The sequence below is a fragment of the Trematomus bernacchii genome, unplaced genomic scaffold, assembly GCF_902827165.1.
Source record: "Trematomus bernacchii unplaced genomic scaffold, fTreBer1.1, whole genome shotgun sequence".
NCBI lineage: Eukaryota > Metazoa > Chordata > Actinopteri > Perciformes > Nototheniidae > Trematomus > Trematomus bernacchii.
Genome location: NW_022987698.1, coordinates 7410659 through 7699016, shown reverse-complemented (window position 1 = coordinate 7699016; position 288358 = coordinate 7410659). Strand labels below are relative to the sequence as shown.

Genomic DNA, 288358 nt, shown 5'->3' with positions numbered 1-288358 from the left:
CAGTGCAGCGGTACACAGACTAACCTGTGTGTGTGTAACGTAGTTCTTCAGGTGTGCATGCTTAACATGTATGTTAACATGTATGTATACAAACGTTTTTAAAGAGCTTTCAACCTCATCCCATTGTCTTTAACACACATTTAACATAATATACTCATTAATATACAAATATACAGTATGATACTGACATTTAATCTTTGCACTAAGGTGTCTGCACTATTGTAATTGTGTCTGTTGACTGGTAAATAAAAGAGAACCAAATGCACTGTACAAAATATCAGCTTTATTGTCAATTTACAATTTCCATGCTGTTCAGATGCCTCTCCACAACGTTGCTTCCAGGCGAATACAGAGGAGTTGAAAAGAGCCCTTGGACATTCGGAAATCTTCGATCCACTGCACACGTTGGCAGCACCTCCCACCAGGCCGACGTTCTATTGTTCACCCAGAGTTCCGTAGTATTCGCATATCTGGAACACATACAAAGACACAAATTAGCCCTACATAACTCCATAAATCCTACATTAGATAGTATTAATGTGATTTAATGAACGTACCATTGCTGTTCTTTGGGCGTGATAACGGCCATCATCCTCGGCTGTACAACGGCGAAACATGTCCATCGTGTGTGATTTCGTCGTCTAATCCTTTTGTTAAGGCTTCTTAACCGCCTTCGCCTCCGACTCAGCATTTCTATTGCATTTGAATGGTCGATCTGTATTTGTGGCTGAGTTATTGGCTTAAATAACTCCGTTACGAAGCTGTATAACACGACCATCAAAACGTCAACTCCATACCGTGTCTGAGGTCGGAAGGTAAACAGAAGCATCCAGCGGAAGCGGAAGTTTTTTTTCTTCTTCTCTCGGTTTTTTGGCGGATTGCAACTATAAGGTGCATACCGCCACCTACTGTACTCGCCGTGAAGTTGTTTGCAGCCTGCCAGGAAAAGCTAAGCAGAAGAAGAATAAGTGACGTCAGCGGCTCATTTGCCTAATCCACCCCCAGGAACTCATTTTGGTGTGAACGCGATCTGCTTTAGTTCGTCAGAACTAAAAGAACTCTCATGAACTAAAGTTCTCAGGAACTACTGTGGGAAAAGTACTTGGTGTGAACGCGCCTATAGGCTACTGATAAAACAGGGCTTCTAACTAATTAGGCTACCTTAAATAAACTCACTAATGAATTAAACCAGTTCAATACACATTATTCTTATTCTTATCATTCTTTGTGAGCACAGTAACGGTAAGGTATCTAAATACTTATTTAGAATCCCATAACTTAATAACAGAGATGGTCAAACTAAAGTAGAGACATGGCAGAAATCCTACAATGAAGCGGGACAGTGAACTGTTCTCCGTGAGAGGGCGATCAAGAAAAGAGAGCGAGCGGCCCCGTCGAGGGAGTTTACGGAGCAGAGTAAAAGACACAGAAAGACACAGAAAGACAGAAGCACAATAACAAGTGTATTTAGGTGTTTTTTTTGTAAATAACCGACGGTGTCAAGAGGAAGTAAAGTCCCCTGGTTTGTCCCCTATACTCTATACGCATTTGGTGTGATCACCATAGCCATATGAGGCCGGACTCGGAGGGCTTTCCTTTGCTTCCAGCTGTCAGATTGTAAACAAAGTCACGTGACTGGGGGCAGATGACAGCGCTGACAAGTTGTGTTTTATCGCAGCGAGATGCTACAATACTAATTGTGGGCTTATGTTGATTCGGCCACAATAGAAAGCAAAAAAAACTCTCGCTCTCTCCAAAGGGGCAGGTCAGACAAAAAAAACTGTAAATTATAGTGTCCGTCCAAAAATTCGTCCTTTTTTACTTGGTGAAAACTACCCTTGGATGATGGGTTAGTAGACTAAAAGCTTTAGGAATCCAAAGTACAACATATAATAAGTACCCTGTATGAAGATTGATGCAAAACAAGTGAAATTTGACCTTTTTAGAGATTTAGCACAAAAAAAACACTTCTGGGGTCATTTGGGTGGATTTTCCATATCTCTGGCCCCCCTTGGTCGATTTTGATGAATGAAATCTCTTTATAACCGCTAGAGCCAATGGAATCGAGGGAAAGTCCTACACACACCAACACATTAACAAATAAGTAGTGAGAGTGACGCGTGGCCAAAACCGGAAGCTGCATACACTCTGTTGGCTACCATTAGCAACTAACTTTTTTTTCTCCGATATTTACATAAAAATTTAATTATGGATTATAAATAATTTTTTCAAAGCGACAGATACATTATTAACCTATGGATCAACCGATTCAGCCGCATTTTTTCCCGTTTTAATGCCATTGAACACGTCTTTTGATCAGATTGACAGCTACGGTGAGACGATCTCCCGTAAAATCTCCGTAAAGGTACGTGTTGTGATGTCTGTGTTTGCTTCCCCTGTCGCGAGTTCGGATCGTTCAGTGCTGATACTATACCTATATAATCTGTGGAGTCTCAGCTTTAATCGGATATATTGTATGTGCAGTTACGATAAGTAATAAGGGTATCTTTATCTTGAGTTCTGTGCTAAGTGCGTTAGCATTTTTTCGCTTAGTGCTAATTCAGAGGCTTGGTATTACCCGTGTTTTATTTTGGTAAAAATGGTTAATATCTTCAGTTAGCTGAGATTCTTCCCGTTAATCTGGTGCTACACATTAATAGTTTCATAAATGTTAAGAAGCCCTGAAACACAGTCTCGAAGAAAAACGGTGGGGGGGGGGTCCACCGTCGTCCTTAAGAGGTTAAACAATTAAAAAGACAAAATCAACTAATACATGTATTGAAATAACAATATTCATTTTAGGTGCCTCTTCTTCTTTTTAAATTAAACTTTCAGATGTGAGGTATTGAAATACAGTAATAGTATTGTTTATTTTTAAAAACTGAGCCACTCCTTACAGCTAACTTCATATTTCTAATTGTCTAAAGCATTTATTACACACATGTTCCCCTCTCATATTCACAGTGTGGATGTCCAGAGAGCTGCAGAGACTTTGGGAGAAACCTCAGTGTGACGGATGTCCTGTGGGTTTGGCCGGAGAGGACTGAGGTAGAGCGGTCTTTCTCTGGGAGGAGGACCAGGCCTGATGGAGGAGGACCAGGCCTGATGACGAAACCAACTAACTGCACCTGTGAGCCTATACTGGGCACAGCTGTCAAACTAATTATGGTCCTGTTTGACTACACACTATTCAGTGTGCAGATCTTTGTGTTCACAATAAAAGTGTAGTTTCTTAGTGAATGTCTTGTATTGGTCTTTAATCTCATATCAGCTTTTCATTTTCTTCTTGCCCCTCGAAGAAAACGGTGAGGCAGTTGTGTCCTTCAGGTATGTCCTTTCCCAACAGAAATGACAAGAAACATAAAACATATGACATTATTGCAGAGTAAGTGTGTTATTTATGAAAGAGGTGCGTTAGAGGGCTGTAGAAATAAATACAAAATTATTTGAATGTGTTTTTGAAACTCATCACTTTTTGTTGCGGAATAATTTGCCCTGCATGTCCTCCTTCGCCCTCTGACGCAGCTGACCAACCTTGAGCAGCCGTTATCTCCCATAAGGAGGGGCTGCCCTAGCATATTGTTGATGTTGCCAGTTTATGACCGGGTAACTCTGTCAGAGATAGTTATTGTTGTGGGACACCTGGAACACCTCCTTCTCGGGGTGTAGATGACCCCGAGCCATAAGCGACAACACATGTGATTCAGTGTCCTCAGCTGTTTAGTCTATCTATTGAAGAATGTTGATTATTACACTCTCAACTAGTTAAAACCTCGAGCTACAGGAGGGTTCTTCAGAATTGATTGTGGCATCTCAACCGTGTGGTCAAACCGTGGCCCGTGACATGTCTTGTGAATTCTCCGGCCGAAGCTCCAAATAAACCGTCAGTGTTTGCCATCAAAGCTCCAGCTCTCCATCGTGTCTCTCTCTGAGTCCTGACTCCAATTGCTTCAGAAGTTTCCCCCACACTTTGTACTACAAAGATAATCAGATTAGGAATGAACAGTCTGCAGTTAATCAACATTAAAATATATGTTATTATTAAAATAATATTATACTGTTATCAGAACTTAGTGCAACTGTAGTGTCATGCTGTGTCATTGACATGTGAAAGCTGACAACAAATCATGTTGCTTGTTAAAATCTAAATGTAACCTTTTGCATGGAAGGAACACTCAACTTCCCTGATGTGTTAGTATTTAGTCATTTTTAATGGAATGTATATCAGTGTATTATAGTTGTTACTTTATCTAAAACGTTTCTAGATTCTTTGTAAAGTATGAAAGGGGTCTTTGTGCCTTTCACTCCATGCTGAAGTTCACTGATGTTAGGAATCTTGGTTTGTCTCTCATGTTCAGCATCCTCTGGTCTGTCTGCATCACCTGGAAACTTTAAACAAACAGAGAGTAAAGTAACATGTGTTGGTCACAGACTTTTTTACATGCAAACGTCATGTCATAATCTTTTTGATTATCCTTAAAAAAAAGTGCTGGATATCACAGCCCTTACTGTATCTTATCAGTTGGATTGTGTATTATTGTATAGTTGGGGTCCTTTTTATTTTACTGTTACTTTGGAATAGTTTTTCATGAGACAGTCAAATTAAATATATGTCCTATGCCATATTGACATTCATTTGTAACACACACGTAAGGGTAAAAGACAAACAACTTTAACAAATGTAATGCAATGAATAAGCTTAATTGTCACAGAAGCACACATAACGTCATATCTAATAATTAAACAAATAATTTCCTTGTCCCTAAAGCATTGACTACGCAATTTTTCGTCCTTTAATGCAGGCATTAAGTTAGATGTTCACGTTCTGCTGCCACAATAAGTCGGTTTCTCCAGTGTAATGATAATAAAATGCTTAGTAAGTATTGGTAATAAAATTAATAAAAACAACAACGTTTGGGTTTGTTCGTTTATTATGATGGTAACGTTAACCAGTAAGCTTCAATAATCAACTTCAGCTCAACAAACCATATTGCAATATCTACGTTAACGTTATTTCTGGAACCATCTGGAAATGTGAGAATCATATTTTTCAGATACACAGATCTTATAGTGAGGTTAATCTCATATACAGTACGCTGCTCTTCAACACTACTGTGACATTAGCTGTCTGCATCGTCGAGCATAGCAAATTTAAATTAACAATAACAATGCATACAGTTTCCTAACTAGCAAACTAACTAATGTACGAGGATGACCTTATTTTACCAACCTCACACAGATAATAATAATAATGGGTTTAATTTATAACGCACTTCATATCTGAGTTCAGATCCCGAAGTGCTACAAGCATTTAGCATAGCCGTTTGTTCTACAGTATAATCCTTTACACTTCTCTATTATGTTTTAACTTGTATGCTATGGATAGCATCGTTAGCACAGATGTAGCTTCCTCTCGCTCGTTAGCTGAATAAAAAGACCAGTAAGAAATAAAGTGCTTGAATTTCACTTACCGAAGAAACTGCATTCAGGGACGGTCTGTTTTAACCGCAGAGCCATAAGATAAGTCCGATATTTAAATGAAGAATACTCCACCAGGCACCAACACAACAAACACGTCCGATTTCAAGTTGTGTTCCCCAGATCAGCCGAGCAGTTGAGCCCCTGTAGCATCCTGGAGCTTACTGAGCTAACGGAGCTACTAGCAGAGACAGAAAGCTAGAAGCAGCAGTCACTGCAGAGACCTGTCACTCAAGGTGACCACGCCCTAATTTATGCAAAAACGTTAATACCTAATATAACTAAAAGGGTTGCGTTATAAAACAATTCACTCACCAATCCATTGTCATGAAGGTGGAATCTAACTATATCCAGAATAAGTTATATTGCATCCAGGGGTAGAAACATGTTTATTTCTGCTGTAAAGTTGGGCATTTTAACATGGGGGTCTATGGAAATTGCTCCTTTCTGCAGACTGCTCCTACTGGCCACTAGATTAACTGCAGTTTGAGGCACTTCCTTATTGGCCTCCCGGCTCTGCCCCAGAGTTTGCCACTTGCTCTCAACCATAGACTGTATATATAAAGCTCTCAACTGGTGGGACCCCAGACCCGGACCCATTTCGAGTGGGTCGCAGATGTGCGAGTGAAACCTTTGTTCAAAAAAGTCAAATTTCTATTTTGAAAGCCCGATTTTCTAACGCTGCGCACGCAGTAGCCGTTTGACTGGAAAAGCCGGAGACCATAAACGGTTTTGAAAACTTCTGTCACGTAGTGATCATCTTCTCAATAAAGTATCTTTGCTGATGTTTTTTCGAGTCTTCTGGCCAATCAGAATCAAGATAACGGCATGGTGTTGTTGACAAGTCCTGACGGAGAATAACTTTGCGGTAGAACTACTCTTTATACATCCATGGATACAACTTCAGATACAAAACGAACAAGTAATAAAATACGACCCCCGGTTTGATGATTGACAGGTCACAGAACAATGGGGGCCATCTACCCTTATCCACAATTTAAAGTAAGTCACACAGCCTCTTTCTTCTTCTCTCTGTGAGGAGCAGCAGGTTCAGCTGTCAGAAAAAGTAAAAAACAAAAAATGACATAAAATATTATTAAATATGTGTAGTATGTAGCAATAGATTTTTTTATTTTCTTCTCAGAGTGTACCAGAATGCGTAGTTTATATGTAAGTATTTCATTTCTGGTGTTGGGTTCTCAGCATGTCACATTTTTCACGTTTGCAGGATTGGCTCCAAGTGTGCCTTTTTGCCTTTTTGTTGATTCTAGAAACTTAATGACCATCATCAGATTAAAAACATTTTTAAAGCATACTTTAATTCTGTGAAGGGATATAAGGGATATATGCACTGCACTTCACTTTAATTAAAATTGTATGCTGGAAGCATATATATTACTGCACGATTTTTTGTTGAATCGATTTGAGTGGTTCAACATTTTGGGTCACGATTTATTGACGAAGGAAAAAAGTGGGTCCCGAGGCTTGACCAGTTGAGAACCACTGTTTTAGATAATGTGGCTGTCCAGTGAAAACCGAGATTAAGAATGACTCAAATCATCCAAAGCATTAAATGCTTAATGGATGTTCTGGCCATTGGGGATAAGGTATCAAGCTATAAACACAACACTGATATGATATGTCCAAATAGAAAATTACCACTTATGACGTAGAAGGCAAAAATAAAATGAAAATATGATGATATTCTTATCTACTATTTTGCTGGCAGAGCTACTGGTCTATTTTCATACATTTCAGCAGTACAACATCATTAATCTTCACCAGGATCGTTTCTCAGAGTGAACACAGTGCCAATTATACAGATGTCACTAAGGCTAATGTCACAATAAGGTGATGTGAATATGATGATTAAAAAAAAACACATTCCATCACCTCTAGCCCATGGTTTTCAATAGAGTATATGGATCAGACGTTTAAAAATACAATTCATTATAAAGCAGCAGAAGCAGTATGAAATGTTCCCTTCTGAGATACAGTTAAATTATGGGATTTTTATTTTTACAAGTGAAGTCGTTTCGTAGGTTCCCTTTAAATAGGGGCCCTATTATGCTCCTTGGGGTTTTCTCTTTCCTGTGATGTTATATAGGTTTTTGTGGACGAAAATGATCTGCAAAGGCTAAAATCCCAACGTTTCTCTCTGACAAATTCCTCCCCTGCCTGAAACGCCTAAAGGCCGCTACACACCCACCTGAGACCAAAGAACGCGTACCGAAGGCGTCCCGACTTTTACGTCAGCTACGTCGGCTACGCCGCCCGCTACGCCGCCCGCCTACGAACACACCGCAAATACTTCAGTCGACCAGTGGCAATAACTGTCCTTACCAGCAGGCAGCGGTAGTGTGAACAGCCAATCAGAGTGATTGCTTGGGCCGACTTTCTCTGATCTCCCGCGGCCGATTCAACATGTTAAATCGGCCGCGGGAGGCATCAGGAGGTGTGAAAAGGTGCCGTAAAGAGACAACGGTGCGGGACACACCAACCTGAGTAGGGCGCCGCGAATGCCCGACTGCCTCTGACTCCCAAAATCGGGTTGGTGTGTAGCCAGCTTTAAATGCACTTCTTTGTTTACTGCTGTAACATCGCTACGGTATGTCACACTTGCTCTTCTTTTGGCTAGCGCTCCAACACATTGTATGTGATATGCTTCGGGGGGGACATCTCTATGCGGTTGACCAATCACAATAGAACCTGCCAAGTAACTTATCTGAGCACACACAGCTCTGGTTTCGGACAGAGGGTGAAAAGAGGTGCTGCAGCACAGGCAGTATGAGAAAAATAAAGCCCTTTTTGAACATTAAAGCATGCAAATATGTCAAAGTAGAGGCAGAAAATACAAAAATGAAACCTGAAATGTCAGCATAATAGGGCACGTTTACTATAAAGTGACTGTAAAGCTTTCGTTTTGAAAAATGTAGCCTCATCCTGACCTTCCTGTTAGGATACATCACATTCTGAGGCTTTTATTTAAAAAAAACTAGGTCCTTGACTGGAACCAAAGAAACTCTGCTTTAAGAAACCACCATAACACATTTTATTTTTCAGTGGTGATCATTACCCAGCTGTTCTGGATTTCATGACATACTATTTTCAATGACACCTAACCAGGACCTTACCAACAACCTATCATTCCTGTAAATAATCATGTCGACCTCTTTACCCCAAATGTCCCATTCCTCTCTCCCTGCTTACAGCCAACCTTACCCCTTTCCCTACCCTCCATATCTTAGTCCCTCCCTTTCATTCAACACCCCCCTCTCTTCCTTCCTCACCATTCCATTGCATCCCCCTCAACTTGTTTCAGAGGCTGTCTGGTATATGATGAAGTGCACATATTGAGAGACTCTGGTTCCCATCTTCATTTCCCTTTATCTCCTCCGTTTGGAGTGTCAGTGTTATTAATGCAGGCTCAGGGTCCACAAAAGGGAGAGAGAGACACAGATAGAGAGATAGAGAGAGAGAAGAAGAGAGGGAAATAAAAACTAGAGAGACAGAGAGGTGGCACATGGACTTCCAGCAGCAGTAAATACACAAATAGGAGAGAAGGAAGAGGTGTGCCAGGGTGTGATTTATTACACAAGTTTCATTAGGCAGCAAACAAAAGGTCAGGAAACCTTAAGGTGGGCCTTGGCAAATGATGGAAAATGCAAACAGTCGTAAGTATTCTTAGATACAATTAACCTTTTCCTTCTCTCAGAGCCGCTCTTTCTCTCTCTTTTCCTTTATCTCACTGCAGACCGGGGGCAGCAGGTTTCACTGACTGGAGCTGTCACCAGCTGCAATTCCCTGACACTTATTAGGCTTTAATCTTACAGTTTTAGATTTCTTCTCACTTCCTTCTTTTTATTCTTCCTCTGAACGACTGGGCTTGGCACCACCGAGTGACCTGCTCTTTGTGGTGGAATATTTTTGTCATGCTAATTTGCAGAGAAATCAGAAGCTGCCTATTCTTTCAACACAACAAGAACAATTTCAAAACTAAAGCGTATCTTGTTCATTAACCACGTTCAGTTGCAATTATGGTTTGTTCTACTGTAAATGTGTATTTCCACTTAATGTCAAATGCTCAAAAGTATATTAAAGCTCATTTGCATGCTGCTGCTCTTTATTGGCAACTCAACATGAAATTAAAACAATGCTATAGAATAGGGAAATACAATCTTAATTACTTTAAAACTTCCAGTTTTTTTGTTTAATGATTTCATCTAGGAAATGTGAACATTTAAGTGTGTTTTCTTCACACATTTCGTCAAAAGAAACCAAAAGCTCACCTATGCTAATTTGTAGGCAACTCATACTTTGGTGATTGACTCCTCACCTTTAGGGCTTTTTTTTGCCATGTAGTCCTTAATTTCAGTACTTTAAATAAAGGTGTTCTGCTTAGTCAAGTCAAGTTTATTTATATAGCACATTGAAAACAACCTCAGTTGACCAAGTGCTCCAGTTTTAAAATAAGACAATCCGCAATCAATAAAGATTTAGCTTAAACTGCATATTAATTCTTCTCACAATAGAAACGCATATGAGAATGTGATTAAAAGTTATTTGCTTTTGTTTTAATATTACTTTCAAACTATTCTACCAGAGTGCAAGGAGCAATCTACCAAGACTGAAGTTTAGGACTCAGGATGGAGATCTCCTCGCCATCCCATCTTCCCAGAGGCCGAATAACAAGTCAAAGGCCTCATATTACATCAACTGAGGAAGTAACTGTTACAGGATGAAACAACCACAGGGCAGTTAACAGGCTGCAGGACATGTACTGGTGCCGTTCAGAGGCAATCATAATACAGCCAGTCTTTGGGTTTCATATAAAATTCTTGGAAGTTGGACAATTTATTTATTAAAGTATAGCGGACCAAGTTTTTATGAACACGGAGGACAAACAATCAAGGATTCAAGGATATCACATTTCATTTCAGGGCCGTTTAGTGCACTTGGCATTTTATGTTGACAACACAGTTGGAGAGGACAGGATGGTTTATGGACAGATAGTGTGTATGATCCAGAGTTACAGTTGAGTGGTTTTGGCAAAGCAGTGAAAATGGTGGCAGTGTCAACAGACAATTTGTCCAAGAGGCAGCAGAGAGAATTTAACGTTGACTAAATGTTGGATTTAGTATAGTTAAAGGTGGGGTATGTAATTTTGGAGAAACCAGCTCGAGTGCGCTAGAAGAAAAAATCTGCCTCTTCCTTCAGACTTCCTTACAGAGCCCCTCCTCCAACACACACGAACGCGCACATGAACAATGAGGGCACGAGATAAGTTTGTGCACAGATGGAAGGCTGACAGGCAGGTAGGCCATCCAGTTATTTTAGCCGGGCCGGCTAAAATGATTGGTCGTGCTTTTTACAGCACCACGGCTTCCACAGATGACATTTTTGTATGGATTTTTTGTTAAAGCATTTCATGTATTCATTGCTATCGGGATGTTAAGAGCATTCCATGGAATATAACAAAAAGTGTTTCTGAAATAAATGACATACCCCACCTTTAATCAATAAATGACAGGGTTGTTTTGAGAGATGTTATTGTTGTTTCCTGTTTGAGAATATAAACAACCAAAGAGCACTAAAGTTTCTCATTAACAAATCATTGATTTATGGAGAAAAACGTATAGGAATTGTAAAATAAACTAGGGTTGACCGCAGCCATAAGCTATCACAATAAGAATATCGTATATATGTTTAATAGATAGATGCAAGCTTTTGGTGCCTGAGAGCATTTATGTTCTGTGCGAAGATGTGCAGCTAAGTGTAGTGGTTTAGAGCATACAGCACATCAGAGCATTAGCATCAGTGCAACGTTTGCATTTTTATTAACTGTAAACACTATCTTTTTTTAAAGGTCCCCTATTATGCAAAATGCAACTTTTGGATGTCTTTTATACATAAATATGTGTCCCCGGGGTGTAAGGAGACTCACAAAGTGTCCGAACATAAAACCCTCTCGCTTTTCCTCCTTACCCACATCTCTAAAAACGGGGGGACAACGGAGCTGATCTAGATTTGCTGCGGTCATGACGACGTATCAGAAATGTGGGCTGGCTTTCCTATCAGACGTCACTGTATCAGAAACAATGCGCAACGTGTTTTTGAAGTAATATGGTCAGTGTTTACATTAGCAAGCATTGCTAACACTCAGAGCTAACCTGTACTGGAGAGAGTATGTGTAAAAAAAGCCGGATATAAAAAAGGTACCCACCTTGTGGTAAACCCATGAGAAAGTAAAGCATTTGAGCTCCATACTGTTTCAGAAATAATCCTTGATGTGGTTTGGAGCATAATATGGCGTTTAATCACGGCAGCATTTAGTGGAGTATCTGGGTAGAATTCTCCTGCATGAGCTCTCCTCTTTTTTATTTAAAGCTATGGACCCAGAATCAGCACTTCCCTAACAGGGCTGAAACAGAGGGGTATGAGGCAGGGCTACAATGGGTGATCTGTTTGGTATTTTGAGCAAAACACTTCATAGACATGTTTTTTATATATCTGTAATATATGCCTACAAATAGTATAATAGGAGACCTTTAAGTTAATCCAAGTGTTTTAGTTGACTAAAAATTAAGCATAGTTTATGTGAAAGAAACACAATTCTAGCATTAATATCATAGTTTTCATGCACAGTTTGTGTAGAAAGGCTTGGCTTTTTTACCATTTTAAAATAGTTTTTTGTTATCCAACATTGAAGTTATTTTCTGGTGCTGCAGTTGGTGCTCTTTACATATGTCATTCTTTCACTCGCAGCACATATTTACTCAAATAATTGACCGGACCTGTAGAAACATTTCCTACTACATGCACTTAAACTAGCTAATCACTATAATTGACAGCCTCATAATTGACTTTTTCCTGAATGTATTACCTTTAATAAGAGTTTTTAATCCGAGCACTTACAATGTTTAAAGTCACATCCAGCTGTGCCATTATTTCAATTAAGCACGGTTTTGTAACAGTTATGTGTTAGTTGCTATGGTAACTCTTGTGTTAATAAGGGGGTTACATAGTGATGTATATGGTCTCCTATTATTGAGCTGAAAGTGTTGTTTTACAGCTATAATACCCTTGGCAGCATTTACTGTTAGTGTGGATTATTAATGATGCTGATGGAAACTGTCTGCACATCAAAGCTATTGAACACTGCGGGGCAATATGATGAAAGTCACATGAGAGACTTGTTATAATTAAGAGCAAAAAGATGTAATGATAATAACATAATGAAAATATGTCCAGCAAAACATGGGGACATTTTGTATTTAAGATTTTGTTATTAAAATGATTTCTTCTTCTGAAACCTACATTGTTTTGAGGCATTAAAGAAGCAGAAAGCACTGAAAAACAGATCAAAAGAAAAGTTGCATTAAAATGCTTCCATGAAAATGACAGAGAGTGAGAGTTTGTTATTCACTTGTAGTGTTTGTGATAGACTATGAATGGATGTGGAAAATGGCATAGATTATTTTTCTTTTGCTGTTTTTGGCAGTTATCCAGCCGTTTTAGGTGCATTATCATCAACCTGTCATTTTCATGAAGAGGATTGTAGTAAATGTAAATGTTAGGTACTTGTGTATTTTTCTTTCTACTTTGATATGTTCCACTTAAGTTCCCCTTAAGTGAGATATGGGATAGTAAACAGTTAGAAGTACTGACAAGACCAACCAAAAAAACAACTTAAAAGAAAGTCTTATCAGCAAACATTATTCTGACACCTACATTGTTTTGAGGCATTAAAGAAAAAATAAACAGAAACACCTTGTACTGAGGCTCCAAATAATAATGACATAGTGAGACATATCAAACTTATATAGCCTCATGCTAAAGTTCAACATTTATAAGCAACCAGACTATGAAAAGTGTCATTATTCATAAACAAAGTAGTCTACTGATTCCATAGATCTCGGACCCAGCAACCCTAAAATGCAGTCTGTTGAACTCCATACTGCAGAAAGCTGGCAGGTTTACTGGGTTATTGATGGTCCTAAATGTCCTGCTGCTAGGCTCTTCTCTGCAAGCAGATGCTAAGGTAACCGCTAACTGGCCGCTTAGATGAACATTTGTGCTTCGGCAGCCTCTAAAGCACCACGCTGATATCATAACACCACCTGTTCTCTCCAGATCCTAAAGAAGCAGAGTCCGCCTGCCATACCCTCTCTCACCTCTCTGACTCACTCTCACTCTTTCACTTCTCTTTCGCCAACCTTTGCGACTCTTTTTACCTCCCTCTCTTAAGTCTTGTTCTTCACAGTTCATGCATTACATACAATTTATCCATGTGATTTTGTTAGAGACTGAATATGCTAAAGTGCATACGCTATTCTTCTTGTGGTGCTTTTTTGCCGTTATCCAACAGCTTAAGGTGCATTATCACCCACATGTCCAATCATCCAAAATGTATTTATTTTGGTGAAAAAAGTTTCTTGAAATTTGATTTTGATGATCATGTTTGACCAACCTGAAATGTGTTTGGGATGAATTAATCTATTTTTTTTTAACAGAAAATCACATATTTAATTACACTACTGTCTTCCACCCTCACTCTTTCTTACCAACAATCTGTTATTTCACTTGGAAAGCTAGCTCCTGTTTTTCTAATTGTTTTCAGATTTACGTTTTGTTACTTTAAATGACTATGGATGGAGGGAAATAAATACATTACAGTAACAAAAAAAACTAATACAGAAATCTAGAATTAAATAACCAAAATGTAGTTATAACGATGCACGAGTGTAATATAGTGGAGCTGTGCTGTTGCTCCAGTTATTCATCCATAAACTGAACAAGGTTTTTTTCTGTTGTTTACTCCAGTGTAAAAGGAGTATTAACGTCAGTGTGTAAAATGTGCTACAATGGGAATCCACACAAAAGCACATCAATAGTTTCTGTATCTTTCATAAGGTGTGATTTCATATATAGAAATATCATAATATGTGCTCCCTGCAGACCTGATACACTTTGCAAACACAGACACACGAGCAGGCTGAGACCAAAACAGCACCGAGCACAACAAGGTTAGATCTATAGTAAATTAGGTCATACATAAAAATGTTTGATAATATTGGTGAGATGCAAAGAATTGTAGATGCAGTAAACTCCTTTTCACAGTCCAGAAGAAGAGTGGTTCCATGCTAAACGGCACAAAATATTTAAATGTTTTTTTGTTTTTGTTTAAAAGTGACAGGTGGAACATTATCTCCCTCTCAACATAACAGTAGCTGTTTGCATATCCGTGCCTATTTGTGTTTGTGTGGCTGCGGCGGCGACTTGTCAGTGATAGGGCGACAGATGGGAGTGTGTTCATCTGCGTTTTTGTAAATACACAAATGGAGTGTGTGTGTGTATTTTGTGTTTGAGGCAGAGCAGTGAAGTGCTCGGTGACCTTTCGGGTGGTGTAGAGGTGGCATCACTGTGACAGTGTGACAGAGCGGGCCTCAGCCTTCCTGTAATGGATGAGCACTCTCAAGGTGAACACCTCTCCTTCCTCTCTTTTCATTCCCCCCCCCCCTGATCCCACGTGCCCTCTTTTCCATTGAGAATTGACGCGTCTCCTTTTGGGTTGTTTTTGACCCAGTGTGTGTGAGTGATTATTTCCTGCGTCTTGGTTTTTGTGTTTTTTTCCTCAGCTGATGTGTGTGCCACACTAGCCTTTGTTATCCCACACATGTATCACAATGTTTTTAAATGATCTGATGAGTCTTTACTGAGAAATATATTCAATAAAATTCATTAAAAAACCCTCATTCAGATCATGTGACTGCTCAATCATCTGTTACACTAAACTACTATCTATTCCATTATATCTCACAGAGCTTATACTGTCAATTTAATTGCTTTAGGGTTCCAACAGCCTAGCTGACACTGCCCTTTCAAAGAGGGGATATATGATAATGATGTTGAAAAGGCACACACTAATCCCTCAGAGAGTGGAGGTGGGGGGGGTGTACAATCTGTTCATGTTATTGATCTAAGCTGAGGGGACACGCATGGCGGGTCACAGCAACATACTTGCATGATATTGATGGGTGGGCAAGCAGCCGGCCACCCACATCTCTGAGAAATGGACCCTGCTGTTCGTCCTTTGGACCGAGCAGACTGGAGGAGACCTTCTGCCCGGACAGCAGCAGTGGGCAGTTATTAGAAAATGTAATGAAACAGCATTCCATGACATCAGCTCACATATAGAAAGAAATTCTGAAAATGACATTGTTTTAGAGACTTTTGAGCGTCTTTACCACAAATGGGTAAAAGTTCATCTGAGTTGTAATTTAATTAACTACATATTGTATATGACAGAAGTTATTTAACTGTAGATAGATATTCATACATGTACTTGTTTAAGAGTAAAAAGCACCTTTAAGTCAATTGCAAAATTGCAAAGTCAAACACAAGACCATGGCTAATGTGTGGTAAGATCATTTATAGTCAAGTGTAAATCAAGTGGATCTCAAGGTCAAACCCACATTTGCAAACTGTATGTTTTTCGACTCAATCAATGCATTAAGTATTGCGCATTTCATTGTTTGATCAAACAAGTAACGCAGCATCTCTTGATACCGAGTCAAATACCTCTTTCCTGCCACTTCAAGAGATATACCATGAATGATGTTGTTATGTTGGATAAATAAAAAGTTTTTTTTCTCTCAGTACAACCATCAAAAGATTTTTGACTGAGCTGACCTGATTTCTGACCGATCACAGTGAGCTCACTCAGCCCAGCTGTGTGGTTCAGCACTGAGTGACCCCCGTACTGTATAAATGTTATGTCAACTTTAGTTCCGCAGCTACAACACATCACTCAAAGCTAATTTAATACTCCGTGGCTTTGCCTTAATTGTCCAATATGTAACTGTAAACAAGTCTAACAAGATTAACATTTACACACGCTGATAAGAGATATCAGTCATACATATGTGCACTGTAGTCGTTGAGTTAATTGTCAGATCATTAAATGTTAATGACATGATTAGGGTAACGCTCTAGCTGGTTCAGCACTGCACACGAGGCCTTGCCCTGAACCAGTAAACAGCAGAGCGATTCAAAGAAGATTGCATTTGTGACAAACACCATTCCTGACTCATCCATCATGCTTGCCAAACTTAGACATTCATTATAAAGTTTGCCGATGGATGCAGCCCGTTCTGCTCGGCCATTCATTTTTTAGACCTTCTCTCTTTATCCATCTTTTTGCCACTCTCTCTCTCGCGTTCGCTGTGTGTGAACAGCGCTGTGTGAATGAGTTTCTGTTGTTCCTCCTCTCTTACTGTGGACTGAAAGATGCTGAGCAGCAGTGTAACAAAGGAGGCAGTGCATTAATTAAATACAGCAATTTGCTTTCCTCTCCTTTTTGTTGTAGGGACAGAGCCGCTAAGATTGATGAGGCACTGTCTGATACACAAGAAGCCCACTACATCTATATCTGAGGCTGATTGTGATGGAACACCCATTGAATGGCCAGTATGTATTAGGATGTCAACTCTTACATTATAAACTGTGCTGGTCGTTTCATTCATATTTTATTTCATTTATTAATCTTGTTTCTATCTCTTTTGCATGTAAGCATATTTGTTTGCAATACCAGTGGATTTGCAACAGTGCTCTAGGACAAGTGTTTTCAGAAGAAATCAAAAGGAAGGTGAACAAAGAATTCGATAAAGAAGAATTTAGTAAAGAAATTGTTCGGGAAAATACCGGACGATGTATCCCTTTGGTAAATATGAAACTGCAGCCTTGTGAAGTCTTTCACACAATGTAGCATTCTGTTGGAAAACAATGGAAAATTCAATGTCTCTGCTTGATATCCATGCATCTTTACAGACTCACAAGATGACCTATAGTACTGTATGTTTGGCTGTATATATATGCAGGGCATAAAAAAGGGCTTGACATTAGGAAGGGCTGAAGGAGAATACAGTGAGGGAAAGAGGTGCTAAAACTGCCATGAAAGAGTCAAAGGAGCCCTTGAGGGTCGTCTCATTATCATACAGGTCTGTATGGATTTCACATTGCGGGGCCAAAATGACCATTTAATGAAGGTTTTCATCAGCCAAATTTACATCAATTACATCATATTATTAGATGTTTCGAAGTGAACCATTTTGGTATGGCATAACCAAACCAACCCTGGATTTCTGAGGCTAGGAGAGTGAGTTAAGAATAATTTAACCAAGCTAAATAAATCTGAGTTTGAGGACACTTCACTGCTTGATTTATTCTGATGAGGTCGGAAATGTGCTCTAAAAACCCTGAGTACACTTCTACATCACCCCATAGGACTGCAGGCTCAAACTTGTTTTCCTCTTCCCAATTCTTCCAAATGTTGATCCGGGAGTTGGATGGGATAAAGTTAAAGCTTTTCTATAGTGTAAACATGCATCACGACACCCCCAGGGTGTGATATTTCACCTTGAAATCCAAAGTCCTGGGTGTTGGAGGCACATCATGGACTGTTGGCTGAAATCCTTTAAGTAAATTGCTCTTGTCCAGCACAAACAAATCGTTTTGTTGTGCCAGGTCACGTTCAGAGGGCTAACAGTCTCACCTTGGGTAAGTCAATGTTACTACAGTTAAGTAAAACAAAAACTTTTCAGGTAACTGTGACTAGTAGTTTAGGGTCTAACAGTGTCCTGCTAAGACAAAGGAAATTCAAGTTTGCAGATACGGTACGAATACAGCAAGTATAGAATTAAACCAATAGAGGTCAGAAAAACAAAATTATCAGAGGGTGGTTACTGTAGATACCCTTTCAAAAGTAAGATAATAATATGGTTTATTTGCCAGGATTTGTTATTTGACATACATAAAGAAATATTTAAATGAGCTTTTTAACCTGTTCCACCCTGAGCCTGTTTTTCAGGTCTCAGGCTCGAAAATGACATTCCCAGAACAAATGACCATATCTTCCCTTCTAAAAGGGTTAAATTAATAATCTTTATTCTCAAAGTAATGATAAACCTGTGAGTTGGATGTAGGAAAGTCAGAATCAATATAGATGTTTTTTATTTTAAAGAAAATGCAGATTGAACATAGTAAAAAACTGTAAATTATAGTGTCCGTCCAAAAATTCATCCTTTTTTACTTATAGTGAAAACTACCCTTGGATGATGGGTTAGTAGACTAAAAGCTTTAGGAATCCAAAGTACAACATATAATAAGTACCCTGTATCAAGATTGATGCAAAACAAGTGAAATTTGACCTTTTTAGAGAGATTCAGCACAAAAAAAAACACTTCTGGGGTCATTTGGGTGGATTTGACCTATCTCTGGCCCCCCTTGCTCGATTTTGATGAATGAAATCTCTTTATAACCGCTAGAGCCAATGGAATCGAGGGAAAGTTCTATACACACCAACACGTTAACAAATAAGTAGTGAGAGTGACGCGTGGCCAAAACCGGAAGCTGCATACACTCTGGTGGCAACCATTAGCAGCTAACTTTTTCTCTCCGATTTTTACATAAAAATGGAATTATGGATTATAAATAATTTTTTCAAAGCAACAGATACATTATTAACCTATGGATCAACCGATTCAGCCGCATTTTTTCTCGTTTTAATGCCATTGAACACGTCTTTTGATCAGATTGACAGCTACGGTGAGACGATTTCCCGTAAAAGCTCCGTAAAGGTACGTGTTGTGATGTCTGTGTTTGCTTCCCCTGTCGCGAGTTCGGATCGCTCAGTGATGATACTATACCTATATAATCTGTGGAGTCTCAGCTTTAATCGGATATATTGCATGTGTAGTAACGATAAGTAATAAGGGTATCTTTATCTTGAGTTCTGTGCTAAGTGCGTTAGCATTTTTTCGCTTAGTGCTAATTCAGAGGCTTGGTATTACCCTTGTGTTTTGTTTTGGTAAAAATGGTTCATATCTTCAGTTAGCTGAGATTCTTCTCGTTAATCTGGTGCTACACATAAATTGTTTCATAAATGTTAAGAAGCCCTGAGACACAGTCTCGGAAAAAAAAACGGTGGGGGGGGGTCCACTGGGGGGACCGTCGTCCTTAAGAGGTTAAAGAATTGTGACCAAGATAGGTACTAAGTCCATATGTATGTGTAGTATTAGTAGTGTAGTATTATTAGTGACACACAGTGTTATTAGTCACAGAAAAAAGCAATATCTAAAGAAGTTATTTTATCCATATGATTTAAATAACTTTGAGAAGTTTAATGATTATTTGTGCAGTCATTTGCCATTTTCTATCACCCTCCAACTCACTGAAGTAAGACTTTAATCCCAATGTAGTTATCTAAGAGCTTTGCTGAACACTCACCTCTCTCAGCACCGCTGTGCCTTGCCGTTTCCTTTCTTCAATATATTTCTCTTCTGTCCCTCTCTCACCTCTGTCCTCCCCTTGGCGCTGCAGCCTTTTGCCTCTTCATTCTAATTGATAGGAACAGACTTAGTTAAGATGTCACCCGAACACATCCACAAACCCTCAGACATGGCGACAGCCCACCATCGACAGCCCACCTTGTGCCACACATGGACTAACCAATGGTTAAATTGGTGTTGTAGGAGGGTCAGGAGTGCCTGTGGCCCTCAGGGAACATTTGACCCTTCCTGTCACACACTTGCAAACTCGTACACACTCTCCACACTTGAGCTGGTACAGCCGAGGCCCAGCAATCCATTTACTTCCACTGCAGCTCAATTAGCTCACAGACAGTTGTGCAGGTACCACAGGCTTCGAAGTATGCACATAATTACACGTATGAACATGCATACACCGCTCACAAGCAGCATGTATTGTGATAATTGCTTTCCTAGTTCTGACCCAGCTGTCATGATCAATGGGTGCGACCAGGTGATTAGACATACTGTACAAGCACCCAAAGCCATTGATTGGAGACATTCATTCCATAGGATATAGATTTATGAGCCCGTCCGCTGCACAATGAGTCAACCCAATGGGAATTCTTGTGTAAAGGTTACAAAAGGGTAGAGAATCTTCTCCTAAAGGATTTTCAATTTTAGCAAGATATCAGTGACCTTTTCAAGAAACTTTGTCAGAATAGTGAACGATGCAGTAATTGCAGAGCATACACCTTTAAAATTCAAGGGAGTATGGAATGGTTATGGTTAATTTCTTGATTGAAATTATTTAGTTTTCTGCTAATGAAAAATAGTCTAAAAGTTGGCAATGTGTCCTCGCATGTTTATCAATTGATTCAGGAAGACTAACTGTTACCTTTAATGTCACTGTACTGTAAAAAAGAAACAGTAAAAGTCTGACTACTACATGGATTTTTGTTCTGTTCTGTTTTGAGAGACATTGTAGGATAACAAGATAAGTTTAAGCATTTTCAGACCTCAAGTGCATTTCAAATAATACATAGCTGAATTAGTTGAGATCAATACTCTACAGTTGCTATTGCTGCATCAAGCAAATCAATAGACTGTAATATAATTGTTTTTCGTGTGTATTTAGATAATACTGTGACTCCAGGTTCATTTAATTAGTGTGTGTGCACAGTATAAAGATAAGATGGGACAAGCTCTATAGGATTTAATGGTAGTAGCCAAAGGACATAGTCATAAACACATATGGATTAATCAATTATCTATTTTAATTGCAAGATATCCAGATCTTATTTTCACAGCTCTGATGGGACTGGATGTGTCAGGTAAAGAGTTAAAGTAGAAGCTACATTTTAACACCTTTAAATAAGGCACTGCTCCCACTGCGCCTTAGCACCCTGGGGGATCTCACTTGTGAAATAACTTAGATGAAACATGAGGCATTAACCTTATAGCCAAGGAGGATGGTGAATATTAAGAAAATGGAGTGAAAAAGGCATTATAATCCATTCCTAGAGGAGAGGGTATCATTTATCTTATCTGAAGATACCCCAACAATATTTCTGGATAAAACTGGCCACAAGCCTGGCCTGTAGTGCCTGTGTCAACAGAAAAAAAGAGACTGTGCATCTTCCCCCCCGCTGTTCAGGTGGTGATCAGCAAAAGTGTATCTCTAGAAACTCGCTGTCAGGCAGAATGGATTGTACTTAATTTCCAATAAGGTGCTTAAGAACGATCCCTAATCATGCCTTTAATTAGAATCCCTTGGTCATTAAGGGGAGATAATTCAGTGAAAAATAACTCCGCTCTCTGTGGGGGAAGCAAAGCGGCAGACGGACAAACGGTCTGCTCGGTACACAGGACAATTCCTCTCGTCCGTGCAGAATGTGCCACAAAAGGCCCAACGACAAAGATTTTAAATTAAGCTTCATGCTTCTGACCCTACTCCTACCTGCCAGCAATACAATGTTACCCTTTACCCAAAGACAAGGATGGTGAACCTGATAAACATCCTGTGACTTGTAAACATTATACAAACATCTAAGGCACATTAAAGGCAGCTTCTAAACGCAAGCAATGGCATCTGAAATTAACATTCAAAAGTTGTACAGTTTTGGCTATTTTACAACAATTTTCTGTTTCATTGGTTAGTTGGGCAATAATCAGTTTGTTTTTTAAGTGGGTTCATGTATTTCTGCGCATTAATAAAGATTTGGCAGTATTGGGATCAAAATGGGATGACAGTGGTGGGTTTGTCAATCAATACTGATCAAGGGAATTTGTATTGCGAGAACGAATTTTGAATAGTGTCCAGGCTACGGCCACTCTTAAGTATGGGTGTGTGTATGAAACAAAGCAAGGCGGAAGAGGGAAAAAATAAATGAGGCTGATTCAGAGTGAGCAGTTGGGAGTCTACCTAGAGTAAGAAGGACTGCAAAGCATGCCATCAAAGAGATAATAGGGCATACAAATGTAGTTTTGAAAAAGGCTTTCACAGTAAAAAAGTATCCTTTTCTGTGTTTTCAGTTCCACACAACCCAAGGACATGCTTAAAGATGACTTGAGAACAAACTTTAGATTAACCCAAAAATATGTTTTAGTAACCTTTTGTGCCACTAGAATCAAAACAAATCCTGACTGAAGGGGGTAGTCCTAGCGCTTAAACATTTTCCTACACGCTATAAAATACATTTCTCAGCATTTACTACTTCCAGTCTATCTTTGGAGAAGACTGCCTGTAACAGTTCAGTGATGTAGTGTGTGTATTCTGTGTTATTTTTGGGTTACGTACTCTCTATCAGTCGACTGTCACTTTTTTTCTCAATTCAATTGTCTTTTCTTGTTTGTGAGATTCAATCTCAAGAGTGTGTGTGTGTGTGTGTGTGTGTGTGTGTGTGTGTGTGTGTGTGTGTGTGTGTGTGTGTGTGTGTGTGTGTGTGTGTGTGTGTGTGTGTGTGTGTGTGTGTGTGTGTGTGTGTGTGTGTGTGTGTGTGTGTACAGTATGTGGATATATAGTGGGGTTTGATTAATAATCTCCTGACCATTTCATTACAGTAATCAGGTCTGGGATCGGCAGCGCTTGGCAGGATGACTTAGAACTCGGGGCCTCGCCTCATTAACTCCCTGTGACCAACGAACGACACCCTCGCGACAAATTGGAATTGCCTCGGCACCCTGACTCAGACTCTTCAGGCTGTTCTGCAGCCAGTCCAGTGAAAGTGAAGATAATATTCCCTATTATCTTTTGTCTCACCATCACACCTAAGATCACGTCCCAGGTAACCCAACTCCTTTTTGCTAGAAGACTTTATGTTCATTTTCTACACTGACTAATGTCATTAAAAATATTACGTTCAGGTGGATACAGTGAACAATTGTAGTCAGTCCCTTCTTCTATACTTTGCATTGATGTCCGTTTAGTATCATTGTAAACTGACCCCTTTTATTTTTATCCTATTCAACACTGTAACACTTAATTATTATTTTTAATGAATCTTCTTATATACCAGGTACTAAATATATCCTATTTTTACTGAGTATATTTTCTTCTTTACAATAAATGGTCTCCTGCCTCCCATAACCCAGTGACAGTCAGGTGCTTTGAAAAGAAAGGATAACAAAATACTCCGTTTAGATAAAAAGCACCCTGGTGAACACTGCATGCTGTAGCTTTTTGGGTTTACAACTGCCTGTACTGTAAATGTGTTTTGCACTCATTCGGCATCAGTGACTCCTACTTTGTTTACTGCTCATTTGGAGAATTGTAGATGAGAAGGATATATTTAGAGCATTGGTTTATTTTTTTTGTGAATATGAAATATTAGTTCATGTACTTCTGTGTTTCTAAGTGTGAGGTTTGTGTGTGTAATGTGTGCCCATGTGATTTAAAATCCACACATTTTAAGACATCTAGATAGAGCGCCCAAGGCTTGAATAATGACCTACTGTATCCCTCTCTTAATCAGCCCCCTCCATGTGCAGTCGTACAATTTAATTAGGTGCCCACCAATGTTATTATTAAAACTAATTGCAAACATCCAACCCACACAGATCACTTCATGATGTTCATTTTATTTTTCCTTAGATAAAACTGGTAGCTTTAGAGACAACAATGTTCAAAATAAATAAATGTTAATCATGTATTAAAAAGTATTTTTACTTCACTCTGTGTAAAGATTGGGGAATAGGCAAGGAAGGGCTGATCTAACATTATGTAAATGTGTCTTATTAGGATTTGTCATGCTACAATCACAATTGAACAAAAAGAAAGGTTTTAATCTGAATTCAGATCCAAGTCATCATCCAAGCTACATTCCTAGAAGTCGACAGAGCAGGGTGCCTCTTAACAAAGACAGCTCAATGTTAAGACCCCGGCTCTGCGTCCCCTTCTTGGAGTTAAATGACCTCCATATTTCCCTGTGTGGCTGACACTAATGGGAACCACGCTGTGTCGCACAACTCACCGCCCGGCCTCCCTGCGCTCACTCTAATGAATTGGTGACTGAGGTCATCTTTTCTGCACTGACCACAAGTTATGGAGCAAAACTTCAATAACCCGCTGGCTTATGCAATTAGTAGTCAACAACCATATCACTTACACAACAATGAGTGCTGCCCAGAGGGAATGAACGCTGGTTTGGGGTTGTGCTTGATAAACAATGAGGTCCTCACTAAAGGGGAATAGGGAGAGCGGGGTGGAAGGATTAATGCTATGATGCAGCTTTGGTGTTATCAAGTCTTTTGTGTGAGGTGAGGGTGAGAGAGGAATAAAGGTGTGCTATCATAGAAAATATGTTATCTCAGTGACATTTTGTCAGTTTTGCACTCACTATCAGCGCTCCATATCTGGTGAACACTTATAGTTGTGAAGTGTTTACACTGCGAGAGATATGGCACCAATAAAGGTTTTTTTCCTGACGCGTGTTGCTTGAACCTGGATATGAAATCATGGCTAAAATCTACCCAGTCATGTACCCATTATGCTTAAACACGAACACTTCATGTGTCTTGATGTTGTGAAATCTTGTGGTTGCACTACATTCATGTGGTTGTTGTGATGTGCGGATAGGGCTGTGCGATTATGGCAAAAATCATAATCAAGATTATTTTGGTCAATAATTGATATCACGATTATTAAATACGATTATTCATGACTTTGAAAACATCCATTTATTGAACTTTTAAATACAAATAATAATTTGAACAGTATCTTTTTAACTGTTGATTACCCTGAACGTATAATTCAACTGAAAAACCAATACAAAAATAAATAAAATAAATGATTTATATCTACATTTAAATAAATAATATCAAAATAATAAATACCAATAAACAAGATCAACAAATATTTTGGAGCGCACTTCAACAAGCTACTAAACATATATAAATATGATAAATACAAATACATTTGATAAAATATGTTGCAGTGCACTGTCACAACCTAGCAAAGCAAAATAATCGTTTTTTCCGATTATGTTGTTTTCGTAATTGTGGCAGGCCAAAATCGTAATTGCGATTAAAATACGATTAATGCGATTAAGCGATTAAAACGATTAAGCCCTATGTGCGGATGTCTTGATGTTGTTGTTATCTTGTTACTGATGGTGTGGTGGTATTTTGAATGTGTACCGTTTTTTATTTGTGGTTTTCTACTGTTCATTTTCAAAACAGAGATGTCATTATCTGTTTCCCAGGGACTACAGATAACAATAATAATAATTCCTTATATTTATTATAGCGCTTTTTCCATGACCCAAAGCGCTTTACAGATACACATTACACACATACATGTAACGGTCATGTACTGTGGACAATACCCACAGGAGCAAATTCAGGTGAAGTGTCTTGCCCAAGGACACAACGGCTTTACAGACGCAGCGGCGGCAGAGGCGGGTTTCGCCCCCCTTGATCTGATGATCAATGCACAGCCCACTGCGCCACACCGCCCATCTTCACACCTCAAAGTCATCAAGGCGCTTTACAAGTACACATTAGTATCATACATGTACTGTGGACAATACCCACAGGAGCAAATTCGGGTGAAGTGTTTTGCCCAAGGACACAACGGCCTGACGCAGTGGCGGCGGGAGCGGGTTTCGAACTGGAGTTCCCCAATGCCCCCTTGATCTGATGATCAAACGCACAGCCCGCTGCGCCACTCCGCCCCTTACAGATGTAAATAAGCTTATAGCTCACTCTGGTAAAAAGCTCAGATTTGTGCACTATCCCTGTCAAAAAATGTAACACAATCTTATCAATAGGTGAAATGTATGGAATGTAGTGAGTATTGAAATGTTATATTGGTAAAGTGAATGTCGGCATCCTAAAGTAATTTTGGGATCTTCTGTGAAATATTATGCCTAATTTAACAATAACGTGAAAATACTGTGGTGTTGATTTTGTTGAGTGAGACATGCTCAGTTACAGGCACAGTGGGGTTGTAGTTAACACATTACACTCACTTCACCTATTATAACCAAAAAAAAGCTAAACAATATGTAAGGGATAATGGGCAGCGACGCGGTCATTATGGGTAAAAGAACACCGACAGGCAGATCAGAAGCCCGACGCAAAGCGGAGGGATCTAGATTGGCATGAAGGTGTTCTTTTACCCATAATGACCAAGTCGCTGCACATTATCCCGCTTATTACATGGCCACATTCTCAACAAAGTAACGATATGACTCCCAATATTAATTGAAATGCTTTTATTGTTTTAGAAAATGTTTTTAATGATTAAAAACATAGTTGTAACTGATTTAAAATGACATTCATCCGCTACGAAAAATAGTCCGTTGTTGATGTTTGAACTAGGCTGTTGCAACGGCAGGAACTGCTTCGATAGCAACTAACTCTGTGCATGTTAGCATTTGAGCCTTAGCTGTAATTAACATTAACCTGAACGTTTCCATTAATAGTACAATGTGACATGGTGAATGGGAAATCTTTAGGGATATTGAGATCAACGTTTCTGTCCTCAATCCTCTCTCCTTGCGGGGGTTTCGCAGATGACACATCTGAAAACAATATTGCCACAGTTGTATCGCTACCGCTAATGTGTGTGTAAGGACAGACAACATGGAAAGGCACTGACCCGATGTGGTGCTCTTGTCTTGTCAGTTCGAAAAGCAAACTGCATGCAGTTTGCTTTTCAGCCAAACTGTATACAGTTCAATCGACCGGACTTCTTTCTGCAGATTTGAGCGTCCTTAACAACGGTCATAAATCCTTGACAGCGGTCTGTCTGTTCTGGATTAACAACGTGTCACGTGTTCTGAATTGACCAATCAGAATCGAGTATTCAACTAAACCATGTAATAAATTACTATAAATATCTAAGGAAACCATAAAGACTTTGGCAGTCACTGCTTTAAAAGCAGCATCCAGGGTGTATATAGTCAAGCCTCTCATTGCGGTTTGACCTTCAACCTGATCACAATCAGCACCTGATGTAATTAATGAGGTGATTAATTGCTGGATTGATCCATTGATCAATCAAAAGGCTCTTGAGTAGCAATTGAAATCCTGAACAGAGTGTAATTACTGGGAATATTAAGAGTTTAATTGGAACCTCCTGGTCAATATTGGTGAAAATGTGTTTCTCATTTGTAGCATGTTGATGTGACTGTTTAGGGCAAGTCATTTAAATGAAAGTAATATTACCATGTATATAATAACATGGGAACGACGTACTAGAATCTTTTCAGACAGCTTGAATAAAATCATGTTAAAATCACATCAGATTAATTGTATGTCCAAGATTGAAAAGTTTACTTTGTTGCTCTTTAGCACAATATAACTCGACTGCACACTTGGCTTGGGAACCAAAGTCAATCATGAGGACCCACAAGTAGCTCAAGTATTGGATTTAGCTTTATCAAAGCTGTCGTGGAACCAGAGGAGACATTTTGGCCACAGGAGTCCAAACAAATCCCTACTGCAGTCTTTTAGGTAAGCATTATGGACTATAGTCTGCACTCATTACCATTGTCTGCTTTAAGTTGAATTCCTGCCAGCTTCAAAAGCATTGGCAAATTATTTCAGGAGACTTCTGCATTTTTGAATACCCGATTCTTGCTTCATACATGCAAGTTGATAGTTCATAACATCTAAAACAAATAAGATTCAAGAGGCTACCCGATCCTGGGTTCATTTTGCTTATAGGCTTTCTAAGGATGGCTATGATGTGGAACAATCAGCGCTTTCATTGTCTGATAACAACAGCAGTGAATGAAATGCTGTTTCTGCAGCAGACCTTCAGGTCTTACATGGGTGCATGGACCCTTGTCCGACAGGAAAGTCAAAGTCGAAGGAAGGGTATGAGGGATAAAGTGTGTGACAGGGAGGCACAGGTAAAAACCGAAAGGGAGAGAGAAAGAGAAGAGGGGAAATTAGGTGGCGGTAGTGGAGGCTTGTAGCTTGGGAAGGTGACCCTGAGACGCAGGCAGGGCAGTTCATTTAGGCAGGCAGAGAGCAGAGCGGTGACAGCGAGCACCAGAGAAGTCGTGGACCCCTGGAGAGAGGCACTGTAGCAGATGGAATAAGAGAATTTAGATTAAACAATCCCACACCACACAATGTCACCGTGTTGATGCTGCTCTCGCCTTAGAGGTGAAGCTGGACTCTAGTACCTGAAGGATTGGGAGGGGAAGGATTGAATGTCTCTGGTATACAGCCATTTTAAGAGATTGGTACAAAAACCATTCATTGTCTTTTCTTTAGGCTATCTGAAAATGGTGTTAAAGGATAAGAGTGATAAGTATTTCAGTTCAGTTAATTAATAAAAACATTTATGAAATAAGTTAACAGAGCAATTTCCCATAACCTACGATGTCTTCTATTTGCTTCTTTGGTCCAAAAAACTAAAAAGGTTCATTAACCAAAAATCTTCTCTTTGAAACTGTAAATTCATTATGTCACACTGTTTGAAGAAGACGGTCAACAAAGTATCCCAACACAGTACTGAACTCATGTTGTGGTCCACATTATGTGAAATGTGTGCATGAACAGGCTCTTGTTAACTACATCATTACATTTGAATCATTTGAGCATGGCCATGCACTTTGAATCCTGCTCAGGACAACAGACACATGATACTACTGTATCATAGAAAAGGAGATTACATTACATCAAATGTAAGTAAAATATATTGAGAGCCTATTGCAATTATACATGTCCTGCAATATAGTATCAACATTGGGGTTTAAGATCATAGAAATCTTTGGGGTTTAAACTTTCAGATAGAATACAAAAATTCTTCAGCTATTTCAAATGTTTGGCAGTAAAGTCATACCAGCCTAACAGCAGACGATGACCCCATGTGGTATCCAATCTGACCACGAAAAAAAAAAAAGCAGAGTAAAACAAAACTGTGGGATCAGATTGAGTGTGGACAGGGTTGGTCAAACTCTTCATTATCTAGTGCTGGACTTCTAATTTGTCCACCTCAGTCTCATTCTCTATTTCAAAGACACACTGGCTGCTGAGAGTGTGGCAGTACGAGCGATGCTCCCTCCATTGTAGTTGGACGGCCAGCTGCCCGATGTATTATATCTTCTGATTACCACCCACCACACACTCTGATAAGATCCCAGCTGGAGCAGGACAGAGGCCAGAGTGCCAGCCCTCGGTCTGCAGGTCTTTTGTAAGCCAGTATCAGCATGCCTGTGCATAACAGCATGTTTGTCTGGATAATCAAACATCAGCACGGCTAAATGTATTAGTTAAGACCACCTGACGTCAGCAACTTACATAAGGGTTGTGTGAAAAAAAGGAAAGGCAGATTTACACACATGTGCACAATCCAAGTGCTCGTCCTATCACACATGCATGAACAAACTACTAAAATGTAAAACACTTCCCTTTTATCAAAAGGCAATTTATTCTCACTTTAGATATATGTGATAAAGCTTCTCTTTGACAATGTCTAAAGATGTCCATGTCAATATCCATGTTCCTTAGTCAATATTAAAAGAAGAATGTCATAACAAATCTTTGCAATTATTAAAGTGAATTCTGATGGCAAAGGTTAATTTCTCGTACAATATTTAAATCCCCAATTCAAAAACATTTAAATGGTTATGCCCGTCTGCCTGCCTAAAAAACGTGTCATGTACTTAATGTGATGTGCCTTTAATTACTACATCTAAATGAATTATATATATTATATTTTATATACACGCATTCAAAGACATACAACTATCATCACTAGTTTACGTACAGACAATTTAAGTGTTAAATGTTACTAGATTATAAGGTTCAAATCTCAAAACAATGATTAAATTGATAAAAGACACAAAGTAAAGACTGGCAGCGTCACTATCAACTCTTTGGAAGTAACCAGTTGGTCCCATTGTATCCATACCGTTTGCTGTTGTTGCGACTACCCATACTGCAGAGATCCTTTTGCTTTATTATCGCTATTGTTGTGCCTTCTCATCCTGACAGAGCCATTTCTCAACCAGACACACTCTACTAACTAATTCATTTTTCTGAAACAGGATTTATCTCCTATTACTCCCCACATACAGAAGCACAATCATTTTTCTCTTCAATAAAAAAATGGACTGTCTGTTTCCAAAGAATGTCTCATCTTTTTTTTTCTTTTTCTACAATGGTTTCTGATTATCACCTCTGTATGTAAACCGTCTGCATTTATAATGTGGCACTGACGGATGCATTCATTTTCTTGGCTACTTGTCAGATTTCATATTATGCGTTTATCCGAGAGTGCTGCCTTTTCTTCTCACCCGTGTTACTAAACTCCTCCGAATGAAAATATTACTGTGAAAGAATCCCTTAGCAAAAATAAAAACAAATTCACACGCAAAGCAAATGCTACGCAGGTATAGATGGAATTTTACCATCAACAGCCCAAAGCCATTTTTACCTCCTCTCCCTCATCATTCTTTCTGTCTTTTCCCTCATCTCCTGAACCTCCAGAGGGTTCCTCCTGATTCATTATTTCCTGTCAACATGTGTCTCCTGAGGCCTCCAATGCACTGGAGCCCCTTCTCTAACTACACTTGAGCTGTTAAATGGGTACACATTGCCTCTCTCTAACCGGCTGAACCTACGTGTTCACGCTTTAACTTTTAAACAGGTAACAGTTGCAGTCGTTTTATTGAATATTAGGGAAAGGTTTGTACTCCCGACTCCAGGTTTATCATGAAGTGGTGACTGGTGTATACAGCCTTAACACCTAAGAGACAACCATGGTTTCACTGGACACTTTGCTATAAGGTATGAGCGGAAAATAAATAATGAACTTGCAGTTCCAGGTCTGTACTCTGTACCCTGCTAAAGTCCCTTGTAACGGCAGGTACTTGGAAGTATATAAACAGGTAGCTACAGCAATGATGGCTTGTGGAATCTGAACTAATTTCAAATTGCGTCTGAGTCTTCAAAAATGTTTGTTGGAGTAGATAAAGTATACTAAGCTTAATGTTCTATTATGCAAATAAATTGCATCAAGAAATAAAGCCGACAGTGGTTGTGACGAATACAGGAGACGGCTGGAGCAGCTTGGACAGTCATGTCAGTACTGGGGAAAGGTGGAAAAAAAACCTGTAGATATAAAGTTGCCCCCTTCTTATTGACAAACATGAATACAAATGGATTAAGCTGATACAACTGATATGTTTGTAATATGGTTATGGTAATATGGCTACTATTGAATGGTAATATACACCAACAATAAAACCATAGAAAAACATGAACAGTTGCTTCAATATTGAATGGACATCAGGGGTCACTGTATGGTTTAATGTGGATAAAGATGATGTGAATCATAAGCTGTGGCCTTTGCAGTCAGCTGATCGACCCAGTTGAACACCAGCATGTTAGACAGCACTCTCCACCAACCATAACAAAACCAAAGAGAATATACTTGATAATAATGAAAAGGAGTCACTTAAAAATGTTTTGATATGTTACCCTGCTGTACTTTTACATACATGTATGTGTATTTACATAAATACACACAAAGAACAACACATGTCTTACTCTGCATCTAGTTTTTGGCCACTGCTGATAGAGGGATTGATTCTGTCACCGCAGCATCAGTCTATCGTGTATCTGCCTTTAGATGGTATTCACATGTCGTCTCTGGAGAGCAGTATTTGGGGACACGAGGGAGGTAGAGAGAGATAAAGAACAGATCAAATGTGATTTATCCGATGTGGGACAGGCAGCCAGTAAACTATACATGCTGAAGAGGATCAGCAGGTCACAGAGGGGAAGGTCACAACTGTATAAATACTGACACGGCAGTGCTAGACATGATTTGTGTGTGAGGAGTGGAAGATGTGACTTTGAGTGTTACGTTTTAAAAACTGTGTTACAAGCTGCAGCATACTCATTTCCTTTAATAGCCTATTTCTAAACAGTATAGTGCCAAACCTCTCCATTCTTAACATTAAGGAATACTTTTCTGATCATCTGATGATATGGTTTGAAAACCACAGAGGCCATATGCTCTGTTACTTTGCACTAAGGTGTCATTCATGTGGTTCCTGTGAGTTACAGGCAGTTGCTAAGCAATCTGGCAGCAGGTTGTTGGGGTCAGACACCTTAATGATCCAACCTGAAACCTTGGTCTGTCATGGCGGCAATTGAGGAAAAGAAACAGAGGTGGTTCCAGTTTGAAGTAGGTCAGGGCAGTTTGACAGGTCATCATCACAGTGTAAAGCCAGAGAAATGTAATGTATTGTATGCTTATCTTGGAAATGATACGGTGCTATGACTGCATTTACAAGATTAATGTAATTACTTTGAATGTGACATTTCTGTCAATCAATTCTTTAATTATAGTATCAGATTTAATCTGAGTGTATTCATTCATTTATTCATTAAATCAGGGTTCACTATGATCATTTTCCTCTTGGTTGAGATGTAAAAAGTCTGGACAGAGGGCATTGCAATAATATATTAGGGCTCTGATTGGGGTTTTGGTTATCAGACACTTCCATTTGGACTAAAAAATACTGAAAATGATTGTCATAAAGTAACAGTGTTGGGCAGAAAATATATCAATTCAGCAGTTGAGAAGCAACCAGCTAGCTACTTTTATCAAAAAGCTGACATATCTTTCCTTCCCAACAGCAAACTGGAAACCCATTGCAATATTACTTTTCCTGTTTCTCCATTTATGGAATATTAAACAAAATTAGTTTGTTTTTACTGTGTATGCTTGCTATGGTTCAAACGTGTCCTCCCAAGTACTGTTCAACATTTAATTTCCTTAAACATTTGGCATCCAAACTCTTTTTCTCCAACCCTTCCTCCCACTGAGTCCTCTCAGTCCTGAGGCTGTGGAGGTCCGCCTGTCTGTCCAAACATACGACCCTGACTGCGCTGTCTTTAAGCCAAGAACCCAAAGACCTGCAGGTGAGTGTGAATGTGTTTGCACTACCTGAATACTTAAATGCATGTACATGTTGGTGTTAATGCACGTGTAACATATCTCTCACCCGTACTTAATGAATTAAAGGGCTGAGCAAATTAACAAAAAGGCTATCCTAAACATGGCAATACTGATAATGATATTTAGGGAGAAAAAAAACATTGCACAAATAATAAATATATATATTGTATAGTATGTATGTACTGCATATAAAAGAAAGAAAAAAATATAATGTATATAGTTGTCTTTTTGTTGGAGTTTTTGTATGAGTGTTCTAAAAGTACTTTTATTTTATTTTAAATGAGAGTATATGACCAAGGTACTTTGTGTACTAAGCAGGACATTGAAAATGTAACATGTCTGTGCTCGTACAGTACAAAAACTGATCATTTTGCTTACCAATGTTCAACAGCATTTGGACTACGTCGATCCAGAGATGGTGTAAATAGTTAATATCAATCAACATATCCTCTCTTTACAGAAAACTGCTAACCTTTCTCAGGAGGTGTAGAATAGCCACAAGGATACAAATGGTGTCTTGATTTAAATTAGCCTTGGAGAAGATGACACATTTGGTTGCCATGCTGCTCTGGTCCCAGGAGATCTAACGCCCAATGAAACACACATTGAAGTGATATCAAGTGAAGAGCCAACAGCAGTCTGCAGAGACAGTTTAAATATAGGAAGGGGACCCACCAGCCCCATCTACATCTAAAGAGGTTGTACACACAAACACACAGCTCCATGTTGGATGTTACATGGAAATCTTTCAATCTACAGCCACATGTTTGTAAAAGTGAAACAATATGTACTGTATATGCAAGCATTTGGATTTAGTTCTCATGGGTATGACTTGTCAAAGCACAGATACAGTACGTTCTACCTATAGGCAGGCTGTCTAAGCACAGATTTGCATTGCACTGCTGGATTATGATTGACAGACACCCTCCTGTTCCTTTCACCTCTCTGCAGTCACATCCATGGAAAGAAACCAAAATATCCATCAAGTAAGGGGAGAAAAAGAAGACCGTAAACTTTAACGTAAGTGCAATATGAGGAAAAACACTTGCACCCGGTGTTAGTAAATTCATACACCTTGTTAGCAGCTCTTAAGGTGATAAATAGATTTTTACTTTGAAATAATTCCATTAAAAAACTAAGGCTCCCACAAGATAAACGACTTTAATTTATCACTCCTGAAACAAACCACTCAAGGTTTGCTGGCAGAAAATGATGTAGTGATAAGTATATTAATGCTAGAAAAATATGATCAGTCTTGCAGATTGTGTAGACATAAAGGTGCAATGAGCAGGAACAAATGTCCTCAATTATCAATGGGTGATAAATAAAGCATTTGAGATTTGTTGACATTTCGAGACATGTTTTTTTAAACTGCCTGACATAAAGGACTTTCATAGAAGTAAATGGTATTTTCTCAATCTTCCACAATGTTGAGAGCAATCATGTGTTTTTTACACAATCTGCAATATGCTTTTATTATTTCTGATGCTGGACAACCCAGAAAACGTTTCGCTACGGTATAGAGATCTCATGTGATGATCCATTTGTCTTTACATTGAAGACATTATTAAATTAAGTATTGTTCAGGTGATGACAGAGGACGGCCAACATGGACATTTAGTTATCACACATAACCTTTTAGCAATGTGTTAGACTACAGCCGAGGTTGACAGGATTTTTCCTACATCATGCTAAGTTCAAGAGATATCCTGTGTTGTTATAGAATAGACATGATACAGGACACTGGGTTACAACATTCACCAAGAGTAATGCTTTGAACCATTCATGTCTGTACCAAATTTGGTCAAATAATTCATTCAAGAGTGAAAGACAAACCAAAAGGCTGACTGCCATCACTAAAGCCCTCCCTTTAGTACGACTAAACTTACACACATCTAATAAATATTTCATAGCCATTGGTGTCCAATACGCCCCCAGGGGAAACACACCATAACTCTTGTTGATATGTGCTCCCAGAGTCACGATATTCATGTAGAATCTAAACTATGAGTTCCCACAAAACTGCTTCCCTCAGGTTTGATTTGATTTTCCATCTCTCAGAATCCGTCTGTAAAGGCTCGGTATATTCTCCAGAGGTATTTGTTGATCATTGGCACCATTCTGTCATTCAACAATACAAGAGACTTACCAGAAAACAAAGACTTTACAACAATAGTAAACACCCATCCATCTTTCCCTTTGTCACTCTTAAGAGCTGTATCTACTGCCACACCTTCAAATATTTCAAAGAAGTTTGAAAGAGTAATCCAGACAGGGTTTATGCATGTAGCTATTTAAATAGTATAAAGGGTTCATAAGAAGTGTAAGTCTACAAACACCTTGAGAAATGGAAAATTCATAAATATTCTCAAAGTGAACACAATATTGCTTTAAAAAGAAAAAAACTGGACTGTAGGTCAATGTGTCTCCAACCCAAATGTTAATTACAAATGCAATTACAAGTAATGTTCATTGATCTTTAGACGTCCAAACTTTTCATTGGTTTGAATGAGTCGGTGTTTTGCAGAGAGGCATCGTGGTGATTTTCTTAAACTTTTCTCAAGAGGGAGAAAACTGCTTACGCTCCATTGATTTTGCTGTTTTTATTCCCCTCTCCCATTCTGCACACTCCTCACTTTTTCTTGCCCATCTGTAAGTCCAGCATTTCCTGCCAATAGATAACAGTTATCTGCACAATTATTTGCAGCGAAGTGATGATCAATAGAGTCAATATAAAATGGTTAAAGAACGAGCAGTCTAATACCCGAAAAACATTAGCATAAGTGGGTTTGAACGCAGAAGCCACCAGGATGACTATTACATTTGATGGGGGGGGGCGGGGGGAGACATGGATATGTATTCATAGTGTGTGGCTGGTGGCGTTACCACATCCACTGCCGCCTGTCAACACACACTGTACGTGCAGACACACTAACATCAACACTCACATGACACAGAGAGAAGGAGCAAAAGAGAGGCATAAATACATGTAGCCAACATACACACTCACTACAAGACACACACTGAACCAGCAGTGTGTGTCTGGCCCATCTGCTGTGAGAGGACAGCAAAATGACACCATGCGAAAGAGAGAGAGGAGAGGAGAAAATGACAGTAATGCGTTTCGCTGTCAACTGTCACTTTTGAGAGAGCATAAAGTATTCTAATTGAATATAACAGAAAACAGATAAACACAGGCTTATGCTTGCAGAACATTGTATTAGTTCAGAAAACCCTGAGAAATGCACAGTAAGCACATTCTACATTTGAACAGAGTAATCTGCAGAGAGAGGCAGACATCCACACATGCATAGAAAAAGTGACGTGTGCATGACAACGGAAACCAAACTGCATGACAGCGGCACGTATAGTTCAAACTTAGAAGATATTTTCAAAAACATCCCACAAAAACTACAAGATGGAGTCATTGCCTACAAGTAAAAAAAAATAAGACTTTATTGCATTTATATTATGGCAACTGGACTGTTAGCTTGGGGAACACAAGACCTCAGACTAAGTCATTTTGGAGACCGGGAAATTGGCATAAACATTTTGACCACTGTTATCTTTTGAGTATTTCACATAGTTAAATAATTAACAATTGGTCGGAAATAGCATTTATCTTATTCTATAAAATACAGAAAACACAAGTATGAGAGTACAGTATGATACGATGGAAAGGAATGACATGTTGCCTCTTCTGTCTTGTTGTTTTACAGAGCCTGCTCTATCATTTTTCTTTCCAGTGTTTGAGCTTGATTTTACTTCGAAGCTGCATGTGAAGTCCTGAAAATAAAATGTCAAAATGATGTGCCAGGTACATGGGAAATGTTCGTACTGAGAGTGTGAGAGGGATTGAGGGTGTGCTGACAGCATGAAGAGGGGGGGAGAAACGAAATAGAGTTGTTTGTGAGTTTATTTTGAGCTCCATTACCCCTATTACAGATGAGTATCTGCTCTCCACACTCTTCTAAATGCTGAGGGTGCAGGTGGCCCACTGAGGAAAGCACCTATTAATCTCTCCCAGGCCATCCACCTATCTAGCTGCCCATTTATTCATCAGCTCATCTGATGAAAACCAACTATGTCCATTCCACTATTCTTCTGCCTCTCCTCCATTTTTCAGATAATCAGTCCATCACCACATCCAGCTGAGCACCCATCCTGCAATTCATCTTCCCATCCATTTATCTCCCCATCATTCATCTATTTGTCTATCATCTATCCATCCATCCATCCTAACACACACGCCTGCTTCCATCAGTTTCCAGCGGCTCCATCAAGACTACTCCTCAGTTGTTTAAAGTGCCTCACATGAATACAGCAGGCCTTACGTTAAGACTTCCAAACAGAAAACAGAGGAGCTTTTCAATCAATAACCCGTGCGAGCTGTAATCACTTCTGTGATTCGGTAGATGTGGGAAAATGCAAAATACAGCAACAGGGGAAAACAATTAAAACCACTGATGAAAACAATGTACAGACACTGATCCAAAGAGTTGATTACCATGAGTCTCGTCTTTGAAATCAATTACTTGTTCACAGATATATACTGTAATTGGAATGGATTAGTGTTCAAGGATTATTCTCCTGTGTCGTGTACAGTAAGGCAGTGATCTTTTTAAACTGTTGAAACGCAGTATCTTTGCAGATTAAAAAATTAGGAAAAGGCTTTTTATTTATTATTTTATCATCAAATCCCAGTAGATGAGAAGTTTCTGTGCAGCTCGAATCACCCATCTGGTACCAACAAACGTGCCATGTGTCTGTGTGGATCTACCACGCTGCCAGTTGCTGTTATCATCTGAGTCTCTGAAATGAGTCGGATTCTTTTTAAGGTTTATTTCTTGAAATGTTAGTGGTGTATCAAACTGGGCGCCCAATACCATAAGGTACATCTTTAAGGAGAATAGCTCCAGTATCATCTTGGTTTTAAATAACTAAATTAAAGCTCAGTTTTTGTGTGCAAGAATTTAGTGGGTAATGATTTGTCACATGATGAGTTGTAAGGGATATCTGAATCTGAATCACATATTTGAAACTTTATCCTGATCCAATTATTTGGGCCACTAAACATTATCCTTGTTGTCAATAATATCCCTTTCATTTTGTACCCTTTCTGTTATAAGTGTAAAAACGTGGCTCATTTGTCCTGTTCTCCTCTTTCCTGTTTGGGTTTACGCTTCATAATGTTGAATCAAAAGCAGTTTTGGTGTTAAAAACAATGTTAATTAAGGTCTCAAGAAAAGGGTGTAATAAAAATTGACACTGAATAATACGGTTTGCTGTAAACCAATGCGGTAAGCAGTGGCTCTGTATGTCATTACCCTCAGGGGAAAACGGAATATCGGTTAACTGCAAGGTTTGCTATTTCAATTATTAAATTCTTATTGATTCTTCCTCTGTTCTCTCAATGGAACATCTGCAATAGTCTGCAAAGGTGAACCTCCCTAGTAATACAGAGAAGAGGAGCAACAATGCAGAGGAAGAGCTTAGTGTTCTCTGACACATCTCCAGGCCAACCATTAGCAAGCCAGAGCCAATCACCATTTCATCAACGCTCACTGCACGGCCTCTCCCCTCTCTCTTATATTCATGTTTTCTTACTTTTTAGTTTGGTTTTTCCTCTTCCATTTTTCATTTTTATTCTTATTCCATCCCTCCTCTCACTCCCCGAGCTCATCTCTCCTTCCCTTGGTGGACTGTGGTGGAGGATACACATGTTTTTCCTTCTCTGTATGCTCTGATAAATGTTGATCCGAGTGAAAAATACAACCCCCATTGTGTATGTATTTGACTATCACAGGTGTGTGTCCGAGTGTGTGTTATGTTCAGCCATCTCAGGACGACCTGATGTGCCCTGATGGCAGCAGAGCGTGATGTCCAGCAGCGCCGCTGTTATGGGATAATGGAGGATGTATCGCTCGTTTCCCTCATTACAGGTCTCTATCCTTCTCTCTCACACACCTCTTACTGGTGTCTGTCCTCTCATACAACACATCCACACACTAACACACAGTCACCTGTATTCTCTCTCCCCCCTAGCTCTCCGAGAGGCTTCACTCACCACCTTATCGGCCCAAACCAGCTCTGACAGTGCTGGCCTCACTCACACACACCTTGTCCCGGGGGCACACCACATTATGAAACAATTACTCCCTTAATTGACAGTTAATTAATCTAAAGTCAATTTGACCTTGCAAGCCTAACCTTGAGATCGAGAGCCGAAGAACTAGGCTGATAGTGGAATGGAGAAGAATAGGTAGAGAGAAATGGAGGGGAAAGGATGGTGGTGATGATACTACTCCCGACTTATCTCTACACAAATGGAGAAATCTGTATATTCTTGTCCGAGTGAAGACAGTGTGGCATATGGTTGTGTGCGTGTGTGTTTGTTTGTGTGTGTGCAACCTTACAACTTATCAGACAATTTCCAGCTAGTTTTGCTGAGTTGATCATTTACGTGTTAATTACACAACTAATTTGTAAAGCGCTGGGGATCAGTCTCTCAGGCAACCATCTTCGCTTCCACTCTGTGTTTGAGTGTGTGTATGCGTTTGTGTGGAAAAAAACCTGAAAGTTATGTTTTTGATGGCCATTCAGAGAAGGAAAAGATCAAATAGAGCAAAATACATGTATTATTTATAAACTGATCAATGTTATTTAATATCAATCAGTATCAAAACTCAGGCAGTGTATTGAAAAGGTTAAAAGCAATCTTCAGCCCATGTTAGATATTAGTAAGGTTGGGACTACTGCTATATTATTACAAATAATACTGCATTTGTAATAAAAATACACTCGGCATATAATGTCAAGCAATTCCAGAATCACAATGCAGAGGGCTATCGTTTATCCAGCTTCGACTTTACATCGACATAAATGTCAGATAAGTTAAACTTCTTGCCATGCAACCAAACCAAAGTAGACGCTAATCAAAACAATATCAAGGCCGAGCTCAACACGAAGACCCCCATTTACGTTTAGAGCCTTCTCTTTATAAAATGCTTACACATTTTCTGTATCAGAATCTATGGCGTGTTGGACAAATGTGTCTCCACTTTGTGTTTCTTTGACAAGACAGAGCTCTGGCTTCATGGCCGACTGAATTTGTGTGATTAAAGACGACAAGCAAAACCATCTGCTTGTCACATCCATCTGTCATCGCCCAGCGTTCGCCATCAGCCGCACATCACTCAAAAACAACAGCAAGTCATTGAAAGAGAGAGAGAAAGAGAGGAAGGGGGAGGGAGGGGGGACATACGCTGCAACGCCTCAGAGAGAAAGAGAGGAGAGGGGGAGCTGAAGAGACCGGGAGATGCAAGAATGAGTCGGAGGGTGTGAGCGAAAGTAAATGAGGGAGCGAGGGTTAGGAGACAGAGCGCAGGGGTGATGGAGAGAGGGCTGAACACAGCAAGAAGAAGGAAGAAACAGATGGAGATGTTCTGCTACCCATCTCTGAGCCAACCTGTTGGGGCTACCCTGTTGTGTCCACAGATTGTCTTATAGTGACAGACGGTGTCCCACCAGCCAACGATCGAATCTCACCAGGGTTGTATTCCCTATGCTTCCCCCTACTTGCAATCCTCTTTTCTTCACTACTGTGTTTTGCAGAACATACCAGAACAGTAGCAGTAAACTGCTCACACTCCTTTTACAACCATAACAAAGACAGACTGATCCGTTTGCAGACCCAAATCCCAACAATAAAGGGAAAAAGTTGGCAAATAGTTTGAATTCACAAAGTCTTAGAGACTTGCTTTTTTACAAAGAACAAAACAATCTTCAAGGTACCAAGGTACCCAAAAGGTATTTAAAGGGAAGGATAGCTAGGCAAACAAAATTACGACTGAAAGAACCAAAACCAAGTTATATTTGATTCAATTCCACATAGATGATTGCTTCTGTTTTAGTAACATTTGCTAAAAAATACAGTGCCCGAGTATTAACTATTCAAATAAATGGATCCTTTTATGTCCATCCATCCATCCATCCATCCATCTTCTCCCGCTTATCCGTGGTCGGGTCGCGGGGGTAGCAGTTCCAGCAGAGAGCCCCAAACTTCCCTTTCCCTGGCCACATCAACCAGCTCTGACTGGGGGATCCCAAGGCGCTCCCAGGCCAGCGAAGAGATATAATCCCTCCACCTGGTCCTAGGTCTACCCCTTGGTCTCCTCTCAGCTGGACGTGCCTGGAACACCTCCCTAGGGAGGCGCCCAGGTGGCATCCTTACTAGGTGCCCGAACCACCTCAACTGGCTCCTTTCGACGCAAAGGAGGAGCGGTTCAACTCTGAGTCCCTCCCGGATGACTGAACTTCTCACCTTATCCCTAAGGGAGACGCCAGCCACCCTGCGGAGAAAACCCATCTCGACCGCTTGTATCCGCGATCTCGTTCTTTCGGTCATGACCCATCCTTCATGACCATAGGTGAGGGTAGGAACGAAAATGGCCCGGTAGACAGAGAGCTTTGCTTTCTGGCTCAGCTCTCTTTTCGTCACAACGGTGCGGTAAAGCGACTGCAGTACCGCTCCCGCTGCTCCGATTCTCCGGCCCATCTCACGCTCCATTGTTCCCTCACTCGAGAACAAGACCCTGAGATACTTGAACTCCTTCACTTGGGGTCAGGACTCATTCCCTACTTGGAGTGGACAGTCCATCGGTTTCCTGCTGAGAACCATGGCCTCAGATTTGGAGGTGCTGATCCTCATCCCAGCCGCTTCACACTCGATTGCGAACCGATCCAGTGAGAGCTGAAGGTCGCAGACCGATGAAGCCATTAGAACCACATCATCTGCAAAAAGCAGTGGTGCAATCCTTAGTCCACCGAACTGCAGAGCCCCTCCCCCACGACTACGCCTCAAAATCCTATCCATGTATATTACAAACAGGATTGGTGACAAAGCACAGCCCTGGCGGAGGCCAACCCTCACCAGAAATGGGTCCGACTTACTGCCGAGGACCCGGACACAGCTCTCGCTTTGGGAGTACAGAGATTGGATGGCCCTGAGTAGAGACCCCCTCACCCCATACTCCTGCAGCACCTCCCACAGTAACTCCCTGGGAACTCGGTCATACGCCTTCTCCAAGTCTACACAACACATGTAGACCGGATAAGCATACTCCCAGGCCCCCTCCAGGATCCTTGCGAGAGTAAAAAGCTGATCCGTCGTTCCACGACCAGGACGGAATCCGCATTGTTCCTCCTCAATCTGAGATTTGACAATCGGCCTTTTATGTATTATTTATATTTGAGAGTCTTTGAGGTAGTCAAACAGTAGTTGAACTAACTGATTGTTGGTTTTACTGGTTTGGTTGGCAATTCAATGGAAAATCTGTGATATTTAAACTCTTGTCACTCTTTGTTGTAAGTCAGAAAAATGCAACCCGCAGGAACAACTATACATGTAACATGACACTGCATTTCCGAGCAAGCGGATTCAAAACTGTATGAACTTAGGTTAAAGCAAGCTCTCTGGTGCAGATGAAATCTTGTTTTTTCAGTAAATCTCTACTTGCTCTAAGTGTTTCCCGATGATTTCTCAGTTATATTCATTCTCCTCTTCTTCTTCCTTTTGCTCTTCTCTCACCTCAACAATATCCTCTCATTCTCAGATAAAAACACAGTCAGCAATAGGGCCCTTTGGGAGTTTGTGGGAAAACCAGCCCTCATCTTTCATCTTCCCATCCTAGAATTGTTCTTCCCCTTCTCCTCCTCCTCGTCTCTCTCCCCCAGCCACTTTCTCTCCATCTTTCTCTCTCTCCCTCCCACCAACTATCTCCAGGATTATCGATTTAGCGTAGGCTGTGATTGAGTCTCACTGGGTGTAATGCAGGCCCTAAGGTGTCTTCTGAATGGAGAGCATCATGAGTTATGGACTAACTATAGTCACTCTTCCACAACACCTGAATCAAAGGCAGACACGACACACAAACACACACTCACCACATAACAGAATACACACACACAGCTTTCCCCAATGCACTGGCCCTCCTGTACAAAAACAAGGACACACACATATAGACACGCACACACTCTCTCTGATGCTCATTGTTTACATACTTAACTTTAACTGACCTAATGGTGTCATTTTAAAACCTCTTGTGCTTTTGCTCATTTGCATTCAGTGACCTCTGACATGTTTTCTTCACTTATACAGCAATAATAAGGTATATCACACATTCTTGTCTAATATTACATCCATCTTTCAACACTAGGGATAGGTACCGAGCCCCGGTATTAAACGGGCCCCGGGGCTGAATTATTAAAGACCGTGGTACCGTTGAGCTCCGACGTTATCGGTAGGGATGTCCCGATCTGATCACGTGATCGGGGATCGGAGCCGATCACGTGATTTTCACGTGATCGGGGATCGGGAGGAAAAAATCGGGGATCGGAATTTTTTTTTTTTTTTTTTATAAAATATTTTTATACATTTTATTTAATGTTACAAAACAAAAATGACCATGTTCACGTCTTAAAGTCATCCTGAGGCCTTAGTTTTGGGTTAAAATTACACAACATCATGTATGTGTTGCTTCTTTTGGGCTTGTTTTCATAGACCTGGTTGCTTATTTCTCTCAAATCTGGCAACAGAGTGGGCGCAGTGTCTAATAGTAGCAGTAAGCTAACAAGAGGCTACGTTCAGCTGGTGACTCGGGAGTCGGGACAGAGAAAATGTCAGGAGTTTGGAAGTATTATAAAATTGAAAGCGAAGGCAGTGTAACAGCCAGATGCAATGTTTGCAAGGCGGAGGTTCCGCGTGGTGGAAAGAACAGAGCTACGTTCAACACGACCAATCTAATACAAACACCACCAACAACAACACGACGAGTACACAGCGGCCACTCGGGTAACGGCACTGAAACAACCGACACTTTCAGAGACTTTTAAAAGGAAAGAGAAACTACCCCAGAACAGTGAAAAGGCCAAAAAAATAACAGCCAAGATAGCTGAATTCATCGCGTTGGATGACCAGCCGTTATCTGTTACCTTTTTTTTCCTCTTAATGCATTGCATAAAGATCGGATCGGGAAAAATCGGTATCGGCAGATTGTCAAAATCAAATGATCGGAATCGGATCGGGAGCAAAAAAAGGTGATCGGGACATCCCTAGTTATCGGTCTTTTTATCGGTACTGGAGACATGTAAAAAATATATGTCATATGTATTATTGCTACACAAACATTATATTGCAGTTTTAGTGTCGCCAACTCCGTTTCTAATAAGCAAAAAGACTGCAAAATGCGTATTTTTTGTATTTTTGATCTTTCCAATCCAGACGAGAGATCTCTCTCCCCCGTCTGTGTGCGAGGGGGCGGGGCAGTTTACACATACGCAGCTGCTACATGCAGCAACACACACACACGGAGGAGATGGCGGAGAGAACGTGCTCCGAGGTTTGGTTAAACTTTACCCGTCTCGATGTGGACAATGCTCGTTACCAAAAGTGCAATAAGAGTTTAGCATGTAAGGGCGGTAACACGAGCAATTTGTCTAAACATCTAGCAAAAGTGCACCACATCCAGGCGGAGAAATGCACCGGGTTCGACCGTCTTTCTAGAAGCTCTGTAGCCCCATCCACGAGTAACGTTTCCACGTCAGGTATTATGTATGCTAGCAGCAACACACGGCGTTAACTCAATTATACAAACATGGGTTAATGATTAGAGGTAACTGAGTTATTTATTTTGTTAAAGTTTCAGCTATTCTGTTTACAATTCTGTCATCACATTATTTAATACGATTTGTTAAAACATTGTTGTTTCTTTTGATGTGAAATATTATGTATTTAATTTAAATAAAAAGCAATGTTAGTTTTGTTCACAATTTGTTTAGTTAGTTTACCTTATTTTTTTCTCCAAAAGAACCGATAAGAGTACCGTTAAAAGACCGGACCGATAAGTGGTATCGATAAAAGTAGTAGTACCGTTAAAACCTTAATGATACCCATCCCTATTCAACACCATATACGTTTTTCATACATAACATAATTACACCGTAGTTTTGTATATGTCATGACAATAAAACCTTAGAATCTTTGAAACGATTGATGGCTACAGATGAGCGCGATGTACAAATTCATCTACAAGACAAAAGACACCCAATAATAAACATTGTTAGAAAAAATACAGCTTAACTCACCGTTAAAATTAGAAGACAGGAAGTGCTGGTGAGACATCTGGGTAATATCCTTTCAGGCATTCTTTCGAAGCTCAGCAGCAGTAATCAGGACAGTCATCATGTGGCTTGTCGCATGCTCGGTGAAAATAATCTGAAATGTAAAAAACACAGTAGTTCATAGTACAATTAAAAAAATGACTGTGCCTTCCATTAAGCGCCACGTCTGCATTTCAGGGGGAAATATTGTACATGTAATCCACTACATTGTGTACAGTACATATGTTGTTTTATTGTGTTTTTTTTCTGCTTGATGTTTGCTCTTGATGTAAAATACAGTAAGATGTAGGTCTACATTGTAAAAGGGACGAGGAGGAAGAGAGAGAAAGAGATCGTCTTGCCTTATTGTCTATTATTGATTGCAGTGAGTAATACATTTAAAATTAAATTTTGGAGTGTCAACTTAGACATCGAGACACTCAAAGTAATTGATTTTTTTGTATTATTGTCCGATGTTTTATGGACAAAGCTTAAGAAATGTATTGCCGGATGATTTCATAAATAATCTAATAATGCTTCTTTTGCTGAGCACCATTTTGAATTAAAACCTTTAACAGACAAAGACGATCATATATTGTTGCGTTGGCTGTTTTACATTACCAAGCTATCTAAGTAACATTAATCAATATTTGAGTGAAATGCTTTAATTTCCATGGTGGTATTGTATTGGACCTAAAGAAATCTAAAAAAAAAAGAAACAGAAGTCTGCAATGCAAAATATAGTAACCTCTGATGTAAAAAAAAAAGAATACTAATGCCATTAACTAGGTAACCTACAGGAAGCATGATAAAGTGTTGGGTATTTATGAAATCCAATCAAATTGCACTCAAAAATAAACATGCATAGGCCTACTGCATAATGTAAATATGTCATGCCTTTCAAGACAATATTGTACAATAGGCTCTAACTTTTTCAAATATCATGACTTTTTTTCAGTTAATCTAATAATGTCTAAAGTTGAATGTTACATCCTTAAGATACAAAATGTTAGGGCAGTAATAGGTACAATGATCTTGTATTATTCACCTTGACTGGGACAAGATTACATATTGGCAGAAAATCTACTTTTAGACTCTCCCTTGACAATTACAGATTTTACATTAGTAGCATGGCGTTAACAAGAACAATTTACCTTAATTTACAATGTGAACAGCACTTCGCAGTCTGAGGAATTCCAGCGGCAGGTAGAAAATGACGTTCGCCGTTGTTAGCACTGTTAGCTTAGCATAAAATGATATCTATCAACAAACTCGACTAATTTATCCAACTTTTTATTCTCACCTCGGCTTAATCTGTCTCGCTAGTTCTGGCTTAACTGCTAGTAGTGTATTAGTTGGGTTAATAAACACAAATATGAAACTTTTTTGAAGTTAGTAAACTTCTAGCTGACTCCATTTAAGCAGCCAGGCACTTCCTGTTACGTTAATTACAACACCTGTGTGTTCCGCTGCTTCCGTTCCCTCCACACCCCCTATTATTATTTTTTTTTTAATCATTCATTCATTTATATATTCATTCATTCGTTCATATATTTTGGATGCATTATTATGAACATGTTTGATAGTAGTAGATTTTTGAGTGTGTTTATTTAAATTGTACTTAGTCGCACTTAAACTAGTTCACAATGCTTTTGATATTTTTCTTTCAGAATATGTTTAGACAATGCTGCTGTTTGTTTCCTTTTCATTTGCTGTTTTCATTTTAACGTGTAGGCCTACTATTGCCTAAATGCATGTTGGCCATCTACAATAAAAAATGACTTTACATAATGAAACAAAAAGCACTTCAAGGAACACTCAGCCTGTTACATTTATAGGAAAATGCATCACAGTTATTTTAAAATAAGTAAATACAAAAATGAAACTTTGACTGTGAGTCCCTCCCTTAAGCACAGATGTTCTCTGCAAATTGGTTGACAGATTTTCTTTCTATAAATGCTTTCCCAAACACTGCATTAATAACAAATATGCTACTCATATTTCCTCTGAAATATGAGTAGCACTTTGTCAAAGACTTAGTCAAATACAAAAATATATATTTTATTATATGTAACAACAAGTCAGCCCAATATCATATGCCTCAATGGATGGGCCCACACTTTTTAGTGGACAGGGACTGTAGTGACCTGATAAATGACAGTTACAAAATGCAAAAGAGAATACATTTCTACAAATAGAAATACCAAATAAATCTGGGATAGTAAAGAGAAGTAAACAACACTGAAGAAATCAGGTGGCACAGACAAAAGTTGGGCTGTTATTTTGAATACAGTACACAAAATAATATGACTTAAAAGCTATGGATATGTTCGCATACTGGTCGTATATGAGTTCAATAGTAATCACCTGAAGAAACAGAATAGATTTCAGGGGACAGTTTGACCTCACTTCTGTACACATACTGAACTACCAGGGACACCACATATATTATTGATGCTAGGGGAGCTTGTAATAGGTGTGCATAATTGATTAAAAGGCATTTATTTGAACATTTGCTGCTGATGTCTCCAAATGCTCGCTTTTATCCATGCATTAACCCTCCCCTCCTCCTCAAGCATCTTCCGTGCCCCAAAAACAAGACGCTCATTGTAATTCGCGAATCCTATTAGGATTGGCCCCAGAGTCGGCCTCTGCTTAGCAAATAAATAATGGTAATGATGATGATCCCTCATCTTGTCACTAGGGCTCTCCCCCGGGGCCCCCGCAGTGCAGGTGGAGGGATCCTCTCCTGTCCTAATTGGTTCCAACCCCGCAGTCTTCTCTCCAGCCTTTTCTCCCTCCCTCCCTCCCTCCTTTTCTCCTCACTCTCTCTCTGGGCCTCGGGACTCTTTCTCTTTACGTGTGTGTGTGTGTGTGTGTGTGTGTGTGTGTGTGTGTGTGTGTGTGTGTGTGTGTGTGTGTATTTGTTGTGTGTGTGTCATCACTATCTTTAATTTATTCTTGCACAAGCATGAGATGAGACTTATACACCAGCAATTTTTTTTGTCTTTCGGTCCCTGCCCGCACGACAAACACTTACACACACACACACACACACACACACACACACACACACACACACACACACACACACACACACACACACACACACACACACACACACACACACACACACACACACACACACACACACACACACACACACACACACACACACACACACTCTATGACTCTGACCCCTGGCCTGCAACAAGCCTATCTACCACTATCACCATACCTCATTACAATTCCACTTTAAAAAAGACACACAAGATCATTTTGGATGTATGAGTAATGGACATTAGTAATCATACAAATCAGATTAAATATTTGAATTGTTGGCACCTCAATGAAAAATGAATGGGAATAAAATGGATGTTATTCTTCTACAGTTATTAAAAGGATCTTGTCAAGGATTTAATCTAATGCTTCAGAGGTTCTGTCAGGAAATATGAGATTTGATACACATTCAAACTGTCCTACGCACACTTACACACCTATGTGTTACAAAAATGGAGACAGACAGACAGACAGAGATCAAGAAGAAAAATAAAACATTAAAAAAATAAATCAGGTCCGTAAACTTTATATAAAGCCTAAAATGTTGTTATGTTCCGTTGAGGACTTAGAAAAGAGGCAGTTTAAGCATTGGCCCATGGAACAGACTTTCTGAAATATAGCTCTAAAAATCAATACCTTCTCTGCTAGGCAAAGAGGATCTCTAATATAGTTTTATGTTATTATTTCTCCTCACACATTGCTACATTTCTCACTGGCTGGCAGCGGAGAAGATGGATTTTCTATTCGACTGGATGCTAAATGTGGTTCTGAACACGGTGGGTCAATGAGATGATGCAGAGCCTGCACTCTTAAAAAGGGATGCGCCACATTCTGCACATCCATAAGTGCAGTTTGACACCTCACAAAGTTATATTACCTTTTGATGCTGTGCAAACGTGCTGCAAATTAAGCATTCAAGAAGATGTCTGATATGCATGGAAAGTAACAAGCTGTGTGCCTGAAACTGCACCCATGGGTGTGATCATTAACAACTTGGTATCACGGATTAGGGAGAGGAAATTATCAAGCTATTATCTGTCACGTGATCTCTGAATTTAGCAAGAACCATAGATAGTGATGAAAGCTGATAATACGATGTCTGCATGGGAACATAATCACTTTAAAACACTGTATTTGGATGTCTCATGGTTTCTAGTGACCAAAATAATTATTCCAGCAGCTCTGCACAGTTTTTCAAAACCACACTATCATTAACATTAAATAATTTGTTCCTATTTGCCAGCCTGAGATGTTTTGGCCTGGAAAGCCCCCACATTCGCTTCACAACTATTATTGACAATGAGAATGTAAGCTCTACATGGGGCAATGGGGACCTCTGTTGGGTAAAATCATCATTGCATGATCACTGTGTCTCCGGACCACACTTTGTTTTCAGTGTGTAGTATATTGTGGCAATATGTGTTGCTTTTACACATGCAACATCTTCTTATATATTACATTTAGATTGTAATGTATTGGGGATTGGTGAAATTCAAAAAATAGTGCTTTATGTTGAGGTTATGAACCTTTTATAACTCTCCAATGTTATGTTTGTGTCATTGTTTGATATAAACCTGAGCAAATACAAGTTTAACAGTTGGTCTCTTGATGTGGTGTCCACAATAAAAAGGATATTCTCTTGAATTAAACAGATTCATTGCCACAGCATCAGACCGTCACCCCACCCCATGCCCTCAACCTCTCACCAGTGCACTCTCATACACAGACACACACACACTCATATCAAATCATCCACCCACCCGATCCGCAAACATTTTGGCAACCCTCCTCCATCCTGCCTGTCTAGAGTGGCAGGGTCAGGGGGTCGGGGATGACAACATGGCAGCTGTGATATCTTCCAACGCGGTTACCATGGGTCCTCAGCCGCATGAAGCAGAGGCTGTTTCCCAGGAGGAAGTGACCCGTGTCTGAAGGGGTGCCCTGTTGTCCTATCAGAGGACTGCTGAAGCCTGGCAGCGCTACCTGCTCGGGCCACGCTGCTCCCTTTTTCCTTTGACAGACAACAGAGTGGGAAGGAGGTGTGACCAGGCAACTCATCATCTGCATCCAAAAGTGATCGTTGAAAGAATGAGAGAGAGGGAGAGAACAACAGAAACAGAAACAAAGGGGGGATCTATCCTAGAGTAGTGACACAGCAAATGTACAAGAATTAAAGAATGTATTGTATTAACAACAATCAGAAGGCAAGATGAAATGGTGAAATAGATATGTACGTTAACAAATAAAAGTGAACCTGTGTCTGTCTATCTAGCTGTCGTGTTATCCAGGCCTGCAGTCTCGAGTGGAATGTCTCTTTGGACGCTCAGATGCCATTCCCTGCATACCTGATCTCTGAGCTGTCCCTTTACATAGCGAGCCATCCCCACAGTGTTTCCTAAGGATAATTACACTGCACTCAGGGTAGCTACAGAAAATAGCTCTGCATCCTTTTGAAGTTCTGGAAAATGCCTCCGTCTCATTTGAATTGAGAAACAAAATGATAGATAAAATAAAAGCTTTCTTCCATCCACTATGAATGACTCCAAAAACAATAATGGCTCAGAAATACAGCACATATTCACCAAATTATTTTCAGTTACTCAGAAATCTTTGACAGTTCCTTTAAACACACACACACATGCACAAACACACACACACACACACACACACACACACACACACACACACACACACACACACACACACACACACACACACACACACACACATGCTCTGTCCAAAGTCTGTATATGTCTGTATAATCAAACACATTTAATGTTAATCTGAAAAGGTTTTGTTTTTCACTACTGTCATGATGATACCTACATTTAAATGCACATGTGAGGTGATAAGTTTGATAAAATGTCACATTTAAAATTGTATAAAAGCTACAGGTAACTGAGTGCAGTGCATTTGGCATTACATCCCATTGATGGTGATTGGGAGAATACTTGTCCATACTAACAGCATATTAAATGTGCCTACAAACCTTACACATGTGTGTCTCTAGTTTTCAGAACTGGTTTAGAACCAGTAATACATTATCAGTTTACATACAATAGTGTGTAAAATATTATTGTTGAAATAGCTGTTAAAAAGGAACAGCAGCCCAACAAAAATAATCCAAGCCTCATATTCTTCAAAGAAAGGCTCAATGATGGTGTTCACAGAAAGATCTTTGACAACCTCCTCCTTTTATTATAATCACAAAAGCATGCTTAATACACAGTATAGTTAACAAAAATTGCAATACAAAAAAAACTTAAAAACAAGAGCTCCTTGATAAAGCAAGTCCTGGAATATAAAAATGTACTTTCAGTGACATTGTCAGAATATATCTGAAATACAAAATAAGCCTTATAACAAAATGACTGAAAGTGACCTGTGTGCTGGTTCAAAGAGGTAAAACACTTAAATGTTTGTAGACTAAACCTTTACACTTTTACTTTGTTATTTATCTCCCTTTTTAACACATGGCTTCTCACACTCTGAGTAAATTCATCGGAATTGTATTGTGCAGAGTTGCCTTGTAAGGTTGTGCGTTTAGACATAAGAAAGAAAAGTGTTTTGAAACCAAAATTCAAGTCGAGAGTGTTGCTTTAGAAGAAAACTGTAGCAGCCAAAGCAGGTGAAGAAACGAAGATGAAAGCTGACGCCTGCCTCCTCCTCAGATCTCCTGCAGCAGGTTGGAGGGGAAGAAGCCGAGCTTCCGTCCTGTGCTGACCTTCAGGTAGCCGTTTACCTCCTCCCCTTTCTTTACTACAATCTGAGAATACACACACACACACACACACACACACACACACACACACACACACACACACACACACACACACACACTTAGACTTGGACATTTCTTCAATATCTTTCACAAGTGTGGGCTTAATGTGTGGGATGTGCGCTACAAATCAAAAACAGATCTATTGACACAACAATTTTGGGCAGAAATGTATCTGTAATTCAACAGTTCAGTGTGCAATGACATATTTATAAATGCAGAACACAATACATTACATGTTACTTGTTAGACGCTTTTATCCAAAGCGACTTACATACTCAATACTGTGGGCAATCCCCACAGGAGCAATTTGGGGTGAAGTGTCTTGCCCAGGGACACAACGACATGCTGACTGCAGTGGGGTTTGAACCTGTGCTCCCCTGATCCCAACACCAAGGCTCTATCCACTGCGCCACACGCCGCCGTGCACACATTCAACAAATGGCAATTAAGAACAGAAATGTGAAAGCAGAACATGTTTGGAGCCATTTTAGGGTAACTACAGTATGTCAGTGCATGTAGGCAAAAAGTAAAGTGATTTGTACAATCTGACAGACCGATAATAAAAAAGGATTTTACCTAAATTGATTTACGTATGGGGTTTTGCTTTAAGCTACTTTTGCCTAAGCTGCAGTTGGAGACAAATGTGAAGACAGATTTTGAAGGGCGTGCACTTTAGCACTTTAAAATTCTGGATTTGTTTCTGATCCCTCTTATCTTATTTTGATTTGCAGATCTGTTAAAGCAATTATGTATGGACAGCTCACAGGCCATTTTTGCAGATAGCAATGCATCAGGCCTAATGCTTACTAGTTTCCAAGTTTTCACCAGAAGAACAAGAATTTAAAGTTAATGTGCAGATAATTTACTACAAGGTTTACATTAAAACAGCTGTGAAGTTCCACACTGTTTCAGATGTCAGTGACCAAACATGAAGCAGTCAACATCTGTCTCAGGGCACATGCTTGACATCTGCATGTGTGTGTGCGTGTGTCTATTCATGCTTTTATATCCATCACATATCCATCAACACACGATGTCTGTATTTAACTGAATATCTAGACCATGTTGAATTAATTGAACTGGAAGTAATTATGTTTTTTCTTTGATTCACTTTTGAAAACCCTTGTGTGGAGAACTGCATAATTACTGTGTTTGTTATTTTTGCCTTCTTCCTTTGGATTATTGTGTTTATTAATTATTAAGGCTTGAAATGTCTCCAGTGTATGCACAACAGTGGATTTAGTTTGACTTAATTAACAAAAGATCTATAGAGAATTGATCTGAGAACTGGTCACACAGTACTTTAGGCCGCATTAATGTGTCGGTGTATTTGTGTAATGTAAACACTGTGTGTTGTGTTAGTGTACTTATGAGGATAAACTGTCCTCAAACAACATATTTCATAGATATACACAACATATTTCAAGCTCTTAAATCTTTATTTTAGTGTGTTCAGTTTAGGGTTACTGGGATTAGGTTTATTTTTAGGACGCATATATGGTTAGGTTATATAATCATGCGTGTGTGTGTGTGTGTGTGTGTGTGTGTGTGTGTGTGTGTGTGTGTGTGTGTGTGTGTGTGTGTGTGTGTGTGTGTGTGTGTGTGTGTGTGTGTGTGTGTGTGTGTGTGTGTGTGTGTGTGTGTGTGTGTATGTGTGTTAACCTGGTCTTTCTTCAGAGTGATTTGGCCCCTCTCCTTGTTGCCGACAAAGGAGCGAGTGACAGTGTAGACCCCCTCTCCTGCTCGCACTCGGATGATGTAGTTGGCCGGGAAGAAGCCGGTTCTCTCTCTGATCTTCCCCTGGTGGATGAAAGCTTTTACAGTGAAGTGGTGCAGCCCCAGTTTCTAATGTAGTGTTCATGAACATATTGCTCATTGTAGCTTTGAAACCTGAGTGACCTGAAAGCAAAGACCAATGTCGGGACTGTAAGTGCAATACCTATCTAATCAGGGGTAGATAGACACTATATGGTGCGGCGGCCTACTTTGAATGATGTTCATTCAAAGAAAAAGCCTATTTAACCATAGAGACCAGAATGAGGGAAATAAAAGTGAGGCTGAAGCCTAGAAACTGTAAATTATAAATGTATGTTTTGACGTGGAACTTTTTTTAAAGTATCATTTTGAAGTGTAAAAGGTCAAAACTTAGGAACAGATCGCCATCTTGCAAAGCTGCAGATCTATGTATCACAGTTGAACTTTTTACTCTTTTCAAACCTCTTTAAATCCACAATAACTCTTCTTTCTCCAAAAACGAACTCCTGGAGAATGAACAAAATCTACCTAACTGATCATAAAGCGATTGAGAAGTTTCTGTAAAGTTAAAAAAACAAACAATACCCGGAGGAATATGAGAAAACTAATCTAGGACTCACCTTCCACCATTCCTCATTGGAGTCATCTATCACTGTGATGCGGTCACCAGCACTTGGGAACACACAGGATATGAAATATTCAAATATAGAAGAGACACAAAAAACAGTATGTTTGCTGGCAGTGAGACAGTCAGGGAAATAGTATAAAAGAAGAGCTTTACAGACACTAAGAGAGAGATTAAGCGAGTTGTGGCTGGGGGGGGGGGGCTTACTGAACGTCCAGATCATCCTTCTCTATGGCTTTGAAGCGGTACAGAGCCATGTAGTAGTGAGCCGTACTGAACACGCCCATCTTCCCTGCATTGAGCTTTTTACTCTGATCAACAAAAACACATAAAGTGCTGCCTTAAGAAAGTATCTTAGTTTGTTTTCATTTACATCATTGTTGTTGTTTTCATTGTCACATTTTCATACCTTGTCATCTACTGGAGCCTTGTCTCCTTCTGTGTTTGCTGGTACGTCACAAGAATAAAAATGAGACAAAAAACCAAATCATTCTAAATGAAATCATTGTTAATACTTTTTAATGTTATTTACAGTTTGTGGTGGTTAAACATTAGCATTGAAGAAACTCCCAAAAACACAAACTGAAGGCAAAGAAATAATGAACGTTTTTATTTTATTTTATTTTATCTATTTAACACAAAAACATTTCCTTCCAACGTGGAACCAAACACCCCTTTCCAATGTTGATAACTTTTCTGTTCTCACTCACCTTCTTCCCCTTCTTCACCCTCCTGTTTTGGCTGGGACTCATCATCCTCCTCCATCATCATCTAAACAATTTAAGATAAATGTTACATAAGACATTATAACAAATATACTGTAACACACCAGGGATACCCATACATCAAAGTGTAGTGAAGTAGTTCACACAGTACACAATGGTCGGCAAAGTACTCAGATCTTTCAAATAAAAGTAGCATAGCAAATCCATAGATGTACTTGTTGTACTGTAGAGAATATGTTAAACATTGAGCAAAGCACTTTGAAATACAAATATAATGTTGTTTGTGCATTTACACTCACATTCTTCTTCTCATCTGACCCTTTTTTACGCTCCTTGTTGGCCATGATCACACCGATACGCAGCGTCTCAAACACTGGGTCGGTGCGGTTTGACTGTGCTGCGCATCAAACGTCATTGATCCATTCACATTAAGAGAAAACACAAATTCAGATGAGTATGCAGTTCTAACAAAGTATATTTAAGTAGAATCAACTTGAATGTGACTGCAGTGATGGACTTAAAAAAGGGCTGTTCATGCTTTGTTATCCCAGCAATCTTAGTCTTATTTGTGACTTTGGAATGATACTTCTAACACCTTAGCAAAGTCTAAGCAGGGTAGAGCTGTGGTAATCATGCATTTTGTAAAGAACAGCCACTCTTATGGTATCTGATGATGGTGTCATAATTCAAATACATGACTAAATACTAATGATTAGGAGGTCAAAATTAAAAGATTGATCAAAAATGTTTGTGCTCTTGCATCATCTGTCCGGGAAATACTTCTACATGTTGAAGCATATTTATTAAATAAGATTAAGCAAAGCAAAATGGTCCATTTAGCTTTAAGAAATGTACACAAGTTGGACTCACAAAAGGGCAGCAGCTGTGAGACGGTGGCATTCTGCTGAGTGCTGTACAGAGGAGAACTGTACGCTCTCCTGAATCCTGGAGGCTGGAAGAGGAGAGGAGCATGTACAGTACACTGTTTATCTGAAGGTAAATTCTCTGCAGTGCATTTTTTTGTTAAAGCCTATATTACTCCATAAACTCACAATTTTGCCAAAACACTTCTGGTACTCCACATAGGACTGACACTGGTGGTGGATGTTGGTTTTGCAGTTCTTACATCGCAATGCAAACTTGTTGTTTACTGAGGAGAGAAACAAAATCAGGCGAAATGACATCAGGGAAGAACAAGAGGCACTGAGGTCCACTTTATTTGTCATGCAAGAAAGGAAGAGAGGTGGACGTACAAACTATCATGCGAGCGCAGACGTCACAGAACTTTGGCTTCTTGCAGTAATGGTCCTTAAACTTGTGAGGGCTGTCGTTGACTGGTCTCACTGGCTCTACAGGAAGTTCCTCTTTTTCTTCCACCTCTACTTCCTCATCATATATGAAATAAACCTGGGTGATGAAAGGGGTACAATAGCAGATTAATATGGGTCATAAATGTTGAGTATAAAACTGCCGGAAAACATAAAACACAATGCACTTAAATTGAGTGTAACAGCAGCCAGCAATGGAGAATGTCAAAAAGCCTTCGGGCAATTTATTTGTGTCTTCAATCAAGCAAAGTCGGGGGGGAAAAGATGAATTGTTCATAAATGATTCAGTTTAAGGATTTCATTGAATTGTTTATTACTGTCCTATATTTGCCTTTTTACTTATTTATCAGTGTTAGTAGCCTTCACCACCCACAGCCTAGCAGATTGATAACTAAGAATGATGCTATTAATACTGAAGCACCCTGCGGACTGAGTCATATAGTCTGTCTGGTGTCTGTTCTCACAAACTGTATCATATCAGCCAGAGTCAGAGCTGTGACTAATAATGACACACACACACACGCACGCACACACACACGCACGCACGCACGCACGCACGCACACACACACACACACACACACACACACACACACACACACACACACACACACACACACACACACACACACACACACACACACACACATACACACAGATGGGAGAGACATAGATCTCAAAATAGCGCTCACACACCGGAGCAAGACAGAATTCCCAACTGAATGATACAAAGCTCCACATTGCTACCTACTCCTAAATATACTACAGAACAGTCAAACAGAGCCCTATGTCACACACACATCCAAATATGTGCACACACACATGGAGACACTCAGAGGGACGCCTGACAGGCTGCACTGGCTCTGACTCTCCATCTCTGGCAGGATTAGAGGCGTCCTGTGGCCGCCGCCTGTGGATTTACACTAGAATAACTGATAATACCCGGGACAGTTCACACATTACAGCGCCATCACTCTGCAACTCTATTTAGCTGACATAAATCCTAAACAAACCTCCCACACTGTCTCAGTACATCTCAGCTTAGAGTCGATTTATACAAACCCACCTTGGCAATATTTCACAAATCAAGAGAGCAGAAAGACAGGGGACGTGATATCTGTCCCAACATAATGTATCAGGTGTGATAACAAGACATGAGGCTGTATGAAATCCAATAAATAAATATAACAGATTCAAAAAAGTGATGTTTTGGACTAAAAAACTTTATGGATTTGCAAAAAGTTGTTCATCTAAAACTCTAAGCAAGCAAGTCCAAAACTATGTCTATGTCATACCACTAAAACTAGATCTCCAATAAAACTGAAATTTGTTTTGGGTAATTTAATTGTATTCAACCATTGATTTGGATATAGCCTAAGCTTCAATGTTGACATCCAACATTAATATTTCCCAATGCAATGTAACATTTGTGTGCAGTTGCTTGGCGTGTATAATTGGTATACAGCCCCTTGATGTGTGTGTACCACATGGTATGTTGAGGATATAGGATGTCTCACCGTGTTGTCCTCCTCTTTCATCACATTATCGGGGGGAGGGGGGTCGTCATGAATATCCACAGAGTTCTTGTCATCCATCCTGTCATCATCGAGTAGCAAATGTCACACAGAGAAGCAAATGTTGAAACGCAAAAGAAAAATATGTGGTTTATATTTCACGGTGGTCTGACTGAGTCTTTGAATGCCTCAGAAGTCACATTCTGGGGGGTTTTCTTGGGTGATTTTTAGGGTTTCTTAAGTGTAATTTATGTTTTGTGTTGGTGTACGACTACATTATGAGATGTAATGTTACTTAGGATTATAAAGAGACCACACATAGCGATGCTGGCCTAAAAACTCGTAAAAATCCTTACTTTACAAATGTTTTTCATTTTGCATCAGTTATCCACATATGCACAACTTACAAGTCGCAGTTAGCCATGGTGTCGTTTGGTCAGTTGAAGTTGAGTTCCTCCAGATATTCAGAGTGCGGACCAGCAGATGGCACTGTCAACAAAACACAGAGCATCACTTCTGTTTCTGTAGAGGGATTCCCCCAAACAGTGTCCTCTACAATCATCATATCACATAGTAAAGCAACTTATTTCTGTTTGACTTACAATAAATAACCATCCAGGAGCCTCAGGTGAAAATAAGATTAACATTTCTTGTTTGTTGTTGTTTTACTTGAATTCAGAGACCTTCTCCTCTGATTTGCATTGCTTCTGTCATCAGTGACCAGCAGTCTATTATCAGATGCAGTGAACAGTGAGTTCTGTTCCGGAAAAACGTTAAACAGGCCTTTCTCATGACCTTTTATAAAATGTACGGCAAACACATCCAGAGGGTTTCCCCCTTCTCTGGTTGCTCTACATCAGTGGTTCATTACCTTACAATGGACCCCTTCTTTTGATAACTAAACCGACAACCAATAATGTATTTTATAGATATTTTAACAATAAAAGTTGTCTTAAAAGAGATAAAATGTACAATGAGTAAAAAGGTGAGCACAATAACTGCAAAACGTTTGTGTAAAACAAGCCATTTGGAGGTATTTTGAGCATTTAGCGTTCCTGCTGCCTGGGCTTGGCCATTGTTATTAATCTCTTTGGATATGACAAGGCACTTTTTTCATGAAGGCTCTGTAAAAACATATTGTGATCAGGTTTTCCATATGTCCTGAACTTAGGAAAAAATTATGATCCAAACTTTACAAATGTATTAATTTGGTTTTTCTCCTAAATAAATGAAATCCTGAGATAAAGGTAATTTAAAAATCAGAAAAAGGTTACTCCACTTGATATCAAGGAATGTTAGCCACCCCAAGTGAAGCTTTGGTCCTTTTCATGTTAAAATTCATAAACAAGAAACGACCCAACACTAAACAGAGAGTGTTAGTAATGGGTTAAAAGAGGGTAGAGGGTAGATCATTCATACAACTGACCGTGAAACTGGAATTCCACGTCTTCTAAAAGTGAGATGGTTCCTAACATAGGAATCCCTGAAGCTTCAGACTTTCTCTGACTTTTTGTAGCGTTGCTGATCAGGCCTTTGCATGCTCAACTTTCCAAATGAGACTCCAACAGGTGGGAGATTGGATGAGTAATGCCAGCAGGCAAACCCAGCCCAGCCCAGCCCAGCCCAGTGTGTGTGTGTGTGTGTGTGTGTGTGTGTGTGTGTGTGTGTGTGTGTGTGTGTGTGTGTGTGTGTGTGTGTGTGTGTGTGTGTGTGTGTGTGTGTGTGTGTGTGTGTGTGTGTGCGTGTGTGCGTGTGTGTGTGACTGCTTGGGACAGCTGAGCACTATTGAAGCTGAGAAGCTCTGCTCAGCTTCAGTTGCCTCACTCACAGCATATTAAAGCGTCGTGTTAAATATTGTCACACTCCCAAACTGTTTGAGCACCTCATTTATCTTGTCAGTTTTGAAAGTGAAATCTTGAAAAAATGATTTTCAACCAAATATGAATAACATGTGTCGTAACTTACTAACTAAAAATCTCAATCACAAAATGTGAAATACTTTTAAATGTTTAAAATAACAATAACTGTCACAGATCAGCTTTATAGTTAGACAAAATACTATTTTTTAGAATAATTTATCAATCTTTATTTTAAAGAGTTAAGGAGCCTACATGATCTTCTGGAAGCTCATTCCATGAATTTGCAGCACAAAATGTGACGAAAGCCCTTAGTTGGAATAATGTTAAGGAGTTCCCTCTTGAATCATACATGTTATTCTAAAAGGAGACCACTGGCTTCGATGTGACATAGAACTTAGTCATGTCACCCCTTTGTCATGGTTATAGTATAATGCCCTGTACAATAATAAACTACATTACAATGTGTTAAAAACGACATATTATATGATGATGTGACCTTTTTTCTCCTTAAATTAAACCCTTAGTGTTTAAAATGAACTAAAATCTCTCTGTGTGAAGATCATGTGATATGATTGAAAGCGCCGGATAACCCACTAAATAGATTCTCAACAATGTTACAAACCGTCACCTTCTTAAACTAATGGCCTAAGTCATATTTGAACGTTTTTCAAAAAACAGAAAAAACTTAACCAAATATAGAATATATGATATATATAAATTATTTCACACAAAAAGGTTATGACAATACATGACTATTGACGTACAAATAACACTGTCTGTCAATTGTGTAAAATAAGAGGATTAGATTACTTAGGCCAATTTACGAACATGTTGTTGTGACTTAGGCAATTTGAAACCTGACTTAGGCCTTATTACTTCTGGAGTAAGTGACTTAGGCACAACAGTGCACTTCTCTTTCCCGCACTACTGTGACAGACCATGGGGCTGGGTCAGCCACTAACAGTTTAAAATGCTAGAAGAGCATACAGAGACTCAGAAAACAGAGGGCAGTTACCGTGGTTGGCCCTTTAATTCAATATAGCAAACTCAAAAGGTACAACTTAAATCACTCTTAGCTAAATAAAACAAAAGGCAACTAAAGCAAACCCTGAGGAGGCATGTGCCTCTCCTCACTACTCACTCCAGCTCTTCTTTGCTGTGTTTTTAATTGTAGCTAACCCTTTTCCATTTAAATGTGTGTGTGTGTGTGTGTGTGTGTGTGTGTGTGTGTGTGTGTGTGTGTGTGTGTGTGTGTGTGTGTGTCTAATGATGTGGCATATTGTCAAAAAACTGATGACACTCGACGGGCATGACATATTTCATGGACGGAAGGTCCTGAAACCTCCTCTCCTTGATTGGCAGAGCGTCAACTTCAGCAGTTGCAGCTGCCTGTTGATATTGCCGATGTAGTTGGGAGATGGTTGTGCCTGGGTGAAGGAACTTCTTGTCTTTGTAGGCAGTAGTGCGAATCAACAGTGGGCAGATCCTATAACCAGTCCTTAAGGAAATCTGCAACAGCAATTTCCAGCTTTGCATTTTTGCCACTCTTAGGCCACTTGTTCGTCATGGTCGATGGTGTTTTTGTTCAGCCAGTGTAATGGTTCTTTCAGGGATACCAAGTGTAGAAGAAAAAAAGCTTTGCACACTTTAAGATTTGTTCCATCCTGAAGTTTCAGTTGGTAGGAAAATGATGAACCTGGATCCCTCACCAACTTTCTTTCTTTTGCTTCATGGCAACCTTTGTGACCAAAGTGGTGACGTATCACCTATGTTCTTCCCAGTTGTCCATTGACCAAACTTTCTGAAATATCCACTGCCTCTGCTCTTCTGTAATGGATTGACAGTCCCGAGTCGTGACTCGTTGACAGAACTTCGAATTGCAGGGAAGGCCCATAGCCTTTGCAGCTATTTATTTGCCACCTTTGGCCTTGTATGCCATTCCTTTGAGACGTTTCTTCTTGAATTCATTTTGCTTCCATGTTTCTGGGCTGAGGTATTTATGTTGTTTCCTTTTGACCGTATTGTTTTCATACACATCCTCTAGATGAGGACCATAATGTTCTGAAGTTGCTGCCAGACTGTCTTCATTTTCAGGGACAGAGGACTCATCAGAGGATGGATTGTAGTTTGGGTCTATGATAACATCATCATCATCATCATCATCATCATCATCATCATCTATGTCTTCTTCATGGTGTGGACGGGTCTGCTTTGCATCTTCAGCAACACTCTCTTCTTCAATGAAAGTGTTTAGGTTATTGTCTGCTCCATCTGATTCAGGGTGTTTCTCAATGTCGAGGAAAGCTGCTCCAGAGCCACTATTTCAAGGATACTACGTCATCGAGTGCCGCCGAAGGACTGTTCCAATGTCCAGCATACTTGGAATCCTACCGAGGCCGGCGTAATTCGTTGCTGGAAATTTCGAGGCTGCACATGTGTATCCTCCGCGGTCTTAAAATCCCCACAATGCTTTGCGCACGGACCAATTCCCAAAATCTTTGGTGGAAAATGTAAGGCGGGGCCTCTCATATGACGCACACTTGCTAGCCTGTTCCATTCTTCGTTCTCCGAATGCCAGGAAAGATTCTTGCCTCTGATGGACCTGACTCGGAGGACAAGGAAGCGTCCTCGACATTGAGAAACACCCACAGTGTCTTGGCCTGGTACATGCTGCTCCACCTCTTTAACGACAGTCTCATTTTCATTGGATGATTCCTGATCGGTGTCTGAAAAGTCAAGTGCATCTCCTACCAAAAAGGAGTAGGCGTACGGTCACAACTGTGTGATCATTGTGAAAAACATTTTTGTAATTGCACTGTGGTCTATGCATTAATACATTAAAGCTATTTAATGAGTATTATTTGGCCAAATTCAGTTAAAAAAACATTTAATCTTTCCTAATAAGATGGAAATGTAATGTGGAAAAAGGAGACAATAATACAATATTAAGAATTAAAACAGACAAACGCAAAATGTACTTTTCCTTATTCATAATTATGCTGTAATTGTAACCGTTACTTTTGAAAGATTAGTTTTTAGATGAGTCTTTATTGTCCCAGAGGGAAATGTGTGCATGCTTCATGGAGCTACAGTAGCTACATTAGCTACAGTAACTATAAATTGTGAAATTAAAAGACTAAATAACTACACAACATTTATAGCCTAGCCTATAGTATAGTAAACATCACTTACCAACAGGGGACAAGCCCTGAACCATGAAAATAACTTAATTTATCTGTTAGTTGTTCTTTCTTCTTGAAGCAGCCATTTTGTAAAGCTTGTCAAATGGCCTAAATCACAAGACAATGTGACTTAAGCCATTATTTTTATTTGAATATATTGCCTAAGTCACACTCTTGACATAGGCCATTATACTATCAGGGTAGGAACAGCACTTTCTTTTCAATAAGGATGTAGGCAATTTTACCAGAGGTGGCCAGCATCAAGAAGAGATGATTTAGGCAAAAAAAACATTTTCTCCAAAATATGATTTAGGCCATTAGTTTAAGAAGGTGACGAAACGCAACATACTACCAGAAAAGGACATAATTGATCATTGACAATACAGAAACACTACACTAACTTGCAGTTATATCTTTATTTATTTTTATCGAGATAGAAAGAAGGGTAGGGAAGAGAGGGAATAAACTTGTCATTTGTGTCTCTTTGTAGTTGCAGTAGTCGTGTGTCTGTAGTTAGAGAGAAGTTAAGGCAGAAAAAAAGAGAAGGGCTTTCAGTTGGTGGAGAGGTCACTCATTGTGGGAACAGCAGCCGAACATCTTTCTCAGCAGACACGGCCTTTCGGTCCGGACAGGCTGATCCCAAGCTGAAGCTTTCTGATCCTGTGGTTAAAATGTAAAAACAGCATAAGTAAACCGTTTTAAAACAATAAACCTGTACAGTTCAGCATACAGATGACACGGGAGGTCTGGAAAAGAAGCCAACTCTAATTTCACAACCTCAGATCCTCAACAACAGCAAACATAATCTACAAAAGAAAACCTGAATTCCAGTCATTTTATACACAAAATGGCTTTATCAAGTGTAATTCATATATCTTTCAAATGTGTACTTGTGTAGGAAAAGTGAACAGGAAATGCCTTTTAGTTACGCTTTTTTATTCTATGTAACTTAAAGGTGGGGTAGGTAAGTTTGAGAAACCGGCTCGAGATCGCTAGAATTTGAAAATACACAACCGGAAAAAATCTGCCACTTCCTTACAGAGCCCCTCCTCAAACACACACGAACGCGCACATGACCAATGAGGGCACGAGATAAGTGTGTGCACAGATGGAAGGCTGACAGGCAGGTAGGCCATCCAGTTATTTTAGCCGGGCCGGCTAAAATGATTGGTCGTACTTTTTACAGTACTACGGCTTCCACAGATGACATTTTTTATGGATTTTTTGTCAAAGCACTTAAGATATTCATTGCTATCGGGATGTTAAGAGCATTCCATGGAATATAACAAAAAGTGTATCTCGAGCCGGTTTCTCAAACTTACCTACCCCACCTTTAACTATGTTTTCTCTCATCTTGTTTAATATAGTCTTGTGTTTTCTTTCAAACTAGTCTGATCAATTGCATTACCCAGGTGAATGTATCCTTGCGCTTCCTGGCAGCCATTTGAGTTTGTAACAGAAGTAACCTTTCTCGGTTTTCTGGGACAATGACCTCGTCGTCCTCGTCCTCGTCCTCGTCCTCGTCCTCGTCCTCGTCCTCGTCCTCGTCGTCCTCATCCTCGTCTTCCTCCTCCTCCTTCTCCTCCTTCTCCTCCTCCTCCTCCTCCTCCTCCTCCTCCTCCTCGTCCTCCTCGTCCTCCTCCTCCTCCTCCTCCTCCTCCTCCTCCTCCTCATCCTCCATGGAATCTATTAGAAAAAAGTCAATCCAGTCTGGAGATGGGTTGCTTCCGGTGTCCGTTGATGTGTCATCCTCATCTTCATAATCAAACAACTCCAGAGGGGTGGAGCAGATGTCAGATGAGGCTCCAGGAGACGAGGAGAGTTGGTGTCCAGATGACAGTTTATTTGGTGACACTCTGACCTCCGTGTCTCCTTGTTTGTCGGAAACCGGATGGATCTTCTTCTCCTTCATTTTACGAAAGCAGGTCCACCACTCCCGCTTATTCTCCTGGACTTTTGTTGTACGAGAACTGCTAGATTTGTCATCTTTACTCCTTGCATCTGAATGTTTTGTGGTTTTTACTATCTTGTGTTGCGTAAAGAGGGATTGCACTTCCACGATTGCCGACCTCCTCTTGCATAACCTGCAACATGAGGACTTGCAGCAGGTGTCAGAGTGATCATTGGAGGGTCCTCCGTTCAGAAAAGCATTTATGGTCTCAGAGTTAACCTCATCACTGATCGCTCTCAAGATGCCCTCTGTGAATTTTGGAGTTATGCCAAGATACATGTCAGCATCAACAAAGCCACTAAGGGCCTCGGCAGACGAGCTTTTCAGAGTCTGCTGGAGGTTGTCTTCTATGATGACACATTTATTTCGGAGAGTCTCTGAGAACAAATTGGCACATGCCTGGGAAGAGGTCAAGGAACTGCATGGCGTTGCATATTGATTCACAGATTTTGAAAGGGTGTCGATGATGGTCTCAATGACGAGACTCAGCCCCTCCACGCACACGCTAGCCAGCTTGTCGTTCACATTGAGGTCATAAACACCTTCTCCTAATACCATCCGCTGCCTACAAAAGAAAACAAACAAACAGTTTAACAAAGCGAAATCACTAAAAAACATTCATAACAAATGTGAATTGTATTTAAGTGTTCAAAGGACTTTCAGTGAGGAAATGAAATAACTTACTCTTCGTTAACGCTGTCATAGAATCCCTTGACTGTTTTGTAGAAGATGTTTTTCAGGTCAGTGAGCTGGGGTAGGGCTGCGTCTACAATGTCCTCTTGGAAATGCTCAGGAAGTCTGTCCTCCTCTGGACATGGAGAGAGAGATGTTGAGTCCTTGCTTTTTGACTCTTCCTGTGTACTGACAGCCTGAACAGGGTCGCAGATATCTTTGTCTATCTGCTGGGAGAGTGTATCCACCTCCACAAAGGACGACTCTCCAGAAGACGGGGATGCTGAATTTGTCAGGTTACTGAGTTCAAATGTCAAGTAAGGACATGTAGAGCCAGACCCGACAGCTTCATCCAAATCCTCGTCAGTCGCCTGCCAGACCTTTTTCTTTGGTTTTGATATGAAGCAGCTCTTCAGTGAAGACTTCATCTTCTTGTAGATGTTGCTTTCACGTGTGCTTGCTGATTTCACATCTGTCCAGTCAGGTTCATAAAACCTCTGTGCACTGTCCTTCAGAGCAGTCTGGCAGGCATATATTTCGTGTTCCTGGGAGGGTGCATCAATTACCACAAAGGACAACTCTCCAGAAAACAGGGATCCTGAATTGGTCTGAGAACTGTCTTCAGACGTCAATTCACTGCTGGCTGACTCGACTACCTTATCCACATATCCTGCTCCCAGCAACACCAGGGGAACTGTTGGTGTTGCGTCCATTACTGTGACCAGTTCGTCCTCCATCAATTTGTCTATGACACTCTCTGGTTTGTCCTTCTTTTCTGCCGTATCCATCAGGTCCATAGGGACAGAGCTCAGGTCTACTTCCTCAGCAAACTGTAAGTCCTCACTGGAGCCAGGGGAGAAAGTGATGGAAATCTCTTCCGGGGATTCACTGCTGGACGTCAAGTTGCTGCTGGCTGTCTCGATCATTTCATCCAAACTTTGCTCGGCTGCCAGGTGGTCCAGAGGAGGTTCAAGATCCTGCCCTGAGGGTCCTGCTGTAGACTCTGTGATTGTGACAAGGTCTTCATCCATGACGTCAAAGCTTACTTCACCATGCTCCGCTGGTTGAGATGAGCCGGTGGGGGAGAAAGTTAAAGGAACCTCTTTGTTCTCTGGTGGGACTTCCTCATGCCCTACATTATTATTCATCTCCAGAGGGACAGAGTTCAGGTCTGTTCTCTCAGCAGACTTGATGTCTTCATTTGAGGCAGTTGGAGATGCCTTTTCAGGACATGTAGAGCCAGACTCGACAGCTTCATCCAAATTCTTTTCAGTTGCAAACTGGACCTTCTTCAGTTTTGATTCCAAGCAGCTCTTCAGTGAAGTCTTAATCTTCTTGTAGATGTTGCTTTCAAGTCTGCTTGCAGATTTCACATCCGTCACGTCAGATTCACAAAGCTTCTGTGCACTGACAGTCAGAGCCGTCTGGCAGACATCTTTGTTCTGGGAGGGTTCATCCGTCTCCTGGAAGCACTCCCTTTTCTGGATATTTTCTTTAGATGTTGACTCACTGCTGTCTAATCCGGCAATCTCATCTGGGTGTGAGGAAGTATTTAAAGTCTTTTGCACTATCGAATTCTCATGCTCCACATGATCAACCAACTGCAGAGGGACAGAGCTCAGGTCGTCATGCGTTGCGTCCCTGATGTCCTCACTGGGGGGTGTATGGGCCGAGGGAAACGCCTCTTCAGGACATGGAAAGCCATAGTTCTGATCTGCTGTCTTTTGCTCCAGTTTAAAGTAGTGCTTCAATGCAGACTTCACCTTCTCATAGATCATACTGCCTGTAGGTTTCTCATCTGTCCTATCAGAATCACGAGATGTCTGTGTACTGATAGTTTTAGTTTCATGTCCTTCTTGTCCTGATGGTCCTGGTGCTGAATCCATCTCAGGAACAATGTCTTTGTGTGTGTCTTCCAGTGTCTCTCCCTGGTATTCTGCGAACAGACGCCGGAGGCCAAAGAAGCGGTCCAACTCATGCTCAATATTTTGGTTAACACGACGAGCAGCAGAGGATGTATCTCCATCGTCCTCAGCCTCCCACCTGGAGATAGACTGCAACAGCTCGCATAAATTCCCAGTAGATCGTTCAAGTATCTCTGAGACGATAGTGCTGGCAACTTCAGAGGTTACTGAGGAGGGGGAGGAGGTGGAGGAGGCCGTCTTCTCGCTTTTATTGCTAGAAGTTCTGGAGGTTGAATCTCTCTCGCTGACATTGAAATGTTCTGCCTCATTCTCCATTATATCGGCATCCAGAGGGCTTTATTTGACCTTTGTAGTCTTTTGGGAAAAAACAGTGACCAAATGTTAGATACATGTAGTAGTAGTAGTGCTATTATTGCCACCAAACACATATGGAGCAAAGCATATCACAGTGATGACTATAAATGACCGATTACTGTTACTTTCTTTGAGCAGGTAACGTAAACACATTAGAAGTTGTTCAAAAATAAACATTCACTTGTTTTTATGGTTTTATTTCTGACTTCTTTACCAGTTTATATGATTCATGTGTATTGGTATTTGCACCAACTGGAGTCACATTAGCAAAAACCAACAGTTCTACAACTATTTTGTACCCAACCCATTAGTTGAAAGAGTATTAAGATTGCTTAATTCAATAACTGATTTAATCAAAGGCTACAGAAGTCTTGGCAACGAAATGAACAGAAAGCATCAACTCACAAGTAACAAACTAAGTACTGCAGAACGGCCCCTTTGAGTGTTATCATAATATTATTGGATCAGTAATATTGGCTATCATGTAAGCTGCATTTAAATGTTAAGGCTGATTTTAACAGCTCCATATACTGTTGGTTTAATCTTAAACAATGCTTCATATTTTATAAACTGCTCATATGTTTTGTAAGTAAACACTTGGTCTACAAAGTAAGTATTTTCATAGCAGGGAAATTGATAGAATGCAATACAAAGTACAGTATTTATCTTTGTTTGGTAGAAGTATAAAGTAGCCTTACAATTAGTTTGTCAAGTAAAGCGTGATAAATACCTCTTTTTGGTGAGACGTCTTCTGTTTTTCTTTCTTCTGCTTTTTGCTTTTGACATGTTTTTGTATTTTTTTGAATCCACATTCCATTCACATATTGATATTCAGTTTTCAGTCAGGTTCTTTTATTTTGGCTTCCAATTCTCTGCCCTATAAACACTGAATATAAGGATATCTTCGATGAACAGCAGGTCCAATACTGTGTGTTGCCGATATCAGAATGATTAATAGGTAAGGTCAGAAAGGTTAACATTTCGGAAAAATTTAAAATGACTATCTTTCTGAATCCTGTGTACTCTGTAACACTGGTGCAGATAATACATTTATTGTTCTACTTGATGTTGTCCATGTTTTGGAAACGTTCTTGGGACTAAGATTAGTTCATCAAAAAGATATGGAGAAAAAAATCATTGGGACAGAAGTGCAAATGGTCTAAAACAGGAGTGTTCACATTCTTTTCGCCGAGGGCCACATACAGAAAAATATACGAAGGGCTGGACCGCTCACTAGAGGTTAGGTATATTGCCTCGTAAGTAAGCAAAATCAATCAAATTATGCTTAATACTTGAATATGCTTTAAGAAAAACAACAGCCTATCACAGCTCTCCATAGGGTTTCATTTATTTTTATTAGCAGCTCATTCCTTAAAACAGGAGCCTCAGATTGCTTATCATAAGAGGAAATAGGAAGGGTTTATTTCAAGCGTGTTATGAAAATAAGTTATTGGACTTTTTTCTTATCAACTTAGATTTGATAGAAAATGATTCATTGACTTAATTTGTTTGAAGAGTGGGCTTCTTAACACATGAATACTGTGTAATATCTTTTTTCATCTATATTTAAGAAGTACAATACAAGACAAGCACCAGTTTCATTGGTTGGCCATATTCCATTATACTTTTTGAATTTGCTGAGGGCCGATTCAAAATGGCCCCCGGGCCGTAGTTTGGATACCTCTGGTCTAAAAAGGAAAATGTGGCTTTCCTTCACCTGAAGCTGGAGCGGACACATCTGTTTGCGCAACTCCTGAATTTAAGGAAGCCATTGTGAGAAAATGTTTAACCAAACTTAACCTACAACTTTGGACTGAAACGCTGAACAGGGTTCTCCACAGACAAAATGGAAAAGTATGCTTTGAATTTAAAGTTAGATGCATTGATGAAATATAACTTCAGTATAGTAAGGACAAAGTCAGCAAAAAAACCATTGAAACTATTTGAAAGGATATGAAGCTCTGTAGATTCAAATCGCCCAGCATCCATACATTTAAGGAGTGACACGTTTGTTTATGTTGGTAGTAATCTTACCAGTACTAACAATTGTAAGTTACTGTATGGAACTCCTGGGGGACCCTTTCAAACAGTGACATCATGAAATGTGTTTCTTTGAATGGACAATTATGTTGAAATACTGTAATCCATGTATTGCAATTTGGCCATTAGTCACGTAATAAAAAAACAAAGTAAGAGAGCGACGCCAAGTCACACTGAAGCTGTTGTAGCGGCCCAACACATTAGGACATCTTGTTTCCTGCCAACGTCCACATATGCTGTATTCACACACACACACACACAATTTGTGTTCGGTCTGGCTCAGACTTCAGGTCAGCTTCAAGTCAAAAAATTAACCACATGACACAGAGGATGTTTTGATAGATTTTTTCTCGACTTTTATATTTTTAAAAACAAACAAAAAATAACAGATTAAATAAAATTTACAGTAGACATATGCAATCATTGTGCACTTTAACTACTTCTTCTGAACGTTCTGCACAGCTGTCAACGAAAAACGCAAACACAATGGGGCGTTGGGGTGGAACTCGGGTGGGGGGGGGGGGGGGGGGATGTGGGTCAGAGGAGAGGGCCGAAGAAGTGAGGTAGAGGGCAGTAAGGAGGAAACAAATGTAGGAGAGAGGAGAGGGGGATGAAGAGGGGAGGAGTAAAGGATAAAGGAAGACCTACATGTTTTCACTCAAGGGGAAAGAAAGAAAAATCACTAAATATATAGAGTTCTTTTATTCCTTACATCACTTATATAAATATATTGAATCCCAAAAAACGAAAACAAAAAATTCTGAGAAAAAAAACAAAAAACAGCGCAATACAAGAAACCCACAACAGCAGTAAGGCAAACAGAAAGCAAGAGGAGAGAGCAGTGAGGGAGCAGAGGAGGCAGGATGAGACATGGCAAGAAAAGAGAGCGGTGGGGGGGGGGGGGGGGGGGGAGCAGAGAGGGTGCGCAACTGTGCGTATGAAAATGTATAAATATGTGAGATTAAGAGACAACTGGGTGACGGAGAGTTAAGGAAGGAGAGACAGCATTGGGAGGGAAAGGATGGAGGGCAAAGGTTTGACTGTCCAGTGTGTTTTTCTTATGTGCTACGTGACCCTGTTGACTGTGTGTTTGTTTGTTTGTTTGTGTCTCCTTGTAAGTGTGTGTGTGTGTGTGTGAAGTTTCATGTGTTTCTGTATAATGGCAGCGCACATTCCACGGCAACAGTGAAACACATGGTCGCGTCTCTTGTGTGCTCATCTGCTATATAAATACAAAACAAAAACAATGAATAAAACCAAACCCAAATGTGCAGCCAAACCCCAGCCACCTCATGATTCACACCTTCTTCCCTTTTATACATTTGACACATCATTAAACTCAAGTACATTTTTTTTGTTGTGTTTTTAAATTGTACAATAAGAGCAGTCCGCCTCAGTTCTCCTTCCTGTTCCACCAAGAGTCTCTCTGTCTGTCTCTTCCACTCTGTCCTGCCTCCCCCTCTCTCCCCCGCCCCTCACTGAGAGCTGGCCCTCTCCAGCACGCGCAGGTCATAGTTCTTTTTGGCGGCCCTCAGTTTGAAGAGGCTGGCTCCGCTGTTGTTAAGTTTGAAGGAAGCACTCTGGGCGGCCATGGTGCTGGGGAACACGGCCACGACGGTGTAGAGGTGAGCCGGGTCGACTCCCTTCCCCCCCATGCAGGCCCCGAGCCCGGCGGCGGCCCCCGGCCCCCCCCCCGGGACAGGGGCCACAGCCCCCTCCCCGGCCTCCCTGGGGCTCCTTCAGCCACTGGATCTTGGCACCGCACATGGACAGCTGGTTGAAGAGCTTCTCAGCCTCCGGTCGGGAGATCCCCTCCGGCAGGTCCGTCACCTCCAGGACTCGACTCACCACTGCACAGAGAGACCGGGGGACGTTAGGGTCTTTACATCAAACACCTGATTCAAAGACCTGCTCTGTCTGTTTCAGACTTTTAGCAGCGTGCATTGGTGCACAAATCTGATGCCAGAGGAATCTAACTTGGAAAATCAATATGGCTCCTGGAATACTGAAATTCAAATTGTATGTTCATAATAAAACATTGACTATTAAATAACTACAAATAGTACATCTTTTTATAGGACCTTCTCTTCTCACATCAAATCCCCCAAAGAAGCTCTAGGTCAAACAAATACCTTTGAACTGAACATGCATTGCAATATATCGGACTGAATCTAACAGGTTTCAATGTATTCATTTCTATTTAATGGCAATCACAAAATAAGGAGGAGTTTGTGACAGGAAACTAAGGAAAATAAAAACTATTCTGAAAATAAACCTTTTTGTATTTGAAATGTATTTATTAGGATAAACCCCTTGAGATGCACCATCTCTTTTTCAAGGGGGTCCCGAGCACACGGTGTGCTTCCCTCCATGATCTACCATCTCTTCCATGAGAACAGAGCGCTCCTCAAACAGTGCCAGCAGAAACACTTCAGGACATCACTGGCAGAGGACATTGTGCTCTGTGAGGATGCACGGCTGACTTACCAACATCAGTGGTGCCGAGGTCTGTTGATTGAGATTTGAGTGTTTGTTTTTTCCCTCGTGCCCCGTGTTTCATTACTCCTTGGCCCTGAACACATCAAATGTTTTATTAGGCTTATTATTACAAGCAGTTCCACAGCAAGGCACTAGGAGGGGGTGAAAGCAATCAGTGGGAGCACTTAGTGTTTGGTAAATGGAAACTCCAGAAGACAAATATCCAGCTCAGTGTATTACGGCTTAGATTGAAATGGTTACATGCTGCAAAAGGACGATTTCAAACTATTTCTACAGCCAACATGTTATGGTTGGAACTGAGGAAAGTTGCCACTGTCCCACAGCTATATTTTATTTATATTCCTGGGTGACTAGTTGGTCAGTAACACAGTAACATTGTAACATTCTATCACCCTCAACAACACGTAAAAACAAATGCAGATATAAGAATTACATTTATAATAGTACAAAATATGTTCTTGTGTTGTTACAATAATAAATGTCATTGTTTGTCTTGACAAATGACAAACTGGAAGGCGTACATTTGACCTGGTAGTGTGTTTAGAAACATGTTGGAGCTTGCGATTCATGATGGCTCCATTTAAGCTAGACATGAACTGAATTAAAAAAGCGATGCATTCTTGAAATGTCTGTAAGAGCAGAATCAATCTGAGCCTTAAGATGTAGAAGGCTGGAGTTATGCGTTACAGCGGCCTGCCAGTACTGACCTGATGGGAGCTGTAGGAGGACTGGCCATGCATGAGGGGGGGGGCACAGGCTGTACTGGAGAGGCTGCCCCAACAGGGAGTAGCGCCCATCACCTGAAAAACAGAAAGCACCAGTTAAAGTCTTGTATCCTAAAAAAAGTGCACTACTACAGTAGGTCCAATAAATGATATATAAAGATCAAAGCATGTTCCTGCCATCTTAAAGAAGAGATGTTTGATAGATTTAATGTTGATAGGTTAATGGAATTGGCAAAGGTTTTGCAATCAAGATTTCAACATTTGTAGCTATTAGAAGTGGGTCAAAGGTCAAATGAAGCTCAATTAGGTATAAAAGACCTGGGTAATAGTGATATTATAGGGATAGATAACTGATGTCATCACTCATTTCAAACTGTGGGTCTCTCTATCAGTAAGGGTCTTGCGGCTCTGTGTGTGAAAGGTGAGGTGAACCACGTGAGGTTTGACCAGGGTCACACGAGTGGCGCTGTGCCACCTGACCAGGTCAAAAAGTCACTGTGGCACAAACAGGGGTTAAAGCACACATTTGTAATAGTTGCGACATTAAAAGTATACACAAATAGTTATGGTTTTCTTTGACTAAGATTAAACCAACATTACCAGACTTTTGGACAACTAGCAATTGGTAAAAAAATAAACATGGCAAGTTGAATAATTATGATTAGAAATGAAGAAGGATTGAACACAGGAGAAGAAAAAAGTAATTTCCACTACCTGGTCTGCTTTTAGTAGTTGGCTCTCATTTGTAATGGCATGATTGCTGTCCCTGTTACCAGGTAACGTACAGCTGTTTGTGTGTGCAGGTTTAAACCTTCTCTCTTCTTCTTCATTTGTACCTTGAGCTGGTCCTCCGGGCCGGGGGAACTGTGAAATGAGGGGTAGTGGTCCCAGGCCGGGACAGACGCTGCTGACGCTGCCGGAGGGAGACGGGGTGGGAGACTGAGTGGGGGAGGCCAGGGGACTCGTCAGCTGGGTGCTGGCCTGAACACAAGGAGAAAAACCAAGAAGGAAAATATGAAAAAACATGAGACGAGTGGTGCCGTCTTTAATCCTCAGTTTGACCAATAGGTGACAGTTGAATAAATACATGGACATGCATAACAGGATGACCCCCCCCCCCCACTGGTGAGGAAGATGTTGTGTGTGTACCTGTGGAGTGTTGTCTGGTTTGTAGAGCTCCCCCGGCTTGCTGGGCCTCTGCTCGATGCTGTAGTATTTGCACGGGTTCCACTGGACCAGGGGGGGGTTCTGGGAAGGCTGCGGTCCGTTGGGGACGCTGAGCTGCATGACCATCACCCCCGGCCCAGGAGGAGGAACGCCTGAGGGACACACAGAGACAGACATACATAAGATAAACCTGTAATACATGACAACTGGAGGAGCTCAAAACAACAAAGACACATCTCTCCCTCTCTCTCTCTCTCTCTCTCTCTCTCTCTCTAGCAAGGAGAAGTGAAGTCATGGTACCCTAAACTGTTTGTTGATGTCCAAGACAAAAACATTTATATCTCATTAAATGGAATAAGTGCAGGGAGGCCTGGGACGTAATAAAGTAATATGAAGTCACGATTAGCCTGGTCAAAGTAATTGCATCTCACATCACCAAATTGTATGATGTAAAGATCATCAAAATATGCCATGAACTCATAAAATGGACCTCAAACGTCCTGAAAGCATTATTTCAATTGAATCACAGATAAAACAGTGAAAAACAAACATCTTAAAAAGGAATCCAAAATAAAGGTGAAAAAGCAACATTTGTTTTTATTTTTAATAATAAATCCTGACCCTTAAAATATTAAAACATTTTAAAGACTGAGGGGACAGTTTCTCAGCAACTTGTCCTTTTCTGCAGAGAACATGTAATTCACACTACCAGCGTAAGAAGATGAAGCAAACACATTTAATAAGCTTCAGGAAGACCCAAATCATAGGTTTATTGTTGGATTTAGTCTCAAAGTGGAGGGAAAGTTTAAAATCAAAACCTGAAACCAAGAGTCTGAGTCTGAGAAACCGACCAATCACATAGGTTGTTCGACAAATCAACATACAGCTGAGTAAACGGCACAAACTGGCAGTGACTATCGTTACGATCAACATTGACTTTAGGCCTTTCTGACGTGGAGGTTTGTGATTCCTTCAAACATTTCTTTTTTAAGGAAATCGATGAACAAGTTCAACCTGTGAACCCTGTGAACCTCGCTTTACCTTTACCCTAAATACCTTTCACCTGATTCGTGGGTAGGGCAGTTCCAAGTAGGGCATCACTAAATTGCATAATACTCCAGACATTCATTTTGGGAGAATAATACTCACAAACAAGATACAATGAGTATATAATACTTTAAAAAGTTTCAATGTTGTTTATGAAATGTTTAACTAATCGCCCTTCAGTCTCACCTGAATATTGCTGCTGCAACTGTTGAGGGTTGCAAGGGGACGGCGACTGAGTGATTTGATACTGCTCAGAGCTGGGGGGCTGCAGGTAGCTGACTGACGGGCTGCCGGGTCACACACACATAAAGGGGAGAGAATAAATGCAGGGGAAAGGTACATATACATACAAACACATACATACAGGTGAACAGAAAACACAACATTATTATAAGCCGTTTCTATCCGGGTCTTAGGAGCATCCATCGCCCAAAACATACCTTGTGCTGCTCTGCTGTGTGGGGGTGATAACACTGTAGTAGACGGGCATGGGGCCCTGGACCGACTGGCTGACCGGCACCATCACCTGCTGCTGGTACTGCTGCTGCTGCTGCTGCACCACCTGCTGGCTCTCATTTCCCACTGGTACCTGCAACAAGGGAAAGGGCAAGAGATGAAACACCTTAGGAGAAGTTCTGAGTGCTGTCAAAGCTAAACAACAGTTTGGATCAAAGAAGACCAAACTCACAGATGGATTAACTCCCGTCATGATGTCATTATTACTTGGTCAGACACGTGTTGCCGTTTCAATAACAAATGTCAGTCTGTTTTTATCTCGTTGTTTGCAAGCGTTACAAATAGTATTCAAGTAAAGGTATTGGGGTAAGTTTACTCAAGTACTCTAAGTAAGTACAATTCTGAAGTACCTGCATTACATTGTTTTACTTGTACTCTACTCTTCTACTTGAGTATTGCCCCTTTCTACCTCTACACGTTTTTAATATCTTAAGTTACTTTGAGGATGCAAAATATAACCAAGAGATAAATTATGATTGATTATCAGTAAGGATAACATTCTATTGATCACCTGGTCAAATTGACAAGCTATGCATGAAGCACTTAAAATGATCTGCATATTTCCACATTAATACGTCTGTAAATATCATCAAATGATATCATATTTATTGTGCTGAACTGGGCCATTCGCATCAAGTAAGATACTGAATGAGGACTTATTTTCTCATTATGTGGTACTGATCATTTTACTGACCCGGCAGATGAGCAGCTATTTCATGAAAATAAAATGTACAGTAACCTTTGAATAATGTACATGTTTGCCACGTTATCAATAAAGTGATGTTAATATGGGTGGTGAAGGCCTTTTCAAGATAAATTGTTCTCAAAAGTGTGCACCAGGTGGAGCTGTTAACCATGCCAAGATCGGCCACTTGTATGTGGCCACTGGTGGCGCTTAACAAAGTCTCCAGGCAAGGCACATTTTTTTATTGATAATAGCAAAACTATCAAAATGGCATTCTTTTGGCTGACTTTAAACTGTCCATACCTGATATGATGGCATCTGCGGGTACTGAACCATTATGCTCTGCATCTGTCCTCCCATGCCGGCCCTCTGGGAATTGAGCAGGCCGGGGTTTTGGGGCTGCTGCACTCCCATCATGCCCTGGTAGCTCGGCTGCTGGCTGGGCATCATGGTCTGGAGACCTGAGGACAGCAGAGAAACTATTTGAAAAGGCGAATGATAAAGTAAGAGTATAAGAGTATATTACAAGAGAGGAGAAGAAGAGAAGAAGGGTGGTTGGGCCTTTGACTGTAAGGGGAACATCACATTACAACAGGCAGACGTACAGATGACTTCAACAAACACAGAAACTCCATTTCAGAACAAAACATTGAGTTTCCTTGGATGATGACACAAAGGAAAAAACACATTTCTCTGGATGAACTTTACATTTTTATAAAGTAAAAAATGCTAGATACCTTGGAATGTTAGCACTTTATGTTTGCATATCCAATGGTTTATCTTTGAAGCTATATGGAGAAAGCCAACAAGCTTCATACCGTCACAAAGCTCATACTTCAAACCACGCAGCGGCCATGTGCATGATGGATTTGGCAGCCTTCGCTATGAGCCAGAGTCCGTTCTGGTTGTCGGCCTGTTACTAACTGTACAAACACATAATCAACCTTGACAGTCCCCAAATGAAAGAGACTGAGGGATAAATGTGTCAAGGTTTTCCGAGAAAAAAAAGAAAGAGCTCTATTTTGGTCCTAGCATATTTGATTTGGAAGGACAATGCAGGGGAAAGGTAGTTTAAAATCAACCTTTTACCTGGTAGACAGAGTATTGATGAGTTGTTCTTTATGCAGCAGGAACAACACAATACAGTAGCATAACAAAATGTTCAAACTGACCTGACTGCTGTGTGGGCTGAGGCATGGCTTGTGTGCGCTGCGCAGGATAAGACACCTGGTGGGAGATGGGCTGAGGCACACGGTACTGCTGGCCTGAGCTGGGATACTGACCAGGAGGGTAGTATGACACCTGTATCTGGAGACAAATACACACGTATATAGAGATTCAAAAGGAAAATTACTTTGGATGAATAAAAGTGACTCAGTCTTTCCTGGTATTGCCTCAGTGCCATTTCTACACTGAGGCAATACCAGGAAATACTGTATTTTCATGGCATTGAGAGCACATTATTTCATTTTTAAATGTTTTATCAATAATTATCGAATACTTGTATTATTATATCTCAGTTTAGGCCTCCTACAGTGACTCTTTTTTTTGCCACTTGTGACAGAAAACACAAGCGCTGTGAATAACAGTGACATGTTTGAGTTGATGTTTCACTCTTGTTGGACCTGTCCACCATTGAGAGCAGGAAGGTCCAGAACTCACTATGTTTTCCGAGGTGTATATAATACAAGTTGTGAAATAGTTGCCAACAATTAACGGGCCTCCATTTGAGAAAGTAGTTCCATCTACTGAGGATGGGAGGTGGTGTAAAATCAATACTTAATAAATTATTCACTATAATTACTAGCTTGTCTGGTGTTTAGTGCAGGACGGTAAAGTCTGAATACAGTAAACAGCTGAGGCCCGAAAACTGCAAAATACAAAGGTATCTGACTGGCTAAATGAAGCATACAGAATGTATATCCTAGGCCTCAAGTGGATAACAGTAAGGAAGTTGAATGTTGGGAGGATGGATAGTTCTTGCCTTAAACTTCATCTGCATACATGACAACATTCAGCCCATCTGGAGGCTGCAGCGGTGTTAATATTTGAACTCCTGCTACACTGTCCACCACCCACACGTTAAACAACACAGAGCTCCTTCCATTGACGGCCCATGCCGTTCATACAGAATGGAAATCAATAAGAGTGAGGATAATATATATATGATTGTTTGTAGGGTGTTAAAAAGCACCAAAAGAAGCGGTCTATATGGGTCAGTGCTTGGAACAACAAAATGAAATCGCAGAAAATATAAGCAAAAACAAAAGTGTAGCTAACTTTGGGACTAACTTGCATCAGTATATTAAACAGGTAGCAAGCATGGGGACTTGACTTGGGTCTTTGGGAGTTGTAGCATTTATTCACCGACAAATAAACTGTACACACACACAATGCACTGCTACGTTCAAAGCCACAGCATTACTGCTCACTTCAGACTTATGAGCTCCTTGACAGAGAAATATTATGCCACGTGGACTAAAACTCCAGCTAATGATGCATGCACAATTGTGTCTGCAAACTCTCCTGGAAGGGGGGAACTGGGGACTCAGTTGCCCTTTTTGCGCACACACTGCATCACCGATAAATTATGATTGAACCTGTTTGTGCTTCGATAATTAAGTATCTCTACCCTATAAGCAAGGTCATGTAAAAAGAAACACATAACAGCACTTTAACTAATAGTTTGCACTGCTGTCTGAGTTTTAAAACATGTGTACCTGATTATAATACATCCTCTGATGCTCTAAGCAGACATGACTGGCCCCAGATTCACTTCATATGAACACAACACTATTGCCAATTAAAAAAAGAAATGTAGTCACTTCAGCTATTAGAAACTCCATCTTCTTTTACAACTTAGCCCCAGAGACACATTACAGGACCTAATGTCTCCCACAGGGTGTTTAACGGCCAGGTCAATTTAGTTCTCTCTGCTCAAATGAATTATAATAACTTCTTTATGGAGCAGAAGCCTAAGGGAGGGAAGGGAGAGTGTGAGTGACAGAGTGAGAAAAGTCATTATTGTCACCGCCTCTGCGATCAGAGGAATGTGACAGGCGAACTGAGAGCGAGCTTGTGGAGATGACACACGGCGCTTTGGGCGCTAGAACCAAACTCCCCCACTGGGTGAATCCTGATACTTCACAGGAATCACATCCTTGATATGTCACACGTATCTCTTTTGAGTTTATATTCCGTTATATTTATTGCATTCATTCATCACTGGAGAGTTTTTAAAGTAACAACAATGTCTATGGATTTTGTAATAACCTAGGCAGTTTCCTGGAAAGGACAATGTACTATTCAGATGTGAACTATGGACAGCGTTATATTGGTACACCCCTCAATTAATGGGTGAGCTAGTGCAACCTAGTCGACATAAGCAGAAACCCGTTTCATCTTTGATAACCACCTCTACTTTTAACATGATATTCTGTTGTCCAATCATATTGTGTCCAATGTAAAACATTCCAATGATTAGGTTTCCAAAAATAAATCTTTAATGAAGGAATATTACTTGGATTCCAAAGTTCTTTCATGGTAATGTGTACTTTCCCTGTAATTACTACAAAATGACATAGCTCTTTCCAAGACACTCATATTACTAGAAAAAGATCTCCGACATGACTGACCAGATAATGTGTAATTTAAACACATTTTCTGGTAATTTAGTCACCAGAGGGGAGATGAGTACTGTGCCACAGCTGGAAACACAAAATAGACACAATGTAGTTTATGTGGGTAAATTTCACTTGACAATTAAACCAGTTCTTTCCTTGTACCAGGAAACTATTACTCATTGAGATGTTGTAATTTCACAGTTAGCGGAGATCTCAGATGTCTCAATCCAACAGCTTTAGCAGTTACTTCCCTGTACACCTTTCCTGTAAAGGGAGATAACTGTGCTGTTGAGTAAGCCTTGTTCAAATAACTTTGACGCTCCCAGCTAATGCAATCCAAAGAAACAAATCAGACCTCGTGTTCTCAGTGTTTAGTTCCTGTAATGGAAAACCATCATAAGACTGCCATATCACTCACGAGTTTCATCTCTGTATCTGTATGTTAACAAAGTGCAGCGTTGATCACACAGTGTACTCTTCTAATTCATTAACAAATCTTTACATTAACACTCATTAGTATGAGGTGTAAGGAACATGAGCCTCACAGTGGCCAATATCTCAAGGAAGCAGGAACAGTCTGACATCAGATGGTGACAGCGTGTTCCAAATGTAATCTAAAGGACTAATGAACTATTTCACACATGCATAACGATGGATTCAAATACTTGAATTATTCCAGTACAAATAGCAGTTTCCCCAGAGAATCATCAACACTCGAGAAACAACCATCCTAATGCCATCACCTCTTCCTGGAAAAAGTGACACAAATGAATACAAACTAAACAGTTCCAAATATATGTTTACGTATTGTGTATGTGCAAACCGTGTATATATACATAACTCCGGTGTTCAAATGTTGATGCCTCACCCTTAATGCATTATTTTTAATAAATGATGGAACTGCAGGAGGCAATCCAAAACAAATGTCCTTACATGAACAACAAAGTATTTTGTATCAAGGTGTACCGTATACAAATATTTTAGCAAATTGATACTGTATCACAAACGTAATATACTCCCATTTCCGGTATTCTGGGAACATTCAAACAAAACCTTTGTTCGATATTGCAGCCTGTGGAGAAAAGCGTACCTGTTGAGGTGGAGGGGCCTGCATGTAGCCCTGTGGGGGGGGCGGGGCCTGCATGACGGTCTGGGATGGAGGAGGTGGTGGAGGTGGAGGGTGGGGGTGTCCAGTGGCAGGCTGATAGCCAGACGGAGGCGCCATAGGCTGACCCGTGGTAGCCATGATGTAGCCGGTCTGAGGAGGCGGGTGCTGGGTCAGCACCGTGGGAGGAGGCTGATACATGGGGGGGGGCTCAGGGTTCTCACTGGAGCCCTGCCGACTCAGAGTCATCTGGGTGAACTGTGGCGCCAGATCTTCTCCCTGGGAGGAATAAGAAAGATGTTCGATTGCCACTATTTACAAAGTATACGATTATTAGGATGAATCTAGATTACACAATATTTCATGTATAATAAAATAATACCTACACATTTCCCTCAAAGCCAGCACTCTGAATACTAGCAGGCATTGTTAGCCACAAAGTGCACTACAGAAAGTCACTGTATGAACCATCTACAGATATGTAAAACTATAGGTCACACTCTAAAGCTTCTTATATCTGTAGATACAGTAGTAGCTGATGGCATCACGGTCTGTGCTTCTTCTGAAGTTTGCGCATTTCTAAAGCCATAATGCTACCTTAACAACAGTAAGAGCACTTGATATGAGTTTTAAGCGAGCACTGTGACATTTTGAAAAATATCCATCTCAGGTAAGAGGATCAATATCAATGACTTTGTTTTTCATATTCATCTGCATTTAGTTAATGGTTCAAATAAACAGAATGTTGTTGCATCTCCACACAAATCAATATAAAGTGCTTGGCAGACCAAAAGCAAATGACAAATAAGCAAAACTCTTGCTTTTTTTTGTCACAGCAAGACACATTTGCTTGTCGTATTTATCTTTTAATGACTTAGAAAGGGTTATTAACGCCTTTGTAACCTCGAGACTGGACTATTGTAACGCTCTGTACGTGGGTATGGAACAGGCCTCAATCAAACGCTTACAGCTAGTCCAAAACGCTGCTGCACGTTTGCTGACTGGCCACAAAAAGCGTGACCACATCACCCCAATTCTGGCCTCACTACACTGGCTTTCAGTTCGGTTCAGAATTGATTTTAAAATCCTTTTATTTGTTTTTAAAGCCCTAAATGAGCTGGCTCCGGCCTATATAGCTGAACTGCTCCAGCGCTACACCCCAGCCAGAGCTTTAAGGTCTGCTGACCAGCTGCTGCTGGTAGTGCCCAAGACCAGGCTAAAAACCAGAGGGCACCGAGCCTTCGCAGCAGCTGGCCCTAGGCTCTGGAACACTCTGCCCCTCCATGTGAGGTCGGCCCAGACCCTAGGGGTTTTTAAATCTAAACTCAAAACACACTTCTTCTCTCTGGCTTTCTAGTTAGAGCGGAGCACGACTCCTGACTTTTCCGTGTGTTTTATTTTTACTTTGTTTTTAAGATAAATCTGTTGTAATTTATTGTCGTTTATTGTGATTTGTAGTAATGTGTTTTTATTACATGTACATACATTACAGCACTTTGGCTCGACCAAAAATCGCTTTTAAATGTGCTATATAAATAAAACCTGATTTGATTTGATTTGATTTGATGTACATGCAGACACTTACAAGGAGTGGCAAATACATTAAAGATTAGTCTCTAAAGATTTGCTGATCATCAAATATATGATTATTTCCTGATTGTGGTTATATACCTCTGAGAACATGGTATGAGAGTTTAAGAGTTCCTAGCAGAATGCGGCAACATCTAAATGCTACTTTTAAGGGTGTCCTTAATGCAGTATTTCACTCATTAAAACACAAGTGGTGTCAGTACCATTGTGTACTGCTGGGGAGGAGAAACTGGCAGGAGAACCTGGGGGCAGGAGGGGCTGGAGTAGGAGACAGGCTGAGAGGGCTGCAGAGTGGCCACCGGCTACACACATCACCAGAGAGAGGGAAGAAATAAAGAGGCAGAGCAGGGAGAGAGGACGGGAGGCAGCAGGAGGATAGAAGGAGACAAAGAGAAATGAATACATAGGAAAGATGAGGGTTAAACATAGAGGGAAAGTTGTTAATGAAAAGATGAAAAATGTTTATCATATGTGGTTTTAGAATATTTCACCAACACAATAAAACGAGGTTTACAAAGTGAGCTACTACTCTAAAAGAGACAAAAGAGGAAATCTTGTCATTTCATAAATTGATGTTCAATCATGTTAGCTTGTTGCTCCAATGCACCTTATCTTTAGATGTGAACCATCTGAGGCTAGGACTGTAATCAATGATTCTTTTCATTATCAGTTCATCTGTTGATATTTTTTAGATACAAATGATTCATCGTTATGTCTATTATATGACAGATATTAGTAAAAAAGAATGTCCCTCACAGGTTCCTAAAAGTCAGAGGAGATGGAAAAGTACTACAATCGACTGATTATTGAAAAAGAAGATTTTGTTGTTGTCAATCGAGCACCAGAATAAATGACATCCTTAATTAACTTGAAAGTGCGTCTTGGTTTTACCGATATGCTTGACGTAAATACATATAGTGGCGGTACATACCTGAGCAATCATGTGGTTTCCCATGGGGTGCTGCTGTGGGGTGGGCAGCAGGGCGGTCTGGGGCGGGACCTGGGGCTGCGGCTGCTGTGACGGGCAGGGAAGAAGGCTACGGCTAGACTGGGAGGCTGCAGGCGGAGGACACACATCAGGACTGACTAGGGACAGACCTAGTGATGCAGAAGAAGACATGAAACAAAAAGATAATACTGCAGATGTTTTTGGGTTGTGAGTGAAATACTGGCTAATGAGGACTAAGGGGAATTGATTATTATGGTATGCATGTGGAGTCGTGGCGGAAGATATCAGATTGGCATGTTGCAATATTAATCTAAAATATGCCAATTGTTGATATGTTAATTAATCAGATCACAGATCACTGCAGTTTAACCTACAGGAGTTTCCAAGAGTTTATGTAACAGGGGAGTCAATGAGTCAAATGCACCTCCTGATGTCTTGCCTGAATCATCTGTCAAGCAGCTAAGAGTAACTATTATTACATTTTATGAGAACGCTCAACAATAAAAAGAGAACAGCTAGAGAATAAGAATTCCGACTGGATCAAATAGCTTGAAAAGCTGTTTGTGCTTCATTTAAGTAGCTATTGTTGTATTAGTATTAGTTAATAATGTATAGAAAAGGGTGTGGTGTTTTAAAAGTGAGATAATGCTAGCATTAATGACATACAACAGAAAGTCCTTATGTCTCTCCTTTTTCTCCACTTCTCTTCACAGTGCTTACCAGAGCGAGAGCCTTTGCAGCTCCCCTGTGAGCCTTTGTTGCTGCCAAGGCTATCCCCTCTGGTGAGGATGGAGATGCCAGAGAAGCTGCTAGCCTTGGTGACGGGTGGCCGGAGGGTGCGGTTGGAGCTGTCTGAGTCGGTGCTGCTCCAGGGCCGTGGCTCCAGGCACTTCATGTCACTGTCTGTGCTGCTTTGACGACTGCTAGACGCCCGGCTGGAGCTCTCACGGTTCCCTCTGAGAAAAGACAGCACAGGGAGGAAGAGGAGAGAGACGAAGAGATGAAAGGAAGGGGATGGAGTAGGATAAGAGGAAAAGAAGAGGACAGTTAAAGTAAGGAGAGTTAGGAGGCAGCAAGAGAGAGATAGGTAGAATGCAGAGTTGAATTTAGAGGAGGAAAGAGACAGAGGGAGGAATATATAGAAAGGGAATTGTGTAGATGTAGACGGGGACAGAATGAAAGTGAAAGACAAAACAAGATAGAGGGGAGAGCAGAAGAGAACAGTAAGGTCATCAACAGGTAGAGAGGACAGTGTGACAGGCTTCATTTAGGATGGGGCATTCAACACCGATGCACATTGGCTGGTTTAGTTAAACCACGATACAAAGAACAGGCAACATACCACCAACAATATTATATCCCATTTTAAACATCTAACCAAACATTCATACGCACAAACACACATCAAAACCCATCCACAAAGGAAAACATACATGCAGGCAGAATAGATGCTCCACACAATCAACAGGGGGGGTGTAACAAGATGTCACGGTGACACTGGATGAGACTAACTTCCATGAATTCAACACAAACACCATCAAAGACAGGAGACACCATTCACATTTACAGAATGAGCATTTGCATACATTCATGATATATTTTTGAACACATACATTGAGATAAACAGTAACACATGCAATTTAAAACATGTTATATTGGACACAAAAAATGACATACAAACAGGACACACATACACCTGTAAATTACACTCAGACTCACACACACTATCTACAAAATAACCATTGCTACAACTGGTTCACCATTATGGTTCTTTAAACTGTACTGCCATAGACACACTGATTGTGTTGTTGTGATGCTGTCACCCTGGATAAAGGCAGCTGCCAACAAACCATCACTCTGGGGAAACCCCTCTATCACAACTGAATGGTTCAGTCCGACATTGTCATGTCAGCATTAGAAGTAGTAGCGCTTCGTTTAAAAATGTCCTAATGTGATTTAAAATAACATATTTGAAACTGGACACATGGCCTCCCTTCACAAAGACACTAGAGGGTATGATTTGAATTCTGTGTTTAATACTTATTCCCATGGTTAACTACCCAAGATGTTCCTCCTCGTCAGTCTATTGGTTTATTTTAGTAAAAGAAGAAAAGTGAAATAACATTTTATGTATTAAGAAAAAGGGGAAAAAATAGTTTAAAGTTTCTACTACCAAGTGTCTTCGTCATTATAAGTGTTAGTTTTAAATATGAATGTTTAATCACACAATTAATTAACATTCTGATATCCGGAGATCTTGTACAATGTCCACTATGTTTACGAAGATTTACTGGCTGATACTCGGTTACCGAATCCTTTTTGATCTGAACCTAGTTTTATTTGACAGCCTTACTTATTTTCTCCTATTTTGTTGTTGACAAAACAATCAAAGTTAGCTATACATAGTGGTGGCGTAGCATTAGGTTGAATGTAGGCTCTGCAGGTCAACAGAGACCTGTGACTTTAAGCACAGCAGAGTAGGAAAAAGCCAAGTTAACTCTTGTTTTCTTTAACCCTCTTAGTACTGTAAGAGGGGTAACAAGACAGTATGCCGAAGTGAAAAGAACACGAGTGAAATGAATTGAAAACATGTGAGGCTGATTGTGGGAATCTCTATGACGAGAACAGTTATGTGGTATGGGTTGTAAAACGCAAGCGATAGTGATATGTGTTTGAAGGTGGCTGTGGCTGATAAATATTTCAGAGAGACTGTAATTAATGGAGGATCTATTTTGAGTCTTCTCTGCACAGCCTATTTTAAGGGAGGGTGGGTGCTCTGCCGCTCTCTGTGAAGGGAGGCGCACACTTGTTCGCTTCGCTCTGCAGACAAAGATGAGAGCAGGAGGGAGAGGAGGAGGGATTCTGCTGTTGATCACATGATCTTTCATCTCCACTCTCTGGTCACGACAGCATTCCCCATCACACGCACAAGCAGGGGAAGCAAGGCTGCTTATGTGCCTCTATCCCTCTCAGGCTTTGTTTTAAATGGCTACATTAAACCATGCCTCACAAAAGAGGTTCTGGTTTATTTAGGTGAGGACTGTGGTGTTATGCTGTTATTAATTAACAGCATGTGTTCTGAAACACCTAATATCATCGACTCAATTTGCTGGGTTTGGGGTATAAGACTTGTTTTCAGGTGAACTCTAAAAAAGACCATAACTTAACAATGCCATATTATTAAATTACACATTGTATGGCAACCTGTCATGACATTCCTGCAAGAATCAGAAATATTAGTGATAAGAAGGGAATAAACAAATAGTCCGCAAATAATTAAAGGGTTCAAAGGTTGAAGTCTTACACAAGATATAAATCAGGAGAACAGAAGGGCTGCCTGTCTTGACAGTACATCGTGTTTACAAAGCAGAATGTATATTAGATACTCCTAGATAATGAAAAGTAAAAACGACAAACTGTTGCCCTTTATCGCAGAAACGATTAGTTTACTTATTAAAATATTTATTGTTTTGTTAATCCTCTACAACAGTACATAAAAACAATATAAATGTGTCAACTTGGATTCATGAAACACATTTAACACTACTCGCTAATATTGTATAGAACAAAAACTCTTATTGCTTTAATTAAGAAAACAATTAATATAGCCTTTCTGCACTCTAAAATGTGTATTCTTTTTTGTCAGATTAATAGCACAATTGCATATACGTACTGTTTACATTTTCTCATGTGCTACTATGCAACAGGTGACATGTTAACAAAAACTACAAGACTAAGTCAACCACAAAACAAACAGGTTACTGTGGAAGCGATGCAGTTACTTTATATCAAAATGTAGTTGAGGGAGGATGAGTGGAAGGGTAAGTAGGTCAATCAGTCCCCAGTGAAACCACAAAGCAGCCATGCATGGGCCATGGGAAGCCCCACAGTGCAGTGCTGGAATAGCCATCAATCAGCCGACTACGCAAAGCAAAGATATAAAAACCACCACAAGTCACCACTATCATCACCAAACCACTTTGAAAGAATGGGCATGGCAACACACAAGTCAAAGTCAGCAGCACCCCAATACCTAAAGATCTGCCTCCTCTTTTGAGAGCTAGAGCAGTAGCCCTCAGTGGAAAGTCTGTTGGGGTTAACATTAGGAGAAAATGTGGTGGTTACAGGACTGCATTGGAGAACAGGAGGGGGTTTTGGGAGGGGGAGATAAGGTGGGAGGTAGAGGTAGGCACAGTGCAGAACTTTTACCCTGCAAATAAAAAATGCACGCTGCTCTTTCTCTCTCTAAGCATATTCTGTCCTAATCTTTCAACCTCAATGGCCAGGATGCCAAGGGATGGAGGCTGACTAAGTGCAGTGTGAGATAACTCATTCCTAGAAAACATTTGTTCCATTACCTACTAATCTTTCATCATGTCCCTCACAGTCTAACAACACTTGGAGAGAAACCTCAGCACATGCATATTAATCACAGTAAAAGAACAAAACCTATTATAGGGGCTACAGTAATGTAAGTGATCAAATTTAAACAAAGAAATCAGTATATATAACCGGTACACTATGTTATGTTGATGGGTCTACAGCCCTCTCCATTTGACATAACTGGAACCTAACAAGCGTTCTGTAGCTTTAAGGGGAAAGGTGGCAGAAATGGAGTATAAATACATTGCACACATCACAGTCTCCACTAGGATGAATCATCTTACCTGTTGTCATTAATGTATCCATTTTGAGAGGACTGTAAGAAAAAGGACACCTGCACATTATGAAATGCTTCATTCATCCAGGCGGCCAACATGTTTTTCAAAACAACCTTTTAGAAGTTTTAACGTTTGAAATGATTGTATTTTGCATGTGACATGGTGTTTAAAGTAGCTGTTCCCATAGTTTGATAACCTGCATTAAAATTAGAAACCTGTTTTGGTTAAACCTTTCAGGCCTCTATTATGTAAATTAAACAATGAGAAGGTAAAAACAACTGTTTACATCTCACAGACATGCACCTAGTGATCATGCTCTGTATTAACGGGTGTATTAACACACTGGGAAACACCAACTTAAGATATCAATATTACCACGTCTAAATTCAACATTTATTAACAAAAATGTACTGTCCAATTTGGACTTTTGACATCTCACTATTGAAAACCCTTCCAGGTCCAATACTTACTTCTCGGGCAAAGATCCTATCTCGTACCCGCTGATACTCTTCCTCTCGCTCTTCAATGGACTTGCTACGTCGCCCGTCCTGCAGCGGCACGCGGATCTAACATTTAGGAACACAATCAAATGAATAAGAGTTACAATCCATGATTCACTTTTGACAAAAATATGCTAAAGTTTTATGTAAATACAATACATGCGTAGCGTCCTTCTGTAAAGACAAGTAGCAACAAGTCACATGATAACAACAGTAGCATGCGATGGAGAGCAGCTGCTTGCAGTCAAAACAAAAACAACAGATTGGAAACTTTGCAAACTGAGTGTTTTGAGGGGTGGGAAAAGTGTGGGAAGATTTAACGTGATAGAACAAAGGGAAATGACAAATATGCAAACGCATTAGGCGCCAAGAAAATGTGTCAACGTTTCAAACAAACACTGTCGGAATGATGAAAAAAGTGTGTGAAATTTCAGCAACAACTATAGCATATTATTCCTTATTATTGTAATCCTTTGTGGTTAAAAATTGAAGTTTAATGTGTGGTTTAAAACCTAAATACCTATGTTATTAACTTCCCTCTGAAACAACATAGAGATGTTTTAGTTGTGAGATTATTATCTGACTGCATACTGTTGTTTAAAATGTGCATCTTGCACCATTCCTAAAACTGTCTGCAGACGTGCGAGGCCTGTACTACGAAGCCGGATTTTCGCTTAGCGAGCTAACTTCAGGGAAAACTCTGGGTTTCCGGTCCTACGACGCTGGTTCTCTTCTTACCGGGGTAGATCTCCATGGTAACTTATGCTGAACGGCTAGCCTGGTCCGGAGCAGGTTAGGTTCCAGGATAAGAGATCAACTCAGTGAAAGCACCGCCTGCTGACCAATCAGAGCTCCGTGTGCGGAGTTTAAAGCGATCAAGTCTGACTATTATAACATTAGCGTTAAGAAAGCTTACTTAAATATCTGCCACAAGTTAAGTAACGGGATCAAAGTAACATTACTTACAGTCCGCGGCACTGTGAGTGCAGACTTCGATGTGTCCCATTATCATTCATATCACATCATAATGTATCATATATTTCCTTATCTGAGTCAGCTTCTTGAGCCGTAGGCTATCTGGCCGTGCAACACTCACAGTGTCACATACTGTATGCAGAAGTATTATTTTAAGCAACACATTAAGTTGACGAAACACTCGAGTCAAATGTAATTCAAGTCAGATCCACTCGTGTCTTAGGGCAGTGATATCATAAACCTGTTAATGTACGCATTCAAACACTTTTTTTTTTACCAGCTCTTCTGAATTCACCTCGCAGGTGCAACTATGTGGCTTTTATCCTGGATAAAGTGTTTAAGTCATGGATGTTTAAAGTTTAACTTCTTCATATTTGTCAAATATTATACTGTCAGTACGCTTGTCCCTGTTTGTGATTGGTCAAATGTTGCTAACCCCGCCCCTTTCATGTGAACGACTCGCACTCAGCCGGACGGAGAAACCCTGGCTTGAGTTACCGAGTTGATAACCAGCATCGTAGGACCGCTTGGCGAGATCGCATTTGTTTTGTGTTAGTTAAGCCAGATAACTCAAACATATCCAGGGTCTGTTGAACTGGATTCGTAGTACAGGCCTCTGGGTTACAGTTGTGTGGCTCACACTCAGGATATCAACAAACAATGGAGAGATATTCAATACATTGCAAATTGAACAGTGTGTGTCATTTTTAGAGACAGTATCAATAACATGCAATCTACAGCATATGATTGCCCTGTCATTAGTTTAGTAGTTGTTCTATCAAAGTAATAACTCAAAACAAGGGGTGGACAAACCTGTGATGTTTAGGACTTAAACAAAAACTAAATGTGGCGGAAGAGTCACCTCCATTTTTAGAACCAAACCAAGTCTTACAGATGGTTAAATCTCCCTCCACATGCTAATTTTCACCTGTGTGGTCACACCCACCTGAGAAACTCAAATAATGTACAGTTATCTCAGTTGAAACTCTGCATGCTCTTACACAAAGCTACAATTGTTTCACCGATTGAGACTCTTCTGTTAAAATCCCTATATTATTTTGAAATAATGGAAGGGTTATTTTGAATAATTCACACATAGATGATGCTGCAGCACTACCACTCCTACTTCCAGATGCCAAGTTAACCTGGGGGCTCAACACTGGAAATCTGTGAGTGTTGGATTCACAGCCCAGTTGGCATCCAAAGAAGACTCTGCCTTTTTTCATCTGAACTGGAAAAGGTTTAAAGTAGTTATATTCCATCACATCAATCTCTGCCGACTGACAGCTAATTTAACAAAGGGACAAAAGCCACATATAGAATATATTTGTAAGTAGATCGGCAGATTCATTTGATTCGTAGACACAGATCTTTACACCAGGAACCAGATTCATTTTTTTGTTTTTTAAAATAGTGATTTGGGGTATAGCCTGTGATAGTAAAAACTAAATAATTCCTTTAACTACTGTGCCGCTATTGTTCTATAGTAGGATATATGTAACAATGTGGCGGTACAATGCAGTTTACCTGGTTATCATCCTTGTCCATGCTGGCATCATCTCTCTTCAGGATGAATTTCTTCTGGAAGTCCATGTTACGTTCATCTTTGATGTGTTCAGAGAATCTTTGTTCTGGGCTGTAAAGGACAAAAGACATGATTTTAACATACTATACACAACTATAAAAAAACATTACTTTACTGCAACATTTGAGAAATGGAGAAAATTAGCAAGGCAACAGCAAAAAATAAGTACATAAATTACTTTTCTGACAAATAGACTGTCAATTGTCAGCAAAGTAAAGTAGTTTCAATGAGAGAGGGTCCCTCTATTTGTTGTGTGGTATTTCATATTTTAACCATAAGAGTGACTAACCCATTTCCCTTGTCACTGTTTAGGGAACTTAAAGTGGTTTCCCCATCCCTAGATTCCTCATCAAAGAGTGTTAACTGGTGTTGATTCCTCCGGCTCGGTGATGCTGCTTTCAGCTTTTAAACAAACCTTCCCTTGGATTACAATTTGCTGCTCGCCAAGTGTTTGGTTCAGGTGGTTATTCATCCTGCTCACACAAAGTGTATAGTTGTGGGATTCTTCTACTACCCATATGCTGTGGTTGTAACAGGAATGTTTGTTTTTGTGTGTTGTCTAAGAGTGTTTACATTACTTCTGGATTTAATTTGCATACAAAAGCCCCTACCTAGACCCTATTGACACCATTATAATCCCTGTATTAAGAAATGTCTGAATAAAGTATAATGTTTCTTTGACTGTTATATATATAAATTCTGGAATCATTTTAGTACATTCTTTGCATACCTATATAATCATCGGAATAAGATATCAGTTAGACTACAGCTGCTGAAGTCTGAACCAAAGTTAAGAGCAGCTCTCACATGCGAGTGTTGCCCGTCTTGTTGATGATGACAGCCTTTCCCGTCTGATCCACATTGTGGTCCATGCCGAAGTAGGCCGCCACGCGGTGAAGCAGCATGCGGTGATAGGACGTCATCTGAGGAAACTTCTTATACTGGTTACTGCGGAGGACACAAAAGATGGATTAACATATGATATTTGAATACTACACTGCAAAATGTGTTTAATGTCCAGTCTGTAAAATTAAAAGTACTAAGAGTATAAAAAGAAAAGAACCACAGCATTACAATTAATTGGTAAACTGTCTCTTTTGTTTGAGGCTGTAATGTGTACATTTCTTTTCAGCATTTAAAATATTTTGAGAACATAACCCTCTTAGGTTTGTTCTGCTAACAAATGGATTTGCATTCTAAGGGCTTGGGCAAAACACCAGGCTGTCTGAAATAAAAATGGTAAAAACTCCAATTATTCATTGTTGTAACCTTGGATTTTCTTCTGTTGTCTTGTTCCCTACGTAATGTTCCTCTCAGAGTTTGCACTGCTCTGCTAACAGGGGTTCACAGAGTCCAAAGCTAGAAACACTGTCTGGCTAAACTTAAAAAGAAAGTCAACTACTACATGCCATATTTATCTTACTAGCTCAGGAATCTATAAATAGAAAGGATGGCTGTAGAAAGTCTAAATTTAAATACAGGAGAACGTGGCTTACTTGTCGTCATTAATGAACTCCAGGATATCTTGTTCTAGTTTGAGCAGCATCATTCGATCCCTGTTGGGCCAAAGGGGGAGAGGGAGAGAGAGGACGGGAGAGATCAGAGGGGTGTGTCAGTGACTAGAGTGCAGCGAGCATACCAAACAGAGATCAAAAAGGTATGATATATAGTGTTGAATTTTTGTATGACAATGTATTACAAATGGTGGTCCTTCCCAATAAATATTTTTCAAAATTGTGTTTTTATGAGTCCTTTAAAATACTGGTAGCAATCATGTTTTGATTTTTGGGGGTTAAAAGACACTTGACATCAACAACTAATCTTAATACTGGTACAGAGGATGGAGGATAAATACTGTGCAAACAATGCATTGTCCCTCCTGGAATATTAACCCTTGGCTTAGACAGTAAAACAAACAATGTTATTGCTTTACAAGTTGTCGGGTATTTTGCTTTTACATGTTGCATTCGTTATTGCATATTAGCATCAATGCAACCAGGCTGCATAACATGTAAGGGATAATGTGCAGCGACGCGGTCATTATGGGGAAAAGAACACCGACAGGCAGATCAGGAGCCCGACACGAAGCGGAGGGATCTAGATCGGCATGAAGGTGTTCTTTTCCCCATAATGACCAAGTCGCTGCACATTATCCCGCTTATTACATGGCCACATTCTCAACAAAGTAATGATATGACTCCCAATATTAATTGAAATGCTTTTATGGATTTAGAAAATGATTTTATTGATTTAAAAAAAAGTTGTATGTATTGATTTAAATTGACATGCATCCGCTAAGGAAAATAGTCCGTTGTTACCGTTTGAAAAACGTAGCAACGGCAGGAAGGCGGAGCTTTTTGATTACAGATTTGAAAACATCGTTGCTTGCTTTAAAAGTAGCACAATTCATTATGTCAAACCTTGGAAAGTATCTAGATATCCCTGCCCTAATGCCAAAGGAACTGCACACTGAATATGTTTTGCCGTTTGATGTCTATGTCTGGACCGCTGCGTAAAAAGGAGGGTTTCTGCCCGTTACTTCTTCGCTGTTTTCTTGTCGCTCTTGTCTTGTCAGTTAGAAAAGCAAACTGCATGCAGTTTGCTTTTCGGCCAAACTGTATACAGTTAAATCGAACGGACTTGTTTGTGCAGATGTGAGCGTCCTTAACAACGGTCAATAAGTCCTTGACAGCGGTCTGTCTGTTCTGGATTAACAACGTGTCACGTGTTCTGAATTGACCAATCAGAATCGAGTATTCAACTAAACCATGTAATAATCTGCCTTAAAAGTCACCTATCATGCTATTTTTAGGCAATAGCATAGGTCTCAGATAAATAAAAATATATAAAAAACATGTCTATGAAGTGTTTTGCTCAAAATACCAAACAGATCACCCATTCTAGCCATGCCTCATATCCCTCTATTTCACTTCCTGTTTCAAAAGTGCTGATTTGGGGTATAAAGCTTTAAAAAAAGAAAAGATTCATAAAAAAGAGGGGCGGAGCTTATGTCTGCTCATGCGGGAGATTCTACCGGCAGATTCTGCGGTGATGAAACGCCATATCATGGATTATCAAGGATTATTTCTGAAACAGTATGGAGCTCAAAGGCTTTCTCTCTTGCCGGTTATACCACAAGGTGAGTTCCTTTTGATATCCAACTTCTTCACACACATGCTCTCCAGTACAGGTTAGCTCTGAGTGTTAGCGATGCTAATGTGAACACCGACCATATTACATCCAAAACAGTCTGGCATTGTTTCTGATAGCAACTTTCTGATAGAGCTGTGGGTCCACATTTCCGATACGACGTCATATCGGACGCAAATCTGGATCAGCTCCGTTGTACCTCCGTTTTAGAGATTTGGGTACGGAGGAAAAGAGAGACGGTTTTATTTTCTGGCGCTGCGTAAGTTCCCCGACACACCGGGGATGCATATTTATGAATAAAAGAGATCAAAAAAAGTGCATTTTGCATGATAGGTCCCCTTTAAGCTAAATTTGAGATGAAAGTGCAAGTGCTTGTCTTTATGACTTAAAAGTATGTACCTAGTGAGCCCATAAGTAAATATCTGATCTGATGATTACAGCTGTGGATAATCTCGTACCTGGGATTGTTCTTCAGTGTGTTGACCAGAAACTCATGGACATCGATGCCCGTGGAGTCAGTGTATTCCTGACTGGAGTCTAACAGAGAGATGGAAAAGGCAGGGTAGGAACACGTTGGGAGACTTGTTACAGTAGGTACAGTAAAGAGCAAGTGACACTTCCGTAAAGTAGGTTAGAAAGAGCAAAGTCAGAAGGATTCCAAGCATAGCTTCTAAAATGGCACCCAAACACACCGGCAACAACTTAATTGACATAAACATAACTATCAGAGAGGATGAGACACCAGCTCTGTTTTTTTACGCACAAACACACAGTCTTTCGGGATCATTTTTCACTACACTAGACAGTTGGGCTAGTCATTTCATCTCAGATGCTCTAATGATGCCTGAGGGCCTCAGAAGAGAAAAGGAGTGAGGTAGGTAATTTGAAAAGAAGAGGGAGGGATCCCATTATCTTCCAAAGAAAATTAGCATGACATGATATTAGATTCAGTATTAATAATACACTGGACATTACATTTACATGTAACAGTCGTGACACTACAAAACATTTAAAAAATGATTAATGTGGGACATTTTAAATTACACCGTTATTAAGCATTAATTGTATTTGAGAAAGAAGAATTAATAATACAAAAAATAGCTCAATTTATTAGCAGCTTTTAATCGTATCTTGTTCAGGGTTACAAAATGCCCAAGCCAACAGGCTAAAAAACATATTTGGCCTTACCACGTGACAACATCTTCCGTGGAGCCTTGTCCTTCTTCTCCTTCTCTTCATTCTCATACTCGTCCTTTGAGGACTTCTCCTCCTCCTTGTCTGACGGACAGCTGATGTGAAGCTGGATAATTTCCTGGAAAACCACATTCCATTGCTATGAGAAAAGTTGGTAACATTTCCATTTGTCTTTATTCTATTAAGTTATAGAGGAAGTTGCAGGCTAGGCTGACACGGTTAAGAGGAAAGTTAGAGTTAGGGGTTACAGAAATAAACAGTACCGATTCTGGAGGTCCATCAGTGGAGAACGGACCGGAGGACTCCTCACATACTGCCAGACTCCGTACCAGCTTCAGCTTGGCATTAGACTGAAACAAAATCAAATATATATATATACATATATTACCTGTAAGGCTAAATGTAGTTGTTTTTATGGATTTAAAATGTCAGTTTTTCAAAGTCCCCCGCTCAAAGATGAGAATAGTGATACAAGTCAGCAAGGTCTTCTTAGAACAAGCACAGCTCAAAGGAAATTGATAGAATTAGGCAGTAGAGAAAAAGAATTGCGAGAAAAATGTAAATGAACTTCTGAGCATCTTGATAATAATAAATAATATGAAATGGTTAAATACATTAAAGAACAGGTGCATGCAGTGAAGGGAGCACAATCAGCCTATTCACTCTTTTGTATTCTTGTGGATTGGTCAGGTCATTCACAGTACTACTTTTAACCCTCCAAAAGGACTTAAGATGTTAAGCCAATGATAACAGGAAGCGCACTGTGGTTGAGAGGCTAGTAATGGAGGTCATCTTATACAACAAAGCAGCAAGCAGTTAAAATAGGGAGCAGGATTACAACGTTATTTGGGTTTAGAAAATATCTGGTTTTGTAAAAAATAACAAAAACAGTGACAAGAGATGGCTTACCTTGGCCCTTTTCCTTCCATGGCTGTGATTGGGAGCCCGTTTCTGCAAGAGAAATATATGATTTTACTAACAGTAATAATAACACTGGACATTGAATACACATAGAAAATCAGCAGCTATAGATTTAACTAAGGGCCGAAATAATGTAATAGGTAAAGTTATTGCAGAGCCTTTAAATTCATTCTAATGTCCTTCTTTGTGTTCAATTATCAAACAAACACATTGTTGTAACACATCATATAAATATTGTAAATGTCACAACTGTCCCTTTCATGTTATCAGTTCCTCACCTGTGCATCTTGTGGGGAGCTGTCCTCCGGCTCCAGGCCCTCTCCTGTCCCTTCTTTAGTTCCCTGTGGCAGAGGGGAGGTCTTTCCTCGACTGCAGGGCTCGATGAGCGGCCCACTCTCTCCCTCCTGCTGGATGTCTGTTGTCAGGCTCACCGACATCTTCTCAGGGGAAGGGGAGAGGGTGGGAGTAGGGGACGGGGTGGGGTGGAGAACCCAGGAGTGGCTGGGAGAAAGAAATTAAGAGAAAAGAGAGGAGAATTCAAGGTTCAAATTAAGATTTTGACAATCAATAACTTTAGAGAAAGACACATACAGTATGTGTGCAAGTGTACAGTAATATAATAACTACCTGTAGGGGGTACCAGATCTGTGCTGTACTCTGTACAGTGAGTCTGGAGGGAACCACGCAGGAAGATAGGGGAACCCACTAAGGTAGTGTACTGGGCTGGGCTGCAGCAGGGGGCGAAGCGCAGTCCATAGCAAGCCTCAGCCTTCGGGATGGGGCTGAGGGGAAACAGCACAGAAGAAAGAAATGTTAAAAACTGTATTAAAAAAAACGAATTGACTGTGTTAAATGAATGGTCTTTTCGGCATAGTTATTCATATTTCCAAATACGTTTTTTCATTATCGGTTCAGGATAGGGAAAGAAACCTAAAGATGTTAAAGAATCTGAGTGCAAACTCACTCCAAAAGACAAGTGTTTTAAAAAGACAAGTGTTTTAAAAACACACACACACACATCTAACCTAACCATATACAGTTTGCATCCTAACACACACACCTCAAAGCCCTGCCTTCATCTACTCTCACACTATGTGCGGTATTTCTTTAAAGTTCGAATTTTTGTTAATGTTTCCTACAGTCCTTCTGATTTTCCTACTTGCCAAGAAGAAAAAAAGTCATTATCATGTTATAACCTTGTCATATTTATCTTTTAATACAAATGTATAAATAAATGTTCTTTAATGTTGATTCAATTTTCCCCTAGTGTATCAAAAAGGGTATTATATATATTGATATCCTATAATCTACTGCATGGAAGCTAGAAATTCCAGTTTCGTGACATCACAACAAAAGACACATCTTTAGTTGAACAATAATAAAAGATCGTCCACATGCACAACAAAGAAAGGCAGCAATATTTACAGCGATCAGGTGAACTGAAGAGGCAGCAGCTAGCCAGTCAGGCAAGGGGGAGGGGCACACCAACAGGCCAGCCACCACCTCAGCGTCCTCCGGGGTGCCTCTCTTTTCTCTCCCTCCGGCTCAGTGCAGCAGCATGGTCTGTCCTCCAGTCAGGAGCCCTGGACAACAAGAACAGAAGAGGAAGACACGAATGACGTCATGTTTCACACACCGAGTGACTCATCGCTGCTGCTGCTGCTTCTAGCAGGGAGGGGGACAAAGCAGCAGAAAGCTCAGAGCACACAGGGCTGCAGATCTCTAGAGCGTGGGCAACACTCTTTATGAATGGAAAATGTGTGTTTTCTAAGGGAGAACTATTTAAAAATGGGTTTCTTCCCCAGAATTTAAACTAGCAGCAAAACATAGAAGATGATAGTACATTCTTCTGACCAGCTTTGGTTGAACATAAAACATAAACACTCAACTATTCCCTTTCAAACCCTCATTCTCCTTTATTATGCAGCTGCAAGCTCATCTTATTCAAACTTCCAATCAAAAAACCCTTTTGTAGTTTGTATCTCAACTGTATCTTCATCAACAAAGCATATCCTATTCATTAATAGTATTCTCTATTTTCCATCCTGTCATTTTCATCATTAAACCCATTTTTCCAACATGTAAAAAGATAAGACAGAACTGCAAGCAGCTTTGGGGTGAATTCTTGCTATGAAGCTGTTGCTAAGATGCCTTAGGCAGTACAGTACACACACACAGATGAAAAGCAATCCATATGTCCTACAAGCCTACATCATCTGGTATCACAGGGTCAACAGCTGCATAAATTGTGTTGAATTAAAAATGATAGGTAGGCTCAGCATATGCGCACATGCATGCGACAGTGTGATGAAGCACAAGTGAATACAAAGGCGTCAGAGGCGTGATTGTTGGATTGAATGCATGCAGCGCGGATGAGCGCCATTCATGCATGTCCCTGCCTGTACTGCTGTGCTGTGCTGTGCTGCCGGATAGATGAGATGAGTGAACAAACTGGGCAGGGATTCCCAGTGTGGGGAGACCCAGGCAATGCAACAGCAAGGGCGTCATCGGCAGCAGCATCAGCATTACAACACATCACTGACCAGGACACCCACATGCCCCAACCTCGCTCTGCTTATATAAGCCAGCAATACAGCATCACAGAATACAGCCAAACTATGCACTGAAGGCAGATGCCTGACAGTGTCTTTGAAAATAAATCTCCTTTTGCTAGCTTATACATATAAAGTGTGTTTTTGCACAACAAGAATGAACGGTTTTGTTTTAGAAAGAGTGTCAATCGGACCAAGCGGACCAATGTCATAGCAATGGCAGGGAGCGGCTGCAGGACAATTTGTGAATCAGAGCCAGAAATGGGGTGCTTATGAATAAACCAGATTCACCCATTCTCTCCCCCTCCACCCATGCCTCTCTTATGTTTCCTCAGTTCTCTCCTCAACACTCCCTCCCGCTTCCCTCACAACACACACACAAACCAGCCTACAGTGTTGCCAAGGAGATGGGAACGTCATACTCAACTGCTGCCATTTGTGTTGAGCGAGTAGCAGGGCGAAGAATGATATTAAAAATAAATATGTGGATTGCAGTGTGCACATACTGAGAGGGATGCAGGAAGAACAAGGCAGGATGCAAAAAATAAATGATGCCAGGTAATGCTTTTGCTGCTGTTAAGATTTCTAAGAATCAGGAAAATTCTAAGTATGTGATACAAACAACAATGAGGAATTGCAGTCATTCAGGTCATTATAAATCATAGCAGCAGCAGCAGCACTGCCTGTTGTGTCCCAGCTCAGTCAGTGTGTCGATGGGCCTGATGTTGACATCTCTCTGCCAACTGCCATCATCATGACATGAGGTTGCAGACATGCAGAAGGGGAGCTGATTCACACAGGATTCTGGCCGGTTACGTCATAACTAAAAGGGGTTATCGACATCATGTTGGTCTTATAAAACCACATTAACATGCTGGCTGGTGTTATAGAGCAGGATGCTTTGATCAAGCAAGTTGATAACCGCTTTAATGTACTTGGCCAGTTCACAAACAACAAAGTAACATGATTTATTTTTGTTAATGGCCATTTTTAGAAACACCCAAACTTGTATTGCACACCTGTACAATTCTTGACCTAAAGAGTACTACTAAATCAGTATGGAACCTTGTCAGGACTGCCTGTACAAGTTTCCCTCCTGTGAAAGCTACTCTGAATATTTAGAGATACAAATATTTATCAGTACAAAAATAAAAAACAGCTTCCTACAAAATGACAGGGGAAACTTTCCCATCAACCTCATTACACTTTTTTTTTTTTTTTTTTTTTTATGTCAATTTATTGAACATGTCAGAAACAAAACATACATCAATACTAATAATAATATATATTGCTTCTTCCTTTTCTTCCTTCTCACTCATAATAATAATAATTATACCAAAGTACAATAAAATAAATAATAATGATAATGCAAAAAAAAAAGAAATAAAAAGAAACAACAACAATAAATCTTAAATTAGTCTCTGTCGTGTTCAACAGGGGCAAGAAGAAGCTTAAAAAACTTTTCTGGTCCTACCCCTTCTAGCGTACATTTTCCTTGCAGTATAAATGAAGTAATTAGGTCATCGTCATCAGCGACATGTTTGTCTTGATAGTTTTTACAAAAACAATCAGGAAGTAATTACTTTTACAATTACAGGAAATAACAAAAATAATTTTTACAGGTACTGTTCATAACCACTAATGGTTTGGCTCTTGAATAATACTTTCATTTTATATAAAGTTGTACAATTCTTCAGTGCATCACTACATTTATTCCACAGACTAACACCTTTTGATGAGATGCAATGAAGTTTGGCATTTGTACGTACGGGTGGTTTTTTGAAAATGCAGTTTCCTCTCAACATGTGCATGCCTTCTCTCCGTGTAAAAAGTCCCTGGACACCATGAGGCAAATGATGATTTGCGGCCTTGTACATAATTTGAATGGTTTTATAGTCAACCAGGTCTTGTAGTTTTAGTGTTTTTAGTTTGATAAATAATTTATTTGTTGGTTCTCTGTACGAAGTTTTGTGTATAACTCGTATTGCTCTTTTTTGCAGGATGAAGATAGGATGTGTATTTGTTTTGTATGTGTTCCCCCAAACCTCCACACAATACATCATGTATGGAAGTATGAAGGAGCAGTACAGCATAAACAAGGAAGCTTGATTAACTAGGTATTTGGCTTTATTTAGAATTGCTATTGATTTGGATATTTTGGCTTTGATATAGCTTATATGTGGTTTCCAACTTAATTTATTGTCTATGATTATTCCAAGGAATTTTATTTCCGTTACTCTTTCTAGTTGGACGCCATTTATAGTGAGTTTCTTCTCTGTATTGGTCGACCGATTCCCAAATATTATGAGTTTGGTTTTGCTTGCGTTCAATGTTAATTTATTTTGGTCAAACCAGATCTTCATCCTGCTCAGTTCCTTTTCCATTGTGACCAATAGCTGTTCTAGATTGTCCCCACAGCAGAGTAGACTTGTGTCATCTGCAAAAAGAATGGTTTTAACAGTTTTTGATACTTCACATATGTTGTTAATATACAGAATAAATAATAATGGCCCCAAGACAGAGCCTTGAGGCACCCCGCATGTAACCTGTAGTAGTTGTGATGTATGACTTTGTATTTCAACGTACTGATTCCTGTTATGTAGGTAGCTGGATAGCCATGATAGTGCAACACCTCTAATTCCATATCTCTGTAGTTTTTTTAATAATAGTTCATGGTCAACCGTGTCAAATGCTTTTTTAAGGTCCAGAAATATCCCTATTGCATATTGTTTCTTTTCTATTGCCTTAGTAATGTGTTCCATAAATTCTATAACTGCAAATGATGTGGTTCTGTTTGCTCTGAAACCATATTGTTGTTCATAGAGTATGTTATGTTTGGTGAAGAAGTCATTTAGTCTTACATAGTAGATTTTTTCCAGTATTTTAGAAAACTGTGGGAGCAATGAAATTGGTCTATAGTTTGACAGTACATGTTTATCTCCAGATTTATGTATCGGTATGACTTTAGCAGTTTTCATTTTATTTGGAAATACACCGGTTTGTATTGACTGATTACAGATGTGAGTTAGTGGTTTGGCTATACATTCAATAATGTTTTTAACTGTATACATGTCAATATCATGACAGTCTGTAGACCTTTTACTCTTTAGTTTTTTAACTGTGTCAATAATTTCATTTTCATCAGTCCCTCTTAAGAATATAGTTTCCTTCACATTTATATCTTTACTTTCTACACCTTCACTACTACCAGTATTTGGAATTTCCCCAGCTAGACAAGGACCAACATTAACAAAATACTCATTAAACTGTTCAGCAACTAAGGTCATGTCATAAATGACTGTATTGTCTTTTGACAGAAAACTGTTTGGGTGCTGTGCTTTTCCATTTCCTTTTTTAATAATGGTATTTAATACACACACTCACACGGGTATAGATGGTCCACACAGGCCGACATACAACACCCACAAAAAAATCCTCATCAGCTGTTGTAGTGTAGTGCAGGGCACGCTGACCCACCTCACACTCAATACCAAACCTCACCGCCTCTTACATGGACCCTTCTGATGACAGGCAACCAGCTGAGACACTGTGTCCGGTTACCACACCAAAGACTGCCAGCAGAGTGTGAAGCAGTGAAAGACATCAAGCAAACTATCTGTCTGGTCACCACTGTGAGTATGTGTGTGTGGGTTAAGGTGCAGAGAATGTAAATCCCCACTTCAGATAGTAGGCTAGCCGCTAGGGATGGGCATTTGAAAGCAAATGTATATTCGAATATTCGACCCCCAAAGAAACGGTTAACCGAAATGTACATATCCTATAAAAAAAAAAAGAATGTCGGGAAATGTTTTACAAACGTTTTTTGGGGGAATTTTGAAAAATAAATAAATAAATACATGTTCAAATAAGTATAGAAACCAAGTCGAATTTGTCAAATGTATTGAACTGGTGATCACAGTTTGAACAGTTGACAGCTATAGGCCTACAGCTTTCATGCTTAAAACATAACTTGGTTTTTAAATGAAAGAGGGATCATACACGAACAACATAACGGGTTAGGGTAACGTAACCCTATTACAACAGAGATCAACAACCTATAACAGGGCCTATGCACAGAATGCAGCTATTCAATACTCATTCTTGTTTAAGAATATGAGCATGTCTACTCAGGGGAGAGGCGGGTGCGGAGACGATTCACAATCAGGCCAGCTGTAGAGAAGACCCTCTCAGCTGGAATTTGGGCATAAGATGAGGTTTGAGTCTGCGTGATCTGCGTGTAGGGAGGGGCAGCAGTCATATCATTAGCTAGAACTAGCTAGATCTGATGGCTTTGGACATAAACGCGAGTGAAGTATAACCGGACGCGAGAGAGAGAGAGATCAGCACCTGCAGCTCTGCCCGCTGTGAGGGAACGGTGAGCGGAGCAAAACACACCTTTAGACCTAACACATTTAGCTATGGCACTGTCATATACATTGAATTATTCCATTTGATAATATGTAATCAATTTAGGCACCCCTCCCAAAAAAAAAAAAAATTACAATTAAAATATTTATAACTCATATTCTCATATTCGAATACCTGAATAATTTCGAATATTCAAATATTCGATTAATCGTTCCCATCCCTACTAGCCGCCTCAACATTCAAGCTGGGTCAGGGTCTCTGCAATAAGTAGCAGCAGGGCAAGCCAGAGAAATGAGAGGAATTCCACTGCATGGTAGTGAAGGAAGTAAAGAGCTGGTTAAACTGATCAGATAACTAAAGTCTTGTTCACGATACAGGTTGAGAAAAAAGCCACAGCTTGCTACAGTTGCCAAAAATACTAATATATATATGAATTAATTTGTGGTTTTAAAAACATGCTCAAAGTTAATCTACACTGTTGTGCTGTTATCAATTACGTTATTTCATTCCTAAATAATAATAAATAAAAATAAATCGTTCAACATTATCCTTTGTGATCATTTGCACTTCTCTAACTATTAAATAGACAATTAAAATGTTTATTTTTATATAACCCTGTTTATACTTTAATTGACCAGGGAAATTATAAGAGGATACCTTTGACTCTGGGAACTTATAATAAGCTTTGGGGTTTTTATACTTACATTTTCTACATCAATAAATTCATTGACCAATTCTCATTCACTTAAACTGGCACAATGTAAGGAAAAACAACGTGGAGGAAAATATCCCTACAAAAAAAGGAACAGTATGAGATTATTTAGCTAATAATCGTGCAATATAGTCAATGACAGTATAGCTAGTAAAGACTGACAGATAAAAGTGTGTTTATCTGCTATTTCTGGTTAATGACAGCCAGAGTGTAAGTGAACAAAGAATGAGCAATTCCCACAGACGTGTGGATGATGATTGCGAGCTACTACTATTACCAGTTATAACTTTCATTCATTGCAGGATTCCCAATTTCATAATGGAGAATCCTGCGTAGCCTGCCTCTCCATTTTCTCTGCACAAGCTGAATGGAAGAGGAAGGTGAATGGAAGCGCAGAGCGAGCACGTACAAACCCACAGACAGCAGTGGGAGAGACACACACAGGCAGTCCGACCCAATTCGGCACCTCTTCTGTATTCAGCCGTGCACCTCGCTTTTCTGTTTGACGTCAGAGAGAACCCATTTCACAAAAGGCAGCAAGGTTGTGTCTTCGCGGAGTGGAGGCTGATGTGGGTGTAGCAATGGCAGGGTATGTGCAAGCTCAGTGCCTGCACATATTATATATCAGCAGCGCTCGCAGTGTGTGCGTACCACTGTCTGTCTCTGTCAGAGAGGATTCCCCTTTGCATTGGTTGTACAATCTTACACAGGGAGGGGTGGGGGGCTGGCAGAGCACTGGGGACTTTAGAAGAACTGTCCAGGCACTTTCACAACAAAACTGTCCGAGCTTCACACAGTTCAAATATTAATACACGTAGACAATTAAAGGATAGTGTATATATATGTTCTGTTGTGAGCTATATAAAAGTTATAAAAGGTGTCTGAATCGTTGAGAGAAAACAGGCAGGAAACGTATTTGATGACAGCAGCAAAGATATGGAGAAAAAACATCCTGAAGGGTGGACACAAGACAAAAAGACGAGGGGGACATGAACGGCGAAATGCAGCGGAAGACAGGATTTCTCTTCTTCCATATGTGTCTCTCTGTCCTTCTCCTTGCCTCCCCCTCTCAATGCTAGAGGATACCCCTTCCTGCCTTCCACAACAACCCCTCCCATCAATTCTCTCTCTCCATCCACCCACTTCCAAGTGTTAGCTCTCTGTCTCTTTTAATGTGTCTTCTTAAATTGTCAGGCCTACTGCTGACGCCATCCTCCTCCACTCAGCCAACCCACTCAGTCCTGTGGGACGAGCTATGACTCATTCTCTCCCTCCCCTCCCTCCCTAGTTACCTACCTACCTTTCTGTAGCTCTCTTGAAGTCTCTTTGGCTCTTACTAGTTATAACCTATGAATAGTTTTCTGCTGCATGAGGGGGGAAATGCAGAAAGTGTATTAAGAAAGAAAGGATACAAATAGTGAGAAAGAAGAAAGTGATGGAGAGGTGAAGAGGTGTTGATCAAGTGAACCACAGTCTTCCTCCTGCATAATGAATGCATGCCAGTAGAGAGAGAGAGGGGGGGGGGATCCTGATCTTGCATGAATTAATGACGACTGAAGAGAAAAGTGCTGGAGTGTGAGTGAAGGAGAGAAGTTTGGAATTCTTCAAAATTAAAGAAGTAGATAAGAATTATGAAACCAAACCAATCCAACGTGTGAACAAACACGAACTGAAGGGAAAAAGAGGACTCTCAATGCAGAAATGTTGTTCAAATAAATGTGTCTAATGCTAAAATAAACATTGGGTTTGTTTCAAATTAAAATGGTATTCCATTATATTCAACTTTTTCTTAAGATTGATAAAACATTATTGTAAAACTGTGAAATTCATACAACCACGCGCAACATTTACAGAACATACCCACTATAAATGTATCAATGAGGGAATCTAAACCTTAAGCAACATTGAATCTAAGCATCTACGCAAAGGGGAATTCCCTGTTTGTTAATGCAGTTCTATTTTTGTGCAATCAATGGCCAACTAATTCGTCCAATACTGAGCCTAGAAGGCATCTTCTCATCAGTGCCTATCAAGAGGAAGCCCTGATGGAGCGCGTCAATAACATCACCGGAGCACATTACACAGTTCACTAAGCAAAACTGATACTGCCGTAGTAGTTTTAAGATTAAATGAAGCCTTAACATACACAGGGTCATGAATGTAGAACTTTAGTGCCCTATGAGTAAGGAAAACAGAACAAAATGCAGAATTTAATCAATAAAAAGAACTGAACAGTAAAGCATGCAAAATGTGGATGCAATTTATTAAAATATCCATTTACGCTAATACTATAAGCATTTTTCACAGCGTCTAATGCTATGTTTTGGTGTTGCACCGCAGTGTTTTGTAAGCATCCTAGAAGCTCTCTGCTCCGGTAATAATACGCATCTAGTCTATTTTTGAAAGAGCCGCTGCTTGTTTAACAGAACAGATCAAGGCAGGCCATTTTCTAAATTAACATCCTGATATCCAAACAACTAGCATGAGTCAGGAGAATGTGTTGTTACATGAAGTTCATTGATAACATTTACGACAATTTTCCTGGTAAAACACAGAATTTGGGAGGATATGAAATGAAATCTGGGAGAAGAAATGGATTATTTAGAGCCCTGCACCTTATTTGATCGAAGGGCAAGCTTACAATTCAATCATCACATAAGTACAATTACACTTCACTACTGTGGTCATGCTACAACATTTTTAGGAGAAGTATTCAGCCTACATAAGAGTTTGCTATTTGTATCCAATAGACAAAAAGGAATTCAGTCTTTATATTAATTATGCTAAATCTTTGTTTTGTTTTGGGATGCAATAAAACTATAGAATACTACATTCATGTCAAACTTGGAAGACCTGTCCTGTACAAGTTTGTTTTATGTTTGAGTGCAACACCATGCGAGCTTCAGAGCAGACGGTTCACAAGCTGAATGATCTGAAACTGATAAGAGCATCAGACTAATGAGAACACTACTAAGGGAAAGACAGTAACCTTTACAGCTAAAACAGTCTGCCTGAGCAAAAGATGGCCACATTTGACATACCTTCTGGCCAGTAAGACACCATTTACAATTATTTCTTAGCTGTGCAATAAATACATCAAAATCAAATGTGGGATTGTGGGGTTATCTTGTCTTCTCAAGTACAGATGAGATTTGTGAAAGATTCTGGCAGCTTCACTTGAGAAGCTGATATTAAATGAATTACCGTGTCAGCTCCTGCACTCATTATAAACCCTGTAATTGATCAGCTTCTTTTACTGTGAAAAGGAGGAAGCAATGAAAGAGACGGGAAGAGAGAGAGGAGAGGGAAAAGAGACAAATGGAGGAGCAAGGGGTGGCTAGTGAGACTGGAAGAGAGGAAAAACTTCTCAATGATGAAACAATCTGTGCTGTTAAGCGATTGGACCAGACTTCCACCAATGGGAGGACCAGCTCCATGGCAACAGGCTCTGTCACCAAGAGAAAAGCAGCCATATCCCTCAACACCCCCATATTTCTCTCTCCCTTTCACTCTCACGACCCCCCTCGTTTCCCAATTACAAGGCCCGGTGTATTTATCACTGGGTAAACACAAATGAAACGGCACACTGAAACACACAGAAGCATCATGGGTTACTTGAACAAAACAGCTCGATAGCACAGACACAACAAACATGCAACCAAACAGGGCTTGCAGATGTACAAGTACATTCAGGCACACAGACTTGATCAGAATTCGAGTCATTCACACACACAGCTATTTAAAATGTGCAGATTGGTCGATGACTCCCATCACACACTGACTGCGGACAGTTCTGTTCCTCTCCGTCCTGATTAGAGTAGTGACTGACTCAGGTCTGGTGAAGCCGAGACCTTGACCTAAACAGATGGAGCTCAGACACAAGAACAGACCTCCAAAATAAGGAAGTATGTCTCAGATCATAGTACAAGTAACTACCTTTCTCTTGAAGATATGCGCAGGTAAAGTCTGCAAGAGAGTATCACAAAGTACAGACAGCTTTACAAAAGGAGCTGAACATTTTCAGCACACCAATTTTAACGTGTGAGGTTAAGCCTTAAACTATACTGGAAGGATACCAATATTTGACTGCACCCTAACCAGTGTGACCTGCTGCAGCAATGCATGCTGAGAGGCGAAGTCTCTGAGGAAACTGTTACGCATGCCCAAGTGTACTACAACCTTTGTTGGCGAGAGCAAAACAGACAAATACTGTAAGGCAGCCTGCTGCAGGTCTGTGTTCAGTGTAACTTTGTAACATGCGACTACTTGTCAACATAATGACAGAGAAAATGATGCAATACATTTACAATAGGGTTCAGCAATTGGAAGAAAATATGGACAATCAGGGATTGGCTGAGAGAACATCAACGGGAAAGGGTGGACAAATAACACCTCCCGAGTAGTATAATCACAAATTCCTACATTTGTTTTATTTATTCCAATATGTATTCGATCACTGGTCATGTGGCTGTTGTGAAAACGGTCACAATCGGAATGAATGTGCTTTTTTTGTAGTGACAATAACAACTCAGACTCACATGAAGTGGGCTGACCCTGAAGAAGGAACTATTATTATTATTTCAGATAGAGCTATTCTCATAGTAGCGTCAAGCCCCTGCTCCGAGTTTTGGGTGAATGTCAACTTTAGCTGTAACTTCCTCAGACCTATGATTCTAGTCTCTTAATGTCCATTTCTATCTCTAAAGGCCTAACCGTTTGCCCTAACTGTTATCTTTTTTTGTCTGTCTCTCTCTTACCAAATATGTAGGGCTGTCAAGTTAACGCGTTAATAACGCGTTAACGCAAAAAAAAATTAACGCCACTAATTATTTTAACGCGATTAACGCATGTGCATTTTTTGTCCTCGGCCGCCGTAGTTTCAGAGCGCATCGAGTTTAAAATACCATCTACAAGCTGATGCTGACAGCCCCGCTCCTGCTGCCCGCTTGTGGCAGACCACACTTCCACGCTCACCGGCAGGCCCGGACTGGCCATCGGGAGGAGAGGGAGTGTGTCTGTGTGGGGCGACTCGCGCGAGCGAGGCACACCTTACGTGTTGTTGTTAGCATCTGGTGCTAGCTAGCTGCGCTAACGGATATAAGGAGCTGTTTCAATGACATTTCGCCGACAACTGCGCCGAGCACTTGACTTTATGCAGGTAGCCAGACAGTGGGACATTGTACGAAAAGTCAGCACGGATAGTGCGCGCAACATGATTGCAGCGTCCAGGCAGCACACGTTCGAGCATATATGCCTTGAGCTGCACATAGCTCCAACGATCCATCACCCCACACACACACACACACACACACACACACACACACACACACACACACACACACACACACACACCACACACACACACACACACTACACACACACACACAACACACACCACACACACACACACACACACACACACACACACACACACACACACACACACACACACACACACACACATCACACACACACACACAACACACACACACACCACACACACACACACACACACACACACACACACACACACACACACACACACACACACACACACACACACACACACACACACACACACACACACACACACACACACAACCACACACACACACACACACACACACCACACACACCACACACACACACACACACACACACACACACACACACACACACACACACACACACATTGTATGAGAGAGGTTCCAGGTTGAATTGAGGCGAATATTTGTAATGTTCAGAGGTTGTTGTGTTTAATATTCATGAGAATATTTGTCATTGTTCAAATGACATTTCTGGTCCCCCTGAAAGTGTTTTGTTATCACTCCACTCCCAATCTCCTGTTTGCTTTCTGATCACACCGAGAGAAACCCCACAGCTTTAAGCTCCAGTGCAAATATGGTGAGTTTTGTCTTTTCGTTGCAAAATTAAAAAGGCATCCCAAACTACCATAAAGTCAGTCAACATATGTTAAACCTAAACAGAAAATGTGCCATATTCCTAATTGGACCATGGTCGGAATAGATCAAATTCATAACATTTGGAAAGCTTGCAGTTGTACATTTCAAAGATATGTTATCAAAATGATGAGCCACAATAGGGACACTATTGTTAATTGGCACCTCTTCAATACTGTAGATTGTAGATCAATACCCATGATTGACAGACCTGCTGTAGCATAGTCAAGTGTGACGGATGACAACAGGGGGCAACCCAAAAGGGAAATAACCACATGAGGACAGCACTCGAGGGACAGTATCTGCAGTATCTACATCTTTAGAGGGCTGGATCAGTGGATTCAGATGCCCTTAAGCACCACCAGGGGTTTCCCCTTCATACACTCTTCAACTTTTCACTACTTCAATCTCATCCATTAACACTCTTAAAAAGCATGTCGCAAGGGGAGCAACATAATCATTGATCATTTTGAACAAAGTCTAGTTTTGTCAAATACATTTTCTCTGCTGGTGTTGAAATAAATGCCACCAAAATTAGCAATCACTCTTTGTACTCACCATTTCATCTCATTTAATCAAATGGGACTGAATTTCTAGAGCCAATTTTAAATTGAGTCTAACTCCCATTAGATTGAAAGATTACTTTTTGCATCCCTGAGTGGAAATTAGAGTGTGGAAGTGCACTTGTTTGAACAGCATTAATGTTTACCATAAAGGTAGATGATTTACTGGTAAAATGATAAACTATGCGTTTAAACTATAGGTTTAAATTTAAAATGAGGGATGTTTTACTGGACTTCCGCGATTGGGTTTCCCTCAGTTACTACCACCTCAGGGGGGGATTGGCAGATGGGGCTTGTCCCCACTATAAGCTAAAGGGTTAAGCCTACGGCATTTTTACACTACATGAATTACCCTATTGGAGGTCTTTGTTCTTACTCACAGCGCTTCAACTCTTTCTTGATTTAAGTCAAAGCATGCTTTATAAGCCCAACACAGTGTTATAACAGAGCAGCTTATATTAATAGTGGTCTAAATAAAGTTTGAATGCCGACTAAGCTACGCTGTGTGCAAAGCCCACAGTCCATTGCCCCACCTTCACTGAAACACAGAAGAGAGAGAAAATTAAATAAATTAGTGCAAAAGTATGACAGCAAATGCAGTTAAGATTATCTCACAGAGATGAAAATCAATGAACGCACATGAGTGAGGTTGAGGTAAAATAAATGGTTTAGTTCTTTCAAGGGGCTACAGTCGGGGAAAACCAGTGCAAGTCGTCACGTCTCTGGTTCCTGTAGCAACACACCCACAACAACGCAGCGCCTTGCGTTATTTTCTAATGCTGCGCTATTTTTGGTCTAAACACCCCCTAAGAGACTGAGTGGAACTTCTATTAACATGATGAAAAAGATGCTCTAAGCTGTAATGATAGTTAATGATAAATAATGCACTGGCCAACAGCTGGAAGTGTCCAGAAGGTGACCAATGTCCTATATGATCCACACAAACACCTCCATTTGCTACAGCCATCCTTAATGACAGCTAGCCGACTGGGCTGCAATGCCAGGAAAGTGATGGAGAATCGAGTGCTGCCAGCCAGTCAAACAGCCAGACAGCCTCCATTGGGCCAGCAGAAAGTGTGCTCTCTTACAATGTGGCTTGTGCACTCCAGAATGACCAGCAGGAGGGCAACAATCCAGCCATTTAGACCTCCTTCCAGCTAACTAACACACCACGCTCAGTCTGCCACCCAGCATCCCGCTTCAACTGCTCTTCAGTTTATCTCCTCCCTCTTCCGTTCCCCAGGCACCAAGCCAGCTAAATATAATCCCTTCAGATGGTCCAAAGACCCGCAGGTCAGGGTCTGCAAAAGCCCCCCACACCCCAGACAAGATGTCTCTATTACACACATCATAGAGGATATTAAAAGCAAAAACAGCAATGGCCAATAAGTAACTGAGCTCGGACAAATAAAACATGGCTTCTGTCCTTTTTGCATTATACCAGGCAACGGGCAACTGTAATTCCAACGATGATGACGCTTGAGAAAAAAGGGGGAAGATGACTGCCACTGCTGTTGGCTGTAGGAGCTATGAACACAACATGACATACACACTGTACAGACTGTTTGATAGACGCGTGAGATCACCGCAGTAGGCCCGATTACTTTATTTGAATATATCTATGCAGCCCCTTATCAAGTAGACAACATTGCACCTGTTTTAGAACAACATTTTAGGAGCATTTTCACGATACCAACATTTAGACTTCTGTTTACGATCTGCGCCTAAAGTATCAACTGATACTGAAACTTTAAAAAAGTAAATGTTGACAATGTCAATGCATTTCATTTAAGGAGGTGAACAGAATCCACAAAAACAGGAGTGAATCATCGGAACATGGTGTCTTATTGAGACTGCTTTGACAACAAGCCGTGGACAGTCAACGTGCAAATGAGGGAACACAAGCCCAATGTGTCTGTATGAAGCGGAAGCAGAGAGCTAGATGCACACGCACACTACCCCAATGTTGCATATTGACGCAATTATAATCATAACTTGTGAAAACACTGTCCTTCTTAAAGTACAGCTTTTAACAAAATAAGGTACTGCACCAAACCAGCACCAGGGTATCACAATACTTTTATAGTATCGGTATATATTGTGAAACACTAGAGAACACTCTTATGTAGTAGAGCTATGAATGAGTCCATCAATTATAATATCATTTTAAAATAATTTAAAAAAGGACACTTTCCTTTGCTTTAATTATTCAGCTTCAGCAAAAACAATGCTTCCGACAATGCAAATTATGCCTGCCAATTACAGTCTTGACTCATTCACTTGAAATGTGTTGCCATTGTTAAATTATTTTAGATTGCCATCTACTCAATGATGTCATGTGTGAGAGAATGATGGTGTACGACACTAATAACCCTGCACAGATTATGAGGTAGTGTTAATTAGAGAAACTGCACACGGCAGCGAGTCACTAGATCACGTAGCTGACTTGACAGCGGTGGCAGGTCAGTGCCTCGCTGCGCTGTGCCATCTGTTTACCTGTGAAAACCAACCCCTCCCAATACCTCCTGTGCCGTGTAAGGAGAGCAATATATCTGTCATTCCAGTTTTTCTTGCTCTTTCTCTTTTTACGTCAACCTCTCAATCTACATAACAACCATTGAATGACATCAGAAACCACCACTCCTAAACTTGTTCTGGTTAAGTAAAGCATGTTCTCCATCCTCAACGCTTCTATCATTTAATATTGATTTCTTTTTGTAAACAGCGTTTTCTGTTGGCTCACTGTCACCATGCTTTCTCTCAGTTCTTCCTTCCATTCTCTCTCTTGAAATTCAACAAGTGGTTATGTCTCTATGCCAGTTCCATCTGAGCATACGGCTGATATAAGATTGGTCTGTTCTAGCATGTAAGTCATAAAGCAGAAACTAAGGTATAGGTTGTCTACATTTTAATTTTGTTTCAAAAAGTGTACTTAAATGACGACAAAGTTAGAAGGAGAAAAGGGAAATCACACACACACACACACACACACACACACACACACACACACACACACACACACACACACACACACACACACACACACACACACACACACACACACACACACACACACACACACACACACACACACACACACACACACACACACACACACACCACACACACACACACACACACACACACACACACACACACACACACACACACACCACACACTACACACCACACACACACACACACACACACACACACACACCACACACACACACACACACACACACACACACACACACACACAACACACACACACACACACAACACACACACACACACACACACACACACACACACACACACACACACACAACACACACACACACACACACACACACACACACACACACACACACACACAACACCACACACACACACACACACACACACACACACACACACACACACACACACACACACACACGGATGGGCAATCTCTGGAGGTTTCTCAAGCATTCTGTCACCATTTTGTTCACAACAATGAAACAAACATTGTTAAGATTTAAAAAAACAAAAAAAGTGTGAACCTTCTGACTTGAAGGCAATTACAGCAGCAGTTACTCTAGGGGTTGCTATTGATTTTTCTCTTCCCTTCCTCTCCCTCTCTCTTTCATACTCCTTTTTTCCCACGCATTTGCAATTAGTATGCGGGAGTGAGGCTGCAGAAGCACCAGCTACCTGGGGAGCAGAACTCCAGTCACCAGCAAACAAACAACACAGGTGATGGTCATGGTCACTGACAAGAATGCACAACTGACAACTTAATGCAAGTTAATATGAACACCATTATATCAGTCAGGGCTGAGCAGCTAGCTTTAGCATCTTAAGCTATTTATCTTCTTGCTTAGGAAAGGTAGACTGGTAGACTAGCAGATGCGAGGAAGAAAAACAGCATTAGCTCTGGCAACCAGACACCAAATGGGCAGCTTCTTTCTAATTTGGGGGTTGCTGTGGTTGTTGTCTGTCTTTTGCATTTCTAAATGCAAAGTCTGTAGAATCATGGAAACATTGCCATTTTATGAGCATCAAACTAGTTGGATTATGGTGCATTGCTTAGGACACTCATGTATCTTGATTTATTATAATGCTGACAGACGTGCAAACACATACAGAAACACAATCATTATATAAACAGGCAACATCCAGCACAAGACAGATCTGGGTCTAGCGAACAAAAAAAGAATAAAAGGAAGAAGCAATAAGGAGGATTGTATGATTTTGCTCGGCTATAACCATCGGAGGAGAAAAAGAGAGGGAAAAGCCAGGTCTTCTAAACCTGAAACAGTGCTGAGGCCATGAGGACAGCTTGCTATTAATAGCGGCAGATTTTGTATTCAAGAGGGCTCTGCTGTTGTGCTTTCTCTCACGCTTGTGCTACCTCTCTGTTCTTTCTCTCGCTGCACATTGTGTTCCACAAATAAAGGGGAAAAAGCACTGTGCCACTAAATATAGTGTCTTCAGAGTTTAAAAAAGGAGATTTATCATTTCTAATGCATTTATAAAAATGTCATTATCATAACGCGTTACTGCACCTTCAAGCCAAGCGGATCCTTGAGGATAAACTTCAGGGGCTCATAACACAGGACTTCCCACACGAAGCCTTATGTAAGCCCAAAGGTTGTCTTTTTTAACGGCACCCCTCCCTCCCTCCTCAGTATGACAGTGTTGCAGAGTGACGCCTACTTCTCAGTGACTCTCTCCACCCCCACCAGGCCACCTCCACCCTCCCTCCTCCCACACAGGGACACAGTGGAAGGGAATTCCTCATTACCTCAGCATTTGCCTCTTAAAACACATTTTGTGTACATCTGTAGAAAACGTATGAAACAATAAACTCACCAATAGCATTTCTGAGAGGGTTGTCTGTAAAATGTAAAAATTCCAGCTTTAACAATGACAAAATGAGTTGCACTTAAATAAGTAGAAATGTATGCATGGTACGATATGAACGTTCTTCCAGAAAGCCGCATTCTATGAGACTTTAATTGTTACTAAGGCATATTTAAATGAAATTGCAGCAGGAACTTTACAAAGACCAACAATGAAAATTGTCAAGATAAGATACAATTATAACAGCGACCATGGTTGCACGTTAAACCAAATATCAGAGCTGTGAAAGGCACATGAACAAGCTACATCCCACTTACAAATGCATAATACCCACTGACAAAGACACACAAAGCACATGCTTACTGTATTTGAGTTCAGCTCTGTGAATCTCCGGATGGTATCAGGTGTCTCTCAGATAAAAGCACATTATCGCAGGAGAAGCAGCAGCAGCACCAGCTATGGAGCAAAAAACCGCTAGTTTTCTTTTGCCAAGTAGCAGAGATGAATGAATTCCATTCCTTGCAGCATGTAAATAGCTGAGTTTCAGGGGTGTTTACCTCCGTCACTCTCTCCAGCTCATTCTACTTTCCTCGTCTTTACGAATGCTATCTTCCTCTCTATCTGTAGATGCCAACAGCTCTGGTTTGTTAATGGATTTCATGAACGTGGAAAGACAACTCATGTTTGGCCCCCTCTCTTTTTCTGAATGAAGCACACACACTACAGGGAAACAGAAAGCCTTGCTGGCTGCCTCCCTCTCTCCCTACTGCTCGTATGCTATCATGCGCACAGTTTGCACCGCTCCCTTCTCCTCCAACCCTCCCTTTCGTGTGGATTCCCTCTCTCGCTCTTACATATCTTCTTTGCTCTCTGCCTCTTTGTAACAATATAATTGCAATGACAGCCAAACGGGAGCTAGCAAGAAGTCCAGCTGTGGAAAGGGTTGCTTGGCGAACCCAGTAGGTCACTTGATATGACAGGAAAATATACGAGAGGTTACAGTATATACGTTTATTCTTTTACAACTAATATTTTAGGTTTGCTACTTTAACAAAATTAAAAATAATATAGGCATACCTCCGCAGGGAGGCAGAAGGTTCAATCCAGGCACACTCTAGTCACCATTCAGTAATCTTAATTTCTTTGAAATACATGAAGCTGTAGCCTGTGTGCAGACTAACTGAATGAGCTCAAAGTACTGACAGCTGCTGGTGAAACAGAGCATTGCTGCAACTTTCCAAAATAAATAATAAAAAAGCGGAGTTTTGAAGGAAATAAATTGTGGGGGGAAATAATGAAACCACCTCATTAACTCGGAAAACCTTAATCCCACAAGAGGACATATTTGCATCTTTTCCCTGCAGCTCCCCTACTGCGAAACAGCAGCTGAAAGACGCAGTGGAAGAGGCAGTCAAAAGTTCAGCATCAAAGGAAACCGGCAGGGAACTCATGGTAAGGTAGACAACTCCAGGTATGTCCGTCTCCTAGATGGATGAGTTCTTTAAATTGACAGGATGCAACAAGGTTCGTTTAAAATATAAATAGTGCCAATTAAGGTGGTGTTACAGTCCTGAATTATATTCCAGTACTAGTGACCAGACTGATGTTTAAAAGTTAAAACAATAGTTGTACAATTGTTGCTACATTCAGGATAACTAATAAACGGTAAGATAATGAAGAACATATTTGGCTTGCAAGGTAAACACACCATTGGTTACACATAGGAATGATCTGGTGTACATGAAGACAGGAAGATAACAAACTGCAACAAAACAGCTTTGTCTATCTTTTTCTACTATCTCTTCAACACACAACAATAAAAATGACTTTACTATTTCAATACTTTTTCACACTCAATGATTCTAGACAACTGCTCTGTGAAAAGTTTTAACCTATATACAAAATAAAGATAATTTTGTACAACTTCATCAGATGCAATGCACAGGTTGATATGTGCATAATCAGAGGTACAATAGGTCAACACTTCTAATTAGCAACCCTGTGTTCAGGGATGGTGACAGGAAAAGGTCCAGTTCTTCCACAATTACAACTGGATTTTTGCATTCAACCCAAGTTGTTTGAGTTATTGGGTGCCCGGTCAACACCCAGGGCTTTCATTACTGGATTTTGTGGATTTACTGTGTATCATCTCATTCTTTCCTCACTTAAACTGTATTATATTAATTGTTTTCAATCTATAATATCTGTGGTATTATCTGCCTGGTAGAATAATCCTTTTCATAGTTTATAAAAGTAAAGACGGATGGGCACATTATGCAATTACTTTCAGCTCTTGCATTAAAGTTCGAATACACATTGTTGTTGTGTGCTAGTGCTGGAACCTTATACTAATATTAGATAATTCTGGAGCATGACAATATTTCCTTCTTGATTTCCAAGGACACTACACTGCTCTAGCCAAAACCAGTACAATTGAGGCAAAAAACAAGTACAACGAGTAGTTGTAAAGTTCCTATGATGCTGTTCGTTTGCCAAGAATATGTCTGCCACTTATATTATAAAGAAGCAAATCTTAAAAATTAGACTATTGCCATTTAGCAAGGCAATGTTCTTCGTCAGCATGAGTATAAAGTTGTTGGTGTTTAAAAGCCTGTCCAGGCTGATACAGTAAGCCTATATTCTGTTTTAGAATAAACAGTATATTTGCCTTTTAAAGTGTATACATTTAGCAGTTACAACGTGGACTAATGTGTAGCTCACAACTGGCCTTCTATCTAATAGGGATGGGAATTTGAAAGCAAATGTATATTCGAATATTCGACCCTCAAAAAAAACGGTTAACCGATTAACCGAAATGTACATATCCTATAAAAAAAAAAAAATTGGGATTTATTTTTACAAAAAATAAATAAATACATGTCCAAATAAGTATAGAAACCAAGTCGAATTTGTCAAATGTATTGAACTGGTGATCACAATTTGAACAGTTGACAGCTATAGGCCTACAGCTTTCATGCTTAAAACATAACTTGGTTTTTAAATGAAAGAGGGATCATACACGAACAACATAACGGGTTAGGGTAACGTAACCCTATTACAACAGAGATCAACAACCTGTAACAGGGCCTATGCACAGAATGCAGCTATTCAATACTCATTCTTGTTTAAGAATATGAGCATGTCTACTCAGGGGAGAGGCGGGTGCGGAGACGATTCACAATCAGGCCAGCTGTAGAGAAGACCCTCTCAGCTGGAATTTGGGCATAAGATGAGGTTTGAGTCTGCGTGATCTGCGTGTAGGGAGGGGCAGCAGCCATATCATTAGCTAGAACTAGCTAGATCTGATGGCTTTGGACATAAACGCGAGTGAAGTATAACCGGACGCGAGAGAGAGAGATCAGCCCGCTGTGAGGGACCCGGAGCAAGACACACCTTTAGACCTAACACATTTAGCTATGGCACTGTCGTATACATTGAATTATTCAATTTGATAATATGTAATCAACTTAGCACCCCTCCCAAAAAAAAAAAAAATTACAATAAAAATATTCATAAATCATGTTCTCATATTTGAATACCTGAATAATTTCGAATATTCGATTAATCGTTCCCATCCCTACTATCTAACCTAGCCAAGTTAGGACGAGAAACCAACCAATGACTCTGCAATCCCAGCAGGTTTGACCACATGACTAGGATAAAGAGGATGGTATGCACTAATGCCAGCTAATTCCTCAAACCAAGTTCAGAAGCTTCTTCGGCATTTGGGCAGCCAGGTAGCCTCTTTCAGAGGACAGCAAGGTAGGACAGCAAAGGGCTTATAAAGCAGGAAGGAAAAAGGGGAGGAGCAGAGCAAGGATCAGTTGCCAAAGATACCGGAGATAAACCGTTCTTGAACACAATCACAAGATGTTGCAGTCTCTACACGCAACACATGACTGATGTAACGTTATAATTAATGACTATACAAATGGTTATTATTTACAAAGCAAACAGGGCTTCACTAAATACAACCAGTTTCATATTGACTTTTCATTTAGAATAGGTTACACAAGGCCTAGTGTGCTCCTAATCAAATGAAGGGACTCTTGTATGAAGTAGTTGATTATCTTTCTAAAACCTTTGTTTGTTTTTTTCAAAGCTGTTCTAATAAAAGAAAAAACAGACACTCCTTCAAACACTAAATTCAACTGTACATTTCAACATGTGATTTCAGTTTGTTTACCTTTTGAACTAGTATATGAAAACCCTCCAGTTTTGAGCCAATTACATTGAAGACAATCAGGCAGATATACACAGTCTGTGGATAGGCTTACGGCCATGCAACCAGTCGCCTCCCTTCTGCTCGGATCAATAATTTACATCGAAGCAGAAAAAGAAGAAAGAATATGGAAACAGAGGATTGAGATACAGTGACTGACATAGGAAGACATAAAGAGAATGGGAGCTATGAAAACCAAGAAAACAGGAAAAGAGGAGACGAATAAAGATGGAGAGGGACAGAGAAACAGAAGCAGGAGTGGTTAAGAGAAGAGAGACATAGGAGCAGCAGCAACAGCACCACGCTTGGTGCTCTGGCAGAGATCTATAAATAGCTCTTCAAATCTCTCTAGAAAAAGCCTCTCTTCTGCTTATGCTGCTGCAAACAGAAATTCAGAGACAGAAGAAGATATGGATACCTCGCTGACAAATAACAGTACAGATCATTGCTTATGGGATGATAGCTGCCTATTTCAAATTACACCACTCCGTAGAAAACAGCATTAAAATTGCTTTTACACCATCCATCTTGGCTTGTATACATATTTGATCGTAGGAAGTGGATACAGTAAAAGTAATGTGTTGCAAGTAGGTTGCATGCAACACATGAACTGACATGTTCAACTGATGTATGAATAAATAATGATCGGTTAATAGTTATGTATCCTGCAAACAAACAAAAAATCAATAAGCACACTACTAAGCAAATAAAATGTCATATTCAAGTATTACCCTAGTGCATCCAAAACATCCGTTTTTACAATTTATTGGTATGGGGGGGGGGGGGGGGGGGGGGACACACACATGTTGACAGGGAGGCAGGATACGCCATCTTTCTTATTACTGGCCTTAGCAACAGCAGACTGTTGATTCAATGACTCACCTCCATCAGTTCTTACAACGGATAAGCCTTTTCTTAATGATACTACCCTTTCACCTGCGATTTTACTCAGTATTAGTTAGAAAGGAAAGGTTGCCAAAGTAAAAGGTGAAGAGAAAAAAGCTATAATGAGGTCATATCTGGTACAAAACGTAGCACTGTGTGTATACCAATGCTTTACCATAGAAGTACTGACATTGCTCAGTAGGTGAACCTCTTAACCTGTAATACTTACTTGGATGAGTCTACAAAGTAAATGCATCTATTGTAGTCCTTGCCTGCCACTTTTCAATTGGCTGCATCACACGAATGACCTATTGTAATGAATATTTATTTTTTCCGACACACATGCTGTTTTCCCAGAGCAGATGTTGTAATCACAGCTCTGAAAGTCTGTGGTGTGATCCCACCTAGTTCGACACAACAGTCTTGCCATCCATTTCCAGCTTGAGTATCAACATGTTGCGCTAAAGCCAAGACACAAAAGACCAATGGCCATTAGTCAAGTCTTTTTCTCTACAAAACCCTAATTCCTAGTTGAATCCTCCTTAATTGTGTGCGTTTTATCACACCGAGTCAAAAAAAGAAAATGCCTCACGGAGCCAGACCTTGGACGATAAATATTACTTTAGTTTTGAGGATGACAACGGAAGTATGCAATGTTTAATGCAATCAACAGAGCCCAGAATTAAATATCAGCTCACTTCAGTTGACCCTCATACACCACAAACATACAATTATTAGTATAAGCTAGGGGCGTTCTTACTTCCAGCTGATTTGTTGTTACATCTGCACCTTATTTGCTGTCGTTTCTGAACACCAGTAGACACAAACATGCAGTATACCAGCACGGATATGGCAATAAGCAAATAACACCTTGTTGTCACCAGCTAAGGTGGGCTTTCAGCGTGATTGCCACGAACAGCTACAAACAATTTCCAAATTCATTCTGATTAGACCAGCTAATTCGCTAATCACTTTATTCCTAGTTACGCAGTCCTGCACCGAGTTTCAGTCACGTCTCCCAGCTAAGATTAGAAGGATAAAATGTTAACATAGCCATCTCGTGTCAGGCATGGAGATCGAGGACTTTAAAGATGGTGCTTAACGTCACGTTATATATCTGACCCAAAATCACTGATAATCGAATATAAGTTATCTCATGTCATCTTAAAAGGTTAAACTCACCGCTTTCCTGTCCGTAGGCTATGTACCGAGTGGAGAATCCTTCAAGTAGTGTCTGTAGAAAACAGATGGCAGTATGGTCAGAGCCGTGGCTGTGCAATTGACTGAAAATATTAGCTTGCCCACACGCTAACAATAGCTAGCTCACGGTATTAGCTTGCTTCCTCCGGCGAGTATAATTAGCCACCTACAGCACCTAGCAAACCTAGCTAATGTTAGCCCACTAGCTAGCCTTTTATTTTCAGTGTACGCTAGCAACCCTACGTTAACAAAACTGTGCCTGTATAATACAACTAGTTAGCCAACAAAGAAGCATATGTTTACAGGAAGGCGTACCTTGTTGTAAACCTGTACTAGCAGCACTGTCAGGTCTTAACATAGGAGGTGCTAGCTGGAATGGTAAGCTAGCTTTCCGAATGACTTACCAATGCTAAAATAATGGAGCTGCTAGCTGCGACCCCGACTGTCAAAATAGCGCCGCGTGAGGGGAGAGCGGCATGAACGTTAACTATAGAGAGCACGAGCTGAGGAGCGAGGCAGTTGATAGTCGTTGCAGGAATACAGCGAAGTAACAACACAACGCCAAAGAATAAAAGGATACAAATTAAAGAAAAAAGAAACAAAACGCTATTCCCCCTTCTCGGCTCAGGCTTGTATGTATGTGTGTCAGCGTCACTTTTTTCCCTCACCGACAGTTTACGTCAGCGGCGTACTTCACATTCGCAGGGAGACGTTCAGGGTACAGTAAAGTTGTTTATACCGTTTGTGCACACTAAATATAAATAAACTACTGAACATCTGTCTATCTTCTGAATGCATCTTTTGTTAGAATTACCCTCTCATACACTTTTGTACTTGTATTACTCTATTGTAAAAACAATTATTCGTACGTTGTTCTCATTTTTTAGCAATTCTGGCACAAGAATGTCCTTTGAAATGAATAAAGTTTGGTCTGACCTTACAATATCCACTCGTCCCAATCATTGTTGAGTTTTAATGCACCATTTTGAATGTGTAGTACATTATCTGTCATAATGTAGTAGGCTACTTTTTATTTGTATTGGAATGAGTCACTTGGCAAATAAAAGCGAGTTGACTCTGATATCATTAAGGTGCTTCTTCTTCTGTTTTGAAAATACTTATTTTGGAAAGCAATAAAGGTTAAAAGGCATCATGAATTTTAAACCTTAATCATTTTATGAAAACATAGTTAAATAATATCATGAATCCTGCATAATGAATGGACCTACAATATATAGATAGATAAACCTATAGGCTACTCTAAATTGTAATTAAAGTGTACAATTCACATTCATATTGAGTTCATAAAAAAAGTAGGTGTTGAGTAAAGTACTACTTTGTCTATACACCTTTAATTTTTACACAGGTATTCAAAGGCACCAATACAAAAGTTCCCCACATGTCGGCAGGCAAGTTCTTCCAAGCCATTTTAAGACCTTCGCTCAACCTCATATTTAACCCTAAAGCATAAATGTATGAAAAGTCCTGAGTAAATGTGTTTTATTTTATTTTTATTTTACAGAAATTGTTAAATCAACATATAATGTTTTGTAGGTTTTAAAGCATTTCAGAAGTCATTATTTTTACTTCTGGTTGCATAGCAGTTGGGCTCCCTTAGATAATTAACGCACGTTATGGCTTTATGTATATTAATATAGGTATACATTGGGGTCAATATGTGTGCTGTAGATCTATGTCATATGAGGAGGAGCCATGTCCTTTAAACAGATTCACAGAAAAACGTTATGGCAACATGGATAATATTTTAAGCCCATGCAGAAAATGCTGTGGTCTCAAAAAGACGACTTGTGTAGGCAACTTCATGACAGAGACAGTCATTATTCTTAATCGCTCATCTCTGACACACACACACACACACACACACACACACACACACACACACACACACACACACACACACACACACACACACACACACTAATATGCCAACATGACGCAACGTGATGTCACCCGCCTCACAGCCTCCAGCACATGTGCACGTTTTGAACTACAATTGTTTGATGGCTGTGTGGCTCGTGTATTCTGTAACTGGGTTAAAGGGAACTGAATCTCAACTTTGGTCGGCGAGGCTGGTGGCAAGTTGCTATAGTATATCCTGCACAGTAGCCCCTGGCTATCAGGCGACGAGCTGTCCTGTTATAAACGCATGCAGGGAACGGCGACTACCATGTTATAAACGCATGCAGGTAACGATCCAGGTTATCAACATGAATCAAGTCACTTTTAAACAGTCGAAATAGTTAATGCAAAGCAGCGAGTGGGTCATTTACCAGGTGTGTCATTGGCAGAAGTCGTATTGATACCGTTTGTCATCTCTTCTAGGTATTGCGTGAGAGCAGGGCACACAGATGCTTTGCCAGCATCGGTGCCCAAATGCGCTCATTGGTGCGTCCCTCCAACGTGTCACCAGTTTTCGTGGATTACCCCAGATATCTTCACCATTGGGTGGGCCAAACATCATTCCTTTTCCTCAACTCCTCTCTTCACGGTGTTCTCCAGCTTTTAAACAGGGCTTCTGAAACATTTGAGAAACTTGAGACTTCCAAAATCTCAGAAAAAATATTTCATTTTTAACGCTGCACACAGGCATGCATTTGTTTACTTTGGAGTCGGAGATGACGCCTTCTTTTTTATTCACTTTTTTCCTGTTGCAAGTTCTCTGGGTCAGTGGATCACCGGGCTGTGCGTCCTGTGGCGTGCCCGCTATGGAAAGAACCGCAGAAGAAAGGCATATGATAGAAATCGTCAAGCAGCAACTTTTAGACAAGCTGCACCTGAAAGAAAGACCAAACATCACTCAGACGGTTCCCCGGGCAGCGCTCCTCACCGCGCTGCGCAAACTGCACTCTGGGCGCGTCCGACAGGATGGTACTTTGGAACCAGAAAACAGTTTACCCAAAGATCAAAGCTATGAAATTGTGAGCTTTGCAGATCTAAGTAAGTTTGGTATTCTCATTTTACACTTTAAATATGTTTTCCTTATGGCACTAAAACACCACATGTGTGCATGGTGTGGGCTCTTCACGCATGTCAGTGCTTAACATTAACACAAATTAGGTCAGGGATTCCTTGAGCCTCTAGGGTTGTTGTACTCCTTCAAACACTGTAACAGCTTCTTTACCTGTCATCACCATTTTAAGAGTCAACCATAACAAAGTGATACGATAAATGCATGAAATGGGTGGAGGGAGACCTATATTTTGACCTAAACCTGCAGCTTTATTTTATAAGCATTTCTTTAAATTAATTTCCCAATTGCTTGTGCAACAGGTGTCTCTAGCATTTCCAGAATAATCACAGTCTTTGTCCTGAAAATGTCATTGATCCATAGATGAGACAGAGAGTGGGGATGCAGCTAGCCTCAGCCTTGCCTTCCAGTTTCTACAGGAGCAAGGCCAAAATATCCAGGTGATCCAGTCTTCTCTGTGGATCTATGTCCGCTCCTCTGAGGACCGCTATAGAGACTCCCGCCTCTCTGCTCAGGTTTTTCTCTCTGCAGAAGCTGGGGTGCCAGGAGCTAACCGCACCCTGGTGATGGAAAAGATGCTGGAGGTGAAGGTGAGTAGCTGGCACACCTTCCCCATCACCCGCACCTTGCAGGCCTTTCTGGAAGGGGCCCGGCACAAGCTGCGTTTGGAGGTAAACTGCGATGAGGATGGGAAGAACCTTTGCTCCCTGGATGGCTCTACCGACACCCTCAACCAGCCCTTCCTGGCTGCCCAGCTGCGTCTCCGAGAAGACCACTCCAAACACTCTCTCAGGAAGCGCTCGGTACGTTGTGGTGAAGATGTAAGCGTGTGCTGTAAGAGAGAATTCTACATCAATTTTAAAGATATCCAGTGGAATGACTGGATCATTGCACCTGAGGGCTACCATATGAACTACTGCATGGGTCAGTGCCTCCAGCATCTGGCTGGATCCCCGGGCATAGCATCCTCATTCCATGCCACTGTCTTCAGCCAGCTGAAAGTCAATGGCATTAACGCAGATGTATCTTCATGTTGTGTTCCTACTGAGCGACGGCCACTCTCCATGGTGTACTTCAACTCCCAGCACATCATTGTCCAAACGGACGTCCCTGATATGATAGTGGATTCCTGTGGATGTACATAAAGGATTTGTAAAGATATGTTATAGTTAACAAATACTTTTTTAATACGGGATAATTAGACAAACAGAATGATAATACATAATAACAGAGGAGGAGTAAATCTTATTTGGGACAACAAATAACTCTAAATACGCTGTTACTTGTACTCTTTTCTTCCCAAATAAAACACACAAGTGTGTGGAAATAATATATAAATAATAAAAAAACACATCATTTAGCAGTTTACACATACATAAACAATTGTCTTTTAATAGTTGGCATAAAGACCATGAGATCTTTCTGTTTTATCACACAGTTTGTCACTCATTAGATTTTGAGAGAAGGGTTTGAGAGAAAATGTGCCTAAAACCTAAATAAAATTATACACTGAGTCTCAATGAAGACCATTTTTTTTAAACCGAGGCACTATAAAATAAAGTTAATAAACTAAGAAACGTTAAAAGACATACAATAGACAAAATAATATTTGTGATATTATCGTAAACCAAATATAGAGCTGTAAAGTGGCTATTAGTCCCGCTTAAGACACTGCTTATGGAGGTCATATGAAACACTAAGAGATTAATGTAATGCCCTCACTGTAGTTCATTTTAAAGATGCATTTTCTTTTTCATTTTCGTCATATTTAGATTATTTATTTTGTATTTTACAATTGCTGCTGGATTTCAGTGGAATTCAGTCCAAAAACATTTGGTGTAGAACTGACCTGTTAAAGAGAGGCTTTTAAAATAACCTTAATTTATAGTATGCCTTCAACTTGTGTCAAGGCACAAAGATAATCCAGTATTAGTGAGTATTATTACTGACTAATGCTGTCTTTTTATGTCAAACTTTTTTGTATTTTATTTTGGGTTTTTCTTTTGAATTACACCCAAAGAAGATTTTAATTGTACTGTGAAGTTATGGTGAGTGTTTGAACTTGTCACGCTTTGACCATGTTCAATTAGCCCCAAGTTCTGTCTGAGCACAGCCAATGATGCACGTAGGTTGAAATTTGTTTGATCAGCATCTCCACTGTATTATTTACACAAGTCGGATAATCAGTTGGGTAACTTTATCTCTGACAGCATATGAACCTAAGGTCATTTCTCAGCAGCGTGAGCAAACATTTAGCTATTGCCTCAGTGTCAGGTAATGTGAAGGTCTGCGAGGCAGGTCACAGAGCATGTGGGGTTGCATGTTGGCATTAATATCTCAAAGTCTAAAGTTTTCTTGGATGATGTAAATTAGGAGCAATCTGGTATTATTTTTTCTTTTTTTAAACAACTTCTTTGTTACCCAATAGTACACATTTATAGTCCTACAATTTATAAGTGAGTGTAAAAAGTACTATGTCCAATCCTAAAGAATATTAAGTAAGATATATACTTTGAAAAATGCCAGCATCTACACTAAAATAACTTAGCTTAAAGTTAATGAGCACTTTTGCCTCACAATGCAACACGGACATGGAGGAACACACATGGGGAACATTTTACATTTTCAAAAAGTTGTGTCAATTCAAGAATGTATTATTTACAATAATGTATCGTAAATGGACTACAAAGATATAATAATATATTTATAGTAAATTCCTGAGTCACAGGCCTTACTTCTTGCCTATGTTTACACCGAGTGTTGGAAAAGCCAAAGATGTTTTCTGTAGTTTTTGTGGATTGTACTGGCATTGCACAAATGTTATTTTGATGGCAAACATACTTGGGCTTTTTGCCTCACAATATTTTTCATAACATTTATGTCCAAATAGCCCACAAACTTGTTTCAGGTATCTGTTGCCTCTAAAAGCTTCTCTTGTATTATTATCTTGTAAACCAATTGTATTATTGTGTATTATTTTATCTTGCAAGCACCCTCTATCCCATGACTCAATGTAACATTGAGGCACCATCATAACATAACTTATAAAGCACTTTATCACCCTACTGTATTTTAAGAGCAAATTCTGCTAGAGGGTTCTACTACTTATAAGTCTAACGGAAAACTATTGATACTGCGCCTTCAGAAAGCATATGTCAATCATCTTATTTTCTCAAGCTCTAATTGAGTTTAAATGCGTTGTATTGCATGTTTTTGCAGAGCACATATATAGAGTTTCTGTATACTGTAACTGGTGGAAATGGAGTCAGGATTAGAATTTTGTGTCAATTGAAATGTGTAATTATTGTCTTTATTTTTATATAATGCTATATTTTGAGCATAATGTATGAGTTGTAATATTACTTCAATGCAAAATGTGTGTCGCAATGTGCTGACATGATATGATTATAGCAAAGTATATTGTTAATAAATAAATGAATATTTAAAATTTACCTGGTTATTTCGATTTTCTTTATCTTCTATTCTCTTTTGCTAGAATTACAACAACCCTAGAACACAAAGAAAAAGGGTAAATATGAAAATGGATACAATTTAAACTGACCAGCAGAGAAAATAAACCATTTTCAGTTTCACAGTTTCTATATGTTTTTATACACTTTTTACAAAGCATTTTTTTAAAGAAGTATGAGTATACATTTAACCACTACTAAAAAGCTAAGTCAGTGTTATTCTTTGCAGACTTCCAATTTTACCCAACATTTGAAACAAGTTGCATGCACTGTCATCACATTGGCACTGTCTGTGTGTCAAAGGCATGTTTGCTCGTACAAATAGTGGAAGTGGCTTTATGGACTGTCTGTGTTTGGTGTGTCAACAGTTGTCAAAGTCTCTTTGCATGCTGTCATTTTTCAAAGCTCAAACATTAATATAGAAATAAACAATCAAGTTATCAAAGAAACAATAAAGATATTTCTGATTTTGGCAAGCTTACATCATTATATGGTGAACTATGATTTTTATTTTACCTTAGCCAATGTCCCATTTTTTCAAAACCATCTCAAAGTTAATGCTCGAAAGATCAATTGCTAAAATCCTTGACTTTAACTTGATAAAAACAGTCTAGACATAATGGCCTTTACTGCCAACATTTGCCAACGCCCCTGCGACAGCCAACAGCGATGCTGTCGTTACACCATCAACATTGGACTATAATCAGAACAAATAAGTTGTACTAATACATATTACAAAATACATTTTAATGTCTAAGCCACTAGTGGTTGAGTTATTTCACCATTGGTCAAATGCATTATTTATTATGATAAGAGTAACTATATTCGACCAAATACTTAAACATCAATAATAACTCACCAATAGCATGTTAAAATATTTGGTCCATTGTGGTTTGTCCTCTTATAGTAATGAATAACAATACTTATGACAAGAATAAAATAACAAATATACTTTGAGGACTGTCGTTGTGCATTACTGGTAGATGGATTCAATCATGACATATCAATCACAATATTTTGTCACCCATTAACATCCACCTATACATTACCTTGTCCTCAGCCACTCTCATAACATGTTTGATTGTGGAAAGCAGTCCAGAGCACCTCTTCCACAAAGGCATACAAGGCTGATGCAGGATTTTTTTTAAGCAAACATTACAACAAATTACAGGTGAACCCAATCTACATTATACCTACTGATCTCTCTGAACTGTATCTCCATTCGAACTCAAAAAACCTTGCTGTCTTCTCTTAGTTGCTTAAAACGATGCACTTGCATAATAGTTCATGACTTCAAAGGAAACGTGAAATGTATGTGTGTTGTGTTACGATTGTTTTAATTGAGAGGAAACACACAACTGCAACATACCTACACATATTGTTATAGGTTCACAACTTTCTATTCAGCATTGTAAGCTCCACGTCACTGTGAATATAAAGTGAGAGTCATTCATTCAATTCACAAAGGTATGAACCTACCACAGACACACTAATCAAACATTACATCTTCTTACACACACTACAAAATAATCTTTCCAAAAAGAAGTAAAGGAAACATACTTTTTTCAAGGACATAATTAGCCTAAGGATAATGTAAGTATCCCTATGTGCGATGTTTCAGTATGATGCCAGGTAAAGCTCTCTTAATGCATTTTTTACTGGTTGAAAACGTTATGCAGGCCTCCAGGTTTGATCTAAAGCAGTCCAGGTATTCAGCACACCCTTCTGGGGTGATGGTGAACTCTAATGTGAAATCACATCCTCACTTTTCTGACTGAAAATAATTAGTGCTGAACAAAATAATGGTAATACTTGACTACCATGGTAAAACCATTTGTTTTTACCACAAAACAAGTGATGGGAAACTCATCTCAAATGAATGAAAAGCATATCTTGCACTTAAGTTTCTAAAAGTTTCACCAGATAGTTTCTAACTTTGACTATTTGTAGTTCTTGAATTGCGCTCAACACTTTAAGATAACAAGTGACCTAAGACTACAAGATTACTTTTCCCAGTTGATGTTAGCATTTTGGGAGGAGCTGCAGTTCTGCTTTGTCCGTAAGGAATTGGCTTGGGAACCGGAGGGTGATTCAAGTCCTCAAATGGATCAAGTAAATATACAGTAATGTGTGTATAGCAGCTCCTAATACTAGGATGGGTTAAATGCAGAGTCTACATTTCATTATGTGTGCTGTGCGATGTATGTGTGATGATATAAAGAGCATTCAAATCCTCCATTTCCATTTATCCACTTTCTACCACAAAGATAGTCCCACAGGTTTTCACTGGGAACTAAGCAGAATCAAAAAGTAAGGAACACTCTCCACAGTGCTCACTTTTCAAACTAATATGCTAATGTGTCCAGTGACACAAAAACATTTCCATTTACCTCCATTGTATTAGAGGAGCACAAGATGGATGAGCACTAAAACTATAATTTAAAACTAAAACTTGGATAAATAAAACCAAGACTATCTGCCTGTTTTAAAACCCTAAGACGTGTATACATTTCCTTTTTTTGCAATGAGGATGAAGGAAGCTGGTCTTAATGTGCTTGAAAATATCTGTGGATCTTGCAATGCCAAATTAAATTGATTTGTTATGCTCCAAAAGACCAAGACTGACAGGCTATTATTTTTCACACAATATACTTATATCTATTTTGTAGAGGATGAGTAATTCAACAGTTGCAGATCCCTGTGAAATATCCTCTAAATATGAATGTTCAATATCATTGTCTTGAATAGTCACTTAACAAATGTACACTTTTTAATCTATTTTGAATGTCTTTTCATCAATGTCCAAAGACTGTTGGAAACTTACTCTTTGACACCAGGAAGAACTTGCATTGGCCCCACTGAAGAAAAGCAGAGTGCTTAACCTAATCTGGGAAAAATAAAAGCCTACTGACTCACTGATATACTGACCCACTGACCCACAGACCCGCCGTTTACATGTGCTGCTAAAACCCTAATCCTTCATTCCACTCACAGTCCCACAAATCCCCTCGGGAGGTTTAAGGTGTCAGTCAGGTTTTCACCCTCGGTGTCACGAAAGGACAGCCTGGTGAGAAACTGCTCTCACACTCTCCATTTCCCCATCTGATCTCAGGTAAACGGTAAACAACAATGTTACGATAAAGGTTAAAATTGGTGCACAAACATGCAGTTTCGTTTATTTGCCTTCAAGTAATCATGCTTGAGGTTTTTTCAGCTATTAACATGCCAAAAAGTCCTGTAGAGTGAGCCTTGTTTTGGTTCCAAAAGTCACACCAGACTCGCTGTTGTCTTTGTCAAATTGAATCTCTAAGCAGAAGGCAGATCAATTATTCAATTTAGTGATTTAAGATGTTTACCAGTCAGCTACGTGACCTGGTTAAATGCTCTGTACACAAAAACATGTTAGCATAGATGAGATAACTCTAGAGAGAACGTTTTAAGTTATCCTTTAGTCATATGTATTGTATCCTCCTGGGACCCGAGGAAACAAAGTGTCTTCCAATTTCCTTTTTTTTGTGATTTCCTACCTATTTAGGGTTAAAAAAAACATCTTGCAATTTAGACTTTTTTAATTTAATTTAATTTTTAAATGTTACAGTATGTCCACTGTAGAGGACGTCGGGACCATTTTAGTTTGAAAAAACAGTCAAAATTAACAGAGCAAAGTTATGGTACCGGTAGCTTTAGCTTAAGCTTTTGACTGCAAAAGGAAACCCCAGTGTTAAGAGACTGCACCCTGTGGAATATTCAAAACAAAAGATATAGTGCGGATAACGAGCTAGACCAAAAATAAAAAAGTGATTTAATCACCTACATTAAATGTTGTGGTTGTGTTCATGGCCAAATTCCATCAAACTGTAGGGACAGAAAAAAACAGACAAACATGAGTGGAATAATTGTCCCATATACAATGAATTAAGTATCGTATAAAAGCATAAAGTATGTTTCTATACGTGAACAAATTAATAAAGGATGTGCGCTACACACCGTGCATACCTAACTGATATAACATCCCCTGTGTGTACAGGGCTGTTTAATGGTTACAATTGTATAAAGGACAGCATTGTATTACGGTTTTGGTTTGCCTTGTTCTTAGGCCTGTATTATGCTGCCATCTGGTGGCCAAGACTTGAACAAAAAGCAAAACAATAAACGACATACTCATATAAAGAAAAATGTAACTTTTATACAATATTATTTATGGTGGCAATCGGAAATGTGCAACTAAATGTGTGTATTGCATGTTAAAAATCTATTTTGACCGTTCCACAGTTCATGCTGAGTATTTAGACAATACAATTATATCTTCACTTACAGCAGCTGAATGCATTTTGGTGATATTGACACATGTATTTTGAGTTAAAAAACATGATTCATATACATACATAACTGAATAAAACATATTTTTGGACAAAAAATACGGTGACACTAACATGACAGGAATGGCTGTCCATTATGCTGGAAAACCACTATTTCATATATTTTCATTAATGCTACAATATCATATAAATATATATGTTTACTTTACTTCAAACATTCTCAACTCTGTAATAGTTCTTGTTTTTTACCCTCAAATTGGCAATGGTATTTCAAAATTAACTTTTTGCAGTGTTTTTAACAAATCATAACCATATTTATGATATAATGTACTTTATCTAATAATTCAGCCAAGTTACCTTACTCCTATCTCTTGTTTAAATTGCCTTAAAGCCTATTTTACATAATACAGTCAAATCTGTACTTCCCAGCATGTAGTTTAGCAGCAAATGGCAAGATCATTTCTTCAGAACTTGGTGGGGACCAAAAAGAGCTCAAATGAGAGTGAATGGACTTTATATTTGTCAGGACAAAAAACCCCACATTTATTTTAATACTATTGTTGTTGGCAAAATAGGCAAGTCTTTGTAACTAAGGTATAATACTCTATGTTAAATGTGTGTTGCTGCCGCCAAGTGGACAAAGTAGTTGATTTATCTTTTAAACAGTTCTCATTTAGAGAACAGCTTTACATGTAAATCCTCTGGTCAAAATAAGTCTGTATGCATTACTGATGAAGACATTTTCAGTGCCATTTTATTTTTCATAACAAAGCACTTTTTTAGATAAATTATTTGATTACTGAAACAAAGTTTGAAAGCTTTTATAACTAATAAATGCTAAATGATCCTTTGTTGAATTGTTATGCCATAATTAAGTATACACAAACGGAGAAATATATCTCATCCTCATATTTTGTTGTGTACCACTATTTCTTCAAGTATATTGAACACCAATTCTGGCAAGTCTGGGCCTTTGTTTTGACCCAGTAGTGAAAAGATACAGCAGATCCCATTCTGACATAAATGCACGATGCAGGGGGAGGGGGTGTAGGGGACAGCAGACCTGAATAGTGAAAAATATGGGTGAAAAGATCACCAGAAAACCAGACTCTGCTGTCTTGTCTCAGCCACTGGATTGATTCACTGACTGACACCTAGCTCCTGACTCTTGTGCCAACTCTGGCTTTGATGAAACAGAGGATGCTTTCTCTATGCTCAGCCTAAAAGCAGAATCTCCTGTTGCTGAAGCTCCTCCTCCTCCTGTGACCCCTGCAGATGGACCTCTTGCCATCAGCGTAATCCAGGTTGGGTTCACAATCAGCCAGATTGAACCAGCAGACACCAGAGACGGACTGTGAGGATGTGGAGCTCAGCAGAGAACTACACCCTGCTGTGATTCTGGTTCTTCTATCCCCCACGATGGACCTGTTCGCAGGCTGACTTGACAATCAGCCAGGGTGAGGTAAAAAATAAGAGAAGAGGCAAGCGCTTCTACAGTTGGTTCAGAAAAACTGTCGGTTGCTGCTGGAAGATGCAGACAGAACATTCTTCAGTTTGATTTTCTTTTTCATTGTTTTTTTTTGCATTGAAATAAATAATTAAATTGTTGCGTATTATTTATTCTGCATTCCTCTGTTTTATATTGTGAATGAATGCCAAGACAAGACATGATTTAACAGAAGTAGAAGTTACATTATTTGTATTTAAACAACACTTTGCTTCCTTTACATGTTTAATGTCTTATCTTTTATCTCAACTACAAAAAGGAACAAATGATTGTATCACAACAACAAAATACAATATAATGTAGTTACTGAGAAACTGTTTTATGAATGTCTTTTTTTAATCATAAGAGGTTCCGTTTCTTGAGGTAATTTGTGTACAAGACACATTAGTCCAATTTAATGTGCAAAGTAGGCAAAACTTGGTTTAAAACTTTGAAATGATTATGCCCAGGTTTTAGGCGATAGTAGATAGAAGATATTTAATTGGTAACAAGTGTTTCTCAATGTTGTTACATGACAAATTGGTTGCTCTAAATGAAAGCTTGGTTGACAGTCTTTAATTGTGTGTTAATGTTGTAAGGATGAACCTTTATTAAGTTAGCAGATTGAATCCAAACAGAAGCTTTAACTGCACTATACACTTTGAGCACCTGCCCTTTCGCCCTCCTATTAGAGAAGTGCCCTTTTTCAAATTTAATTTGTAATGTGTTTTTTGCGCACATGTACTCAGTTCACAAAGGTTTAATAACACAAAAGTTCCTTAGCCAATTGTTATACAGAGTTTTCAACCAAGCCTTAGCTAATCAAAATGCAGGTCTGCTGAACGGTTGAAATATAACTCAGATAAAACCTTAAAGGGCCCATGTCATGCTTTTCCAGTTATTACCCGTCCCCTTGTGTGTTATGAAGGTTTTTATGCATGTAAACGGTCTGCAGAGTCAAAAACCCTCAAAGTAGCGAGTAAAACTCTAACACAGAAAATACCTCCCCAAAACGCCTCGTTGGAGATTCGTCACTGATACGTCATTGTCCAATGTTTCTTCCGGGTACGGCTTAACGTCATGCGGTACCCGGAACCAAATGGACCAATCCGTGGAGCCGTTACGTTACGTCCGCGGAGCCGTTACGTTAAGCCCCCGCTGATTGGTCCAAATTGACCAATCCACGGACTTCCTCACACACACACTCAGTGCAGGCAGCTCTGCTGATTTCTCTTCCCTGGCTGCAGGCTGATAACAGACAGTTGGGATCGCGGCGAAATTCTCTCTGCAGACCCATTCTCACAGCGTTTATCAACCTTTTTCTTACTCAATATCAAGCCACACTTATTGTTTTTACTTCGGCTGTGAGTTTGTGTGTGCTCAGGATGAGTTTGGCTGTGTTTCGCTGTATATGCTAAACATGGAAACAACACCTCCACGGAGCTCAGCGCGATACACAACGTCCCGACCAATCAGAGCACACTGTGCTCACAGGGAGGGTGGGGGCTGGAGCTATTGGAGCTACAACGAGCCGTTAAAGGCAGAGAGTGAAATTCAGTGAATACACGTAGTTTACAGAGATGCTGTATGAGAAACCAATGTGAGTTTGGAAAATTGCACAATATAAATCTATTCTACTAGACCTCAACCTCAATCAGTGGAAATGGCCATGACATGGGCCCTTTAATAACTCAATATAATTGCTGTCAGACCAAAACGGTAACAGTTTGCACTTTGTTGTGAGGTTGTAGACGTGTGTGGGCCGCTACACACCAACCTGAGACCAAAGAACGCGTACCGAAGGTGTCCCGACTTTTACGTCCGCTACGTCGCCTGCGTCGGCCACGCCGCCCGCCTACGAACTCACCGCAAAGACTTCAGTTGACGAGTGGCAATAACTGTCCTTACCAGCAGGTAGCGGTAGTGTGTATTCGTCATTCAAAAGAGGCAACAACCACCGAGAGAAGAGGAACAGGCTGCGTGATATAAACAAACAACAAATAGCGTCTGGGTTCCATTTTCACTCTCTCTCGTCGATCGAAAATGTCATGTAAACATAAAAAAGAAACTCTTGCGTCCGGGTGAGATGAAAATGAAAAAGATTAACCGTCTGTGTGTGCCTTCTTAATCGTTTGTTTTGGTCCCTCACTTCCGCTTCGCTTCTCATGCACTGACTCGCTAAGCTGAACAGCCAATCAGAGTGATTTCTTTATCCCGACTTTCTTTGGCCTCTGACGGCCTCTGACTCCCAAAATCGGGTTGGTGTGTAGCGGCCTTACGGAGCGTCCACACAGCAGCGTTAAAAAAATCTTGGAACGCTTCTGCCCATTCACTTTGAATGAGGTGACGTCACTTTGCCTCACTTTTTGCCGAACTGCATTGTGGGCAGCAGAGCGGAGATTTTCAGGATTTTCAGGATTCAAAGTTGAGCAATGTTCAACTTTTGAAGCTGAGGTGGAAGCGTCAGCCAATCAAATCCTGTTTATGCAAATCTGACAGTTCAAGCGCTAGCCAATCAAACCGCGTGTATGCTGGGAGAGACATACCGCAGGTCATTTCCTCATATTCCAAAATATGGAGGAGAAATTAATTATAGCGGTAGGGAATCACCCGGTGCTTTATGACCAGTCCCTATTTACCTACCGGGAAACAAACCGGAGGAGCCAGGCATGGAGAGAGGTGGCAGAGACAGTGGTAGGTTTTCGCCTGTTTGGGGAGTTTATATCCAGTTTACTTCGGGCTTTTTTGCTTCGTATGTCGGGGGCGGGAGATTCATGTGATTGGTTGTTGGTCGCGTTGCTCGCAAAAAATCCCCAAGCTTCAGATACGCCCACCTCCAAGATTTTTTTAACGCTGCTGTGTGGACGCTCCGTTAAGAAGCCCTGCTCTGTTAAAGCTGATGAGTGACAATGAAAAACTCCCGACTTGACAAATCGCGGGCAGTAGCCTATGACAAAAAACTCATATCACAGTATTTTTCCAAATGACAACGGTATCACGGTATATCACGGTATTTATTTATTTTTCACTGATTGGAAATGTATTTACATTTATACGTTTATAATGGTGGCCCTCATGAGTCTTATGTGGTGAAGGAATCAAAAAAAGGATTGCATTGAGAAAATCTGAAGTAACCTCTGATCGTATGTTCTTAATGACACACACTGATCACACTCTTCATTCTTACTGTGTTACTTTTAGTAAAAGTGCTTTGTATTTACAGATGTATGATTCATGTATGATTCACATCATGATAACTCAGCTTGTGCTACATTTACCAGAGTTTAAAAGTGAAAATAGAAATATTCTAAATAGCATTTTCTTATACTGTTTTATCCAATTAATTTCAACATAATGTGTTTTACACTATATGTCGAACAATATAATTGGTGCAAAACTAATTGTGCCTTGTTTACCTACTTTTGTGATCTACCTTGTGGTCAATGTGGGTATTGAACAATTCTCCTTAACCCTTAGATGCATAAGTGGGTCTTTTTGGACCCGGTGAGGTGGTTTTCTTGAAGTATCTTTGTAATTACATTTTTTTATCATTTCATATTCCAGATATTCCTCAAAAAACATGTTTTGGATATCATGCCATTCACATTTTAAATTTAAATTTTAAGAAATTGTAGTTTTTGTATTACTACCCCAAGCTTAAGTGGGTCAAAAATGACCCGCAGGCATTTTCTATGGAATCCTATGGGAACCTTAGATTCTTATCACCTGTGGCTGTCAGGAATACATTCACTGTAGACCACACAGACTACATCACAAGTGACACCTCTCAGGAAGATTATTTTACACAGCAAGATCTGATACCTGTCAGTATAATAATAATAATAATAATAATAATAATAATAATAATAATAATAATAATAATAATAATAATAATAATAATAATAATAATAATAATAATAATACATTATATTTGTATAGGGCTTTTCAAGGACTCAAAATCGCTTTACAATATAAGGGAAGGTTAGGGTGGGGGGTATAGGACTATCAAACTTGATCAACCGGCATGTATTGATGGGGGGGGGGCTATGAGTAGACAAGAGGAGAAGAGATGAGTTTTGAAAAGGGACTGGAATACTGTGAGGGTCTCAGAATAGCGGAGATATTTGGGACAATATGTTCAAAACGTTTTTTTTCAAAATGTAAAAAAAATGTCTAAAATTATAAATTGTGAAAAATTACATATAAAATATTTCTAATGTGAACCAAAAGTGATTTTTCTTAACCAAAATGACAAAAATGGCATAAAAACACATTATTCTAATACGGGTCCTTTTAGACCCACTTATGGAAGAGTGTAGGGTCCAGTCACTCGTGCATCTAAGGGTTTTAAGCAGGTCAGCTACCTAATGTCCTATCTATGTGTGGTATGCCATGCAGATGCTACCAAATAAATTCACCAAATAAAACTGCTGTGACAGTGTAAGAACTGTCCTGAGTAGAGACGTGCTTTGTTGATTTGGTCTAAAAATGTGATAACAGTTTCCGTCGTTGCACTGGATGTTTTGTATATTCTGCTAAAATCAGTGTTGCTTGTACATATATTGCATGATCGTATGTTATCTATAGAAAAAAGATACAAAAAAGCTTGGGTTCTATGGTAAGTAACTGTACATCTAGTCAAGTACTGTACTTCAATGTTTTAGGTGCTTGTAGTGTTTAAGTAAGTTTAGTAAGTCCTGCTAACTTATACAGCTACTCCTCTACATTTTAGAGGGATATATTGAACTTTAAACTTAACTAAATTTACCTCAGAACTTCACATATTTTGCATTTTTAACATAAATATAAATAATCAACAATTAAATGATGATGCATTTGTATTAGTTATGATACAACTTCACCAAGTGATTACTACTTTGGTAAGTTTCACAATAACATTAGCTACACCTTTATACATTTATGCGTCAGTGATTATGATCTAATAATCATTATTCTGAACTGACTCAATTCTTTTGATATTTGAATTACATTTCAACTCCACTGCTTGTGTACCTTAACGTACATTTTGGATCCATGACTTTTCCTTGTAACTTATTATGGTATCCATACTCTCACTAGTGTTTCTCTAACCTCTGCCTGTGGTCCTGAGCTGCAGACTGAACTCCAGTCCTGGTTTTGTTGTGGATTTTACTGGCAAGGCGCAGCAATCTGCAGCATCCCCACACGTAGCAGCCACACACGCTGTCCGAGAAGCTATGAAGTTACCATTAAAGTAAACAAAAACATTTATAGATAGATGATCCCAATTATTAGATAGGAACGCACTTTATATAGACACAGACATGTCCATACAAGTATTTTATAAACATATGCATGCTGTAATGACTTTATATAACTTAAACATCTCGCTGTAAATGTATTTGTAATTACTCGCACAGAATAAAAGGCGAGGGATTGCAAATGTATCAGTCTTGGTAAACTGTAGTGCATGTTAACTTTAAGGGGAAAACTGAGGCAGCATGGCTCTTTTTTAAGAAAAACAAAAAGTGAACTTCCTGTTTCGGGGTGGTCCACAGACTTTGGAGAAAGGGAGGGAGGAGGGAGGAGGAGAAGGGGGTGCGCATTCCCGCATTGGCTGTGCAACCAACTCCAGGGCGCTTTGAGGAACTCCATAGCCCGAACATGGGGTTCAATTCTGTCACCGTTTGCGTAAAGTGACTCTGAATTAACAAATTATGGGAAAGCACTTCTGAGACAGGATAAAGTGTCGGTTTCTGTGAAGAATTCAGTCATCTCCATCCGAGCGCGTCTTGCCAAAAAGTCGAGAGAAAGTCGAGCGAAGGGAGGCTTTACTGGAAACTCAGACTCTAGCAGTCCTTGGACACTGAGCTCCTCCAAGGACTCTGGGAATCAAGTCAGAAAGTTTCATGCTGAATGTTCCTGCATTAACCTGAGGTAAGCACAGCTGATGATTCATTTTCTGTCTTGATATCACACGCAATCATGATCTAATTACGAGTTTATTCGTGGGTGGAAAGTTGTATTTCAATCATTCGGCACTGCTATATTCATTGCGTACTTTCTGTAGTAAGAAAGAAAACGTGTTATTAGTGAAAGTTTAGTACGTCCTCTTTTGGCTTTATCTATTCAGGGGATTTTGGGACGCATTGGAAGCGTTGGTTTGATTTAATTAGGCTGTTTAACACTTCCTGTACACTGCAATTTGCAGTAATTGAGTTACATAATATTTCTACTATCCGACCAAAATGTATTATACGCTAGTTTTTGTGGATTCATTTCTCCCTATCCCAAAGTAGCGTTGGTAGCCTACTGTCTTTTCTATCTAATTGTGCAGATGTGAAGCATAAGCCTGCAGAAACAAGTTTAGACATAAAAGAATGTACGCTTTCCTGTCTTTATACGTTGGTCTCCCGGGGGAAGTGTTTCTTTTTAGGGGTCTGACTACAAGTACGGTTTTAAAATCACACATAACCGAGGGTCTGAGGGCCACCCGAGAACAGCTGTTTCTTGTAACCTGAAATACTTGAGGTGCCAATATCTTTTCCAAATGTGGGTTTCTGTCAGGACACCCACACAACAACATCCTCACTGAGCACTGTGTGAGGTTCCAGGAGGGAGAAATCTCTGCAAAAGCCCCATCAACCCATTTAAAAATGATGCACTGGATGAATATATTGCTGCATTTTGTTCTCACTTCTGGTTAAAATAAACATGCATTGTGAAGCCTCCCTAATCCATCTCTAATCTGAGATATATTATTGAATCTAATCTAATTATCTCTCTAAGAGGTGACTATAGCTGCTAATGTGGGTAGATTAGGGTGCTGGTCTTCATGCAGTGGCCCTGGACTGAAGAGCGTCAACACTGGACTCAATAGAAGAGCCAAACACTTATTTATTCCAAAGTGACAGTGAGAAGTGCTCAGCACACAAACTCACAACCTCACTAAACAGTATTTGCACACACACTCATGGAGGGTGTATTCGTAAGCCACAAAGGTTTTTTTAGTAGATCTCAAAAAACAAAACATGTTAGAAAGACAATGATGTATCTGGAATGTTTTTATAGGGAAATTGTGGCATATTTACCAAATAGTTATATTATTTATTGTTTAAATAAATGACCACAAGGGTAAAAAAAGTACAGTCAGAGGTTGACATATTGTGAAACTTAAGTGTGTGTGAAAAACGTCCTTTTTGTGAGAAGGAAAAGCCCCTCAGATATTACTTTTGATTTCAATCCGAACATATTTTCAAGTAAACAAGCACAAATTCAGTTTTTTACGGAGAAGCACTCGGGCCCTCCTCAAGGTTGAGACGGGGGAGAGTTTTCGAGGGAGGAAAGTGCACTTGTCCTTTGGCCACGTGTGAAAAGCTCTGCAGGGGAGCTTCCTCACCCTCCCTGGTCTTTATCAAGTGTGTTAAGGCCAAAAGGCTCCTTAATGGGAATGCTCTTAAACAAATAGACCATACAGGAAGCAACTGTCCCCCTATACCCAGTCACAGGAGAGGACTGATGGGCTTTATCACAACCATATCAGAGCCCTGATAAGTGTCTATCAGGCTGAATACAATTGAAGTTAGTGGGATGAATCCCTTTTCCTTTTAGGTCAGTGTAAACAAAGGTAGGTGGAGGATGTTTAATCTGTATGCTGAAGCAACATTTAAGGTAGAGGCAATTTGAGGAAGGAAAGTTGTTCCTTAAGAGACAAGCGAGTCCAAATCTGGAATATAAAATAGCTCAAACCTTAACTTTTTGTAGTTCTATCTTGCATTAAGAATGTGACTTAATTGTTGTTTATTGACCGCTTGTTGTGTGACACACTTGTACCCAGAAGCAGGCAACAACAAGTGGTGTGTTTTTGTCCAGATTCCATTTTGGTCTGCTCAGCAAGAAACATGTGTCACGTGATGCCTGCAATCCCCCCCCCCCCCCCCCCCCCCCCCCCCCCCACCAATCCTCCTTCTCCCCAACACCCTCCCACCTTCCAGTGAGAGGGAGGTGAGGGGGAGGGAGAGAGGGGTAGAAAGACCACCCTCACTGGGATCACAGCCCCTCAATCAGACCCTTTCACACCCTGTGAACCTGAAACAATCAGGGTTTAATAGCAGCTGTCTGTCTGTGCCGGCCCTGGCTAAAACCATGTCGGCTCACAGTGCGGAGCCTCAGCCGCGGAGAGAACAGAGCAGACAGGCCTGGGGATGCTCCAAAGGACACAGAAGACAGAGACACACAATCAAACACTCTTTCTCCGCCTTTATCCCCTGCTACTCTTTTCTCTCCACATCTTCTAGCTTTCCTCCCCATGTTTCAAGGCTCATAAAGAGATGCTCCGCTTCCTCAGGTTGCCGGTGTCAGGGTCTGGTATTTGAAGGTTATTTGTGGTTCATCGGATTGAGTTTGTGTGGTTTTCACACTGCTGCAAGGCTTTGTTCATGTTGTCATTCATGGGTGTTGAGAGCAGAGTGCATTGATTTTGAGGTAGATTGTTGTTTTCACTATTATTGAGCCAAAGTTTATCCCATGGGTGCGATCTGTATCACAATTAATTTAGCCGAAAATATCATGTATGCTGAAGATCACCTTTTGACAATTGTTGCATTAGGTAAGATTACACTACTGGTTTCACTGAGAATCTCTCTACCTAAACTATACCACATCTAATGATGTTGACACCGGTAGGCAACGGCATCAAACACTTTAGAAAGCTTAACTAGCATCAGCCAAAGGGCACACATAATAGAAGGGGGAAATGTTGCAGACATGGGAAATATTCAAAAAACCATTGTTCATGGTCACTTAGAGCTTTCCCATCCATTAGAAAGCGTATCAGACAAATTGATCTGCAGGGGCGATCAGGTCAAAGCAATAGAAAATGAGAGGTCAGCTGTATTAGATGTAATTATTTTAATTATAGGAAGATAAGAGCCACAGTAGTGACTGGACGCACAGGAAATAAGGATCCCATATACAGTATGTCCACTAGTTTCTTGTCTTATATAGACAATAAAAGGAATGGATTTGTCCAAAACTTAATAAACAGATTAATCAATGAGGGGAATAATTGTTGAGGTTTTTTAATTAGATAGATAGAATTGGGAGGGATGAAACCCTCATTAATGGTCACACATGCAGAGCACACAGCACACACAGTGAAATGTGTTCTCTTCATTTAACCCATCCTAGTACCAGGAGTCTAGTACTAGGAGCAGTTAGGTGTTCGATTTCTTAATTGGCTAAGGATTTTTAACATTAAGGACATCCCGTCAATGTTGGAAGATTGATGCATAATTCTCTGATGCTGGATAACTTCTGTAGTGTAAGGGGTTAGCAGAAGATTGTTGTTACGGTAAATAAAGGACAAGCAACCCAAACACTTATTTACAGTTAGAAAGAGATGGTAGTTCTGGTCTGAAAACAAAAAGCATACCGTAATGTAATGTTACAGGACATCAACTTCCCATCCACTACCCCAACATAAACCCTGTCTCCTAAAATATTATGTTCATATACTACTTATTTGCAAGAGCAAATGCATTTGTGTAGTAACATAATGCTTAGATGACCTTTTATATTAATATATATATTTTGGGAAGTGATTAAACGATTGAATGGTTTTCTATTAACAAAATAGATGTAAACTCTGTCTCCGACGCTGACCCACTCAGATCGAATTCAGTTACAATCCAAGCAGCAAATACGTTTTCTCTTAAAATGTTTGTGGCAATTTAGCATGGTACAAAGGTATTTTGTGGTAGAAATGATTGCGGTACTTTCCTCCTTGTTGCACAGATCAGCAGAATCAAAAATATTAACATAATTCCTATAGGATGCCGGACAGCAATTGATGGAAGGAAGCACAACAGGCAATGAAAGAATAGAGTACGAACTAGGGCTGTGCAATTAATCGTATTTTAATCGCAATTACGATTTTGGCCTGCCACAATTACGAAAACAACATAATCGAAAAAAACAATTATTTAGCTTTGCTAGGTTGTGACAGTGCACTGCAACATATTTGATCCAATTAATTTTGGTCTCATTTATTTGTATTTATCATATTTATATATGTTTAGTAGCTTGGGGAAGTGCACTCCAAAATATTTGTTGATCTTGTTTATTGGTATTTATTATTTTGATATTATTTATTTAAATGTATAATTTATTTTTGTATTGGTTTTTCAGTTGAATTATACGTTCAGGGTAATCAACAGTTAAAAAGATACTGTTCAAATTATTATTTGTATTTGTTTTAAAATTCAATAAATGGATTTTTTCAAAGTCAATGAATAATCGTATTTAATAATCGTGATATCAATTATTGACCCAAATAATCGTGATTATGATTTTTGTCATCGCACAGCCCTAGTACGAACCCAACAAGTTCTGATCCTTAGAAAAAAGTAATCTTGGGCTGATTAACCAGTCTTCCTGGTCCCTAATGTGGGAACACTTTGGTTTAACTCCCTGCTCTAATGCCTTAATACTAGACATGAAAGGTCAAGTCACATGTGGCGCAGCAGGCAGCAATAAGAATGATGTTGGTGGAATCTTACAGAAAATGCAGTGTTTTTGCATCTGCCTCAGGGAACATGTGTGTGTGTGTTTTATATAGATTTAAGGTTACTGCTGACAGTAAAAGGCGGAGTCATTCCGGTCCCCGTCGTCCCTCCTCCGTCTTTGAATGAGGGTGGCGGTTTTTGATAAATGTGTGTGTGTGCATGTGTGTTCAAACAGTTAAGCATGCTGACTGTTAACTATCATCTCATGTGGTTGATATTAGAAATCAAACTAGTGCTAATAGGATCCAGGTGAGATTGTCAATGGCTCTCACATGCACCACCAACAACCCACAAAGATACTTACTCATTGCTCACTGTTACTTTAGCTGCTTAGTAACAATGGGCCTGCGGTCGGGGTTTTCTTTGAGGGATGGTGGTCTGCTGTGGATGACAAAGGCGAAACATTAACAGCATGTGGAGGAGGCAGGGAAAAAAAGAAATGTTTGATACAAGTAAACCAAACAGCTGCAGGTCTAAACTGTGAGTGGATTTGTTGTGTTTTCATGCATGCATATTATTTATATACTGTCAAGGTTTTGTACCTGTATGTGTGAGTGACTTTGTGTTTCAATGTGTGTGTTCTCCGCTGCTGATGACTCACGACACTGTCCTGTCGGCAGGCAGAAAGTGAAGAGGGGGCGGTGTTTGTTATTTCAACAGGTTGCCATAGCCACGGTGCATTCGGGTGCTGCCATCATCGGTGTAATTACAACGCAAGTGTCTGACATTAGCTCTCCTCGCTGCCTGCGTCTCTCTGACGTCCACCAATGAGCCAGCGTTTCCCTCATGCTGCCAGGGAGGGTCATCCTGAGAGTTCTGTGTCAGTTTTGAAGTCATTTCAGTTCAACATAAAATAAAAAGAAACATCTGGGTAGAATACTGCTCCCGCTTTCTTCTCCAAAAGAAATGCAATCCCTCATTTTCACATTAAGTAGAGAGTTGGTTACCTCTCTTGAACAGTTTGTATGCAAGTCACTCATTTTACCAGCGCTGTTTTATGTGATAAGCTATTACATTTTACTGGTGAAATAAGTATTCCCAACTTCCAGAAAGCGAGAGACAGATAGCCAGAGAGAGGGAGACATTAAGTGAGGATAAGAGAGCAGAGGCATATCCGTGTACCGCGTGTTTGTGATGAGCCTCCAGGACAACAACTCTGTAATATGAAATGAGATAACATCAGTAGATCTTTGCTTGATACATGTTCTGGGGGAAGTCATAATTCCACACACTCGCCTGACAAACATGCAGCAAGTATATAAACATGAAGTTATGTAGATATTTATGATTACTCAAGCACTGGTATGCAGCATATCTTAAGTGTAGATGTTAGATAGATGCAGCTGTACATGAGGGCTTCTTTATATTTAATGTATTTATTATTATCTGGCACAGCACCAGTGTGAACCAGTGAGAGGGCTGATTATCATTAAATCATTTTATGGCGCATTTCCACTACACAGCCTCGCTCGGTATGGCTAGGCCTCGTTAGGACTGGCTCACTTTATGGCGCATTTCCATTACAGTTTAGGAACTGGGGTAGTATCTATAGTAACGCAGTGTAGGCGGAGCCGTGACGTCATCTTCAATGAGAACCCCAGAAAAACAACACAGCCGTTAGCTGTTAGCACTCAGAGCTCACAGCTCCTCATATATGTTCAGAAACTAGACAAAAGTTAAACAAGTACAAACCACAGACTGCCTGTGTCATGGCGAATACAGTCGCTGCTTTATTTATGTCTGTATAGGCCGTTGTTGTGAGTGTGGACGGTCGGAGCATATACTGCGTTAGCTTAGCCAATCTCCATTTAGAAAACAAGCATTTTAAAAGGTTTTTCGCCTGCCGTCTGTCTGCAGACTTGTCAAAGCATTAATTCATGGTTTTTACTAACCGGTATCAGTATGTTGTTACTTCGGCATGATTTTGAAACGTGTATTACAATTAAATCACGGTCAAATATGTCCATCTTGTTGTAGTTGTAGACCCTTGCCAGCGATTCTCTCTCTAGTTTAGCATACTCAGCCCGACTCAGCCTCGTTGTCTCTGGCCCTAGACCCACGATTTTATGAGGCCAGAAAAACTGTGAATTAGGACCCGCCGGCCGGTACTAGGCCAAGTGGAAACGCAACCAAAAACGGGCCGCTGACGTCACAGCCCTCTTAAACCGTGCTCCGCGCTGTAGTGGAAACGCGCCATTAGATAACAGGGCCAATACAATACCTGAGTTTTAGTACTGATAGCAAAGCAATTCTTTTTTTAACTTAATTTGGAAATGGAGTTAAATGTTTTAATCTTTTGGTTCATGTTATAAAATAGGACTCAATTTATCATTGATAAAAATACAGAACTTTGTATTCAAAATATAGTTTGATTTCGTTATTTTTAGATGGAATTTAGAGGAAATATCGGGTAAAAAAAGGTAAACAAAACTAAAACATTCTATATATATATTCCAACTTTGGATATTTGATAATTTTCCATACTCTATGTTAAGGACATTTCAGTTGAGTTTCAGTATTGGAACATAGTGGTTGGTATAAAGATAGCTGCGCAGTGATACTGTAATGATGAAAGGATGAATACAGCAATCCCACATTTCCAAAACTTAAAGGCGTGAGAGAGGTTTTTTTTCAAACATGTAAACTTTATTTACATTTTAGCAAAAAGCTATTTAAGGTCATTCAACAATTGTAAACGAAGTTCATGTACCTAAAGCCTAAATGTATCTTACTTGTATCTATTCTTAAGTAAAATGAACAATATCTCAATTGTATTCCATGTTTATAGAGTTAAAAAAAAACTAAAATGTAAACAATTGATGACCTTAACCACATTGCTTCGTAGTGCATGATTATGAGAAAGGAATAGTGTTGTCAGCCTTCTAAAACCCACAAAAAAAGATTATTTTTTTGTGGTTTCTTAACCTCTTTTGGTTGCTTCTCGTCCAAATGTTTCCCGTTCTGTATAAACTCCTCATTCCCATTCTCTCTCCTCCTCCTCCTCCTCCTCCTCCACTGCCCGGCCTCTTGCGTATTTTTCTATTCTTGTTTCCCTGCTCTGTAAGTAAGTGACAGTTGTGAGAAGCTACAGTGGCTTGCTGATGCCACGTTAACCAGATCAGATGCCATAACAGGAAGTCCATCCACATGCATGGATGTAGCACAGTGACACGCACATGACTTACTACCAGTGCAAGCCAAATGTAGGCCCCTGTCACTGATACACTGACATGAATCTGCTGTGGGTCAAAGGTAACTACACCGTCAGTCAAACAGTCTCATATTTACTACAACATATCTGACATGACAGCTTTCATCAGACTTTCTGTGGAAAGTGGCGACCTCTCACTGGTGACTCAGACAAGCCTCGGCACCTTCATTTTGATTCATAAGTAACATCTGTTGATTGTTTCGCTAGCAGAAACAATGGTAAATCTGAAACCAAGCCAAACTCATTTAGGCTTTGCCGTAATTAACAAAAGAGATGTGGTGCGCTTGTTTTGTTGGTTTCCTGATAGCCTTAACTGAAGTGATCTGACTGATTTCTCCTGTAGCATCTAATGTTGTTAACAGATATGTTCTGTTTGTTGCGGTGCCATAAAACGTAAATGGAAACTAGCAGTATAACTTTGTGTTGAAGCTGTTATTGAGAAAATAATTCCCTCCAGGAAACAATAAACAAGGAAGGTTGTGAGATGTAATTAACTTTGTTTCAACAAAGCTTTGCTGACGTCTCCTTTACAGTAGAGAGAAACCCTTCATCAAGATTGTACAGTAACACGGGACAAATACAGTTCCAGTGCATTTGATACATATTTGTAAACTTAATTAAGACTTCAGAAAAATAATATTATTGGCACAAGTTGAGAAAGAGCTTTCCATTTTCATTAACAGTGGAATTTGTTGGAAAGGAAAGAAGGGCAAAAGAGAGTAAAGGGCGAACGAGAGAAACATTTCATAGTGAGTGTGGAGGAGGGAGAGAGAGAGAGATGCAGATTGTTTTAAATCCGCAGCGAGTCAGGCTCTCAAATGTATGCCCATGGGCTGCTTCTTGGGTGGGCTGCAGGGAGGGCGGTGCGCTAGCTGGAGCAGGGGAAAGTTGCCGACTCCAGACTGCTCGCCTTGCTCTGAAGCTTGGCTTTTCCTGCTGGAACACATTTACAACTCAACCGTCTTGACTGGCTGACTGACTGCCTGGCCCTGCCCTGCCCGACTGACTCTTTCTGTCGCTTATTGAGCAACCATTTTCAATGTTTTCAAGGTTTTATCTCTTTAATGGTGCCTTTCTCGTTTTAGCAATGGAAATGTTACTCGTATCTACAACAAAACCGTTCTTTTTGACACTTCAGATTCCAGGAGTAAACTAATTTCCTCATACAAGTCGTTTTTTGTAACTTAGATAAGATAAGTTGTCATTCTGTCTCCTCTGTATTTTCATCCCAGCAATAACTACCAGCCATAAGGCACTTTGTTTTCACAGTGTAGATTCAGGGCTGGATATACATCATCGTCCTTGTGTCAGCTTAACATAAAATGTTATAACAAGTAAATTGTAGAAAGAATCCTGTTGTAAAAGAAATGTTCTAACTTAAAGTTTAACAGCGTGTCTAATTTAACAGGTGGTTACCTTGGTTTTAAACAAAACCAGTTTGAGTTCTTGTACTCAAATACTGAAAGCCTGTTCAGTGCTGAGCTTCTTTAACTTCTTTAAAAGAACAGGGAGGTTTCCTCTGCCTCTCTGAATACACAGCGAGGGCATGACATCGGCAGCATGTAAATCAGCCTTGCAGCCTTGCAATAATCTAAACTTCAAATTTAGCGGCTGGTGTGTCGGTTCACCAAGATAATGTGCTGACACACACACATAGACACAAATACATGCATGTACACAACAACAATAAGAGACCAGAAGGAAGTAAACAAGTTGCTTTAGGATGAGCAGGGATCATTTATCTTATCATTTCTGTTAAGGCTTTCAGCACAACATTTTATTTCGAAGTAAAAAACACATTTGCCTTCAAGTTAAAACACTGCTTTAGAAAAGAAAAGAAAACTGTGTTTTAGAAAAGAAAAGAAAACGATGTGGGTGTACTTCTTCGTCCCAGCAGTCTTGGTTCATTCCAGCCTGTGTGTCTGGCTGCTTTGTGAGCTAATTCGCTCTGAAGGTATTACGGTTATTGGAAGGCTTGTAAACCATTAAGTCTTTATTTACAAGAGAAAGAAAAGAGGGTCTGGGTAACTGTGGGGGCGAGCTAGGTTTTGGTATGGGCGCTGACCCCACTGTAAGTGATCAGAACAACTGTAATTCTCTGCGCGAAGGACATCTGGTCCTATTTGCAGCTGGGTGCAGACCACTCCTCAATTACATAATTGTGCCCATTAATTACATGGGGAGGGCCTTCATTTCCTGGTAGCCAATAACTAACAAACAGAGAGCCAGTAAAGGAGGACTCTAACACACACACATGATTATAGCGTGTGTGGTGAAACATAAAACATGGCCTCCCATGTATAAGAGCAGCCCAAGGTTAAAAAAGCATGCATCAACGTCCCAGACGCTCATGGAAAACTTCATCTTTTACGTTAAGAGTTTATTTCAGCGTAAAGCAGGAGGGAGGCGACACAGTGGTAACACAGCTGTCGGTTCAACACTTGTTCTTGATGGTAAAACAGCTTTTTGTTACCTCAGCATCAGTAGACCGTGTTGTTGGCCACACACAAAGCTCAGGTCATTTTTCTTGGAGAAGATGTGGAGAAACGGCTCACCAACACGTTGTGTTTGGATGCAGGTGTGATGGCTGTGGTGGGTTTCACACCGAGGCTGTGCCACTGAGGGGTCTGCTGTTTGAGCGGAATGGTAAACTTTGAAGAAAACTGAAAAACTGATGAAAAAAATGTATATAGACGTCAAATGTTTTATTTCCAAATGTCCACATTTTTTTGTTTTGCGCTTAGCAAAATAAAGCTCACTTTAAGGACAGTCCTACAATATTTTAGGTTTTTTATGTCCTTGTTCCTTGTGTCCCCACTGTGTACTAAAAGTAATTGGGGAAAAATTGTAGGGCTGCAATTCACAAATATTTTCATTATTGATTAATAATTTTGTCTATAAAATGTCAAAAAAAGGTTCCCACAGCCAAAGTTGTGCAACTTTAAATGTCCTGTTTGGTGCAAGCAATAGTCCCAACTAAATGATAATGAGTTTTTTTAAGTATGACAAAAAAAGTATCTTATACATTTTGAAAAGCCAGAATGCATGCACCTTTGCATTCAAAATGACTAAAGCGAATTTTTGATAGTAAAACACATTACAGATTTATCAGCTTATCCAATAATTCATTAATTGTGACAGATTCAAACAATATTTAACCGGCCCTTTGCTCTGAGTTGTGTGGTTCCCATGCCGGGAACTGACCTGCTGCTGAACTCAGCATGAAACAAATGTTGGAATGACAATGCGGCTGTCGCAGCTGTTGTTTTCTCAGGTCCAGAGCTGTTGTCCTCTTCTCCTCCTCCTGTACTCCTTTCTTCTGATGCTCCTCCTGTCGTCATCCCCGTCCTCATGCCAGGGGGTGCAGAGCGGACCGGCCATAGGACAGGAGCTCACACCTGCTAGCAGAAGTTTAAGGAGAGCGTGGGATAACGGAAGAGTAACTGGTGGGCGAGAGATACTGTCTTTCTGTGCGTGTGGGAGAGAGACAGAGAGAGGGCAGCATACAGTGAAAGGAAGAGGCTGTGAGAGAGAGTCTCTTGGTCTTTAGACTGCGGGAGGATCGAGGTACCATGCTGGGCATTTATGCCGGGGCTTATGGGACCCGACTCGGCTGAATACACAGAGGGTCAACAGGGATCCACGCTCACTTTTCTTTTCACACAGAGTACAGCGCTGTGTGTTCGCACTATGATAGACCAGCGACCTGTGCAAACTGGTTCTCTGCCTTTTGCCCAGTGCATGCTGGGAAATGCTCAACAAGATGAATGGGTGGGAAAAGCTGCCAGACTGCATAGTGCATTTCTTTATTCATTATATAACATCCTTACCCAAACTGGGACATTGACAATTGACAAAATGTTTCGATTCGTGCATTTCTTTTTTCTTCTTTAAATCTATTTCTTTAATGCTTTCTGGTGGGACAAATACACTATATCACTCCCTCAAATATATAAGTAGATCGATAAAATAAAATAACCCAAATAAGATAAAAAATTAAACCAGATTAGGCAAGTGTGCATACTCAATGTCCCTGTACTGATGACACTTTTGGCATGATCATAACACTGGAATGGCTTCGGAGTTCACAGCATGAAAAATAGAGAGACAAGATAAGTGATAATATTCAGGAAAACAAATATCTTAATTCTGAAGATCGATCAGAGTGTGAAGTTTAACCAAAACCGTTATCCTCTGAGAACATTTACAGAATAATTCTCATGCAACTGTTGCTCTTCAATGTATCTCAGAAAGGGTGTTTATATATAGAAGTGTAGCACTAAATTCACTTTCTACTAAATGTGATGACTCCGCAGCAGGTTGTGACTTTCTTGGACTTTCCCAGCCGCTGATTGTTCCACCAGCAGTTAAACCACCTTTGTCCATCACTCTGTTCCTGTGGGTTCTTTTCATGACGGGACAGGCAGTTGTTCTGCTATGGCACATTTATTGGCCCTTATTAGCTAGCACCTGTAGTCCATTAAGAGCCCCGCTTTGCTGACGGACTGACAGATACATACTGTCTTTTGAGTTCTGTCTTTTGGGATATGAACAAAAATTTGTTTTGCGGTAGAGAACAATCGCTGGATGTTCAAAGTTTCAAACACTGTAACCCACAGGATCCCATTCAAAGGGGTTATTTATCGACTCTTGTCTTCTACTGCAGCTGTGGAGCAGAAATGTGGTGAGCACTTGTGCGTGTCAATGTGTCTGTGTGAATGTTAAGTGCTGTGTGCGTGTGCTCGGGCATACAGTGGGCGAAGGGTCCCAGATGTTGATGTTGTGCAGGGCGGGAAGTTGTGGTGATTTTGAAGCTATGGGCATTCGGGTCAATTAAGGACCATGTTAAAATTCCCACTGTCATCTGATATTGGTCATATTTTAATAAATAATGTAAAAGGTCAAAAAAAGGTAATCAGAATTGAGCATAAAGGCTTGCAGTTTGCACGTACCCTAATCTCAGCAAGAGACGGAATATGTGTATTTCTTGACAGCCAAGACGCAATCATAGCAAGTCAGTCTTCATAGCAAGTCCAAAATTGAGTTTGTACTTAAAAACGTCATTGCATTATCTTTGAGTGATCTAATGGCTTGTAGACTATGCAAAGTGTTGATGGGACGTATATAATCAAATGATTAAAAATACTTCTTCCAAGTTCCTCCAAGTGTACATCCTCAACAGGTCAATGCAAGAGATCTATGACCCACACAAAATCCCTTGGAACACATATTGTTATGCAATAATCATATAAGAAACTTCAGTAGCACTAAAACATGCATGTATGTATAATTGATCAGCCAGTGATTAGATCCATTTGCATGTAGTTCCAGTTGGTGGAGAGTTGAGTCCTTGTGCCCCCCCCCCCCCCCCTTCCTCCCTCGTCTTGTGTGTCCCAGCTCACACTCCAGCTTCCTGTGGGATAGAGCCGAGCCTGGGGGCAGAGAGATGTCTGTTTCCAACCAACGAGCTCTGTCACACATGCTCCAGCTTGTCAGGCTGAGTTTGTGTGAGCGTGATTGGGTGTCACAGTGAGTGTATGCGTGTATCTGTGTGTCTCTGGCTGTCTTCTTGTGCAAGTGTGTGTGTTTAGATGGTCAGAGATATGGGTGATTTCTCTCTGTGGGTTGAGGTGGCTGTCGAGGACATGATGAGAAACTCACATTAGTTCTCTTGAGGTCCAGGTTCATCTCAGGTTGCCTAAACACAACTTTATATTTGTGAGTTTTATCTCAGGGACAAGACTCTGTAAAACATTTACTGTCTCTTGTTGCAATGGAAAATAAATAGTAGGTATGTGGCATATGATACTTGCACGCAATAACTAGCGCTGTTTATTAGTGTACAACTTTTAATTCATCCAACTAAGATACATTCAGGAAAGGCTTGTGTGGACTTTCATTTGGCAAAAGCTTATAGATACGTTGCCAATAGGGGTGTAACGGTTCACAGAATTCACGGCTCGGTACCTCGGTTTCGGGGTCACGGTTCGGTACGGGTTCGGTACAACAAGAAAAAGCAAAAAAATCTCTACTATTGCATAAGGGCGCAGCATAGCCGTTGAAAAACATATGCCAAAAGCTTCCGTTATTTATTTTGGTCTCTCGGCTTTCATGTCTATTGGCTTCTTAAAAACAGCGGGGATAAGCTGTTGAACTGCTGTTGTCTTTTGCCGGGCTCCGGTGATTGCCAAATCTGGGTGATGCCTTCTGATATGATTTAGCATGTTTGTCTTGTGTTACCATTAGCATACCGCACCGCTGTCGAACAACGCCGGCACCCCGTCCTGTCCACAGGGAATCCGAAATGTTCCCATACAGCTGATTTAAAAGAAGCAGGTGGCTGGGTCTTCTAGCTCCTGTGTGTTATCTGAACTCGCAATACTAACTTTTCTTCTTCTTGTATTTTGTTCGTTTTGTTGCGTTTTCTTCTTCTTCTTCATTTGTTGTTTAAGGGTGGCTGGTAAACAGCTTTTAGGCCCAATACCGCCCCCTGGATTATATATAGTGTGGATACTGCCCTGAATGACAGACTTTTTTCCCATTCGTAAAAAAAAGGCGTATTCGTCGTGTGTGACTGCATGCACCGAACCGTGACGTCCGAACCGTGACGGTACGGGACGAATACGGATACCGTTACACCCCTAGTTGCCAACTAACCAAATAAAACGTTATGCGACTTGAGATTTAGCCTGTGGAAATTTGGCTCACATTCATATGTAAAATATATTTAAGTAGCCATATTTGTTTTTTATAATTACTTAGTGTGAACCTGAATTTAAATATTTGTTATCAGAAGGCGTTAAAGCGTTCTTATCAAAAACAAGTCTTCATATTAGCTAGAGTCCTCAATCATATTTGATGTTTTTCAAACTCAGGGAATTAATTCTGCATTTTTTCTTTGGGGCAATCTGTTCAGTACTGTCCTTTCACAGTCAAGGCTCTGGCATGTTTATGTGGTTCCACATCATGCCTGATCACTGACAGGCAGCATGTTAGGAGACAGTCTGCGGTGCCCAAACATCAACAGGATTTGTGTGTATTTCTGTTTAAGTAGAGCTGTGTGTCTTAAAGTTAAACCTTTCTACACACACACAAAGTAGCCTACTTTACCTCAGTACTTTTCCCCCAGCTGGTCGGCCATCAGAGCAGACTGGTGGCATGTCTGAGGCGTGTGGCTTACCACCATGTCATTGCCTGGAGGGCTCTCGCTTTCTGTTGTCACCTATGCACACAGACACACATAAACATGACACTAGAAGAACACATGTAATACAGTTCTCTATAAGCAAACACTGTGAATTTCTGTCTGTGACTGTTTTACATTTGTAATATTACACCTAGTTAGTTCAGATTCGTGATGTGATTGGTTTGCCGTTGGACTTTGACGTTACTCTGGATGCTTATTCAGTCATCAGACAGGCACGTTAAATTAGCATCACATTTACATAAAGGAAAGCATGTGTGAATGGAGCTTAGCTAATTATTTTTCTATTCGACATATACATTAGTTATAATGCTTCAAAAATCAAGGCTGTAACTGTAAGGGATTTATATCTAATGTGAAACTGTGATATAAGAACAGAGTTATTGGCAATTAGACTATGCAGAATGTGTACATACACACGTATACATTCACACACTCATCTTTCGCCGTACAACCTTCTTATACACCCACAGGTCAACAAGGGAGTGGTTTAACCTCAGCCAAGTGGGGTTTGGGAGTTGAGGGGAAGTGAAATTAGCCAGTAGAAGATAATTCACTGATCCATCCTCTCCTCTCCGTAAACACATTGAAGAGCAAACGTTTTTAACTTGGAGTGTTAGCGCCAGAGCTCTTCTGCTAACTGACCCGGGGCTCTGAAGAGCTGCACATAACAGGCGCCCACATTGGCTTTTGTGTGCAGGAGGGTCTTTACATAACCAAGCACATTGTCTAGCAACCAGCCCGCTACTGAAGAGCCTTGTAAATGGAGGAGGGGGTCTGCTTGAGTGGAGGCCAGTAGCCGGGTTGAGAGGCTAGTGGAGCTAAGCTAGATCATGACTAAAAGCTAGTTTGTTAGGGTTGGGGTTATGCCCCTAAAGAACTGATGCAATAAGCTCCCTCAGAAGCATAGCGGCTAATAAAAAGTTGGTTTTAATATAAATTAAAAACAAAAAATCTGATAAAGTATGCCTGCTTGGCGTCTGAAAGGGTTTCTGAAAAGGTGTAAAAGGTGTCTGAAAGCCTCCTGTCATACCTTTCACAAAAATTCCCATTTTTGCCAAACTAAATGAATTCTTAGTTACCTAACGCCCCTCATATGCTCCCTATAACTCCACAAAGCCCGGCCTTCTTCACCCTGTTTCCAGAGTCTGGGTCTGAGCCAGAATTCCCTTGGACCTGCCCAGGATGTTGAGGTATATTTTTCCTCCCCGCTCATGGCGATTAGTTTTTTCAAGATGTTTTCTTTTGGCAGAAATGAAATGTTTGCATGTCTCTCTCATTGCACCGGAACACACCCTTAAGACTCAATTTTTAATAAATACGTTCTGGAGTTGTTTTACAATACTTTAGTGGGGGATGTTGCCTCAGGATGGAATGTAACTAAATTCAGATTATTATTATATGTATAATATTATTATATATTAATTAATTATTATAAGTATTTACATGTTGTTACATTTTAAATGTAAATAAGTATATAAGCGAACTGAAGTAACTTATTTTTACCTTTACTATAATTTTGCCATCCAGGTATTACAGTATAAAAAAAGTATTAATGTCTTCAGTTTGACTAACACCAATTGTCCTCACATGGTTGTGACACAACAGGTTCTCAATTGTAACTGTGATTTTGACGCAGCGACTCATTATGAGCTCCACACTTCGGCTTAGATCAGATGATAATGACCCATTTACCACTGACACTTGATGCCCCTGTCATTCCTAACAGCTCCCTGCCAGGACAGAGGAAGCTTTTACTGCTGGTCCCGAGATGTTACTATTGTCTCCCAATACACAAAGACAAGGTGTCCTGATGGCCCCTGATGGCCCCTGATGGCCCCTGATGGCCCCTGCGTGAGTCCCTGGACGGCCCCTAGTTGCACCACGGAAGGTTTTCTCGCTATTGTCACACCGGCTGCAATCACCGGGCATGTCCAGAGTGAGGAGGTGGAGGGAGGAGGGGTGGATGTGGCTTGTATGGGTGCTTTGAAAAGATGTGTGAAATAGGAGTATGGGTATTAAGGGTCTTGGCTCAGTTGGGGGTCTATTGTGCTGAAGGCTGAGCCCCCTACTGGCATCCATGATCTCCTCCATTGACACAGAAGCTCTGCTCCGCTCCCTGTGTGTTTTTTGTTAACCTCTTTCTCACTACTTCATCGCCCTCCCTCACTTTCTCTCACTCCCTTGTCTCTTTACCTCCCTTCTTCAACTTTCTTTTTGCTCGGCAGTCACAGCAAAAGAGTCTGGAAAGTCCTTTCCTCTCCAGATTGAGTTAACTGGATTCACACTGATGCGTTTAATGGCTGTGAATGGCAACCATGACAGGTGAACTGCTACTGTAATAGTGTATTTTAGGAAGGATGTAAGACACAAACTCTGTGGCCAATCATATTTGGACACATTCGTGCTTAGTCAGGGCTGTCATTTATATTTTAGAAACACTAATGAACTCAAATCTACTCAGCAGAATCCAATCCGTCACCAACAAAACTCAACAAATTGTCTGAGTATTTAAAACAATTTCATCATCTCTTATGTAGCTTGAGCCCTGCTCTTAGTACCAGTTTAGGGAAATAATAATGCAAATGCATACAGTTTTGATTTAATATTGTGCTTCCAAGCTTGTGGCAATAGCTCGGAGGAAAACGTTTCTTGTTTCAACATGAAATCCTTTAAGTTAAGAAAATACAGTGATGTTTTTTAAGTAGAAACAACTTAAAAGTGCTGAGCTAAATAATTTTCCCAATGGAAATACGTGTGTACAAAATTATTTTTGCTTTGATTTAAAGTATCTTCTTCTCTTTCTAATCTATCCTTTCTACCCGTTACACGCTCAATGTGCTCGGGGTGATTCAGACGCAGGTTGTGAGCGTGTTTCTGACAGATTGTGAATGTGTGTGTACATACACCTATTTGCACAGCGTTAACCAGCTTGTGTGAGGCCAACAGGAGTCGTGCGATTGTCAATAGTAGAAGTCAATAAAAACCCGTCATTGACAAAGAGAGAACAAACAGCATTGGTTTGTCCAGGATTTCCTAACAAACACTCCATAAGGAGGGCTGTGGATAGTGCAGAGAGACAGAAAGGGAGGCAAAGAAGACTCTTTTATAACACCAGATCAAACAGGGTTTTGTCCTTATGAATACAGTCTATGGCATTGTCTGACTCATCGCCCTATTCTTCAAGGAGCAAGTATTAAAAGGGACGGGATCCTTGTCTAACCTGACACCAGAGGGGGACGAAGTACTCCGATCCTTTACTTAAATACAATTAAAAATACTCTGTTCAAGTAAAAGTCATGCATTGCACATTTTACTTGAGTAAAATAACAAAAGTATAAGCATGAAAATGTACTTACGGTTCCAAAAAGTACTAATTTTGCAGAACGCTGACAAGTGAACACAAGTGAAATTTTTCAAAATTATAAATCTATCCAGCTCTGCAAACATACTGTACATTGCCTCAAGGTTCAATAGATCAGTGCCTTTTGTTTAATGAACCAGTTCCAAAGGTTATTGCACTCGTCCTGACATCACCATAAAGAGAAAATCAAGAAGTCTGACCCCCCCATGTCCCTTGTAAATGTCTTCAGCTGGTGCAGACCAGTCAGACTGGGACAAATGTGCAGGCTGAACACCCGCGGTCTGCGGAGAGAAAATAAGGAAGGACTGTGGGACCTTGTAAAAAAAAAACTAGTGTCACAGTTTGGCTTTACAGGAAGTAATGTGTTTGCTGGTGTACTTAAGCTTTTACTCTTGGCACTTCTGTGACCACTCTATGCAATGCCCTCTACTTATTCCTGTGGATATTAAACTTGCTCCTCGGACAATAATATGCTTTCACTCTCACTCTTTTTCTAATGCACTGCGTCAAACTACTCTAGTTAAGGGTATTGCTAATAAGTAAATGTGTGAAATGTGAATGACAACAGTGTCCCCGGCTTGCACTGTCCCTCGGGATAAGCCGCCACAATAGGAGCACAACACTAGAGCCCTTATGCAAACAAAGTGTTCTTGAATGAAGGAGGCATTTAAAAATGATCGCTCTCCGCAAACAGAATGCGTCCCTCCTCTCTCTGTCCCGCTGTCCCCCGCCTCCCACCACCCCCCTAAACTCCCTCATATTGTCATTCTCACCTTCTTTCTCTCCCTCTCTCCCAATTCTCCCAATCTGTCCCGTGCCTGTTGAACACATTTGGCCCGTGCTAAACCTGGAGTGACAAATACTCCCTTCCTCTGGTCATCAAAGGGCTATATCTGTGTCCTTGTTTTCTCAGAGCTTCTGAGGGGCTGATCAGTGGAGGAGTGGTAAGGGGAGAAGGTGCTATGATGCTGGATATAAGTTGGAAACAGGGAATGAGTGGCCAGACTGGGGGAAAGAGGGGAAAAAAATACGGGGGGACTAAGATCGGAGGTGGAGAGTGTAGTGATTAAAATTCATCCCACGGTGCAAACAAAAGGAGGAATGAAAAAGCGGGAGAATGCAGCAGAGAAGAGAGAGAGTGTTTGGGGGGGTAAGAAAGATTTGGGGTGAAAAGAAGATTGTAAGCCTCAGCAGATCCCTGAACAGCCCCCCTCCTCTAAATGACTGCCTTTGACTCACAGCACAATTATCCTCTGAGACAACGGAAAACAAGGGGAAAAGAGTGGGGGAGTAAAGAGGAGAAGGAGATAGATAGATGAAGAGCAAGAGGCAGAGAAGGAGAGAGGCCATTCATTATTCGGCAGGCTTTTCCTCCGAAGATTTGCAGAGGCAGGCTGAACAAGGGGTCAACAATTGACTCAATTACAAGACAAACTCTGGAAGGGCCCTCACCGGCACTCACTGCGGACCCTGCAGCTCTCGGGCAGCCTGTTGATTTTTTTTCTCCCCCTCTTTTCTTTGCCGGTAAATGTTTGCCCCTCTTCAGGTGCCCCTGGCAGACGCAGGAACTCCAGCCCTCGGCTAGACTTTAACCTTTTCAGCCGCTGAATCATTCCCCTCTCTGTTCTCCATGAAGAGCCAGAGGAGAGAGGGAGTGAAGAGGCAGGAGAAGGGCTAGAAGCTTTCTCTTTGTCAGGCTTTATAGCTGGTAATGAATAAGAAACGTCTGATGACCCAAGAGGACCGTTTTTTTTAATGGCACAGGTGGATTTTTCCTCTTTTAATTCTAGTTGCCCTCTACCAACATGACAAATACTTTTATAGACACTGAAGAATTGCAAACAAATGAAAGTTATTAAATGCTGGATATTATTATAACAGCCTTAGTCACTTTGTATTGTATCTGAGGTGCTTTACAGGATACCTTGATTCAGTAAGTTTATATCATTTTAACAGAGAGATTTTTTTTTGCAAAACAACACATGTTCATGCAGCTGTAGTCAAACCATGGCGGTTGTTGTCATTGAAAGGGTTAGCAGTTACAAGCATACATAATTATATAATTCTAATAAACTATGGGCATTATTGTTTTTTTTGTGTTTGATTCATACTTGACACAAACGACACAAAATGATTAATTGTGCAATTGTTTTCAGTTGTTATGAAATGGCTATTGATAGGCACTACTTATTTATCGCTGATATAAAGATAAATTGATTGGTATTGTAATTGTCATAAATAAAATAATCATCTAAATAATATTGTAAAATCAGGAAGAGAGACATGAACAATTTAATGCAGCATACATTTAGATTACATTGAGTTACATTTTTGGCTCCAAAAACAGTGGATCCTACATTTCCCATAATGCAACTCAAAGGCCTCTTTCAATTGAGCTAACCAGCCTTGTACATTTCCACTTATTTCAAACTCCACACTTCCAGTTTTTAACTCAGGGTGGCAAAGATTAGATGTGAAGCTCAATCCAGGATAACCCTGGCATTATGATCTACATTATTATATTATCAATAATACTTAAGCCCCTGATGACATCACATATTTTTTCTTACCTCCTTAAAGGTTTTACAGATACGACACCTGCGTTTTCTGTCTGCAGTGACACTGTGAACAAATGAGAACTTATGGCAGCGCTCGCCATTGTTCCTGGTGACCCTGCGTTGATAAGGTCGGACAATACAGTGAGGAATGGGATTTCAACAATAGGCCTCCAGTCCCTCTCTTCTCAGTCAAAAGGACTGCTGAAGCATAGTGCCGCTCAACACTGCTCGCTCTCTTTCTCTCCCTCTTTTTTTCCTGTTTCTCTTTGTCACTGTCATTTTCTCTACCTCTCTGTCTTTCTCCCTCTTTCCATCCCTTCTGATTCACCCCATCCCTGCTTTGTAGCAGAGAAAGGCGAGCATGAATACCACACACAGACTGCGAGTCGCCCGCTGCACAGAAACATTACTGCCGCCAGATTTTTTTCCATCTCAAGTGAATCACTTTTTTCTCTCTCTACAGGAAACAGTGGTCAAACTGTACTCTTCTCGCAATCCTTTTATCTTTAATTTCCCCTACGTCGAGTCCCAAAGCCATCATTTTATTTAGTTAATGAGTTTTTATTTATTGTGAATCATGCATCTACAGGTCCTTAGGAAGGGTGCATGTGTGTATCAACACATCTTACAAAATAGTATCTTGTGTGTCTTGTTATTGTTGTTTTAGTTGTTATTGCTTTGATACTTGAAGGTCAAGATGTATATAATATTTGACTCAAGATTGTGAAAAAGTTACTTTAAGTTCAGGAGTTACCAAACAACTTAAGATCCTTACACACCAAGCTGATTTCGGCCGTCGATAGATGTCGATAGATGTCTGGCCGTCGATGAGCGTTCTGTCGCCCTACTCAGATTGGTGTGTCCCGCCCCGTCGTGTCTTTACAGCCGTGCCGACACCTTCCGCCGCCGATTCAACATGTTGAATCGGGAGGCTGTTGGCTAAAGGCCGTCGGCCAAATAAATCACTCTGATTGGCTGTTCAGCTTAGCGAATCAGTGCATGAGAAGCGAAATGGAAGTGAGGGACCCAAACAAACTACGCAGGAGACGTGAGGCGACACAACAGTCGTGTTCCGTCGGGACTTGTTCTTTGGTGTCAGTTTGGTGTGTAGGCCCCTTTAAAGTTTGTTATACAGTCTAAAATACAGAAAGTTATTTCTGGAAAAGTATGAGCTGGGGAAGATTGACAGAATATAACTGGCTTCTTGATTATAGACTGTACAAGAGATTAACTCACATTGACTTGTTGCATATTCTTTGTGCATTTTTATGGGGGATTGTCTGCTTTAATATGTTTCTTACATTTTTTGTGTGAGAGTTGAAAATAACTACTTTCGTAGGAAGAGGCTGCTGTTCAGGACACATCACTTATGGCGCTTTTCCACTGCAGCACGTAGCACGGCTTTTTTTTGCTTTTCCACTAGGGGTAGTTCCGGCTCAGGGCTACTTTTTCACCTTTTTTCTGGCACTACAAAATCGAGGTTCTTACCGGGCCAACAAGCGGGCTGAAGGGCTGAATATGCTAAACTAGTGACGTAAACACTCTCGACTGCTGAATGGTCAGAGAGAATCGCTGGCAAGGGGGCTACAACTACAACAAAATGAACATATTTTACCGTGATTTAATTGTAATACACGTTTCAAAATGATGCCAAAGTAACAACATACTGACGGCAGGCGAAAAACCTTTTAAAATGCGTGTTTTCTGAATGGAGATTGGATCGATCAGGCTAAGCTAACGTTGTATGCTCCGACCGTCCACACTCACAACAACGGCCTACAGACATAAATAAAGCAGCGACTGTATTCACCATGACACAGGCAGTCTGTGGTTTGTACTTGTTTAACTTTTGTCTAGTTTCTGAACAGATATGAGGAGCTGTGAGCTCTGAGTGCTAACAGCTAACGGCTGATGTTTTGAAGATGACATCACGGCAGTTTTACGCAGCGTCGCTCCACCCGCCGAACAGCCGATCGTCCCGCCTACACTGCGTTACTATAGTTACTACCCCAGTTGGTAAACTGTAATGGAAACGCAGCATAAAGTGAGCCTGGCCTACCAAGGCCTAACCATACCGTACTAAGCCGTGCTAGGTCCTGCAGTGGAAAAGCGGGCATTAAACTCTGACACATCACTCCATACAGAACAAGTGCTCCAGGAAAGCTTCTACAAAATAAAATTGCCTTGCTTAGCAGGACTGTTTGAAAATCCTTCAGTAACAGAGCAGGACATACACAATGTGTGTTTGTGTGTGCATTTGAGGGTCTTTAGTGAACCATTCACAAGCCGCTGACGTAAATCGTGCCCTTCTTATTGTGTTGGTCCACAGGTCATCGAGGCCATCAGCCAGTCTCTCAGTTCCCTGTATACGTGTGTCTCTGTTGGTTTACATATATCTGTGTGCATGTACATCTCTTCAGTATTTGTGAGTTTATATTTCTAAGTAAGTGAGCGGGTAAAAAGATGGAAGTGTGTGTGTGTGTGTGTGTGTGTGTGTGTGTGTGTGTGTGTGTGTGTGTGTGTGTGTGTGTGTGTGTGTGTGTGTGCGCGCGCGTGTGTGTGTGTGCACGCGTGTGTGTGTGTGTGTGCTCCCTGCGCATCACTGAGCACTGCACGGAGATACAGACTGGAATTTAGGGCTGAGACTCGGTGAAAGGGAGCCCCTTCCTCATGCATAAGATAGGATCAGTGTTTACATGCACAAGTAGCAGAAAGCTCCTGTGGATGCAAAACATCTTCTACACTTTCTGATTTAAATGGCAGTATTTGACAGACATTTAAACATCTTTATCTGGCCATTCTTTGACCAAATGTTAATGAAAACCAGTTACATTGATTGTATGTGGACTGATGCCTCCACAACTGGCTAGGGTTTTTAAATGTAATCAACAATTAAGCATGTTACCATGTTTTGTGTCTGTGCTGTGTGGAACATGACTCATTGCACACCTTTGCTCTGATCTGTTCCCCCTCCTGCATCGGACATCACTGGCTTCATGGCTGACACATGCATACTGACAGCGTCCTGCAAAAAAAGGAAATACTGGTGTGTTTCATTCTTAAACTTCACTCATAATATGTTAAAAGTACCCTTTTGCTTTCTCACTGTAAACAAACTGTTTTTTTTACATCGAACATGTATCACTAGAACACATTGCACACATAATTTAGGCCTAGAAAAGATAAATTACAAAATAATGAAACATCTTTGTTAAAGTGGGGTCGGATTCTTCTTTTTCTCCTCTATTATTGGTTTATTGCTACCTTAAACGTACCACATTACATATGTGCCAATGGTATGTTTGTAGTGTGTGAGTCTGAGAGCCAATCAGATCCTGATTTTAATTATTCAATACTTTTACGATATGATATTTTAATGCTAAGACTGGCAAACGCTCTCTCTAGTACTCATTCAGCCCTTTACACAGTCAGATTATGTTCTCCACCCTTTTTTATTCTCATGGATGTCTGATGGTAAGCACAAACATGTGGTGGAAGAATTCTGCAACAAGTGGCTGCTCAAAAGAATCCAAAGAAAAGTTTGAGTGACTGTTCTGAGGTCAGTCTAAAATCTTGTTATTGTGTAACGTGGTGCCACCACTTGAATGAGATACAATGATGACAAAACTGATGAGGCATTCTTCATGTGTGGGGTCTCCCACAGCTACACATTTGAAAAACATGTGTTCCCAACTTAAGGAATGATTACATCATTAATTAAAATGAGATGCATTTCTGATAGTTAAACTAGTTCTTAGGTGTTTTTCATTTGAAAAGTGTGTGTGTGTGTGTGTGTGTGTGTGTGTGTGTGTGTGTGTGTGTGTGTGTGTGTGTGTGTGTGTGTGTGTGTGTGTGTGTGTGTGTGTGTGTGTGTGTGTGTGTGTGTGTGTGTGTGTGTGTGTGTGTGTGTGTGTGTGTGTGTGTGTCTAAGCTCCTGTCCCCCAACCAACTTACAGCCAGCCGATTAGCTGATTTGTTGCCTTTTAGTTATGTTAATGCGACTTAATTACAGTCCTGGTTGGAACTCAAGAAGCTCACACACTGTCTCTCTCACGCACACACATCCTGACAATCACCTTGCTTGTGAGCATTTGCAATTTGTGACCAAAAGAGACCTACAGCTGTAGGATTTTTTCTGTTCCTGCATCTTTTTATGTCTCACTTTTATAATCAGCCCTGCAGATAACATGGCTGCTGCTCCATGCAACCTTAAGCAGCTTGGCGTCAGTTTGTCCTGGGATCTCAAAGATGTAACTCTGTATGTGTATGTGCATGGTTGTGTGTTTATGTGTGTGTGTAGTCTGTGTTTGTTTAGTTTGTAGACTGGACTGCCAGGACTACTTATTCCTGACAGCATATGATCCTGAACCCGGCCTAGCTTTCATTCGTCCAGGGAATGTGTGTGTGCATTTGTCTTTGTGTGGGGGTGCTTTTGGCTGTGTGTGACTCCCTGAGTCACATGCTAAGCCCCAAACACCAGCTCAGGGATCCCAGCCAATTAAAAGCTAACACAGGCCCGGATGCCTTGCCCCTACCAACATCTGGGTATTAAACTAAACGCCTGCGATATATTAGTTATGAAGTCAGCAGCTCTGAGGAGGACCACACAGGAGAAGTGCACATTTTGCTGTATGTCTCTGTGTATGTGATCCAAATAGCTGCTCTGTAATTTGTTCAGTGTAAATTGATGAGGTTTGTTTAGGCAAATGGCAAGCAGAATGAAAAAGAAGAACATAATTTCCATCCCTACTGTTTTTCATCAACAGATCGCAGCAGTCATCAGTTTTCAGATGATTTATGGTTTACTGCCGATTCCCAGTGGGCATACAAGGCAGATGAGTTGTGGACTGAGACCAATTTGAGCACAGGAGGAAAGCATGTGTTGTTTTGCAAATGTTTTTTCCAAATTCTTGCAAAAACACAGAAAGGCAGGCAACTAAAAGAGCCAGTAAATGTAAAACTGTAGAAAGGTTTCTTTCTTTTCTTTAAGGTACAGAGAGTTAGAGGAAGAGACAATTAAGGGCAAATAGTTTGAAGAAGGTAAAAAGGAGAAAAGGCAGGTTGTGGGAAAGCAGGAAAGTGATGATATAACACGTTGTAATACAATGACCCTTATGAAGGGTGCACACACAAACACACAGATGTGCACGTTTTGTTATACAACTGAAACCTGATGAAGACATGTCTCTACATGTTCTCAGCTGCTGGGACTAATTTAAATACAGTTTACATTCTGAGGGGAGAGATACTGGTATGCTCTGAAGAACAACATGAGTCGTTTATGATGTTTATAATGAGCAGTTTAAGAGACATAGCAGGGTCTCTGAAAGACTTTCAGCTCGAGTGTCCACCACAGTCTATGGTGTCCACACATATTTTCTTTATAGCATACATCTGCTCTTACAGTACGGTGACAGGTCAGGCCTCAGTTTTTGACAACTCAATGTTTGCACGCTGTCAGCCCCAAATGTCAGCGAGAGGCGACTTTTGAAAAATGATGTCTGCATATTTTACAGACCTGCTTATATTAGATTTGTCCTGGATAATTAGGATACTTTCAGAATTGTCGGCTTGTGTCACAAGTTTGACATAATTTTTTACATTTGTAATATTCAAAAATTCTTTGAGACACATTTGACACTCATGTAAGAATTGCTACACATTTTCTTACATTAAGTATTTTTTTTAAGTATTTCAAATATTTCTCCTATAGGTGCTGAAGCCTAATTTTTGTAAAAACTCATTAATTTGCATTCTATATAAAGGAAGAAAATTCTCATACAACACAATAATTAATACTGTGAGGACGAGTTACAATTGGAGCACCAGGTTCTATCTCTCATTCTGTTGAAGTGCTGGTGTTATCCATCAGGCAGTCTCAACGTCTGCCTCTTTTAAGTCCGTCTGCACAAAGATGCTTGCCAGTATTGAACCTGCCTTTAAGTCTACACATTACACAGCATTGTCACTTCCTAAAAAACGAGCCGTCAAGTAATTCCACATGTCCTTTTCTTGAATAATCCTGTCCAGTGCATGTTCTGGTTGTAATGTCTGTGTCTTGTTTCCCTCCTGTGAGAGGCTCTCAGAGCTGTGGTCACTGTGTGAGTCTGGTGGCCCGCAGGCCTCGTCTGCTGCTGTCGCTGTTCGGAGGGTCTTCGCAGTGGTTTCTCCCACACACCAAACGCAAACACACACATAAACACAGCCTCACGTAGTGCACTCCCTGTCTGTGTCTCTCGCTCTGCCTTCCTTTGTCCGTGTTGCTCTGAGCCACACACATGCGTTTGGGTATCCGCCCCCACACACTCTCCCACCGCCATGCCCTGGAGCCCCCTCTGTCTCCCTTTACTCTGTCTACTTTTCCTCACAAGTTTTCCACCTCTTCGCTCTCCTCCCTCACTTCCAGCTGTGCTATACAGCGCAGGAATATAAGTAGCAGCAGGCCGGCTATAAATATCGCCTGCCCACCCAAGACTGTTAGGATTATTATTTTTCTTATAATCACTGCGGTCTTTCTATAAACCGAACAGATTATTATCTGTTTTTTGTCTCCGTTTCAATGTGTTACAGCCGGGTCCACTGAAATGTTGCAGAGGACATTTTCCTTCTGCTGGTGTCAGGGAGATTTTAAGTACAAATCAAGGCTTTGTAAATCCTCTCCAGTCACAGTGACAGTAAAGTGGACAAGAACCAGGAGAAAATATGACGTAGAGATACAGAAAGGATGGGAAGTAAAGAGGAGTCGGGTGACGTTCTTGAGTGCTTGTGAAGGTGAAGATGACTGCTTAGCAGGATTTACAATGACAGAGCTCGGTTTTTTTTCTTGAAAATGGGGGCTGGGCTTCTAGTTGTTTATAGATGGAGCATTTTGTACGCGCTGCTCGGTCTACAGCTGGGAGCCAGCTGTGTGAATCAACCTTTCCTCATCTGCTTTATCCATCCTTCTCTCCTTTTTTCCTCCCCCTCTTTCCTCCGCTTCTCCTCCATAAAAGGAGTTCAAAGAAATAGTTGTGGTTGGAGTAAAACCTACCTGATTCACAGCCATGCAGAAGTAGTTCAAGCAGAGAAATAAAAGGGGTAAGACAAGAGAAGAGTTCGATGTTACTTAGTAGACAGAGAGGGGAGGAAGGTGAGTTGGGGGAGGGAATGAGACTGGAAGTAAAGAGAGAGGAGGGAGGAGAGAAGGGGAGCAGGGTACAGGAAACCACAGGTATGTGCAAGATAGCGGGTGGGTGGCCTGGAGAGAGGACAGAGAAAAAGTAGGATTGTGGAGGAGTGAAGGAACAGCGAGTGGGGAGACTAAAGAGGAAGGAAACACTCTCACATGTGTTGGTAGCAAGTCTGTCCTCTTGATAGTGTTGTTAGTCGAAATCCCTGAACTGACAAATGTTAAACATCTAACTGCGTCTGAGAAAGCAAAGCTGCTCAGCAGCCAGCAGTACAAAACGCTGCTTGTGCAGGCAAATGAAAACAAGGAGAGGTGAACCGCTCATAATCTTAAAACAAACACTATCGAATCACAGACTGATCAGGCCGACAGTTACTGCGGTGGTAAAACAGTAAACGTGACTATGCAGCAGTGTGTTGCTCTACAAGGCAGCTTGAGTCAATTACGGTACTTTTTGCACTAAAATGTATTCTGTCAGTGTATTTAGCTAACTTTACCTTCTTTGCTCTTCTCTATGGCCTCAACCGTTCCACAGTTTGCCGAAAACCCTCTTTTCCTCTGATACTGCTGCTCCTGGCTTAACCTTTCCTCATCTTAAAATCAGCTCAGTTTGCAAAGAAGTTCAGCAAATTCTCCTCCGAAGTAGTTTTCTACTCATTCTGCGTTACTCTTTTCTACTGTGCTTGGTTTAGCTCTGCCCTTGTGTCTACAGTTTGTAGCTATGTGGAGCTGCAGCTCTGAATCCCTTTAGTGCCCCGCTGTCTGTCATCAGTCACTCCGGCTGTGTAGCAACAAGGGATCATCGTTTCATTCTGACATTTCGACAAGGTGAGAACCCCAGCAGTGAGACATCAGCACCGCAGCTTCCTCAGCCAGCAGTTTACAGTACAGGGATACGTGCAGTGTGAACCAGGGGGTTGAAACCTGGGTTATGGTGTTGACTGTATTAAACCACAGTGCGAGTGTAGTAAACATTAGTTTAGGGCTTCAGGGATTCTTCTGTCTAAAAAAAAAACTTGAGCAAATTGTTGAACATATCTTATATACAAGTACGTATACAGATTTGAATTACATTTTCTTAAGACAATATTAAGTTAGATTAAGACATTCAAAAGAAACGTGGTGCTACAGTTTGCTGTTTTTGCTTAATACCGTTTTTCTTGCTTTCGACACAGCTTCCTGCAACAGACCACACTTAGTTACAGTTTATATTGAACAAAATACTTTTGTTCTAATTTATTTAGATGCAGAAATGCAGAAATGCACTTCAGACTCCAACTCATTCCCAATCTTGTCCCTTGTGTTTCAGATAGAGACAGGTAGTCAAGGTCTGACATTAAGATGAGATAAAGATATAAAAAGTCAAAGATAACAATAGATATTACCATCAAAATATGATCATAATAGCACTGACAATGAAAATGATGATGAATTATTGCCCAGCCCAGCCAATACCTGCTCTTCGTCAATGTATTAACCTGCTCACATGAGGATTATGCCTTGGTCCGGTGTCTTTTGAAGTGTTCTGTTTAGTAAGTTTAAGAGAGTAATTAAAGCTGTTAAAGGAAAGTCAAAGTGGCTGTTTAAGTAGATATGACATTAATCTTCCCTGCAGCAGGTCAGTGAATGGGGCTTATTGTACATTACAGTGATGTCTCCGGCCCTGTGGCCTTTCGCTGGTCACACCATTAGCCCCCATCACATTATAGCAGCTGTGAGGAATTTACAGAGTCTGGGTAAAAGGGGTAAAAACACAAGGGAGGGTGGGCGGGGGAGAAAAGCAGGGAAGGAGGAGAGTCTGTGTTGGGTGGGGTGGTGGGGGTTACAAAAACAAAGCCAGAATTTAAAAACAAAGTTTACCAGCTAAGGAAAACAACAGGGCTAGAAAAAGTTGGTGGGTAAGGAAAGAGAGAAAAAAATGAAAAAGAAAATGAGTTAGAATCTGGACTGTGGTTGGCTGAGGTCCCAAGCCCCACCTTCGTCTCCCCCTTCCTCCCCTCGCTCAGTCTCCAGCCCTAACACAACAGAATCCCCCACAAGCCCAGCCACATCAGGAACGGCTGGCTACATTATAGCTGCCATTATCGTCTCTCAAGTCATAACAGCCAGAGAACACCCACCTCGACTGCTGCTCCGCCAGGAGGGGGAGGGGCGAGGGAGAGGTCGCAAGAGCAGGAATGAGCTGGGAGAGAGGGAATGAGGGAGAGGGTGGAGGCAGCGGGGGAGAAGAAGGAGAGAGAGAGCAGGAGATAGCCAGAGATACAGAGCAATGGAAAAGGCAGAATGAGAAGAGGGAATGAGGGAGAGGGTGGGGGACAAAATAGTTTCAGACGGGTGTTTACACTGCAGGACATGCTCCAAAGATGTGTGCCGGTTTGATTTAGGCTGTTTTGTGTTGTCTAAGTAAGAGATTATCCTGCAAACACATGCTGTATACTCACATTCCCATCTGAGTGTAGAAGAGAAATGAGGTTAAGAGGAGAGGGGCTGTCATTAAATGCCTCTTTCTACATTGGCTGGGGAGGGAGCGGGGGTCATGTGTGAGCCCCAGTTTAGTGTTACACCCAGGAGTAAAGGAGCGCAGAAGCAGAGTCGGATCAGGCCTTTTGTCTGACACAACCAGTGACCTGTGGAAATATCTGTCCTCTCAGGAGACTTACTCAGAGGGAGGAGGAATGACGCTTGATGGGAATGTCACAAATGGCCAGCAATGCAAGACTAAACAATGTGTGTCTTTGTATACCACATATACAAACTCACCTGAGAGCTGAGGTTGGTGGGACCAATACGTACCATTACAAAAGAAAGTCACCTATGCACTCAAAGACCTGCAACAAGTAGTATACATTTATACTGCTTATGATGGTGTTTTACTGAGCTATTGTTTGGATGAAATGACACTTTACACGTCATCAGAAGGAACAAATAAATAAATAAACACAAGCGCTGAGCCATGTTACTCTGCATTTTGAAATTAAATGCAACCTTGTTTGGTTTTCTAAAGCAAGACTTTTAAACGTTTAAATGATTAAATAACGCATTATTGTTTCTTATAATGCAAAGTTGAGTTCATAAGCAATAACAGCACATCTTCACTTATTCAAAACAATCAATGCAGCTTTAATTTGTTCTCGAATGGCGATTTGATTATTTTAATGTTTAATGATTTTATTTGTTTTACTAGAATGGGTCTCTTCTACTTGTATTGTTACGATGTCGTTATATCGTCATCTTACAGTAATTCAAATCATAGTGTAAATAGTACATCTACCTCACGTTTGCTAACATAATCTAACATTAGCCGCTGTAAGCTACAGTTCATACCAGACCAAGTAAGGCTGAAAAAACAAAACAGCCCAGTGTGTTGAAGCGAGTGAGGGTTTATTGCTTGAATCCAACCTTTGATTTAAAAGAGGAATAATGTGTTAGATCTGAAGTGGTAGTTAGTATCAGGATTTGCTGAGAGGTGAGTATTTACAGTGCTGCGGTCTGGTTTCTGACAGTGAATGAGTAATAGACCAGTAGGGATACAAAACCATATTTTATTTATTGGTGTTAAGCTGTGCAGGTTGGGTGAGTAAGAAAGTAAGACTGAATGGAAATATATTAGGCTAGACCACAAGTCAGATCTTTTGCTTGAAAATATGAAGTAATTGGAGGTGAACTTGGATTATATCATCCCTAAAGTCTGCCATGCTACTTTAACCAGGACTAAGCAGAGTGCCCAGTGCCGGCTTTAAGATGTTTCTCAATGGGTGATATTGTGGAAGTCACTTTGGGGTCTCCAAATGTGTGACCTATCAGGCAATTTTTCTTTTTTGACAACAGGATGATTTTTGATGATAATTAAATGAGTGAATGCTTTTTTAAGAATTGTTTTAAGAGTAAAAAATGTTGTGACCAACTTCCCTCACAGAGGGACTTATATACACAGATACAAAATACATGTAAGAGTAAAATATAAATAAATGTTTTCAAAACATTTGTTAGCTGCGTCATACGATACGTGCACCTCTTCTACCATTTCTGAAATACTACTACTATATTCATGCCCTGTTTTCTCACACTGGTTTCATCATTTTCCCATGTTTAGTGGATAATGTTGAGGAAGTGTTTGTGTGAGGTTTGAGGCGACTGGCTTTTAGGTGTGTCCCACTTCTATGGGATGATGCTGAAGCTGGAGTGTTTGAACCGAGAGGTTTTGGGTGTAGAAAGTGGCTGGACATCCTGTCCTCATCCTCAGCTCCCTGGTTCCTGCCCAGCTCGCTGTGCCACAGACTTGTTTAGTTAGCCGTTGATTTATAGCCTTGGGGTTTTTAATGTGCCTTTTCCCTATCCCTCTAAAACCCGACACCGCAAAATTACACGAGGAGCAAACTCCTTGAGAGTTTCTCACAGGATTTTGACCTAAAATAGCACAATGCCACGACACCTGTGTCAGCACCCTGCATTTATGAAATCATATGCACTTATATGTGTACATAAATAAACACATACAAGGAAGATGCATCAATCAGAAACTATTCCACATTAGATTGATAAAATATGAAATCTTGGTGCATTACCTGCAGAAATCTTGTATATAAATGTAATTTTTCGAGAAGACGGGATGCTTTGCAAACATGAATTCTGTTAAATAACTCTATATTTGCACTATCTTTACTGCAATTAACTGAATAAGAGCATACTCTATGTACCATGCAAATTAATCACAAACACACACTGAACACTCACACACTCACTCGCTGCCTTGCTCCCTGGAGAAACACTTGGAACCATGTTTTTCAAAAGATTTCCAGCTTGCTTTTGCACAGGTGGTCTCATACATTATTCACTCATACTCTAGATCCACCACCATTTATCATGTCAAACACACTCTCAAACCCACACGCTGCACAGCAAATACACTTGTCTCCAAAACTCCCTGCTCATACACACCTGCCACCGTGCTTACACAGTACAAACTGCTCCGGTATATTCAGTCACACTCACTCTTTCACACACACATTCTCTGCAGACTTGGTGGCCACTGGATTATTATGCTACCCCCTGGCGAGACTGACAGGTGTGTGTGTGTGTGTATGTGTGTGTGTGTGTGTGTGTGTGTGTGTGTGTGTGTGTGTGTGTGTGTGTGTGTGTGTGTGTGTGTGTGTGTGTGTGTGTGTGTGTGTGTGTGTGTGTGTGTGTGTGTGTGTGTGTGTGTGTGTATGTATGTGTGTGTGTGTGTGTGTGTGTGTGTGTGTGTGTGTGTGTGTGTGTGTGACAGGCAGTCACTGGCGACCCCCTTCTTGGTATTTATGAGTTCTGGACAGCTGAGGTGCTGGGCAAGATCTCTATTTAGCGCTTCCGGCTAATTATCATACACACATTCGAAGCAGGCGCTGAATATATGCAATTAGCCCCGGACCGCCCACATCATTTAACCAGTCGCTAACTTTGCGTATCAAATCCCCCTGGTGGCTTGTGGGCTTAAATAGGTCCCTACTGCCCTTTTAACACTTGTGCTACTACATAACAGGCCTGGCAACCTGTCACACTGAAACCACAGAGCTTTCATCTGCAGGGAAAATAAGCTTTCTCAGTTTAGGTTCGAACACTTGTCACATGAACAGCAGCAATGGGATATTTTGGTGCGACATACATGGCAACAGCTAAAGAACATTGTGTCAGATTTGTGAACATTTTTTACATTTTGAAATTTGTATGGATTATTAAAAAATCATTAATCATTGATTCATCTGCAAAAATATGTTCTATATTATTTGTCTGTTATAATCAGTGTCCACCATTTTTTGGAAATTACAAGCTAATATAGCATTTTCTGCTACTTTCGCATTAAAAAAATCTCTATGAATAATTTTTTGACAAATAACCCAGACTAATTAACAAATGTTTTGGCTTTTCCAAAACATGTGGTAGCGACGACATCAGAGAACGTGTACAGTAATTTTCGGTCCTAATTACCTGTGTAACCATGTTAGAGCCCACAGTCCCGATTATTAGTACCTGCACTGATGTGGTTGGATGTAATGAGCAGGTGCTTGTTCCCAAGATCTCTCAGCTAGAATTACCCTTCACATGCACTCTTGCTGAAAGACACCATCTCAATATGAGCCTCATACAAAAGACTGCTTTGTTCTACTGTTACTTTTTTCTCTGTTTGTTTTGCTAACGTCCCGTAAGTATTTGTTTTTAAAGCTTTGAGGTAAAACCCACATTTTCTTCTGCTTCATGCTCTTTCCGTGGTGATCGCTACTTTCCAGGATGGGAAGGTGCGGCAGGTTTTTAGTGTCTGTCAGCAGCGTTTGAGGTGCACAACTTTGTTTAGAGAAGATAGATTACCGCCAAACCCACTGGTTTTGTCTAATCTGTAGGAGTCCGTCAGGGCACATCAGGACAATCACATGATCTGGAGAGTTGTCTGTTCTTAGATAAAAAAATTATATTTTTAGGGCAAATTCATTTACATGTTTTCCTATTGTATGTAGTTATTGGTGACATGTATACTTTTTCCAAATAGATGCTTATATTTCTGTAGATATGTGCCTGCGGAATGCAAATCAAGCATTGTTGTTTTTCAAAGTTAAAAAGATTTTAACAACCCCTCAATTCTCACACATAAATTACACATAAACCACACAAATGATCTTTAAATCACTTTAGTGTCAACATACCTTTAATAAAGTTAGCCTCCTGTTCACCACAGTGACTCATAATATGATACATAAACTGTGTTCAGTGTGGCGTTGAATTGTTATCAGATTTTTTTGTTTTTTTTATCCCTTATCATTTACATTGTATAATTTTGTATTAGCTTTAATTCATTAAAAGACTGACTACAGTTATGAAAATGTTTGCCATTAAGAGTTTACATTCCACACATACAGTTCATCCAATAAAATATGATGGATGAAGCAGGGATAGCAGCACGTTTAACACTGTCCACTACGAGCGCTTCTAGCTTTCATTCTTGAGAAAATATGACTCCTCAGCTTCTGTGTTTTACCAACTGTCAGTAAAATGTAAATGCAAGACTGCGTGACGACGTTTAACAATGTGTTTAAATATATTTCTTCTTCTTCATGTATTTAATAATGAGTTGTAGTACTCGCTTTGTTTGAAATAAGTATGACTCAAGCTTTTCAGTGGGAGTTTTCTTTTTGCCCTTCAAATGTTTAGCTTGGTTTGGTCTGTTATTAACATCCTACATATTATTTTTTTCCCCAACCACAATTGTTTTTGTCTATTTGGCTTTGCAGTCTGGTGGAGTGTAGTTTAGTTTGGTGGGGTTTGTTTTGGTTTCCTTGCTTCAGCCTAACCGTGTCCTTTTCTTTGTGTCAGGTCCAGGGTGTTTGGGGAGCAGTAGGTCTCGGAGCTCCAATGCCAGTGGACATGCAGCCACACCAGGGGCTGTATCACTACGAGACCTCACCCAGCCAGCCCTCCAGAGGGTAAGAGAGAGATGAACACGTGCTACGTCCTCAATCATTACTCCCTTGATGCATTTAAACGTCTATTGGTCATACAGAATCCCACAACTGTTATAAGAGAAGTAAAAGCAATACCTCAACATTTTGGTAAATACACTTATTTGCTTTATTTCTGGGAAAAGATAACATAAAATGTATTTTATTGATAAGAAGATCGTTACCACTCTCATGCCTGAATGTTAAGTACATAGAGTGATAATGTCATTATTCTAAATAAGCATAAAAAAGAAAAGAAAAAAGGGGGGTAGCAAACCTTGCAGTGTCCAAAATACTTGGTAAAAAAAGACTTCTGGCAATATTTCGAGGCTGACATGTTGCATCTTGATTTTTTAATAAATACAAGACAAAACATTTAAAAAATGAAAACTTTGTTATCAAGGGGATGTTACCTGTTGAGCTAGATACAGAGATTGATGTTTGAGTTATTATCTAAAAACTATATATTGAAGAATATTATTGTTTTTCGTTTCTTACACATCATACACAAACTTCAGAGTTCCACTTAAATTTGTGCAGAGAAATGTGACAAATATACAAATGAACTAGTGTACCACAGAGCTTTATAGAAGACAAACTATGTAATCGTCTGAGTTATTTAAAAAGTAGCTGCATTTTTGTATCAAAATTACCAACATAGATTAGCTGACATACAACAGCACATTAATAAACAAGCTTACATGTTGTAGATCTTGGCAAACAACAGCTCATCCTTCCGCCCATAATTTCTTTTTCTTGGATCGGCACAATGATATAACACCTGGCAACTCAACTGTTATTGGAGGACTTAAATAAAGTCCCAACATAAAGTATTAGTGCACCACTTATAAATCTCAAATTGTTCTGTTCCCTTTGAGGTTTGACACTGTGTCAATAAGTTGAAAGGTTATAGTTGGCACCTTTTCTGATGTGGGACAGATTCATCCTAGCTATTTCCTCCTGCTCCCAGGTTTTATGCTAAGATGATCAATGTTTTTTTATTCCATATCTAGAAAACGGGAATCATGTTCATCTAAGAGGCTTGAAAATTGTACCTGGAGGGTGCAGAAGCCCAGGTCTATCTGCAATTGTTGTGGCCGCAGTGCTAGTCCAGCCCCTCACTCCTCCCCCTCTACTCCCCCCCTCCCTCCCTCATGCCACCCAGGTTGCGGGTGGACTCGGCCTCTCTCTGACAGCTGCTAATTACAGGCTGACCAGGCCCCGCTGCGCTCTGCATGACTGCCTCGCGCCCTGCTCAGGTTACCCAGAGTGAGGGAGAAACAGAGAGCGATGGAGAGAAAGGTGGCTAGTAGGGACAGAGAAAGACAGAGGAGCAGGAGGAGGAGGGAGTGAGGAAGAGAAGATAGAAAGTGACAGAGAGAGAGAGAGAGAGAGAGAGAGGGGGAGAAACAGAGAAGTAGAACAGACGGGATGAATGGGAGAAAGGGAGAAAGGAGGGAGAGGTAGAGTCGGGGGGAACCAGCACAGTGGATTAGAGAGGACAGATTAAGCTCCTGTGTGGAATACACGTTGTGGTGAAATAATTAAAGAACTGAAAGGAGGACTTAGGAGAAGGTGGATAGATGAAGTCTGCCCATCAGGAGAGAGGGACAGCGAGAGGGAGGGAAAGAAGAGAGACAGATTTTAAACTAACCAGGCAGACTGAAGAAAGGTCAGAGAAAACATTAAAATGAATGAGAAGATTGGAAAGTTCCAATGAAGCTTTCCTTGGGGAAAACCCAGAAGAGTACATTTCCAGTGAAGACCAACATAAGGCCTATACCCCATCTAGTGGAGAGAACCAGATATCACAAGAGATCCAGGCTGTGAACTAGCTTTAAAAGTTACTAAGCTTAATATGGTGGTATTCATAGAAGGTTTCCAAAAGGCTGCTCTCACTTAACTTGACCCAAATGACCGATTAGGACAAATAAATTAACAAAATATCTTTTCAATATGCGTTTCCAATTTATATATAATAATTCGCTCCTTTGTCACTTTAAAGACCTAAATCCATTCACTTAAAGGTGGGGTAGGTAATTTTGGAGAAACCAGCTCGAGTGCGCTAGAATTTGAAAATACACAGCCGGAAAAAATCTCCCACTTCCTTACAGAGCCCCTCCTCCAACACACACGAACGCGCACATGACCAATGAGGGAACGAGATAAGTTTGTGCACAGATGGAAGGCTGACAGGCAGGTAGGCCACTCCAGATTTTTTGTCAAAGCACTTAAAATATTCATTGCTATCGGGATGTGAAGAGCATTCCATGGAATATAACAAAAAGTGTACCTCGAGCCGGTTTCTCAAACTTACCTACCCCACCTTTAATGAATTTGTTCCTCTGCCTTCTGCCTCAATAGGTGTGTTTCTGTCCACATCTTATAAGTGCATATTCCATTTATTGAATTTATATATATTTTTTAATTTATTAAAAAGCTTGAGTGTAAACAATGAACATTTACAATGTATTTGTATTATTATTAGAAATATTTGGATGGAAACCTGGCTAGTGACTTGCAACCATGTTGAATGCTTATCTTAAAATGCTTTTACAGAGTACGTTTCAAGTTGGAACTTGCTCTTTATCACATATAAGGTAGAATATATAAAAAAATCATAACAGTTTTGACACTGTTACCACTTTATTTCTTCTATGTCCACAGCTTCCATCACACTTTTTGCATTTGCAATTTTTCACATTTAGTTTGGATTTCTCATGATTGATAATAGTGTTTCTTTGATATCTGCAGCATAGTCTCATCAGACCAGTCTCCCTACAGTGATGTGACCTCGCTGCGTGGCCCGCTCCTCAACGGCCCCCCCCAGGACTGCCGCGCTATGTATAACCCCATGACTCCCAGTATGACTCATGGATCTGGCCCAGGACAGGGGATTGGCCACTGCATGGATCAATATATGAGGCCCCCTCAGGCCCCACCGCCACACAGTATGATGGGCCACAGGGGCATGCCACCCCCAGAGGGTGAGTCAGAGTATCTTTTACATCTCTTAAATCTCACAGCTGCTACTGATTTCAACGTGAAGACACCTGAGAGACGGAGAAGGAAACAGAGACTACCCAGATTTCTACAATAGGAAAGATCTGCAGTCAATAGAAGACTTGTATATGTTAAGATATATATGCCACGTCTGTTACGCGGTCAAACACCAGCTTGGACTGATCTAAATTACCTAGTTAACCTAAGGTGAACTAGGGATAAACAAAGAACCTGTACATATAATAAATATATACAGTGAATAGTGTTCCTCTCAAAAACTAAGAGGAAAATCCCTATAAAACCTGACAGGACAGTCAATTGTCTCGCTTCTTCCTTTCATTAGAGAAAAGCTACGTTTACAAGTGATCCTTGCAACTGTACCTATAATAATACTTCAAATGACTGAACCAAAATGCAAGTGGATGTCCTTACTTGCTCATGCAGCTTTTAGAAGAACACAACTGCTAGTTAACATGATATGTAATTGAGATTTTAAACAAGCAAACTTGCTACATGATGAGTAAGAGGAAACCTGTGAACCACTGTGTACCTTACTAACACAAGATCTGTTGATGTCAATCTTAGCAGTAGTATGTTTAAGTGTTTCAGTCTGTCTTTAATGTCCAACAGGTGGCAACAGCACCCCCTACTGTAACCAGAACAACATGATGTCCTCTCATCACAACTTCTGCCAGCCTGGCTCAGATCAGATGGGCTCAGTTGATGGTAAGAAAAGACTCCCCACGGTTTCCTATTAAATTAATTTTGTCTCAAAAAGATGTTTGCATCCTCAGAGCTGACCTTCCTTCTCTTCCTGTTCTCTGTTCCCCTTCAGGCTCAAGGTTCTCCACACCTCGATCCATACTGAAGCTGAGTAAAAAGAGAGCTCTGTCTATCTCTCCTCTGTCTGATGCCAGTGTGGACCTGCAGACAGTGATCCGCACATCACCCAACTCTCTGGTGGCCTTTGTCAACTCTCGCTGTAACCCTAACGGGGCCAGTTCTTATGGGCACCTCTCTGTGAGCGCCATGAGGTCAGACATCTTACCTTCAGATATTTAGGCACAAACGTACAAAGTAAATAGCAATTACCTCAGACTAGTAAACTCTAATATTCAAGAAATTATAAAAGTATCATAAATGCATTTTACTTTGAGGCGTGAAGTTTGTGGTGGTCCCTCTCCCTTAATTTGGCCACATTAGTGCACCAATATTTACCAAAATATATGAATATGAAGTCTGAACGCTCAAGCCAGCACAGTTGGTCGGAAAAAAGAGATCAAATACAGGTGCACTGTAATAAAGTAAATCAAAGAATAAATCAAAATTGTGGTGAAATGTACCTGTTTGTGTGATTCCTAGCTTCATGTCAGCTGGCCAGTTGCTCGGCAAATATGGGGATTTAGTTATTAACAAAAACGTAGATATATACAAAGGCAAATTAGGAAAATAAGATCAACAAAGAATGGGGGAGAAAAGTGACGTTTTCAAGTATTAAAAGAAAGAAAAGAGTATTGAATGTTTTTTCGCCCATTTCCCAGTCCACTACATTTCAGCAAATTGGCCAACAGTTGTATTGATTTTAAGTGATATTGACTATTTCACCAGTTTCATCAGATTTAATTCTTAACACTGTCATATTGTTACCTTACAGCCCGTCCCTTGGCTATTCCAGCAATATAAACTGCCAATCCAGGCAACACTTTTCAATGTATGGAGGAGGCGGGGGGACGTCTCTGGGTGGACACACACCAGGTCCCTGCCAAGCTTCCCGCTTACCTCCCCACAATCCTCGGCTCCACGTTCCACCCAAGCATGGACACGTAAGACAGCCTTCTCACTCACAAAAATCTCACAACAATTCAGTAGCAGAACACACTTTGCTTGATATTTCTTGGAAGTGGATGCATGGGAGGTGGGAATAGGAAGCAAAGGGATCAGTAGGGAGAATTTACATCTGTGCTAATTGTATGTTAATGACTTTCATAGACACGAACAAAGGTAACGTGATGTGTGTTTTGTTTTGTAGCTGAAGACAGAGCCAGGGCTGGGACTTGGGATGGATGGCATGAATTTGAAGAGCATGGAGGAAAGGTCAGAGGGAGATGTGGCCAGTCCTTCTTCCACTGGCACTCAGGTAAAGAATAGTTGTTTTTTTCACAAGTAGTTTTCACCATCACACCACAATTGTAGTTTTGGCATTAAGATTTGTCATATGCAGGAATATAAACTCATATATCTGTGGCACATTTCATGGAAATTGAGTTAAATGTAGACACAAACAAATTGCAGTTTGTGAACATGTTCGACTGACTATTACAGACACAGCATGCAAAGAAAGAAGAATACTTTTAGCGTTTATGACTAGTTTTATGTTGTTGGCAAAGGACCTCCATCACCATGTCAGCAGAACATGACTGATCTTGTATACATGCGTTTCTCAGAGCGGTAAAAAAAAGTGCTGCTTTGCATAGATGCAGAACCAGATCAAATAAACACTTTGTCACAATGGTGTAAAGTAACCAAGTAGATTTACTCAAGATCTGTAGGCCTACTCAAGAACAATTTAGTTCTTCTACCCCATTACTTCAGATGTAAATCATGTTTTTTTACTCCACTTCCTTTATTGAGTACCTTTAGTTACTTTGCAGCTTTTGTTTAATGATGTAAAGTAACTACATCATTAATATAATCAGCACTTTAATAAGACTTTAGTAACACCTGGAGTAAATTCACAAGCTACCCTGCAGCATACATAGTCATTAAAAATAGCTGCAACTTTACCAGCTTTGATAAACACATTAATGCATCAATAATTATAATCAAAACATATCATTGATAATATTCGGAAGTGGGCCAATCTGCATAATTAGTACTTTTAATTGTGGTACTTTAAGTGTATTTTGATGCTAATACTTTTGTACTTTTACTTGAGTAAAATATTGATTGCAGGAATTGTACTTGTAAGGGTATTTCAACACTCTGGTACTGTATACTTTTATTTAACTACAAGATCTGAGTACTTCTTCCCCCTCTGCATTGTCATAATGAAGTATGTCACGTTTTCTACACAGTTAAACACAGGCAATAATCCGACAGAGCTTGTTGTTATCCTGCAGCTCGATCCCCTGCTGCTCTCACATTGAGCATCCTCTCAGAAAGATGCTTGAGATGAGATTGAGGCGCCGTTTACACGAGGAGAAAACGGCTTGTATCTGCATAGTTTCGCGTGCGTATAGCCCTATTATTTACACGAGGCCGATAGAAACTGACCCCACAAACGATAACGGGTGCCAAGGTGGATAGATGTGCAAACAAAACGCTCTGGGGGGTCAACCGAGTCCGTGTAATCACCTCTATACGAATATTTCCTGAAAAAATAACGATAGCCCCACCTCTCCCCACCTCTCCTGCTCACTGCTGTAGCAACTATCAAAAATAGCTGTGTTAATTAAACACACAAGGGGTTCTTGAATGAAATAATATTATAAAAGGCAAACCAGAATTGTTAACGCCCAATATACTCCTTAAACAAAATAAACAGAGTCAGATTTCATGCATTGATCCATTATATTGACAAAGGAGGATCTCACCCGGTGTTTGTAGAGAATATCTCTCTTTCTGAGCGGGTCCTCTCCACAGAGACGTGCTTCTTGGTCGGTCGATGCAATATCCACAGATTCGGTTTCTTTCAGTTAACTTCCCCGTTGCATTTATCCATATGCTGAGGAAATTACTATATCCCGCTGAATACCAGCAATCGCCACACACACTTCCTCCTGTCAGTAGCTACTGCTAGTGCTACTGCTACTGACCATGCTACAGATATTAGTGCAAAATCTACAGCTCCTCTACCACAACCATCAGCAACAAGTGGACATGGAGAATTACATGAACTACATGTTGCTAAATCCAGCGCGGGGCATAAACAGAAGGGTAGCCATGGCAACATTGCTGCGGGGCTGCTCGGGCTGCTCTTCTTCGCTGCTTTTGGTGTATTTTGGCGGAAGTTACAGCGCCACTTACAGTCCCGGCATATGTACTACAGCGTTTCCAGCGGTCTCGTTTGAACAGACACGTTAAATGAAACGAATGCATGTGAACGGAAGACTTTTTAGAATACGCTTACTGTGCATAAACGCAAACGTTCCCGTGTGAAGGAGGCCTGAGTCTGTTTTTTAGCAGGTCCTCTCCGGTCCGATTAACAAACGGGAGGCAAAGAAAGCGTCTTCTGTGACAAGCTAGCAGTTAGCCATTTTATATTTCTGGTGAACCACTTCACGTTATATCTGTTTATATTTCACCAACGGTTTAGTTTAAAAACAATATCGCGCGGTTGGTGGCCTCCAAATGTCTCACGTTTTTTATTCAAACTGCAAACTTGTAACTCTGTGCTGTTCAAGATAGTCCATATCGTTCATTGTGTTCATTACTATTTTGTTTCCACTTCTGCCAAACTAAGAGCAAATGACGACAACAGTAAATAGCCAATCAGATTGCAGTGCTGCAACAGGTAGTCAGCTGCACCTCGCATTACAAAGGTGCCATCCGTTTTCATTGACCAAGGCTTTGGGCATGTGCATTGTTGTTTTCTCGAGCAAAGGGCAATCAAACACAATTTCCAAACTATACTCTTACTATAAACGTATTAACGTATATCCAACAAATTAAATAATGTAGAAAAAAGATAAATAAAAGCAGCCACTAATGTTATTTTTAATATGTTAATAGTTTTGCCAGTTACAGTAGCTACCATACAACCAAACACACATATATTTTCAATGCAATTAGCACTGCTGTTTGTTTCAGTTCAAAGCTCATACATTTATCTAAAATACAGATAATGTCTTCTCTAGAGGAAGAATCCCACAAATGTTCCTTTTTTCAAGTCTTGCATTATTTAACGATAATATGTATTTCCAAATGAGTCAGTACCAATAAAACAACCCTTTTCTCTGTTGCCATGCAGGTGGGGCTATTCCCTACTTGCCCAAATAACCCATCACCTATTTTTAAACACTATTTCCTTCAACTTGAATCATGATCTTCTGGTCTGTATTTATGTTTCATCAGGACCCCCTCATGGGTCTACTGGATGGCAGAGATGACATGGATAAGGACGACGGGAAGCCTGAACCAGAGGCCATCTACGAAACCAACTGCCACTGGGAGAGCTGCATCAAAGAGTTTGACACACAAGAGCAGCTTGTTCATGTAAGAGATGTCAATGTCAAAAGACATTGTAAAAACAGCTTTTAAGCAAAAAGGGATCTACAGTATACCACTTAGATTTTTAATGGATCCCTCTATATATCTGTTTACTTTACAGCACATCAACAATGAGCACATCCATGGGGAAAAGAAGGAGTTTGTGTGTCACTGGCAGGAGTGCTCTCGAGAACAGAGGCCGTTCAAAGCCCAGTACATGCTGGTGGTTCATATGCGCAGACACACAGGAGAGAAGCCACATAAGTGCACTGTGAGTGTATCCTAAATCACTGTCCATGTACTTTGTTTCTCTGTTTTAATCAGTTTCTTCTTGGCTATTTTTATAAAACTATTTTTGTTTTGTTTTAGTTTGAAGGCTGTAATAAGGCCTACTCTCGCCTGGAGAATTTGAAGACCCATTTGCGCTCTCACACAGGAGAGAAACCATACGTGTGTGAACACGAAGGCTGTAACAAAGCCTTCTCCAACGCTTCAGATCGGGCCAAGCACCAGAACCGAACTCACTCCAATGAGGTACTGTAGTGTGCACCACTGAAAAGTAATTAAATTAATTGAAATCTGGTTGTACATTATTGAAAATTATATTATATTAGAATCAGAATCAGTATCAGAAATCCTTTAGTTGTCGCACCGCAGGGTAATGTAGCAGCAAAGGGACAGTGTATACAAAGGCAAAAATAAAAAATTGAGTAGACTAAGATGTTAAATTGGCCATACTTTATATGTCCACATCTATTGATGATTTTATTTGATACTGTCACATAGGAGTCTTGCAGGGAGTCTTTCACTTCTGAAAATATTTGTGGATGTTCATAATGCAAGCTACAGCAAATCAGTAAAAAATCTGACCTTAGTTATTAATAATAAACTGCTAATTGTGACAAAAAATCTCATTAGCAGTCAAGTTGTAGTAAAGTGTATTTTGGGAATGCAAGACTGTGTATACACAAAGAAGGTTTTATGTATTGACAGTGTCTTTGCTTTTTTACAGAAACCTTATGTATGTAAGATCCCCGGCTGCACTAAGCGGTACACAGATCCAAGCTCTTTGCGTAAACATGTGAAGACGGTGCACGGTCCTGAAGCCCACATCACCAAGAAGCACCGTGGAGACACAGGACCTCGACCCCCCGGTTCAGCTATGACCCCTGGAGGCCCGAGCTCTGAACTGCTGCTGGAGAAAGAGGAGACACGCAGGGAGGACTGCAAACTGCTTATTCCTGAGACGGCTCTGGTAAGTAATACAGTTTGCCTATGTCCTGCAAGATCCTTTAAATACAAGAAAATAAACAAAAGCTTGCTGTTAGATGCCACACATCCATAGTTGTTCCCCCATTTAGTATCACAAATGATTAGCATTCCTGCAAAAGTGTTGACATTAAAACACATCACATAACATATTTCAGAAATCCCAGCCCAGCCCTGGTGGTCAATCATCCTGCAGTAGCGAACGTTCTCCACTGGGGAGCGCCAACAACAATGACAGTGGGGTGGAGATGAACCTAAATGCAGCTGGCAGTCTGGAGGATCTCACAGCACTGGAGGATGGAGTTGCAGGAGGAGGAGGGGAGCCAGGAAGTGTTGGAACAATGGGAATGTCAACACAGGCTTTGAAGAGGCTGGAGAATCTGAAGATTGACAAGCTGAAGCAAATCCGCAGGCCGCCCCCTCCTGGCCGCTGTGCCAGTCACAAACTACCTGCACTTCCGGGTATGTGATGATACAACAAATGTAATCCAAAACTCTGATGTGTGCCTATTCTTTGGTTTGTATGTGTGAAGCCTGAGTTGTTGCATAAAACACACTATTTACACTGGGCTGAAATATAAATTGTTACAACATTGTTTTATCTAAATTGACATTAATAGTTTTTATTTAAATGTTTCTAAGCTTTCTCCTTCTGGATATTTATTTTCAGGTCCAGGGGAGAATGTGGGCATGTGTGCACCTTCTCCACTCCTCTCAAATCGACGGGTTATGGAACTGTCCAATCACGATTTAGGAGGTGGGACATCGATTGGCTGCCCTTCAAATGACAGAAGAGGAAGCGGCACCAGCACCTTAAGCTCTGCATATACTGTTAGCCGTCGGTCCTCCATGGTCTCTCCTTACCTTTCCAGCCGGCGCTCAAGTGATGTCTCACAAATGGGAGGAACTGGAGGCGGAGGATGTCACCACCTTGGCCCAGAGCAGAGTGTGGGAGACCCCCTCTCTCCTGAGACCAATCGCAGAGGAGGTACATGTCCTGGAGGAGGAGGATTGCCAGGTCTTCCTATTTTAACACCTGCCCAGCAATACAGCCTAAAGGCCAAATATGCTGCAGCAACTGGTGGACCACCACCTACTCCTTTACCCAATATGGAGCACCCAGCTACTCCAGGCAGAAGAGGAGGTGTTTTGAGTGAGTACCAGAGTCAGCCTCTGCCTCCATTCCTCCAACATGGTGGTCCACGTAGGCACAGTGCCAACACAGAGTATGGCACTGGTGTCATCTACCCACACCAGGCTCCAGGCAACAACAGCAGGCGAGCCAGTGACCCCGTCCGATCAGTAGCAGATCCTCAAGCTGCCCCCAAGCGCTTCAACAGCCTAAATAATATAGCCATGATGGGCCGAAGGAATGCGCTTCTACATCGTGGCTCAGACACTAGTCTTTCTCGCCATCTTTACTCCCCTCGGCCACCTAGCATCACAGAGAATGTAATGATGGAGGCTATGGGTATGGAGCCCCAGATTGGCTCCGTTGAAGCCAGGGATCGCTCCATGATGATGCCCCCTGGAGAGAGAAGCTTCATGGGATATCAGCAACAGCATCAAACTATGGGAGGAGCTGGGGGTTCTCTTGGAAATCAGCTGTCTCCAAGACATGACTCTCCGAGCTGCCCAGACCAGGGTTACATGCAGGGCCACTACCAGAACCAGGGGGGGGAAGTCCCTTCCAGGGCTGGTGGAAATCCAATAGGCCAAGCAAGGCCTGTTCACTCGGAGGGCATATCCAATTCCCTTCTCCAACAGACCGAGTACAGCATGAGTACATGCCAGCTTAGCCCCTCAGGCCCCAATTACCCAGGCTGTGGCCAGGGTGGTGATGCTGGAGGTCCTTGGAGTGATTCCCACAGCCAAATCCAAACTCCCAACCAGGCTATCCAGAACCAGCGAGGAATGCAGTTTGTAGATCCTAGCCTGCAGCCTCAACACACACAAGCCCACTTCAACAATCAGACAGGCCTCTACAACAGTCCAGATGGAACCCACAAGCTTACCATCAAGCCTGAGCAGCAGTTCCACCCTGGGATGGGAGGTGGAAATGCCTGTCAAAGTGCTAAGCTCCAACAGCAGCGGATGCTCCTCCAGCAGACTCAAGGTTACCCACAACCAACTGGCCAGGTCCTGCTGAGGAACTCAAACAACCCCAGCTGTGACTTTCAAGGGCCGAACCAGAACTCCTACCCCAGTGGAGGGGGCTTGAGCTTAGGCTGTGCTGGTACTGCGCTGACAGATGGGCAGAGGTCAGAAACCCCCATGCTGCAGGTGAAGGAGATGATGGTGAGAAACTATGTACAGTCCCAACAAGCACTCATGTGGGAGCAGCAACAAGAACAGCAACAACAGCAGCAGCAGAGTGGAATAAAACCTCCTCCTCTATCTGATAATATGGATATGAGTGGCCAGACAGCAATGATGCAGCTAAGTCCACAGCATCAAAATCAGAATCTCTACTCCAACCAGCCATATCCGTCCTACCCCAACCAGAACCTGGTCATGAGCCCCCCGGCCCATGGCCGAGGGACCAGCTCTGTGCCACCTAAAGAGCAGCAGCTGACAGGTCTCCAAGGCTCATGTTATGGCCAGGAGATGGTGGTCCCCAGGCCTCCTCAGGGACGGAAACCTCTCAGCCGCCAGAACAGCCTGCCACAGGTAGCAGGGAGCTACCTTGGAAGCCCACCCCAACTCAGCCCTGTCCACTCCACTTCCAGCCCCAGGCGAGCAGTCCGACTCCCTCCAGTCCAGCATCCACAGCACACGCAAAATGAAATGTTCTCTCCTTCCAATAACAATAACATGTACTATTCGGATCAGATAAACATGGACAAACACATGGACCCCCAGAATGGACCTTGTGTCAACCAGCAGCACATTATGGGTTCCAACCTGGACCCAACAGGGGGCACAAAACCTGTCCCCATGACTCCCTATCCTGAATCTGGCCCCATCTCCAATGCGTTAGAAAACTTGGACCTCGATAACGCTCGCATAGACTTCACCTCAATCATTGATGATGCTGATTCTTCCTCATTCAGCCCAATCAACCCTCCCCTTCAGGGTCAGCCAGGGTCTTCCACCCAGGCCTCATCCCGCCTCAACACCCCACAGACTTCTGTTACCCTAGCTCCAGGCTCAGGTCTGTCCAACATGGCTGTAGGCGACATGACATCAATGCTCACCTCGCTGGCTGGGGAGAACAAATACCTGAACACACTGTCTTAAAAGGAACGTTTATGGCATCTTTTTGAAGATTAACAATCAGGTCGAGGCCTTGGCAAGTTCTTAATGTTTTAATTGAGATCCCACATGAAAGCCCAGTATTCAGGAGTAACCAGCAGGGGGTTACTTTGTAAGGACTTTCAGTTAGGGAATAGGATAAGTGGGCCCCTTTTTAAATGGATCATATGATGTGATGGATCATTAGTCTGGGCTGTTTTAAACATTCACATAAGCGTTTATAAATAAACCCAACATATAAACCTGCATTCAATCCAGGATCCTGAACTTGAGAGGGGTCTGTAGCTAATGGAATATCCATGTAATGCATTTTGGTCGCAAGTTGAGACAAAGCTGCGAATGTGATCCTATCACAGGTTTCAGAATTGTAAAAATCCTCACTTACAGCCTTAAAACCAAATGTGCCTGATCAACCTCCCTCACTGTATTGTTCCTTCGCTGCCTTGGTACTTGGTATTTTTCTGTGCCTTACTGTAAGACACAGAGCCTTACGCCTGATATGAAACTGATACTGAACGTTTTCCAAACAGGCATTCCAGTCACATGGGGCTGTGGCAACAGTGGAGTAGAGAAGGATGCATGTAAATACGTTTTATATACATATATTATAATGTTGTGTACATGACAATGAGACAATGGATTAATCATCCTCTGTCTTGTGATAGACTGCTTGAATTCTGAAGGCCAATGTTCAGAAAGGAGTTTATAAGATGGGTGTTTCGAAAAGCTAAGTGAAGACTAAAGTTGTGCTTTTAGTGATTGAGAAGTTGTTTCTCGGTGCTACTAAATATTAATCTGTATTAATAGGGATTTCTTCCTTGTCATCAACAACACGCTCTATAGTGGCATATCAGTATTCCAACACATGCACAGATGCAGTCAGAGACAGACTCTCAGGACCTGTTGGTGTTTGCATCTTTAGTTTTCAGATTACTTGTATGTTGTAATTGCCTTTCCAGACAAAGAGTTTGCACTCCACATGTTTACTGTAAGTGTTCGTAAAGCAGCTGTGTACTTATTTTCTTTCAAGTGGTGTTTATAACTGCAGAACAGAAAAGTCCCTGGTTCTATGAGGTACATACATAGTAGGTGATACGTTCATATGTTGTGTGCGCTAAAAAAAAAACTAAATTACAGTATGTCTGATTAAACAATAACCCGATCTACTACTGGTGTATGACTCAGCTGAGGATGGCGGCTATTTTGAATGACACCTGAGTCAGCGGATCTTTAATAGTTGCCCATGTTTGAGCAACGTAGGTACACTAATAGTACAGAGCTACTGCACTCTGGCTCTGATCCCAAAGAGGAGTTATTTGGAAAATTCCTCATACTAATTCAGGATAGAGGATCAAGAAGCAGGAATGTTATCAATTGCTACCACTGTAGTAAAATACATATTTTCACGGGTACAGTGAGGTACTTTTTCGCAACTATTGAGCTGATTCATACGGAAGAAGGCTGCAGCTTTTGGTAGGGGAACTAATTTTACACTGTGGCTTTGCACTGATTACAGCACTGCGTGGAGAGGTTTCTGTCTCTTGTGACTATTCAAATGAACCTAATTTTGATAGCGATAAACAATTATTACAGTATTTTTAATAGTAATTCAAGAACATATCTGAACAAATCTCAACTCAATAAGTCCACAAATAAGTATTGCTGAAGCATTTTATGTGACTTTCCAGAATAAAAAAAGTAGCGTGACTTCAAAGTGTACCAAGCATTAGCAGGAATGTACATTTCTTCATTTTGGAAAAAAGTTTAAAAACTACCAAAGACACCTTAAAATGACTGATAAAAAGATGCACAAATAGTCTATTTTAACACAACACTAACACTAGCAATAAGGGCATGAACATTGACTGATAGTGCTGTTCTTTAGAATGTATGAGATGTTTTGTATAAAATTATCTTTTTATATTAATGAACTTTATTGATGTTGCCTTCTTTGTGTGTGTATTTTTTTTATATCTGTCATCCTTCATTCTTACTTTTTTGCTGGCAAAAGAATATCACCTTTAGCAACTGAAAGCTATAATAGCCTAGTAGCATTAACTAAAATAGACAAAAAGCCAAGTGTTATATTTTGTGTACAATTTTCTACATTTTTATACAAATGTGTTATATTTTACCAGTATATGAATAAAGATGTTCAGTGGGATGGATGCAGAAGGATTGTCAATCTTTTCTTTTCATGTCCCTTGTTGTAATGTCGAATTGTGTTTTGTTACAACACACACTGATGCTACTCAAATGCTGTATTGAGCCATATGTGCTCATTCTATAGATTAAGGAGGTTTAAAGTTAAGGTAGGTAGCCTATGCCTGCTCTGCTGTCTGACATGTGTTGCTGTTCCTGATGGATGAATGCAATGACTTTGTCACGCCAATAGAGTGCAGTGCAGCCTGAGAACAAGAACAAATAGCCAACCATGTTTCTCTTTCATTCACTCTGAATGAAGCCCCTGGAATTCTGCACACTCTAAATCGTCTAAAGCCGTTTTTGGCAGTCAAACTATATTTGGTGTAATTGTGATGAATATGATCCAACAACATTTTACCCCAAAATGATTGCAAGTGTAATTAACTGACCAAGCAGAGGACATTTATCCCAAATCATCTAACCTTTTCTCCTCGTATTAATTGGAAAATCCCCTTGTCATGGATACAATTTATATCTAGCTGCAAGTCAGCCTATGTTTAGCTATGGCGATGTGCTTGTCTGCTACAGTTAGTAAGTGGATGAGTAAAAATGGCTGCTGTTGGTGACATCAGTGCCTGGACAGGCTCCCTGAGGTCAGTGGGGATTGGCACTCTGGGCCACAGTTTTCTTTAAGAAAGAAAAACGACAACACATCTTGCTCGTAAAATATTATCAACATGACATATCTGCTTTTAAAGATATGAAATAAGAGATTTTAGAAAATATATGGGAGAAAAAAGCCCATAACCAGGACACTGTTTTATATGATACTTTTCACCAGGGGTTTCCCACTCTATTTGGCTTGTTACTCCTAAAAATGAAGTCATGTCTATTTGTGACCTCACATTACAGGATATGGTGGTGGAAGTGAATTAGTAGCATTGCAACCAATGAGTGATTTTTCCATCAGATTGAAGCATTATTATATAAAAAGAAATATATTTATATATATCCTTATGTCTCTCATACCTTAAATCTGTGACCCCTCGGATATACCGTATAGCCCACTGAAGTATCCCTCCGCCGGCAGATGACTACTCCTGTACACATAGTCTACTTAAACTATGACAACAAAGTCAAATGAATTTCTTATTTATAAATCATTATGATTAAAATTGGGAAAATACATTAAGTCTACTGAAAATATTAATTGTACATGTCTTGTCGAGTAGTTGTTGGTTTACTGTAAATGTTACCCAGGAAAAAGAAAAAGGTTTTAAACTGTATTAATCGTCGGTAACTATAGCAAGAGTAGCTACCTAGGCCTACTAACTCACTGGTAAGGAATGAAGCTATGGATTAAACCGCCTAAAAAACAATTACGAATTGATGACGCTTACGGTATGTAGCATTATTAAAGATTTAGATATAAAACATGCATTAGAATGTCCTAATTTCCTTTAGAAAGGGGCTCCTTCACCTTGTCTGTAATTGTGTATTACACTTCTTTGTGTGCTTATGCTGTCATTTAATCTGCTGTCTGCTGAACTTTTACATTAACTTTTTAATGTGATATTTTTAAAAATGCTATCACCGCCATTACTTTTTACAGCACTGGCTCTTTTTGGTTCAGGGGCCCCAGAGTGCTGGGACTATATTGGCATTGTGGTGTTGTGGCATGGCACAGTAGACTCACGGCAGCCACTTACAGCCTGGCACTGAGGCTAAAGTTGACTCATTCGCTCCAAGGCAAGGGGGACTTCTCCTGACGGACTACTGATCTGAAATCTGGCATATCCATAAGGTTATTTGAACAAAAACAATAGTTACATCTCCACAATATGGTCAAACACTGCATGTGTTCACAAGAAGGGCTGCTGAAAGAAGATTAAAGGGAAAATAATACATTTGTATAATTTAGACTGAAATCTGGCTTTGTAATTCTAGATGAGTGGCTACATCATACAAATGTACAACACATCAAAAGTGTGTTTACTCATTTGAAACTATACACTAAAACTGTCACTGTTGCAAAGAGGTGCACAAACTAAACCAAATCCCATGAAATGCTTAGAAGAAACGATTAAGAAAATATTGAATAGGCTTACTGTAAGTGTTTAATGTTTAACTTAACTCACCGTTTGACATAATTACATACATTTCAGTTGTAAAGCAAACTGACCTTCACAGATTCTTCTCCTGGAAACATTGTATTGTCTCTTGCCTCAGGCCAACGTTTTTGTTATGCAAACTGACCATCGCTTCCTTTCACAAATTAGAGAGAGTGAGTGTGTGTGCCTGGGGGGATGTTTTTAACTATATTCCTGAACATGTTTGAGTTCCACGATAGTGTAAAAAGTCAGCACTGATGCAAAGACAGTGTTTTCGACACTCTACAATGTGATTTCTTTTCTGCAGTTACAAATGGAAATGCCAAAATAAGAGTTTTTCAAATGCAAAGAAGTGGGCAGCATAATGACTTTTCTCTTTTCTTGTCTTGCCATTCAGAGGGAGGCTTTTCTTTCCCTTTGTCACTTAGGTTGGCATATAATTAACTCCTGCTTAATATGCTGTTTAAGGGCTCTCCTCCCCATGCAAGAAGCTTTGAACCCATAGACCACAGTCAGGGACAAAACCCCAGTGGGACTGCTTCCTCCATGCTCCTCCTTGTGTGCGTGTGTGCGTGTGTGCGTGTGTGTGTGTGTGTGTGTGTGTGTGTGTGTGTGTGTGTGTGTGTGTGTGTGTTTGTGTGTGTGTGTCTGTTTGTCTTTGTATGTGTGTGTTTTAACAAGACAGTTTTTCAACAAAATTACCGCCGCGGCATTGCTGTATGCTTATTTTACACTGTACAACTATTAAACCCAAAATTAGACTGTGCAAATCTTTCACTATAGCCGAAATAAAATAATATCCCCAACCTCAATAACCCCCTTAAAGCGGTGCTTATTAAATGCATCTTAAAACAGCTCATTCGAAGACAGTAGGTCAGTGTTTTATATTTAACCTATCTTTCCCATGTAGAAGTGCAATATGCTCATTTTAAAGTTAATAAAACAACAGTATACACCCTACAATACCCACAGCTCCAAATTCAGGTAAAAGTAACAAGCTACAAGACACTTAAATAAAACTGGTCTTAGTAAGAAATGTACAATTTGTTTAAACTCAATTGAATGAAAGCAATTAACCTGAAGCCCTGACTGACAACTGTGTGGAGGAATGACCATAACATATGACCAAAAAGATCAGCTCCCAGGACCTCTGAAGCACCTCTGCACCTCTGTGACCCTCATATGTGGCAGAGTTTATTGCCCCCTCCTCATACACCTCCTCTCCTCTATCCATCCCACCACAAAGAGCCGAGATGACCCTTCTGTCCCTCTCTTTCTTCGGCCCTGTGCTCCCTCCCCACCTTCAGGATGCTTTCTCTTCCAGAATACATTAGAGACAAACCCCCAGCAGCCATGATGGGTAAAAGAATGAAGGGGGTTTGCATTTTGTTTTTTCACTATTCTGATAATGTAGGGAAAAAGTTCTTACTTAAAATGTAACCTTGAGCTCATGCAGTTGTGAAAACTGTAACAATGTAAATGGAGTTTCAGTTAGCTTCACATAAAGAGTCATAAATTATCTTCTAAATTAGTTCATAAGGCCTATGAGAAAATAAAATAAAAAATGCGATACGTTTATGTTAAGTCTTAAGAAGTTATGAAAAGGCTCACCATAGTTTGTGATGGGTTTATTGTGCATGAGTTCGACATGTTTCATGATGTTTCAAATTGTACTATAATACATTAATTTGTATGACATTTGTATATGATCTGATTGGTAACACCTAAAATCCCTGCAAGGTAATAATTTCGCCTATTTGTCGTGGGGGATCTAGGTTTTTAATTGAATCGTCAAGTCTCTTAAAACATCCGAGCAGGTAATCTGTCCTTTACTTCTCTAATCTGCGTCACAGTGTCAGATCGCAGTTTGTTTACTCCGCTCAAACTCTCTCATTATGCGCTGTGAAAAGCTACCCGGCTCGCTTGTATTATCTCGCAGAGTTACTGAGATGTGGGGGGCACTAGAAAGCCAAGGTGGGGGTCCTGAACGCTGCGTTAGAGTTTTATTTCGGATGTTTTTTCAGTTGCAAAACAGATTACGGTCCAGGTTGCAACACAAAGGACGGTCAATGCACCACTTCCTACAGCCATCCAGGGGTGAATGGGGCGCGGGACGGGGTCCTCTCCAGGGTACTCGAGCGCAGGTGCGACGTGCATAACAGTCAAGCCATAAAACACGAAGCAGGGGGGGGGGGGGAGAGGGGGATGCGCACACAGCCTACCTGTTGTCATTAACCTGTAGTTAGTATAAGCTCTCCGAGGTGAAAATGTAGCAAAAAGGGGTTAAAAGGCTCATTTGCACCTCTCCAAACAGCCTAAAGATTTAAGGTAAGACGCTGTGCCCACTATAAGACTCTGTGTGAGGAGTTTTGAGAAGATTCCAATTTACAGAAGTAACGAGGAGTAAAACACGTGGTGCAAAATGTAAACTCAAGCAACAAGTAAATGATAGGCTACTGATCGATTAAGTCATCTGCTTGTTTTTGTTATCAAAGTATTTTTAACAGATTCAACTGTACATAAATTAACCAGACCCAAATTCTAGCAAAGTATAACGTGTTATTTAGGCGACGCATGAATGAAAAGTTAAAGTACAAGTTGTGTATTCCCCCGTTTAGAAAACCAGAACATGCAGATATATCGCTCCTGGGGTTCCCTCTCTTAAAGACATGGTACGAAATCGGGACAATGTTTTGTCAAAGTACAACGACATTTATTAGTGGCCTCTATGAGGAGGTCTTAACATTGTATTGTCTCTTTTGTAAATGAGGAAGGTGCACGTTTACGATGCCAAGGCTGACCTCAGGGCCGCCTCTGCTGCTGACATCACTCTTCCTCGCGGCTCGTCGCCTCGCTTGGAGTCCCATCAAGGTCTGAGTCTCCCGCTGTGACCGAAGGCGATGCCTCATCACCATTCATTCTCAGGCAGGCTCTCAGGACAAACACACACTTGCACCGCTCCTTGGACAACTTTTTTCTGAAACAAAATAAAGCGTGATGATGGCAGAAGAAAGTAGGGGCAAGCGAAGGAAACAAGCCAACCCCAGGAGGAATCGAGGTAAGAAACGTGCAGCGCTGGAAAGTTTTAATAAGTTGGTAAAAGATGCAGACAGATGTTGCTGCAGTGAACAGGAGCCGAATTCGTCCGAACCGCGTTGATTTCTTCTGCAGTTTGTAGTAAAACTGTGTTTAAATGTATTGTATTATCGCTCTGTAGTTTGCTGCACATTAGTTTGACAACATTCATGTTTCAGACTCACGTTTCTGCGCTCATGGCTCATGATTGCCTTGCAGCGTAAATTGCAGGGATGAGCAGTCAACTTTCGTCAGGCTGGCATCCACTGGGATTATTTTATCTGTACACACATCTGGGCAAAACCCTAACATAAAAACCCACTATCTTTGGCTGCTCGCTTTTTGTGAAATCTCATGACCCTTGTATGTTTTATACACCTGATTTTTTTCTCCTGAATAAGTGGTAAATCATCTATTATTTAAAAGCATCCCCACTGTCTTAAACCTCCTCGGAAAGTCAGACTTTGTTTTTGTTATTTTAACTACGATTTGTTTTTGTCAAACAGAAAGGCTTCTTGTAATCTACTGTGATCATACTTTAGTGGGACTTTTTCTCACTTGATATTTGTTACTTTACATGCTATAAAACAGAAACTTCCTAGGAGCCTGTTTTCTAATTATTAATATTCTATGCTCTGTTTTGCAATATTGTTTAACACTAGTTTGATGTCTTTTAGAGAGGGAAGTTACAAATAGTTTAGGGGCGATTTTCAACTGATCGAAACCCAAGATTTTTCTTAAACTACAATGTTAAACATTTCACAAGTTATTGTCAAATCTTGACAGGCACACAATTAAATATATATATTTTAAAAAGAACGTAACTCAATTTGGTTATAGTTTTATTATAGGATTTAAAATGTGAGGCATGAATTTAAAGCAGCCTCATGGGCATGTGAAATACAATTTGTATTCTAACATACTTACCGTTAATCACCCAATCTAGAATTAGTGGTAAGCTTTAGGTGTCCCTTTTTCTTTTTTGTGAATTCATTTTTCTTACAACCGTGCTGACTGTTTGCTCAGTTAATAGACTTTGTTGAGACTTTGTTCATTGTGCATCAGGTATTGCCTTTTTGTGGTTATGCTGTTCTGATTGTGACGATGTATGACTCTTTAGTTTAATTTACACGCATCCATATGTTTGTTAGTTACAGCTTGGGGTACTTGTGAGGTTGTGTGTGTGTGCTTGTTTACAGCTTTGAACTCTCAAACAGTAGTAAGGATACACACATGTGCATGAATAAACATATACACATTTGTTCTTCTATCCTGCTGATGAGGACAGATCATTTATGTTAGAGTCAATCCCTCTACTTCTCTCAACCAAAAACACATACAAATGATTCACTGACATTCACTCACTAATTTTAACTTGACACCAACCAATTGAAATCTAAACTTGAACACTTAAACCTTATCAAACTTAAATTATTCGTATACTAAATTATTCTTATACTATAATGCGTGCATGCCAGTGTCTTGCTGCTGGCTGCTTTTAATGTAAAGTTGTTGGGTGCTGCAGGGAAAGCCATTCCAAACCAACCTAACCAATACCCCCAATGCAAACATAGCAGTAACCCTAGTAAAAAACACATAATTAAGTTAATCTCTTGTATATTTTGTCATTTTCCTATTGCTGAGAGGATAAATAGTTGTCAAAAACATAAAAAAACATTGCCGGCTTTATTTTGTATTTCTTGAGGCTAATGAAAGACATTGCAAACCACGCAGGGTCCTTGTTTGTCTCTGATCTGACACACAACCGCCTTAAACCTATTTGCTGTAAGGAGTCTGTTTACTTATATGGTTAATTAGTTTGCTGTAAGTGTTTCCTCATTTTATTCAGAGAGGTGTGAAGCTCGGCAGAGTGTCACCAGGGTGAGATCCTCCCTGGCTGCCGAGCGATAACGGGTACTGTGTGTGTGCATGCGTACACACACACACACACACACACACACACACACACACACACACACACACACACACACACACACACACACACACACACACACACACACACACACACACACACACACACACACACACACACACACACACACACACACACACACACACACACACACACACACTCTCACCTTTGACGACACCAGTTTGTCGACCGACTGCACACCTTTTCACAAATAAGCACCATCTCACTGCCGTAAAAGCTATCAGCAAAAAAGCACACTACTGACAAGGACCTGTCAATATCAGACCACCAGGGAAAGCAGTCCTTTTCCTTTAATTTACTGCAGTGACCTCAGAGGAGAGATAAGCATCACCTCTGGTCAATTTCCAATACGTTTTACCAACAATGGTGGGAATGTGGTAAAGTGAAGGCATTTTAAAGTGAAAGAAAAGAGAAAGATGATACAGTGATATCTATCTGATAATCTGAAAACTGTAAATGCCATGTTAAAGTATTTGATCTTTAATTTGTTATATCAGTTAGAGCATAAGTTCAAGCAGCTTTTTCCCAAATTGCATTAAGAATTGTTAGTGAATTTGCATGCATGCCTGAGCTGATGGCATGCTTATACATAGCATATGTGTATGTGAACATTCTGTGAGCGAGTGCTTATACATCTTTGTCTCATGTAGAAACGTGTGTATTAAAGCCCTGTGTTGGATTCGGAATGTGCCGGGCTGCGAGCTGGGAGTTAAAGGTCCTTGATAAAACCAAATGAATTTGGCAGGCCCGACTCATAAGACAGCGATTCGGGGATCTTTTCCAAACCAGAAGAAAGAGGAAAAAACATAGGCGGACTTTTCTTCTCCCTCCAAGGCGCCTATTGATTATGTCTCTGTCTCCCCCAATAAAACTGTCAATGTTCACCAATCTTGGGCAACGTGAGGAAATTACTGGCAGATTGAAAACAGTCCTAAGACAAAGCATTAGCATTTGAAATGACGACCCATATTTCCTGGCTGTGAGTAAAAGAGTTTCAAAGAGTGTGAATTAATTAGCTGGGCATTGATAGCCAACAGTTCAATACCCCTCTTCAGGCCTGTATACACACTCAGTTATACCAATGATTTCTGACACCATGGGGACATTTGCCTTACATTCTTAGTAAGCCACTTAATGGTCAAATTCATTTCATATTTTCTCATCATTAAAAGTGTTTTTTTCTCAATTGTAGTTGCACTTATTTTGTATGTGAGGCAAACATCTTCATAATGATTGGACGATGATTCAAGATCATATCTATTTTCTCTCAACAAAAATATGCCATAATAATTTTTCATACACTGAAATGCGTTTAAAAATGCATTGAAGTAAATGTGATGAAGCAACCTTTTAATCCATATCTGCAGTACTCATTTAAAAAATACTGTCACTTGTTTAAAGTGTCCTGGCTGTGTTATGTCCGGGCTTTCCCCTTCCCTCAAGCTCAGCAGGCTTCTTTGCCAGAATGACACACACAACTGATCAGACTTATTCAAACATTCACTGTTGAATCAGATGTAGGATTGTGTTTCATGAACACACTCACAAACATATTTAGTCCTGTTGCCTTGCGCTTTTTGCTTTGTTAATCCATGAAAAAAACTCCCTCTGTTGTTGAGTTGATGTGCCTTTTTAAGAGAGAGCTTTCTCTCTCCCTGTTTCCCTCACTCCCTCTTTCTCATTTTTCTTCTTTTTTCAAGTGCCAATTTATTTAAACTCCTTTCCCCTTTTCTTCTTTCTCCTTCATTGATTTCCAAACCCCAGTCTTTGTATGCAGCTGGGGCCCAGCTGTGTGTCTGTGTATGTGTGTGCATACATGTGTGTGTGTGTTTGTGTGTGTTTTTTCTGGCACAGTGCTGCCACAGTGAGCATAGCACACTGTACACAAAGGACTCGGGCAGCAAAAAAGAGAGAGAAAAGGAGAAAGAGAGAGAATAGGGGGGAAACATTTGAGCGTTAAAGACCGACGTGCTTGTACAGTACAGAGTGGAGGGGCCGGGCCTTTTGGACTGGGCCTGCTTTAACGGCAGATGTATCGGCGCTCTGGGATGAGGGGTGGGGAGAGCGAGACAGCAATGAAGAGCGCAGGCACCACAGTTTATTACCAGGACTCTTCAAGGGGATCAGCCCAGGCGTCAGAACCAGCGGGTGGGAGGGACAGAGGAGGAAGAAAGGAGAGGAGGATGACAGAGGTGGGGAACTGATGGGGTTGACAGGGCTGGAGACAGCAAAAACAGCTCCTCGGCGTGAGAAGACAGGAGATGGAGGGGCTGAGGGGTAAAGACAGAAGAGATGGGACGGGCGACAGAGTGTGGGATAATAAGTGTTTCCTCATTTGTTCCTCAACGTTCCCACAGCTCCAAGTGCCACAGATCTCTCCCATCCAAGCTCTATGTGTGCGATGCCAGATCTGCACAGCAGTAATGGGGAATCCCTTGATTTGAGTCCCTCTGGTATTTTATCACATGTTTATTAGATTATTGCTCTTTCTGATGCTTTAGACCGAGCAGAACCATGTCTTACTGTACATTCTTGCCACACTGTCAATCAAGGAGGAATTATTTGGAATGTTGTGCCATTGCATTATTAATACACAACAAGGGGCTTTCCGCCATATTAGCTCCTGCACATGACTGTTTGGAGTTGTATTATCTCCTTAATTTCAGATGTCACAGATACATTCTTGCGTCAGACAATCACAATCTGACCCGTAGATGAAAGCAAAATCCCAGGCATTCATCAGGATAAATAAAGAAATGGTCCAAATAGACTAGAATAGCACAATGGTGAACACTTGTCTTCATTATAAACCTTTAGATATGAGTGTCTGTCTCAAAATCATACTTCTTTAAACTGTAACACTACTCTAATAGCCCAAGTGTGTATAGGTGCCCGGGTACACTTTTCACACTTTTAACACCAACTGTACTGCGGCTTCACACTCATAAAGACATTTGTATTTTCACATCAAAGGCGTTTTATCTGATAAGGCTTCCATACTGTATTTGATGTTGCCAATTGATCCCTTCTTTTTCTTGACATATGCCATTGCAGCGCTATCATTACATTCTTTGTCGTTGCTTTGGCAAGACTCCTCGTCATTAAGTCTATTTGCGGATCTTCCTTTGGTGCTGCGTGGGTATATTGTGTGTTTGATATGCTGCACATGTTCCACAGAAGAAAGAGGTTAAATCTATCCAGATAGGCAGGCTCTTTGCACACAATTTATAGATATGTGCTGTTTTATTACACCTCAAATTAAATTTGGAAACCCTGCTTCAGCTGTCATGTATTACAAGGCCCAGATGGGTGGCAGAGAGAGAAAGAAGAGAAAGACAAGGAGATAGGGAGAGACATGGAGAGCTGCTCAGAGTGTGCCAGTATATGCCTGCAAAGGATCTATGAGCAGCAGATTGAAAGAGGAACAGCTTGATATGTGGTGTGTGGAGACAAGAGTGGCGGGGCATTTGTTTAGTATCTGTGTTGATCACCTATGGGGCCAGAAAAGCTTGCGCGTTCTCATGTATTTGGTTTCATCAGTTCAACATGTGCATGGTTCTTGCCTCTCTTCCTCTTTTCTGCCTGTCTCTCATTCTTTGTAGTCCATTTTCTAATTGTTTTAATGTTTTTGAGACCAGATAGTAGTCTCATGTGCATCTGTCTTTCCAGTTTCCATTTCAACTACATACACAAACTAACGCTTAATGAATATATGAAACACATGATCTATATGGATTGACAGTAGGGAGTTTACAATGTGTGATATGGATGCATTTGTATTTTATGGTTTAGAGTTTTATGATACCATATAGGCCAACATGTAGTACATTCTCTGGAAAACAATTAAAGAACGGATTTGAGATCAAATAATCAGGCTAGGAGATCAACTAAGGGTTATGTATATTATTGATTATATCAATCATACAATTATACATTTGTAAGTCAGTAAATAGTGAAAATCATATGTTGCATAAACATAAAAAGCCAAAATGTTGCACAATTTCTGTGAAAAAGCTGCGTAGTTCCCATTATCAATTGAACACACACACACACACACACACACACACACACACACACACACACACACACACACACACACACACACACACACACACACACACACACACACACACACACACACACACACACACACACACACACCTGTAACATTCAAGGCTTAACATTTGATATGTTGTACACAGCTCCATCTATCTGTCTCCCTCTCTCTCACTCCCACATTTTCTGTTTCTTTGGCTAGCAACATCACATTTTTACACATTTCCACTTAGTACAATACACTTTTAGAGGCTTTTACAGTCAGTCATTCAATCATGTTATTACTGTTGTAGCATTAAAGTATTTTCAAAGAAATGTGTCCACAAAACATCACATGTCATCGTCAACATTTGTGAAAAATGTGAGGGTTTTTGTAAAGTCATAAGAATGCTCAAGCATTAACACAAACTCGGACTCTTACCTCAGACAGGAAAGTTACGTGCAATATTATATCTGCAAATACCAAAATCTTTGATAGCTCAGGTATGATAAAGAACCGGATCCTTAAACCGGAAGTATTTTCTGCAAGAAAGGAAGCAAGCAAATAATATCAGTGTACACTGGTCCCCTATTTCAGTTATCACTGTGTAACAATCTTGAAAATAGTCTTATCTCATCTTTAAATCATTTTTGTATGGTGTTTGTTTGACAAGTTGTCATGTTTCTGTTGATAGTGCAAAAAAGGGGAAGGTTTTTAATCAAAAAAGTTGGTTGCTAATACAAGTAAAAGTTAATAAAATTGCAAAGACAACAAAAAAGTTCTGAAGTTATACAGAATAAATGTTCTTCTCTGCTGTGTAGACATACCTCAGGGAAACAGTGCAGTTATGATATACAGTGCATGTGTGCAGCATGCAGGAGGGATGGAAGAGGAAGTAAGTCATAAGGCCGCCTGGCAGCATATCAGAGAGAGGTAACGTCATCTAAATGATACAAGTAATAGGTAGGTGTGAATGTGTCCAGGCCTTATATTGGGACAGGGGCTTTGCATTTCAGACACAAATCTGGAACGTTGACTTCATTGTCACCTCTTTTTTTTCTCCCCTTCTCAAATGTGCAGCTTTTTCATCTTAAGCCTTTCTTGTTTCTCTCTTTCTTTGTGTGAGTCTCTCTTTTTTCTGTTTCAGTGTTCTGTCTTCTTGTCTTTCTCCTTTTTCTTGATCATCCCCTGGTTTCTCCTTCATCTCCTCCTCCTTATCTCTCTGTATCTCAACTCTTCCACCTCCCATCCCTTCCAGTCTTTTTTTTTACATTTTGTCTTTCTTTCTTCCCCTCTCCTTCCTTCCACATATCAATCCTTTGCTCCTCCCAGCCCGTGCTCCGCAAGTCCTGTACGGTCGCCATCATGCCCCCCACCCCCTCTCCCTGAGTGCCTCCCCTGTCCCACTGACACCACACGCTGCTCCCATCCCCCGAAAACCACTTCAAACAGGCAGCGCCATCAAAGCCCACAGTCAGCCAGTCGGCCAGGCAGCCAGTCAGCCAGCCAGCCTTCTGCTTCGACTTAAAATTACTGTCGTCCCAGTCGCAAGGCTGCTTTCCTCCTCTGATACACATCAAAGATCCTCTTAAACTCCTAAAGTTTGCTTTTTAAACCTTTCTTCTTGTTGAGTCTTTTTTATATACATTATTTCGCTGGTTTGAGGTTTCTCTCTCTCTAACTCTCTCGCTCTCTCTTCTTGCCATCATTTTTTTTTTCTGCAACTGGGCCAGGTCAGTAATGACATGCACACACTCTCGTGCGGTTCTGCTGTATTTGCATTTTTCTCCATGACTTTAATTAGTTTTTCTTTTTCAAGGCGTCGGTTTGGGCCTCGCACACGCACACGCACAGGCACACGCACACACACACACACACATGCACACACACACACACACATACACACACACACACACACAGCTGTAACTAACAAACATATGGATGTGTGTAAGTGAATATGCAATGTGACTCATACCTCTTCTTAATCAGAACTGCATAACCACAAAGACAGCAGTTTAATGGTGGTGTGTGTGTTCCTATATTTGTGTGCGTGCTAAAGGAGCAGAGAAAGTGATAAAAAAAATAAAAGGCAGGGACCGAGAGAAAGAAAGATGTGTGTGCAGAAATGGGAGGAACGATTCAGAGAAAGAAAATGGAAGCAGAGGGACACATTAGAAAGGCATCTTTTCTATGTTTCAAAGCCTTGGAGGTCAGATGTGGTCACTTGAAATGTTTCCGTGTATCATTATCTTTTGAGTGGAGGATGTAATGTCCACATACGCCAGAGGATGGCGCCCCGTCTGTATGTTAACCATATGAACTGGCTGCCAGGCCTCATCTACAGCCTCTGTCTATTAAAACAACATTTATCATTACAAAGCAACTTAAATTTAGATATGGTTACATCCTGTACTTTCTAATTTGACTGAATGACGGTCTGAGCAGGGATAGAAAATAGTCGCTGTCGTTTTTGCTGACTAACTCTTTAGTCTTAGTGAAAGAGCTCAATAGTTGAAATGATGTGGGTGCATGTGTAGTGAATACCTTCACATGGCCTGCTCTGATCTTTTATTATCTTAATGTGGCTTTCTCAGGAATCTTGTATCTTGCGTGTTAAATCTGCTTTGAGTGGTTAGATTTGGACATTCTTGTCTTTAATGCAGCAAATTGTCGTGTTTCAAGAACACCACATCATGCAAAACACCTCTAACAGATTATATATGATTGAAGCAGACCAAAGTCAGTGGGATACCAGGCATATTTGTTTCAGCCTCACAACAATCTCCGGTAGTGAGTAACTGAAAGTTGCAGCTCGAGCTGAACTAACCAAATCCCACATTGTATAGCTGTTAAGCTCAAAGAGAAGTTTTATTTAGCATGAAGCCCTATTAAAAAACTTCAGAACCTTTGTGCTCCGTCAGAGAATGTTTTAATATTCAAAAGGAGCCACTATTGTGTGGTTTCTTGCGCCAACGTACAAAATAAAGAGCCACATCAGAAAGCTGGAACGGTCCCTGAGCATTTTCATGTGTGAAGAAAAAAGAGGGAAAACAAATTTGGAGGGGGGAGACAGGGGTATTTATAGAGTGGTGTGAGAGTCTTTGCAATGACAGGAGTCTAATGAAGTGGAGTTTGGGTTTTGATTCACAGTGCGGTGAGTGCGTGGGTCCCTCTGTGACCGTTACTGCATTCCAGCACAGATCTCTCGCTACACGGAAACCAGTGCGGGCCACAGGAGGAGGCGAAGGGCCAACTCGAAATAACGTGTTCCTCTAACCGAGCTAACCTTTCTCACCAACATCAGTCCTGCCTGTGGAGCAGATGCACACAGGGCACAACAGCACTGAGCCTAAACACGGTGACAAGTCTTTGTTTTTACAACCAGGGTCTCTCAGCACAGTACAGATAGTCTATGTATCTCGGCTGGTGAGTCATTGACAAGGTATATGAGTCAAACAACACAATTCAGTGACAATGACATAGAAGGGAAGTCCAGAATGATATCAATCAAATTTGTTTTTTTGTTAACCTTTATAGTCCAGTGGAAACTGTATTGGGTGTGAGTTTATACAGATGTGTAATGAGGAAGCGAGAAAGAGACAAGAATGAGATCAGAGAATGTAAGTCACCTTTAGTGTTGTGGGTGGTGTGAATTTTAAAACCATGATATCGCAGCTCTGGTGTATTGATAAATGGTAAAAACATAAAAACAGTTTTTATTTTTTATTATTAACTACATTTAAATAAAAATCTTCTCATCTTCACTCTGTAAGTCTAGAGAAGACTGCGTTGCCTTTTGCAAGCTACCCACAAAGAGTTGCACTAAAGCAGAAAGTCACACATATCTGTTCTGAAGGTAAAGTCCGGTGTCAAACAAGGTGATGATATGTTTTTGACAAATGTCATTGTGGTGGTCGCAAGGACAGGTAAATATGGCGGCAAACGTGTAGGCAGCAGCATACAGGAAACCTCCAAAGGAAGACGACACTCAACCACAAAGACTTTATGCATACCTCTTCTCTCACACCTTGCCTCATTTTTGCAAAGAGAAAAACTGATTGCTGCATTTTTATGCATACAAATCCATTCTGTCTGGCTAGCATGTTTTATAGTTTGTATAAATAGTAGGGCTGTCAAGTTAACGCGTTAATAACGCGTTAACGCAAAAAAAAATTAACGCCACTAATTATTTTAACGCGATTAACGCATGTGTATTTTTTGTCCTCGGCCGCCCCGTAGTTTCAGAGCGCATCGAGTTTAAAATACCATCTACTGTACAAGCTGATGCTGACAGCCCCGTTCCTGCCGCCCGCTTGTGGCAGACCACACTTCACGCTCACCGGCAAGGACCGGACTGGCCATCGGGAGGAACGGGAGGGTGGTGTGTGTGGGGATGTGGGGGTGTGTGTGTGTGTGTGTGTGTGTGTGTGGTGTGTGTGTGTGTGGGTGTGTGTGTGTGTGTGTGTGTGTGTGTGTGGTGTGTGTGTGTGTGTGTGTGTGTGTGTGTGTGTGTGTGTGGTGGTGTGTGTGGTGTGTGTGTGTGTGTGTGTGTGTGTGTGTGTGTGTGTGTGTGTGTGTGTGGTGTGTGTGTGGTGTGTGTGTGTGTGTGTGTGTGTGTGTGTGTGTGTGTGTGTGTGTGTGTGTGTGTGTGTGTGTGTGTGTGTGTGTGTGTGTGTGTGGCGCGACTCGCGCGAGCGAGGCATACCTTACGTGTTGTTGTTGTTAGCATCCGGTGCTAGCTAGCTGCGCTAACGGATATAAGGAGCTGTTTCAATGACATTTCGCCGACAACTGCGCCGAGCACTTGACTTTATGCAGGTAGCCAGACAGTGGGACATTGTACGAAAAGTCAGCACACTCAGCACGGATAGTACGCGCAACATGATTGCAGCTCCCGTTCGAGCATATATGCCTTGAGCTGCACATAGCTCCAACGATCTCCACACACACACACACACACACACACACACACACACACACACACACACACACACACACACACACACACACACACACACACACACACACAGTATTATTGTATGAGAGAGGTTCCAGGTTGAATTGAGGCGAATATTTGTAATGTTCAGAGGTTGTTGTGTTTAATATTCATGAGAATATTTGTCATTGTTCAAATGATAATAAACAAACAAATAAAGCATATTTGTCCACTCATATGTTGATATGAGTATTAAAAACTTGAAAAATATCCCTCTAAGGTACATTTAGAACAGATAAAAAATGTGCGATTAATTTGCGATTAATCGCGATTAACTATGGACAATCATGCGATTAATCGCGATTAAATATTTTAATCGACTGACAGCCCTAATAAATAGTTTTGGGTCTGTTAATGGGAAAATTACAGGATACCACACAGCAGGCAGGAAGTGTAACAACTCAAGTCAGACTTTGGACCTGTTCAAACACATTCAAATGTTAAATGTGAAACTTTGATCCCCATTTTTGTATACACGTCCTATTCTTTTTTATGCGTTCTGATCTTATCTGTAACAAACAGGGGAAGAACCTCACACATTTTATTAGAAAGACCAGACATTGCCTGTAGAAGACATTATGTTAATGACACATTAAACAAGCTAATTATCCAGCCACAGTATCCTTGTGTCTCTATGCTCTACCTGGGAGAAATCTTAACCTATTCATTAGAAAGTTCCTGTGGAGGCACTTGTCTACTCTTTAAAAAGTTAAAATCATTATAGGCTCCAAAAATATATCATGGATGTCTAGAGTTGACCACAATCTAAGAATACATGGCTCGGTGGGAATCTACATGAGGATGAAAGTACACGCAGTGAGTGTGTTTCCCCGTCTTCTGCTTTTGCTCATGCAGTTCACCTTCAAGTGAGTCACAGCTGATTCACCAGCACGTATACTCACTTTTGTGGAGTAATTATTGATCTAGGCCATGAGTTATTTGGGAAAAATTCCCTGTCCATGTTCACTCCAACATCTCCTATTTCTCTCTTTCTGTCTCTATCTGAAATGCATAAACACACAGAAAGATATTCTAGCATAGGAGATGCTGTTTGAAATAATCCTGTCATATGCTTGGTTTTTACAATAAAAAAGAAATACACTTTGTTCAAATAACAACAACATGTGTGGCAATTGAAACCTTACAAAAGGAGTGAATTCACACACACTCAAAGTAAAGATGTGCAGAATGCATGGGTACAAGTGCAAAAATGAGTAGGAGGAGATTAAGACCTATCAGATGTAAAAACAGAAACTTTGATTGAAGGTGAAAGATTAAACCTAATGACAGAAAAGTGAATGCCCACTCAGTTTCACCTCGAGGTAGATTAGCTTGCCCTGCAGAACACGGACCATACAGTAAGTCACTACTTTGTTTGGTTGGTTTTGCTGCACTTTATTTTATATTTCTTATTTGTTACTTTACTGTTAGTTTAATCTGCTGTTGTTTTGAAGTCACATGAGAGTGGGTTTCCACTAAGCATATGTGGTTCTCTGTGTAGTGCCGTGATGAGACATGCAGATAGAGAATAACAGATCAGTGATACTGATCTCATTCGATTTTCTGATGTCTGGGTACTTTCACAGCAGCCATGGCATCTGAACACAACACCACAGCATGTTATAGCCGGTGTCTTGGGGCCGTGCTTTGATTCGCTGAGGCTCCTCTGAAATCGGACTGAGAACGAGTTCATATGTGAATAATGAAACTAACACCAGCACAAAGTCACACTAAAAGCACAACTGGTTGAAGAATCAACTTTGTGAGTGTGGTATGAGAGAATAGCTCGGTGGCTTTGAAGCTAATAAAATGCCAAAAGGGATTCTGTTTTTGTGTCACAAGGGCCCTAATTGAACAGAATCATTAAAAGCCGCAGAGAACAAAGGCAGTATAGTTTCAATTACAGTGTTTGTTGTCAATTCAAAGGTCACAGCTTGGAGTGCGGGATTGCGCTGCAGTTTTGTTCGCTGATGTGTTTGCAGAGCCTTAATCAATATGGGGAAATTATTTCTTGATTGTTCTGCGCGCCTCTGAGTGTTTCAAAGAGCAGATGTTGCCACTCGGCTGCACATTCTGTGGTGGTGGTCCGAATGCTCTGACAGGGTGGTGTCTCCTAATGAGCGGGACATCTAAAGGCACAGAGCCGTGACTTTGCTGCTGCGGCTCTGCATGAGCTTTAACTCTGCCTCGGTCTGCTTTGTGGATGTTCATGCTGTTGCGTACACGCTAACACACAGTTATTGTCATGTATTTCTATGCTGTTTTTGATCATGCGCTAGTCCTCTGCAGCAGCAGGCCGGTCTTGCTTCTAATTTGTGCCCACAATACTAGTCGTTTTTTTTTTTTTTTCTCTGTGTCTCTCTGTACTCTAGTTTGTAGTTTGTGTGTGAGTGTGTCTGTTGAGGGAATTTCCCTCTGTAGCCTGTTTTTCACAGTTAGAGGATTTGTGTCGGGGACAGTTTAACGCTGTTGCTTTCTGTCTCTTTCCTTCTCCTTTTCTTCTCTAATTCCTCACCCCTGAATTTATTTTATCTCACTCTTTCTCTACCACCTTTTCTTTCTGTTTGCTCTAGTTTATGCAATGTGCAATATTCTTCATGCACTGTTGTTTCTGAAACTCGGTGTCACTCTTGTCAGCCCCTCTCTCTAACATACATTACACACCACAGCACTGTGTACCAAACACACTGCAAGAATGCAGATCACAAAGTGCACCACACATTTAAGCATCTCCTCCTCCACACTAATATGACCTTTAAAATTCCTATCACAGTGTCACAGTTTCAGTCTCATTTATACTCGCCGGCAGCCATTTGCAGACTTTTTTTTTGTTTGTGTGGCTAACTGCCAACCGGCTAAGAAACCACTGTCATCAATTGAAGTAGAACTTAACCCGACATCTTAGACTTTCATATCAACGTGTTTGTGGTCATTTTCACCATCATTAGACAAGAATGTTTGCACTTCCTCCTCTCTGGCCGCAGAGATGCAATAAATGTGCAGCACAACATCACATTACCACCATTCCTATTGGTTAACATGTAATTTAGAGCATTTAATCTTCAATTTGCTGTCAGCTTTATGATATAATCTGTGAAACATTTGGATAAATTAAAATATAGAGTCCCATTCCAAATTGAGACAACCACAAAAAGGAAGTTTACTGTAAAGTCAACTACAGTCAATTCACGTTGGAATATTATTGGAATCAAACAGATGTAAAAAAAGGACAAGATTTTGAAATGATATCATGTATCAAAAATATTAAGTTGTTGTTATTGTTGTTGTTGCAGATCAAGTTCATGGAATGACAATGTGTTGATTATGTAGTCGGTGCATTTGAAATAAGGCAGTAAGATAAAAACCTAATTTGCACGTAGGCATTAGTGTCCTTTTTACCCTCTCAGTGTTGTTAGGGCAGGGTAAACGAAACCAGAGTAGGTGCCCAAGTCAGAGGGAGCCATCACCCTGAGTGACAGACTGTGAGTCTCTGCTACGATCGAGGAGGTGAGGTGGGAGGTGTTTGTTTTTGGTTGTGGTCCTCCCCTGACTCATTGTACAAATGTCAGAGAGCAGGTATGAATACAATAGCTGCCACAGTGAGATTTCTTGAAATGACTTGGTTGATTTCTGCAATATTTTTCAAGATGGGTCATCGTCAACATGAACACGCTCTACAGATGAATTTGGATACACTTCATCTTTAAACATCTCAAATAGGTACTGTAAAATGACAAGGCACACATGTTCCTGAGCTTGCATTTTGTTTAGCGGGTGTGTAGGTGTCCGTAACCCTTGTGGTAATATATTGAGTTCAAAATAGCAAGTCTTTAGACACCTGTGAAACCGTGACAGTTTTAACAGTATGGAAGTAGCTGTATAATATACATGAACTAAAACTAAATAATTTAGAATTAACATTTTAAATATATTTCTATGGCAGAAATAGTTTGGATACAAAAGTATGTTGCGTCAGTATGTGTTTAATTATGCCATTAAGTTTCAGGCAGTTTTACCACTTACATTTTTACTGTGTGAAATGTATCAGATGTTACTTTAACGTGGCATGGTAATCATTATTTCTGTCGAAGAGCTACATTGATTTTTATTAATTTGTGTATCAGGATAACTTTTGGATTAGAATATAAGTTTGAAAGTAATTTCATGTAAAACGTAAAATAAATGTAAAACATTTCAATTCTAAAAACGAAACTCAAAACGTAAAAAGACTCTTTGATTGTATTTCCTGTGTTAATTTTAAGGTAATTTTTGTATTTATTATAATTTTTGTATTTATATATTGTGAGTGGCTTATATTGTGTGTTTGTAACAAAAAATGTACTTTCATGACACATTCATTTCAGACAGTATTTCTAAAAAAGTTAACATCTGTTATCAAAAAATCTTAAACTTGATATGTCATTGCTGCTACATTGTACTGCCTTGTGGCTTGTATGCTGCTCATGCTCTTTCTGCATATCATGTATTTCTGTTTGCCATGTATATAAATGTTATGTTCATAAATGTTGTATGTGACGGGACTACGGATGGAAACTAGCTCAAAGCTCAAATCCGGCTCATTTACATTTAAAAACATTATTTTGTTTAAAATGTTCATTAATGTGCACTGTCCCGGTTCAAATAAACAATTAAATAAAAAATAAAAAAAATAAACTGATATTTCATTACATAAATAAATAGATACATTATTTATAAGGTTGTTTTTATCTGGTGTAAGACAGTACAATCTAATAAATTGCTTGATAACAATACATTACAGTTATTCTGGCTTTGTTTATATGGACCTTCAATTGAAGGAATCAACAGAACTGTAACAATTTCATTGCGTGGTAAATTGGGCCTGGCCTTGTTTGTTGCCTTTAAAACCAGAAGAAACAAACAAGGTAATTTCTAGGTAATTATTCCGTGCTTACCATTTACCCACATAATTACTAAGTCAATACCAGATCACATATGTGCGTCGTAAAATAAACTGCAGCTTAGCGTGTTGCTGTACAGTAGATGCCCTCTGGGATATAAACAGTGCAGAATTAGACCGGCTCTGAAGCTCTCTTTGCTGAAGAGAGTCAGTGCAAAAGAAATTCAGATTTACATTTTTGCAGGTCCTACGTAACTTTTTTAAAGTTAGGGTTTGTGTTTTAGTGTAGTGGTGGGAAGATTCTTTCTTTGTGTGTCATATATATGCTAGCTAGCTTTGGAAAACTAACCAAACAATGTAAATAATAAAAGATCTGCTGCAGGTCATAATTTTTAAGGTTTTCGATAAGTTTCAAAATAGATCACAAGCCCACAGAACGGTGGTGTGTTTTGTCACGATAACACTGGTGTCCCAAGAAGACTTCTTTCTGGCAGGCACACCATCAATCTTTCAGACGTTCAGTCGCTGTCATGCAGTGAAAGCGACAGACAGATTTAAATAGTTGTGCAGTGTTTGATCAGAACACAGTGTTGTTGTCAAACATCAGATGCAGTCCCCAGAATAAGTGATCGACATTGTCAAGCATGATGCAGCACAGTTCGGTTAGCACTCTCTAGATATGAGTCACGTTCTTCCCACGCACACTACAGTGCATGACAATAAGAGTGAACTGTTTTCTGTGTTATTTTCTGCTCAACATCTTCCAACAAATTACACATTCGGAAAACTATTGCACATTGCATTAATTCACAAGTCCTTTGTACCTTGAAACACAATCCCAAGCCTCCTGTGGTGTTCAAAGATGTGGCTGCTCCAAAGTAAAAAATGAAACAATTTGAAGGATGCAATCGCTCTCCAAATAAATAAATCAACGGGCCGATAATGAAAGCCATCCCAGGGCGTTGCGGCTTTAATGACAGCACATATAGGCTCAGTGTCACTCACTGTCATTGCAGAGAAAATGAGAGCCAATTTGATGCTAATCCGGAACAGACTTTCTCTTTTAGTGCCCAGCAGTATGTCCTATTATCCAAGGAAACTCCTGCAGGTCAAACCTTAACTACATCATATAATTTCATAGCTTTCTGCTGTAGGGAAGCACATTTAATTACCAATTTCACCCCCCATAAGAGCAAGTCATTCCTCCCCATGTTAGGCTTAGATGACTAGCCCCTAGTGTTTTGCATGAGCTCACTTTTTGGGAAGTGTATTGAAGCTGGGGAAGGTTTTGCAACTAGATGATACAAACAGATACACATGTGGGTGTTGCATTTGGAGATTAGATAATATACTCATCAAACTAGTGTGTACATCGAGTGTTTTAGGTGTGTGTTTGCGGGCCGCCCCCTCCTCAGCACTGGGTCTCGTTTGCTCTTTCAGTAACAGAGTGAGTGTACAATCTGTGTGTGTGTTCTCGATGTAAAGTTGACGACATTTGCTGAAATGTTTCCTCCGATGTAGAACAGTCTCTGGCGTTTGTCACTGTGAGCTCTGGGCCTTAACTGAATGTGTCAAAAGCTACATTCTCTTCAATTATAGAGTCCACCGGCCAAGAGTGGTTTTAAAACAGCTCCGTGTAAAATGAACGTTTTCTTTATTTTTTAATATTGACTGACTGTTGTTTTGTCATTTTAATCAAACATTTTGTTTGAGTTTTATGAAATGTAGTGAGCTGTGAAACATTATTTCCACTGTGATATAAACAAAAGAATTCAAAGAGCAACATTTATTTAAAACTAGTAAGAAGCGTGACGATATTGTACTGTGACTGTCATCAAAAAAAAAAAAGTTTTACAACAAAGAAATACGATTTGGCCCTCTGTGTTTTGGCACACCCTTTGACAATGGTTTGTCTTTCTCCAATATGTTTTAAAAGCACTGGCAAAGAGTCTATGTGCCTTCTTTAATGGTCATTACTTGGTTGTGATTAGATTTTGCCAATCAGTGAGAGGGAAACAGAGTCCTCAAAAATATCCTTGGAAATCAGAGCCTACAGCTGAAATCCCAGGCATGTGTTTGTGATTGTCATTTATTGTCTTTGCCATGGGAAAAAGTAATGCAGTCTGGGCACCGAGGGAACACTTTTGAATTACAATATGTTATTTATCTTTTCTTATTTCTGATTCACTATATCCTTGCTGCATCACAAGTAACATACCGTACATGTGCGAAACATTAAGGCATACAAATGTTTTTTCTACAGTCGCACAAATTGTGTTTTCTCTGAGAGCAATAACAAATACAAACACATTTAGTTCAAAATACACTTTTCCATTTCATACTTTTTTTTAGAGATTAATCCTGAAAATTACACATTTCAATTTAATAGTAACCCTAAAATATGTATTTTACTAGAAAGTTGGATCATCAAGATGGATGAGATTCTTTTTAAGTCAAGACCTTAATAAATAAATATATATTTTCATTTAATTTCATTTAATCGTTTATTTAGCAGGGACAATGCACATTAATGAACACATTAAACAAAAAAAATGCAAATAGTGTAAATATGTGGGATTTTAGCTTTTAGCTCATTTCCATCCGCAGTCCCTCACATAAAACATTTAAGAACATGACAATTATACACATAGCAAAAACAAATACATGATATGCAAAAAGTGCAAAAGAGCAAGAGCAGCACACACAAGTATTTACCACATGGCAGTACAATCTAGCAGCTACGACATATAAAGGGCAAGATAAGATACAAGAGCTACCTAAAGTGCAAGAGGAGATACCCCTGTGTTAAAGTGCATTTAGCGGTGATTGCACGTATTTAATGCTGCCATTATCATAAACCACATTTCACTTTTTTATATAGTGTCAGAAGTTTCATGTTAAGTTCAAAGCTTAGTAACATTTTTGACATGCCTTAATTTCTAGTTAAGAACATCCTTAATACAGTTGTACATTTATTTTGAAGAAACATGCACACTAAGCGTGTCTGCTTGTAATGATCATAATCGGCACATACCACATAAAGCCATACATTTCCCATGATAAAACACATTGAATTTCTTCAGAAGGCATTTCGTTTCCCTTGCTTAAAGAGGAACAACACTAACTAAACTAACTAAAAGGAATAATAATTATATTGTTGTTCGTCATTGACAACAGTTAAGATGTAGTTTGGAATTTACTAAACATTTTGAATTTCTATTGTGTTTTTCCCCTGTTTAGTTTCAGTTCCTGACATTTTAAAGAGAAAACAAGCATTTGATCTTTTTGAATTTGATCTCAAGCTGAAATTATAAGAAACTCATGAATGTTACCTTTTGAATTATGTTTAAAAAATCATGTAAACCAAAAAATAATAAATTAACTATCTCCTTCATTTTGATCATTGTAGATTATTGTACAAAACAATATACAATATTGTGTTCCCTAATGAGCAAAAGGCCTACTGCAAATCTGATGGTCTTTTGTCACCACTCTAAATGTTCTCTTTCTCTCCTTCTCACAGTGGATGCTGAGCAGGTGAGTTCCCTGGGGTCAGAGGGGGAGGATGAGGTGGGCCTGTGGAGCCTGGAGCACCAGGACTGTCAGGAGAGCCTGGACAAGACGAGCCTGACGCCCAGCGAGGGGACGGAGGAGACCGGCAGCCCGGCCCGCTCCACCCGGCCGCTCAGCCTCAGCCCCGGCAGCAGGAGCTACTGGCCGCAGGTGGAGCGGGAGGTGGAGACGGCAGAAGACGCCAACACAGCATCTGTCACCGACAGGGAGGGAGACCAGGAACCGTTGAGGATGTACTGTAAGTTATAAACTAAAATAAACCTGTAGAACTTTTTTTTTTTAAGTTTCTGAGAAGCCTCTCTAGAACAAAGGCATGTCCAAGGAAGTGTGCAAAGTGTAAAATGTGATCTGTTCACTGTATGAGAGTGCTGTGTAGGACCCCACTGTGCGTGTAAACAAGTTCTCAGTGTTTTTCTGATGCAAGACGGCGGCAGTCTCATGATGCCTCTCAGAGCCCTCTAGATACACCTTCATATCAGCTCCTTGTGAAACCATGCCTTCCCTACAAGCTGTTCCTGTCTTTCACTCTTCTCTTTGAAAAGGCAGCCTTCTGAAAGCATGACAAAAGAAGTAATCCCACACAATGTCACAATATTTCCATGCATCAAAGAGGTGACGTTACGGTATTGAAATCAGCACTGCGCGACGCGAGGCTTTCCCTTTTATTTAGGAGAGATCAAAGGCTCACTCGGCTTGCCTACTAACAATCACTTAGCTCCCTCGCCTCGTGTGATTTGGTCTTGCCTGATGAAGGCAAAGCTGAGTTTTTACAACACTCAACCGCACAAGCTCTTCCCTTCACCACATAAAAAAACAGCTCAAAATATGCCAACATCTGCAAACATTTGAAAAATCTTCCTCAAAGTCGCTGTAAGCTGACTGGCTTGATTCATGATAGGAAGCGCCCTCTCTTCTTCACGTGGCTTTCTCTCTCTCTGTCTGCCTGTCACTGCACTCGAGGACCCAATTGAGAAATAATTCTTCAAATCAAGTTTCATATCTGGCCAAGAAGTTCCCTGAATACATTGTTCTATCTGTCGGTCTTAAGAAGGCAATTTAGTTCCATTAGATTCAGCCGCACAATCACACAATGTCTCTTTACAAGTTATCCCTTCTCTCCTAGCATATCCATATACAGTATGAGACATACTCATTCACGCAAAGACATTTCTTTCTCAACAATTTAATTTAACATTGGTTCAATTGCACTGATGCAATCACTGACAATGTTCAAAATGAAAAACCCAGAAGGCGAGATCATGTAGAAATGCAATGTATCAATCTGCAAAATAACTGGATATTGTTTATGCTCTTTGGTGCAGTGTGGGTGAGACTTTTATTATCCTGTTTTTATTCTCTGTTTGGCTTTAATGCTGCCTTCCCGGGAACAATTTATTTGTATTTCTGTGAGACTTTTAGCACAATGGGAAAAAGACAAATGGAATCTTTTACCAATATGTTCCTAAATCACAGAAAACAGCTCAACAGTTTCATGTAAGAACTAACCTCTGGTTAAACAAAGCATGCTTTAGTTTGTCAACTTTTTTATTATTTTTTATTAAACTTAAAGGTGGGGTAGGTAATTTTGGAGAAACCAGCTCGAGTGCTCTAGAATTTGAAAATACACAGCCGGAAAAAATCTGCCACTTCCTTAGAGAGCCCCTCCTCCAACACACACGAACGCGCACACGACCAATGAGGGCACGAGATAAGTTTGTGCACAGATGGAAGGCTGACAGGCAGGTAGGCCATCCAGTTATTTTAGCCGGGCCGGTTAAAATGATTGGTCGTGCTTTTTACAGTATTACAGCTTCCACAGATGACATTTTTTTATGGATTTTTTGTCAAAGCACTTTTGATATTCATTGCTATCGGGATGTTAAGAGCATTCCATGGAATATAACAAAAAGTGTATCTCGAGCCGGTTTTTCAAACTTACCTACCCCACCTTTAAAGTTTTATATTGGATTTGTTTGTGTGAATTTGAGTATATCAGTTGGAAATAAAGAAAACTAAACAAAAAAACGTGAACAAATAAATGCAAAAAAAGCACAATTAACAAAGCTACAGTAGAGATACATTTGACTGATAGCATTATTACGATTATGATGATGATTCTTTTTATCATTATTACTTATATTACTGTACCTCTGTAACGTTCTTCTCTGTTCCTAGGCAATAACTCAGACTCCCAGAATTCCTTGGAGGACCTGGCCCACTATGAGTTTCTGGTCCAGTTGAGGAAGGCCTCTACCTCAGCCAGTCTCCTGGAGCGCTTGAACCACAGCGGCTCCGCAGCAGCGTACCACGCAGGCAGCCGGCTGGACGAGCTGCCCCCGGCCATCTGGTCTCCTGGAGCTCAGCACAGCTCACCTGAGGGGGCAGGTACGTGTTGGAACAGCTGCAAGGACACTCAATAATAATGAAACAAATCTTACATGACTGGTTTTAAGCTAGTCAGTAAGTTATTAGAATGAGAAACCATTAAGATGCAGGCCGACATTTATATAAAAGTGATAAATCATATATTTGTAATTGTTTATGCTAATGTAATTCTGAAAACACACATCACCTAATCATCCAGTTTGACACTAGTCACATCTATATGGCAATCCATACATGCAGGTTGTGCTATATTTAAAAAAATGATTGAGTAAAATATCATAACTTTACCCGGTTCAAACAAAAATCTATTTAGAATTTAATTTTGTTGTCCATTTAAAACACCACCTTTATTCCTGGACCTCAGATGCAGGGAGGAGCGAGCAGGCCTGTCCGTTCTGCCACAGGATGTTTCAGCGAGGAGCTTCTTTGAGGGACCACATCAAGTACTGTCAGGAGAGGGAGGGGGGCCACATGGTCTGTCCGCTCTGTGGATACACTGCCACCCTTAGGGCACAGATGGAGCGGCACCTGGCACTTCATAACCAAATGCAGGACAAGGTGAGATACACAGCAGGAGCAACTTCTATATCTGCAAAGAGACACATTGTCATAACTTTATTCTATGATTTAGAAGTTGTTGCGTTAAAGTCATTTATTTGTAACTTTGTGTATACTTCTTCACACCCTGCAATTTGTCCAATCAACTGATAACAATGTCCTGTCATCCTAGAGTGTCCTCGGTTTGGATCAAGGCATTGAGACGAGGAAGTTCAAATGTCTGCAGTGTGGGAAAGCTTTCAAGTACAAACACCACCTCAAAGAGCATCTCCGCATCCACAGCGGTGAGAACAAAAACCCGTCAACCAAGTTGTGCCAACCTTCTATTTGCCATTGTTTCCAATGTATCACTAACTGTTACTTATCAGTATATGTCATTCAATTAAACATAACTTGAAGTGTTGACAGGAAACAAGTCAAAAAAAGATCCATGCAAAGATCATTATAAAAAAGTTATTTTCATACATCTTTTGACTAATATATCCCGCCTGTGTGTCGTCCTTTAGGTGAGAAACCTTACGAGTGCTCCAACTGCAAGAAGCGTTTCTCTCACTCCGGCTCCTACAGCTCCCACTTAAGCAGCAAAAAGTGCCTGAATGGGGGGGGAATCACAGGAGGAGCCAGCAGTGCGTTTAATGGACATAGCCAAAGCTCCTTCCACCACTCATTTCCAACATCTCCCTCTGGAGGAGGTGGCGGAAACAGTTCTGAAAAGGGCTCTCCGATTGCATCACAGTCCAAAGGTCATGCTGGTCCTCTGGGTCGAGGACCAGAGGACCCTAACCATCTCTCCCTGCAGGACCCCAACACCACGGGCTTCCCCAGAGCGTCAGACCTGGCTCAGCTTTGGGACCCCTCAGCAGAGCTCTCTGTGAGGACCAGTATACTGAAAGGGACCACCCTGCTGCCTTATCTGCCCACTGGGACCAAGTTTGAACAGATGCTGCAGGAAATGCTTCACAGGGAGGTGAAGAAAGATGCGGACATGGACAGAGGAGAAGCTGCGATGGAGGAAAGGAAGGGGGTTTTCAACGGAGGAGGGGCTGACATGAAGGTCTCCCCCGACAGGAGGAGAGAGGCAGTGAGGTCAGGTGAGGGAGAGAGAGGTGTTCTTGGGATGTCGTGCCGCTGGTGCTCCCACCTTTTCCCCAACGTAGCAGTGCTCCTGCAACACGAGCGCTACCTCTGTAAGTTGAACCGAGAGGCAATGGAGGTGCCTGAGGGTCTACGCAGCAAAGACCACTCCTCGCCACCTTTATACTTCCCAAGATCTGCCATCAAAGCGGAGAACAGCAAACCAAGTGAAGCAACCAACGGCCTCTCCGAAAACAAATCACCGTTACAGAAGCTCAGCTGGCACTCTATACCGCAGCAGCTTTTAGTCGCAATGCAATCTCCCCCACACGACAACCGGTCCTCACGAGCCTTCTGGACAAACCAGGAAAAGGGAAGCCCAAGCCATCCAATCAACCACTCCCCAGAGCTGACATCACCTCGAGTCAGAAGAAGGTTTCCATCAGGATTTGGCTCTCCGCTCTGCCTGGACCTCACCAGCTGTCCCCCTGAGCTGACCTCCCCTCATAGCAGCCCGTGGTCCGGACAGAACGAGCCCCTCGACCTCTCCCTGCCCAAGCAGCTCTCAGGTCATGAGGGGAGACACAAAACTGTAAATGGTAATGCAGCCCGAGGAGAGAGGAGAGAGCGTGGGAACCAGCAGTTCAAGAGACCAAGTCCATCTCATCATCTCCCCCTCCACCACCACCCTATCTTCAGCAGGGCTGGAGCTCCTGTGTTTCCAGGTTCCTTATATAATGGATTTCCTATCTTCAACCAGTCTGGTTTAGGGCTTTCAGGACATGACGGCATTGCAGCGATTCCATTCAGCCAGCCAGCTAACAGCCCTAGGTTTCTCTCTCCCATGGCCTTCATGATGGAGGCAGACGCAGAGGCCACACTGAAGAAGATCCATCAGGAGAGACAAGCTCTTATGGTGAGTAAGGCTTCTCTTTCAGGTGTTTTTGTTAAGAATGATGTGTTATGCTGAAGAAAACCAAAAAAAAAAACTATATTTTATAGCATTGCTGTACGAATGTGTAGAACTAGAACAATACAAATTATATATTTGTACGTTTCCCGCTTAGGGTGAGGTGTTAAGCCGCGGCGCTCTGGACTACCTTTCTCTCATGGATGACGGACTGGATGGAGGACCAGGGAGGAAGAGACTGAAGAAGACCGATGAAGGGCTTTACGCTTGTGACATTTGTGAAAAAACCTTTCAGAAGAGCAGCTCTCTGCTTCGACACAAATACGAGCACACAGGTCAGTAGCATATACACTTACATGATATCCCATTTCCTATAGTTTATAGATTACTACAACATGTATGACTTAAAGATGTTGGTAAAAGGATTTGATTACCTTTGAATAGAGCCGGGCTGGCTCCTCCCTCTTGTCTCAGTTTCTTTGTGCCAAGCTACCCGCCTGACAGATGTTTATAATTACTCTTTTCTATACAAATGAAGCTGGTACATCTTTTTTTTTTTTATGTTTGAAACAATTTTCTTTAAATTAATTACAGGAAAGCGTCCCCACGAGTGCAAGATCTGCAACAAAGCCTTCAAGCACAAACACCATCTGATTGAGCACAGCCGTCTGCACTCTGGGGAGAAACCCTACCAATGTGACAAGTGTGGCAAACGCTTCTCTCACTCCGGCTCTTACTCCCAGCACATGAACCACCGCTACGCCTACTGCAGCAAGGACCAGGACCAGGACCAAGACCCCGAGGAGATGCCTCTCACCCCGGGGGCCGGGAGCAGCCTCGGGGGCCGCCTCAGCGACGAGACCCGCCTCTCCATAGAGTATACCCAAACCGCACACTCCTTCCTCAGCGATTCCAGTCTGGATGGAGCTGCAGAGGCCTTCAAGGAGGAGGAGGAGGATGTGGAAGAGGAGGAGGATAAAGAGGCAGGAGTTAGTGATAGTCATGAGGCACATGTAGGTTTGTCAGAGGAAGCCAAGGAGCTGGAGAGTAGCCCCATTCAAGGATCACCTATAAGGGAGAATGGAGTGCAAAAAGAGAGAAATGGTTATGATGTGGAAAATCATATTGACAATGCAGAGAGAGAATTCTGGGAGCAAAAAATGAAGGAGCAGAATGGAGACTTGGACAGATGTGAACTGAGCCATGATATAACAGATTTACCCAGAATAAAAACTTAAGGGTAACTCTAAAAAGCCAAAACAATGCCTATACTATATATATTTAGACTTTTTATACCGTTTTCTCTAATATGTATACAAATACAGTATGTAACAGCTCCACAGATTTTTTTACTAATTTTTACAAAGTGAAAAAATGCACAGAACTGCCAAACAGTTGCCTTGAAGTGGATGAAGCCATACAACAAAAATATATGGGACAATACCAGTTATAGTATTTTATCATTCAAAATAGACTGGATGTACCTACAATGCTTTTTGTTTGTTTTAGTTTTTTAATCTTTGCCATGACAGCTAAAAAACATGTGGGTTGACTCATCTGAGGTCATGTCACCGGTCCAGATGTGACATCGCAGGAATCTCACTTTGATATGCTTGCTGCTGCCGAATATTGCACAACCAACAAACAAGAGGCCTTCGTATTTGAACGTCCAGGATCCAGCTTTTTTTAGTTTGAAACGTTGCGCCTCTTTGCATGTGATCAGGTTAAGAAACAACACCTGAAGGAAAGCTTTGATTGCAGGACAGAAAGAGTCTGACTGTCACTTTAAAAGTTAGAGCTTGAATGGGCAAGACACATTCAATATTCTGTGGTATCATTTCATACAAATCCTTACCTCTATTTCAAGAGCAATAACTTGTAAACTGTTTTACATGAAAATACACATATGTTCCATTACTTTTTCCAACAGCCAGTGAGCCTCCTTTTATCATTCATGCTGTGAAATCATAAGGTGCAGCCACCTCATCTCTTCTGGTTTTCAATGGCTCAACGGCTTTGACTTATAAGCAGTATATTTAGAATTTTAGAGAACAAGCAGTAAAAAGAGGAAGGTGTTTTTTTAATTTATTTTTCAAACAAAAAGCAGTGGACTGCACATCTTTTGTCATCGTGACATCTCTATATGTCAAGGGGGATAAAAGAAACTTCATTTCATGCAAAGATATATCCTCTTTCTGTTAATCATTTACATGGGCTACAGCTACGTTTTCTCACCCCCTGAAGAATAATGTGTCACACATTTGGGCTGCGTGTCGAGGTGTGGTGAGAGGGTCAAGACTCAGGACACACACATCAGCTTTGAACTTCCTCTTTCCGACTGCAGTGTAGTCAACGTGAAAAGTACCTCAGATGTACTGAGACACTGTGAGTAATCCGACCAAGCCATGGTACGAAGAGATAAGACGATGGTACATGAGGTGTGACTAAGCCTAAATGTACTCATGCATACCGTGTGCCAAAGACACTTCTTGGTTATTATGTGTGTGTGTGTGTGTGTGTGTGGTGTGTGTGTGTGTGGTGTATGTGTGTGTTTATCACCAAAGATATGCATATGTGGCAAGTCAACTGCCACCCAACTCTTTCTTAGTTCCTTACCTGTTATTTCTGAGTAAAAAAATAAGCAAGAAATAGTTTACTCAGCATCTACACCCGTTTTTTCTTATCAAGCAGTGTTTTTCTTATCATTTACTGGAACTCGTGCAACTTTTGTATTCACTTTTTATATATGTTGTTTGCATGTTTGTGGATATTTGTAATAAAATTGTACATATGTTGTCACCAAAATACCGTATTTCATGAATTTTCAATTAAAAATGATTATAAATTGACATTTTTCACGTGCTTTAATTGAAAAACGTTTACAGAAAGGTCTATAAGAGTGTAAATATAAGATTGAAGTGATATCAGTTCAGTTCAGTTCTCATTCTGTGGTTATGAAATAAGATTACATATTTTAAACGAGGCAATAAAATGCAATTAAAAGCTATGACCAAAAGCTATTTTTAAAGGTCAATGTAAAAACAGAAACATGTTTAAACATAAGACAGTTTCGAGGCTCCACTGTTGCCTTACGACTTGGTTTCCCATCACCGCTCATGATCTGCAGACTGTTTTGCTACACTGACTTTGTTTTGTGGCTTGTAGTGTCTGTTTGCATGATGATTCATCGGGGGGGCTGCTTGGTGCCTGTGAACCTGTGGATGTGGCTGCTGGGCCTGAGCAGCTCTGCCTGTATTTGATGCACAAAGCTTTAGGTTAACGGCTGGTGGAGTAAACAATCAGCTAACCGTAACATTAACAAACCAAAATGGGTGACGTAGGTCAGATACATTTGGGAGCCATGCATCAGCAGCATTCAATAAACTGTAGCACCAACAGTTGTGGTGTTAGGATGTTTTTCTCATTGCTCTGCTGGTTTAAGCCTTAAGTGAGTACGATGACATTTAATTGACAACTGCCTTGACTTTTACTTGTGGTGTGCAAAAATCCCGACAGTCAGAGACCAGCTTCACTTGCAACATCACATCAAATCCCGAGCGACAGTTTGTCTGCTTTGGTGCTCAGCTTTTCAAAGTTTAAATTCCCCTTACCAACAGTGTAGCAGAGCAGGCAGGCCTGAGTGTATATAATGAGGACAGCTATATACATTTACTGGTGGGCAGAAAAGCTGTTCTTTAACCAGAGCAACAGGATCAAGGCTTTGTGTCTTTTATGCTACAGAGATGTCTCTTCTTTTCTCAAATAATTCATGAACAAAAGCTATGATATACAGTAACAAAAAATCACGGCTGTATCTCTTCCTGCAAGAATAAACCATACAGATATATTAACATAGCGCTGCCCAAGCAAATTACTCTAAAGTACACTGTCTAAAGTGGATTGGATTATGAAATTAAAATGATGATACTTGGATGAAAAACATATACCGATGAAACATTCCCCAACCTTCTCATTCTCTTTCTTCCACACTTCTTTAATAAATACTTACACATACTCAGAAACGCTTTGTTTTACTGTTGAAGCAAACAAAATAACTACCTACAGATGCAAAATGGTCAGGCGGTTACATTTCATCAGTGCGTGCTTAAAAAGATATTTGGTTGAAAGCTACATTTTGCTGCGCTTGTGCTCTTCTGTCTACATAAAACATGCCTGCACATTCTAATGTACTTTTCATACACAATAGGTAATTTTGCATCGTTTTCACATGTATTAAGGGATATCCAGACTGCTGTTTTAAATTACATGTGATTAATAAGTCAAAGAAGAAAGACAGAAGGAAACTGAGGAAAGAAAAAAGGCAAGGATTAAAGCCAAAGTAATAGAGTTGACTTTCACTGCCAACATGCTGCTGATTAGAAGGGAGGGGTGTTTGATTGTGTCTGATTCTATTTTAGGGAGTCATTAGCACCATCACACCAAGTGAAATAAAACACATCACACAGCTAGCGCCCACATCAGTTAAACGCAACTAGGGTTTTATTGAAGAAAAATCCCTTCAGTTGACACATTTAAAAAAGAGAGGACAGAAGAAAAAGTCCCAAATGCATTTATTTTTGAGGGCGCTATATTTTATTTGAATAATGTGGGCAAGCTTTACAACATACCGCTGTCAGAAGACAAAAAAAAAACTGCAGACTGACTGAGAGATAAATGTATAAACTGTGATGACTATGCTCACATGAATTTGGATCATATAAACAAATGTGGTTGTCTATTTAGGTTAAAACATATTTCTGTGTCAGTCAACTATAAGGACGACCTTGGACATAATACCCATAAGTCCAGATGACTCCCCATCACTCAACTACACATCATTTAGCCCCTCCTTAAACACTGTCACGATTGGAAATAATAGGAACATAAAAATGAATAAATGCATCTAATAAAATGTTGCAAAATCTATGCCCCCCACCCTCCTCTCCCTATTTTGTGCTCTTTTTTGTCTCTTGCCAAACCCACAGTCAATATAAAATTACCAAAGCCACAGAGTGAGAGAGGGAGAGGGTTTTGGGGAGAATCCACATTTTTTAAACATATGCATTTCCAGTTCCTCTTTTGTTCTGTTATTAAAAGCAGCATTCACACCAATCACAGGGGAGGCCTCCGCCCGCTGCGGCCCACTATACCTCCACACACTTCCACACACTTCCACTATCTCTCACGCAAGCTTGGTACAAACAACCTGACAGACACGTCCTGACCAATATCACAAAACACATCAAATCAGCTTGTTCAACTTTTCTTTTTTTATTGCAGGAGAGTTAACAATCAGGTCCGAGCAATATTTGAACACCACACTGGTCATTTAAAAGCAAATGTATCAGTTTGAATTTGGCTAATATATAATGTTAAGATCACACAATGTATCCAAAGTGCTACTAGTTGACAAAGACAGTATTTTACATATTTACAGTTTTATATTTCCTAATCTGAGGAGTTTGAACTAATAAAAATAAATGACGTATTTGTACAGTAAGGGAAGCTTTGACACTCATGACAATGTACTATTTGGTTCTATTTGATCCCATCACTGAAATCATGCTTTTTTTCTTTGAAGAGTTGAACTTCACCTCTGAAGTCTGAAATAAACATAAAACTCTTTATCTAAAACACTGTATGGCTTCAGTGAGGATGCGGCCACATTTACACGCCTAGCTTGCTTCCTGTTACTTTGCATATTTTACAGTATATATCTTCTGCTTTCCACTGCAGGTGGGATCTGTCCATCGTGGCTGCATGAGGTGCTGGTGCATGTGTTTTCACAGTGAGATGGCAAGTTTTGTTTCAGTGCTAGGTTAAGACATATCCTTCCTCACAGTCCTTGACAAATACCTGATTAATACTCAGCTAGCTGCTGGAGATGTATATATTTTATGGCTTTAAAAAACAAATCCAGTTTGTGTCTTTAAGACCAATGAAAAGTGGCGAGGAGGCGTCGGCTCCTGCAGTCAAAGACACAAGTATCGCAGCTAAAATTGGTTTGTTTTACTATTATTGTTTTAACATGTCTTTATATGGAGGCCAGATGTCATGATTAGCAGCTTTCTCTCCTGGTTCTTTGTACCCCGTAATTACGTTTTTGATGTGAAACCCATTTTACACCACATGAGTCAACAGGCAGAAAGGACAAATGCTGCACTACTTGTGCTTTCGTCTGATCTGGAAGAGCTTTTTGAATCCCCCTCCCCGCCTCAGTCCGAAAAGATCAAGAGGGGCCTCTTGTTCCAAAGATGTGGTCAAACTCGCTGAGGATGAGCTCCACCGCCTGATTCTGGTAAACCATATTCACCGCCATGTTGCTGTTGTCCCGCTCTGGACGCATGAGGGTCGGTCCGAACACGATGCCGATGTTCTGGGTGGTCATTCGATTGTTGCATGTCTTCTCCAAAACTCTGTAGATAGATTAAACACATAAGAGATAGCTTTAACATTTAAATATCAGCAAAAAATGTCTCTGGATAACAGATTATGAATTGTTCAAGTTGGCGGATTTTAATTTCTGGTCAAGTTTGTAAAATGGTTCCATTTTGGGCCTAAATTGAAATATCTCACTGTGGGATAGCTTTAATACCCTTTAGATGATGTACCTTAATAACTTTGTTGTGATCCCCTGACCTTTCCTAAAGCATCACCATTTGTGGGGATTGCCAAACAAAGTTTATTGATATAGTCCAATATCACACATTTTGCATTTGTCTCAGGGGACTTTATAATTTCTACAGAATATGAATATGACACCCTCTGTCCTTAGACCCTAACCTCTGACAAAGAAACCCCACAGTTAATGGGGAAACATTGAAGAAACCTTAAAGAGAGCAACAGAGGAGGGATCCCTCTTCCAGGACGGACAGACGTGCAATAGATGTAGTGTGTCAATTAAAAAGATTACAAAAATGACAACATAGAAAGAACATTTTGGTTAAAATTAAGAGATACTCAGCCATTATCAAGTCAAAATTATTAATTATTAATTTCTATTTAGTATATGTATATTATGTATATTATACATCCTGTTAGACTGATGCCATTACCATCAGTCTCAGCTGTACTTTGTATTAAGTGCTCAAATGTTAAAACCCTGCTTAACATCAACATGTTATACCTTGTCACTGGGGACATGTCAGCATGTTGTTGTTAGTATTCAGCTACAAGCATCACTCTGCCCGAGTACATCCCCACAGAGAGGCCAGCAGTGTTGTAGACTTTATTCTTATTTAAATTAATCGTTGAGACTGCAGACACACAGATGACTGCTAGCTTCCCACACAGCTTCATTCTTGTGGTCAGCATGTGACATCTTTAACCTTCTTCAAATCAGGACAGCAACTAAAAGAATCAAAGTCAACCAGTGACATCTTGTGTTTTGCATGCATGTTCATGTCTCTGCACTGTGTCTACATCCAGTATCCACCTATGTTGTGTGTGTGTGTGTGTGTGTGTGTGTGTGTGTGTGTGTGTGTGTGTGTGTGTGTGTGTGTGTGTGTGTGTGTGTGATCGGAGGGGACGCAGGAATGGGTTTAAGCCACAGCATGAGGCATTCTTCTAAAAATGCCATTCCCACCAAGCCACAGAAGCAGCCAGCAATTGCTCAAAACTTCCACATTAAAAAGAGAGGAGGAAAAAGGAGAGAGGGGGGGGAAAAGAGAGAAAAAAGAGCGAGCGAGGAGGGCGAAGAGAGAAAAAGAGAGAGAGGTTCCAGTGGTGGCGGCGGTGGTGTTGGTATGCCTTCCAGCAGACGAACCACAAGGCTCCCATGGGACCTTCGAGGCAAGGAGGAGAACGTGGGGAGAAGGCGGGGGGAGGAGGGAGAAAAAAGGAGAAAGGGATGGAAAGACGAGGATGAGAGGAAGAGGAGGAAAGGGAGGAAGCAAAGAAAAGGAAGAGAATAAAGAGTAAAGAAAGGAAAGGAAGGTAGGAGGAGATAAGGCGATAGGGGTGAGTGAGCAGGGAGATAATAAATGAGAAACAGAGCCAGTGGGGGAAAGGAATGACAGTGGGGAGAAAATGAGAGAAAGACACAGAGTTGACAAATTCATGGGGCCCACCACACCCTGGCACAAACATCGGCCTCTGAACACGAACGCTCACCCCTGGAGTGGAAGGAAAAACCATAGGCGGTAAAAAACACACATTTTATGTACTGTAAAAGGAACTGGCTCGCAGAACATCGTACACCATTCATCTTCCTCCAGCCTTTTCATCTTCACAGGGACCCAAACTTAACAACAGTGCGATCCTGGTACAGCACTGGCATACTTTGAGAACCGCGGCCAAAGAGTCCCTGACAGAAAATGACTGACAACGGCAAGGAAACTACCCCCTCTTGTGGTCACATTTCAAAAGGACATTTATGAGGAGGAGAGTTTTTTTTTTTCCTTCAAGGGCACAAGGTTCATTCCTTCATGCCGTTAAATCCCATTGGGAATATTCTGCTTTGTGAAATGTGCCAGTTTTAGGGAAGACAAATGAGAGACAGCAAAGACAAACACTTCAGCACAAATGTAACATGTGCGTTTTTTGTTCCCGGCCTCTCACCGCTGGAGATGGCGACATATGAACTGCAGCGTGTCATGGTTAGAAGGAGGCATGTTGAGCACCAGACACTTCAAACGATCCACTTTGTCCATGTAGTCCGACATCTCTGCAACACAGAGCAAGATCACAGTCAATGTCATCATTTGCATTCCACTTCATGAACTTCATGAGCAGCGGAAACCAAATGTACATTCGCTTACTGATATCACATGTACTTTATCAACAATTATCTAATCTGATATAACAGCATGTAGTTATCATTCTCATTAATATGCAAGTTTATCACTGAATTTAATTAATTTGGAAATGCTATCTACTGTTTTATGATAAGTCAAATACATTCCGATACATTTCTGTAACGTCAAACTATTTTTTTTAATACCATGAAAAGATTAAAACTGTGATCAGTAAAATTATACTAACTAGACTATGTTTGCCTGATTTGGTTTATTCTTGAATGTAATAGGCCTACATTGTTGTTTAAACTATTAAATACATTATTAAGTTGCACTGAATGACATTTTACTTTATCATGATGCTACTGTATAGTACTCACTGGAGCACTAGTGTTTTAATCTGCAGCTGAAAATAGTCCCCCAAAAATCACTACACTCTATTTTTGAGTTACATTTTCGTTAACCTAATGTTTAAAGAATATATTTGGCCTTTTCAAAAATGTGACTATATATTTATGGACCGTTTTAGAGGTTTACATCAGAATGGACGGCCACAAACAAAAAGGAAGTTGTAAAGCAAATAAAGATGAAAAAACACATTGTTGTTTTTTGTGTGTTCGGGACATTTGTTAACAAGAAGAAAAATATAAGCGGGAGTTGAGGATAATTGGAGTACGACAAAACGCAGCTAACGTGAGGATTTTTTGTTGTTGCAGTAAAACCATAACTTCATTTGGGTTAAACACTGCTCAATAAATTTATCTTTTGTCAGTATGTAATTATTCCTCCCTCTCCTTGGAACTCATGCAATTTTCTTTTTTGGAAAAAAACATTTGATTTAACCGTGTCCATTTATCTTTCATGATCCATGTGGTGTTTTGCAGTGTTTCCTAGATGTGGACAAACGTGCTGTAAATTCAGTGTATTCTATATTGAAGAAAATGACTTTCACCGCAGCTTGAGAAAGTGTGAAAGCATCCAAGAAAAGAGGGGGTGAACTCTCTCACACAGACTGTCCTGGTTTTGACTCATTAAAACCATAGTATTGTTGCAAGGATTCAGAATAAAAGCACAGCAAAGGAAAAATAACAAAGTGAGATTATAAATTATCCAATACGAGGTTAAAAGACGCTGATCATGTAATTTGAACAACCTCACTTTGAATATGACTAGGGACTGGATGGACGCAAGTGCTCGTGTTAATTAATGTGCATTTCCTTTTCTTAAATAAATAAAATACATTAAAAAAAAATACTTTCACTAATCCTAATTCTCTAGTTCTCCTCATTTACTGTCAAATTTCTACTACACAAAATAAAAAAAAGTCCTAAATATCCCGAAAAAAACCTATCCATTAAAAAAGCATTAAGGTTAGATTAATCAAAGATGAGTGCCATTCTTTATTATTCTTGACATTAATGGGGGATGTGTACAGCAGAAATAAAATGAACTGGGGCTGAGGCGGGTCACTCACTGACTGTCTCCACGATGTCGGTGAAGAAGCCGAAGGGCACGAGGGGCTCGGGAAGCTCGCGAAAGAAAAGTTTCAAAGCTCCCGTGATGACATGAATGTCCTCCCAGTCACTCTGGTCCAAATTCAGCTTCTCTTCTGAGGGACAGGGAGGGAGGAGGGGGGAGACATTCAAACAGACATTGTCAGAAAAAGTGAAGACAATGTGAAAAAGAGAGACAACGGGTTAGAGTGAGTTAATGAGAAAAAGAAGTGGAGTTAAAGTGACATCATTGTTAAGCTAACAACATAATTAAAGTGTGAATTCATGTCGGATTGAGGCGTAACACGAAGGTTTGTAGCTGCAGGATGGAGATAGAAAAGCTCGTCAGAGAAGCACAAACACATGTAAAGCAAACATTTTCTTAAAATCCAGGCCTGACCAATGCTTCTCAAATTGGATCATAAAACCAAAGGGAAAACAATAAAAGGCTTTGATTGAAGTTCTTTATGATACAAATACGAATCTAATGATGAGAAGCGTTGGTCAGGGAGATGCTGCTGTGGGATTATAGAGCACTTCACAGTGTGTGAGCTGCAGCTGATTCTCTGTTTCCTCCACTTGGTGGCAGCCATGTGCCGTGCGAGGCGTCGCTGTACAACCTGCCGCCTGTTATTACATCAGAAAACTTGAAGCAGAAAAGCCTAAGGGACACACATACATTAAGCAAATGGTAGCACAAGCAGCAAACTGTACTGAGCACGTCTGTGCCGCAGATCAGCCCTGCGTGTGGGGAGTTTCTGACTGAGGTGTTCACATTATGCAACAAATGATGCACAAATATAAGCAGGCCGAGTGACACGTTCAAGCAGCCGTTTTCCCCTCGTAAATCTGAATCTACCTTGTACAAACTCTGCCGGGAACATGTAACGGCCGTCTGTAGTCACCGCTCGCTCTGCAAAAACCAACAGTTACTCAAAGGGCTTTCCTCGGCGTCCACCAAATGTAGTGGGAGTGAGACAATCAGGATTCAAGCAGGTGTGTGCAAATGTAGAATATACAAAACAGCATCAGAAAGCATTCTGAAAAAATAGGAAGGGTTCAAATGTAATGCTTTCTGATGTCCAATTGTAAACTCTGCCACTTCTCTCTGTCCCCAGCATTTCATTCACAGGTTTCATTCATGGTCAGAGATTAAATGAATCAAAATAACTTATCGAATTATCAAAATATTTCATATCATTTTCTCTCTCTCGTTAGCTAAACGTTTTTGAGTCTTTCTTTTAAATGTCTTTTCAGAACTGCTCCCTAAAGACATTCAATTCACCAAAACTAGTTTTTATCAAACCTTGTGGTCAAAAGAAAGATTGTTTTTGTGTGTATGAAATATTTGAAGCATTTTTCCCAGACAGTTTCCAAACAACTTGAGTTTCTTTAATGTCGATGTTTCTCTCTCTTTGACATCTACCTGGCACCACTTCTCTTCCCCCCCAACATTTCCCTAGCAGGTTTCATTCATGGTCCGAGATTAAATTAATCAGCATTAATTATAGACATAGTTCAGTTAATCCCCTCCTCCCCTTCATCCTCACCGTGGTCCACCAGGAAGCGTAGTTTCTGGATCACTGCCAGGTTCCCTGAGACTCTGTAGATGCCATCAGTGTCCAGTCCTGTCAAATTACGCAAATAGCTGGTGAGGTCACTGGTCAAAGTGACACATTTCTCGAGGCAGTCAGAGATGATATAATTGTTTTTGCTTCTGCACATCCATTATTTAGCAAGCCTGGGAAGTTTGTTTTGTTGCCTAACTTTCCAAAAGTGTTTGAATAAAGTCAAGCAAAAGCAAGTTTCGACACATCTAAATATATATATCGTTGAGTTATATGATGACATGATTATTTTTCCACACTGGTTTGATGTTGTAGATCAGGTCAGGCAGTGTAAACAATTAATTATTAACATCCTCAATTGATATTTTCTATTCTTTCTTTCTATCAAAGTGGTAAAGAAATCTAGCCTAGATTGGTCTTTTATTGATCATTGGTCACATTAACTTCATTTTATTTCACTTTAGATTAAAATGTGTTGCCAGCGTTTTATAATCTCTCTAGGAGCTAAAGTGACTCACATACTTAGTTGACAAAAACATGAATCAACATCAGTTTTTTTATCCATAGAAAAAAAGACAAGTTGCAGCTTGTAAAATGTCTACATATTCAGATTTTCTTCGTGTTCAGTTGAGGTTAATGTTATACTGTAAAACACTGGGTAAATGCAAGAGGCATTTTCTGACTTTCCGTCACATCCTTGAGTATAAATGTCTTAGACCAAAAGTGCTCCTTGAAAATATTCAATTCATTATAACCAAGTTTTTAAAAACAATACTCAGAATAAAGTTGTTTTGATGTGTATGAAATATTAATTTAAAAGTACTGTTTCCACACAGTTCCCAAACAACTCCATTGTCTCTTATTATATCTCTATCTTCGGTTGGCAGCTGTCAGAACTTTGTTTCTGTGCTTCTTTTAACTCTGTCAGGCAATCACAACAAAAATGTCAGTAAATGTTTGCTAAGTGATTGATGTCAAGGAGCTGAACAATAAGGTGCACAAATGCTTTTATGTGACTAGTGCTCAAAACAGAATAAAGGAGTGTTTCCTCTTGCGTCCCCCTCTAAGTTGAGCTTCACATTAGCAGGAGCTGGCTGTGTGTTTGCAGTGTTTGTACCTCTCTTCTCCACAGCTTCAGTACAAAGTCTGACGAAGCGAGGGACGGTGCTCTTCTCTCTCTCACAGAGCATCTCCAGACGACAGCCAAACACCTGATCTGAAGGGTGATGGCAGACGGACACAAACACACTTTTTATGTCTTTCCAAAAGTTACTTTCTTTCTCAAAAAACTGTGCCGAGACATGATGTAAGAGCTACAGGCTCAAGTTAATCTAAGGATAAATTCACTGTTCACTATGGAATAAAACCCCCATGTTCCCAGGAGCGATATAAGCTCACCTTTGATGATGCAATGCAGCTCACGTACTGTAGGCCTACTATATATACAGTATACAGTAGGGTGGAAAAACCCCAGCATACGCAACACTTTACTTCAGAGTTTGGTACCAAACTGGTTTTAATGCCATATGATCAGACTTTGAAAAACTTGCTTGGTATAATCTGATTAAATCAATCAGTTTAACAACATTAAACACCACTTTGGCACTAGAAGGGAGTAGGAGTAGTCATTATTTTATAAATGTACTGTCACTTCCATTCATTTAAGAGGCTTCTTCAGTTTGAATGACATGCAGGAAATCACATAACGCCTCCTAGTGGAAGAGGATGTTGTTGAGATTACATATCATGTTGGCATTATGTCGAAGCTTTGTGTGATGTGTAGCTTTCAATCCTGAACTGTTATTTTTTTTATTATGAGGAGCTGCTGGCCTTGAGATCACTGGCTATATCTGGCGACAGTTTTGTTGGGTACCTTTGCTGCCCTGGATTCCCTCCTCTCTTTCTGTCCCCCTGTCACATAAACGCAAAAATAAAATGCCAGAAAGAATACTTCACTGCACTACAAAAAAAGGGTTTAAAATATTATCAGGAAACCCCAAAGAACTTAAAAAATAACCCAAATGATCGCCTCAACTTTTGAGAACAAACCATAGCTAGTTTTGTTCTCCTATGGTTGATTGCACAATGTAAGTCATTTTGGATTAAAGCCTCTGCTGAATAAATGTAATGTTATAATAGTGTTGTAATCATCAGACAGGCAGTGTGAAATCATTTCCTTTTGGAGAAGCTGTTACTAAACAGGCAAGCGGATTGCGATGCGTATTCACTCTGGGATATGGCATCATTGCAGAATGAGATTTCCAGCCAGCCAACTTTGATGCAGCTCAGTTAAGCAGCAAAACATGTTCAACTTCACAACAAAAGACCAGTGGAAAATGTATTTGTAAAAGTCTTGGTTTATTTAACGCTGCGTACTGCTGACTAAAGGATACTAGCATTACAAATAACAAACGTATGAAATGTTACCTTTAATGAGGCCTTTCTCCTGTAGCGCCTGCAGAGGGGGTCTCTTTAGGATCAGCTTCTTCAGCCGGGTCTTCACTCTCTTCCTCTCCGTGTTCTCCAGGTTGGACGACGAGCGAGGGACTGCAAAGGTGGGAAAGGTGGAGGAGGAGGAGCAGGAAGAGAAGGAAGAAGAGGAGGTCAGTGCGGGTCGATGAGGGGGGCAGGAGAGCAGATGAGAGGGGATGGTGGTGAGGATGAAGAGTGGGAGGGCCGGGTGGCGGCGAAGGTGAGACAGGACTGACGGGGGGATTATTTGCCATGGAGGCTGTGTGAAGATATAAGTGGGCTGGATGGAGGAGAAGATGGAAGGATGTAAGAAGCCTGTGTGGAAGTTTAGAACAAAAAAAGTGATGATGATGGAATGAGAGTAAACTGAGGTGGAGTGAGTGGACGGTGTTATGTGGAGGAAGGAAGTCAGAGTGGAGCGATGAGAGGCTTCGGGGGGGGGGGGGGGGGGGGGGACTTACGCGTGGTCCTCCTGTCGTCCTCGTCTCCACTCTGCTCCAGCATATCCACGCTGCCTGCCCGCCTCAGGGAGTACAGCAGCACGTTGTCCAACGGGTTCTCACGGTCCTGGAAGGCAGGCAAAGTGAAATAGTGCTCGTTGGGTTAAGTTACTCACATACAAAAAAGTACTGTTTGAATCATATTTTTAAAGAGAATCTCAGAAGTCTATTAAGCATTTTAAATATTTATTTTAAAGGTTTTTTTGAAGCGCTTAATGTAGATTGGCTTTTTTAAAAGCTAATTTGCTGGATTCTTGCTGTTGAGAATTTGTTTCCTCATGGTTGACTGCACTTATTATAAATTGCTTTGGACACACCTACATAATGTAATAATAACATTTACACACAGACCTTAAAGGTCCCATGTCATGCTTTTCCGGTTATTACCCGTCCCCTTGTGTGTTATGTAGCTTTTTATGCATGTAAACGGTCTGCAGAGTCACAAACCCTCAAAGTACACCCTGTAGCGAGTAAAACTCTAACACAGAAATGACCTGTCTATGCTGCCCCAGAACGCCTCGTTGGAGATTTCTCTTTTTCTTCCTGAGTATGGTGACGTAACCATGCCCAGGTCCGAATGGACCAATCCGTGGAGCTCCTCACACACACACACTCAGCCTTATCTTTTCTCAGCTGCGGCTCCATGGATTTCTCCGCCTGAGACTCAGCCAGCTGTGAGTTTGTGTGTGTGCTCAGGCTGAGTTCAGGCTGAGTTTTGCGGTGTCTCGCTGTCTCGCAGACCCCACGCAGCAACCAGGAAACGACCCCAGTAACCCAGCTCACACTGTCCGCTCCTCGCGCAGCAGTGAGCCCCGCAAGGTCCCGCCAACACGGCACCCAGACCCCACGCAGCATTCTCATCTGTTTGTCATTACTGGTGTCATTTTCTGGTTGCTAACGCCATTGTAACACATACAGTAATCACTGATGTTCCGCTGTAACAGAGTGGGCGAGCTGACCAATCAGAGCACAGTGGGCTCATAGGGAGAGGGGGGGGCAGGAGCTCCAACAAGGCGTGTAGGACAGAGAGTGAATACACATACTATACAGAGATGCTGTATGAGAAACCAATGTGATTTTGGAACATTGAACAATGTAAATCTATTCTAGTAGACCTCAACAATGGAATTATGATCAGTAGAAATGGCCATGTCATGGGACCTTTAAAACCCATTAAAAAGAAAGATAGCTGTCATCTGTCAAAAGGAAAACTAAATGATTTGTTTGTAGATGGAGGCTAATATTCTTAAATCTGATCTTAAAGAAAAATAGAGAAAAGAAGACAAAGAATAATACAGGAAGTTGTTAAAGGATGTGTGTGCACTGTGCAGTCCTAACATTTATATACTAATGGTATGACACTATTATCCTTCAAATGAAAACCATTTGACCACTAATAGAGAAGTGGCACAATAAAAGGTTATCTCTGTGTGCGTGTGCGTGTGCGTGTGCGTGTGCGTGTGTCTCACCAGCCTGTCGATGACGCTCTGGATGGTTTTGTACCACTCTATGATCAGCGAGTCTGTCTCTGACTGCAGCAGGAACTCATTGCCCGTCACTGTCCTCAGCTACAACACACATACACACATTTACAGTACAATGTATTAATGTGTGACACACATATCCATACAGCTCCCCAACGATGATTTATAATATACATTTATATATATATATATATATATATATAAATATATATATATTTATTTGTTTACACTTTTTATCCAACGAGTTAGTCAGCTGTCATGTGTCAATCTCTATTGTCTTGATTTCAAAGATAGTTCAAGACGTACACGCCACAATTAATTGGAAAATGTATTATTACAGCTTCTTCTTCTTTACTGAGGCTAAATGCAAAGAAAAAACTCCCCACTCTCACTTCCTCTGCTGACAGAAATATGACTTTATGTTTTACTACTTGCTCACACTGTCCTCACTTTATACCAGGCCACAGCAACAATTGTGTTTACAGTTATTTGATAAAAACAGATTAATTACACATGAGAGTTTCTTACAGAACGTTTGAGGAAGATCAAATTATATCTGGAGATCTTTTCACTGAATTTCCTGAAAATTAATCCACTTATTTTTTACCTTGAAGACATTCTTCTTGCTGGACAGGTTGTTGGCCCAGTGCAGCTGTGCTCCTCTCAAATCCACACTGCTTTCAGGGCGACTGTTCCCTGGTTTCTGTTGATCAATTTACAGGCACATACAAACACAAAACATGTTTTCTTCTATTAGTTGGTCAGATTGACTCACACATGTTTCTAAAAACTGAGTTTGGGTGTTTTAATTTCCTGCACAGAACTCTAACATTAAGAGCAACTTTTGAACACAACACCTGCAACAGATACGTTGGACCTGTTTTGTGAACACAGGACTGAATGTGTGTCATTTCACAGCAAGGAGCCATGAATGAAAACAGATTCATAGAACACAAGCAACACAGTCGACAAAGCGCTCTTTTTTTGGGTTTGTCAAAAGCTACTGACTTCAAATGTTTAAATCTAAAATGACAACTTGTGCAATAAGTCACAAGACTTGGCTAAGGATTGTTAAATAAAGAAATTAGCTTCATGGAATGATTTTTCACCCACGTTACTTTTAATATACTGGGAAATAAACATGAATTGATTGTTTATACAATGAAATGTGTAAAAAAAACCTAAACCTTGGATAAAAGCTTGAGACACACAGTTTATCTGAGCTCTTACCCAGCTGGAAGGTGTCTGTGATTTAGGATCTTTGAAGAAAACCAAGCTGTTCCCGACCAACACAACCCAGGAGGGGCTCCAATTTTTCCTGCAACACAAATACCCCAATAATACTCATCTGATCAGCGCAGCAACTTATATTTGCCTTCATTTATTTAAACATTATTCATACAAATAGATGCAACCTTTTTTGTCTTCAATGGGAGCAGGCTCACCTCAGTTTCCGGCCTCCTTCTGCAATCTTTGTCTTGTTTAGGAGGCCAGCTTTCTCCAACTCCTGATGACACATTAAAAGAGCTTAACGCACAAGAGCTAAACTCAAGCAGTGTTATTCATAACGTCACACTAATGTCATCACTCACGGCAGGCAAAAAAATTGGCTTGATTAATAAAAGGTAACGGTAAAGTACAGCAGAGGGCTTTTCCTCTGTGTGATACACTGCATCCTGAGAAAACCCATTTAACTTGAATGTTGCATCATTCAAAAAAATAGCAGGAGGGGAGCTGCTGAATCTCCCACTGCGCTATGGCCCCGTTTAAGTTCTAAGAGAAACGTATTTATACGAACTATCTATTCAACCATCCGTATGGAGTACAGTACAGTACAGTATATGGAGGCAGTGAATAACAAACTGAGGAAAAAATGTGCCTTTTAAAGAGAAAACTAAAGAAAAGAGAATTGAAAAATCAAAATGTATAAAACAATTGCAACTTGTTTTGCCAGATACAATTCAGGATAAATAGACCTAAGATAGACATTTTTTCTATTTATTTCAAAGTATTTTTCAAAATGAAATACCTGCAAATAAAACCAAAACCATTTGCTTTACTATTCTACTCCAAGGGATACTTGGGATGTGTGTTTTTAATGCTAATAGTGAGTTGCCCTTTAATCACTGACTCTACACAACAGATGAAAAGATTCCGATGACAATATGTTTACCACAATTCTCTTGGCCTATCACCATTTCAGGAGAAATACGCTTCTGTCAGGACTGCATTTACAAAATCTGTGTTTATCTCTTGATGAAACAGAACTGGTGAGAAAATGTCAATGATTTAGCTTTTTCACACGAAGCTAAAGTCCTAGAACTTCAGTAGAAAGCCAGAGCTACCTGAGCCTGATGGTCACTGCCTTGTTTTTGTAGCTGTGTTTTTACTGCCAAGATAATTAACAAAAGGCTGATTGTATTGTTCTACTCAGAATTACTGTGAGGAGAGTTTGCAGAAAAGGGGTAGGTTCAAAGTTGAGGTAAGTATTAACAAAAATATTAAATATACTACTGATGTTTGGTATTTTCATTCCAGAAGATAAAAGCAATGTTTTTCTCACCGGTGTGCCGCCATCGCTGTCTGGAGAGCTCTCAGGAGACGGAGGCTCCACGATGATGTTGGTCACATTACAGGAGTAATCTCTGCATTGATGGATCAGCTGAAAAACAGGAAGTAGGCATCATCAGCTGCTTCAATCCTCTGCATGTGTACATGTCCAGTGTTTTGTGTGAAACTGATAAACATCTGCATTTCCCTCTGCATGTCTGTGAATACTGAACACCAAATGTATGACTTTGTTTGTTTGTGCTCTAAAGGCGAGTACCTTGCCGTTCTCAGGCAGGATCATAGATTGGGAGTGGCTGAGCTGCGGCTTGGCATCATGCAGGGCGGCAGAGTTATGGCACTGGGCATCAGTGAACGACATGGTGCTCAGGGTGGCAGAGGAGACGGCGTGCTGCATGCTCTTCACAGGGGTTAAAGGTGGGGGGCATATTTTTGGGTTGGGGGGAACAAGGGAAAGGGTAATCACTAAGTTATTGTGCGTGAATGGAAAATGAAATACAATATGCTGCCACTGATGTATGTGGATCTTGTGAGAGCTGATACTTGTTTGCTTTCTTTGGAATGACTTCACTGAGACTATGGAATAACCTTTTTTTGTTATTATATTTGTTGCATATTTAAGTATTTAGATTGTTTTGCCGAAAGCAACCAATTAAAATCACAAACAAGCAACAGTAAGGAGCAACAAAAAGGTTAGGGCTTTTCCCCAAATTAAGCATGCAGTTCATGCAAACAAGCATTCAAAACCTAATCATATCTGCAATGAAGAAGAACAATACTAGTTTCCCCTAGTGTAGCAGTATAGAGTAAAATAGTATTGAAACCTCAAACAGCAATTTTTTCTAACTGCTGATGTTTATTCCCATCTGCTGTTCCAACTTTTCAGGTCATGTTATACATAAAAGGAGGACCTTTTCCCACTGGCTGGACTTTTTACTCATTAATACATTTTCAGTTTTAGTGGATGTACAGTCTTTCTCTATTCAGCTCTGTTTTTCTGACTAATGGACTGGAAAGTTCTGAATAAGATTAGAAAGTGCCACAGTCTGACACAGATCATTCTTGCGTGGGCTTAAATGTCACCCCACCTCAAACTGCCTCCACATCTGTACTTAAACAGGTTCACTTATCTCGCTCTGCACTCAGTTCTCTCAGGAGGTAGCATACATTGGCAAACATTATGAAACCTTGTGCCATGTTGGATCAATTCTGAATAAATCTGCAAGTATTAAAAAAATCCACTTTGGGGAATGAAAACAATGCATAAACCTTACTTCATTCAAGTACGACCTGAAGCATTCCTGCCCTCTGAGACTGATGAGACAATTTCCTGAGCACTTTACAAACTGACAAATGAGGACAAACTGCAGCTTCCATGGGAAGTTGAAATTAGTTTATTCACTTCCTCAGAGCAGCAGGCACATGTACAGAATGTACATCTTTACTCTACACACAAAATATGTATGCCAGTAATTCCACACGTGTACAGATACAGGTGATCGTGATTGCTCACATGCAGTGACTTCAACTCTACATTCAGCAGCAGCAGCCACATTTAAGTACCTTTCCCAATCCCTGTAACCTAGTTTCAACAATCAGACTTAATATCCCTATTTTCATGCAAGGAGGATTAGCACTAAGAGCCAAATCTGCTCCTTTGCTAAGAAGAGGCAGTTAAAAGGGCTTTACAACCAAGCGCACCCACACCCCTCTGTGATGCAACATGTTGCAGTAAGAACTGCTTGGGTAACAGCCTTTCTTTTCACACCATGAGTTGCTATTTTCCCACCTTAATATGCATAAATGCTGAACTGTGAGAATGTAAAAAGCATTGCTTTAATGTATTCTACAGCGATACAGTGGATATGCAGTTTTTGCAAATCTAACAACTCGACAATTTCATTGATTTTCATGAGGAACATACCCTCCATCATCAAAAGCCCTTTAAGCACTTATAAAACACGGATTACCCTCCCAGTCAGGCATGCAACACAAGTAACAAGGAAAGAGTTTTCAGATTTTAAAAGAAGAAGAAGAATAGGAAGTCTTAGTAATCTATAGATACTTATGTACAGACAAATATTTAATGATTCTGCTGGTGCTGTGCAAACATGTAGCAGGATTCTTTCTTGACATACTGTAAGGTACCAGAGCTGTGTGGTGTCCTGTTTTGTTAAGCAAATGCATCCAGTACTGTAAGGAGAATATGTTAAACTGATAATACGGTTTATGTTTTACTTCACTTTTTGATGGTTGATTTTTACAAGATGAAACCCAAGGTGAAATGCATTAGCCCTCTGGCATTAAAAGAGAGCAGCAGGAAGAGACTTGTTTCACCTGTTTCATCTGCCAGCCACCGTCAGCATTCCTCTGGTGGCTCCCGTAGACTAAATCAGGTGACAGCTAGAAGGAATGAGAAAACAAAGAGACAGAAAGACAAAGACAGGAAACACAAGTGATCAGTAATTATTTATATTTAATTTAATTTGAAGCACAACTTGGACTTCTGTTTATTTTACTGGCACCAATAATGAATTTCAGGCTTTTGTGTCTACATTTGTCGATATTAGTGCAACAAAGATTTGATCAAAAATTGCACCATTTTAATATTTATTAATAATAATTCAAATTTAAAAAAAGAACATACATATGTATATATATATAAAAATAAATAAATAATAATACGTTTTTTATATATGTTGAACCTCTTTTTAAAAACAGGATGTCGAAAAATGTAGTCAGTTAAGATAAGTCATGAAGACCAGGCTGACAGACCAACACAGAAACTACACCTCAGCGCCCCTCACATCCTGCCAGATAAAATTGCTCTTTTACACATCACCACACACAAAGTCATGCACACACTCGTGCCAGAATACAACTGAAGTTAAGGAGAAGCCGCCGCTGCCGTTGCTCAGTGAGACTGAAACACACGTTGCGTTTTACTTGTTTGACTCAGGCATGCTGGTTTTTCGTTATTGAACTTGATCCCACGCTTCCACATTAATAGCTTGTTATAAGAAAAGTCAAAATCATAAGCAAAATCTGTGACATTGTAAATTCAAGTGAGTGAATTATTAGCTTAAACACCACATGAAATATATTCAGATCAAATTAAAAAGCAGGATATTTAACATGTGATGCAAAAAACTCAACACAAATAATGACTAAACAACAGCACAACTAAGTCAAACATTTGGTTTAAGAAAAGAATATGAACTTACAGCCGATGTGCTCATTATGACCGAACAACAGTTTTACAATCCAGGCCAATTCGTGTTTCTGAGAGCTGTTTTTCCTGTCGAGTTTGAGTCCTCACTCGCTGTTGTTAAATGTCATGACACTTTTTCGTCAGAGTGTCAAAGTGTCAAAAACATTCATCTGTCCCTCCTGTCTCACCGTGCGTCTACTTCCCCATTCTAGAGGGAAGCTCGCTTTATCAGCCGGTACAATCACTCTCATGTAAAACAGCTCAGAATAAACACAGCAGAACATTGCAACACTAACCACTGTCCAACTGCTTTTGTTTGTGAGTTCATAGGCAATACAATGGGAATGCTTTACTTCATTAAAAGTACTATAACATTGACATAGTCCTTTAAAAGTTTAGATTGACCTTTGTTGTTACACTTTGGTATTGTGCAACAAATGTACCAAACATAAAAGCACTCACATTAAATAATAACACTTTATATGCATTTGGATGATAATTACTGGAATGTGTGGAAAGATTAAATAATATTATGATCATTTAAGACTAATACAAATTCTGATTTCGTAAAAAAAAAAAGTTTTTATGAGGAAATTCAAATCCAAACTAATTGGTGTGAGGATCATTTTAAGTATTCATTGTTATAATAACCAACAAACTACTAGCTACGGCTCCACAAGACACACCTCCAACCAACATGACTTGGTGTTAACACGTTAATAACACTTGCTGAGGGTGTGAAAACTTTGAGCAGGAAAGTTAAAATAGACTACTAAAATGTATTAGTTAGAAACCCCGAGCTTCTGCCATTCCAGATAGCAGAAGTGCAAAAAGCAAACTCAACCAATTCTACTCAAATAAAACATAGAAAATCTACTTATTCAGAATTATTATGCACTGTATGAAAAGTTATTGTGACAATATTTTCTTTTATATAATGAAATTAGACTTAAATAATTCTACAAATAAAAAAAACGTACCTACAACCTCATTAGTGGTGTTGATGAAGAGGTATTTTAACCTACCTAACTTACATACAGAGAATGAACAGAATAACAGCAAATCCTCACTTTTGAGGAGCTGTAACCTGAATATAGTGGACTTGTTTTGCTTTAAAATGCAAAATAATTGTTCTGATGATTGACGTTAACAATTATTGTCTAATAATTTAATCTCTACGTTTAAATAAAAATACAAAGTATGTTGAGTAGTACAAACAAAATAATTTAACAAAAAAAGTAAAATAATGTACAAGTAAAATAAATTGCTATATACTGTAAGCACGGTAGCTGAGCTTTAAAAGTACAGGAAGAGGTCAACATGGTAAAGGTTAAAAACATTTATTTTTAAATCAAATCTCAACTATGCGTCACTCAGATTGATCACCTTTGTGTGCTATGCAGTATGCATTATATATCATCGGTGGAGTTCCTGTTTAATTCATGTACCACAGAATAAAAAGTGACACATATAGGTCAACAGAAAGCATCTCAAACGTCTTGATAGGGGAATCTCTGCTTTGATCATGTGGGTATTTTTTTGATGAGCAACATTACATTTGAAACACTGACGCAACATTGAGGCAACGCAACTTTGAGATGCAAAATGCTTATCTCTGACAATCTGGATCATGCAGCTTGCGTCGTCTTACTATGAAGATGTCGTCATTGATCCAGGTTAATTAAAGTCACTCATGGCTGTTGCATTATTTCCCAAAACACTTACGCTCTAAACAACAGATGTACTTCCTCCTCGGAGATTAGAGACACCATTGTAAAACCAAGTTTGCGACAAAAAAGAAGGGTGAAATAAATGAAACAGTGGGAATCTGACTGTGATGGCATTGCGGGGTCAGGGAGGGGTTTAAAGCTGATGAGGAGTTTCATTGAGTGGTTTAAATTTAGCAATGTTTGTAACATTTCGCATTTAAAAAATAATCCTCTGTTTCCTCTGTGTTGCCTAATGGCTTCTGAATCAGATCAAAGGGCAATACTTTGTGGCTCCCATCAGGGATTAGCCCAACAAAAACACTATTTCAGAGCAAGTATGTGCGTCAGGGGCAGATAATAAATACAAAAAGAAAGATGGCATAGATGGGGTCATTCATCGATGGAGTGACTAGAAAGATGTCATGCTTTTTTTATTTGTCCCTGTTCTGTATTTCCCCCTCCTTTAATCTCAAACACAAATCAGGTCAGGGCACAATGTGCGCTATGGGTACATAAATTAAAATGTATAAAAATATCCTGGTACTGGATATTTGTCTCACTTTGGTTTGTTCTGTCTGTTATATTTGACAGTGGCCACAGCTTCATAGAAACCATTATATAAAACTGAGCTATACATCAAGATTATAAAAGCCTCCTGACACTTCTGAAGAACCAACAAAGATGGGTAAAAAACATAACTAAACCAACCAACTTGGACTAATCCCCGACTTGGCACACATTTCTCACCAACTCACAGTACAGACTTCCCTGTGACAAGGATCATTGAATAAAAGCTGAAGTACAATGCTAAATATGTGGGCAGATTTCCATATATTTGAACACTTGAATTAGCAATTGCATTAATTAATTATGAAATGAATAATCTGAGCCTTTCAAAACAACACAGGTGATTCAAAGTGCTCGACAGCACAGAGGTAAAGCACGAAAGACAGAACAAGGTAACCAGACAACATTCCTAAGTCAAGAAAATACTTTGGTTGGGTGTGCTCTTGTTGCTTCCTGTGTTTGGTTACAGGTGAGCGTGGAGGTATCAGCCAGAGTAACAGAGCAAGGGTTTTCCCCTTTAAGTCATGTGTTGTCACTCTGCAAGTTTAACTGCTCCTTTTCATTGCGTCACCACACACACAGCAAACCTTATTCTTATGTTATCATCCCAAAACTTATAACGCTTTTAGCAGCATGGAAGATGTTCCAATTATCAGTTCAGGTGATGTAATTCCACATTTATACAAATTGCCTAATTGTCATGAGGGAGGCTGAACTTGATCACTTGTTAGGAATTACAGCAGTCTTACCCTGTGCACTGTTCCATTACCAGCTCCAGGAAGTGGAAGGGACAGATGGCTGGTTTCTCTGGGTAACGTCTGAGGTTGTTCTGAACAGGCCTGCCACAGAAAGGAAATAAAAAAACAACAATTAGTAAAAAAAGAATATGTCTAATTACACCATATTTTTGAACACTAATGCACCTTTTTGCAGAAAGTAAGACAGAAAGATCAAAATCACTCACAGATCTTTCTGTAAAATGTGCAGATACAGCCGGCAGCCAGAGAACTAAGCTTAGCACAAAGATTAAAAAACAAAGGGGAAACAACTAGCCTAGCCCTTTCTGCTAACAAAACCGGGGTCCCTGTTGGTTGTCTAACAACTTCTGAAAAAACCCTGTAAGACAGTGAATTGTCCTTTTTACACTTTTTATTATGGATTTAAACAAAGAAGATGTAATGTGTTAATAAGTAAGCGTTAGCTTTAAACAGAGCCAGTTTTGCTAAAATAATCTTCCAGGCTGAAGTCGTACATTAAACGGACAGCTAGTGGCATCAATCTTTCTTTCTAACTCTCAGCAAGAAGCCAAATAAGCATATCTCCAAATAATTTACTGAGGAGTTCAATGTGACTCATTTCAAAGAGACAATATAAACAGTGGCTGCCAATCAAACTCATATATGAGTCTCCCCAGTGTGCTTCAGACTTCCAGCTGTGGAAAACAATCCTGTGATCACTGTGTGTGTAACCCTATGCATCACCTCACGTTTAAGTAGAGAGAAGATATGCGAGCCAGGGTACTTTCCTTTAGGTTGTATGAAGTTCTTTTGCTGATACAGTCAAACTATGTGAGCATATCAATGAGCAGACTCTTCTATTCTAAAGCCTGACCTTTTTCTATCCTCTCCTTTGAGTAAAGAAGCTTTCATCAAGCTCTCAAAATGCACACCTTTTCAAATTTAAAGCAATTTGAGCAAAAGACAAAAAAAAAGATGGATTAAGGAGGAGTAATAAAGTGTGAATGAACACCTGCCGTGTTGGGCACTTTACCTTGCCGGTGGTGCCTCCACGGGCCCGGCGGGGGGGGCTTCCAGGACCTTTCCCTGGTGATGGTGTTGATGTAGTAGTATCTCCCTGTGGGCTGGTCTGAGTACTGCTCCCACAGGTCTAGGATCTGAAGGGGCTGCTCACCTGGGGCAGGGGTAGGGGGCTCCGCTACCGACAGACGTTTCTCTGGCTGATTGTCAGAGTAAAGAGGAGAGTCCTGCCAGGACATCTGGGAGATGTAGGACTCTGTTGGGACCTTATGGGCAGAAACAGTAAAGAGGGAAAAGGGGAATAAAGAAAGTATGATATATTTGTTATATTAAAACAAGACACAAGCAAAAGCTTCATTTTGTCAGAATAAGTTCATACTTTTTTAAAACAGCCAGGCTCTCAAGATACCTGAACAAGGGTAAATTGTACATTTGTTGGTGCGCAAAATAAACTTCATTGCCAAGTGTTAATTGTAACAAGGGACTTTGTCTCCAAAGGAAATCTGTGACTGTGTTTATTTCTGCACAAAATAAGCTTTATGGGACAATATGCTATATGCATAGAAAGCACAGTCAGTGTTGTATGCTGAAGATAATATATATACACAGTCAAATAAATGTTGCTTGACTTAATTAATTGAAACAAATATGTATCTGTGTGTTCAGAACAGGGGCACATACTGTAAAGTATGACATCTAGCAGAGAGTAGTGCCATGACGTTAAAATCACCTCAGTGTTGAGATAGAATAAACAAGAGGAACAAATAAATCCCATCACCTCGTACTATGGAATAACCCGTCAGACGTTGGATTAATCCAGAGCTTATAGAAACGCATGTGCTCACCCAGATGCAGAGTACTAACGCAACAGCTACAGAATTCATTTAACAGATATGCATGGAAGATCATCTTTCCAGGAACAATAGCTGAGACATAATTCACTAACTGATTGACTGGCTGGCTGGTTGATACCTGTTACATAACACATGGGTGTTTCAGATAGGGACTGAGGGAACATGGTGTGTGATTGTGTGTGTGTACTGTAGTTTACTCCAGGGGGCAGCACTGGGTCTTTAGCTCACCTGAAGCTTCCTGCCCAAGTGGTGATAGCAAATCAAGTGTTTCACAACAAGGTTAGGTGGGGCCATGGCTGATTACAAAATAGGAAATACAAAGCACTTTAACATTCAGCCATTTTTTTAAAAGTATAACTTAAAAAAGTTGGATTTCAAGAGTAAAAGATCATTGTCTTTCACTGGAAAATGTCAGACCTACTAGAGATACATATGGATCTCTTTATGAGTGTGTGTGTGTGTGTGTGTGTGTGTGTGTGTGTGTGTGTGTGTGTGTGTGTGTGTGTGTGTGTGTGTGTGTGTGTATGATTTCCTATCTTCAAAACTGACATATTCTGGCACTTCCTCTTCCACCTCTACTTCTTCAGTTTTGGTATTCACACCCTCATTACAGTTTTGATCAAGCGCTTATTTAAAGTTAGTTCCAAGCTCATCATGATTCTACCATGAAATGACAGATAAGCTTTATTTATAGAATAGCAAATTATTAACTGGTCAGTGCTGTTTCATGTGTACTGAGATGAGATGGGCATAATGTTCTGGTGTCCTCATAGTTTTGGCTGTACTGTACTATGTAAATAATTGTCTATGACTTATTGAAATTCCTCCTCAGTGGGGCAGCACTGAAAAAACAAATGGCTCACAAAAATGAACGGTGAGAGAGTTTTGTGAACGTAAAACAGGGAGTTATGACCTGAATGTGGCTACAATTATCCTTCTTACTGGTATTAAAGGATTGAAGAGGGTCTTCGGAGGTGACAGATCAAATAGAGGAGGGGAGGGGGAGGAAGATACAGAAACAGACAGCGAGGAAGAGAATTAAAAAATATTTGAAAAAGAGCACTTTCCTCTCCACTGAGATCACGGCTACCCAAACTGGGTGCATGCACGGTTCAGTGGATGCTACACTTGGCTGAGGGAGCTTTCCTCTTCTGAGAGAGACAGATAACCTTCAGTATTTCTATCAACAACAACGCCGCCTTGTGTAATCCTCTCTGATGTAATACAGGGAAGCTCCGACGTCACCACAATGCTAACTTGATTGCTGCTCTAGGAGGATTATTGAGGTCAAGAACAGACGTAAATCAAATACAACCTCAGCTGCCACAGTCGTCTGGGGGGATAACACAGCATATTTTATTTCATTGGGTTCAGAGTTATTTGTTGCGACCTGAACAAGCTTCTCCAATTAAATGAAGTTTGAACAAATATCTCAATAACTATGATATGATCTTAAAGGTCCCCTATTATACTATTTTTCATCAATATATTATAGTTATCAGTTATATACAAAACATGTATCTGAAGTGTTTGGCTCCAAATACCAAACAGATCATTGTAGCATCCCATAATCCCCTCTGTTTCAGCCCTGTTTCAAAAGTGCTGATTCTCTGTCTGTTACTTTAGATGAAAATAAGGAGCCACTCCCCACGATAAGCTGGGGGGGGGGGGGGGGGGGGGTCACTTGGTTGGTTATTGGCTAATAGTTACACAAGCCAAAAAATCGTTATGACATCATAAAGTGGCCAGTAAATCCATCAGATTAGAGATTTTGTGAATGAGAGGAAGTCAAAATCAATGTAAATCCACACTTCCTCAGACACCATCTACATGTGAAGGATTTGTTTGACCTATATTCCAAAATGTACTTCAGTCTTCTTCATACCAATTAGGATCACAGAAAGCAATGTGTTTGGTTTGGGCTTCTTAAATCTTCCAATGAGTAACTGCTGGCTGTCAGATGAAAATAGCAAGTGCCTTAAACCTCTAAAACTACGATATCTTTACAGTAGTGGAAACTAGGTTTCAGTGAGGTTGTCAGACAGACTGACTGAATATGAGAATAACACCCAGATTTACAAGTGTAGCTCTGCTGTGTAAACCAGATGTTAGGTTAAATCTGTTGTAGGTTTTCCTACCTGCAGATGGTTGTTCTTGCCAGAGGATCCCACCATGTCCCACTGGCTACAAGACTTCTTTGGCATCTTGTGGTTGCCACGACTGCTGAAGCCACCGCCCACCTCATCGTACGGGTTCTCCGTCACGTTCTCAGGCAGGTTGCTGGAGCTCTGGCTGCGAGTGATCATGGGGACCACCCTGGGGTTTGGCGATGTTGTCTGTTGTGTGTTGGAAACTGCAGGGGACACAGGGACCATGAGGTGTCCTGACGGGGAGGCTGGAGAGTTGGAGGTAAAGGTGAAACCAGACCAAAGGGGCAGCGTGGGGAAGCGGCCTCCACCCGTGCTGGAGTTCTTGTCCTGACCCTGGAAGGAGTTCAGGTTTTCCATGGAGTGGAAAATGGGTTTGTTTGCTGAAGAAGGAAGGTGAAAATAAATAAAGAGATATTTTCCTCCTTTACTTAATAGAAACATCATTACACACATTTTTACTATATAATACAGAATTAAGCTTAAAGGTCCCCTATCATACTCTTTTTCATCAATACATTATAGGTCTCAGATATATACAAAACATGTCTCTGAAGTGTTTGGCTCGAAATACCAAACAGATCGTGCATTGTAGCATCCCATAATCCCCTCTGTTTCAACCCTGTTCCACAAAGTGCTGATTCTGTGTGTGTTACTTTAGATGAAAATAAGGAGCTACTCCCCACGCCCCTCTGCGGGATATTTGGTTAAAAAGAACACAATAGCCGCGTTCAAACCGCGTACTTTGCAGTACTAGTGTGGGGCACTCAGTGCCCCATGGGGGACTGAGTACAGATCACGTTCACAACGGATTACTTCCCTGAGGGAAGATTACGCAAATGAAGCCGCTGACGTCACTTCTTCTTCTTCTTCTTCTGCTTTGGGTTTACTGGCAGGCCGCAAACAACTTCATGGCGTATACTGCCACCCAAAGTCCCCGGCCGGAAGTCCCCGGCCAGAAGTCCCCGGCCAGAAGTCCCCGGCCAGAAGTCCCCGGAGTTGGGGACTGGCTTCAGTAGAAGCTGCTGGGACTCCCAGCAGCTTCTATGAAGCCTTCCGAGTAAATCGCCAGAACGCCGACACCTCCTCATCACTCCACCGCTCCCATGTTTTATTTTGTGTTACCATAAGTTATTCTCTCTCCGTTGGTGCGCGGGGCTAATGCTAATGCTAATAATGCTAATGCCAGCAAATACAATGGCGGCTTCAAAAAACATTTCAGAGTTTTACGGGGCGTGGTTTGCAATTCGCCCAGCCAATCAGAACTGGGGCACTTTTTTCCCCCAGGAGAGTACCACCTCTCTAGCAGGCACTAAACATGGGGCTAAAAGTGCCCTGAACCAAGTGAACTTTTTGGTGTGAACGCAACGGCACTGGCACTAACGGAACTAAAGGGGAAAAGTACGGGTGAAGTGAATATTTTTTCCTGAATCTTTCAGATCTCTTTACACAGACGGGACACATGTTTATGTGTAAAAGACATGAAAAAGTGGATTTTGCATAATAGGTGACCTTTAAAAAGACATAATAGAAGTTATATTTACCTTGTTGCTGTTCATTATAGGTTGTTTCCTTTGGGCTAGGAGAGAGTGAAACCCGTGGCAGTATCCTGAGTTTTGAGTTTAGCGAGTCAGAGACAACCCGGCGCCGTGGCGATGGCAGCGGTGCAATGGGCACCTCGGTTACATAAGTGGCGGGAACATACAGAGGCTTTGTTTTACTGGCCGCCCCAATCCTCCGCACCTGTCGAAGAAAAAAAACTATTTCAAAATGCTCTTCTTATTATCTCCAAACACAGCTGATGCATGAACGCTGTGTGGAAATGTGTGATGCTGCAGTTCCTGTGACGTCCAACCGCTGCATCAGAAAACCCACAACTTCTCTTTTGGAATACAACATTTTTTTCAAACAAGACTTCATGGTTTTAATAGCTAATGTGTGTTTTGACATGACATGATGCACATAACATGTTAAGTATGCAATGATGTTGGTATAATTCAATAATTTCTCAATTTCAATGTTTGATAAAATAATTTATACATATTGTCCACCTCTGTTTAAGAGTTTGTGTACTTGAGTGACAGATTTTTTCAGATTGTTACCCAAAGAAACTGTGGTGCAAATGCATTAAATTACCTGAATCTTTTTAAAGCAGTTTAAGGTCTTTGAATAATGAATATTGTTCTTATTGCCAACCAATCTGCTAAAAAGGGTTGAAATCAACAGTTAACTAATCCTAAAAAATAGTATTTTCTTTGTATGCATAGTTAATTATAGGTTTTCCCTCTAAAATGCTGTCTAAAACTGTTGAAAGAAAATCAGTGTTGAGATATCATGTTTATTCATTACAATAATGATCTTTTTGTTAAAGTTATAGTATATGTTTGTGACTGTTATAATTATAATTGTTTATTTTTGTCAGTAACAACAAATTGGCTTGGGGCTGAGAGCCACAATCAAGTTAGGGATGTATTGCATTGCTGGTCTTCCAATGATATTTCTTTAAAAAATAAAAATATTGTAAGTGTCACTCTTTATCCAAACTCAAACACTGGAACCTACTTTGAAAACCTTTAAAAGGCTGTTGATACTATGTTCATGTTTTATGAAAAAATATCAGGTTCGACCAACAAAAGACAAAACAACGCATTAACGGTTTTCTCACCTGCCACCAGTCAGTGTTGGTCTTTTTCAGGAGAACGAAGCGTTCCCCCTCCCTGATGCAGACCTGCCGCCCATCAGCGGCGCGGTAGTTGTAGTCATACTGAGCCTCGAGGACCACTGTGCCGCTGGTGACCCCACACACTGTCATGCTCCTGGGGGTCACCACAGGCGCTGCAGCGGGCTGCTGGTGCCCCATAGAACGCCGCCAAGACCCCGACAGCATGGCTCTCTGCACGGTCAGGTTCAGCAAGCTTGACTGGAAGCGTGCTGATGCTTGATACTGGCAATACTGGTGATACTGGTCTGCTTAGCACAAGGCAGGTTAGACTGGAGCCAGGCCAGAGCCATGCTCTGAAATATAGATAGAATGAATGGAGAGAGAGAGAGAGATTAGAGAAACAATGAGAACATGTCACCCAGCTGTGTGGAGGTTAAAAGCAAGAGGACATAATTTTAGTGCTAAAAATGGAAGTCTGGCTTAATCTGGGTAAAATCAACAACATGTATGACAACAAAAACCATCCAGAGACAAACAGTCACTGCCTACTGCTCATCAAAAATGCTTTTTATGTTTTATTACGTTGCAAACTTGATCTTTGAATGACGGTTGGTCGGACAAAACAAGACATTTGAAGAAATCCCATTGGGCTTCTGGAAACTGTAATGGGCATTTGTCACTATGTTCTGGCATTAACAACCAACGATTAAAAGCATAATCAACTTATACTGCCGTTCTTAATAATTAAATGTTTTTTATTGATTATCTATAATTCGATACAAAAATGTAAAACCTGCTAGTAGCATGTTAGCTAAGCTAACTGGCAGTTGGCTTTTGCTTCATATTGAACAGACAGATATGAGAGCGCCATGAATAGTTCCAGTCAACGTGAATTATTATTTTCAAAAAAATGTTTTAAGTTTTGCTTTGTTTAGTTCAATCTATGGTGAAAAAATCTTTGTTTGCAGCTTATTTGCAAATAACAAACAAAAGAATGAACCCAGTTTGTGAAAAGATGTAAAGCTCTAACGTTATAGTTAAATAAAATGATTGAACATCTTTCTACCAGGTATTAATTTAGTTTGTTCCAGCCAGGTTCTAAATAAAAAAACGCAAGAGTCCTTTCAGAATACACATTTCTTCTAAATGTAAATACTCTAATGGGACAGAGTGACGGCTGCAAGAATTATTTGCATTATAGATTAACCACCTTTTTTTTTCATCACTTGATTCAATATTTATTTATATTTTGCCTATTACATTTTTTTTTTTAAAGCTTTTAAATTCACAATAATGTTAAATAACTATTAATCCTTTTGCAAATCAAATGTATTTATTTATAGGTGTAGATGACTGCTAATGATAATTTTTTTTAATAATATATCATTTTTTTCCACTATCAATTTTAATGTACTGTACTTGACAGACATGGGGATGAAATGTCCCTGCAGATATGTGCACAGCGCCACTTTTCCTTTGTCCTTTCATCCTGGTAGAGCTAGGAGACACGTGTGAGTGAATAACTCATGCGTTCGGAGGATGTAAGGAGCGCAGTATACCAAAAATAGCATCGGTCTCCGTCTCTCCACCTGAGCCTGCATCCCCGAGCTAAACTGCTCTACCCAGCCAAGACCCGCTTACATAAGACAACATCTAACTTTCTGCCAGACACATTGCAATACACAGTGCATGCACCCACCCACCCCCACACGCATGCAACATGCACATAGAAACGTGCACATCCCTAGGCATCTAGCAACAGTCACAGTCAGGCCCAACCCATCACAGTCTGGGTGAGAAGGGAAGAGACAGCTAACAAAATAGACCCCAGAAAATTAGAAGAGACAGGCGGGCAGAGAGGTATTAGAAACTGGACATTGACTACAAGACAAAAGAAAAGAAGAAAATTCAGACTGCCTGGGATACACTAGAGAATATCCAAAGTACAAGATATTCAGGAGAAAATAAAGAAATAGAGAAACTGAGACATATACGTATGGATGAAGCTGGTTGGAGTTGTGAGTCATGTGAGGCAAGAGGGAGAGAAGCTGGTTGAATCTTGATAATCCCACTGTTATTAAAGCACAGGAATGAATCTGGGACCCCCACAGCTACAGAGAATTATAGTGAAATCCCTGAGTAACAGCATATAGGCTGGAGCCAGACCCGGCACCAGAACAAATCTACAGAGAGGGCATATGATTTTCATGGGAGGGCACACAAAACCGTCATGTGCCGCGGCACATAGATCCAATCAAACAGCGTGGCCAACAGCATTGCCTAAAGGCGCACACCTATCGCAAATACATACACAAATAAAGGGCAACATAGAAACCACTTTTAAAACATTGTGTGCGTGGCGGGAAACACTGGTAACTCATCAGCAAGGCACACATTTGAAATAAAAACATAACAGCAACAGCTTTGCTTGGGCCTTAAACTTGGGCAACCGCTGACCGGAGCAGCAAACATAATAATACAGAGCGACACGACATTATGCAGTGCGTAATGTGGCGCAGTAAGCAATGACATATTTCATAGACATGCAAACATTCTACTTACTGCTTTATGCTAATAAAGCTGGAGACGCCGTTTGCCTGAAGAATGGAACGGATTGAAGGATTGAAGGATTGAAGGTTTGAAGGATTGAAGGGTTGAAGGATTGAAGGTTTGAAGGATTGAAGGATTGAAGGATTGGGCTCGCTAACTCAGCCCCGGGGTTTGCCGAGGTCAAGCTAGTAACATTAATTGATTTCATATTTGTTTGTAGTTGCTATCTGACATCACATACATCGTAGCATTAAAGTTCACAGTTTATTTATAAAAAAAAGAAATAAAATAAAACGTGTTTATTGGGGGAGGGCAGAAATGTCAAATGGGAGGGCCTGGCCCTCTCTGGCCCTCCCACGGCGCCGGGTCTGGCTGGAGCACTGCTGTCCTGGCTGCCTCCGGGAACAACACATGGGGAACATTTTCCAAGGCACTTGATGAAAGTGTAATGAATCAGAATGAATTTCCTACCACATTAGGAACACATAAATATGGTATACTAACTAGACTGACATCTGCTGAGGTCACTCGACTCACATGACACTAAACCGGCTTAGGTTGTGAGGTAGCTGCAACATAAATAAGTGTGACATCAAACACTTGGCACATTTTAAAAGAAAGTGCTGCTAATGTGTTTGACAACAAATATTTCACCGATTTTTTGCCAGATAAATATCCAATAAGATAAAAAAAAAACATGGGAACCATGCCACGTAAAAAATGAAAAAGAAGCATAGAAGTGTATTTAGTGCATTCCTTTAGAAGTCAGACAGTGTGTTGAACGTGAGTATAACACAATTTAATTGGAAGTTAATTCAAAGTGAGACAATGTCAAGTTTGACTGAAAAAAGGTGACTATAGGGCCACATTGACATTTGTGGAATACTAATAATAAAAGTTTAGTATAAGTGTTGAGACAGGAAGAGAAGATAATAATGTCAGTTAACTAATTCAGTTACGTTCTAACATTAGCCACCAAAAACTAACGGTCAAATAGTTTAACTGAGCAGGAGTGTGTTTTGTTATTTTTGCATGTGTGTGTAAGAAGCAGAATATGCTAATTACTTTTTTCAAAGGTCACATAGTCTTGTTTTAAGGCACCAATATCACATATGTGAGTTGTTTTTTTACTGAGTAAGCCACATCATGCAATATTAATTCCTGGCCGCACTACTTACTGTCTACATTTACAGTTGCTTGTATTGTGACATGTCGGTCAGAGGACTGATTTTAGTCCTCTGAGGTGTATATCTGTGTATGTCAGACCATAAATGTAAAGGAATGCAACTCAATACATTGCAGATGTATATAGCATATTGTACTGTGTTATTTTTATATTTATTTATGGGAGGTTTTATTCGGTTTGTGTGAAATAGAGAATGCTTATGATGCAAGACAACGTTCAGAGTGTAGATAGGTGTACAAGTGAGACCTTGTTCTAGGAAAACTTAAAAAACAGTGCTAAAACATTTGTATATTGATGAGCTGAAAATGATTGTTATGTTGGTGCTTCAGATGCTCTAAGAACTGCAGCTGAACTCAGAAGGGACAGAGGAAAAAGTCAGAGGTACAAGGCGAGCAAGCAAACAGGAAATGACAAAGACGCATCAAAGTTCAACCACAGTTTGGGTCATATCCTCTCCATCTTGCCACTGGTATGTCTGACGTGATACATCTCAGGCATTTTAGTCACAGCCTGTAAATGTTGACAGCCAATAGAGTCTGATTTGTGCAAATACAGTGCACTGAGTTGTCCCATATAAGGCCTGTGCAGCTCTGAGAGTAGCAGCAATTACTACCAAGCTGAGCCTTGAAGCAGAGAGAAGTGGTTGTTTCTGGCTTAACAATTCTCAACAGGGAAGAATTACATCAGACCCTGGGTTTGAAGAAAGGCCAAAGAGTACAAAGCAGAGTTGATTCACACAACCAAGAAAACAACCTTATTCTCCCTCCGCAGACAGGAAGACCTTTGAAACTGCTGCACACCTGTTTTCTTTTTCCTGTCTCTTTACGCTTCTCTGAACACAGAATCAATTAATGATACCCTGCTACCATGGGGCTTTAACCAACTTTATTTTCCCTATCATTTGTTGAGTTAGGGCTGAAGTTAGACAGAGTTGCTGGATATCCCTCAATTCCCTTTAGCACACGTTCAAATGTCCTACACAGGCACAGAAGGCTTTATCGTGCCATGTGCAAATTAGGCTTTTACAGCAGGGTTCAAGTTCCTGATTGTATTGTTCAGAGTTTAGACAATGCACACAAAGGGAAACTGCTGGGAGATAGTAAAAGTCAGAAATGATGTAGTCCTTCCTCACTTCATCTATAATGGTTTTAATTTGAGTTATTGTGTCTGATTCAAAAGCTGAATGGCTATTTGACAAAAGACAATGCTGGCATTATTTTTGCTATAAATAGCAAAGCAAGAGCTTACAAACATTGAAGATGGGATCAAAATGTGACAATAACAAATAATGATCTGCAAGGGGAAATGAGGCCAGCCTGTGTTTTCATTTGCAGGTCAGATGGCAGTGGAGCGGGCACTGGCGTCACACACCCAAACATAGAGAGAGGCCCATATGGTGTTAGAGACAGACACAGGCACCCCGTCATGCTGATGAGAGGCAACCATCGTTTGTGCCATGGGCTGAGGGCACAGGGCTTATGTTGTGGTGTCAACAACACAAATGGACAGAGATGGAAGAGAACACACATAGTAAGGAAAGAGAAATCAGGAAGAGGAATGGAAAGAAATGAAAGAGGTGAAAAAACTTGGAAAGTGCTTCATGTAATTGTCTGTCTGCCTTTGCTTGAACTCCAACTCAGACTCTGTGAGCATGCAAGTCAGACGGAGCTGAAGAAATGGAGAAAATGTGTGCATGCATGCGAGAGAGACAGAGAGAGAGTGAGTAAGGGAGAGAGACTCACCATGGTTTTCTAGTCAACAAGATGCACTCAAATCCATGCATGCAACCCCATCGCCAAACCTTATAAAAGAAAAAAAATGAACATAAGAAAATGTATTGAATCAACTGCCCTCCAGCATAATATGAAGAACACCTTTGCTGCCTGGCCTGCAGATTAGAGAACAAACACAGGGGCTTGTGAAAAAGGTGGGGCAGAAAAACCCTAAAACAAACACAACTCCCTCCTGCAGAAAATCACACAATCTCTCTCTCTGATGCACACACACACACACACACAGTTAATCCAATGCAGCGAAAAGATCCTGCCCTCACTCACTGAACCCCAGCTAACCCTACCTTCCCCCTTTTAGCCATGATTTTGCCTGAGAGATAAAAACAGAGAAAGTGACAGAAAGAGCGTCAGCTGGCTACCCATTCATGCAAATAAACTATTTTTGAACTTGAGAAAGAAGAACAAGAGGGAGAAACAGAGCGTGAGGTTTTGTGTGCTGACCAAACAGAAACAGTCCAGCAGCCCAGTTTATTGATCGAGCTATCGATTGTACACAGAGCTGGCTGGTCAACAGTGCCACTGGACATCAGAGAGCCAGCACACAGTCGGCACGGTAACCACATGGGTGTAACAGTGTAGTAAGGAACATTATGTTCATTAAGCCTTTCAGGAATTTTGTTCTGCTTTCAAGGGGAGTTAATTGAGTTAAGTGTAATTCAAAATGATTTACATGCAAGACAGACATACCAGTACAAAGGATGTGATGCTTTACCACCAACATTGTACATTTGCAATCAAATCAACAATCCTGAAAGGCCACTAGATTAAATACTTTAGGGATTAAAGGCCCTTCTGCTGGCTTCACATGTTTTGGACAAACATTTTTTCAAAGCATACATCATATCTTTCACTCACTTCCCAACTATCACACAGACATGGCTTTCAGCTCGTCCCACAATGGTTTTAAAACAAACTTTTTAGAAGCTCGCTAAAAAATTGATAACCCATCAGCATTGCTTCAAAGTATAAAGCTCTCCTCCAGACATGTTTTATGTATAGGAAAATACTCTGCTTTTAAGAAATATTTTGTTCTTTCACAGAAAAAAAAATCATGATAACCTAGTGTTGTTCCATTTCAAATGTTTTACCAATCAAAATGACTCCTACTGAATGAACAGGTCAATTGTTGGTGTTTCTCTGATGAAGATTTTTAGTTTCCACTTTAAATATTTTGTCAAAATAGCATTATTCATCAGATTAAGCACGCAACTTTGGATGATGGCATGTTCGAGGGCACGCTGAGGGGAGGTATCACATATGGTATGCTTCGGAAAAAGCATTAGTGTTATCAATATGTAGTGTACGGGCTAAGCCATGCATGCATCCTAATGATAATGTTATCATGACACCCTTAAAAAAAACAGTGCCTGGAGGACAGTTTGAGATCGAGACGATTGATGCAAATTAAAATATGTTATAAAATATATGGATGGTCGATGACACGAGAATAATATGCTACAACACGCTAAAAACATGCAAATATATTGCTGGCTTAGGTCACAGAGAACCTGAGATAATACCAGAAGGGCATAACCACAAGCATTACTATTAAAACGAGAAAGAAGTTGTGATATCCCCCTGCAGCTTCATGTCATCATTCTTGAACAGCAGTGTCACAACTTTTCCAAATAGCTCATGCCTCAACTCAAAGATAATTCACTGAATGACAAGTTTAGCTCCCAGAGAGATTGTTTGAGATGGCAGGGTCGTTCACACTTCACTAAACAACAGGGCAGGAGGGGAGTGAAGCATGTCGGTAGAAAGTTTGGTGTCATATCATATCCATATTCATTCCATACGTTTGAAGTGGAAAGACGGCAGCTTTAATAATCATGGCTACATGGTCTTCAAAGAGAGATGAGACATGGGGAAAAGGAGTAGAGTGAATGAGGAACTTCAAAGGGCCAATGCGTGCTATCCCACATCCGTATACACATAGCAAACACACACACACACACACACACGCACACACACAGTTTTACATGCAAAAACTGTACTGTATTTACATGTGAATGTCTATAACCAAAGGGTTCGCAGGAAATTACAGAGAAGAGAAATTGCACCACATGGTACCGAAAGACATATAAATGATACACCCTGTTTAGCTGTTCTGTTTGTGACAGGATTGCTGATTTAATATCTGTGTCAGCCAAACAGAGGCAGGTCCTTTACAGTGACGTGAGCCATGCTGCCTGTGCATGATCTTATTGTTTCTCATGCAAAAAAGCATCCAAATGTTTTTTCTGCTCAACTGGCTTTTATGAGCCCCAACATGAAGTCAGGTAAGGCTGTGTGAGGTAAAGTATTGCACCATTTATCCACATCATTATGGGGGAAAGGAGTTGTAACACAGCGGTATATCTTGAAATAACTAAGTGCCTTGAAATGTTCCTAAAATCAATGCTAAACTACACCAAACCTTTGAGAAGAAACTGTAACAGATGTTATGATCACAAAGTGAAATCCTTAGACTTGGAGGACTTTAAATACGGTATACCTCTAAGCATTCATCAAGTCAACCCTAAATATCCTCTTTGTCTCAGGAGACTTTACAATATGTGTAACGAAAAACACATTCTATACTTAGAATTCAGACAAAAACAACCTAGAATAAAGACCTACAAATGTCTTTCCTGATATTTATGAATTAATTAATTTAAACATTTAGCCTAACATCAGTTCACTGCCAGCTTGATATGCAGTTCTACTGAGGACGGCCATGTGAAGGAGCACTCACGGTTTCTATGGATGTACAGTTATAACTACTACTGCTGATGTCTCTCTCTCCATATGAGACATATGCCTCAAGCCAAAACAGCCTTTCATCCTCCCAAAGCCATGCATTATTGATGATCAGACCAGAGAGAGACACACTGCTTTTCCCAGTGTGACAGCTAGCTGCCTGTGTCAACGTGTGTATCAATGCATTTCTCTATGAGTGTGTGTATAAGGCTTTGTGTGTGTGTGACTAAATAGGTGGGCTGGATTCCTTCAGTGATTAGCTTGTGTAAATTGAGAGCCAATCAAAAAGCAGATGATGACATTAGCGCAGCCATTGGCTCATGCGCTCTACTATCATCATGACAACAACCTCTGTGACCAACTAGCCTCTCCAGTGTCTGCACTATGTGTGTTATTCCTTTCTTGTTGCACATAACAACATGTGTGTGATGCCATCATTTCAAACGTTTGCTGATGCAACACTTGTGTTTACAATGAACCCTGCAGCCTGCATCGACACACAGCAAACTTCTTCAGAGAGCTCACTTGAATAATATTCAAGTTCTCATTAGGGCTGCACGATTTGGGGAAATAATCTAATTGCGATTTTTCTGACAGATATTGCGATTGCGATTTGCGATATTTGTTTTTAAGCGACCCAACGGAAGTTTATTGTAAAATGCGGCCATATCTCCGGCTAGGAAGGTCGTATCAACGTGCTCCCGTCTCTAGCACCCCCGCAGCCCGAGCTACGAGTGAAAGAACTAAACTTACATGAAACTTCCGTTGGGTTGCTTTAAAGTCAAGCTTCAGTTTAAGATTCACCCTGTAATAGATGTAAAACATGTGATGGAGCATTACTAACCTGACTCAGATGGTTTGTTTCACCAAACCATCTAGGAAAGCTCCATTGGAAGCCATTTGGAAAGGGCAGGCACTTTCAAAAATACTTGGCAGGTGATTGGATCAATCTGTCTATCACCTTCTATCATGGGCCACTTCTGATTGGTTAACAATGGCTGGTACATGTGGAGCACAGCACTTCTGATTGGTGTGGATGACTGACACACAAGAAGAAAAAAATAAAAATAAAAAGTTTTTTTTTAAATCGCAGGCTTTGCGATTTGATAATCGCATCATTTAAAATCGCGATTTCGATTTAAAATCGATTAATCGTTCAGCCCTAGTTCTCATTTCCCCCATTTGAATATAAACAACCACCAGACAGGCCAGCGTTTTCCACTCAGGCAAAGTAGTGCAGGATTGCTAAAGGGGAATTTTAAAGCATCACATTTTTAATAAGCTCAAGCATTTTAAAGAAAAAAATAGAAGGTGAAATTCATGCTGCAAGTATGTTGAATAATAGTAAGCTTATTTCGCTCTCTGAAATAAGCTTATGAAAAAATGCTTCTTATTTTAATAAGCAGCTTTTATTAGGTATGAGAAAATACAGCAAGAAATATGTAACAATATTAATTAGTATTTGAGGGTATATATCTATGACATGCTTTCCAAGAGGAATGAAGGGCCACGATTACAATTGTTGTATTGTTTAACAAATTAACCTGTCATAGGCGTTGCACATGATGAAATATGTTTGTTCCAAAAACCTATAATTATTCCATTTACAATCATATAAAAACACAGAAAAGCAGCAAGAAGTTGTAGTCAGTGAATGTTTGTGCTTGAAAAATAACTGTAGATTATGATTCAGTTATTATAAAAATGTTTGGCAATCCACTTAACTCATTGTTTCAGTAGTAGCAATGACTTATTATCCAAAATAAACATAATCATGTTTTATTTACATTCAAGGTGATGTTTGACCAAAATGTGCCTGTTAAAAATCATCAAATATCGAGGTATTCCTGCTTCACCATTTTCCCACAATATTCTTCAATTGAAGAAAATAAAATGTCACACAGAAGTCAAGCAGGTTCTTGTGGGGAATAACAAAATAAAGCTTCTCTCTCTGACTGGCCTGAAGGCTTGATGCTGAGCCTGTGGGAATGTGCGGTACATTGATGTTTCTAATGAAGAGCGCTGAGCTCCATTGATCCACCGGGGATGAGAGTGAGCTGTCAAAAGCTATCAGGCGAGTCAAAGACCCACTTTCAGCCCTGTGCAGCCGGAGTGAGCACGATACTGTTGGGGCACAAGGAAGAGAGGCTAAACCTCCTAAGGCAAATACTATAGAGAAGAAACACACACGCAGACACTGCTTTGATGCCTTCACAGCATTTGGGGGTAATTTGTTCTGTAACAATTACACAAATAACAATAAGGGACTACATTGTAAAATAAATTAGAACACACTTGATATGTGATCATGGTTTCATTTTGATGATCAATTTGTTGACTGTTTCCTTGATTATTGACAAAGTTACTTATTTAGGAGAGCCAAGGGTAGGTTTCCAATGTAAAATGAATTATATTCATGTTGTCACAACTGTTTAAAAATGACTGTTTTTGTTGGTGTTTTCTTATTACAAACAAATGCAATTATTAATTAATTATCAAAATATTTGCCATCTATTTTTCTATCATAAATTCAAGTTATCATTTCAGCTCAGATGCAAACTTTCTTTTATTTCAAATGATGTGAAAGAGCGTAGACAGTGGGTGGTGTTTTAGCCCTGTATGACAATAGGCTAATATTCATCATCTTCTCAATGTCTGTGGTTCTTTGCAGAGTACAAGCTGATGAAAGCACTAATCATTGCACAGATACTAAGTAAATGCAGGATTAAAATGGATTAGAAACAGAGCACAGATGCGGTAGGTGGAGCTACCATACTGTACAAAATGACATGGTAAGCTGCTTTCATATGGACAATACAGTGGGGTGAGAAAAGAGAAGTCCAGATTTAAGCACTAAAAACTTGAGAATGACCAATGTAACTTTGTTAGTTGTCACAACTAAATCACCAACCCCAAACAAAAAAATGGATGGATATTTTATTTCAGAGCTGTTGTAAATATATCTTAAAGTGTATCATTATATAATCTGTTTGAGGCTCCCCCTAGCTCTTGAAACTTTCCACATGACAACTTTGGGTCATGAGAACTCTTTTGTGACAAATAAATTAGGTCAGGGGGTAGAAAACTTGAGAAACTAGTAAAACCGGATTGCATTGACAGAAATTGAAAATGACAGCAAGTTTATCCCAAATACAGATCCATCAACAGATGACTGGATCTGAAAAAACGACATCTGTCAGATGTGTTTATTTTGAAGGATCATATGACACACGTTTGTTGTAGCTGTCACTGTAAACACACACATCTCACACCAGACTTTCTCAAATACCCCGAAGCAGCAGAATAATCTGACTAGCTTCAGTGTCCAAATCTGTCTTTGACACTGCATCCACAGCAGCAGTCGGTGAAGCACACTATAATTACAGCGGACTTGTAACCCTCCTGCTAATACTGCACATAGGACAGGGCACTTTTAATCAGTAAAAGTTGAGACTGAAGAATAATCTTCCAAGCGTGTGTCGTCACAGGCTGGCGAAAAGGGGAGCAAATCTCCTGCTTTGCATGGACTTAAGAAAGATTATAAAACAGCAAAAATGCAATGCGTCAAACTGTTTCCATCACACCCTGTGGTTAACCCGTCCATGCAATGAGAAGGATGTAAGGGCTAAAACTCGCTTGCACTAGCATGCAAATATTTTTTCCACGACTAGAGGACTGTCCTGTGTAAAGTGTTGAGATCAGCAATTTTGATCATTGTGACAATTAAAGACATGGGAAATGGAGATGAACAAAATGAGGTCATGCGTCAGTTCCATTGTAGTAATGAAATATGTGAGAATTATTAATCCTCTAAACAACTAGAGCATACATACAGTATACTATTTTTATTCTAATCTATCCTACTCTGTTTCATTTTGCACAGTTTTTATTTTTTTATTTTGTGTATCTTATGTCCTATAATATGTTGCATTGTTGGAGGAGATGTTCATTGCCATTACTACACTGTAGCTACTGGGCATATGACAATAAAACCCTTCAATCTTGAATACATATATCACAGCAAAACTCTCAAAAGTCTCTAAAAAGTTCCAGCGTTACAGTGAAAGGTGGTCAGGTTAGGCTTGTGGCCCTCTGTGGCTCTCGTGCAGTGCACCAGCTGAGCTCGAGCGGTTGTGGCAGTGCAGGGCTACATGTGGTTTGAAACCATGGTGTGGAAATATAATGAGTTGTTTTGGAAAACAGTATAGCTTGCTATTTTAGTAATTGCAAAAGGTACAGTCTGACCTATTTATGGAGGCAGGACCCATTTGACTAAACATGAAATATGAGGCCTTCCAACTGGTTTGCACAAATTAAATAGTAATATGATATTAATTATTGTGATCTTACATATTGGGCTTAATTTTCTTTAAATGTAATCAATCCAAAACATACATTTCAAAATAAAGCCAACAACTTCCATATATGTACAGAATGTTAAGAGTTCAATAAAAATATCTTAAAGCTATGAGATGAGTTGTGACACTTTCATTCTGAATGAGTCATTAGTTTGAGTGAGGACAAGGGATTATTTTAAACCTGTATTCAGGTGTGGCATGTGATAAAAAAAAATAAAAAAATTGAAAGAATAAGTTAAATAAATCCAAAGGATATTTCAATGTTGTGATCTAATGATACTCAACAAAAACATAGCTATCTATAGTTGCACAAATACGACAGTAGAACAAATACAGATGTTGAGCGAACAACTGAAGCGCATTATCTTGAAGTAAACATTTCGTGCAGTAAATGTGATGTGATATTTCACAACAGAAAACAATTTGTTGACCAAACAACTGTGGATAAAATCTCGTTTTTGCATCTGAGGAAGACATCACTCACCTTGCAGCGACGTGATGACAGCTCAATTGAGTTGTTTGGAGTGAACTGAAGAGACAGCAGGAGTTGCGCGTTTCTCGTGGGATGAATACAAATGATTAACTTTACAGTATTTAGCTTAACGTAAGCACAGAGAATAACTTCACGGTACACTATTACAAATTAACACTCGTGGATGAGATTGGCACTAAATTGCCCGCTGCAGCCCATATGATACATCCTCCTGGCGCTTTAAGCGGATAAAAAATAGCTTTCGCTTTTTGGATTTACTGTTATATGATTGGCTACAGCGGCGCAATATGATTTTATAAAGAACCAATAAGATTACAGGTGGTTCTGTGGTGCGCACGTTTTACAACAGAGCGTCGCCCGGTGTGTAATAAGGACCACACAAATCGAATCCCGCCCGGCGGTGCTAGAGTGGAATAAAAACAAGCAGACCTCATTCATTACGCTTTTGGAAATGGTTTGTGGGAAATGTAGTTTATTTGAAAGACCTTTATCGTTTCCGTGAACGACACAGACACCACTAAAAAACTACATCTCCGCCATTTGTAAGAGAGCAAACACTTCTTGCATCAGCGTGTGTGGACTACGCTCACCGGCAAAGTTACAACCAGTACCAGCTGCTACTTGTCTTGTTTTAAAGTCAAATATATTGTCAGCACTAAGGCCAAGTAAGTCCCGATATAACACTGTGGCTACAAACATCCAGATGAAACTATTCGTCAGTGAAGGCAACCCGCACTGCCTGAAAGTGTTAGCAGCTGTAGAAGTGAGTGGAGTTCAGTGTGATGTCCAGTATGTCAACCACGAAGGTAAGGGAGCATGGTTAGCTGAACACCAGACTGTATATCTAATTGTGAGGGTGGCTTATATCTGATAACTAATCATAATGTGTGGTTTAATCACGTTTGAATCGCATGTGTGTGGTAACTGATGTGTACTGTTTAACTGCAAGCTAACGTTAGCCCTAGTCCTGACCAAATGCTAACTATCAATCACTGTTGACTGACAGCGCGTAGCATTTGAGAAGCTGCTAGAAATCTACTTTACTGCACATCACTGCTTTGTTCGTCTTCTGTAGTACCGTTTGTTAGTGCAGCCCAATGTAGCCTTTGTTTAGCAGTGCATACAGGTGTAGAGCTTACATGTACAGTAGACAGCCTACAGTAGCTAGGCTAAACTCCTCCTGCCTGGAACAGTCCTGGTTTACCTGGGTTGGGTTTACGTTACATTGTTAACGTTGTAACAACAGTGTAGACACGTCCTTGTTACATGTTAAAGTCCTTCATTCAAAATATTAATACAAATACAATAGTATAAGGATTCAAATATATTTTAATTACAAACAAATCTGAATCAGGTTTATTACTAAGTAGGTTTACAAATACAACGAATTTGCTTTTGTCTATAATAGTGCATGCATACACATCGTAATCAAACGAGCCAATGCAGAACTATTTTGGAATAAACAGTAAAACAATGTTACTGTAGTTTTAATGAGACAGTATTGTGCAGAAATGTAAAAAATAGTCAGAAGAAGGTGCAAGGTTCACCTTATGGAGTATAAGGAATGACTCACAAGATGTTACAAAATGTGCATTCATGTGATGCAAATAAAAGTACTCATTGTGGAGAGTGGTCGGTTTCAGTATAACTTACATTATCTTACTTGATCATTTATATTGATTCATTAATGTGTTTATAAACTAGTAAAGGTGGTGATATTATCATTATTATTATTATTATTATTATTATTATTATTATTATTATTATTATTATAAGTAGTTGTAGTAGTAGTAGTAGTAGTAGTAGTAGTAGTAGTATTAATAATATCATAAGAAGTCTTATTTTGCACTATATATGAGAGCAGATTAGGCCATCATGGCAAAAAAAAAAAAAGGTTTGCCTACAAATTGGGCCAACATGTTCTGACTTTGACAAAAGTAAACACGTTGAACTTTTCTTGATATTGATTTTAACCAAATCACCATTAATGGCTTTCGATCGTACCTATTACTCACAGTTGAAAATGTTGTCCAAAGAGTGGTTTAATGCCAGTAGTCTTCCCTAGGCTAAGCTTAATAATGATCATTAGATGGTGATTTTATTTTTGCATTGAGTCCATTTAACTACTGCTACAACTCTGAGTACTACTGCGACAGGGGCTATTTCTCTCAGACGCATTGTCTTTGGAACTTCATCTTGGGGCTGTTGTGTAAAGGAATTAGATTCTAATTAAATGGTACATTCCAGCTTTGGGCTTATGTTGTCTCAGGCATGTGGGAGAGGCTTCACTCTCTTCAGTTCCAGATGTGTGCTAGTCCTCTGTGGGAGCTGATCAGAGATGAAAAACCAGTACCATCTGGCACACAGCCTCAGTGTGTGAATGAAGTGGACTCAGAGATATGTTATCTATACAAACAGTATTAGGTGTATGGAAGTACATTGTATCATTCATTTAACTATATATGTTGTTTAAAATGTGTGGAAATATACAGTACTGTTCTTCTACCTGAGCGTAGAGTCAATACAACATTATTTAACAGTATTTCAAAACAAATATATTATCACAATCCCTCATTTAGTGATACATTCCAGATAAAGAAGCTCAAATCCGGGACCTTCTAAGTGACCTTTGTGCTCTCGAGTGGTTATTCTAGTAAGAATTGAGGCTAAGAATTTGATCACAGGATTATCATTGATGCATATGAGGAGTCTTGTGTTGTTATTACTTCTCCTTACAGCTTTGGATTCTAATATAATCTCTGCCTAGGAAGAACAAGCTCATCTACCAGGCAATGTTATTTCTTGTTGTGTGTTTTGTATTTGCTGTGATGCATCTAAACAAACATTGTGATCTGTTATTTTCTTTTAGAGAGAGTGGTGCCCTTCCTTAGCCGTCCAGCCCTGCCTGCCCTTCTCCTGCCCAGTGGACTGCATCTTTTCAGCTCCAATGCCATCTGCCGGTCAGTCGACTATAGACCCTCCTGCCAAGTTGGCATGAATATCAAGGCTGTTAACCAAGCCTCTCTATAACGTTTCAGATATCTAAAACCCATAAGAATCCGATCAAAAACAAATTACACTTTTATCTCAATTTGTATCTAGTCATGCAGATTTCAGCTCATATTATAAATCTGTGAGCCTTGCTAATGAAATTTGAGATGGATATCTCAAAACATGGGCAAGCCAAAGAAGGGATGTAAATTGTAAAATGTAAACATATTTCCATGTCATATTAAATTAATGATAAATCGGATAGTTACACTATAAAATGAAACAGGCTATAATAGCAGGGACATTTGCGTACTTTCCATTTATAATGTCTAGACTTTAATTACATTTTGAGGCACATTGTAACTAACTCATGTAGTTGACGATGTTAAAGATATTTGTATATATTTGAAGTGTGAGTAAACAGCATCTCTTTGACACACGTTCCCCTTATTCCCTTAGATACCTGTTTGAAGTAAGTGGAAAAGACTCCAGTGAACTTTGCAACCAGTGGCTTGAATGGGAGGCCACAGATCTTCAGGTAAGCTCTACATAAAATAATTGAGTTTGCTGGTAATCTGTTGTATAAAACACTAAACCTCTTTGAGATGCAAACTATTTTTAGTTCCTACCTTTGAACGTTTTCTAATGCAGAATCCTCTTACTGTCCCTCAATGTGTTGCCAACGGGACATACATCCATGCAGCTATATGATTAAAGCTCATGCTCTCAAAAGAACAATTTGCTCTGTAGGGCTTAAGAAAATGAATTGTTTAACATCAGTCATGCTTCGTTGGTTTACTGCTTGATCTAGTGTCATTCAATCAATTCTAATTATTTCTGTTTTGTTGTTGTTGTGCAGCCCGCTCTGCTACAGGCCCTTCACTTGGCAGTGGTGCAGGGACAAGGTTCAGAGGTGTCCAAGGTCCTCCAGGGGCCACTAAACTACTTGGAGCAAAGCCTGAGCAAGGGGAACACGCCATATTTAACCGGGGTACAGCATCAACATCTCCTGTTAAGCTACTGCAGTACTTATTTTTCTATTAACACTTACTTGCTATGTATGGCGTGATCACATTTATAAGATAAGGACAAACCTACTCACTCAAACAATGCCTTTTTACGGCTATTTTAACATATGATCAAGTCAAACGTTCATGATGCCTCTATGGAAGCTCAGCTGAGTCTCCTCTGTGCCACATCAGGCTCCTCAGGCAACATTTATTTTTCTTTTTTTCAGCTGCTGATGTTGAGCTAGTGATACATTTTTAAGTTAAAACGATTTTTTTGGTGGAAGCGCTCCAGTACTGTATGTTGCAGAAGTGCCTGAGTGTGGGGGGGTTGGTGTGGGATCAGTTCCCTGTGGTATTCGCAGCCCCTGAGGCAACAAGTCATCTGCGTCTGTCATATATTTAATGTGTACAGAAATGTGTTTTGTGAAGTCTCTTGGTAATTGGCATGGCTTGGAGGAGCCCTGAGTAAAGCTAAAGAACAGTGTGGTAAGCACACAGTGAGGCAGTACATGGAGTCCATAGATAGTGAGAAGCAGGTACAGAAAAACAGTCATGCTGAAAATTGTCCTTTTTTTCTGTATTGTTTAGGGCTTTGAAATCAAACAAACATTTTGGTTTTTGATGGAATAACAAGTAAATGAGACATGGAAATGTCAATTATAATTTGTGTTTAATGTTTAAAAATATATGTTTATTAAGATGTGTTTTGTTTCAGGAAGCTGTTTCAGTTGCTGATGTTGTTTTGTGGGCTGCGCTGTACCCTGTTTTATCTGACGCTTCACTAGCATTGGGTAAGTAGTAATAAACGCTCATGCCTAAATTACCCAAATGTCTTATATCTTGTTTCCTATGTTATAATGATCCCTTATGCAACCCTTTACATTTCTTGTCTACTTTCCCCCCCCCCCTTTTCTTCCTTCCTTTTCCCTTCCTTACTATTTCCCGGCTTTTTTTCACTCTTTTAACAGGCGAACGTGCGTCTATTAAGGCCTGGTTTGACCGTGGGGCTGTTATGCACAGTTGCCAGTCTGCTGCTCAGAAAGTGCTGCAGGGGAAAGGCCTGCAGGGCATGAAGAGCTACATGCAGAGGCAGCCTGCCCCCCCGAGCAGCCAGTGCAGAGACTCACAGCCATGCAACGGCAACCCAGCAGAGGTATCAGCCAGATCACCAGGATTACCATTACACTTAAAGCATTCTTATTGATCAAACGGCTTTCCGGGGTGCTTCAGTACCTGACTACACGTGTGCTTTTGCCTCAGGAAACATGTACACTCTGTGAGGTTTTCCATCTTATTTTTGTTATCTTGGAGCAATAAATGCAACACATACAAAACCTTGCAAGACACATGTACTGTCACACGGTTCCCTTGCCACTTTAACTGACTTTACTTCACTGTAGCTACTAGGCAGAAACTTCAGGCATTCAAAGGTTCACCTTGAGTTCACCTAAGCAGGGCTCTCCTGTAGGGCAGAGGCAGCCTCAGTTTGAGTGTTAACCTGGCTCTATGAAAGCTAAATTAACACCTGTGTTAGGAATACTAACATACAGCATGTAGAGGTTGGGCCACATTTTTTGTATCCTCTGTTGTCTTTCTTGTGTAAGCATGGAAGGATTTGAACGTTTTTCTATCAAATTTAGGTTTAAATTTAGTTTCAGATCCATACTAGGTATTGGAAAACGAGTTATACCACTATACTGAACACAAATCCGTCCACACAGCAGCGTTAAAAAATCTTGGAACGCTTCTGCCCATTCACTTTGAATGGGGTGACGTCACTTTGTGGGCAGCAGAGTGGAGATTTTCAGGATTTTCAGGATTTTCAGGATTCAAAGTTGAGCAATGTTCAACTTTTTAAGCTGAGGTGGAAGCGTCAGCCAATCAAATCCCGTTTATGCAAATCTGACAGTTCAAGCGCTAGCCAATCAAACCGCATGTATGCTGGGAGAGACATACCGCAGTTCATTTCCTCATATTCCAAAACATGGAGGAGAAATTAGCGGTAGGGAATCACCCGGTGCTTTATGACCAGTCCCTATTTACCTACCGGGATATAAACCGGAGGAGCCAGGCATGGAGGGAGGTGGCAGAGACAGTGGTAGGTTTTCGCCTGTTTGGGGAGTTTATATCCAGTTTACTTCGGGCTTTTTTGCTTCGTATGTCGCGGGCGGGAGATTCATGTGATTGGTTATTGGTGCCTTGCTCGCAAAAAATCCCCAAGCTTCAGATACGCCCACCTCCAAGATTTTTTTAACGCTGCTGTGTGGACGGGCCTGTACATATACTGCAAGCTTCTTCTTCTTTTTTGCTTATCAGCATTTTGTTAAAACAGAGCCAATTTTGATTTTATTCCGTCTTTTGTGAGTCCCCAAAGCCAGTTCCTTATGAATTGTTAATGGAACAGCTAGTTTTATCATTTCATGCTTTTAGTGGCAATTAACCTTTGGTTTTGTTGCTCAACAATTCTCATCACGGAAATGATTTATAGGTGATGGAAATACTTAAAATGAAAGAAATTATAAATGATTGGCCACAGTGGTAATAGTTCAAACATTAAAGTAATTAAAAGAGCAGAATTATTAAACAGATAAGTACTTGTGGCAATTACTAACATTATAAGTCTGTTAAGGTGTAACTCCCAATGAATGACTCTATATCTGACTGTCTGTTTAGAGTGAGGAAAGTGAGCGTGCGGTGTCAGCAGAGGAGATGGAGACAGCTGCTCTCACCTGGAGTAAAGGTTTGAACACCTGCCCAATGGCTACAAGCAGACAGCACCCCATGTAAGTAATAGAAGCTGCTGCTCCTTATTCTAGGCAGATCATCTCATTCGGAGTTAAGTGCAGTAAGTGTGTGTATGTTGTGGTATAGGATGTTATATGATGTGGGCATCACAACACTTCAGATCATCTTCCTGTGGGACTCTCCCATAGATTAATATGTTACTAATCATCACTGTTATATCAACCATGTTTTCTAAACTCATTAAAAGCGCATATGTCGACAGCAGAGTGAAGTGAGTTGAGCTTTAACACGAGTTACTAAATAGGAAGATTAAACCCTGGATCTGTTTGTTTCCTGTTAGTTTGCCACAGGAAGGCAAGCGGAACATCCTGCTCACCAGTGCCTTGCCTTACGTCAACAACGTCCCCCACCTGGGAAACATCATCGGCTGCGTCCTCAGCACTGATGTGTTCAGCAGGTAGAAATGCAGCACTCGGCTACCAACACATGCAGTGACATCATGCATCAAGCTGGACAAACTTGCTGGTTAGCTTGTGGGGTTGTATAGGGTTGCTCAATCCATTTGATTCAGATGAAGAGAGATGATGGGAGTTAATAAGAGTGGGGAAGATATGTTGGATATTTGTATAGTTTTTTTAAAGTACTTTCATTAAACGGGATAGTTTGACATTTCTCAAGTGGGGTTGTATGAGGTTCTTATGCATAGTTTATACAGTAGATATGGTGGGAACACCCCCAACCTATTTACATTTTCATTTTCAGCAGTTGCTGTTTTTTTAAATTAATTTGTTTCAGTTATTGTGTGACATTGGTGTTTTAAAGGGTTAGTAAGAATGCAGCAAATGTTTTATTTTTTGCAGGTAGAAATGTTATCTTGTCATTCCTTTTTTTCTGTATACTGTAGATGCAAACACAATATGGATAACCATAATATAGAAATCATTATTGACCTCTGTATCTAAAGATGTTTGCATTGAGAGCTTGCATGATCTTGTGTGTATTTGAAATACAGGCATATGAAAACGTATAATATTTTTTTTTTTTTAAAGTTCTGAACATTACAAAGAAAACTGACTATCATCATCTTCTGTCTTACTGTACTGACTCCGTCCTCTCCTCTAAGATATGGCCGCATGCGAGGCTGGAACATGCTGTTTATCTGTGGCACAGACGAGTATGGCACAGCTACAGAGAACAAGGCCAGAGAGGAGGGTCTGACCCCGCAGCAGATCTGCGACAAGTACCATGTAATTCACTCAAACATCTACAAGTGGTTCCAGATTGACTTCGACTTTTTTGGCAGAACCACCACCGAAAAGCAGACGGAGTAAGTGAACGCAAGGAAGAAGGGTGCACATTGTAAAATGTTATCTACGGTTTTGTGGGAAATCAAAGACAAGGCTTTCTTTCAGTCATAATCAAAGTTGAACAACAAAGCTAATGATAAACAGAGAGGGGTCTCCAAAAAAATAATCCAGAGCTCGTTTCAGGACCCTGGTCTTCTCCTGGGCTGCATGTGGTTCTGCTTGGCTTTAATGTTAAAGGGTGAACACGTTTCCATACGATTACTACACAATTATGTAACATAAGATTACTCTAATCTTGCAGTAAATAACAGTGTGGATATAAATGGATGGATGTCTAGTCCTGTCAAGCATACATTCTACTCTATCTAATCTCAGAGATTATTGAGCATGGTTGTAGAATGTGGGTCATGACTTACATTTCTAACATTTACTAAAAAAAGAATAAGTAAAAGAAAATAAATCCTATAATAAAGTTGTTTAAATTCTTTAGTCAAGCAGCAAACTGTCTGAAACTATTGTTCTCATCTGTCACCTTTAAATAGTGCCAAATATATAAATAAACTGTTAGAACAAACATCAACCAAGCCAAGGGTTGCCTGTACATTTCAATACAGGCAGTCAGGTGAAGCCCTTCTTTCTAATAATGCTTTAGCAATGTATTTATTCAAGAAATAGCATTACTTCTCGTTAGTTAAAAGAAAGGAAAGGCATTGGCAGAGTCGATCTAGGAATAATATATTGGACGTTTTGTTGTAAAAATGATCTATTTCATCATATGGATGAGGCAGCAAGTCTGGAAGTAATATGAATTGCTTGAAAAGTATGGATTGTTGCCTGATGGAACTTATTGGAACAGTTACGCAATAGACTGTATGTGTATGGATAAAGTGTCTTCATTATTTTTTGTTTGCATAGTTGTTTAAATAGATTTTGAAAGATGGGCTTTTGGTACATACTTCTCCTGTAAAGATGAGGCTTTAATACTTGAGCTCGTACATAGAACAGGATTATGAAGATAAAAGCTCTTGTTTTGTGGCTTTTGCTTTGATGAGTAAAACATTAAAGGCATCAAACACAGGTTCAACTTTTTTCATGACATGGGCTTTAGGTGTTAACACTTACTTTTTAGATTTACAAATCCAACACCAAAGATTACAAAAAGCTTTGTTTTTGTCCAAATGTAATACATTGTTCCTTTTTTACATTGCCGTATTTATAGATAACGTTTAAACATGTTCTAGCCAACAGGTCAGAGCAGTATCAGTTTGAGCTTGAAAATATAAATGCCACCAGGGTTTAATGACTAATTTGTTATCATATTCGTCAGTGTGTTAATACAAAATACTTAAATGTTGTCTTTAATCCAAGGTACAACCCCCTGTGAATTAGCTTTCAACTACCTTTGTTATATTTCAGAATCGCACAGAATATTTTCTGGAGAATCCACAAGCATGGTTTTCTATTGGAAGACACGGTGGAGCAACTACGGTGTGAAAAGTGCCAGCGCTTCCTCGCCGACCGCTTCGTGGAAGGCATCTGTCCCCACTGCAGCTACCCAGAAGCCCGTGGTGACCAGTGTGACAAGTGTGGGAAGCTCATCAACGCTGTGGAGCTCAGGGTGAGTTGAAGCAGATTGTGTATGATAACAAGCAAGACGAGGATGATCATGATGTTAGAAAGTGAATGGTGGCAGTAGCAGCTGCTATAATAGTTATATTCCATACTGTAATTGTTTGCTGCTGTCCCGTTCAGGAACCCCAGTGTAAGGTCTGCAAAGAGACTCCATCCATCCGCTCCTCCAAACATCTTTTCCTGGACCTGCCAAAGGTATGCTTCTTAAATTGAATGAATTATGATTTTTCTTTTGCTCACTGGTGTTGAGACAGACTCAGCCTATTTAGAAAGTACAAACGGCAAGTAAAAAGTAGAATAAAAAGTCAGAAAAGCTTGGAAATAGTATCATACAAACGGCTTTACTCTTCCTAGAGCTGTGGTTTGGAGTTAAGACATTTCATGTTTTTTTTTTATCTTTTTCCTTCTACCTCTTTCTCTCATGCAGCTAGAGGGTCAGTTGGAGCAGTGGCTGGATAAGTCAACCAGCACAGGTGACTGGACGGCAAATGCCAAACAGATCACTCGCTCCTGGCTGAGAGATGGACTCAAACCTCGCTGCATCACTAGGGACCTGCGGTGGGGAACGCCGGTACCTCATCCTGACTTCAAAGAGAAGGTCTGCTATTGTCTTGTTTTACATAACAAATCTTGTCTTTCCCTTGTTAATAGTCTATTATATAGTATAAAAAAGACGTGCACATACCACCCTGTATTTCTTTCTTCTTTTTTTAAGCATAACAAAGCCCTGCTGAAAGCTAGCAATTAATATCTAGGTTCAGAGTCCTAATTAAACATTTAAAATGACTTCATTAGCTGTTTACATATGCTGCAGTAACTGATGATACGGCAGTGCTCACTGTGAGAGTCTTCAGGTCAAAACATAAATACCAAAGGGAATTTTAATTCACATTAACATCTTAAGGACTTTCCCATTACTCCTAAGCTTTGTGTGCTTTTTACTAGGATTCATTTGTTTTGGAATCACATCCTAACACAAAGTCCCTCTCTTTCTCTGCAGGTGTTTTACGTGTGGTTTGATGCCCCCATTGGTTATCTGTCCATTACTGCTAACTACACCGACCAATGGGAGAAGTGGTGGAAGAATCCTCATCAGGTAACTCAACACACCCTCGCTCCTCCCCCCTTCATGCCAGACGTTATGAGCCGAGCAGAGTACTGATGCACAAACATGGTACAGATCTTACCCGCTGCACAGCACAGAATGTGATTGCTTTTTTCATTGCCCCATCTGGTCTTCTGCAATCTAATTTAAAACACAGTTTAATTCCTGGCCCCATATAACTCTAACGGAATTCAGAGCAAGGCATAACCTCTTCAATAATGAATAAAATGCACAATCAGTTTTGCACACACTATATACTGAGTAGGAGACAATACAGCTATTTGAACTTCCTCTTCAAGATCCCTCCCTCGGAGATAAAGTCTCATCATCTGTCTTCTTTAGAATTTCCTGATTGTTTTGGTGTTCATTATGCTGTTTTTAGCTTTACTTGGAAAAGGGAAACTAGTTGCTATTTGTGTGTGTGTGTACATTTTAGATTACTTTTAAAGCTATCGCAGCTACCAACACATGCAGTGACATCATGCATCAAGCTGGAAGCACTTGCTGGTTAGCTTGTGGGGTTGTATAGGGTTGCTCAATCCATTTGATTCAGATGAAGAGAGATGAGATGAGTTCATAAGAGAGAGGAAGATATGTTGGATTTCTCAATAGGTTTTTTAAAGTACTTTCATTAAACGGGATAGTTAGACATTTTTCAAGTGGGGTTCTATGAGGTTCTTATGGATTTTAATTGTCCTTGCAGCACACAGCAGTTGCTGGTTTACAGCTTGAAGCCATGCACGATTAGTTTGTTTCAGTTATTGTGTGACATTGGTGCTTTAAAGGGTTAGTAAGAATGCTTCTGTTCTGTGAGATATAATTACTGATATATTTATGGAGTCAGGTGGTCTTGGCGAGAGCGTGGAGTTATGTATAACTACTTTAATTGCATTCGGAGGTAAAGTGATGAAAATATTCTAGATATAGTGTACACTTAAACAGATATGAATTGTTTTAGGTGGGTAAAGTACATTCAGAGCTATCCCTTTTAACTGCAAGTTCTTTATAAACCCTATAGATATATGAAAAAAATCCAACATGTCTTCCTAACTCGCTCTGACTCATCTCTCTCCATCTGAAACCCCACGATTGAGCTTCTGTAAAGTGTGTGTGTGATGGCCTGTGTTTGTAGAGAGGGAGAGAGATGGGGGTTGGGGAGAGCTGATAAGTCCTCTTTGAACTGGATGATCTCATAATGATCTAATATGATGTCATCTCACAGTGCAGCGTTTTGTCTCTGCCACTAGGTGGAGCTGTACAACTTCATGGCCAAAGACAATGTGCCGTTCCACAGTGTGGTGTTTCCCTGCTCCCTACTGGGAGCTCAGGACAACTACACTCTGGTCAACCACCTCATCGCCACTGGTGAGCACCGATTCTGATTACCTGATTTGACCTGATTCAATATTACTACTATATATAATTAAGGTTCAGCACTGACATTAACTTATTTTGTAAATTCCCCCACAGAGTATCTGAATTACGAGGACACCAAGTTCTCCAAGAGCCGGGGTGTGGGTGTGTTTGGAGACATGGCCAAGGACACAGGCATCCCGTCTGATGTGTGGCGCTTCTACCTCCTATACGTGCGTCCAGAGGGACAGGACTCAGCTTTCTCCTGGGCCGACATGGCTCTGAAGAACAACTCTGAGCTGCTCAACAACTTGGGCAACTTCATTAACAGGTTAGTTCATTCAAATGTTTAAAAAATCCTTTGCTTGTGTTAAGCCGATAGTATGAGAAAAGGAGCCTAACAAAGTAACTTGTGCTACTTGGTCCTCTTTGTGTGTCACTGTTTCAATTTAAACTTGATCGGCTCAGATAAATCACTAGTAAAAACATAGTAATGGGGCAATCTACCTCAAGTTGTCCACGTTTTGTACGTAATAAGTTTCACTCCAAAAGTAAATATGAAGCACATAACTGTCATGCAGTCCAATTAACAACTAAGTTTTCAGATTGTTGTACTCATTGAAAAAAACTCTGTTAGAGCAGTAACTTAAAAGAGGCTCACCCTAGTTTTCTAAATTTGTTTGGGATGGCGTAATTTAGCCCCAATTACATTGCCTCAAATGATTTTTAAAAGATCAGGGTTTAATCCCACATCAAAGATTTTTCTCAGCAGCATTTTCTCAAAGTACCTTGATCTTCAAAATTGGTCTGGGGCAGCAGCGTTGATGCCTAATTGGTTTGAAAATATCTTGTAGATTGCATCCAGCCTTAGGTGTTGGAGGTAAAAAGTATTCTGCCTCAAAAAAGGGAATTCTGTCCTTGCCTGGATTTAGTGACTAAAAAACTACAGACAGTGTGTCCATCTTGGAAGCCTTTTCAAATCCATACAAAAAGTTTGGCTCGAGCTTATCACGGTTCAGTATAAACTGTTTTGGCTATTCCACAAACAATCAGCTTCAGCACCAAAATGGGTTCTTAATGAATAGATTAATTAATATAGATATGACTTTATTGATAAAAGAGGATTCCGTTATTGTAACAGAATACTCTCTATTGCCCCAGGATGAAAACAACTCAGGGTTTGGTCATTCCACAAATTAAAAGGCTCATTAAAACAAATTAAGAATTCAGGTCACTCAAAGTTTAGTCGCACACATAAAAATCACAGCTCAGTGTAAACATGATGATGGTATGGCAGACCTTCCTCAGAGGCTGAGTTGTTTTTTTAAATATAGAACAGTCTGTTGCATCAGACATGACAAAACCGTTCTGACTTCAAACATCTTCCTGATGTGCACATACAACTCATTCCTAAAATGACTGGCTCGAGACATAACTACAATGTAGAGGAGTTGCAAATAGGCTCAATATAGCCCACTGTTAGTTAGTTTACACTTTCAGACCACTATATTACATCCAGCAACACAATCTATAATATATAGCCAGTCTAATAAAATACCCTTCTCCCGTTGAGCGATGTTTCTCTTGATGCCTCTCTTACTCCACATTTCCCCCTGACCCCTATTTCTTCTTTCTTTTTTTCATATTTTTTGACCCCCCCCCCCCCCCCCCCTTTCTCTCGCTTCTTCTCTTCTCCAGAGCTGGCATGTTTGTCACCAAGTTCTTTGAGGGCTGTGTGCCTGCGATCGAGCTACAGCAGGAAGATAAGAGGCTCCTGGCTCTGGTGGGCTGGGAGCTGCAGCAGTACATCCAGCTCCTGGACAAAGTCAAGTAAGACTAAGCAAATGGCATTACCGTCAAACGGTTGATGTGTTGATATTCACTGATTGAAAATTATCCAAATTAAAAGGGTGTATTTCAGTAAGGGTAAAACATTCTACTAGATAAACCCATGTTTGGACCTCTACTGAAGTCCATTTGTATTAATGGGTCTCTTTCATCAAGTTTTCTCTGAAACCCCCTAGAATCCGTGATTCTCTGAGACACATCTTGAACATCTCTCGCCATGGCAACCAGTACATTCAGCTCAATGAACCCTGGAAGAAGATCAAGGGAGGAGACACCGAAAGGTGAGATGTCCTTGACCAGCTTAAGACAATATGTCGCTGCTGTAGATTTATTCAAGGTAGATAGTGTATTTTACTCCCATTGTGTTATTTTATATTGTATGTATTCCCTGTACAGCACTTTGGTCAACTGAGGTTGTTTTAAATGTGCTATATAAATAAATAAAGATTGAGATAGAGCTAGAGCTGTGGTGCAATTTTTGTAATTCTCATTTCATGACGACAAAGTACGTCTCACCAAAAGAATGTGAAAAAGGATTATTTTAAGAAAGAAATATTTGTATGAACAGCCAACTAAAAGAGCAGTGTTTAAGATGTAATTTCTATCAATTGTAAGATTTACCAAACATGAACTGTTCTCCCTTCCCCCCCCCTGCAGGCAGCGTGCGGGCACAGTCACCGGTGTGTCTGTGAACATCGCCTGCTTGCTGTCAGTGATGCTGCTGCCATACATGCCGACGGTCAGCCAGACCATCAGGGATCAGTTCAATGCCCCTCAGTCTTGTGTCGATACCATGTTGCAAGGCACTGGCACCTTTGTATGTTCCCTGAGTGCCGGCCACCGCATTGGCACTGTGAGTACGACCTAAGAACACACACACACACGGTCCATACACACACACACACCTGTGGAGCCTCCTGTATGTAGATGCTGGGTGATACAATGAGCATGCAACAGTCTGTCAATATTTCAAGACTCTGGAGGACATTACAGTCGTGTGAGAACACATACACACACTTGAGAATAATAACCTGGACGGTGTTTGGAGGCTTCAGGTTGCTCTCAGGCCACTTGTCCCTTCAGGCCTAATTGTGGTGACCGGTGTGTCAACGCTGCATTCGATTCTCCAAGGCTTCCATGATTCGTGACTAAAGTCTCCAGACAAGGAATAGTACACCACACTGTTCTAATGTTACATGAATCATAAACAATTCCTGCGGGCACAAAACAATTCTGACATTTCACGCGGCGCTGCATTTAAGTGGTGATTATGATCCAAACTCTACATTTCTCAGACATAGTTATCTACTTTACTCACTTGCATAATCCTCTTTGTTCAAAGGCGAGCACAGAGCCTCCGGGTTAAATTTTCCAGCTACACTGGCCCTGGGCTGGATCCAAAATCACAACTTTTTTTTTAATTCATTCTTAAATTCTTTTGAATTTCAACTTTTTTGTTCCCCCTTTAATTCCAAGGTCAGTCCTTTGTTCCAGAAGCTGGAGGTGGACCAGATTGAGGCTTTGAAGAAGAAATTTGGTGGACAGCAGGTATTTGATGTTTATGATGCCTAACGGTCTGTGTATGAGTTCAGTCAGATCTTGTTGTAATATAGGTTGACTATTTATGAATAATGAAATAAGAAAGAATTTGATAATGCGTAGTCGTTAACGGGTTTCTGTCAAACTATCATCACAAATAAGAATGTGTCCGTACTCGAAGCATCTATCTTTTGAAACATGTTACGGAGCTAACACACTATACGTTTTTGAATTATGTATGAAGCATCCATCATATAGATAACAAATAATCCCTCTCTTAACCTTCTGCTCAATCGCCTGCCTCTAGTCTGACGATGAACCGCCTACAAAAAAGGTTGGTTATGCTGTGTCAATATTGATTACTGCATGCCTTCACTAACACTAGCAGCTCATCTAACATCCTCGGATTTTTTGTTTTCATACTAATCCCTTTGAATGCTGTGTGTTTTCATGTCCATACACACTTCATGACTCGTAAACTCCCGTCGACATTTTGAGTGATGAGTGATATTGTCTGAAATGAAGTAAGTAATCTCTTGAAATAATAACCATAAACGCCTCAAATTCATACATCTTCATCTATCTGTTTCCGCACTCAGAAGACCGCTCAGAGCGCTGGCAGCCCCCCGCCCGCCGCTGGGCCAGCTGCTGCTGCTGAGGTGGTAGCGGGGATCGGAGCGGACCCAGAGAAAGCCAAGCAGCTCACTCAGGCTGTGGCTGAGCAGGTGAGAACGCTGGCTAGTGGCAACACACGGGCTATAGACTGTAAACCCAATTCTTACGGTTTCTTTTCAATAAATGTGAAATATTCTTTTACTAGAACAAGATTAACTTTATTTTATTGTTTTGTCGTTACTATAATCTTTGTGCAAAAGGAATATTTAAAAAATGTGATGTCTTCTTGGCCGTACGGGAACGAACGCGATGTTCGTAAAAATCGAATCACGGCCGCAACAAACTACGGGCCGCTGAACTCAATTACTACAAATTTTAAAAGCTAAATTTGATCAGTAATTCTATTTCGAAATCTGGTAATGCTTAAGATTGTAATTAATTGATCATAATCATTTCATTTGAAATGAAATTTGAATTTAACGTTAAACTTACAACGGCAAATGCGGCGGTTACATTTTTGGGAATCAAACGTTTAATTTCTCAGTATTTCTGAACCCAGACAAACACGTAAAATTACAAAATCCTCAAATTGCCGCCTTGGTTAATTACTTTATATTTGACAAAAAAGCTTCCAACATCAATCCGTCCTTAGAATCTCAAATGTTTAATCAAAGACACATTTGGGCGTCAAAATTCAATTTCAACACTGTCATTTTTTTTTCTATCATAGGGCGAGAAGGTGCGAGAACTCAAAGCCCAGAAAGCGGAGAAGGCGGCGATCACAGCAGAGGTGGCCAAACTGTTGGACCTAAAGAAACAGCTGGCTCTGGCTGAGGGGAAGAGCTCTGACCCGGCACCTCAGAAGGGCAAGAAGAAGTGAGACGGGAAGTAAAAAGGGAAAGCTAAATGATGGAGGTTAGTGAGAGGAAGGGAAGAGTAGAATGGTTTGAGGTATGATTGTAGGGAAACAGGAACAAGATGTACACTAAGAGAGATGTGAGGGTATTAGCTTAAGGCAAAGCCGTGACAGGATCTAAGACAATGTGGTATTGGCACTGAGGACTAATGAAATGCTGGATAGGCCGACGGGGAAATGAAAACACACAAAGAGAGACTCAAATGCATACAGCTACAGAAAGGAGGGATCTTTCCAAATCCCTACACCAAAAGAAACTGATTTTATACTCTCCCTGTGATAGTCAGCATACCATATTAGCGTTGGAAGGTGTGTTGCGCATTTTTAAAGATTTTTTTTATATCCTCTGTAAAATTGTGTTTTTCCTTTTGCTACAAATACCCTTTTTGGATTCAGAAAATAAATTGATTTTATTTCATCTGAAATTGTCTTTACTCCCCAATTCTCAATTACCCTTATTTTCTAATAATATAAATTAATTTATTAAGGGAAACAAATAAACAATTCATGACACAAGAAATTGCACATTTGTTTCTTTTATTGCAAATTTGGGATTACAATGAGGGATCAAATAAACGGTATGGTAAAATACATGTATTTAATGCTATCAATGGTAAACGACATGCATACCGGTATTATTCTACGATTAACAGTTTTTGTGAATGCAATGGGAAAATAACATATGATATGTGGGCTTTATACAGTACAAGCCATTACAGTACAGTATATATATTACAGCGTTATATAAAAATAGTAAATCAGGGTAAAACAATTTGTGGTTATTATTCTACAAATCCCCATATCGATAGAAAAGGTCAGCTGAGAAAGTATAGCCGGGTCCTACTAACTTTATCTAAATACACATACACACAAGCCATGGGTTATACAAAAGTAAGAAAGATTATGAATTATCTCAACAACAAAAAAATCATTCTCTCATACTCACACTGCACTGGGCACTTTCAGACTTTTCCTGAGCTCCTATAGTCTCCACAAATTGGGGCAAATAATCTCTGCTAGCCTAATTGCAGCCCTTAACGTAGGAGTTACAATTATTGCAAAATGGTGGGATAGGATGACAATGAAATGCACTCTCTCAATTCAATTCCTTTTTGTTCAACGTACAAAAAAAATCCAATGCTCGTAACAATTTCTGCCATCTTATTTAATGGAACTTAGTGTTAGGCATCCTTTAAAAAACATTCTTCAAAACCACAGTATCATTTGCACTTAGATCTGTCTGTTCTTCCTTTATACATGCTGTGTCTTTTATTTTTGCCGCATTGCTGTTGCAGCCCCTTCTCGTCTTGACTTTCATCACTTTCACTACTACTTGCCATTTTAAGCTCTGTGTTTTCCCAAAAATCCTCTTGCTTATAAAATATATCTTTGGTTTCCATCCTTTCTAAGAGGCATTTCATGTTGACCTGTTTCACACCTTACCCCACCACTGCTTAATCCAATTCTGTAGGAACTGTCATCTTTCATTTCTCTCTTCCATCCTGTGCATCATTCTTCTCTCATTTCCTGGTGTTGACTAGTCTCTCTATCAGGGCTCTACGTGTCCTTTGTACCTCCTCTCCCAGCCTGTCAATTTCAGATTTCAAGCGCTCGTTCTGCTCAGTCAGCTCCTGTACCTTCCTCTCGTTCTCCTGCTCTTTCTCTTTGCGACTCTTTTTGGCAGATGAGAATGATGAGGATGTGAGCTGTGTGGAGGAGGCAAAAGAGGACAAGGCACAGTTGGTCCTTTCGCTGGTGGTCCTTTTGCGTTTTCCCAGACGGGAGGACTGGTAGTCAGAGGGAGAAGAAACGGGTGAGGAGGGAGAAGAACAATTCTGAGATGGGGACTGGGAGGCTGAGGAGGAGCTGGATGGAGAATCGGGGACACAAGGCAGTTCCTCCTCGCTGGCTGAGGGGGACGCAGGGCAGACATTATTAGCTTGGTGATGTTGATGGTGGTGGTAATAATAGCCACCGCTGATCACTGCTCCGCTCGGATCCACCATTCCCACTCCTCCTTCACTCAGCAACTCGAAAAACTCAGGAGGCAGCAGATCACTGCCGCCTCCTGAGGAACTCTCGCCACTTCTCCCACTCTCAGCCTCTGGCCGCCGTTCCTCTGCAACTGCTGGACTCATGCAGGAGGAGGAGGAAGAGGATGATGAGGAGGAGGTGTGGTGCAGAGGCTGGGGGTTGTGGATCTCCTCTTTTGTCCTCTGGACCCCTTCGCCCCACGTCTGGCCTCCATCCGTTAGCCACGTCAGGGAACAACTCTCCAGAACATCTAGAAACTCCGGCTCTTTCTACAAACACAAAACGCAAACGTCAACATCGGCCAAAACACATTAAACATCACAGTCTAAGGTGAATAACCATCACATCACTCAGTATGTGAATAAAACTTTTTAAAAGAATGGTAAAACAAAGCAAAAATAAATAATTGATCAAAGTACGATGGACAACAAACACTCACACTCCTCAAAGGGTGTGATAGACATTTCACTCTTCAAGCTACTGACCTCGGTGCATGTGGGGGCACGTGCCAGTTTTGCCCCTCCCGTGTCGGAGCCCAGAATATCCTGCAGGTCCTCATACCACGCCTCCAACTCTGCACCACACAGCGGCCCCACACCAGGGGGGTACGGCGGGGGCAGGTGTAGCCACTCGGCAGTCATCTCGCCAGTCAGTTGCAACACACAGGTACTCGGCCACACGGTTCACACTGGACCTGGGGGGGGACACAGAATGTTAGATAACTGACAGGTCACAGACACTCTGCCTTGATCATTTTTTACTGCTCTGCAACTGGTTGAGTTATAGTTTGTAGGTATGCATCGATAAAGGATGGGGTGAACTTTTACTGAGACTATTACAAGAAGACCTAATAATAATACCATAATGAATAAAAACTAGACCACAGTACATTAAATTACGGTGAGATTAAGTGAGGTAATGACTTTACTGCAATACAAAAAGCTAATAAATCGGCATTTTAAGGCGGGAAAAATATGTGTATTGTTAATGTTGATAACTAACACGAAGTTAATATGAAAACAAAAAAGTATTTAATCAAAATATTGATTCTAGAAACAGGCAGCATTAAGAATGTAAAATAGGAGAATTTACCTTTAGAAAAGTCTCTGTTAATCAAGTCTGCCAATTTGTTGGAGATAGCTTGTCCCAACAATCCTGAAAGAGAAAAGAAATATTCAAAAAGTAAGTCTTTGAAAATATGGTGCCTGAAATGTGCTGAGATTTCAGAATTAAACTGATGATTTGCACAAAAGGAAACACGGGTGAATGTGCCTTTTTTTTTTTTTTTTTTAAACGGGTGGCTTCTTTGGAAAAGGACAAATTAAATTTCAATAATTTATCATTTACAAAATGTTACAAATGTTAAATTGATCAACATGGATGGAGAATATAAAGATCCTGTCACGTAATGCTTGTAAACAAAGACCATTATGTTCCCTAGTGCCCCCCTGCTTTCTACGGTCCTCAAAACACGTTTGGATCGATAAACAAGAGGTTAAACGATAAATAGATCTTTAAATTGATCTCTCAGGTCTGACAGTCAGGTTTACTGCTTTTATTAATGACGTAAGCTGTAAGTACCTAAAGGTTTCAAACAAAACATAATTTATTTAATTATTGTATACAAAGCTTTTAACATGAAACATTTAATCGAAATAGAGTTCCTCCTCCTTTTATTGTGCAAATATAATTACAAAAAACATTGTTAGTGAATTGATGAATTACAAAACTGATTAAATATACACATACACACAACACATTTTAAACTTCACACATTTGGTTTGGCAAAACAGACCATACCAATTATATTCCTTTAAAACTATTTTATAATCATTTATTTTCTATATGTTAATATTTACTTTTTTTAGTTGGGCTACATGTCCACTGTAAGCCAAGACAGTTACGTCATGGAAATGAATGTCCAGCAGGAGGAATGGGCGAAACAAAAGGAAACTAAAATAAAGAGAGAGGACAGGAGTGGGTTGGGAAAAGGACAAAGAGATATCAATATCTATTCATTAATTGGTAAACATTTACCATTATAGTATTGGTTAAATGTGTGAAAGATGGTAGCTGTCAAAAATAAAAGCCGTTCCGTTTCGAGCCCTACAGACTCCTCCTGTCAGATGCTATACGGGGTTTGCTAATATGGTATTTTGTTCAAATTAAATGACACTTAATATAATCAAGGCAAAACATTTTGTCTATAAAATTCACAGTATAATTTTTAAACGGTTGTTACGCTCAATAGAAAAAAACATAAAAACAACTTTAAGTCCGTACAATTGCGTTGACAACTTGTCAAACAGAAGCGGACAGCACAGAAAAATCACTCCGTGTAAATTGTGATGGATTAAGACAACTGTTTTTTCTAAAATTGGCACTGGGAAATCTGCCAAATTCTTGCTTTTTTCTCTCCACCAGCCCACTTCAAGTTTAGTCTCCGTTACTCCCCGAAAGACTTAAAAACAGACTTCCTCTTCGCAGAAAACTATAAAAAAACGAATGCCCACTTACCCTTTTTCGTTTATTCGTTCGCCTTCTCGACTGTCTTGAGCTCGAATGTGGATATTTTAGTAGAAATTGGTGATAGCTCATGTTAACCATTGTTCAGTCTTGAACGGCTGAATGTGATTCTTCGGAAACTCCCGGCGGTGTTTATATTGAGAGAGAGGCCAACCGAACTATGCATGAGAAGGTAGATCACAACCTATCACCATAGGAGAGTAACAGGCGTTGAAGTGGTCCAATCAGGAGAGCGGAGTTGAGATATTTTCCTTAACGACATCCAATAGGGTGAGCCAAATCAGAACGGAGGCGGGGTCCAACGGCTGGTTTTCCCTCTTTCCTTCATAGTTTGTGTGAGCAGCAATTGTGATGCAGTCATAAGACGGCCAGGACGAATTTGGGGCGTATGGGAGTCACATGAAAGGAATGATGCAATGCTTGGCAACCAATTTCTAGCTGGGGATAACACCAGCAGAATCAGAACATGTTTTATTAAACAGTGTTGGCTCTAACTAAAATCTAAAAATATACATATATGCATGGATATCTAATGTCGAAGAATTGTTTGTTTCCCGAACAAAAAAGCTGAATCGATTTTCTCACAGATTTCTTTTTTTATCGTATGAAAGAAATTATCTATTTAATGTTTATTTTTTTATTAATTAAATGCCATCTGATTGTTTTCACCTGTTTTTTTATTTCAGGTGATTTTCTCAATATTGTCCGAGACTGACATTGCACACACCCCTTTTACGCCATCGCCACGAGGGGAACACAATCATAACCGGTCCTCCCCTTTAAATCACAGTATTCTTTTTTACCAAGTGTGATTCTGGAAGACACATGTCTTTTATTTGTCCGGTATTTGTAAAATGCCACAGACCGGACTTTGAGAGTTTGAGCACACATGTGGTGTCGTATTCTCATTCATTTCATACCGCGCGCTCTGTGGCAGCTCCGCGAGATATCAAAACACGCCCGGTCGATGGAGAGTGTGGCGCGAGCGCTGCTGGGTGTGATCTAAAAGCAGACTGAGCTCCTTTTGGTGTGTCCGGTTATGTATTCAGCTTTACGTTATACAATTAAGAAACATTTATTTTTGTTCATTATACAAACTTGTAATAAATAGCATTGTCTGTGATAGGTGTGCTATCATTTTTATCTGATGATTTTTGTTACTTGTTTTATTTGTCTATTGTTCCCCCTATAATAACTATAATACAAGGTTGAATTTTACAAGAATAACATAGGGTGCCACATCACACCAAAAATAATAATTGTATAGCCGTGGTTTGATTAAAATATTTAAAAAAACTAATCTAAGCAATAATTTCTATACTTTTATATCAA

The 288358-nt window shown here is 40.3% G+C and overlaps 7 protein-coding genes across 11 annotated transcripts; 4 read left to right on the top strand and 3 right to left on the bottom strand.

The window, feature by feature from the left end:
- Window positions 1-70475: 70475 nt before the first annotated feature.
- LOC117489543 (R3H domain-containing protein 2) lies at window positions 70476-123027 on the bottom strand. Its single transcript, XM_034138904.1, is given in 30 exon segments — window positions 70476-71783; window positions 71818-71994; window positions 72632-72716; window positions 73351-73396; window positions 73398-73443; window positions 74205-74349; window positions 74518-74687; window positions 75769-75869; window positions 76023-76171; window positions 77087-77244; window positions 77956-78091; window positions 81497-81790; window positions 83305-83403; window positions 84033-84199; window positions 84771-85006; window positions 88084-88137; window positions 88718-88749; window positions 89182-89277; window positions 91714-91822; window positions 92579-92719; window positions 93268-93327; window positions 95380-95458; window positions 96110-96233; window positions 96379-96465; window positions 97025-97066; window positions 97315-97537; window positions 97664-97818; window positions 98462-98619; window positions 122329-122380; window positions 122751-123027. Coding segments are annotated over 26 exon segments (3156 nt in total). The 5' UTR covers window positions 97474-97537; window positions 97664-97818; window positions 98462-98619; window positions 122329-122380; window positions 122751-123027; the 3' UTR covers window positions 70476-71619.
- A 1823-nt stretch (window positions 123028-124850) lies between these two features.
- Window positions 124851-128779, top strand: LOC117489412 (inhibin beta B chain). Its single transcript, XM_034138652.1, has 2 exons — window positions 124851-125304; window positions 125699-128779. Exons 1-2 carry the CDS (start codon window positions 124956-124958, stop codon window positions 126478-126480), a joined length of 1131 nt encoding a protein of 376 aa, XP_033994543.1. The 5' UTR covers window positions 124851-124955; the 3' UTR covers window positions 126481-128779.
- An 11424-nt stretch (window positions 128780-140203) lies between these two features.
- Window positions 140204-191032, top strand: gli1 (GLI family zinc finger 1). Of its 2 annotated transcripts, none has more exons than XM_034139399.1 (13): window positions 140204-140526; window positions 176001-176110; window positions 178880-179112; window positions 179759-179854; window positions 179964-180162; window positions 180783-180951; window positions 181158-181265; window positions 184202-184342; window positions 184458-184607; window positions 184706-184870; window positions 185349-185591; window positions 185764-186067; window positions 186276-191032. In XM_034139399.1, the coding sequence occupies exons 2-13, from the start codon at window positions 176040-176042 to the stop codon at window positions 188843-188845; spliced, it is 4449 nt and encodes a 1482-aa protein (XP_033995290.1). In that variant the 5' UTR covers window positions 140204-140526; window positions 176001-176039; the 3' UTR covers window positions 188846-191032. The 2 variants fall into 2 exon arrangements, with proteins under 2 accessions (XP_033995290.1, XP_033995291.1); XM_034139400.1 differs by having other exon boundaries at window positions 178910-179112; window positions 186276-188845.
- Window positions 191033-196004: 4972 nt separating this feature from the next.
- On the top strand, window positions 196005-223405 carry LOC117489923 (zinc finger E-box-binding homeobox 2-like). Its single transcript, XM_034139505.1, has 8 exons — window positions 196005-196174; window positions 215580-215867; window positions 217805-218014; window positions 218379-218572; window positions 218745-218856; window positions 219079-220562; window positions 220714-220891; window positions 221151-223405. Exons 1-8 carry the CDS (start codon window positions 196114-196116, stop codon window positions 221792-221794), a joined length of 3171 nt encoding a protein of 1056 aa, XP_033995396.1. The 5' UTR covers window positions 196005-196113; the 3' UTR covers window positions 221795-223405.
- Window positions 223406-225803: 2398 nt separating this feature from the next.
- arhgap9 (Rho GTPase activating protein 9) lies at window positions 225804-265625 on the bottom strand. Its single transcript, XM_034138799.1, is given in 22 exon segments — window positions 225804-226972; window positions 229116-229221; window positions 230766-230900; window positions 231644-231697; window positions 232335-232412; window positions 233470-233568; window positions 234780-234899; window positions 235286-235391; window positions 236794-236892; window positions 237416-237511; window positions 238039-238126; window positions 238254-238315; window positions 239372-239470; window positions 239636-239776; window positions 241714-241779; window positions 245613-245702; window positions 246634-246669; window positions 246671-246886; window positions 249613-250004; window positions 251166-251364; window positions 252287-252636; window positions 265397-265625. Coding segments are annotated over 21 exon segments (2691 nt in total). The 5' UTR covers window positions 252509-252636; window positions 265397-265625; the 3' UTR covers window positions 225804-226785.
- Window positions 265626-265959: 334 nt separating this feature from the next.
- On the top strand, window positions 265960-282884 carry mars1 (methionyl-tRNA synthetase 1). Of its 3 annotated transcripts, XM_034138780.1 has the most exons (22): window positions 265960-266211; window positions 268275-268365; window positions 268856-268934; window positions 269256-269387; window positions 270122-270197; window positions 270375-270559; window positions 272080-272189; window positions 272492-272608; window positions 273275-273478; window positions 274875-275076; window positions 275211-275285; window positions 275518-275688; window positions 276091-276186; window positions 277443-277560; window positions 277666-277879; window positions 279247-279378; window positions 279573-279677; window positions 280054-280249; window positions 280873-280944; window positions 281243-281269; window positions 281535-281660; window positions 282281-282884. In XM_034138780.1, exons 1-22 carry the CDS (start codon window positions 266109-266111, stop codon window positions 282428-282430), a joined length of 2781 nt encoding a protein of 926 aa, XP_033994671.1. In that variant the 5' UTR covers window positions 265960-266108; the 3' UTR covers window positions 282431-282884. The 3 variants fall into 3 exon arrangements, 2 of the variants coding, with proteins under 2 accessions (XP_033994671.1, XP_033994672.1); XR_004556601.1 differs by lacking the exon at window positions 282281-282884 and having other exon boundaries at window positions 281243-281459; window positions 281535-281624; XM_034138781.1 differs by lacking the exon at window positions 281243-281269.
- Window positions 282885-282984: 100 nt separating this feature from the next.
- On the bottom strand, window positions 282985-287173 carry ddit3 (DNA-damage-inducible transcript 3). 2 transcript variants are annotated; one of them, XM_034138784.1, is made up of 5 exons: window positions 287018-287164; window positions 286360-286453; window positions 285593-285655; window positions 284986-285194; window positions 282985-284769 (listed from the first exon to the last, which is right to left on the bottom strand). In XM_034138784.1, exons 4-5 carry the CDS (start codon window positions 285139-285141, stop codon window positions 283987-283989), a joined length of 939 nt encoding a protein of 312 aa, XP_033994675.1. In that variant the 5' UTR covers window positions 285142-285194; window positions 285593-285655; window positions 286360-286453; window positions 287018-287164; the 3' UTR covers window positions 282985-283986. The 2 variants fall into 2 exon arrangements, with proteins under 2 accessions (XP_033994675.1, XP_033994674.1); XM_034138783.1 differs by lacking the exon at window positions 286360-286453 and having other exon boundaries at window positions 287018-287173.
- Window positions 287174-288358: the final 1185 nt, after the last annotated feature.

Excerpts from the sequence above, each read along its gene's own strand:
- mars1 (XM_034138780.1), top strand. The coding sequence starts at position 266,109 with ATGAAACTATTCGTCAGTGAAGGCAACCCGCACTGCCTGAAAGTGTTA. Across the intron at positions 272,190-272,491 it reads ACAAGCAGACAGCACCCCAT|TTTGCCACAGGAAGGCAAGC; the intron begins GTAAGTAATAGA and ends GTTTCCTGTTAG. Across the intron at positions 277,880-279,246 it reads TTGGGCAACTTCATTAACAG|AGCTGGCATGTTTGTCACCA; the intron begins GTTAGTTCATTC and ends TCTCTTCTCCAG.
- gli1 (XM_034139399.1), top strand. The coding sequence starts at position 176,040 with ATGCCAGTGGACATGCAGCCACACCAGGGGCTGTATCACTACGAGACC. Across the intron at positions 184,608-184,705 it reads AGAAGCCACATAAGTGCACT|TTTGAAGGCTGTAATAAGGC; the intron begins GTGAGTGTATCC and ends GTTTTGTTTTAG. Across the intron at positions 186,068-186,275 it reads CAAACTACCTGCACTTCCGG|GTCCAGGGGAGAATGTGGGC; the intron begins GTATGTGATGAT and ends ATTTATTTTCAG.
- ddit3 (XM_034138783.1), bottom strand. The coding sequence starts at position 285,141 with ATGACTGCCGAGTGGCTACACCTGCCCCCGCCGTACCCCCCTGGTGTG. Across the intron at positions 284,770-284,985 it reads GTGCCCCCACATGCACCGAG|AAAGAGCCGGAGTTTCTAGA; the intron begins GTCAGTAGCTTG and ends TTGTGTTTGTAG.
- LOC117489923 (XM_034139505.1), top strand. The coding sequence starts at position 196,114 with ATGATGGCAGAAGAAAGTAGGGGCAAGCGAAGGAAACAAGCCAACCCC. Across the intron at positions 196,175-215,579 it reads CAACCCCAGGAGGAATCGAG|TGGATGCTGAGCAGGTGAGT; the intron begins GTAAGAAACGTG and ends TCCTTCTCACAG. Across the intron at positions 218,015-218,378 it reads CAGCTCACCTGAGGGGGCAG|ATGCAGGGAGGAGCGAGCAG; the intron begins GTACGTGTTGGA and ends CCTGGACCTCAG.
- LOC117489412 (XM_034138652.1), top strand. The coding sequence starts at position 124,956 with ATGCATTTGTTTACTTTGGAGTCGGAGATGACGCCTTCTTTTTTATTC. Across the intron at positions 125,305-125,698 it reads TGTGAGCTTTGCAGATCTAA|ATGAGACAGAGAGTGGGGAT; the intron begins GTAAGTTTGGTA and ends ATTGATCCATAG.